The sequence below is a fragment of the Neopelma chrysocephalum genome, unplaced genomic scaffold (genome assembly GCF_003984885.1).
Source record: "Neopelma chrysocephalum unplaced genomic scaffold, ASM398488v2 Primary Assembly neopelma1_43, whole genome shotgun sequence".
In the NCBI taxonomy this organism is placed as follows: Eukaryota; Metazoa; Chordata; class Aves; order Passeriformes; family Pipridae; genus Neopelma; species Neopelma chrysocephalum.
The window spans coordinates 18,093,896-18,382,253 of NW_020897702.1; the positions used below are offsets into that span (position 1 = coordinate 18,093,896).

At 41.9% G+C, this 288,358-nt stretch overlaps 7 protein-coding genes and 3 long non-coding RNA genes across 44 annotated transcripts in view; 5 read left to right on the forward strand and 5 right to left on the reverse strand.

Moving 5' to 3' along the window:
- Positions 1-11,686: 11,686 nt before the first annotated feature.
- On the reverse strand, positions 11,687-54,623 carry PRCP (prolylcarboxypeptidase). 2 transcript variants are annotated; one of them, XM_027677482.1, is made up of 9 exons: positions 54,389-54,623; positions 37,559-37,699; positions 36,411-36,512; positions 35,892-36,073; positions 35,018-35,175; positions 34,217-34,389; positions 32,554-32,718; positions 31,228-31,415; positions 11,687-11,976 (listed from the first exon to the last, which is right to left on the reverse strand). In XM_027677482.1, exons 1-9 carry the CDS (start codon positions 54,512-54,514, stop codon positions 11,895-11,897), a joined length of 1,317 nt encoding a protein of 438 aa, XP_027533283.1. In that variant the 5' UTR covers positions 54,515-54,623; the 3' UTR covers positions 11,687-11,894. The 2 variants fall into 2 exon arrangements, with proteins under 2 accessions (XP_027533283.1, XP_027533282.1); XM_027677481.1 differs by lacking the exon at positions 11,687-11,976 and adding an exon at positions 25,569-26,795 and having other exon boundaries at positions 54,389-54,620.
- On the reverse strand, positions 50,053-52,620 carry LOC113964804. Its single transcript, XR_003533289.1, has 3 exons — positions 52,526-52,620; positions 52,308-52,457; positions 50,053-50,213 (listed from the first exon to the last, which is right to left on the reverse strand). It is a non-coding gene; the product is annotated as an uncharacterized LOC113964804 (long non-coding RNA).
- Positions 54,624-55,044: 421 nt separating the features above from the next.
- On the forward strand, positions 55,045-62,968 carry DDIAS (DNA damage induced apoptosis suppressor). Its single transcript, XM_027677483.1, has 5 exons — positions 55,045-55,264; positions 55,997-56,125; positions 57,110-57,271; positions 58,302-58,419; positions 60,189-62,968. Exons 2-5 carry the CDS (start codon positions 56,013-56,015, stop codon positions 62,733-62,735), a joined length of 2,940 nt encoding a protein of 979 aa, XP_027533284.1. The 5' UTR covers positions 55,045-55,264; positions 55,997-56,012; the 3' UTR covers positions 62,736-62,968.
- A 4,651-nt stretch (positions 62,969-67,619) lies between these two features.
- Positions 67,620-115,861, reverse strand: RAB30 (RAB30, member RAS oncogene family). Of its 5 annotated transcripts, XM_027677484.1 has the most exons (7): positions 115,369-115,861; positions 112,610-112,755; positions 112,111-112,147; positions 84,562-84,662; positions 83,068-83,151; positions 78,233-78,416; positions 67,620-76,127 (listed from the first exon to the last, which is right to left on the reverse strand). In XM_027677484.1, the coding sequence occupies exons 4-7, from the start codon at positions 84,652-84,654 to the stop codon at positions 75,877-75,879; spliced, it is 612 nt and encodes a 203-aa protein (XP_027533285.1). In that variant the 5' UTR covers positions 84,655-84,662; positions 112,111-112,147; positions 112,610-112,755; positions 115,369-115,861; the 3' UTR covers positions 67,620-75,876. The 5 variants fall into 5 exon arrangements, with proteins under 5 accessions (XP_027533285.1, XP_027533286.1, XP_027533288.1 ...); XM_027677485.1 differs by lacking the exon at positions 112,111-112,147; XM_027677487.1 differs by lacking the exons at positions 112,111-112,147; positions 112,610-112,755.
- Positions 115,862-116,620: 759 nt separating this feature from the next.
- LOC113964809 lies at positions 116,621-121,805 on the forward strand. Its single transcript, XR_003533290.1, has 2 exons — positions 116,621-118,403; positions 118,697-121,805. It is a non-coding gene; the product is annotated as an uncharacterized LOC113964809 (long non-coding RNA).
- A 6,487-nt stretch (positions 121,806-128,292) lies between these two features.
- LOC113964810 lies at positions 128,293-134,031 on the forward strand. The gene is made up of 3 exons (XR_003533291.1): positions 128,293-130,145; positions 132,004-132,202; positions 133,815-134,031. It is a non-coding gene; the product is annotated as an uncharacterized LOC113964810 (long non-coding RNA).
- Positions 134,032-143,825: 9,794 nt separating this feature from the next.
- PCF11 (PCF11, cleavage and polyadenylation factor subunit) lies at positions 143,826-166,549 on the forward strand. 3 transcript variants are annotated; one of them, XM_027677491.1, is made up of 17 exons: positions 143,829-144,077; positions 148,783-148,908; positions 151,189-151,377; positions 151,751-151,942; positions 153,102-154,210; positions 154,472-154,661; positions 154,737-155,367; positions 155,455-156,057; positions 156,139-156,935; positions 158,292-158,379; positions 160,378-160,497; positions 161,029-161,137; positions 162,312-162,495; positions 162,911-163,066; positions 164,142-164,234; positions 164,802-164,837; positions 165,427-166,549. In XM_027677491.1, exons 1-17 carry the CDS (start codon positions 143,889-143,891, stop codon positions 165,634-165,636), a joined length of 5,022 nt encoding a protein of 1,673 aa, XP_027533292.1. In that variant the 5' UTR covers positions 143,829-143,888; the 3' UTR covers positions 165,637-166,549. The 3 variants fall into 3 exon arrangements, with proteins under 3 accessions (XP_027533291.1, XP_027533292.1, XP_027533290.1); XM_027677490.1 differs by having other exon boundaries at positions 143,826-144,077; positions 155,455-156,935; positions 161,032-161,137; XM_027677489.1 differs by having other exon boundaries at positions 155,455-156,935.
- A 1,326-nt stretch (positions 166,550-167,875) lies between these two features.
- ANKRD42 (ankyrin repeat domain 42) lies at positions 167,876-189,193 on the forward strand. Of its 5 annotated transcripts, XM_027677492.1 has the most exons (14): positions 167,876-167,976; positions 169,526-169,679; positions 170,715-170,878; positions 172,441-172,548; positions 172,869-172,988; positions 173,523-173,658; positions 176,908-177,108; positions 178,075-178,200; positions 179,729-179,834; positions 180,455-180,630; positions 181,035-181,161; positions 183,854-183,998; positions 186,431-186,562; positions 188,940-189,193. In XM_027677492.1, exons 2-13 carry the CDS (start codon positions 169,664-169,666, stop codon positions 186,524-186,526), a joined length of 1,521 nt encoding a protein of 506 aa, XP_027533293.1. In that variant the 5' UTR covers positions 167,876-167,976; positions 169,526-169,663; the 3' UTR covers positions 186,527-186,562; positions 188,940-189,193. The 5 variants fall into 5 exon arrangements, with proteins under 5 accessions (XP_027533293.1, XP_027533295.1, XP_027533296.1 ...); XM_027677494.1 differs by lacking the exon at positions 188,940-189,193 and having other exon boundaries at positions 169,526-169,638; positions 186,431-187,370; XM_027677493.1 differs by lacking the exons at positions 167,876-167,976; positions 188,940-189,193 and adding an exon at positions 168,646-169,380 and having other exon boundaries at positions 186,431-187,370.
- CCDC90B (coiled-coil domain containing 90B) lies at positions 187,493-198,435 on the reverse strand. Of its 6 annotated transcripts, none has more exons than XR_003533292.1 (9): positions 198,308-198,435; positions 196,851-196,970; positions 194,083-194,246; positions 192,034-192,135; positions 191,345-191,386; positions 191,195-191,266; positions 191,055-191,112; positions 190,000-190,114; positions 187,493-188,866 (listed from the first exon to the last, which is right to left on the reverse strand). XR_003533292.1 is itself a non-coding variant. In XM_027677498.1 (9 exons), the coding sequence occupies exons 1-9, from the start codon at positions 198,417-198,419 to the stop codon at positions 188,811-188,813; spliced, it is 777 nt and encodes a 258-aa protein (XP_027533299.1). In that variant the 5' UTR covers positions 198,420-198,435; the 3' UTR covers positions 187,493-188,810. The 6 variants fall into 6 exon arrangements, 5 of the variants coding, with proteins under 5 accessions (XP_027533299.1, XP_027533298.1, XP_027533301.1 ...); XM_027677498.1 differs by having other exon boundaries at positions 191,059-191,112; positions 194,143-194,246; XM_027677497.1 differs by having other exon boundaries at positions 191,059-191,112.
- Positions 198,436-272,393: 73,958 nt separating this feature from the next.
- Positions 272,394-288,358, reverse strand: part of DLG2 (discs large MAGUK scaffold protein 2) — a 1,039,246-nt gene continuing 1,023,281 nt past the window's right edge. For all 19 annotated transcript variants that reach the window (XM_027677513.1, XM_027677512.1, XM_027677530.1 and 16 more), the window contains 6 exons: positions 286,462-286,512; positions 285,605-285,706; positions 284,474-284,646; positions 283,654-283,763; positions 279,315-279,406; positions 272,394-277,695 (listed from right to left, as the gene is read on the reverse strand). In XM_027677513.1, the coding sequence (XP_027533314.1) occupies positions 277,589-277,695; positions 279,315-279,406; positions 283,654-283,763; positions 284,474-284,646; positions 285,605-285,706; positions 286,462-286,512 (635 nt within the window). In that variant the 3' untranslated portion in view covers positions 272,394-277,588. The remainder of the gene's footprint in view (positions 277,696-279,314; positions 279,407-283,653; positions 283,764-284,473; positions 284,647-285,604; positions 285,707-286,461; positions 286,513-288,358) is intronic.

The following is a 288,358-nucleotide window of genomic DNA, read 5'->3' on the forward strand; positions in this document are numbered from 1 at the left end:
TGGGGAGTTGCTCTGAGTACAACTGTGTAATTGAAGCAAAAAAACCTGGTAGGCAGAGGGCTATGGGAAATCTATATATCTGTCCATGTCAGAATGAGTATGTCTACACAGAAGGTGGATTTAAACTACTTAGCTCGAATACAACTGATGGGGATTAGTGACCCGAGCTGTTACCCTCAGGCCCTGTCAAGCCCTGTCAAGCTTTGCAGCCTGCTCCAAGCTCCCTTATTGATGCGGAAATGTAAAGAACAACATATATATCCCCTGTGTGCTCCACTAGATAGTTTTGCATCCACTGTGAGGCTACTTCAAACTGCACATGGGTCTAGAAAATGGGGATCACTATTCTTCCCTGGATGTACAACCAGTTTGGGACCCTTTCTTATGTGAGCAACATGAAATGATCTCAAACAGAGCGGCAACGAAGTTGTCCTCAAATTAGTATCCGCTTCAGCATTATAGCAGCAATATTCCAGCAATAACCCTGTCTAAAGGGTTTGTTAATGAGTCTGGGTGGTATTATATGCAGAGTGGCTAAATATCCGGTGGCTTAGATAAAAAAGAGCTGAAAGGCCTGGCTTCTCTTCTGTAAGGCTGAATTCATTCAATTAAACAGCTTTGAGAGCTCAGCTACGGTTTAGCAGGAGACTTTATTACCTCCTAAAACTTGGAGAGTATTAAAACAATTGTCAGGCATGCAAAGGAAAGTTTGCATTCACTTGTGCTAAGCAGCCAAATTTACATATTCTCAACCCAATCTGGAGATTTAAAAAGCCTTCATAATTGCATTAAACATGCTTATTCTCTGTGTTCTCTCAGGCAGAGCTGATTACCCCAAGTTGGGCAATGCCTGGAGGGAAATTTGCTAAGCCACATGATGTCAACAACTTGCAAAGAAACTTGATTTTTTTTCAAGAAAATAGCAGTTTGGTTATTTCTGCAAAACATCTCTCATTTCCATCAACTGTATGAGCGAATGCTTGTCTTCTGCCTCTGCTCCTTCAGGATGCTGATGCTCAGCCCATGCAGGGTGACTCTCAGGCCCCACCAGCGATCTATCTCAGCTCACTGGCAGGGTCTAATGTCCAGGAAGTACTGGGATCAGACCCACAAAATAATCCCAACCCTAAGCGAAATTTTGGACCAGAATATCCTTGTCCCTCCACTCTTCTTCCCCCATCAGACTGAGGTGAGTGAAGTGGCTGCAGAAGTGCTTCCCTTCTCGCAAACCTCCATCCCACAGGAGAAAACTCAGCACTCACTAAGGGGCTCCAGGGGCTCTATTGCTATTTTCTTGCCCACTTTTGTGTAGGATGTTTATCCATTTTTTTCCATTTTCTTGCTCATTGTAGTGAGCATCATCTCAAGCAGTTTTGGGAATTAAACCAAGGCTTTCCAGAGCAATGCCCTTGGCACCAATCTTAGCCTTTTTTAGAGAGAGTGGCAGCACAGTCACTCAGTGAAGCAAAGGGAGCAGTGACATGCTGTGGTCACTAATGCTTTGCACAGGACACAGACTGAGCTCACGCCCACACGATCAAGCCCTTCGCAAGAAGGACAATTTGTTATCCTTACAGACCAAGCTGTCCAGAAAGGAGAGAGCAACTTAGAGAAGCAAGGAAGCCTTGCACATCTGAGGGCTGTGTTACAGTGCCAGCACTTCTGTGGAGCAGTTGCTCACTATAGACAGTTGCAGAAACTCTGTCTGCCCTCCTGATGCTTGTGGGGCTGCCCGTCTCAGTGTCCAACACCAGGATAAATCCTTTGCCATGCAGGGGCAGGATCCCACTAGGATTCAGCCTGAAGGAAACGTCTCATGCTGTGCCTCATCACTAAAAGGAAGTAGATATAAGGAAGAAATGTTTTACAATGATGGTGGTGAAACACTGGCACAGGTTTCCCAGAGAGGTGGTGGACTCCCCATCCCTGGAAATATTCAAGGCCATGTTGGATGGGACTTTGAGGAATTTAGTCTCGTTGAACATGTCCCTGCTCATTGCAGGGGTGTTGGAACTAGATCTTTAAGGTCCTTTCCAACCCAAAATATTCCATGATTCTATGAACAGTAGCAAAACCTTCTCCTAGAGAAGTCAAACCAAATCCAGCACTGAGCCCAGCCCTCACAATTCACAACACTAATTTTCCTTTCATCATGGCATCAGGAAGGCAGCGTGAAAGTAAGAAAATCTCTGTGACGGGAGGGAAGACTTTTTTTTCTCTTCCTGGTTGTATGGCCCATACGGTTATCGAGTTATGGGAAAATCTGGCTGCCCAAACAGGTGTCACCACTCCCAACCTACAGTCTCATTTCCTGATCGTGTCTTAATCGGCGAGTTGGTTGTGAAAGTTGATTTCTTGCACATTCTTATATCAGTGGGAATTTCTGCCCTTCCCTGACAAGTATTATAGGCAGCCTTTGACATACAGCCCTACAGGACCTAAATAGGCTGCTATTCTTTCCCTACACTGAAAGGGAGCTTTGTGCCAGGGATTCATTAAACTGCACTGCACAGCCCTTCATAAATGGGCTCAATAATGAACAGTCGATTTAACTGGAAAAGCTGCTGGAGCTGTTAAATTAAAGGGAAATAAAGTGCACTTCAGGCTCAGTCTGCCAGAAGAAAATGTTGACCTAAAAAAAAAAATCTTTATTTTACTCAATCTCTTGCAAACAGGCTAAAATCTTCAGGAAGTTTATACTCACAACAGTGGGAACAATTTTAAAACATAACCAATTTTCTTCTCCACTAATAAAGATAGAAGAATTGCAATAAAATATTCAATAAAATCAGGAGGAGGGATGAAAGGCATATTCCACTTAAGCCAAATTTAGTCCCCTTAGCCTAAATTTAGTATTTTTTTGTAGATATGAGATTGTGTGGCTTATGTGTATCCAGTCTTTACTTGCCTTAAATTACTGTAGATCCCTTCAAGTGATGTGTGTTCATACATGGTTCTTTCCTTAATAGTCTTGGCTTCTTTGAGATGCTATTTTATTCAAATTAAATTATTAGTGAACACAGGATTGAAGACTTAGCACCCTGCAAACAAAGCCCTGCTTTCCTCTTGCAGCTTCTGGATGCCGTTGTCTCGTTTCCTTTCCCCTGTTTCAATCTCACTGTTTCAGGTTCTCCTGGAATATATTCCCTCCAGAAGAAAGGGCAAAGCAGGTTTTGGTAACTATTGTGGCACTGGTGAGTGGGTCATATGTGTTTGTAAGCCCTGCATCACCCTGGAAAGAGCTGTACAAGCATAAAGCATGAAGCTGTATTGTCCGTTTAGGGGATCATTGTTCCATCAGTAGATACCGTATAGGCTCTTGTGGTCCTTGCCCAGATGGGGCTGAGCTCTGAGATGCCACTGGAGTCTTCTGGGTTTCAGCAAAGTATTCTAAACTAAACATAAGTGTCTGAGGTGGACACATTTAACCTGAGGCGTTTTTATATGCTTATTGTAAGCAAGAAAGTTAAAAAAAAAAATTCAATTTAGACTTGGAAAAGAAATAATGTGTCACTCCAAGCCCTCATCCAATCAACTTCGTAAAGCCAAAGTTTCCGCTGGAGCTGAGTTCATAAAGTCATTAGGGAGAGACTTTATTTCCAGTTTGCCAGTATTTCCTGAAATTTTGGGGGGTTATGCAATCAAGTCCTTCAGCCTCCAGTTCTGGGATCATGCTGCTCATAAGGCAATAGTTGTTTTGCACATATGAGGTGTGCAGGAATCAGCTCGAAAATGGACACACATGGGGGGATTATATTTAATCTTCTGGATGAATAGGAAAGTCCGTCATTCAGCTGAGCCTGACCCAACTCTTGGATTTAGAAGAGTGTAATTCCTTATTTCAATGAGGTTACTCCAGTGTAAAAGTGGGGTTGCTTAGAGGTGAATCAGCTCTTCCATCGCAGCCATCTCATTCTCCTTCATCTGGGCAGTTACAAATACTGTTTCACAGCTCTGTTATGTACTTTATATATGAAATATTGTGAAGGGAATCTATGTGAAGGTAGACTGGAAGTTTAAGGACAAGAAGATCAGAAGAAGCATGCACTGGAAAAGGGACCATGTTCAAATTTAATTCCTGGGGCAGCTCATCTGAAAAGAAACCTCAGCATGACGTTAAAAAATTTGTGTTGCTTTCACTGTCTCACAACTTAGCTATTTTTTTCATTATATAAACTTCCCGATTGGAGAAACCCTCATCTTCTTCATACTAATTGTGATTTTTTTCAAATCTTGTATATAATACATAAAGTGATGGCATCAGGCTTTCAGCTCTTCACTGAAGTTGCCTTCAGTGGGTTAAACTCTCTCAAAATGGAGCATTCAGGAAGACTATTAGCTGAAGTGTATCAGCCTTCCAACTAAATTTCCATAATTATTTATAATTTGATTATAAATTACCTGGTGTAGATCAAAATCCCACAAAACTTGTGAAAACATGAACTTGTCTGCCAAAAAAAAAAAGCGCAGTTGATAAGTTGATAAGCCACCTCTTGTGCTGATGACTCTGTCACCACCGCAAGAGCTGTGCAAAAAACACCACTTGCCTCTTCAGGAAAGAGTTTGGGGATTGAAATTGTAATTTTGTTTCATTAGGTCCTGCTCATAGTCTGGCACTTGACTACTGGTGGAAATACACTTTGAAGAAACATTTAGAGATACTAAAAAACAAAAAGAAAAGAAATCACTTTTCATACTATTGAGAAATATTTCTTCATGTTTTTTTTCCCTCAGTCCATGTGTATTCCTTGAAATGTTCAGGGTTTTATCTTCACTTAGAGACATTTCTGAGGGTCAATGTGTGGGGTTTGGCATCAAACTCCTTACTTGATTTTCACTAGTCATGCAGGGTGCTGCTTGGAAGAGCTGAGTGGAAAGAAAACATGAAATGCAATGAAACAGCAAGTAATATCAAGTACCGTCTTGTTTGCTGCAAACTGTCCTTCCTCTAGTCTCTTTTTGCTTGTCAGGAACCAGTTTGTTTGATCTCATTATTCCTGACAGGCTTTGGGGAAGTGCTACATGGCTTTGAGAAGGGGCTGCGTGGCTTTGGGGAGGACAAGAGCTCCTCAAATCCTACCTGGTGCAAATAGTGAGGATTTAGCAAATGCTGCAAAATAGCCTTCATATATCTCCAAACGGCCACTGAAACTGAAGGCACTGAGGTGTTTTTCAGAGATCCATCCACAACACAGGGGAGAGCACAGGAGGGCCAGGTATGATCGTGTGGTCATGCACAGCTTGGCAACAGCATTTCAGAAAGAAATCTTCTTGTGACATCTTCCCTCCATGTAGCTATGAGCTGAACTGTGCTTGTCCTTCCAGCCCTCTCATTGCCTGGGTTCAGCCTTCTCTCCCACTCTAGGTAACTCCCAAATGATGCTTCAGCCATGCTGACTTGGAGGTGACTCCTCTTTGACTTGGAGGTGGCTTTCAGGTATCTGTGACCATGGCAATGCTACTGTAATTCTTCTTATGCCTTTATGTCTCAATCAAACCTGGTGCAGCTCAGTTGATGAATCAGACTGCATCAGGGAGACCTTACAGCACTTTCCATTACCTCAAAGTCCTACAAGAAAGCTAGAGAGGGATTTTTTATGAGGGCACGTGGTGATAGGACAAGGGGTAATGGGTTTAAACTGGAAGAGGGCAGGTTTAGATTAGATATTAGGAAGGAATTCTTTACTCAGAGGGTGGTAATGCACTGGAACAGATTGCTCAGAGAAGCTCAGACTGCCCCAACCCTGGAAATGTTCAGGTCAGGTTGGATGAGACTCTGAACAACTTGGTCTAGTAGAAGGTGTCCCTGCCCATGGCATAGGGTTGAAATTAAATGATCTTTAAGGTCCCTTCCAACCCAAACCATTCTGTGACTCTATCATTCTATGTGTGACCTCATGGCACACAACAACAGATCCCAATTCTCACAGGTATTTACCTAAAGGAAAGTTTGCTCTTTGTCTTACAATTATGAGATATTTGCAGCACAGAGTCATCTGTAAAAGTGTTGTTCAGGACCATGTACCAGTACCTAAAAAATTAGTTCATTAAATGAATAAATAAATACATAAAGACAGGTTAAACCCTGTTTCTTTCCAAGAATATATTATTGGTTAAGGAAAAAAAAAAAAGGACAATTGGGAATTTTTAGTTGCTTTCTTTTTAATTGAAAATGCTATCAAACTGTGTCCAGTTTTGCCTGTTGTAAACTGCCCAGTAGAAAATTTTGAGCCATTTTTAATAAGTTTAACTGAACAGACAAATATGATTTTCTGCTTCCAGACTTGCCACCCATTCACTGCAGCACTGGGCTGCTCTGAGGAGCCCTCCAAGATCTGGAGCTTGACCAGGAATATGTTTTTGCCATATGTCAAAAATCAGCAGGTGTAGGACAGCTGATGCTCCTTATGGACCTGCCATGGGGAAATCCAAATCCCAAATGAATTCCATGCTCTTCGGATACCAGCCTAAATTTTATTAACTCTATTTTTTTTCACTATTTTTTTTTTCCTCTGCTGAGATACGTCTGTAGGGAATTTAATCTTATCAGGAGCAGAAATTGGTCCCAAGACCCCTTTCTTGCAGCAAAAATAACCTTCTCAGTGGTACAGCACAGTCTGGAGGCTGAGACGGCCACTGGTCTGCAGGACTTGGGTACGGCAGGAGACCCTGCTCCTGCACAAACAGCTTCCTTGGCCCAACCTTGGCCACAATATGTTCTCCCATGGAAAGCCCCAGATCCCAAATCCACACAACATGTGTGTCAGTCACCCAGGTCAACCTCTGTGTTTCAAAGGGTTTACTCTCATGCTTAGGTTTGGGCATACCTTGTGGAACAATAGACTTTGTTCACAGCAAGAGGGGTTCAAAACCAGTTTGTGGGGCACAGCTACCTTTTAAGTGGTATCTATCACAGGATTCATTAAGCGTTTAAATTCTAATATCTTATTTGTCTATAAATTTTCTAGATAAATACATAATAAATCATTGTATACACATTTATACCCAGAGTGGGAGTATACTGTGTTTAGGAGCATTGCATACAGCCAATACTGTATATAGACTAAAAATACTGTTAAGAAAAGATCTTTATTTTAAAGCTATCGCTAACACAAGGGCTGGATTCTTGGTTACCAGAAATGTTTTCTTAACCAGATGTTTTCAGTCTTTTCTTAACAGAGCCACTCACAGATTGTTCCCTTAATTATTTCATGTTTAGAAATGGTGTCTGGTTAAAAGAGAGAGGGAGACAGGGGGAGAGAGTTGCACAAACTTCCATTATCATGCAAATAGCTCCAGAGGAAAAAGGACAGTGAAAATGATAGCACTGATCTAATTATCTGCAGGCCAATATAGCTAAGTCACTGAAAGAGGCCCACAGAAAAGGCTGCCACAGAAACACAAAAAACAGCCAGAAAACAATAAGGAACTTAGCAACAGTATAAAAACGGACTTCTTTCTGTGCACAAAGACTAGTTTTATGAGCATTTTTCTTGCTTTCAGTTTGCAGAAAAGGTTAGAGCACATTTTAAATTCTATGCCAGTATATTTACCCCCCCCCAGCTCCCAAAGATCTTTTGGCGCGCCATCATATCACTGCGCACCCGGTGGTGGGAATGTGGCTGCTCCTGCTCAGTATGTCCGGGCACTCTGGGGGCTGCGGAGTTTGTGCGAGGTGGCCTTTGGCAGCACCAGCCTCCATGGCTTGCATTTCGACCATGAGATTCAAGCTTTGCCCTTTTTGTGGTTAATTCTCCTATCTTCCTTTTGGTGCTCCCAGGGTGTTCCCAGCTGGAGGATGGAAGGTTTATTTGGTGCCCACCTGTCCTCAGGTGACCTGTGTGAGGGTGTCAGTGCTCCCTCCATGGGGAGCAACAGGAGGAGCCCGGCTATGACGGCCTGAAGGGGCACTGCCATCCCCACAGCCGTAATCCACATTAGCAAGGACCTCAATCAGGACCACAAGATGCTTCCCACCAGATTGCCAAATGCAGACACTGGCAAGCAGTCAAAAAATACCCCTGTAGCTACTGATCGTGGTTGTCAAAGAGGACCCTACATGATCTTCTCACCTTCAATCTCTTCTTATTCATGGGAAGAAACAGGCAGCTCCAGAGTAACTTTTCTGCCCTATTTTAGTGATCCCGCTGACCCTGTTTTCCTGCTGAAGAATGAGAGAGAGCCCCTATAATCCACCTAATCAAACTAATCTCAAACAGATCTGAAGAACCCAGGGCACCTGCCAACTTGCCCCAACATCCATTGGAGCTACAAGCATCAAACCAGAGCAGGCAGTTGCCCAAAATGTCCTGAAAATGCTTTTTAGAAATTCAGAGATCACAGCACTCCTTTTTGAGGGGAGAAACTCCCATCCAGTAACTGCTTTTGTTCATTGCAGGTTTAAAGTGGACTGGAACCAAAGATGAAAGGGGAAAATACACAAAGCATCTCTCTCTCCAAAATCTCCAAAATCTCCAGCTAATCCCTCCTACTCCCATTTTTAGGCTTCACAAGCTTATTAAGATATCGAAATATCCATATTTAGCCTAACGTCAAGAACGTACAGACACTATGACAAATAGTTGCCAAATGCATTAAGCCTTGCTCATACAGCTGGATGCTCTAGGAAAATGAAAGTGAGGAAGGTCAATATCTTCCAAACAACTTTTAATTATTTCTTATGGGTTTAGGGAAGGGACTTTTTAAAGGATCTGAATGGGAATACAGAGCAATCATTTAATTTGGGTGGGAAGACTCACCAACATCAACAAAATTCAGTCCTCTGGTGGCATTACAAGGAGGAAAACCCTGAGGAATGAGAGGATTCAGGCTACATCCTGAGACACAGACAGGGTGGGCACTTTTGCCAATGATTCAAGCCACTTCTGAGCCTGGCACCCTCACAAACAGCCAGACATGCAGATATGGAAAAACAAACATTGTGCACTCAATTTTACCCAGAGGAGTTTATTTAGACCTGTTTGGAGTACATCTGGTGGCATTTTTTGTGCAAGACACCATCTTTGAGCCATCTCTCTGCAGCCTGCAACCTTCAGCTCTGATCTTCAGGTGAGGACCACTAAGTCTGGACCACTGCAGATGGCTTAGACACATGATGGCTTAGATGCACTATTTAAAGGTGGATTTTCCTTAGAAACATATTGGTTCATGGGATGGTAGGGGCTTCATGGAGAAAGAATTAGAAGGAGAAAGAGGGCAGAAGGACTCAAAGAAAATACTATCAACAGAATTCTGTAGTTTTGGAAGGAATGGGCAGATTCGCTTGAAGAATTCAGTTCTTGAGAAAGATAAGTTAACTATCAGGTGCTTAAAAAGTCATTGTGTTCTCATATCCATCCAGCAAGGGATCCTCGCCCTCCTTCCCAGTCTGTGTCCCAGAGAATAAACTGAGGATTTATAATGCACATGACTTGAGTGAAGATCTATGGAAACATGGGTCAGTAAAGGGAATTGGTCTGGGCAGCAGAACCTTGTTAGATTAGAAACACGCTGATGAGCCACAGCCTCAGTCCTTCCTTCTTCTCCTATCTCAAGCCCAGCTTCCACCACTGTCTGTAGCCAGCATCATGTACAGCCCCAGGGTGAACAGCCCAAGGAGCTGATAAAAGATAAACCTGTCCTTTTTCAATCTTGACAGGTTCATAGGAACACTGATGGATTCCCCAGTGCCCTTCACTACATTGCCAAACACTTGTACCAGCTTTTCCTACCTTACAGAGCTCTTTGAAATACAGAATAGGAAATCCCAGTGCAAGAAAGACCAGAAGTCAAGTTGGCATGAAGAGTATGGCAGGCAGCTCATTCTCCAACGTGGCCATCCAACTGCATAAAGCCTTCCTATATCCAAAGATGCAACACACAACAGCAAGAGAAATAAATCAGATGAAGGAAACTACCACTAATATTAAGACAAAGAAACCAAAGGCAGTCAGCCCATCCATCTAGCTCTCTGGAGCACTCATTACATCCTAATTTTGACTTTGTAGTGTCCACAAAACCCATCTATTTCCTAGGAGAGCTTTATCAGCATTTATACTGTTGTGGGGGAAGCTGTCATGTCTGTGAATAGTCAGTTAAGGTCAGAAAACAGATTTTGGTTGCAAAATTGGCTGTGTCAGATAAATGTTAGTCATGGTGATTATCTGCCAGGGAATGCGAACAGGCTACAAAGTGATAAGAGAAGCTGCTGCCACCAGAGATCCTGTTTAAATTTTTACAGTGTACATGGAATTTAATTTATGCCATCTTTTTAAACAATATCTGATCGCTGTGTCAGATGGTCCAGCATAAGAACAGCAGCCACCAAATTGGTACCCAGTCAAACTCACCTCCTCATTTGCTGCACCTGAGAGAGATGAACTCCTTGTGCACTTTTAGGTCTTCCACATAGCAAGTCTCTCCCAACTTGATCTCTGTTTGTGACAGATCTCTGCTTCCCAGGCCACTCTGTTGGAAAAAAATACATCATCAAAGAATGATCTGACATTTCAGCTGATCTAAATTCAAAATATGCTCAGTGTTGGCACAGGACACAAAGAGAACTTACAGACAGGCCATAGCAGATACTTCAGGGATGAACCAGCTCAAGCAGTACTTTGGTTAACAAGGGCCATGAAAACTAGATTTCATTTTCAATATCTAAACCATATCCTTAACATTTCAGTAAGTGATGGGTTTAATTCCTTTCTGTGTTTCGCAGCTGCAGAATACACATCAATAATAGGCTGTGATAGAGGCATGGCAATGACCCTCACAGTCTGATGCCCACTGTGCATGATTTCCACCATGACATGAAGGGCTGTGTAAAAAGGTCCAACAATAACCAACAGGGTACTGCTTTTTAGGTCTCTGAGACCAGAGGTGACTCTGTGAGGATTCCCTGGGTAAGGCACCATCAGCATGACATTAAGAGCTGCCTGTCTAGGAACTCTTCCCATCACCAAGAAAAAATATGGCCTTTTTTAAAGCGTCTGGGATACACAGGTCCCTTTCTGAGCACATGGAAGATATGTCTGTGTTGGTAGTCCAGGGAACTGGTTTCCAGCCACTTTGACTTATAGTCTCATATCTGGCTTGTCCTTATCCTTGCCCCAGTTGATCCCGCTGGCCCTGCTCCACAATTACTGGCCAAGGAGGGGATGGTTATGCCTCTATAACATAAGTCACTGTTGGGCACTTGGGGCCACAGAGGCTGCTTGGGAAATTAGGAGAGATGGCATTTGTCTTCCCAAGTCACCATTATGTGTGATGGAGCCCTGCTTTTCTGCAGATGGCTGAACACTTGCCTGCCCATGGGAAGTGGGGAATGAACTCCTTGTTTTGCTCTGCTTGCATGTGCAGCTTTTTCTTCACCTATTAAACTACCTTTATCTCAACCCATGAGTTTTCTCACTTCTACCCTTCCTGTTCTCTTCCCCCTGCTGCTGGGCATGGGGGAGTGAGTGCATGGCTGTGTGGGGCTGAGTTGCTGGCTGAGGTTAAAACACAACAGAATACTAATTTAGGAACACAGTGCAGAAGAAGTTGACTTGTATCCCCGTTATGATGCGGTTACTAAAATTATTAGAGAGGTGTCTCTGCCTGAATTAAGATGCAAACAAGACCATATGCTGAAGTCAATAGTATGGATTTTTATTTAACAGTAAATGTGAGGAAGAGAGAGACAGAAACAAATAGCAAAAAGAGTGGGGGGGGGAGAGGAAGAGAGTGACAGACAGATTAAGTAGAAAAAATATCACCACTCCATGGATTCCGACAGTGTCCTGTTGATCTTCTTCTTGTGGTTTTCTCAGTGGTCTTGTTGAAGTGATGGTTGCAGTCTGGAGCTGTCAAGGGAAGTCCAGGGTGGTGAGGAAAGGCCCTTTTATCTTATCTCAAGTTCTCATCATAGTCCAAATTACTAGGAATATCCAGGGAGGGGCAGGCTTGAAAGAAATAGGAAAACAGCCTCCCCAGCTTAAAAAGAAATAGTCAAAATGTTTATTTTGAGAACATTTGGTAAGAACAATCTCATTTAGACGTTTCAGCCAGCTTCTGGTAACAAGCTGCTCTAGGAGTAATGCCATCTTCCTGGGTCCATCCCTGTGGCAGTCACATGGGCACCATCATTCATGCTGCCTTTCTTCCTCCTTGACATGCGGCTCTGCAGAACATCACTGCAATGGTCAGGGAGAGCAGCTCATGCTGCCTCCCTCCACTGGCCACTGCTTTACGGGTCAGGGTTATCATGGAATCATAGAATCATGGAATAGTTTGGGTTGGAAGAGACTATTAAAGGCCATCTAGTCCAATCCCCCTGCAATAAGCAGGGACATCTTCAACTAGAGTAGAGTGCTCAGAGCCCTGTCCAACTTGGCCTTGAATGTTTCCAGGGATGGGGCATCCACCACCTCTCTGGACAACCTGTGCCAGTGTCTCTATACTCTCATTGTAAAAATCTTATTTCTTATATCTAATCTAAATGAACACTCCTTCAGTCCATCTGGGCTGCATGCTCTGTGCATGTGTGCTCACGTGTAAATTCCCATGCTAAGCAAGGGACTTTCTCTCAAGGAAAGATGTGCACACCTCACAACTTGCTGCTCTCACTATCCTCTTTTTTTTCCACAAAAAAACTTGCCCAAAAGCAGTTGTGTAAAGATGTAATCAGCTAATTACTTGCAACTGGGATAATATGGAAGGAGAAAGGCTGGAGAACTGGTAAGGCGGGACCCTTACCCATCTTGAGGACACAGCTAACTCAGGGAGCTCAAAGCCACCAGCACATTTTCAGGATCCAAAGATTTCCAGACCACCGTTACCTAAGGATTACCTAAATTGCTAAAATCCTGTCCTTCACTCTGGATTTAAGCCTACTGTGACCATGGTGGGAGCAGAGACTCTGTGACAGCACCAAGCCACAGGACCCAGCCCTGGAGTAGGCCTATGCATGCAGCAGGACATCACTTATGTCACCCTCCCAGGCTCTCAGGGCTGTTTCTTCAGGAGCCATTTATTGACTCGCCTAAACTCAAAACAACAATGTCCGTCATCATTCCTCTTCCCAGCTCGCCCCCCCCCCCCTTCTGGAGTAAGGAAAAGTGTCGAATAATCCTCCTCCTTTCGGTGTGTGGTCTGGTTTTCTGTGTCGTCATGCAGACAGTACAGAGACAGGGGGTCAGGCGGGTCATCAGAATGCTAATAAGAAATCTGATTGATGAGCCGGTGCCTCAGGGATGAATGGGATACTTAATTAATGACTTTTGCTCTGTTTAAGAAAAAGTTTCCCTTAACTTACATCCCTCTTTTTCTTAAAAAAAAAAAGGGAAAAAAAGGAAAAAGAAAAAGAAAAAGCCCTCTATAATCCCAAGTTTTCCAAACAACATAAAGGGAACTTCAAAGACAGACGTGGTCAGTTTTTATGTGTTGAGTTGGTTCAGTGATTCTTTCTTTTCTTTGTTTACAAGGGCAGCCAGGCTTGATTCCAAGGCTGAAAAATAAAAGGCCACATTGTTCAACCAGATTCTGGATTTTTACAAGAAATTTCCTCCTTCCCAGTAGGGCAATTAACTGCTTCACTTCTGGGTCTGCCACTACCAAAATGCACCGCCAGGCCTGTGAAACTCAGCAGCAGTCGGTTCCTGCCAAAACACTGCTCTGCTTTGGAAACAAGATGTACTGTGGAGATGCTATTGTCCCATTAAATCTAACCAGCAATCCAGGACTGGGTTGTTTTGGGGTATTTTTGCAAGAAAATAAAAGCCCATCGGGAAAAATACCTGGTAGGCACTTAGCTTAGGAACACTGGACTGTGTATTCAGGGCAATTCCAACAGGATTTCAAACCAGCAATTAGCGATGTGAAAACAGCAACAGTTTCAAATGATCTCTTCCGGATTGATTTGGAAGGTTATTTCATGCTAAATGAATAGCAGCAGGAAAGAAGATGAAAAGGGAAGAAGGAAACCCACACAAATGAATTTTTTCCCTCTGAGGGTTTTTTTTGGGAACAGGCTCAGCTGCAGCATTAAGTGCAGAACAGGCTGCTCAGTATCAGTGATGGGCAGATGGGAGATGGCAACAAAGAAATGCAGGGGGACTTATTGGTTGTATTGGGACCCCGGTGATTCCCACCCAAATTCAGTCACCCCCAGCAGACAGCTCTTGGTCATCTCATGGGCCCCAACACCACAGCGTGGAGCCAGGTCCACTGGCTCAGCAGATTCATGGGACCTTGAGCCCCTTGGTGGACCCAAGCAGGGAAGGAAGCTGCATCCTCAGCCCCACATGGACTTCACCAGCCCTTCTCTGGGGTTTAAGAGTGTGCTAAATGTTAAGCCCATTGCAAGCCCATTTTGGTAGGCGAGAGCTGCTCATGTACTAGAAGTCAGTGTATTTAAGTGCTTGGTTGATCTGAAACTCATGGGAGGAAGGTAAGGATCCTGACCAAGTCTGTGGCTGCCCCTGGCAGTGGTGCTTAACCCAGGATCACAGGACTATCAGGCTGCCTTTTGTTGGATTGCTGGAGCTGAATTTTGATGCTGTCTCATTTTTAACTTTTCCTTGTAGTAATCCTGTGTGCATTTGACATAATCTGTAAATATGTTCAGCTGTAGCTTTAATACAATTAAAAATAACGTTCTTTAAAAAAGGCAAGAGACCCTGAGGGCTTAAAGAATTGGCATTAGACTGAAATTTGGGCACATAATAAAACATGCCAAATGGAGAAGAAATGGCAGGCATGGATTTAACCTGGCAGCCTAGTTTACTGAATATTCATCCTTTTTAAAAAATTGTGCATGAATTTTCTAAGTGAGTAGACACCTGCTTTGGCCTGAGGGTTTAGAGCACTAGTTATTCTCACCAGCCTCGCTAGTTAAAAATCCCCCTTGTTCAAATCCCACTTATGGGGTTTAGGAGTCACTCATTTAGGTATTTTATTATCTAAAGATCGCTGACTTATTTATTTAAAGTGATGGGAAAGTTCACAGTCCTTCCTCCCTCTGATCAGACATAATGTCCAAGAGATTTTGTCCAAGAGATCAACTGTGCAGAGAGGTGACAAAGCAGGAACATAAGGGCCCAAATGTTCTTCTTTGGAACCAATGTGACCACCTGACTATTAACTTTAGGGAATTTGAGGGAGTTCTGGTTTATTTTTAGCCCTTCAGATCTTTTTGCACAAGGGTTAACAAAGACACAAGTTGGGCAACAGGAGGAGGAGGAATAGGAGGGCAGAGATGTGGGAATGGAGCAGGTCTCTGACCCTCCTGGGGACCTCGCTTGGGACACACTGGCTAAAGGAAGGGAAGGAAAAGAAAGAGTGAGAAAAGACCTGCCAAACCACGCTGGCCAGACAGGAAAAAAAAAAACAACAAACCAACGGCCCAGAGCTGATTTGCATTTGTATCGGACACTTGGGGAATACGGATAAAACACTCTTTATTTTTCAGGGGAATTCAGGGAATATCAGTAGCAACATCCATGCATGAGCACAAAAGGGGAAATAGAAGTATTTTGGTAATCCTGTTCTTAGGCAGCAACAGTGATAACATCAGAATAACACCTCTCAACCCTTTCTCCTGGATCTCTTCAGGAAAAGCAGCACTGGCACAAAATTACAGTAACTTCTGGCAGTGGTGCACGTAGGAGAAGTCAAGGAGGGAGATTAGACAGGGAGTGGAGGTCACTAGCAATTTATTGCTAAACTGTGAACAAAAGGAAGGGCCCAGAGTCCAAAATTAATATCAGAGTGCACTCATACTTCCTGTCATCAATGCCTGCAATGCTCTGTGGTCCCCCTGCCTGCCTGCTGGGCACTGGCAGCATAAAAGCAAAGCAAAACTGAAAATTAAAGAAGAGCACTGGTCAAACATTGAAAAAGGCTACAAGCAAAAGAGTGATTTGTGGCCAGTGAAACAAGTTGTATGACTGAGCTGCTGCTTAAACATCAGGCTGTGCCTGCTCACCATGGGTGTAGGACCCACTCATCCTAGTCCTCCCTGATTTCCAGTCAGAAATCCCATTTACATGTGTTTCCATAGATCGGATCGGTTGGGTTGGAAGGGACATTTAAAGAGCATCTAGTCCATTCCCCCTTGCCATGAACAAGAGCGTCTTTCTCCAGATCAGGTTGCTCAAAGCCCTATCCAACCAGACCTTGAACACTTCTAGGGATGAGGCTTCCACACAGCCATAGAACTGTCCATCCCTGCATTGCCCAAATCATAAAATGCCTGCCTGCTGGGCTTGTCTCAGCCTGGTAGCTTCGCAGGTTCAGGGGCACCTCTCCTGGGCAGATGGACATCTATCAGCTGCTGGACCTCTGCTTAATTCTGATTTAGTTAAACAGACATCTGGATTCTACTGAAGCTATGAAAAAGCAGTGAATTGGCCACAGCTGTGACAGCTCTATTACTGTGTTACAGGAACAGCCCTGGGGCTAAATATCTTCTGCTATAAGCCAACATCTGCTATTTATCCCTGAAATAATGGCCAGGAAACCTTTCCTGATGCTTTAAATGCCCTTGAGAAACATTTACCCCCCATGTTTAAATAAACTATGTGCTCCTCTGCATGAGGAAGAATCAAAACCAGAGAGGCTTTGCTTGTTTGTTAGCAATGTGTACCAGATCAAAGCAACGTTACAAGTAGCCCTCCATTGTCCTTTCTCAGCTGTGAAACAACTCACAGGTTACTTCAGGCTTGATACCCCTCAGGCTTTGCCCATATAATTCCTTATTGCACCTTTGCAGCCACCTTAAGACCTCATAGAGCTTCAGCTGAGAGAGGAAGGGTCACAAAACCCAAAGCAGTGTTGTAAAATGATATAAAATTGCAGCTGTGCCAATGCTACCCTGTCAACACTTGCATTTCCTAACACCCATGTGCCAGGATCCGTAAACATTGCAGAAGATGCTGTCCTCTACACCCACTTTCAGGTTTTATATGCATCCTTTTTATCCAGGAATTTTCCATTCACAAAAAGACATTTCTGCTTCCATTTCTTGACGTTCTGGAGGATGGGGGTTGGGAGGGGAAGGGAGAAACTGAGATAGCAGAGGTCGAGCCCCTGGCTTACTCCGCTGATCAAATCCTGGGCTGTGGCATTACCTTCCCTTTCAGCTGACCCAGTTCGAGCGCTGTGACTGCCTATTCCCACGCCACGTCAAAGGGAAGGTTTACATTGTTCAATGGATATTAATTTAAATTATTCTGGGGGCGCTTGGAAACCACCTCCTCCCCCCTTCCCCTTCAGTCTCCATGGGGACTATCACAGAGGCTGGGAGATATAAATGAGCAGCCACTGACACATTGATCTTCCTCCCCTTCTGTTGCAAACTGCCATCAGCGATTTCCACTGTCACAGGGGAGACATTCATATTTTGCTGAATGACCTGCTAGAACAAGATAGACAGATCAATTTTTTTTTTTACTTGTTAGGTACAATATCGTATTAATACTACTTTCCATTTTTTCCTTAGGTTCACACACTCACACACTTGTGTTGTAGTTCTTTTCTTCACACCAACATCCTGCTGCTTGTTGATGGTATTAATAACACCCCCGGCAGGAGGCTGTGCCCCCTGGGGTCTGGGCTATCGGAATAATTATTGAATGACATTAGGGTTGTTCTGTAAATTACTTTGTGACCCAGGAATTCAGCAGGTTACCGCTATAACTCAGGCTCTCGCAGTTGATTGCACTCACCTCCTGCTGCCCTGACATTTATTAGTCTAGTTTGCCTAGCAAGCACTGGCTTCATCTGTTGGGAGGAAAGTCGGGAGCCTCTGCTATCCTCCAGCATGACCTGGGAGGGCCTGGCCCTTTTTAATGGCCTCATTTGCAGTGATAGAGCCTTGAGTCTCCACAAGGAAATTATATCCTTCGCTTCCTCTCCTGTCCTCTCTGGCACACAGTGAAATGTTACAGGGCAGTTGGAGAGCCCAGTTTGTGAGGCTGGACACATCTGCGGGCTGCAAGGGGGGAGAAGAAGCTAATTCCTTTCCTTCTGGAGGAGGAACATGATTTTTCCCCATGCATGCTCACACATATATGCATATTTCATGGAGGAGAACCTACCATTCTCCCCTCGGACCAAAGGAACAGGACTCACATCACCAGAGCCTGCCTCAGCCAAGGAGCTAAGGGCAGACAGTGGATCTGTGAGATGTTTGGAGGAACACCAAGGGGCTTTAGACACTGCAAGAAGTTGGGTTGCTTCCTATCAGACTGATGCACGTGCAGGTGTGGAAACAGAGCTCTGGGTGTTCAGGAAAGCCCAGTGTTGGAAATAGTGACGCACTGAACTGTGCCTGCCATCACTCCTGATGACTCCTCAGCATCTGCCCAGATGTACTGGATAGCTTCCCTGGGAATGCTGAGCACCACTTAAGATTAGGTCAATGATATAACATTAAAATGATATCACTGAAGAAAAACAGTCAAGACCTCTTTGGTCTTATTCTGGTCCAAAATTCCTACTTACTAAATGCTTATATAATACCTGTGATGAAACACTGGAGATCTGGTGCATAGTTCTCTCAGATTCGTTCGATCCTATGAACCACCCTCCAAAAGAAATCCCTTGCTCTTTGTATGGAGGCAGCCCAGACCACTCCTCTTCCTCATTCCAGTTGCTTGGACAGTGATTAACTGTTAGACCTGTCCCATAGTTTCTTTTGGAAATTACTGGGTTCTGTTTTCATTGCAGCAAGGAAGCTGTGGGGACTGAGCATCACTTCTAAAGCTCAGAGCAGCATACGTGTTTCCTCTCTTGTCCTGGCAGCTGCTCAGAGCTCAGACACAGAATCCATGGCAAAATTGATATGGGGATGCAGACAGCAAGAAGGTGGTCAGGAAAGATATCAGCTTTTCAATGCTGCAAAAACTAAAGAGAACAAGTGCTTTCAAAAACTAGTCGAAGCACGTCTTCTATAACAGAGACAAAAGAAAAGCTGCGTTGTTCTCAGGTTTCAAGTTCTTTGGCATTTCTTAGTCTTGCAGATGACGCCAAGTTAAAGGGAAGTGTTGATACACTCAAGAAAGGATGGCCATTCAGACAGATGGGCTGAAAGAAAGAGACAAGAACCTCATGGAGTTCAATGAGAGCACACACAAAGTCCTGTCCCTTTGGAAACTAAAGACTCATTATGGTGTCAGGCTGGGCACTGACAACCTGTGGAGCAGCTCTGTGGAAAAGGTCTTAGGGGTCCTGTTGCACATGAAAGAGGGCATGAGCCAGCTCTGTGTCCTAGCAGCAAAGATCAAGAGCCTCCTGGGCCATATGAAGAGGAGCAGAACCAGGAGATCCAGTGAAGGGATCATCTCCCTTTAACTGGTGCTTGGTGGCCAAAAATCAAACACCACAGCCAGTTTGGGGCCTCCCAGTAGAAGTTGTTGATGAACTGGAGCAAGTTCAGTGGAGAACCACTGAGATGGCTGGGTCTAGAACGCTTGACCTGTGAGGAGAGGATGGGGGGACCTGGACTCATTCAGCCTGGAAAAGGAACAGCTTTGGGGATACCTAACAGAAGCCTCCAGTGCCTACAGCGCTGATCGAGAAGACACAAAGGACTCTTCATAATGGTGGATGGTGGGAGGATAAAAACACATGTAAACTTAAACAAGGGGTTCAGAACTAGATGCAAAACCTTTCCATCATATGGACAGATGAGCAAGATGCTCAGAGAGGCTGTGCAGACTCCAGCCTTGGAGATTTTCTGGACTCAAATGGATAAATCACTGAGCATCTTGGTCTGACCTATAACTGACCCTGCCTTGAGCAGAAGGGTGGACCAGATACCTACTGAGGTCCCTTCAACCTGAACTATGATTACTGATTGTACAGCAATGTGCTGGGAAGATGTCAAGGCCTCATTTGTACAAATTGCTTTTCTCTCCTTACAAAAACTCAGTTTGATACAATCTGGGACCAGTTTTCAGGTTGTGCACTAAGTTCCCAAATACATTCTTTCCACAGCAGAGCACCCAATGCCAACTCGACAGCTGAGGTAGCCAGAGAAGCACCTAGAACTATAACGGAGTGCCTGTCTCTGTGAAGAAGACACACTGACATTGGGGTACCTCTTTTCTCTTTGTTGTTCTACTGGGTGGTGAGAGGAGATAATGTGTTTCATTCCAACTGGGAAGGCAATAGCTCCATATAATTTTCCTCCTGATGTGCTGTTTTGAGAATGCTTAGATAACAAATAACAAAATGCAACTTATTTGTCTCTGCTATAAAGCCAAATCCATGTGCTAAAGAGTCCCAGAGCCACCACTTTGTTAAACTCTTCTACCTATCTTGCCAACTGTTGCTGACAACAGGATTTCCTAATGTTTCTAAGAACTATGCATCCACATGGACATGCAGAAATCAAAGATTCACAAGCATAGACCTATGAACAGCACAGGTACCAGCTGGGGTCAAGCTGTGTCTGCATCCCACGGCACCACCCCTTGGTGCCATCCTCCCCGTCCAAGCACAGCTGTGTTCACTCCTGCTCAGGTATCACCCTGCAATAACTTGTCAACAGATCTAAACCTTTCCAAGGGCTTAATGTGGAAAACAGGACCTTTGGAGAATTTCCTAAAGCCATGGATCCACGTGGGAAGGACTGCTCACGCAAAGCACAAAACCAGACAGGGTCTTGTCATCCAAGTAACTGTGGACAACTTCACTTTGTGCTCAGAAAGGAGAAAGAGTTGCTGTATTTCACGTTGCAGGGAATGTGGTTTTGCAGGAGGGCAAAAAGGAGGACCCTCTATTCAGGTGGCAGTCAAAGGGAGCAGAGAGTGCTCAGCCGCCTGTCGGAATTGGCCCTGTATTGGTTACACCCCCAGCTATTTGAGGTAAAACTTGGCCTCTCAAAGCTCTCTCCTGCGCCTTTGTATTCTCTAGAAGGTGAAGCGTAAGGGTATAAAAAGCTGCAAACAAGTTCCTACCTCTGGAGACCAGGCATTTACTCTAAGAAAGAAAGACCAATTGCTTCCCAGAGCATTGTCCACCCACATTAGAGAAAGGATTAAGCAGATACATTCAGCTATTCTAACAGATTTTCTTTAAACCTTGAATACGTCTCTCACACTTGGTAAGATAATCACATTAGTTTTGTCATTAAAAGATCCCTTTTATAGAAAGTACCTAAACCGCTTAAACCACCCAGAGAGGTCGCATACATTAGAAAACAACAAGACAAACGGAAGGGATTTGCTATTCCCAGTCTCAGTGTTTCGCTGCCCCTACTTTCTAAACTGGGGGATGGAACGAAAAGATTTTGCAAATCACCAGTGGAGGGAAAAGTCCCAGAGAGCTGGGCAGCCCCCACCCGCCCTGGGGAGCCCTCACTCCCCACTGAGGAAACACTTGGGCATAGCACTGAGGACTATGGAAAATATATTTTTCCATATGGGGAGGCCCACAGGTTACACCTGAAGCACCCCTGGTCTGAAAATCTGGCACCCAAGACCCAACTGATAAGCAACAGCTGATGTAACTTATTACTGCCTTGGAGAGCACAACTATAAGGTGCTCCATGCTAAAGGAGCACGTTCTCCCTCTTTCCCGCTGTGGGCATTGCTCTTTCTGTATCACACCCCAGGACTACAGGGACCACCATCACAGGGCTGCAGAGCGGACAAAGCAGGTCCCCAACTCAGCAATGCCCAGGGTAGCAATGAAATTAGCTTTCAGCAATCTAACTAATGTTGTAAAGCAATTTCTTCATTGGACATGTATTATTGAAAGGATATAGAGAAGGAAACTGCCCTAAAGCATGTGGATCAAATAATTTCAGATTTGCTGGTAAAATAAGTTGGGCTGGGAGGAAAAAAAAAAAGAAAGGCTGACTTGGAGCTGCAACACTGATGTTCGTGCAGCTGGAAGCAGTGCTGTGAAATAGAGGAATCAAAATAATATAGGAGCACAAGTCTACTCAGACCAGTAGAAGCTGCAATGCTCAGCATCTTTACATGATAAAACCAGAATTTTTTAACAACAAAAGGGGAAAATTGAAAAGCACTTAAGCACTGTGAATTTACCCCAGATATCGTCCTTGGTTCATATCTTTTGCCATTGTTTCACTGCTCAGGTAACACCAGGTAACACATTCTCTCTTAACCTGCACTGCCAAAACAGACCATTTCAGTTTTTTTTAAGAGAGACAGTCTTAAAAAAGCTGGATTTGCAAAGTCATTTTTGTAAGACCAAGGTATTGGTTTAAAAATAGACAAAGAGGTTAGATTATTAAAAATCTCAAAAAACCCTAGAGGCTGCAATAGTAACACCCAGTAATATGCTAAACATCTACACCAGTGGCACTATCACAGCAAATGACAGAGACAGAAGTGGAATGGAATTCAAACAAACCCTCCAAAGGTTCATTTATATATTTTTCCTATGAAGTAAAAATCATATATGCATGGTTTCAACTCCAGAATTATTTCTATTTTAGGGAGCAGCAGCCTGTTTCAGGAAGATGAGACAAATGCGTTACTTGCTCAGCTCTGCAAGGACCTATTTTGTTATTCCAGCAGCACTCACCATGGTCTTTTAGTACATTCCTTCAAGCTGGTTATGTCTGTGAGTGCAAGTATCATCGGGTCGCAAGTATGAAGAGCTTCAGGCATATTTTAAGCTTACATGACCATAAAAATCTTTCATTTTTCCTCTAAACACAGGGTTTCATGAATGCATGCCCCTAGTTACAGTATAACAATGATATTCTGAATCAACACTGGAGAGTGAAAAATGGAGGCTTGGAGTATAGAATCTCCTGTGCTCTTTCATCCCATGTTTAGTGCTTTCATAGTGTCCTACTGACTGTCAGAAAGGCACAGTGATTCCACCATTAGTCCTGCAAGGAGCTAAAATATCTGAGTATCTACGTGCAGTCTTTAATATACAGAAAACTCTTTAGGTTATTCATGATTCCTTAGAGACTAGACTTACAACAGCTAAATACCCTTTTTAAGAGCAGAGGTGAAAAAAAAATCCCTTTACTTAAAGCATACTGACACTTGTCTGCAACATCCTTTGTGGGTAGACAGCATGGGAGACAAAACTCAATTCTCATTTTTCCTGTAATTTAGAATCCATGCTCCAGGAGGGACTTTCCTTTCTATACTCCTCTTTGTCGATGCAATATTTCATCATCTTCAAAATTAAAATTACCTTATAAACAAAGTGAGTTGAAGAACATATTTAGCTCTCTCCCTAGACTCTACAGCCGTAGCCCTGCCCTATTAACACTTTGGGCTGCATAGCTCAATTATACCTCTCCTTGCCAGGTCAGAGGGCATTACAGATCTGTCCTGACAACCTTCCTCATCATGGATATGTAGGAAGTCCGTTTGCTTGGGATTGAAATAAGCTTTCAAAGTGAAAGTGGACTTTTCCCCATTGTAGGTAGCTTGATTGCATTCACTGTGGTCACCTATGGAGAACAACCAGCTCATACACCTGCTCCTCCTCACACAGCCAAACCTCTGAAGTGAGAAACCACCGAAGGAGTGCAGAGCCTCACCACCTGTCATCCTGACTGCCACTCCTGATTTCCATAACTAGTTTTCCTCCTGCTCCAACAGTCAAGTGCAAAGAAGACAATGTCACTGGCAGAACTCTGAATCTGCCAAAGGATAAAAATCTATGTCTTTGCAAAACAAAATCCAGTTCCAGATACTCCATATTCCATTATTCTAACACATTTTTATTGACACAAACTGCAGGTTCATCAGTAAGATTCATGCTTGGGGGAAAGCATTCATTCTTTTTCCTTCTGCATTTTCCCCAGTGAGTGGGAAACATACAGTTTTAAATTCCAATAATTTCTGACTTACATAAGCCTGAGATGAAGTATGGTCCATCATCATATAACTGGAAAGACAAATCAACCGTTTGCCATGGCCCAACTTGTTCTTACCTGTATGAAACACACAGGAGAGCCAACATTTAGCTGAAGTAGCCAAACCACAAATCTTGGTAGCATTCAGGGATGTGTACATGGATTTTAAGATGAAGTCTGAATGTTTGAGATAAATAAGACCTAAAATTTCAACTACTCAGTTTGATGGGAAAAAAAGTAAAAAGTAGGATCAATTAAAAATAACATAAAAACAAGTCACCTAATTTATAAGCTGGTCCAAGCAGTAAGAACCTGATCCAAAGGGCACCTAAATCAGTCTCACAGACAGAAACGGAATGGAATAGTAAGATTATTTTAAAAAACACAAATAAACAAAAAAACCATAACCTATTTTTTGTTTTAAATGTCATTTCGCAAAACTAAAAGTTGAAAAATTGCATGTTGTTTTAAGTGTTACTGAAGGTAACTTTTTGGCTTATGAAAGGAATGAAAAGAGAAAGAAGAGAGGAATGAAATTCTAAATTACTTATGCTGCTTGAAACTAAAAAGTATTTTCCAAAAAACAAAGCAGCAGCTATTTCCTGAGATGGTAAGTTCACTAGCGGGGAAGAGAGAAGACACAAGCTGATTAACAATATAGAGTTAATTTGTTCACAGCCCCATGCATGAATATCCCCACGTCTTTATCAATATAACATGAAAACGCTTATCCCAAAATCTGCACTTGGAGTAGCACTCTGAGCAATTCATGGGAACAGTTGGACCAGGCTCTTGCTTGCTAAATTAAATAATTTCTGATCCCCAAATTTATATTTACTTTTACCAGTTTCCTTCCCTGGCTTGCAGTAAACTAGGACATCAATTAACATGTCAGAAGATACAATAGTATTTCTACAAACTTCACTATAATGCACTTAATTAAAAAACCAATAATTTTTATTAGTTTCAAAAAAGATCAAGGACATCATGTTACTATAAAGTCCATGAGTGAGAGAATATTTGAAGTAAAAACTGGAACTACTGGAAAAGCAATCACCAACAGCTTTCAGGCAAATCCTGCATAGTTCTTCCTTCACCCCTGTGCTTCTTCTCTGGTCTTGTTCTCTATAGTTTTTCTAAGTAATTACCTTGCTCGAAAGCATGAGAGGTTCAGATTGCAGAGTCTGAACATAAATTACATGTTTAACACAAGACAAGGAAAAAGATGTTGTGTTGAAAAGAAGATACACAGGAGTGTTTGAAAAGATAAAAATTCAGTGTTGGGTTCGCTTTGTTCACAGAGGATAGGAAGAGACTGGAAACAGAAAAGGCCACCTGGTGTCTTAGGAAAATACTCAACTATCAGGCATATCATCAAAGCTGAGAAAACTTTTCAACAGAAATGGAATTTTAAGAGTTTGGGGACACGAAGCCTAGCCTGAGTCATTCTAAAATGGAGTTGTCCTTTAAACTGCAAAGAATCCTTTCTGAAGAAGGGCTGCAGTGTGAATGAAGCCAAAGCTGGAAAATGAGGGGACTGCCCCAGCCATTTATTAATGTCAAATATGCTGTCTCATGAATCAGGGCAGTTTGTCTGGTTTGGAATCCTTACAGAAAGCCCAGTGCACCTGGCTTGGTGAGCTCAGCATCAGGCTTTAGGCTGATCCAAGGGGATAGCTGCATTCTGTGTTTTCAATAGTTTGTCCAGCAAACAATTTTTTTTTAGAAAGGCTTTTATTGAAGAGCCATCAGCAAACAGATCATGTAGAATGTGAACAATACACAGAATGAGGGGGAGGGAGGAACCCACACAAGGCACAGCCCCAATTATTTGTCACTTCATAAGATCTAGCCAGCACAAGTGTCACATTTGCTCTTCAAGAGAATAGCTTCAAAAGCTTCCTGATTTAAAAAGCTAAGTGTTTCTGGGGGAGACACACATATACACACATACAAAATATACTCAGTTTTCTTTGGCAACCATCATCGCAGTGACAGATCTTTCAGCATTAGGACAAATAGCAAAGGAAAAAATAAAACCCTGATGCAGATTGTGCATGATCAGCCATTTATCAGCAGAGTGAGTCTGGGCCCAGCCCTGACCATTCAGTACAGCACAGAATACAAAAGCCACCTGATTAATAAGCCACAAGAAAACTAAGGAGAAAAAAATTTATATATTTATTTCTATTCCTGAACTGATTCCAAAGGGCAAGGGCTGTTTAGTTTCCTTACAAACAGCACAGCCAGCTTCCCCATGACTTCCCTGCCTCTCCACTGAACATCACAGTAAGATGTAATTTCTGTTCCTTCATTATCTCCACCAGCCTAGGATGTCTGGAATTCAATCCCACTGGAGGTAGCAGGAGTTTCATCAACAGCACTGCCATTTAATCCACTGTACATACTGGCAGTTAGAACAATCACTCAGCTCAGTGAGGAGCAAGGCATCAAGCCTAGAACAGGAACCTGTTACTACATGGTAAAGTACAGCATTTGAGAAGAGCAGAAGAGGAAAGCAAGGCAGAGCAGGCAGCTTAATCCATGAACTTGGACTGAAGTTTATCATCCGAGAATGCTCTCCATCCCTCTGCCGCCTGCTTCTCTCATGGGCACAAGCAATGGTGAGCACTGCAATGCAGGTGAGGAAGCAGGAGGGAAACACTCAAATGACCGCATTGTAAGGCCTGGTCCTACTCGCAGCAAAGCCAATAGAGGTATGATAGCCACAGTTGTTGCAGTACGACTTCAGTGACTGTGCCTGGCCTCTTCAATCCATTGCTTCATGTGGTAGATTTCCAAGGCTCGAGCTTGCTGTACAGATTTGGGGTCCAAAGGGTTACGGCTGCGTAGGTCCAGGTGATGGGCTCCCTCTGGGATCACAACCGCCACAAGGGAATTGGTGATGTTCTGGGTCACCCCACCTGCAGACCACGGGTCCAGGTCCCCATTACTATAAGGAAAGAGTATTTCATCAGGATACATGTGCACGGCAGTCAGCAGTGAAGCTGCAGCTTCACATCAACATATCCACCCAACTTTCAACTAGTTTTGCATATGTAGCAACAGAAACAGACCTCAGCCTTGTCTCAATGTCTTGTGCCCACCCCTCTGCTGAGAGGAGCCTTCTTGACAGAGGTATGGAGCTATCAGCATCTTAAGCTAGGCTACACTTCTCAATTATCTGGTAATTCAGATAATAATCTATAACAATGCCAAAGCCTCTGGAAATAAATCTGCTGCCACCCATAATTGTCATAAAAGGTTCACGTTCCCCTGTAAACAAGACATCTCCAAATTCTCAAATCAAAGCACTTCACTTTCCTTCTTCACAGTCTGCCATAAACAAATAACCTACTGAACCTCTTTAGAGCTGAACTTTCAGGAAGTTCTACATTTGCTGTCTCAGCTGGGTGCCAGCCTGGTTTTGCAAAGAAATGCTTGGACAGTCCATTAGTCCACTTATTTCTAAAAATAACCATATTAAAATGAAGCTTTTATCTCTCAAAAAACTGTCTAAAATGACTCTTCCTCTGTAACAGGACAATTTAATGCCATTTACTCCCCCTCCTCCCTCACCCCAAATCATTTGAAAGGATTCCTTGCACTATAGATATGGCTCCAAATAATAGAGCCTAGAGCAAGTCAATAGCTCAGCTGGGGAGAGAATTTTCCATCTCTCATTCCTAGCATTGGACTTGATCCAATAATCCCTACTACATTTTATTTTCCTTTACTGCAATGCTCTTCCCACACATGGTCCATCTTTCTGCACAAAGAAAACAACACCCATATATTTGTGGAACTATGCAAATCTAGATCTGTTCCTCACTCAGAGCACTGGACCTGTCCACAAAAGGAAATGTCACAGATGGGCTATGGTATACAAGGGTAAACTTCTAGATGGATCTAAGAAATTAAAATATCCTTGGACATTAAGAGATATGCAGCTAGAAAAATACCACAATGGCAGCATAAAAAAAAAAAACACAAAAAACCACCAAAAATAAAAACCCCAAAAAAACCCCACAAGAAAAATAAGGAGTAAAAAAAGAGGTTTTTAGAAATAACTAAGAGTAAAAACTTGATGGGGTCTGAACTAATACTTTACTTGTTTTACACTGAAAAAAACCCCAAGTATCTTGAGTCTCTGTAGTTCTTTACTTCCAGTGATTCTAAATATGACTTCAGACAAGAGAAACATTTTGTATCTGCAAAACAAAAAGCATAAAGAGCTGCCCAATAAACCAAATGCATTGGATTTAAAAGGTCACCTGAATCAGCAGAGCACCTTGGCAACAGGGGGATGAGTTGCTGAGAGACCCATGATGTACGTGAACTTGGATCTTTTGGTCCTAGTCATGTGGAAACTAAGCATGCCACAAGGAAACAACACAGCCTCTGCTTTTCTGCAAGATGCTGGCTGTGTCCTCTGCCAAATGATGGCACTAGAGGCACTGACGCAGTTTGGCAAGTGAGACTTGCTGAGAGGAGGGGGGATGGAGGGCTCACCACAAAATTGTAAGTCTTAACAGTTTCTACAGAATAACATAATTCAGTACCAACTAGAATGAATTACTTATGTGTTATAACTAAGCATGCGTGTAAGTACTCAGTTGCCCATCTCACGAGACAGGAATTTCCCAATGTAAACCAAAGAAGTAAAAGAAGAGAAAGAATAAAAAAGTCAGCAATTCCCTTCTAGCAGTGGCCAGGTAAGTAGGACTTTAGAAAAAACAAACAAACAAACAAAACTAATGAAAAATATGAGCATTCTAGTCCTGTTTTCAATTGCTATACTTCTTTCACAGCATACATAGGGTTCTGCCTATCTCACAGCAATCCCTTTCCTATATTCTCTTCAGTCTCCTTAGACCTCCAGCCCTGCTGCCCAGAACAAGAAGTTTTACACAATCTTAGCAGCACTGTGTGTGCATCCTTTTTAAACATGCCAGCTCTCCCCAACTGCCATATTTCCTTTTATTAACTTTTCTCTCTCTCCTTTTCTCTTTAGTCTGGCATAGTTGTACCTTCTCTTCATTGCCACCAATTTCCTCCTTTTGTGCTAACTATTCTCCCTTCTTTACAGAACTCCAGTACCTCTCAAAACAGAGCCTTCACTTTTGGCGTCTCCCTGTGCAGAACTGGGTAGGTGGGTGCCCTAACTCAGAAGGACGTATACAACCTAGGTGTGATCCATCCAGACTGAAAAATATCCATTTTTAGATTGTGCACACCAAATTTTGTACTGTCTGATATAACCTGGGCTGATTTTGACTACCATAGTACGCTGATGATGAGACACTACAAATGCTACAGGCTCTTTGCCACTGCATTCATGAACAGTGGTAAAATGTCACTTCCCACCACTGCACAGCACTTCCATACCAAGTACACAGCACGTACCAGTAAGAGGAGTGAAAATTACTGGAAAAGAAAGGGGAAACAGTGTTCTGAAAACCCCAATTTTCTCAAACAAGTTTTAATAAAGATGTGCTGCCTAGGACAGGCAAGCAACACCTGTGCACAGCCTAAACCACTCACACACTACATACCTCCAGGAAGGTAGCAAAGTAGCAATGGAGTTTCCTGCATTAATACCATACAGTCCATTCAAGACTGAGTCTGCAGAGTGAGGTACTGCTCGCAGAGGGAGAAGCAGCAACACCAGTTTAAGCATTCTGGCCAAATCCCACTGCATCTGGATAAATCCACCCTACAGTAGTTCTCTTCAGATGTAGTATTTTTCCTTTCCTGTGCCACACTGTTGTGCAAGTTGCCTGTCACTTGACACACAGTCCTTTTCAGCCCACAGGGAGCCACATCCCAGATAAACACTGGGATATTTTTTGTAAAGCACTCTTCAGTGTTTGAGGATAAAAGGCTCTTATATAAAATGCACAGTGTTGACAATGTATTTGTTTGAAGAGAAACATCCCAGCTTGAGATCCAAAAGCTTTGTGTGTACAGCACTAACTTCTACATTCATTTGGTTGCTTTCAGGCTTTTCTCATTTCCAGCTCCTTCAGCTGGCATAAATTCTTAAACACTTAGATTTGTTTGCTTGTCTATCGCTTACGAAGCAGATTTCTACTGTACAGAGCTGTGAGGCCTTGGAAATAAGCAACACTCCACAGAAATTAAGTTAAACCAACAAACTCCTTTTATTTAATAAGTTTTCCAAAAGAGGGTGGGATTTCTCACTCCAGAGCAGATATTCTGCTAGGACAGAAAGAGCAAGAAGCATATAAGAGGAAAGCAACAGGCCTTTGGAGCCAAACAGACCAATGTTAAGAGCTGCAATCCAGAAAATAACCTCTAATTTAAGTGAGAACTTCATACTGTTAAAATGCACACCTATCTACCAAGTCCAAAAGACTAATTCTGATCTTGTTTTATAGAAGTGGCAGGGTTTTTTATGAGAAGGCCTTGCACAATTTTAACCAGAGCACAGAGAAATATATATTCAGGAACTTCCCACAGTGGGCAATTGGTACAGCAAGCCCGGACTCCTGAAGCACAGGCCTCAATAGGTGTACTGAACACCTCCCTACGACATAAGCGCCTGATGAACAGACAGCACTCATCTGCATCACCACACAGCAGAAGTACAACTACATGAACCTTCCTTTAAAGATAGTAGAGTTTAATCTTAAAAATAAGGAAAGTGAAGGCTGAATACAGAGCAAGCAGCAAGCCCTAGTTTTTTGAACTAGACTGAAGAATTTCTTTCACTTTTTGTCCACATACAAAGGTATTTCAGAACAAACTTTTGTTGTATTGCCAGTATGCCTTACTAAAATGGAAATGTCTTTGTATTTGGATCTTATACAACTGTGTTGAAACTTGCCTAAATACCACTAAAAGAAAAGGGCTATTGGCAGTAATAGAAACTCCCCAAGTTACCTGCCTCTCTTTCCTGTATCAAAGGGATAAAGGAATGTCATACCAGCCCCTCCACAAGACTATCACTCAGAGCAATAATTTTGGTACTGAGATTCTGTGTTATAGCTGGAGCTTGTTTAGACTTTCCTTTTCTGTGGAAGTGACAATGCTTTGGGTTCATAAAAGCTAGATGAATTTACCTGCATGGGAAACCTGGATTTTGGCCACAAGATAAGAAGGATTCCACATAGGAAGAAGATTATATTTGGCAGAATCCCAATCCAGATTCTTCTTTTAGAGTCACAGAGGCAGTAACAGAACAGTTGGCTTCTTTAGCCACTGTAGATTGACCATTTTACTCTTAGTAGCAACACAAAGCATTCCCATAATTTATTCAGCTGCAGTGCTGTAGACAGATTTTGCTACTTAGGCCAAGTTTCTCTTCACTGACAACCCAAACTGGTGGAAGACTCTACACTATAAGCTGAAACAAGGCTCACCTGAAGATGATGTTGCTGTGTGAACTGATGTTTTTTCCTCCATACATAGAAAGAATCCACGAGGGGCGAGGCCTCACTCCCCACAGTCTGTAACACTCTTCTGAAAATGCATCCAAGTCCCATTTCTCAGGTTCAAACATGTCATGGACACCATCTGTGCAGAAGGGCATCACCATCTCAGTGCAAGCCTGAAAGAAAGGGCAGCTCAAGATGACATATTCCCAGGAGACTGTTCAATAGCTGTTAGTGTAGTATTTAAAAAAAAAAAAGCTCAAACAGCATTTGATCAGTAATTACTATCAATTACTGTCAAACTATCACAGAATCATTTACGTTGGAAAAGACCCTTTAAGGCTGAGTTGAACCACAAACCTAAAACTGCCAAGTCCACCACTAAACTGTGTACCTAAGTGCATAGTGTCTTTTAAATACCTCCAGGGATGGTGACTCCATGACTTTCCTGAGTAGCCTGTTTCAATGCTTGACATTTTTCCTAATATTCAATCTAAAGATCTCCTGGTGCAACTTGAGGCCATCTCTTTTCATTCTATTGCTTGTTACTTAAGAGACTGACTCCCACCTTGCTACAATCTCCTTTCAGGTAGCTGTAAAGAACATTAAGGTCACTCCTCAGCCTCCTCCTCTCCAGACTGAACACCCTCAGTTCCCTCAGCTGGTCCTCATAGGATTTGTGCTCCAGACCCTTCCCCGGCTCTGTTGCCCTTCTCTGGACACGCTCCAGCACTTCAATGTCCTTCTTGTAGTGAGGGGTCCAAAACTGAACACAGGATTCAAGGTGTGGCCTCATCAGTGCTAAGTACAGGAGAATGATCACTGCCCTGGTCTTGCTGGCCACACTATTGCTGATACAAGCCAGGATGCCACTGGGCCTTCTTGGCCACCTGGGCACACTGCTGGGTCATGGTCAGCTGCTGTCAACTAGCACACCTAGGTAGTTTTCCTCTGGGCAGCTGTCCAGCCACTCTTCCCCCATCCTGTAGCACTGCCTGGGGTTGTTGTGACTCAAGTGCAAGACCCAGCACTTGGCCTTGTTGAGCCTCAAACAGTTGGCTGCTGTACGTAATTTTCCAGTCTATATGAAGAGCAGAAACTCAACAACTAGCTAGATAATGAAGACACAACCTAAGCCTGCTTCTCTTTTCTGCCTTGCCCTCACCACTACAATCATACTTGGTTTGTCACTATATTTGTCATCAGTACATCAATACATCTGGCACAATATATTGACAGGTAAATGACTTGACAACTCTTACCAGCTCAAAAAAACCTCAGTGAGTTGCAATTTAGAAATGCTACTGTGCATACCTGATAGTACCAACCCGTTTGGCCCAGATTCTTTGTTGCAGTCTCAGACACATCTAAGCATAAGGCTTCTCCTGTATAATTGTAATATACATTTACTGCCTGGAAAACATTCTGCAGTAACAATTTGTCAGAGAGCCTGGGATCCTTCAAGAACTTGCAGACTTCCTGCAACAAAGAGAGAAGGGGAAGTCTAAATCTATAGGCGTTAAATATTAGGACATGCTACCTGCTAGGATATTAATTTCTTGTCCAAGTACAGTCAGAGCAATTCCAGAAAACATCTTTATATATGATGATATATCCTGAGCATTATCACAAAAAGTATACACAAATTTCATTTGTGTATGCTACTATCAGGAACCTGAGACTTTATATTTCCTGACTAAAAAATTGAAAAAAAACCAACCCAGTGCCACCTTAATATTTCATTTACCAAATTTCTCAATCCATTTACCATACTTTAAAATAGATTATATTTAATAAATAGTATTTAGCTCCTCTGTAATGAAAGACAACACATACAAATGGATAACAAAGAAGCTCCAGGTATAGATTGGGGTTTCCTGCATTTTGATGTAGGCAGCTCACAACAGAGAACAGATTAAGCAAGATACACATATATCCAGCTACTCAAAACACATAAAATCATTAAGGTTGGAAAACACATCCAAGATCATCTAGTCCACATTTTCCCCCCTTTGTCATCCTCAGAGTCATATTACAGCTTCTGTTTCAGAAAAAAGAATATCTGAACAGCTTAAATAACTCAGATTTCATACATTAGTACTGTCCAGATGAATAGCGCCTTTTCTATTTTAGATTTATACCTCAGTCAGAGATAACATGGGCAGTGGTGGAGGTGAGCCTGTTTCTCAGGTTCTGTCAGACTGACAACAAAGCAGAACTAATTTTCAAGGTGTTTATACTGCCCTTTGCAGACAGCCACGTGGACAGATGAACAGCCCTCTCTCCTCCATCAGGCAGCTTTACACAAATGAAAATTTTTGTTTTACAATTAACTGCTGCTTAGTAGCCTGAAATACTAATTTTCTTATCTGTCTTACCTACCTTACACAGTAACACAAAGTCCTGCAGGGAAATTCAGCCAGGGTCTTAATGAATAAAAACACTCCAAGAAAATGGAAATCTTGGAGAGAGCACTGTGGATAAACAGAACTGCACAAGTGAAGGTTTGCAAGTGTGAAGAGGTTCTGCTTTGAGAAGTGACCCTGCAAGGAATACATTTGTGTAGATCCACATTTTGTCTCACTAGTTTTCTCACATCAAAAAGGACAGAGGTTCAAAACTTTCTCTTCAGTTGCAAGCTCTGTCAGCTAAGCCTGGCACCAGAATCCCTAATTTTGTGCGCTTTTTTCTGCAGCATTGCTGCTACTCAAGAGCAGCTCTGCAGCACAGCTGAAGCTTTTCAATCATCCCTGACACTTTTCTTCTTCTAGGCTCCTGATACAACCTACTAGTCCTAAAGGTGGCAGTTAGTCAACCAACTAGGTCATGCACACAAAGATGTTACCCTGGTTGTGTTTTCTCAGTCATGTTGGTTCTACAGAGCCAAAAAAATAAAGGAAAAGGTGCAAGTTAGGACGGAAGGAGAGAATTAGTAAAACCAAATGGTCAATTCTACAAGATATTAGTTCTTAATTACCTGTATAGGCCAAGCTGGCAGAGGCTGCAAGAAGTCAGCTTTATAAGGATAATTCACCATAGCCAAGTTTACCCATGTTTCACTCAGCCAATTTTTCAATACAGCAGCATCCTGCAGATTTTTTAATGGGCTGCACAAATGAAATGTGCTGGAAAGCCACTGCAAACCTGCATCTTTAATAAAAAGAAATAGACAAAATAATGGTACAATACACTAAATATTAACACATAGGTCATTTATTCTGCTACTAAAAAATATTTTCATTTAGTATAACTAATTTAGTGAAATTATTCCACACACGTACAAGTATAGCAGATCAAATATTAGTCAGCACCTCACCATAACCTCCTTTCAGGTAGTTGTAGACTCACAGAATCACTTAGGTTGGAAGAGATTTTCAAGATCTTCAAGTCCAACTGAGTCCCTATCAGTCCCTATCACTGAGTCCATAAGGATTGCAGTCTTTTTCTCTACCTGAGTGTCTCAGTTAGTAAACAAACCTTTTTTTTGTAGTAATGACTATCAGGCCTATTTTGTCAGAAAGGAAAACAAGCCTTGAGGTTCTGAAGTCTGCTTTTGTCTGACCTTAGGGATGTTTGGACCTGGATTCTGCATCCCACCAGGTCTGAAAGAAGCTTGTGATACAAAAAAAGAGGCATTTAAAAAAACCCCACTAAGTTCACTTGCCAGTTTTCAGTACTAGGCATATAGTTTCAAAAAACCCAATACATACACAAGTGAAAGCCATAACACAACCCCAAATATTACTATTCTTTGAAAAAAGTATTGGTGAGGTATTACCTGTTGAGGAAAGGTGGTTAATAGCATTCCAGGAATTCCGGATGCTTTCTGAGCAGCCTGTCCCACTCTTTTTGAAATCATTGGTCACTACGCTGAAAAAAGCGCCACATGGAACCAAATCACCAAACTGCCAGATTGGGGCGGAGGCTGCCACGGCTCTGCAAAGGGACATAAAAAGATCCTGAACCACTGCAAAGTGAACTTCCATCCTCTGGCCAATACTCTCCCCACAGCCACTATCTAAGTAGCATTTCGACACTGCGCTCTAGGTGAACTAAACATAATGCTGCAAAACTATCCCATAGGTCTGTATGCAGAGGTTGCTGAAGGATATAAGTCTTGGATACTAGTACGAAGATATCAGTAAATACATGAAGTAGAAATTCAGACTCGATTAGTTTATTGTTTTTCATTCGTATCTAGCAACTAGGTCTTTCTCACTAGACATTGTGTAAAATCAAATGAAGAGAGCCACTGTCCACAAAAATATACTCTCTAGCAGAAAAAAGTTGGGGAATTACTATTCTTGTTTCCAAGAGGGTAACTAGGGCATTGAAGAGATTAAAGACCTGCCTAAAGTCATTAGGAAGTCTGGAGATGCTAAAAAAAATTAGGCGCCAAGTGAGTATTCATGTGCTGTTTTCACAAATCTAACAGACAGCTCTGAAAATATACACAATCCAGTACCTGCTGACCTACAGTTGCCTTTATTAGGCAAATGTGCCTCTTCCCAAATTCAAAGTAACTTGATTCCTTCTCCCAGTAGTGAAAAATTCAAGCCAGCTTGAATTATGGTACTTCTCCCAGAGCTGTAGTATTTATAGCATGGAAATAACAAATGCCTGCTCTGTTTAAGCAGGATGAGTACACTCACCCAACTACCACATGGGGATATTTCATCCTAAACCAGGCTGCAAGCATTCCTCCATAAGATCCTCCTATAGCTATGACTGGACTGTGATGGGCTCCTGCAATAGTCGTCTTTAAGTAGTCAACTAGTACAGCAAAGTCTGCCAGAGCTTGTTCTGATGTCAAGTAATTCAGATGCTTGGAATCCTGAGAGGAAAGAAAGCAGATTATATACAGCACGAGTGACTTCCAGCAGCAGTCTTTCTATTCCCCGCAGCAGCTATGCCTGATAACAAATAAATCTATGCCTGATAACAAATAAAATATTCTTTGCAGGTGTCCCTTGAAGCGCTAAAAAAAAAAAAAAATCTCAGATTTTTTTTTTAATCCTAGAATTGAGAGTTACAAAAATACGATAGCTGTGTTCTTCTTGCACATTCACATCTTACTCAAGTTAACACTCATTGCCCTGGCAAGGATTACAACATGCAGAATTATGTTTGTATAGAACACATTTATAAGGAAGACAAAAGATGACACTTACGCTGAAAGACTCATTCCCAAAGGGCAAAGATTCTCCATAATATCTATGTTCAGCAAACACCAACATAGCATTAAGTTCTTCAGCCACATCCCACATAAAACCCTGGTTGGAGGAAAACAGACATTGAAAATAATTGATTCAACTTGTTTAAAAGTCTCTACTTTCAGTCTAGTGTACTTCAACTCTTATTCTTGGACTAGAAAGATGGCACTATCAAAATACCAGAGAGTGCAATTTGGTTTTAAAGTATCACTGAAGTAAGAAAACACACAAAACAAGATACCCACACAGAGAAGGTGATTCATGCAAAGAAAGTATGTATATTTTAATGCTGCAAAACATTAAGCAGAATTGTTTTGTGATTATGCACAAGCAATCCTGACAGAATTCCTATGACGTGAGCTTCATCCACAGCAAATAAAAAAGGCTACAGGAGAAAAGCATGTATTTGAGTTAGGACTACATTACAGAAAACACAAAACTTGTTTGGCAATAAGCAATAATCTACAGCATTGTAATACACTTATTTTCAACTAATAAATAAGTATAACGTGATGGTACTTGTTGATAACAGCTTGTTACCATCAGTTATGGAAACAGGCAGACACAGGTTGCCTGCTGATAGAACAAAGTATGTAAGCAGGCCTTGGTTGCTTTGAGCTCGGTCTTGTTGTGTTACTGGACTTTGTACTGAAAGGCTGAAAAATACTCACACACTCCATTCTGCATTTGTATCAGCCAGGGAAGTAAAACTTCCACAGGTATTGCAGAGAACAAGAATCATCCAGCCCTCTTGATTTCCAGTCTCTTTCATTTCACTTCACACTTCTCTTAATAGTGATAAAACATAAACATCAAAACCTCCTGTTTTAGTTGGGGAATCTAAAGTACTAAGATAAGTTTAATTTGGTCCAAAATTCTGAATTCTTAGCTCAAAGCTCCTAATGGTGTTTCCTCTAGAAATTTTCTTCACTACTCTATGAAGTTAATACAGTGCATCCCTTTAGTTTCTTTGCGTTTCAAACAACACCCTGAACTCCCTAAAACTTTTTCTGTGCTTTTGTTCTGCTTCCTCTTCCTCCTATAACAATCAGAACAATCATTACTGGAAGGAAGGACTGTAATTCAAGAATTTATTTTCTACATACTGTGTTGTTGCAGAACCATGTGATGTCTCCTTCATTGCCTGTATAAAATAGTATTGGTCCATTGTCTTTCTTCCAGTGCTGATCTGCTACTAGATACCGCTGCTGGAATGTACGACTTTCATCAAATCCAAAGTGATCAATCTGTAAGAACAGGGAACAACGTGTTCAGAAAGCTAGAACTGATTCTGGAGTTCACTGGGAGTGCCAACAGTCACTTTGCAGATGGAAAACAAAGAAAAGCAAAAAAAAGGCAAAAGTTTTACTCAGATTAAAAAAAAAATTGAATTAATTTATATTCCTTATACATCAACATTCTTCTGCTTTATGAAGAAAAACAGTAAAAATTACAGGTGTATATACTGAAGGAGAAATGCTATTTTCAGCCATTAATAAAAAAAAAATCGTGCCCTTTTTATAGTATCATACTTAACGTGAGACATTCTAATATATTTACAAAGATGGACCAATCTGCTGAGAGGTCACAAAGTACCTCATGCAATAAAACCGTATCAACAAAAAAAAAAAAAATCTTCCCACAACGTTTTGAATCTTAAGAAAACCTTACTAGCCTAGTCTTGTTATTAAAAAAAAAAACCTGAAAAAAAACCCTAAAGCCCTAAAAAACAAACGAACAAACAAACACCAAAACATCAACCCACAACTAAATAAAATGCCACCTCTTCCTTCTCTCCTTCCTTTGGATAATTTCATTCTCCATAAGCATGACATTTAAACAGATTCTTTTAGAAAATGAGTTTTGGTTGCTTTTTTTGTTTGTTTCTTTGTTTGTTTTTTTGGGGAGTTTATTTGTTTGGGGTTTTTAATCTTAGAAAACACTATTTCTCTGTAGTTCTTGTACTCTTGGCACATTTTTCAGATAGTTTTGTGGAGCACTTCTCCTTTTCCTCGTTGCAATTTTCACTAGTCCATATAACCTCCCCAATTCTTTCCATTGCCCTACAAATATTGCAGGCCTATACATCATATCCCTTTACCCAAACCCCACAGTGTTAGCTTTATTTCCTCATTAGAAATTCAATTTCTAACATCAGTTTTTAAACTTCTACTCACACTACTTTGTATTCACTATCCACCTCAACCCTTCCCCAAGCATTCATCTATACTGGAAAGTTTATCAATTTCTTTTACAAGGTAACTCCCCACATGGGTATAATCTTATTCTGGAATACCCATGCAGGCCTTTACTATAAAATATAAAAAAAAAAAAAAAATCAAACCAAACCACGGAACTACTCCAGTACTCCAGAAGACCTATGCTACTTAATTACCACAGGTCATCACTGCTTTTATTCATCAGCTAAAGATGACCTGTAGCTTCCCAGTTTTGACTTCCATCAGCACACATCCAGCTTTTTCTTTCCTAGCTCTTGCAGGCAGTAACAGCCTGACATCTGCTGGCTTGAGGATCTCTGCTCAACCACCCATCCGCCTTTACACCCACAACTCTGTCAAATCTCTCACATGCTCCAGGAACCAACCTTTCACATTGCCTGTTTTGGAAAAATCTGCAAAGTAATGTTGAGAAGCAGCAAATCACACTTGCTGCTTTGTAGTGACCTGTCTGCTAGGCAGATTCCTCCAGACAGCTCAGGAAAGCCTAACTCTTGATCTGCAGGATCCAGCTACTCCACACCACGTACTTATATTTGCTTTGGGTCAAAGAGACCACATGAACTTATTTCAGATATACAATCTGCTGCAGAATGTCTTTTCTAAATTCTTTCAAAGCTTTTGGACTGAAGTGGGAAGCCATGTGCCACAGCTCACTGCTACGACAGCAGGAGCAGTCAGAGGTCTGTGCATAGTCTGAACACAAGAGACAAGGTCTTTGCCCCCATTAAGTATCTTCATTGACTGCTTCCAGACCCAAGCAAAAGTAATTTATGTATGTTCTATAGTTTTCCTCAATGGGACCATTTACTCTTACTCGTAAGTACATGCTGATGTTACCATTAAACGGCTCTTTCACTGAACTCAAGTGCTGACAACATATGCTGGGATTATTTTACACTGACAACTCACCTGCTCCTTTTCCATTTGCACAGTTAATTTTAGTTTCATTTTCTACATCAAGCACAATCAAGAGTGATTAGATGTAGAAAGGCAGAACAAGGTCAGCAAATGAAAAAAATCTTTAGTCAAGACCTTGGGACGATTAAAAAGATGGATCAGTTAGGGCACATTGAAAAAGTCAAAGTATAGTTTAATACACTCCAACACTATTAGAAAGTGCAACTAATACATATTTTGTTCCAGGTCTGTTTGTAAAGGGGACAAGTCTCTTTTTCTATTTAAATTTTCTGGTTAGGCTGCTAGCCAGAGATAGGAAAAACAAGCTCATGTGTTCTGTTTGCCTTTAATGGAATCCTCTAAAATTAAACATTTAGTTTTAAAACTTGATTCTGCATCCTTTCTGCCTGCAGCCAGAGTGCTAACTACAAAACCACACCATGAAAAGTATTCAACTATGCAACAGAAAAAAGAAAAAAAAAAGAGTGGAGGGGGAAAACTAAACAAAGCAAACAAACCTCCAAAACAAACAAACAACCCCCACACACCAACCAAAACAAAAAACAAACAAAAACACAACAAAAAACCAACCAAACAAAAAAACCCACACAAAGAACCAGAAAGAAAAAAATTTTGGCACCAGGCTGAGCTTATCCAACGAGGTATTGTGCAGAACAGATTCTAAAGCCCATTTTACTGTTCCTTTCCACAGGTACTGGAAAAGTAGGATAGTGATACTCTGATATGCATATATTTTCCCAAGTTAAGGCTACTTTTCTTTAAAGATATGATTTACTGTGTTTTTTCTCTGATGTGATCTGTCAATCTACTTCCCCAAAGCAAACCCCAAAAGCCCAATGCTTTAGTGAGTCTGCCTCTCAATACCAAGAGGGAGAAAAGTACAGGTATTTAAGTTCTTTTTTAGTTACCACATTGATCAAAGTGCCACGTTTCTCTGTCTTGACTCTGACACACGTTGGAGACTCTCTCATTGCCATCAGCCGCTATGCTTTCCTACTCTCCCTCAGTCTGTAACAATGTGATAGTCTTGCAGCAATAAACTGCCTCTGTTCATCATATTCATAACACATCAAAACATGGACACATGTAAGATCCCTGGCAGCACAGTCACAACTCCAGGCTTCTCCAGACAAAAAAACCCCAACCAAAACAACCAAACAAATAAAAAAATGACAAGTACCTATTACTCAACTGAAGAGCAGAAACTCCTTTATTGCTAGATGATGGGGCTTTATTCCTGGTAGTAACTTGTGGTTGCAAAGGTAAGACACATAACACAAGTAAAAAGAAAAAAAACCCCAAACCTAATGATTGTAAAGCAGACAGAGACTGCAGAGCAGACCCTAACTGCTGGTTATTCAAAGAAATTCAAAGAAATGCTGAATCTAGAACATCAAAATCATGGTGTGGAGGTGTCCCCAAGGAGTATCTCCTCACAAGAGTAAAAACTGTGTGAAAATGTGCCAGGTCAGCGTGAAGAGGCACGAGAATCAATATCAAATCGTGAAGTCAAAGGTTTGGACACGCAGGGAAGCTGTAGTTCAGGAACAGCAGATGGAGCTGTCGTGTAGGCAAAGTGAGATGCAGAGCTGCACACAGGAGGTGCTGGTCTCATTCAAACAAGGGTTTGCTTTCACTATTCTTTATCGAACAGGTATACAAACAGGAAATAAACCCCAGTAACTGCGTGAAGTATACTGTACAATACAAACCAACCAGACAGGTTTTTTGCCTTTTTTTTCCTCCTTAAGTCAGATTTCATTAAAAAGCTGAACCAGAACGGTTCCCCCCCCAAACTTATTCAAAATGAGCAAGATAAAGGCAATGACTTTTGCAACCAGACTTAATTAGAACAGACCTCAAAGCAAAAGAAAAAAAGGGGTTTAGTACAATACCTTAACTGCTGGTTAAAACAATTCAATGATATACTAGCATATACATGGTTTTTCTAAATACAATCTTCATAATTACAACTATGGTCAGGATGTCAGTAAAAGGTCCAGAGCAACCTAACAGAACTCTGAAATTGGCCCTGGTTTGAGTGGAAGGTTCGATGAGATGACATGCAAAGTTCCCTTCCAAAGCTGAACTACTCTGGGATTAACCCAAAACAGTCACTCAGCCGAAAGTTTTAAGTTTCTATACATGTGACTACCTAGCAAGTTTGGCTAGAACTAAGAACACAGTCATCACCTGTGATGCAACAGCAATGTTTTACAAATGAGAATATGATCTACTGACACAGAAACAGTCATTCTGATACTAACAAAAGGAAGGATAAAATTAGAAAAAGAAGCTCTGAAAGTGGTAAATTATTAATAAGTTTAAGAGAAACTCTCCTCAGATGAGGCAGGCAGGATAGGAAAGCGAACAATAAAGTTTCAGTTACATGTACAAAAACCTTTGTGAACACTGTTTGATTAAGAAAGCCTTGAATTTTCCTGCACTGTCTTTGAGACAGTTTGAGAGACAGATTGCTCTGTTGGAAGACTGCAGCCACTACCTGCAGCACAGCAGCTGGAAACTGCACTCCCGGAGTTGGATTTCAAACAGCAGTAGGTAGCACAGGGCATTCTGCCCACAAGGCTGATTAGAGCTCTAGACTGAAGGCTCAAGTCAGCAGCTTTGATCCTTTAGCTCAGAGAAACTTTCTACAGAGAAGAGCAACTCAGCTCAGGAGAAAGAACCTTCTCTAGACTGGTTTATTGAACAAACTCATACTGGAAGAAAGGGCCAAACTCCACCTTGCTGTTTGAAATATACAGCACATTTCTATCTCTTTAAGAGCACACTTCTCACATGCTTTTGTTAAGCTCTCAAAGATGACTTTTTTTTAATGTGCTTTTTTGTTGTTTTGGAAATCCATTAAAATAGAACAAGCCACTCTGCCACACATTTCCCCTGGGAGGAGACAAAAAAGGCACAGCAGATGTTATTGTACAGATGTTAACCTGTTTAATGGACTTCTGGAAGTATTCAGGAACTATAGCAATGAGTAGAGTACAAAGACAAAACAGGACATGTGGGCTAAAACCCGCTTCCTTCTCAGCAGCACCTTAAGGTCATCAGTGATTACAGAGACAGGGAAGCAAAGTCAAGCCTTAACCAAAAAAGATTCTAATTCACAGGGCAGTTTCTAACCAAAAGCATTTGATATCACTTGAGATGGTAAATCAGCACCTGATGGTTTTATGCTTTTGAGTTTCTGGCAAGACTGTGAGCACCTGAAAGCCTTTCTGTCATGCCTTGAATTTCAGTCCTCTGTGTGACAGCTTTATTTTCCCAAATTGGATATTCTATGTGAAATCAAGCCAGTTGTTTTACTGGTGAGAAGCCAGAGGATTTTAAGAGTCATGCTTGACTCTCCACATGTTCATGGAGTTGTTTTGAGTGCTCATCCTGTCTGAATTATTTCCTGGGGACAGGAAGATACAGGATAGTCTGAGGATATCCTCCTGCATGAATAGCAGTGTGGGCCCTAATCTCCTTGGGATTTCACTGATGTGTTTCAATTCCTGCTTTTACTCCTGTTAGGCTGTGAGACTACAGTTAAGTCAGCTAGCCCTATTAATTTTGTTTCCTCTTATAATCTTTGCTTCCTCTATCCAAATTTTAAGTTCACGACACCATGGATTGCCTTGTCATCATATTCAAGAATCTCCTTTTCTCCGGGCTAAATAAGCCGAGCTCCCTCAATCGCTCCTCATAGGATTTGTGTTCCAGACCCTTCATCAGCTCCATTGCCTTTCTCTGGACACACTCCAGCACCTCACTGTCTTTCATTTACTGAGGGGCCCAGAACTGAACACAGGACTCGACAAGCAGCCTCATCAGTGCTGAGTACAGGGGGACAATCACTGCCCTGGTCCTGTTGCCACACTAATTCTGATACAAGTCAGGATGCCACTGGGCCTTCTTGGCCACCTGGGCACACTCCTGGATCATGGTCAGCTGCTGTTGACCAACACTCCCAAGTCCTTTTACCCTGGGCACCTTTCCAGCCATTCTTCCCCAAGCCTGTAGCAATGCATGGGGTTATTGTGACCCAAGTGTACCTGGCATTCTGCCGTGTTGGACTTCATACAATTGGCCTCAGATCATTAACCCAGCCTGTCCAGATCCCTCTGCAGAGCCTTCCTGCCCTCCAGCAGATCAACACTCTATGCCAACTTTGTGTGATGTGCAAGCTGACTGATGGTGCCCTCAATCCCATCATCAATATCGTCAATAAAGATATTAAACAGGACTGGTCCCAGTGCTGAGCCCTGGGGAACACCACTTGGAACTGGCCAGCAGCTGGATTTACCTCCACTCACCACCACTCTCTGGGCTTAGTGATCCAGCCAATTTTCTACCCAGCAAAGAGTACACTCATCAAGCCAAGACTGACTTTATGTCATTGTCATTTTCCACATGCCCCATAATACAGAGGTTTTGCTTACCAGATTTATTTGTTAATCCGTCACATTTACCAAAACATACAGACAACAATATATATGCTTTTTGCCTATTAATTGTTTCCAACTTCTATTCAACTATTGAGATGGTCTAGAGCAACTGTTACCAAGTTTTCCATTATTGGAATCAGCTTTCAGCCAAATATGCCCCCCAAAGCAAATGCAGACTTAGGATCCTATTAATAGAAGGATGTCTATCATTCCAACATTGTCCTTGAGAACACACTGGCCTTTGACTAGACATGTGGTTTAGTGATGAACTTTGCAGTGTTATGTTTACATTTGGGCTTGATGTTCTTAAAGGTCTTTTCCAAACTAAATAAGTCCATGATTCTACACTTCATGTATCTTACTGAAGGTTCTCTTATGCTACAGAATTCACACCACCTGCTCTTGGGATGCCATTTAAGGTAGTCTGATTTTTAGCACTCATTTATCTCTTCAGTGATTAAAACACACTGACAAGGAAAGTCTCCAACAGGAACTTTACCCTTGCCCTGAGTCACACAGTTTGGACAGGCACTTGAAAAGACCAAAGAACATTTAAACAGCTACAGGATATGCTGTAGGAAAGCCCCAGCGTACTCGGGTCAGCCCTTATTAGAAACAAACAGTACATGATAAAAGGTTATTTTTATGTCGGAAACCTGAGCAGCTAATGAGAACACAAACAAATTAGTTTCAACTTCCACAAACCATTAGTAGGTTTATGCTGCAATTGAATCTCCACATTTTGCTTACTATGTAAAAATGAAGTCCATAGACAAATTTAGGCTTTAATTACTTATATGTAAAATCCCCCAGCAGTCACAGTGAGGATGCTATTCCCTGTTAAAACACCTCCAGCTGAAAGGACAGGTCCCACAGGCCATCCCAGCATTTTCTGTCCCAGACTTGAGAGTCACAGAGCTCCAGCACAAGTGGGAGAATGGGTGGGTGACCAAGGCAGAAGATGGCAGGAATCTCTTCAATCAGCTTTACTACTGACACTCCCTAACCACACATTGCCCTGGTTCTTCTCCAAGCAATGGAGAGCCTTGTGCCACTCAGAATTCACCAGCTACATAAATCTGTAACAAACTATTATAGCAATAAACACTCCAGATGTTCACACCATTGATGCTTCCATTCAAGGCATTATTATCCTGGTGAAATTCTTCCATAGGACATGGAATGGGGCAAGGCATTGGGAACAACCAGGTCAGAGCTGTATTACCCAAGGTGCAATAATTTGCAAGGTTGAAAAAAGCACCAGCAAGAACAAAGTTACCCCTGTGCAAGGTCTCTCACACCCCTAACAGGCAAAGGCCACTAATTTTTTCCATGTGCCTTCCAGATTGAATTACAAATCCATCACATTTGGAGGATTAACTTCAGAGGAGAGGAAAAAATTGGACATGAAGCTTCAATATGTCACAGACTAAGCAGCATTAAAACATTCCAGTTTTGCTAGGAGTGTCCTCAAGTTTTGAGGAGGAGTAATTGTTTAAACAAAAGACTTTACAAAGTTTCATCTTCTCTGATCAACAGTTTTCATTTGAAAGGCTTCCTCAATTCTTTTTTTTAATGATGCCTATGGATTTCTGGATTTTTAGCTTTTTGTAGATTTTAGAAGTAGTTGTATTATATCCCTCAGCCTTTAGCACAGTAGTTTACACATTCCCCTACCCCATTACCCCTTTCCATGCTCCCCATATCAATATCCCCTGAATTCCAGTAGAAAATGTTTAGCCTCTCTTTAAGAGTAGGCCCTTTTGTTTAGAGAACACTTGTATCCCGGCCTAAACCGCAAGAGTACAGTCAAGAACTGGGTGAACGTGTGCCCCCTGTACCCCGAAGAAGGTGAAGATGATGAAGAAGGGGTCTCAAAAAGCCCCTAGCCCCAATTCCCGAGGGGCGTGACTGAGGGTGGTCCAGGGCAAAAGCCAGTGGGTGGACAAAACCTGGGATTGGACAAGCAATATTATAAATTGTAACATCTGTACAGGGGCGGACGTGTCATGTAATCTCTATGCCTCAGAGGCACAAATTAAAATCCTTTCCTTATCTCACTTCCAAAATTAATTGCCTCCGAGGTTTTTTTTATCCCTGCATTTTCTTTAGGCAACATTAACAAAGACATGGAGAATAAAAGCATTTCAGATTAAAGATAATATGTTTATTTAGTGAAATTAAATATTTAAAACACCTGTATCCCTAGCCCAAAAAGGGCTAGAACTTTCTACTTTGTCAAATATTTTTAAAAGGTTTAATTCAGGCTGCAATTGTTTTACTTCCCAGGTTTTCAGAACTACAACTCTATCATTCTCCCCACCTTAGTTCAACTACTATTATTTTTATTTTGTTCTACAGCTAGTCCTACAAGAAGACAGAGGATTCAAGGAAGAAGAGACAGACAGTGAAAGCAAACAGGTAAACTGTCCTGTCATCCATCCAGGTAGTCTTCTGTCTTCTAATTCGGCAAAGCATGGACAAAATTACAAAAGGTCAGTGCAGGGATGGCAATTTATCAGTATTAAAAGGCTATGTATTTTACACGTGCCACTGTGGATCATGTATTTAAAAGCCACCAATTCTGAAGAGCATCGAGGTGAGGAGGGGGGGAAAATTTCAGAAAACAAAGCATCAAAGCAGCAATTACTCATACAGCCTTGATGCAATAGCAAAAATACCACATAGCAACTGCTGCTTTGGCAAGCTTGCAACATATCTGAACATTGAAGAACAACTTCTGCTTTCAGGGCTGTGAGATGTTGGTAGACAGGATGACAGGGGAATCAGCAGCATTCAGGGAAATAACACCCACAGCTCCTCACAAGTGAAAAGTTTTTCTACAGAGAAATTGCTCTACTTTACAACAGAAACATCCAGATCTAGTGCCATAACCAATAGAAAAGTTCTCCAGAGGCTGAAAAGCTCTAGCAAACATATGGATAAATGAAAAGTCTTCATACCAGTGCAGATAGCACCCAGAATCAAGCTAGACCACAGATGCTTTTCTTCTCATAGCAAAGCAACAGTTTTCTCATCTAAACAGAAGCACTCAGATTTTTATCCCAAAAGCTTTTGTTATTTCCATTTCTACTTTCCTTTTTCCACTTAAAAAACATGAGCATTTTGTTACAAATTACCCTGTTCAGAACAGACTCTGAAGAACTCCACGGACATTGCTAAAAGCCATTTTCCATCATCTTATAGAACAGAAGCTCCTGCTTAGGAGTCTAGGGAACTCTACATTTCCCTCCCCACTAGCACTGACTCGCAGGACTGAAAACTGCACACTTGTAGGTGGCCAGCCATTTATCACTGTGTACGAAGCACCACAGAAAAGCCAGCACTTCCAGAGCAGCATGTGGTTCTGAACAGCTTTTGTGGAAGACTTCGTTTTCAGGGAGTCACGCAGCAGGGCAAAGCAAGTTGTTGCTTTCAGGTACACATCAAATGTTTTGTTCATGCTAGTTTTGCTTTCACCCACTTCCTCTAGTTCACTCTAGCAGGAATTGGACCCCAGCCAAAGTCAAGGGGCCTGATGCCCATCACTTTCTGTTCCCGTTGTCTTGAAAGGAAGTTCCTGAATGGCAACTACCATCTAAACCTACCTCTGACTGGTTGTTGGTCGGTTTGTTTTCTCGGGGGTTTTTTTTTTCCACACTAAGTCCCTTTGTGGATGCTTTTTAAAAAGGTTTTTTACTTCACAATGACAGAAAAACTTATTCCCTTTGGAAACAGTATAAATGAACTAGGAATGAAAACAGATGCACCACCAAGTGTGTCTCAATCAGCAGTCAGAGGGAGAAGACATCACACAGTATCATAGCTCTCTGCTATCCCATGGAGGTAGGATTTTCAGTAAACCCTCTTCTCTTCAAGAAAGAGACACTTCTCAAATTTTACTCTACAAACACCTTTTCCAGATAACCTTCACATAATCACTCCGACTTTAAGCCTGACACAAGGGTAAACTTGTACATAAACTCTGTATCTTCGCTGTAGGAGTGAATAATGGAAAAAGCTGTTACATCAACTTGAAGTTAGAAACAACAGCCCACAAGTATCAGAAGTTTTGTTCTTTGCTCACTGTGTTCGTTTAGAGAACAACAACCACGCAGCACAACTGACCACTAATGCCACTTGGCAGTAGCACTATAACAGCACTGAGTGTCAGAAAATACTACACATGCATGCTAGAGCTGAACTAACATAGGAGACAGCAACTAAAAATTTAAAATAAAAAAGAAAATTATCCCCCTACGCCACAGAAAGAAATGCAATGCCCATTCTTCTATCTGTATTTAATTCTCTAAATTCACATGCCTGGAAAACACAGAAATTAACCATTTTCACAGAATATTCGTAAGATGACTGAGTACAGCCTGGTTTACCCCATTAAATTTCTTATAAGTTTCACTACTTTAGATATAAAATCCAAATATTCCAGAATTGATTAAATAAATCAAGCTATTTCTTCAGTTTTTGAAGGCTTAAAAATGAAATAGTCAAGTCTGATCCCTGGTCTCTCACCTTAATGCTACAAATTATCTGTGTGGTCTACCACTATTTCTTATGCTGATGGATGGTCTTGATCTCCTCAAAGTCAGATGAAGAAATAGATACAGAACTCATTAGCATCAAGTTCCATTTTCCTTCATTATATATTTTACTTCATTTTCCTCTATATATGCCCACTCAGTCCCCTCCTCAAGAAAAAAAAAAATCAGCTCTTAAGACTTCAACTTCTAGAAGCTTCTGGTACAAGTCAAATTCAATGAAGTTAACAGGAGTTCTCATGCACATCTGGCTTATAAACAGCTTGCTACTTCAGTCATATGCACTTCTGCTTATTGTTTTGTTCTTTAGACTTTCGGTAATCTAGACAGTCTACCAGAAATCTTTCAGTGGACTATTACAGCTTTTAATGATTAAAGCTAGTGCGATAAGAAATGCTCAGTTTCAGAGGGAGAGTAGTGATCACTGATGTTTTTTGTAGTCACTAGTATTAACTGCTCACTCGAAGGAAGAGGCTGCAAGTAGTGAGGAAATTGTTTCCTGCTTAATTTGAGAAGCTGATGTCTGCATTGTGACCCCACAGATAAGTAGTGCATAAAAATAAAAATTCACTGACAAGCTTTAACAAGTACTTCCCTGTTTTCCTGTCCACTGAATAAGAGCTATTGTTTCTGCTTATGGACCTGGTTTATAGCTTACAGCTCCTGTTTTAAATCACGCTATGAAATCACAGAGTAAGAGCTGCCAAGTACTCCTGTACTGCTTGATGATTAAAACATATATTCCAAGTAATTCACCTCAGAGACAAACATCAGCATCACTTCTTCTCTAAACACCGGCATAACTTTTAATTGGTACCAAGGGGCTCTGTAAAAAGCACTTTGTTTTTTCCTTCACCAGAAGTCAAAAGTGCTATTGTATTATGGTGCCAGGCATGAAAAACAAACCCATCTTAACCATTCCCGACATCTGTTACTATTCTGAGACACCAACCTGAGTCACAATAAGATGCTAAAAAAGCTGCTAACCACAATTAAAAATGATAACCTCAATCCATCTCAATACCTTTTTAAGCAAGTTTTAGACCCATGGTTGAAAACTACTCTCTTAACTTTAAAAACATTTATATATAACTGTTGTATACACGTTTTTAGTGTCACTTTTACCAACAACGGTGAAAATTTCAAATACTGAAAAATGCTGAATTGGATGAAGAATATGTTGTTCCATAAATGCAAATTTCCTTCTTGTGAGTACAAGAGATGGAACATTTTTTTAAGAGCAAAACTGCACCCTCAGTTTTGATTAATTTGACAAACTAAGACAACACTGCTATAAAAAGTCTGTGGTGTTATAAAAAGTCACCACATTTTCTTTACTGAGCACATTCATGAAGTAACCTGCCTGAATTCAAACTGATTTTTGATGTAGTACTGATTTCTAGTTAGAGCAGGAAAATTTTTTATTCATGCACTTCCTTTCAATTGGTCCTTTCTGTAAAATAGAAAAAATCATGTCTGAAAAAAATATATCTTCCCTTCCCCTTTGTAGTCCTCAAATTCTTTTCTAGCTTGAAACTTGTGTTCTAATTTTCGCATTTTCAATCAAAGCTTTCATTTTCTATGCTTCAGAACTTCAGCCTGTAACACAAAATAGGGTATTAAAGACTCCTGATATAGCCAGAAAGGATCAAATTGCATTACTTTTTCAACTTCATTACTTTGAAGCTTCAAGATAGCTTCCTTTTATGTACACACAATATGAAGTGTAGATGCATTTCAGAGCACAAAGACTTGCATGTGAATTGACTAAGCTATGAAATACTGACATAGGTGTGAAATATAGGAGGTTATTAAATGCAATCAGAACTTTTCTTTTGGAAAGAATGAGACAATTGACATGTATTAGTTCAATCTGATTGAAGGACCAGGCTCACTAAGTTGCTGAACAAAAATTACTTTGTACTTGTTAGATTGGTTCTTAGACAAATTCATAGCAGTTCACAAAGCAAAGTGTGTGCTTACAAAGTGTGATTGTGGGGAAGGGTCTGAGAGCACATTAAGGCTCATGCAGCCATCAATTATCAAATTGAGTGAAGAGATAAAAGAGATATCTCTCTTTTCTAAGATGACAGTTGATCACTGAGAAGTCTTCAAATATCAGGAAATTTAAGGCTTCATTCTCTCAGCGGTACTGCACATAAACCACCACAAGCTCTCAGGCTATGTTTTTTGTAACACTGGTATTTGTGCTAAAGACAGGGATACAGAAGTACAAAGCAAGGCCACACAAAGGCCAGAGCAGCTGCCTGACTCAAGACCCTCCCCAGTATGCTCTAAGATTATTTCTACTTGGGTAAAGAGAAGTAGATGGCTCTTGGCTGCCTCACCAAATCCTTCCAATAAATTTGAACCATGGTCACAGACACAGCTGCTTACAAAGAAACCATCCAGACTGTAGTGGTCTTTCTGCAGCTCTATACTTCCTACACTCTCTGTAAAGTTCAGTTTTGGATGGATTAATTTAACACACAAATCACAAGCAATCTTTTAGCAAGCAAGCAAAATACCAAAGTGGAAGTGAGAACAGACTTGAATGCAGAAGTCACGCTAGTACATCAGCACTCAAAAAGAGACCAATATCAACGTCCCCAATATAGATACAATTTGTTGATGTAAAGATGAGGGTGATTGCAGAGTTTCTGCTTCAAGGGCCATCTACTGATAAGGGTTGCTAAGGACAGAAAGGCCAGCAAGCAAGCAAAGGCACTCGTCACACTGACACAGGCACTGCTTGACCTATTTCTCAATATTCTAGACTTTTAGCCCTGTCATCAGGGATGTCTGAAACTTAAAACTGTAAATAGGAGGAAGTTCAATGCAAATCAGCATTGAGCTGAATTCTGTTATTTCATGTTATTTCTCCATTTTTATAAAAGTAGATTTAAATATCATTGATTCTCAGTAAAAGCTGACCCTCAAGCAATGCTACAGGTCTATAGCCCTTCATGCCAAGAGGTTGGAAGGTTAGAGGTTGGAACTGCACATGAAAATTCTGAGCCTCAGTTCTCCAATGTGCAACATTAATAAATTATTCACAGTGCTCAAGAGGTAACTTTTTAAGCAACAAAATTCATGCACAGAATCTGTTTAGACTTTTAACATTTTCGTTTGTAGAAATATAAAACCTTTAAAGAGTCTATTTAAATATATTTTTAATATAAATAGGTATAAAAATGTTTCCTTTGTGAGCACAACATTTTGCCATCTTATAAAGTATTTTTTATATTGGATGGTTTTATATAAATTATTCCAACTTATAATGAAAACCATCAAAGAGAGAAACAAGAATGAAAACAGGATCCTTATCTAAGGAGAAAGACTCAACAGCATGGAACATAAGCAAATGATTCATTCATGAGCTCTAAGTAAATATAATGTAAATAATTAAACTTCAACAATCCTGAGAGGTGGCAAAGTATCACCACTCCTATTTAACACGTTAATCATAGCATTTATGTTCCACTACAGAATAACAATGTAATTACAGACAGCAGCTCTCAGTGCGTGTTTCATAAGGAGAGAATGCAGTTCTACACACTATGTTACTGATAAAGAGCAGTCTTACAGCCCCTGTGTGATCAGACCTCTCATGCTACCCCTGTATCTTCCAAGTGCCAGGCAGCAGCAATCAAATCTTTGGTGAATATGAAAAATACATTAACATATACACACCTCCCACCCTGTTCAACAATACTAGTAAGTTTTCCGACAAGGACAACAAGGATGTCAAGGCCTGCACATAGGCTCCCTCTTTCCCGCAGCAGCCACTCTCAGCTGACATGATTTTGCTTGAAGCATGAGAGGAAGAGAACAAGGAAGAGACTGAAGAGAACAGCACGTGGCATCAACTTTACAACACGATGTGGCACTTTCCTCCCTTCTCTCAACACCTATCTACATCCCAAAATCCACATATCTCAGCTACACAGCCCCTCAGCCACTTTGCTGGCGACTGGAAGGCACATAGGCTGTCTCTGCCGAGAGCTGAGGAGAAAAAACAGGTGACACCACAAGTCAGGGAGGAGATGAGGACAGAGGTGTCACGGCATGGTGACAAAGGGCGGTTCAGACCGCGGCACAGAATTAGAATCACTGATACCATGATAACAATGTGTAACCGGTGTGCCAGAACAATTAAGAGTTACACCACCACTACAGGATTGATATCCTGGCCAAGGCTGACCACACGCTGTGGAAGATATTTGCAGTATGTTACAAAAATAAGATTCAGGGCTGTTAGAAGGGTTAATTGAGAGACACAAATCTCAAATCACTACTTGAGAGAGCATTAGACAGAGATGTTTTCAAGACACAGAAATTCCGTGATTTATGCAGGGAGATCACTGGAACAGGAGCATTCCCAAACCAATAACACTGTCTGCAGAAGGTTATAACCTCAAAGGATGGATTTCTCACTAAAATTGTTCCCAATCTATCTCTCACCTCAAATAACAGGCATCTTGATTCTCAAATTATTCCATAGCTATTCAAGATAACCTTAAAAGGGTTCTCTGTTTTCTTCATGTCTATTATCTCTGGAAGTGTAATCTTCCCATCTTGCTCACTCCATCATTAAGTTCACCTTCTACAAAGCTGAAATAGGAGATATTCAATCCACATATCACCCAAGATGCCCAGCCACAAGTTGCACCAGCAGAGGTTTACATAAGATATTAACAAAAAATTATTCACTGACATAGTTATCAAGCATTGGAACAGGGTGCACAGGGAGGTGGTTGAATCAACAACCCTGGAGGTGTTTAAAGGAGTGTAGACGTGGCACTTGGAGATGTGGTTAGTGGTGAACTTGGTAGTGCTGGGTTAACAGCTGGACTTGATCTTAACCTAAATTATTCCATGCCTGTGAATTAAACACCTCCTTCCCACCACTCCGTATGTAGACCAGAGCATGAAATTTAGATGCACGCGACAAGCCTGATTCTAAACAAATCAAGAGAATGCTCGAAAAACATCCTCTTCCCTTACTGTACCTCCCAGTATAAGGAACCATTACCTCCCCCGTGAAAACCAGGTACAGCAGAGGTGACAACACAGATCTTCCTCAACACATCAAAAGGATCTGCTGACTGTTTTTGTGAAAACCTACGAACAAGCAGGGGTCCAAGTCTTACCCAAGGAAACCAAACCAACACTTGAAGCCAGTGTTGCAGAGCCCTCTGTTCTGTCCACGAGCTATGGATTTTGCAAACAAATTGGGAGAACAGACAGGATGACAAAGATCAGGTTAGTAACAGAAATCTTTTCCATATTTCATCTAGTGAAAGCTGTCCCTGCCCAGGGCTGGGAGAAGGGTTAGAACTACATGATCTTTAAGGTTCCTTCCAACCCGAACCATTCTGTGATAAAGAAAACAAAATAAATCACACAGCTGATGTTTGCAAACACCACCAGGGCACAGCCGCGGTCCCCGGCCCCTCGCTGCCGAGCAGGATGTGCTGGAATACGGACCCCGCTGTCAGGATACGGTGTACAGACACGCAAGAGAGCAGACTACCTAATACTCTAAATAGTTGCACTTTTAAATGGAATATTCAAGGCTTGGAGCATTTTACCAAAGCGACTGAGCACTGAGTGTTTTTTTATAAATAATTAGTAATGGAGTGTTCCGATACACTCAGAAACCTGCGGATAGTCCTGTCCCACCTATGTCTCAAGTGAGGCTAGTGACAGTGGACAATGCCATCCGCATGCCCACGAAAACCCCCTCCCGCCCACCCCCGGCTCCCAGGTACCGGCTGGCTCAGGTAGCGCGTCCGGTATGGTCCAGCTGCCGGCGCGGTGCCCCTGCGGAGGCGGGGAGGGGCGGGCAGGGCGCCGGCCGCGCCGAGGAGCGGAAGAACCAGGAGGAGCCGCAGCATTACGGCGGGCAGAAGGAGAAGAAGGAGAAGAAGGAGAAGGAGGACGAGAAGGAGAAGGATCAGCGCTTTATCCTGGCCCCGCTCCCGGCCGGGGCTGCCCCGAGCGGGACCCGGCGGGGGGCGGGGCCAGCCCGGCACGTGCAGGGGCGGGCACTGAGCAGCGGAGCCTTCTGATTGGCTGGGCAGTCGGGGATGAGCTCGCGCGCCCGTTCGCGGTTGGCTGAGGCCACTTCAACAGGTGTTTCGGGCGCGCGATTACCCGCGAGGGGACAGCGATTGGCTACGCGGAGCACGCGATCCGCCCACCTCGGCGCTGCGTGTCTTGTGCGCGCGCTGACCCCTCCGTGCGTTGTGATTGGGAGAGCCGGGTCGCCCTGCCGTCCCGCTGAGTCACGATTGGATGAGCGCCGCCTCGTCCCGCCCCCACCAGGGGCCCGCAGCAGCCCGCACTTCCGCCCTTCCGCGCTGGCCTCAGGGCCGGGGTGAGCCGGGGGCATCGAGCGTAGCCCCGACCCCGCCAGGCTGGGTCGGCCCGGCCCTGCCAGTGGAGGGAGGCTCAGGGGGGGAAAACTGGGTGTGAGGCGTGTTAACGACTCGTGTTTTGCTTTTCCTCAGGGAGAAAGCGAGGCGGCAGGATCACTAGGGGGCACCAGGCACCGGCGGGAGCCGCAGGGAGAGCGGGGCTGCCGAGAGGCAGCGAGTGCGGCGGGAGCAGCTGGAGGGCTCGTGGTTCCCCGGCCGAGCGCTGAGGTTTGGGTTGGTTTGTTTATTACAAAAAATTAAAGTAAAACAGATCTGTTTGTACTGTGCTCTTTTAACTTGTGTCCAGACAACGAGTTTTGTATTTCTTCCAAAGAGAAATAGAGCTGCAGATCTTGAGTCTCTTTACCCTTGCCAGAACCTGCGTGAGCACTTACATGCTGCGTTATATCCCTCGTATTTCAATGGAATATTTGCAGTGTTTTCTGCTTTTTGGGATGCGTTTTTGTTTTTTTCTAATGTCTTTTAAAAGTGCAGGTAAAAAAAAAAATGTAAGCTTTGTTTCTCTAGTTCTGAGTTGAAGACCAGTGTTTGCAGAATTACAAGTGTAGAATCATTTCAGTTTTTAACCTCATGTTGTGACTTCACTCTAAATTAAGGAAAAAAATCAGAAAGTGATTTGCTGTAGTGCTGCATTCAAGGTTAGTTAGACTAAAGATTCCCTAAATACAAATGAGAATTTGTATGATCTGTCTGCAATAGTGTGCAATGCCGTGAACGCTTCCTTCTTATTACGTAGCTTCATCCTTTTTTTTTTCTCTTTTTAAAGAGTTAATTAGGGGTAATAATAGATGTTACTTTAATTGAGTTATTATTCAAACAATGGTCATTTTTTCCTGAGGGCTGTTTTTTAAAGTGTTCAAGCAACCCAACTAAAAGCAGTTAATATTAACATCTCATAAAATGAGAACTCCTCAAATCATTTCAACTTACTCGTTTCAGGTGAAGCTCTGAGAACATGAGTAGTGTGAAGGGACTTTTGGCTGCCTCTGTGATTTCCATCCAGAATTCCTGTTTCATCTATCCTGCCTGTCAAAACTGCTTATCTAGGCTGATACTGGATTCTAGGAGGTATGTCCTGTTTTGGGGATCATTAACTCTTTTCCATTAACTTGGAGAATCTCTGTTAGCTGAACACAAGTTGAAGGAAATTGGTGAAAATCCAGCTGTTGTAGAAAAAAGTGCTGATTTCAGATATTTATGTTGCTTATCATTATTTGAATCTCTTTGTATTCCAGTAGCAGCTTGGAGATCATTGTGGACTGAGAATTCTATTGCATTCAGTGCCATGCAATATCAAAGGACAGTTTAGCAGAATAAATGATGTGTGTTAATGGCTTCCAAGTGCATCCCCTACAGTCTGTCCAGTCCCTCATGCTGTTCTTAAGTTGGAAAGCATTGACTGAAAGCCCCTCTAAATGAAATTCTGATTTGATTTTTTTTTCATCTCATTCTATATGTGCAACCCACCAGGTAGTCCTGTATGACTCTTCCGCTGACTGTGTGTCCAGAAATTTGTGAGCTTTCCTTTCTAATTGCAGTGTTGGGTGAAGAACAGTAAATCAATGAATGTCAGCACTGAGTGGAAGGAGCTGACTTTGTAAAGCAGGGATATCTGTTGTTTCAAATGCTGAAGTACAAGGTGACAGTGCTGGGTCCTGATGATTTTTTTTAAACCTAGGTATTTATACTAATGCTGCAGGATGAAAAATCCCAAACCAGAATAAAACTTGAAAAATCAGAGTGTAGGGAATTGAAAATTACACCCCAACAGTCACTCAAAGCCCACCGACTCTCCAATTTCACAAGAGGGTAGCATTTAATACATTAGTAAAAGAAGCCAGAGGCATTCTGTCATGATACGGACACCTTGCTCTGAGAGTTTGGTAAGATTAATGCCTCAGGAAGTACAGAAGAAGAAAAAACATCTTACAGCTTTTGATGGAATATTTGATACATTATAGTAGTAATACTGCTGGTAACTTCTTACCTCAGCAGTGATTAACAGAAGTTCATGCATTCAATCTTTTTTATCCTTTTACTGTCTTTTGTCAGGTTTAATTGTCTAAAATGTGGCTGCACCGGTGAAGCTAAAGATGCAAGCTACAGATATAGATTGTCCCTAAAGATTGCTGACACTAGTGATTTGTTTGACATCACTGTTTTTGGAAGTTGCTTAGATCCATTCTTTGGGGTCACCGCAGAAAATCTGCAGAGGTAAGGAATGGATTCTGTCTGACCGTATAGCTGCTGCTTTTTATTCAGCCTAAAAACATTGAGATGAGCCTAGATGATGGGGAAACGAGTGGGAAGAAGCTGCTGAAGTGTTCCAGCATTTCCTTAGTACCAATCACCTTGAGAAAATGCTGAAATTTGATTTTATTTTTTTTCCCCTGAAACCTTTGCATCTAGGGTTGCTTTTAGGTAGTAGAAGAAATCCTCCACTTGTCTGTTGAAGGCAGCTAAGTGAGCTTTACAGTTTGGTTGGTTTGGCTTCTTCCTTGTGTCCTTTCTTCTTTATTTGAGATAGAGCCTCTGGGTTTTGATTTTTTAACAGTTTGGATGCACTTTTGACTTTTCTTTAGTATGACCAGATTCTCCTTTAGAGAGAAGGGATTTCTAAGAACGCCTGTTAGTCCTCAGGGCCTGACAACGCACATTATAGGCTTCAGATTTTCTGAAATGTGAAACTGCTTCGATAGGATATTCAGATGCATTCCCTGCTTCTTTCTCTAGTCTGTTATTTTTCCAGTGCCTTGTTTTATCACTGGCTCAAAGACAAATGCTTTTTTAATCCCATATTAGCGGCATTAATAATATACTCATGGCAGGCATTCTGCCCTACACTACTGTACTGCTGTCAGCCATGAAAAGCAGTTTTTCTCCTTGTATGGATACTGCCATGCTGTAAAGGTCTGGGCAGGAAGGATGTGTAAGCAATAGCAGCATATCGACAGCCTTATATAGTCACTGTGTTCATCGAAAAATCACAACCACACAGGGAACACCCGAAAATTGTGAGTGTATTAAACCTACTCAGAGTGGTTGTTTTGTTTACTTCTATTTCACTAACAAATTAAGTGAACTAAGCAGTCGAATTCATAGGTTCCTGTTTTCATTCTGTGTTTAGTTTAAACTACCACAAAATTTTCTCCTTAGCACGTGTCCTCTTTAGCACTATAGTACAGCTCAAATACTACATAGGGCTTCCTTGTCAGTCCAATACTTCTGTATGTTTTTACTCAAGGTATATTCAAGACTTCAATCAGCTGTCAGGAGAAACAAATGCAGGGGCATTTACAGGAGCATTAGTTCAAGCAGTGGAAACCTGTTTCATTGGAAAAAGATTTATATTTGGATTGAAGGTAATTTTAATCCATGTTACTCTCTTTTAATGAGTTTTTTTCACCAGGTTTTGTAGCCAATAAGGAGTATAGACTGAGTTATCAATGCATCATGTACAACATCTCTTGGGAATTTGAGAAGATTTAAGGCTAGGACATGAGAATGTTTCTGCTTCTTTTCCCCAAGACTCCTGTGTTATTTCAGATGAGTCACATCCAAAAGTCATCTTGAATGGCAGTAGTCAGCTTGACAGCTTGTCAGGGTGCTTTTCAGAGAGCCTGAGCAGTGCCAGCTCCTGTGCATATCAGTAACAGCTTGGAGTCTGTAAAAAACCATGTACGGTTTAAGCAAGAAACAAGACTGTCTTTCCAAGCACTGCCCTACCTTTCCCATGCTGCGTGGTCTCCTGGTGTCTGAAATGTAAGGAGAAACACATCCCCCTGCACCCTTTTAATATTTTTGGATTTAAGAGCATGTTTCAAATTGTTGATAAAGTACAGCTGTTCAACATCCGCATGTGTGGCTCTTCTATGTGTTTAACAGACTTTGAAATATTAGTTCTTAGTAATCCTTCCACAGAAACGGTTTTCTGAGTTCTCTTCAAGTGGTGCTGGTATGAGTCATTCATTTTATGAAATCTGTCAACTAAATACTACCTGGCAGGGGTTTTTCCTCTCCCACAGGTATCATGATATTTGTATCTGAGTTTAGATTTTCCTAATGCACAACATCTTAATTAATGGAAGTTGGAGTACTTAATGGATTAACTTTACTTGCCTGGAACCCTTCTTCAGGTCTCTGTGCCTGATGCCTTTACAAATCTTACATATCAACAGCCATATCAAATGGCTGCTGCTGCACACACAAGGGCTGAACACACACTGAAAGACCATTTGCTCAGCCCTTGTTTGTAGACATTTCTGTGTAGTTGTGTTCAGCTATGCCTACAGTTGTACCCTCTCAGATAAAACTCAGTCAGATTACCACACTTTTTTAAGATTTGCCTTGGAAGGGTGTTGTCCTTGGCTAACAGCCTTCAGCCTCAACCCTTACACAGATTCAGGGAGGAGGAGGGTTGTTGGAGATAACTATATTTGCTTTTTGGCCTCTGGCTTTGCCAGACCTTGAGGGGTAGATGAGAAAGGGTTTATCCACTTAAGATATTAGATAATTCCCTCTGTTTTAAATGTAATTTTTCACCTGTAGTTTCTGTGTAGAGAGAAGCAGGTTTTATAAAGTATTGCAGCTGAAGCTCCTCTGAAACACTACTCTCCATAAAAATCTGAGAAGATAAAAATTATAGCTTATTTCCCTTTCACGGTGTAGTGCATAGAAAATATCATGCTGGCTTTGGTAGCTGAGCTGCCAAGTCAAGTATCTGGCACCAGAGTGCTTTGCTTCAAGTGCTGCCCAGTGCCTCCTGGATAAAAGCATTGGCCTGAGGCAGCAAGCCGTTGGCACTGAACTGCACTGGAGGAAGCCCGGAAGCATCCAGTGCCCTAAAGGGAGGAAAAAATTTTCTGTGAAGTCCTTTCTTACAATTCTTGGTTGTTTTTCCAGCTCCAAAACTTTGTGTCATTGCAACAAGCAAAGAACCTCTCACTGTGATGCCCTTTATAGCCATTGCCAGTGCTTATTTCCCAGAGACTGCTTTGTGTGACACACTGTTTTGTATTCTCTTCCCTGCAGATCCTGAGAAAAAGTGAGACCTAAATTTAAGCCTGACTTAAAAGACATGTTAATTTTTTTTTTCTAAGTTGGTTGGTTCTTTGTTTTCTTTCCCCCCCAGGGTTGTGCAAGGGAAGATGGAGGGTGTTCTGCTGCCAGCAGCATCTTGCAAAACTGTTCCAGAACTAATAGAAGTACGAAAAACCTTACAGCTTGCCAGATCTTCCTGCCAAATGCTGCTGTTACTGGCTTTACTGTTATCAGCTACTTAGATCATCTCCTGCAGTCGGCAAAACTCAGGAGTGGTAATAACACCTCATATTTACCTGATGCATCATCAGCTCCAATGGATGAACCTCTCAGTGAGCTCAGCAGCTTGTCTAGCCTGAACAGAAACTCCTGTTTTGTTCAGTCTAGTGGCAGAGAAAGTTTTTTAGGGTCCTGGCAACAATCCTTCAGCCTGACTTCATCTGTTGCTTGGGTAACAGCGGAAGACTTTCCCACTCTGGAAGTGGGAAAGCTGGTGAGTGAACAGCATGAAGAAGAGGCGAGGCCTGTCTTTGCAGAATCTTGCAGTGTAAGCCTCAGCAATCAAACTCCTTGGGTTTCACAGTTTTGCAGCTCTTCTGTGAAGGAAGGAGATAAAGAGAAGGATAATGATTTAAGTTCTCAGCTTAGTTGGATTGACAGTATCTCTGTAACTGGTAAATTGGTGAGAGTACCCTCTCCAAGGAGTGAATGTTCACAAGGAAAGTGTTCCAAGTTGTTACAACATCCCTTGGAATCTGAGGTAAAACACATTTGCCTGAAGACTAATAGTAGAAATTATTGTTACCCAGAAAAATTCCACAAATCCTTTGTTTACAAGAGAGGTGCCTCAGCTCCTAATCATGTAACCATAGCTGGAGTGTCTCAGGTGGGCTCTATGCTTTGGGAAGAGCTCCCGTTCTCGGAAAGCCTAAATGATTTGTTAGCCAGAATAGAAGATGACAAGGATATTGTAACATCACCCAGCCTTGATGCAGGCAAATATGCCCTTCTTGAACATAGAAAGTTGAGTGTAAATCTTAACAAATCGTGTCCCAGGCAAACCCCAGTGGCTGGTGATTTGCCAAGGAGCATCTCGGGGAGGTTCTCGCCACCCGCAGAGAATGATAGTTGGGAGAACACACTGTTGGCTTGTCTTCAGTCGAATGCAAATCCTCCAAGTGATGAGGTGTCACAATGTGAGTCTTCCTCTGGTGTATTTTCTTCAATCATTAAGGAATGTGGATCATCTTGCTTTATATCTAATCCCCATCTACCTCTTGTGTCACTGTCCTCACCGGTTACATCAGAGCCATCTGTTTCTGAGAGCAGATGTGTGCAGTCCGAAGAAGCAAATAGTGACACTTCAGATTCATCTTGGTCTTTTATTAGTCTGCATGGAGAAACCTCCTGTTTAAAAAGGAGCAAGGCAACTACCTGTGTGCATTCTGCACGTGATAGCTATTTAGCTGCTTGTGAAAATAAAGAAAATTATTCTTCTACACCAAGCCAAAAAACAGATCTTACATTCACGGGAGCCTGGGACTCTGTTCCACTAACTCCCCACGATACAAGTAGGATATATAAAAGAGAATTAAAACCATTGACAAAACTGTCAGATAATACCTTCAAAAGTGTTAGAAGGCGGGAAGTGCAATGGAACAATATCTTCCCTGAAGGCAGCTACAATGCTTCTGCTGATCTCTTTGATGCAAGTGCAAGAGAGGTATCAAAACCTGTAGAATTTCTAAATAAAGCATGTAATTCTTTAATACAGGAAGATACTTTGACAGAGAAGGTCACGGCTCTTGAATTGGTGCTTTGTCCTGGCGGTGTTCCTTGTAACAGTTCAAAACTGAGCTCATCCCTACACAGGTCCCCTCGTGCTTTTAGTAAGCACAGTACACCCATAGCTTGCTCCTTTCATGACTCAGAATGCAGTTCAGTTAGTGTTCAAGACTTTGTTCCTTATTCACAGTCGACTCCTGTGACAAAACCTCTGCAGAAAGTGTGGCCAGGGGAGGAAAGAAGCTCTTTTGTCACCCTCTTCACCCCTAAAAATCCCACTAAAGTGCATTCCAAATGCAAGCGATCTAGATCTTCCTTTCAAAACACTTTGCTGCAGCAGCTTACTGGCAAGTTAGTGAAACGTGGGAGGCCAAGTAGCAGGGAAGACAAAGAAAGTAGTAGCTCTGCTTCACAGCAGTTCCTTAACAGCCAACTGCCTGCCAACTTTGAGGAGTGGATCCCTCCCTCTTCAAACAAAAGACATAATCCAACTGTGCCTTTAAATTTCAAAAGAATGTGCTGGGCTACTGACTTGCAATCCACCTGTGGGCACACTGGCAGGGATCCTGTTCCTGAAAGCAGAGAGAACAGTGAAGATTATGAAAATCTTGCCCAAAATGAGAGATTAAGCCCTGGGGACACAGCTAGTATTGTAAGAACTCCTTTATCTGCAGGTGTCACCAATGCCTTGTTTTTGAAAGATACAGTCCTGGAAACTTGTTCCCCTTCAGAATGCAAGAATCACCTTTCAAGTGGAAATTATTCAGGAGGTATATTGGAAAGGCCGACTGGCTGGTCTCCTGAGTTGTTCTTCCAAGCACGGACCCCTTTTTCCAATAAGCCAAAATACTAGAAAAAACATATTTCAATGCTGTGTTCTTTTTAATTATTTCTGTAAACTTCTGGGAAGGATCCAGCAGGATAAAAGAACTATTTAACAACTACCTGTTGGCATATGTCTTGCTAAGATGAGTTGTGTTTATTTGCAGATGTTTGTACCACAGAAATGGGGAAAATCAAAGCTTGCAGTTACTTTATTTTATTGTAAATTAACTCGAGAATGTGCAATAAAAACTTTCGTAAATGTGTGAGTATTGAATAGATCTTGCTTTATCGAGTACAGGTAAAGTGGAGTGTTTTAATGTTGCACTGTTGTCTTTTCACCACAAGACCAGCCCTGGAGTCCGTGTCCACTCCAGCTTATTACCTGATGAGACTCTGTGGAGAAAGGCCAAGTTTTCATAGAAAAATTTCAAATGCTAGATGGGTGCCTTGTCTTTGAGCCCATTTGGATCTTGTGACAGCCTTGAATTGGGGGGAGGGCACCATCCTGAGAGGTTGGTAGCAGGTCCCAGTTTTCCTGTAAGATTTTTCAAGTTAAAGACTGCTAGTGGCAGATTCCTGGCAGTGCCTTTCCCTTGTTTTGGGGTCTTCCATATCCCTCACCCAAAACAGCTGCATTTAGGATCATTGAATAGAGAAATCTTGGATGTGTTGCTGCAAGTTTGTATGTCAGGTCCTGCAGAAGGGTGTGGGAATCTGGTAGCACAGGAGTCAGCCTGAAAAACTGACATTTTATTGCAAATGAGTGTTTTTAAGGTCATAGTGCAGCTCAAAGGGGCTGGAGAGGATGCACCATCACACTTGTAGAACCAGAAGCAGACCTAAAAGTTCCTGCTGTGACTTGTTATTTTTTCTTTTGAGGCATAAAATGAATGTGCACCATTTACATTGTGACTGGTGACAGGGAGGGGTTACTTGGTTCATTCTCAGCTGCAAGGTGGACATTTTTGCATTCCTGTGTTTGAGGCCTCACCTCATTTCTATTGCACCTACTTAAGCCCCAGACTCAGTGTTTGTTCAGAAGAGTTTTGTGTCTCAGCATGCAAGGAACAAATTGTATCAATACTAGTATCTAAGGCACTTTCAGGTTATAAAGACAGCACTTCTGCCTTAGGAAACCTGAGGGGCAGACGTTGCTGGAAGTTAGAAGAGTATTGTGGGAATGTATCACTTCATGCTCATTTTGTTCCTGTGTGTTTTACTCACTATGTGGTGTTGATCATTGCTGGATTCAGGGCTAGAAGAGTTTAACGTGTGACTGAAGGGCTTCTCTAACTTCACAGTCCCCTAGTCTCACAATAGGTACCTCAGTGAGGCATCCACACAGACCACCAAGTTCGCCAGGACCTTCCTAAGGCAGCCAACAGAAACCATGTTTGGGATAGATGGAAAAAACACTTTTGGAATTTGAGCTGTAATCTTTGTGTACCTTCATATCTCTTCTACGAAATAATTGTAGAAGATTAATTTCAGGAAACTTGGGGAAGTATGAGGGCATTTACTTTTGCCACCTTGTCCCTTACCTACTATTTTTAGCATGGATCACCATTACAAAGCATATAGGTAAACCTTTTTAGTTTCTCAGTTTCTACCCTAAGTTCTGCACCTTCTAATCAAATGCATTTCCCTTTGAGGGATGGGAAGGAGAAGAGTATTTGAAATCAAACGAGCTGCTTCTGCAGCTGAGCAGGGTATAAATGAGGTACAGCCTCTCCTGCAAGGGTATGGGTGTACTCAGACTGCAGGCTGACCAAAGAAAACAGCAAGCAGCAAGTCTGTACGGGTAAATTCCCTTTACAAAGAAGCTTTTACAAAGAAGCTTTTTCAACTCAGCATTGGTTTGTTGGTTTGGTTTTTTTCACTACTTACAGTTGAGGAAACCTAGGCACAGGTTCAAAGACTTGCCTGACATAAGAGCAGGGAGCCCAACTCTGGAGGCCCTAAATTACCATCTTTTCACTGTCCTACCCTGCAAGTTACTAAAGCACTCCCCAAAACTTCTTCCCAGTGTTTAAGGATGCTGCAACAGCAGATGGCAGTGGAAAGAGGCTCAAGATTTCTTCTTATGAGTCCAAGCCTAGATCCCCACAGTCCCTGAATGTTAAATAAAAGAGAAAGGAATAGCAAAGAAAGAGGCAAAAAGGAGCAGAATTAGACATCACAATTTGATGATGTTTAATTGATAAATTGATGATGTTTTTAAGTGAGAGAGGGAAAATTTACTTTAGATATGCAGAAGAAATCCTTCACTGTGCGGATGGTGAGATACTGGCGCAGGTTGCCCAGAGAAGTTGTGGTTGCCCCATCCCTGGCTCTGTGTTCAAAGCCAGGCTGGATGGGGCTCTGAGTAACCTGGTCTGGTAGAAGGTGTCCCTGCCCATGGCAGGGGTGGTTGGAACAAGATGATCTGTAAGAGCATTTCAACTCAAACCATTCTGTGATTCCCTGACCAAAGTAACCACAAACATCATGCCTGCAAATGGAGTCACTTGTTAAGTGTGGTGCCAGTGACACCACTGCTGCCCAACACAGCAATGCTGCACTGCAAGGGACAAACAGCTCCATAATCAAGGCTTCTTGGCACAGCCAAAGGGACATGAGGGTAACAGCAGAAGCCATATAGACTTTGCAAACTGTTGATGACTTACCCAGCAGAGCTTTAGCCCTGCATTTGACAGCAAATCAAGTGCACCAGAACTGCACCATGGTTGCTTCAGTCAGGATAGTGCAGGGCTTCAGGGTGAGGCCAAGTGAGAAGGCCTGTGCCTGTACCTGTATTTACCAATGCTATGCCTGTTGAAAAGATTTTATTTATTGCAAATAAAATCCTACTTGATGAATCCTTGGGGCAAGTGGAAAAGGAGTAAGAAATGTTGCCTGCCTTGGTAAATCTGCATTTATAGCTTATGTAGAAGAAATAAAGGGAAAGACAACATTACTCATACTCAAATCACTGAGCACAGGGAAGGCAATACAGAAAAGGTTTTAAGACATCATAAAACTTGAAAACTAGTTGTTTCTAGTACAGCACATAGTAGGAAACTGCAGTTATCATTGGCTCTCTAAGCACTCCCTTGTGATGAACTAGACAGACACCCACTTTATCACAGTGGTTAGGCCTGATCCAAGTGATACGCCAGAGACTTGATGCAGCTATGAAACACTGCCAGAGCTTCTACATCATACACCTGACAGCATCTTGACATGAAATGTTTGGTCCAGCATGAGTGATTTTTCTCAGCAGACAATTCATTCACGTACTATGGTAAGTGATAGCTTTGGTGCAAGCTGATGTGATTATAATTATAAGCTTGTACAAAAAGACTAGAGCTCAGCATGTTTAATTCTGAAGGTAATAAAACTCCTGGAAATGCATACTGACTTTGTGATTGAATCCCTTTGCATAGAAATCCATAAATCAAGACTAGATTTTAAATTAGGTGGGACTTTCTGTGCCATACCATTGAAATTAATGCAGGGCAGTCAGATCTCCAGCGCTTTGTGCAAGAGGACTGCACACAGAGTGAGAGGAAAAAGTACTGTTGTGTGACAGGCCCCTGTCAGCAAGGTGACATCTTCGGGACAGAGCTCCTCATGTGCTCGGTATGGAGATTGACCATGAGAGGGTGGAAGAGAGGCAGTAAAAGCTCTCTTGGTTTTTTTCCTGTAGTCTGTCAGTCTTGCATTTTTTCCCCTGGGCAGCTTGTTTGCTTTTTACAGGGTGCCTTTGTGTGCTCACAATCCTTTTCACCCACAGCAAAGCCTGGCACGGGCTGGCCCTTACTACTACACCTGATGAGCAAGAAGAAGGTTGCACATCCCACTGGTTAGAGACTCCTTGCAAGGAAGGGCTGCTACTATTCACCTGCCCTTTACTTTTCCCCAGGAAGAGATTAGTCTCCCTTCTCCAGCCTTCACCCCCACAGGCAACACACTCCATCCCTCTACTCACCTCCCAAGCTGTCTGAGTATTAAGGATGTTTCCTTCTCCTCCCTTTGTTCCATTCCTTCCTAGAAGCATGCAGGGACTTTTCACTATCCAAATATGTCTCTGTTCTCTCAGTGCCTCAAATTGCCAGCTTCCTGGGGAACACAGAGCAGATGGTCCAGCACTCATGTCAGACATTGACCAAGGAAGGAGCTTCAAGGTCAGTGGAAGAGGCAATAAAAGACACATGGTTTCTTCAAGCTTCACAGCTTGTTCCTCAGCATAACTGTTAGCACATCTTTGAAGTGGAGCAAAGCACAGGGGAGGAAACCTGATCCCCAGAATGAGTCCGAGCACAAATTTTATAAATATTTACCAAAAGACTAAAGGCTTAAAATGAGAGATCTTGTCCAAAAGAATTCTAGGCCTTCAGGAAGGCAGGTCTTTGGGGAACACCAGTGGAGTTCAACGGGCACGAAAAGAGCAAGTTGAAGACTGAGGAGAAAAAAGTCACTGGGACAAAGAATCAAAGACAACCGAAGCATCCAACCATCACCTTTATTCAACACAAACCTAACACCGTGCTTAGGACAAGAGTTTAGCCTGCTACAGGTTTGCAACGACAGTGATTGGGATGGTGCCTCTGTCGAAGACCACCCTCTAGTGACTGATACCGGCATTTCTTTGGCGTTTCGAACCGCTATGATCTCTCCTGGTTTAAATAATTCTTTTTTTTCTCTTCTAGTGAAAAGGGACATCACTCCCATGGGCAGCAGCTCTACATCTGCTCTTCTTGTGAGGTGTCAATGCTGCAAGAGCCTTGGCATGCTCAACCCAAGCAGAAAACCCTTAGCAGCCATTCATTTGTTGGTCTGATGCAACATCATGTCAAGTGAATACCTTGTATTTAAGGCAACTTTGCTTTGCACTTCAAATCAAAAACCAAACAAATCAAACACTTCAAACACCAAGTGGAAAGGATTAAACATTTATTTACATACAGATACACATGTAAGCAATTTCTAAGTATAAAAAAGGACATTACAAATAAACATGAAGCATCATACATTCATCATCCTGGTCATCCAAAACACATTCCTTTCTCAAGCCCACTGTACCACACTTGACCACAAGAACTTAAAGAGACAAGCCAAATGCTTCTGACAGCCAATGATTCACAGTTTGGTGATTTGCTAACACCTATACCCTCCCCAAAGACAGCACTACCCCAACAGCGAGATCAATGGTCTGACCAGCTGTAGTGCATTTTTTCCACTGAAATGGTTGTGCTTGATCAACAAGAAACACATTCCCTCTTCATCCTTCTGGCCACATGTTTAAGAATCAGGGTTCTTGCTGAAATTCTGTATATTGTGCTAAATTCAAAACTGTTGGGGAAAAGACAGCAGAGCTTTGTGGGAAAAACTCCAACCCAGAAATTCCTTTAATGCTGTGACTTCCCTGGCATGGGAATTGCAAACAAAATGCTGTTGTTAGTTCTTAAGCAGATTTTTAAAGTACAATTCAAACTACAGTTGATCGTATAAAACATACTTTGTTCATGCTGTAAAAAAAATTACGTGCTTCAATGTTGATTTGATAGTAATCAAAGCTGAGGGTAATTCAGATTTTCTCCTGAGGAGATGCCTTTGTAGCATCTCTAAAAATTATCATAGCTTTCAGGAAAGAGGAAATGTTTTAGTTTCAAAAACCTAAAGGTAATGCAGAGCACAACAAACTTGTCAGTTAGATAACATTACAAAGGGAAACAAGCCAGTAAACATAAAATTAAAATGCCTACTCAAAGTATTAATGAATTCAAATGAGAGCTGGGTGAGTCTTCCTGTATAGATCAAAGGCAGTTTGAAAAAAAATCTCATGATCTGCAAATTCACAGAACAGCCAAATATGTGCAGCAGAACAGAGTGAAGTGGAAATAAAAAAGCAGAAAGAGCCGTGTCCCATATTGACAGCTGAGTGACTGCAGCTGCTCCAATCTCGTGGGTTTTGTTTGTTTTTTTCCTTTTGTAAACAGCTGTGGAGAATAAAATAGATGTAGCATATCTGCAGTGCATCTTATTATGCTGAAAACCATGGCATATTTTAAACTACTTCCCTAATATCCAGAGATATACTTGTCACTCCAAATCAGCATAGCAACAAGCGCTGGGCTTGCTCCATACTCTCATTACATGGCCTTTTCTCCACTAAAATGTTGGCTTCAGAAGTTAGTTTTTCTCCTTCAGTGCTGGCTGTATGTGGGGGTGAGTGGTAACCCTTTCTTCCAAACAGTCTGCAGGAGTTGAGGCAATTGCAATGCCTGAAATCATGGCAGCTGTCCCCACCACAGACCAAGTATTTTATTCTCACTCCATTAAAATGTAAAAACAGCATTCCCTCTCCTCCGCCTGCCCCTCTGTAAAGACTTGGCTGCTGGGGGACACTGTGGCCACTACATTTACTAAAGCTCATGCCAGTGATGCAACCCAGCCCCTCGGAGATTTTCACACCACTGCCCCCACGACAGCTCAGAATGACTCTCCTCCATGCAGCCCTAAGTTTCACTGGCTGGAGAGCAGCATCCACCTGCTCACTTGTACCGATCCCTTCCCCTCATTCTTAACATCTGAATCTCTTGTATTGGTCCCATAGGAAAGGACACATTCCTTAAAGGGTGCCCTAGCTGGAATGGGCTTACTGAATTATTAACTTTATGTCCGTAGCAAGGAGCTTGAGGTGGCACAGAAGATGAGCCACTGATGCTCTTCCTTCTAACCAAAGCAGGAATGAGAGCCAGTGGTTCATGCAATCAGGACATCATGCAACCCAGTCTGAGACCTCCCTTCACAGTCCTTGAGGCATGAGCAGTATTGTGAAAGAAGAGTCACTGATGAGAGGTACAAGAGAAATAAAGCTTTGAAAAGTGCCAAGATTTACATTCTCAAGACACCAGACACACCAGAGCCTTTGATTGCTGCCTGTGAAAGCATAAGAGTACTTTTGACATCCCCTAGGCTCCAGGGAACCATGCACAGCTAAAACCATGACCGACACAGGTTTTAGCCATGTCATTTTTTCCCCGTGGACCAGGGAACTGGACTTCAGAAGGTGCTCAGCAGGGACACCCCACAATGTACTCACAAGTGCATGTCCTTGGAATGTTATCCCAAGATAAGCATTAGAGGAAAAAGCAAAGGTGTAAATGTAAAGGTGGCATCTGCTTCTTGAGTTTAATTATAGCACTAACCAGAGCTAAAATTACCTTCTGAGGTTACTGAAAAAGGATAACTAGTTCAACAAATGTGGTCACATCCGCAAAGCGCTAATTGCAAGTTATTAATGTGAACAATCTCTGAGTACTGTAAAGCCAGCTCCTGTTTATCCAGACAGAAAAACTGAGCTGTTAACCCTGACTATGCTCTTAAAACCAGTCTAATGTTTCACTGACAACATTTACAGCCTAAATTACTCATTGCCATCTCATTTCTGCAGTATCTGGGTTATCTTTCCCCAGTTACCTCTTGACCGTATTTGGAGGAGCAAGCTTTAGAGATTAGGCTTTCTTTCTGGATGTGTGTCTCCCACTTGGAAAGAAACAAAGATCCTCAACTCACACAGGATAGTTTTTACTTCTGGTTTAAGTTACAGCTTGTTCACATGAGGGGAAAGGGTGTAATGGCATCCATGAGTGATGACAGCCAGTGATCTACCCCAGCTGGATAGAGTATAGTACAGCAAAGGCGACTTTGGGTCAGTAGAGTGAGGTGGTGATTACCGAGGTAAGTCAGAGCAAGGCAGCGGGCTTTGGGAGCCTTGCATCACGGTCAGCATGATTACCCTGTTGTCTTTCCTAGCCAAGATAAATCCTAAACTGAGGCAGATGTGAGATCAGTAACATTTATGGTACATTTAACTACAACTCCAGTGGATGATTGCATTTCAAAGACATGACCAGTTGTAGTTTAGGCTGCTTTGCTTAGGATGCACTACTTTTTTGTAAGAAATCAAGCTAGTTTCCCCACCACTCATCATGTTGATCCTTTGCTGCTTGTGAACAGTAACTACAACAATTATTAGCCACAGCAAAAAGAGAACAGACTTGATGCAAGGAAAAAGGGTGATTTCAAAATCCAAATTTGTTCAGATAACAAATAAAGTTTATAAACAGAGGAAGAAAACATTTTGATATAACATGTTTCATGTGGTTTTCACTATCAGAATTGATTAGAGTATTTCCTTTGTCTCCTTAGGGTTTTCTGGTGAGCCCTTACGTACATTTAAGGACAGAGAGTTTCCATACTTGCTCACTGGGAATTCGCAAAGTTTCCTCTAGAAACACCTTTTTCTAACTGAATTAACTCAAAAATGACTTTGTTGGTAGGAGCCACCCACATAAGGATATTGGGTGCTTTAACATTAAAAGTAAAAGAATGCAGAATTTCAGACTATACTCAATTTCAAAGCATCCCTAATGAAAGTCCAATCAAAACCTAATCCACAGATGCAATTTTAAAAGTGGAGTGGATGGAGAAAATCCTGAGCAAGCAGAATCATCTCTTTACTTTGCATTTGTTGCTCCACAGAGTCATCTTCCCCTTGCACAATGGGCTGTAGCACTTCTGCCCCACAGCCAGGAGAGGATTTCTGTGACAGTGCTTCCAGCCATATCCGACCCCAATAGCACCACAGGTCCCCAACGGGCAGCCTATCCTGCACGTTTACTCAGCCTATTTTAACAGCTGGAGAATTTCACCTATTTTCCAACTGAATTCAGTCGCTGACTGCAGGAATCATGCCAGCTCAACATTTCAGCCTGATTTACAGACAGCTCTTCATACTGAAAAGAGAAGACAAGTGGAAAAGCAGCTGGACAAACAGCAGTCCTTAGGGATAATGAACAAGGCAAAACCCAGTGGGTTTGACTATAACTAATTGCATCCCTTGTCAGTAAAAGCTCAGGAAAGCCTGTTGTCCCACGTGTGTGCACCTACCGTGCTTCTGCATCACTAATTTCGACTTTCCTTCTTTTCAAATCACTGTCTCCTGTGTCAACCTCAGTCTGCTGCTGTTATTACTGATGCTGAAGGAATTCAATAGCCATTAACTGCTGAACCTAGACTAGAAGGAGCCAATTGTTACCAATTCAGCCATTTCAAAAAAAGACAAACAGCACCAGCAGGCTGACAGATTTTAAGGGCTGTTTCATGTGTTCCACAGCAAAGAACAAAGTATCTTGCCTGACAATTTGTCATGTGTGGTTTTCATTAAATAACAATCACAAAGCCATTTAGCATTCAGCACAAACACATATCTGAACTGTATGCTCAAACAACTTATCTCTAGGTCAAATGAAGACTTCAGTGTTTGAGGTAGGAGGAGGCACCCAGCATTCCCGTTCTTTAAACTGTTCATAATTTCACTTTTTCCATCTTATCTCTTTGACCTGAAGGGCTTTTTTTTTTCCCTAGCACTTTCATAGGGAACACAAATAGGAATAGAAGGGAGTCATGGCTTGTCTTAGCAAACTTTAGCTGTAAATATCCAATGCAAAATACCAGCAAGCACTTTCACACCCAGTGATCTGAAGCACAGAATGTTTTCTAGTTTACTTGAGATCAGCTTGACTGAATCAGTGGTTGCACTGGAAATCAGAGTTTAGACCATCTAGTTTTCAAAGATGCTTCTACTAATCTCTGCAAATAGGCTTGCTAGACTAAGCAAATACCTGTTGACCATCCAATATTGTCTTCTGCTTGGAGATAATCATTGTGCTAAAAAATGCCAAGAAAGGGTCTTGTCATAAGACTACTATAAAAATTAACATTCACCCAGAAATAAGATTACTTCATGGCTGTGAATATATTGCTCTGAAAATACATTAAAATCCAGCAATGACAATAGAAGTAATGCTTGGCTCTCTTGATAGTAGAGAACATGCCCAATCAAATTTGGACCCATTACATCAATTCTGCATGACTTTTGGACGCTTGATCCAGCAAGCATCACAAGGCTTTTACTGACAGTTCTCTCAAAAATCCAGCAAGTTGTTTAGTTGGTGAGCTGATTATCACATAATTGGGATTTGTATTTATTTTATGTTCTTTTATTTTTCAAGACTTTGATCACTATGTCACACCACTAAGTTGTCATTACCAGCCAATAAAGCTCCTCTTCCAGTTGGGAAGCCTTCAGCAGTGGATCAGACTGTAGAAGATAAGCCCTCAGTGCTACAAGGAAAGGCAGGTTGTATGCACTCCAGAGATACTCAAAGGTGTACAAAAGTAACTCCAGCAAAGGAGTTACTACAATACAATACCACTTCTTCAACAAGAGGTGTGTTTGCAAAAGTCAGAAAAAGAGGTGAGTCTCCAACTACAGCTTTGGCTTATGACCTTGTAAAATGTTGCACATACCATCATTGTTTCCTTTCAAGTTTTCAAGTATACACAGAATAAACATAGAAAGGAGCCAGTTCAAATTTGAGTGGAGAACATTAGGCCAACTGCAGTGCTCCACCCCGCCCCAAAAGAAAATCACTGTTTGAAGATCGAGTCCTTACATGAAGATTTGCTAGCAATAAAAAGAAATAATGCTTTGAGGTTGGTAGTAGGCTAGTCTCCAAATAGTCACCTACAGATTAGGAAAGCACTAGAAAAAGAGATTTAGGCTTCTAGAAACCTCAAAATAAATATCCAAAAAAATAAAGTTAGCAGTTTCTGCTATTTGAACAGTTCAGCTTGTTCAGTCATGTTAATGCATTAGAATTCCACCTCCAGAAGTGATGCAAGGAGCACCTTAAAATGCATTTATAATGGTACTCAGTAGGGATGAAGAATACCTGCCCAGCTTTGATCCTTTTGGAAACCAGGCTGAGAAACCCATGGATGTTTTAGTGGGCAGTCTCCTTCCTCCTTGATTAACTCAACCAAAGAGCCCAGTCCTATTTGTTATCAATTACATGCTGATAGGTCCAGCATCAGGGAAGTAAGAACAACTACAAATTAAATGCACCTAGTATTGATTTTTAACTTGAGTGTTACCTGACATAGAACCTTCAGCCTTGCTATAAGGAACTACCTAACAGCTGTACAGAAGCAGCTGTCTCTGAGTTGGGTGCTCTTCACAAGCTCAAACAAGGTTGCATTTGGCAATTTGGGGAATGCTCAAGACATTGTCTTTGTCAGCACAGGCTGTATCACAGGGTCCAACACAGCAGAAGCCACCAAATCCCACACATTTCTAAATGTTCCAGATTACAACATGAGCAGAGACTGAAAAGGACCAGGCCAGAGCAGCAGATGATGTGTTTCCCATCTCCTCACACTCACAGAAGCTCTTGGCTAAGTGTTACCTAAATGACAAACAAGCTTCATACCACAACTTCTACATCTTCCTTTTTACCACTAGTCATAAAAGTGGCCTAAAAATAGCAAGAAAATATTAAAAATGGCCATATGACACATCAATTCCCCCCCGACACAGAGTCAACTCCCCATTATGTATCAAAGGCACAACATGATAAAGCCCAAAGAAGCCTTTCCAGGAAACAAAAAAAGCACATTTTAAAATGCCTTTTGTTGTCATTGTTGTTGTTTTTTTCAAGAAGTACTTGCTGGCAGCTTTTTATGTCAATATAGAAGCCCTGTTATAATCTTCAGTAAAAGCCAAATAATATTGAGTAACTCTAAACTGCAGCATATGACAGCCATGTAATTGCCAGAAGAGATTTACCCCAATTAGCTAAACTGAAGTCAAACTTCCAAATATAATTATGTGCACATTCACCATCTTTTGATTTCACTTTAACGCAACTTGTAAATTTGCGATGCATTGTATGGCAGTAGAGGTGGAATAACACCACAAACTCCGTAGTGCTTTGACTTCAGGTATTTTGTAAGAAGAAATTGCCTAAACAATTACATGTACACTGGAGTTTGGGATTAAGAGCACAAAGCATCAAGGAAATAAAATGACTCTACAGCCCTGAACCTGAAAGCTATTCTAGTAGAGACTGGATGCCAAGAAGATACCTTCAAGAGCATCTTTGAGAGCAGTTCCACAAGGTGAGAGGTGGATGAGTTAGACATGGAATGATACTACTTGCGACCCATTGCTATTTCCACTTAGCATTAAAAACAAACAAAAAAAACCTCTACAAAATTGTACTCTTGCCTTTCAACAACAACAGTATCTACAAGCTTTATTTTTAAGCTGGACATATTGCAGACCATCACTTCAAACTGTGCTTTCTTTGAACCCTTATAACAATCCATGTGTGCACAAGACTTTGGTCATGTCTGGTGCACTTTTTCAAAGTTCACCAATGATCTTTCCTAAGGTTAATTTTTTACAGTAGGACATGACTAATGGTTTGTTTATTTATTTATTTTTATTTTTGGAAACTCTTGTCATCCTATGCTGGATATCAAAGAAGAGCACAGTCCTTTCCCCTATGTTCAGGCCTAGAAAAAGAGGTAATGAGATTTTTTTATTTTATGAACAGTGCTTATTAGTGTTTTTTTCTTAACCAGTCTAAGTTACACATTCAGAGAACAGTAATGTAGTAAGACTATGTTTGGTCTATGGAATAACTGCTGAACTGCTAGCACCAAAGGGAGCAACTGAGCTGTATCCATGTTTTCTTCAGTCTTGAAAACGTTGATATACATAACTTTTTTTTCCCCACGTTCATGAAAGTGCCTGTAGATGAGACACATAACACTATTTCAAACACCAGAGTCCTCCATGAAGACAGATGAGCAGACGTTATGTACATGTCCTAAGAGCTCACTCACTGACAGTCTGGAAGATTGCCAGTGTAGTCCAAAGTCAGCATTCATTGTTGGGGTTTTTCTTATTTTTTTTTAACTTTAAAAACAATCAAACACATTGTTCTGTAAGACAGATTTTGATCTCTTCAATATCTTCAAGAGAAGCTGGTCTACTCTCCCATAGAAGGAAACAAAACAGCTCATGTTCTGCATTACATGAAGGACTTGTGCAACTCCTCCTTTCCTGACCTGCTCCACAGACTTTGAGAAAAATGAAATTTAAACCCTGCTACCTTGCCATGTAGTTGGAGCCATCAGCCTGCCATGTTTCCAGCACTGAAACCTGACTCAGGGTAAGTCACATGGGTCAGATTGGCAGGAATTCTTTCAAGCAGATAAATCCCACCAAAAAAAAAAAAATCCTCTTGGCCCATGGCCCACATGTCAGCTCTTTAATTAAAATTACAGCAAGTCAAGTAGCTGATACTTTTCCCCTCTCCTGGTAGGGGGGATGAGACATTGTTCACAAGGGTGTTCTGTCGTGCCTCGCTGATCAACCGGCAGGCCAAGTCCAGGAAGAGTTTTTCCACATTATCCGATTCTTTTGCTGACGTTTCCAGATAGTACATGTCCTGTGCTTCGGAAAACTCTGCAGCTCTTTGCTGGGAGACTTCTCTCTTATCAGCTAAATCAATCTTATTACCTGTATTGATAAAATATTTTAGAAAAGGAATTAGTTTGACTTCAAAACCAAGACAAACTGAGGTTTAAAAGGAATAAACAGGAGTTTGTTGTTGTATATATGTATGGAGAGTGGTTTTGATATGTAACTCTTAGTGCTTGCTCTCCCCTCCAAATAACAGATTCCCCAATACACTCAAGTTCATTTAATATCAGGGCATTTAATAAAATATGCCTTATGAACGTTCAAGTTAGTTAGCTCTAATTTAGCAGCAAACAGATGCACTGGTGCTATCAACTAACATTAAAGGATTTCCATTTTAATATCTATTGAAAATTCTCCTGTCCTTGCTCCGAGGAGCACTTAAAATGTCAATTAAAGCATACAAGACACTAAATGTGATATTTATCATGTTACAAGCTTTTAAAAAAAGCCCAGCATGGAAGACAGCTTTCCTATTTCAATATTCCCATATAGGATTTGGCTGTGGAGGCTGGAAGAGGGACAGGATTGGGGGGCACTTACAGAGTGAGGCGAGGCGAGAAACCAACCCTCTGCTTCAGAGAGATCAGTTGAGCAGAGAGCTGATTACAGCCTCAAGCAAGTATCTGATATGATTATACACTACTACTGGTCACTTCACTTCAAACATTATGTTTCTGCCATAAGTTAATCTTACAACGAAGATAACAGACCAGGACCTGCAATAACAGGCAGCTGTGTCCACAGACTCAGTAGGCTCAGGAGGAAACATCTCCTGGCCTCACTCCTACCAGCAATTTTGTGAGAACTAGTGGGAGGAAAAGATGGTGTTTCCACTAGCAAGCCTTGTCTCATTGCCCTCCTCTCATATGAGATCGCCTTCTTTCCCAAGAATGCAGTTTCTTGCACCCACTACATTCAATGAAGTTACCTTCCTAAACAGATTACCACCCAACACAAGTGATTTATGGGTGTCACCATCTTCAACGTGTGAATTATGACTAAAATATGTTTTATATGTTGCGCTGTAGATGCTGGCAATTAACTTAATGTTCACTAAAAAATTAATGTGTACATTTGTTAATCATATAATAATTATTTCTGCCCATTTGTACCCAGGCCATACTCAAGGAGTACGAGTTTCTGGTATGGAAGCTCTATGAACCCCACAGCTCACTTGAAATACCACTGGGGCATGTAAAACTCAAAAGAATTATTTTTTTTCAAATACACATTAAACAGTCTTTACAATTACCTAGACTTTTTCACTTAGACAACAAACTATTAAAGGTGATATCAACACTGCAGCATGAAACTTTTTGGCTTTCCCCAAGTTATTTTTCCATTGTTCTTTATATATTCTTGGACCCTTAAAAGCCAAATCCTGACTATCAAATGCTGAAAGCAGAGTATGGAAAAGCATGGGTAGGCAAAATAACCTTCCCCTTGCTTATAGCAAACAGATGGCCTGAGGTCTGTTTTGTCTTGAGTTGAAGCTCTACAGATCAATATAACATTCAGTTATTTATTTTTAGTTTCCCTAAAATCCATGCAAAATTATCCAGTTTTCCAGCTCTGCCCCACCTATGAATGCTATGACCCACGCAACCACCTCATCCTGATGTGGTTCCCAGATCCTGACCATTTAAGACAAGACTGGTTGTCCCACTCCTATGGGGTACAGCAACCTGCAGTCATCACCAGCTTGAGCAGATCCTCACATATTTGTAGCTTGGAGTCACAAGGAGAACTGCTCTATTCTTAGCTCAGTTGGTAGCTGCCCCATCCACACTTTAGTCCCTTATGGGACCACGTGGTGGAAAGCATCCCCCTCTGCATGCAATAGCCTTAGGCCTGAAACAGGACCACACTTCAAAAGGTGGCCATAGCATCTTGAACACCACTATCATTGTCTTGGGGTTATTTGCAGAAGGAATGGTTCAAGCACTGGGTTTAAGGCACCAGCTGGACCCTGCGCCCACCTACAGTTACAACTGGTTGGCAACAACATCCACCAGACCAGTTCAAGCATCCTGCACCAGCAGGATGCCATGTTTTCCTCCTGCTAACACCTCCATCTGCCCCTTGATACGCACAGCTTACCCCCTCCTCACAGCACCCTGCGAGGGATGATTGTCACTTACCCACTAGCACAGTTATGACCTTATTGCTGGCATATTGCTCAATTTCCCGCAGCCACTCAGGGAGGCACCGGAAGGATTCCTCACAGGTGATGTCGTAGGTCAAGATCAACGCATTAGCACTGCGATAGTAACTCTGTGTGATGGATCGGAATCGCTCTTGTCCTGCTGTGTCCCAGATCTGCAGCTTTTGACATAACAAGGAAGGGTGGTAAAAGGAAAAAAAAGTTATTTAACTTTTTTATTTCATGGCAGCACTGTTTTGACCTAAGTTAAACACCCTCCAGGGTAAAGCAATGCTAGGAAAGCACTTAGCTCTTCTCCCTTTGGCTTCCCTTCCCCCAGCACTATTTGTTTCGATTCTTGCACTTGTGGATTGAAATGCAAGGCACAAAGTCAGCTGGCACTGCGGCCAACTGCCCCTGGAAGCTGCAGGTCTCTGCGCTTTCATGTGACTTCCAGCATCTCCCTCTACTGTGGACAGAGCTGCTGGCCTGGAGTTACAATGCAAGTGCTGGAGGGAAAGTCACTTCTCCTGCCCCTGAAGTTCAACAACAGCAACACCCATTTCCAAGAACAAATAAGAATGCCTCTCCTCTAGCTCCCAAAGCTGGTTATAGTTACTCTGAGATGATGCACTGATGAGTGGAAAGCAAAGGAACAAGGAGCTCAGCTGAAGGCTCTGAAGGCTGATCTAGGGATTCTAATGCACTTCCTCTCTACAACTTCTCTACAACTTCAGCCATCTCATTTTGCCTTCCTAACATGTAGAGTTGATTGACATGGCCTTAACTATATCATAGAATCACAGAATGGTTTGGGTTGGAAAGCACCTTAAAAACCACCTAGTTCCAACCCCCCTGCCATGGGCAGGGACACCTTCCACTAGACCAGGTTGCTCAAAGCCCCATCCACCCTGGCCTTGAACACTTCCAGGGGTCAGGCATCCACAACTTCTCTGGATAGCCTGTTCCCATGTCTCACCACCATCAAAAGAAGTCGTGAGTGTTTGCCAAACCCTCAGGATCCAGGAAGACAACATACATTTCCCCATATAAACTAAACTTATACTGGTTTTATATTTTGACCATCTGATAGTTTTTGGAGGGCCATCAAAACCTCAATCCTTCAAAAAGGAAGTCTAAGAACAAACATCCAAAATTAACACATTTCAAGATAAAAGAGTATTTCTCTTCAGCTTTTCTTTTTTTAAAGCACCTCTTTGTGGAAGCAAATATGTGAAAGGATGATTTCCAGCCAGAATCCTGTGTATTTTGCAAAGAAAAAGGTGTTTCAGAGTTTTTCCATATATTCAGCAGCCTGTAACAGAGAAAATCTTATTCTTGCCCAGTTCCAGAGCCAAGCTACATCAGCCACTCATCATAAATATGTTAGTTTGAAATGAGAGCTTCCAGTAGCAGCTTTCAGACATGGGGTATGACTTTGAAAAAAATACTTTTTTTGCAGAGAAAGTAATTTGTGGCTGGCTCACAGCCCCTGGGCACCTTTGTGCTTTAATCTCTTGGCATAGTTGTATTTAAATGGCTGAACCTGGCACCTGTAAAGTGATACAGAAAACCATAAATGAAATTACTTGAACGTGAAAATCAGATAATGAATGAGTCCTCGTTAAAACAAACCAGCCTCCAAACTGTGGCATATGGAAAGATACAGATAATTCTGTTATTCCTCAGCTGTTACCCAGGAAAAACATTTACTGACTGTCTACTGGTTAACTCCAGCTTATACAGGTTCTGCATTTATTGAGAACATAAAAACTTGCTGTGAATATGTTCTTCCACTGCTTTAATCTAACAGACATTGAAAACAGAAGGGGACTGTGCTGGAGAGAGGGTTTCTCACTGGCTGCAGTTATGAGTCTCTCTCTGAGCTGAGTGTCCCCGATCTTACAGCCACTGATAAACTCTTCCTGCACACAAAATGCGCATCTCACACTTCACCTCATTGGTTATTTCTGCCAAATAAAATATTTCATAGCAACCATTTTACTTGTATAATTTTTTATTTTTTTTTCAAAATAACCAAAGGACTGTGTCTGATTCAGCCTGTGGAAAATCTAGATGTTTATTTTCTTGGAGCTTCCCGCTCTCCCAATGTTTGCACATACACTTAGCTTTCCACAAAGTATGAGATCACAGGTCCATGTAGCACTAATGATGCTAAGCTCTGACCAGCACAGTAACTGCTGGTTCAAATTTGTGGACCCTCTTGGTACCATTGTTGCACATAATTTTGGGGTTTATTAGAAAAAGCCAGATAAAAATCCCCCTCAACTGCACAGTGCTCTCTCAGCTTATTGCCCAGTGAGCTCTAGTAGCTGTTCATATCTGAAAGAGCTTGCATACAGCTTTCATACCAGCAAGTCCCTCTTCACTGACTTTCTAATGACAGTTTTGAAAGTTGAAAAGTATTTTTCCCCAGAAATCTCTATTCTATTTTCAAGACTAAAAACTTTTTTGGTAAACAGCTCTGGATCCCAGCAGATATGCAGGAAAGGCTGCTCAGTACAGAGGCAGAGTCATGGTTCAGGCACTGCTAAATGATCCAACAGTCAGGTTTGACCGAGATGTCATTTTTATTGCTCTTTGCTCTGACTCATTCCTGCTTTTCCTGCTCATTAAATGTTTATTTTCACAAGCACTGCTTACTCAAAAAGTTTCAGCTACAATATCACCCCCTGAAAGAGATCTGTTTGCCTTCCAGACTCCAGAAGGCTCATTCAAATATCCAAATATCTTACTAAAGCTTAGCCCTCCAAAGCTTAGTCACTGAGGCTGAGCTCCAGCAACTCCAGTCTACTGCATTGGTGGTGTCAGGAGAGGGACTTTAAGAACTCATTTGCTATGTGAAATACAGCTGGTATGTCAGCTACCACTTACTAAGGCTCTGTGACACACAATCCTGCCTCAGGGTGATTCAGGCAGTTGCTTGGAGGGACACTTGTGCATTCATCACACATTTGCAGAGCAGCAGGGACTTCTCATTTAGCTTGTAGAGCACCCCATAACCGTCCTTGCCCTGAGATAGCCCATGTTGGCATGACTGCTCCCAACATTCACTTAAGGAGTTTGCACAGTCAGCCCAAGTTAGTCTTAAAACAGGATTGTATCACAGGAGCAACAAGTGAAACAGACAAATCCTTAGGGTGAGTTCACCTATACAAAAGCCAGACTTCAGATATAAGTGATGTTCTTAAGGCTCCATCAATACTTGACAGAGAACCAGATGCTTGAAAAGGAGAGGTGTCTGAGGTGGATGCGATTCATCTTCCCCAGGATTCCTCTTCTCCCTCCACTGACCAGGACAATCTTGAGACTTCTGGTTTAAGCCAGATATATAATGGGAAAAAATGAATTCCACCTCCAGTGCAGTGATTAAGCCATTTACCACCTCAGATCCTCTGCGCTGCTTCACTGGAGCCAATTTTGGCTGAAAGAAGCATCTCTGCAGTCTGAGGAGCTTGGACAAACAGCATCCGTGTCCTGGCCAACGTTGCTACTGCCCGCTAATGAGCGCTGAAACCACTGGGCTGAGCACTTAACACCACAGGGGCTACACGTAATCTGCTCTGTCTCTGCCTGCTGCTCTGTCCCACTTGCACGGCCATGTGCTGAATATTAACTCAGTCTTTAGCAGATGAAGGTATTTATGCCTCTTGTCCTTCACCTGCTCAGGCAGGAAGGTCTCCTGGGCAAGCACCATCACTTGCCATCGGTTTGCACAGCTCCTCATGCAGCAGGGTGGCAGGCTGCTGACATGATCACGGCTTTTAAAATCTGTCCTGAACTTTGGAACACACCACACAATGTTCTTCTTAAAAAACCTCTGTCGTGAAACACAGGTTAAAAAAAGCCCAGGGTTGAAAATCTGCCCAAATCCACTGTTTCCATCCCACCACTGGAATTTCATGCACCCCTGAATTTCATGCTGGCAGAGTAAATCCAGGAGCAGCTCAGGGACCCTACACATCTTGACATTAGAGGCTCAGATAACCATACTCTTCTCTCATCTCTTAGACACCAGAGTAGCTCTAGTGAAACCTCTACTAATGAACAAAGTGGCGTCAGCCAACATCTCAAGGCTCTGGAACCCAACTGTGGATCCCATTAAAGCACGAGATTGGTCCCCAGTCTGCCTTGGCCCAGGCAAAGTAGCTCTCTGCCAAGTGATGCTCAGGCTTAGTTTGGGAGTTAGCATAGAACAAGGACACTTTCCCAGCAGTTGTTTGGTTGCAATCACCCTGTTTTAGAGGGCGAAAGACTTTTAGAGGGTGTGCCCTTTGCAGTTAAACCTGTTGGCTCAAACACTAGTACTGTGGTCATCTCTGCTTCTCCCAAATCTGTAACTTGGCAGAAGTGGAAGATGAGCCTTAATTGTGCAGAACCCAACAGGTCCAGAAGCCTGCTCTACCCAATGGCTGTCTTGGGAGCTCACAGGAGAAGATTTTCATCAAGCACATCCCAGGGAGTACAATAGATTTCTGCTTACCAGAAACGCTGTGAGCCGAGGCTGCACTGAAACACTTCTTTGTGCTTCCTCAACCCCAGCCAGGCAAAATCTTACCATCTCCTAAGCAAGAACAGAGTTTTGCAAAATCTCCCTGTTCCATTTCCTCCCTTGCAGTAGGGGAATCTGTTGCAATCCTGATGGTAATTGTGGAGAGGAGCATACAGATTGTTAGACCCTGCATTGCCCAAGGCATGCCAGAGAGCCCTGCACTTCACCAAGTGCCTCCCAGCAGTGGGAGGGCTGCAGCAAGAAACCTCAGCTATGGTACTGAAACATGAACTTACACTTAAAATCATCAAGGCTCCTACCTTTACTTTTTCACCGTTTATCTCCACAGTTTTAATCATAAAGTCAACCCCAATCGTGGCTCCTTGCCCTGGTGGGAAAAGCCCCTGAAAGAAAACAAGAGTTTGATTAAGCATATATCTGTAGCAAGACAAAACTCTCACTGGGTACCAATCCTCTCTGTTTCATCTTCAAAACTATTCATCCCTTATCCCCTTCCCTGGACACTTATTTCTGTCACATTTAGAGTGTGACATTTCCCCAGCATGAAGGCTGCCATAATTCAACCCTACTGTATTCTCCCTGTGTATACATCTCTAGTTGTGTAGCAAGTCATTGAGTTCAGAGATAGGAAAACAGGAAAAGAAAAGGAGGATACATATAGGGAAAAAAGAGAGGGGGAAAGCCTTTCTACTTCTGTGCAGTTGGAAGAGGCAGGGGAAGGGTGAGGACCTTCCATTGTACTTCCCAATGCATTGAAAGAGGTGTGAGCATCTGCATGGTATGAAATGCCTTTTGCTTCTGCAACCTTGTGCCTTTCCTTTTCCCTCCACCACACCCCATGGCAAGGATAGGCATTTCTGGCAGCTCTCAGCAATGGGGTCACATTTCTGCACAGCACTTCAGGAGTGAAGCACAGAGCCAGCCATCACTGGTGCCACAACAATGGTAAGGGACAGAGTGATGCTTGTGGTATTTGATTGCAGCACAATAAGAAAGGAGTAACAACAAACAAAAACAAAACAATAGTTTTTTGATTTCTGGTCTACCAAGTCATATCAATTTTGCAGCACATCCCTTCCCTACAGCAGCTGCAGCAGAAGTGGCCAGACATTTTTGCTGTTAACCTTTTGGGGTTGACTAGCTTTATTACCACTGGCTGTCACATGTTTTTGGAGACTTTCTAACATCACCATGGCTTTAAAACTGAACAGTGAAGACGAAAATTGCTGACAATATCTAGTCAAGAGTGCAACCAAAACTCCACAATTTGTGTTTTAAGTGCATTGTGCAAAGCCTTCTCTTGCCCCAGATCACAGAAGCATGGTCCTTTCCCTATTATTCTGCCACAAAAAAAGGTCCAGAAGACACTGGACTGACAGCTCAGGACCCAGATTATTTATCTACTAATGACAAATAACAGGGAGAGCTTTGTGCAGCAAAAGATGGGAAAGAGACCAGGAGATGTGCTGATCCTTATAACCAGCCCAGACCACCACCAAAACAGGAGTTATCCCAGTGGCTTTCAGAAGGGAATTTCCACCTTCACAGAGGAATGAGCTTTCTCCAATGCAAAATCCAGAACAGGGCCAAGTGCAGCATTAGATAAAGATGTGCTGCTTGTGCCAGTGTGTCACTATAGGTGATACGTGCACCAAGAGTATGAAAACCAAAATACTTTGGAGCTGTAATGCTGGCAGAGCCCTCAGTGCATAGTCACAGGCTCCATGCTTCATCCCAGTGCTGTCCCTATCCCCCATTCCAAAGTCTCACATCAAAGAGGTAGCCAACTTTACCTGAGTGAAGCGACGGACTAGGCAGGTCTTCCCCACACCGGCGTTGCCAATTAAAACAATTTTGAAGAGGAAATCATAATCTTCCATACTCATTTACGCAGCTGCAAGAGAGAGAAAGCACAATACCATGTGAATCAAGTCAGAGGGGACATGACCTTTTATCCCTGTTGAACTTCATTACTCCAAACATTCAAAGGTCTCCTGGCACACACGTGGCTCCTGAGATAAGGGAGAAGAACACTTCTCACCCTGAGCCGGGGCATCCACGTAGTCAAAAATCAGTTGCCGTGAAACTTTGGCCATATTTCAGTTCTAATGTGCTCTCATCTGGCTGCGCACAAATTAAAGATGCTGGTTTTCAGCTTTCCAAGCAGTGCTTCACAAACCTGAGACATTGATTCCTAGATGTCTCCAAAGGTTTGTTTTGATTTTAACTACATCAGCTCCAAAGGACAGTGTGGACTTTGTCACATTGTCCAAGGGGATCATGTAATTTATTTCTGTGAGGGCAATACCCAAAAACCTCACATGAGCTCCTCCGAGAGGGCACTGGGTACACACAGAGCAGGGCTGGGGCAGAACAGATAGGGAACTTAATTTTAAAACAAATGCAGCAGTGTTTGCCTTAAAGACAAAGAGCTCATATGCTAAAACTGTAGTGGGGACTGGGGTAACAGTTTAGCTGAAAACATTAAAAGACATTTATAAAAAGAAGAAATAATAGATGCTAATACCAATATTACTAGTATGATAATTTTCTTTAGTTTTGTGAGGATAGATTGCTCAAATGGGAATCGAACAGAGAGGAGGTTGGGGCATATCCAGCACACCCCCCCCCCCACAAGTCAAATCTTCTTAGCAGGATGATTTCGGCAACATCACAGGAGATGGGCAGGGTTGCCTACATGGAAGACCTCTATACAGGGCTTCCTTAGGCCACTCAGAGTGTGGGGAGGACCAAACAGACAAATGTAGTTTGCTGCAACTGAGCAAGTCATGAGGAATGAGCATGCACACTTCCATCTCCAGGGCACTCGAGGGTGCTGCCAACACTGTGACCAGAGAAGGGGTCTGTAACCTTCAAGAAAAGCAACAACAGCCAGAAGAGATTCAGTTGGAGACTTTAGGCAGACCAAAACCCAGAGACAAGGGAGCAGAAGGGCAGTGTCCAAACTCCATTATGTTCAGGAGGATCCAGGTATTATATGTGGCAAAGACCTGTCCTCAAGACTGGTCTGGAGTAATGGCATAAAACACTTGAGTGAAGAGATAGATTTACAAGCCATAAGTTCAGATACCAGATAGGACAAAACCTAAGCATCAGTACCTAACACACCAATACCTATAGATTAGGTAATGAATGAGGAGATAGAGCCAAAGATGGTAAGTACAGGAAAAGGATAAGGCAGGTAGGTGGGGAATGGGAAAAAAAAAAAGTAGTATGAAAGTGCTATCCTCAGTAAAGCCCCAGATTGCCTAGAGGATCTTTACAGAGCTGACGAAGGAAGCAAATGCAGCCTGGGTGAAATCAGCTTTTCATGCTCAGCCCAAAGTCAGAGTGCCCTCTCCCACTGCCTCCCAAAGGTCCTTCCTCTGGAGGGTTCATTGCCGCACACCAGAAGGCTCCAGCTACATACCCCGGTCCCACCAAACAGTTGTGATAGGCTTATAGTCAAACAGCCAGAGGATAAAAGATAGAGCTGAACCAGTCTGTATCTGCCTGGCAGGGTTCATGGCAACAGCTCTCCAAGCACCACCAAGAGTCTGATGGACAATGGACCTGGGGGCAAAAGAGGTGGAAGACTGACTCAGCTGCTTCACATCTATGTGGCCCTTGACCATTCCAACAGCCTAAAAAAAGGGTAACCACGCCAATTAGTGACTAATGAGCTGCATCACATCAGCAAATGGTTAGCAGGAATACACTGAGTCACTACACAGACATGTCACTTCGCCTGGGCCAGCAAAGTGCCACCAAACAACAGCTGCTGGAGGTGTCCTGAGGATGCTCTAACACGCAAGACCTTGCAGCTCCTTAGTATCTCTTAGCACATTGAAAGATTGGGACCTTAAAGAACAACCTCAAAAGTGCCCTTTTTTATTTTCTGGGGCTCTTATTTTGTATAATTGCTTCATATGTCCATGATTGGCTTTCCCAGAGTGGGACTGGATAAAAACAGCAGTATTAAAAACATGTTGACAGTGCTCTTACAATGAAGGTTAAAATGTTAATATAAGGTTTCAAGCTTTCACACCGGCAAACATGAAGAAAAATGTGATCATCCACTAAAAGCTATTTCAAGACTAACGATACTCACTCAGCACTGCATAATTATTCCTGGGATTCTTCATACCCCAGAGGGTATGCTCCCCCCAAAAAGATTTCACTTCCATTACTTGTACCCTAAACAATCCAAAATTAAAATTTATCTTCTTAGGAAGCTTAAAAATAAACTTCCTCTGCAGATCTTTGAGCTCAGAAATACCCTAGTGTTACGTCTGATCCCCTTCATTAGGCTCTAGGACTAATCATATGTGATAATGACCCCAAACGGGAACTGAAAAATGAACCAAGACCATAAAACAAACCATGCAATGATGAGATTAAATGTCAGAACGGAAAAGATACAAGAAATGGGGGCATGGGAAGGGAGAAAGCAAAGCAAGCAGCAAGGAAGAGTGAGAAGTGATTTGGGCAGATGAAGTTGACCACCACTGCCCTATTACCCAAACTGATGTTTCTCCCTTAAAGTGCACACATGCTACCCCAGCACGCTGTCAGTGCTGGACACAAACATTGCATCAGTTACATTATGCAATCCTCTCCTCCTGCACCCGAGCCTCTCAGCCAAGTGACCTTTGCTGCTGACTCGCTCATGCTACCCTCCCTGTCCCCAGACAAGATGTGTCTCAACTTCTGCCCCGCTCGGGAATGTGCATCTCAGCAATACAGCACACATTGAATTATATGCTTTTAAAAAATTATAATACGTGGAGCACAACTTGCACAACTTAGCTATTTGTTTTTTGGGGTTTTTTCCTTGGGTTTTTTTGGTGTGGGTTTTTCCCTCCCACCATCTTCTCTCTTCTTGTGTTCACAGGCACAGTGCTCTGCCTCACATCCCTGTGGTGGTTTAAAGTGTTCAGGATGCAGCTGCCTTTCCCACTCTCTGGCAGAGACAAGACACTGTAGTGAGGGCAGGGGATAGGATGCCAGTCCATGCCTCAGCCACCCCTCACCACATTAAGTCATAAATAGGGCTGGCTACAGCACCAAGACATGCCCTATCATGAGATGAAGCAGGAGTAGAGCCCGAGGCTGGCAGCAGGGCAGAAAATTTGGTTTCGTAGTTGTTTTTCCCCAGAGGCAGTTTATGCAGCTCACAACCCAACTGCCTCCATGGGCTGTTCCCAACTGATTCCTGGGGAATCAGTTTTGCAGGGTTTTATTTAATTTGTGTTGTTGCTCTGCTCCACTTCCTCACATGACCCCACACACAGTCACTCTGAGCAGAACAAGAGGCCAGGAGGGGTAAATCGAGGCAGGGAGACCACCCAGAGAAGTGGTCCATCACTGGGAACACAGCTGAAGGACGGTAGGACATGTTTTAGACTTAGCTGGCTTTCATAGAATCATTAAGGTTGGACAAGACCTCTAAGATACAGTCCAGCACTGCCAAGTCCACCACTAAACCATTTCCCTAAGTGACACATCTACATGTTCTTAACACTTGACGGTATGGTGACTCTACCACTTCCCTGAGCAGCCTGTTCCAGTGCTTGATCACCCTTTTAGTCAAGAAATTTTTCCTAATGCCCAATATAAATCTCCCCTGACACAATTTAAGGATGCTTCCTCTCATTCTATCACTTGTTATTTGGAAAAAGAGACTGACCTCCACTTTGCTACTACTTCCTTTCAGGTAGCTGTGGAGAGCAAGAAGGTCCCCCCTGAGTTTCCTTTCCTCCAGGCTAAACACCCCTAGCTCCCTCAGCTGCTCCTCATAGGACTTGTGCTCCAGACCCTTCACCAGCTCCACTGCTCTTCTCAGGATGTGCTCCAGCATCTCAATGTTTCTTCATTTGGGCAAGACAGTGCAATAAATGCTCTTGGTATTTTTCAGTTATTAATTCCAATTCAATGAAAAGACTGGTGAGATCCACCCAAACTAAAAGCACAGAGGACAGGGGCTTTCACCTCTCCTTCTCCCCATCCAAGCAAGCCCCAGCTCCCATGGAGACACCTGAAAAAGGAATGCAGAAGTCGTGGGCTGCTTTCCCTATGCAGCAAGCACTGCTGCAAAAGCAAATGTGCATCAGTCCCTCCCACTTCTCCCAGTGTTTCTTGCTAGAAACTCTCCCATAGCCTGGTTAGCAGGACTTAGTCCTGTTTCACCCTGCCATGGGCTCTTCACTGCCTGTAAACATGGGACAGCAGTACATTTGAGGGAGGAGAAAGACACATTCCATCCTGCTTTTTGTGTTCACCATACACTGCAATGCAAGGAGTTTATCCACAGTAAATATATGCTTCAGGGAATGAGATATCCAGGTATGTTTCTGCTTATTCCCTTACATGATGTCCTCTACGCATTTGCTCCATTTACCTCTTAATTCTGCCTGATCCACTTTCATTTACTTGGCAGTGTTTATCATCTGAACTAAGGATTTTCTTTTTGCAGTGTTTTTTTACCCATTGGTTTGGATGGTCACAGAGGGTCCCTCTTCACCCCTGACCTGCTTTGACCATGTCTTGCTCAGCCTCTTTGGCTACCAACTAAGTGGCAGAAACACAATGTAAAGGTTCAAATACTATCTGGAGGCGTGAATGACTTTGGAGTGATCAAATTCTCCTTCATGTGGATGAAATCACTACTCTGCCTGTCCCCCATCAGCTTTTACATCAGTACCAGTGTTTGCACAAACAACCACCAAGTATTAGTGAGGTTTTCAGCTGATAAAGAAATCTCTGGCACTTCTCTCTTGACTCCTTTGCTCAAGGAAGATTTCCACCTCTAGGCATAATCAGAGCAGGGTCTATAATGATGATTTTACTCCAATTGTTTTTGCTTATGAAGCCAGAGTTAGAGTGGAATACTTCAAAAGAACAAACTTTTCTCAGTCAACTGCAAGATATGCCAACCTCTGCTTGTCTTTTAACCTCCCCAAAGATCACAAGATCATGCATGCTCAGGAAACACTGTGGACAGCCTTAATCTGAAGTAAAAAACCTTTAATGTCTAAAAGAATGTTTTACACCTTCATTTTAGGAGAACAAAACAGAAATAAGCTGGTGTTTCTAAACCTCCATGGTATCTCAGTCCTCTTCTGAGTGCAGGAAGAACTCCTGAGTTAGATGTGCAGCAGTTAGAGGAGGAACAGTTCACACCTCTACAGAGTCAGGTTACAATTGGAACTGGGAGTGCATTGTGTATCATGGCATCACCCCCTCTCCCCAGTAGTCTCATTTCCTGTAGCCTGAAAAACTATTAGAAGACTCTGTAGGCAAATCCTGATTACAAGCCATAGTTAGGGGACCAATGTCCCCTAAACAGAACAGGTCAAATCAGAGCATTGAGTCCAACTGTAAACGCAGCATTGCCAAGTCCACAACTAAACCATGTCACTAAGCACCACATCTACACATCTTTTAATGTGTAGGGATGGTGACTTAATCACTTCCCTGGACAGCCTGTTCTAGTGCTTGACCACCCTTGTAGCGCAGAATTTTCTCCTAATATCCAGTCTAAACCTTGCTCGGGGGCATGTTTCCACTTGTCTTATCACTTCCTATGTGGGAGAGGAGATAGACTCCCACCTGACTACAGCCTCCTTCCAGGTAGTTGTAAAGAGTGAGAAAGTCTCTCCTGAGCCTCCTCTTCTCCAGGCTCCCCAGCTCCCAGCTCCCTCAGCTGCTCCTCATCAGACTTGTGCTCCAGACCCTTCACTAGCTCTACTGCCCTTCTCTGGACTTGCTCCAGCACCTCAAAGTCTCTCTTGTAGTGAGGGGTCCAGAACTGAACACAGTATTTGAGGTGCAGCCTCACCAGTTCCAAGTACAGGGGAACGATGACTGCCCTGGTCCTGCTGGTCACACTATTGTTGATACAGGCCAGGATGCCACTGGCCTTCTTGGCCACCCTGGCACACTGTTGGATCATGGTCAGCCACTGTCAATCAACACCCCCAGGTCCTTTTTCCTGGGCAGCTGTCCAGCCACTCTTCCACCAGCCTGTAGCACTGTCTGGGGTTGTTGTGACTCAAGTGCGGGACCCAGAACTTTGCCTTGTTAGACCTCACACCACTGGCCTCACCCATTGATCCAATCCATCCAGATCCCTCTGCAGAGCCCTCCTGCCCTCCAGCAGATCAACACTCAACCAACTTGGTATCATCTGCAAACTGAGGGTGCCCTTGCTCCCCTCTCCTGATCATTGACAAAGATATTAAAACAGGATTGGCCCCAAAACTGAGCTCTGGGGAACACCAGTTGAGACCAGCTGCCAGCTGGATGCAACTTCATTCATCATGACTCTCTGGGTTCAGGCATCCAACCACTTTTTTCCCCAGTGAAGAGCTGGATAATAAACAAAACAGAAGAAAAAACAAACTATCCACAGCTGCAAAGGTTTTTCCACGTTTAGGAATAAAGACTGAAACTATATCAAGCCAGGAATGTCAATAATTTGCATCTCAGCTCTATTCCACTGAAATCCCCCTCACAACCTACTGCTTCAATTAGACACCAAAAAGGATCTGCAGCCTCTTCCACCTGCTGAAACTAACCAGTAGGTCAGGGCAGGTTTTGATGTATTAATACAGTTCTTAATAAACAAGTATTTTCTGTTCTTCATCATCCAACAGCTATAAACTAAAATAAACTTACCTAAACATCTCAAGTTCAAACAGCAGCAGTTATGTATACAGATATTACATTGATTGCACATGCCATATGAACCACAAAATTCAAAGCTAAGGCTAGTATTTCAAGCAGAGAATTATTACTCACAGGCCAGAAAATTGCAGGGAATTCAGGTCTGGACATGCTGCTGCATTACATAACTCAGGATAAAATATTTTCATTTCCAAAGCACCTGCCAACCCAAGCAGGCTCCTGCACTTGGCAAGCAGGAGCCAAGCTCATGCCCTCTACAAACAAGCAGCCTGGATTTCCTTCTGCTTCTTTGCCTGCCTTCCTCACTCCTCATCTCCACAATGTTTAATTTCACTTCCATTCACATTAGAAAAATTAAGAGACTTAATTCCCAAGAAAGCCTGGATCACCCATGCCTCTGTGCTGCTGGTGGCAAAACCACAAGCACAAATGATCTATGCTCTCAGCTTGGTGCGACATTAAAACTGGTGTCAAGAGCAGCATTAATACACATCATAAATACATCCTTCTTGGTTGTATGGTGGAAGGATGGGTGGTGTTTAGGTTGGACACATCCTTGAGGATCTCAGTGCCACCAAAGGCTCTTCATGAGAAACCAGCCAAGTCACAGCTTGTCTGATCCAGCATTCTCATCTAACTTTCCCATCTCTTGGGGGGAAGAGAGACTCAGCGAAATTTATGCACTTCAGTGTTGGGATTGTCTATAAAAGTGCTAAATATCACATACAGACAGCAAGTTATATTTCCTCAAATACATCTGAGGATTCAACTGTTAATCAATGATGATTCTCCTTGAACAAACAAATAAACTAATCAGATTTCTGTGTTACTTTGGAATAATGATACAGACACAGTATTTGCAAAATGACAAACAGAAAATTAAATTTCTTTAGTATTAAAAAAAACTGCTGACATGCATAGCCACAATGCCTCAACAGTGTTTGACCAACCCACACACCAGCACATCCAGAGTACACACCATCATCAGAAAACTAGTTTCAAGCATAAGAACAGCCTTGCACTCCATTTATTGTCAGAATCTGGGTTTTTGACTGCAAAAAAAGTTCATGCAACCTTAACACATGCTTTTATAAACATCTTTTAAGACATGCCTGGAGATGGAGACACAATACTGCAAGCTCAAAACAACACTCCATGGGTCTTGGCTGCGTTTTAGCACATCATGCGACCACCAAGCTGTATGCTCTGCAGCAACACATTTTTGTGTGTTGAAGCAGTTACAGACTCAGCCAGCACAGCAGACAGGCTGACTTCCAAGTGTGGAAAACTGTATTGCCAGAAATCCAGCCAAAAATGCTGTTTTATCCACTCAAAAATGACAGCCTCTTCCCAAAGGGGGAAAAAAACCCCAACAAAATTATTTTTTAAACTACAGACAAGTGATAACTGAAACATGTCTTGTATGGAAAAGCCAGGAAAGCTGCCTAAGTCCAGTTCTCTACAACGGGAAATAAAGCTCCCACACCAAGACCCGACCCACTAAGCCCATCAGGAATTTAGGTGAGAATTTCTGTTTTTAGAAACCAGGTGCAGGATCAGGCTGAACCCCAGGTGTCTCCCAGGAGCTGAGCAAGGTTTTTGGGGCAGTATGCAGTGAAGTGCAGGTTGCCCAACTTGCAAGGAGGCAAAGCTGGTGGAGAAACAATTAATCCTCAATCTAGAAGAAAGGTTGTCATGTCAAGTGTGTAAAAGGCAAAGAAGTCTCCTATTTCATTAATTTGCTGGGCTGGCATCATGGCCATACACGGAGCAGTTTTGACACTGGGTGATAGGGCTCTGTTAAAACACTTGCAAGATTAGACAGTTTGACACCACCATTTTTGAAAATATACAAGACAAGCTATCATAACTAAAGAATTTCAATAAAGTATTTACAAGAACATCATTACTATGAGGTTGCAAATGCAGAAGGAGCACAAGTGTAACTATGCCACTAATGAATGACATAAGAACCATAAATGTACTGTGAAATACGAATATGTGCATTAGTCTGGGTTATAGAAGTATATCCAAGAAAGTTTTCTCAACTTTTAACTACAGTGACATGTCTTACTGCTGTTGACCAGTTTGTTTTGATTGTGTCAGACTATGGTGTGAACAAAACTAAAGAAAATCTAATAAGGTTTTGTTTCCTAAGAATGTTTTTAAATTGAAAAAAATAAGCCATTATTTCCACCTCTTCATTTCTGCTTAAGCTTGTGATTTACTGGGATTTACATCACTTCTCTATCAAACCTAGTAGAAGTAATAAGTAATTAAACCTCATCTAACCTCACTTTCAGGCATCTGAGATCAGGGCTGTGCTTGGCACCCCACAGCTTGAGGTTCAGGGAAGCTCATCTCCCAGGTCCCCATTCGCTCCAAAGACAAGCTTAGAATCCCAAAGTAGAGGACCTTGTCTGCCACTAAAATCAAGTTTGGGCTAATGGGTTCTAAGCTATTACTAGGCTAATTATTGCCCCAGTGCTCCCCAATTTATCACCTCATATTTCCAGACGGGAAGCACATTTTACCTGTAACATTCATGCTTATGCACCCGAGCATATATGCTTCAGCTTCCTAATGGAACTGCACCACCAGCACAAGCGTTGTACCCTGTAAGAAGCTTTCCCCTCTAAAAATGGCCTCATCTAATGGAAACCTCTCAGCTGGGATCAACCATCCCATCTGGCAAGTGGCTGAGCTCACAGCAAATATTCTTTGCATTTCTGCAAAGAAACACTGCAGTACAGCTTCAACTGTGGGTATCTGCCAGAGCAGCAGATGTTTCACAAAAAACAAATTGTTCAGAGAGGGAAGAAAGTAGAAACAATAGAGACTTGGGCATAGCTTCAGGGCTGGTTTAAGCTGATGCCTCCAATGGGAAGGTTCCCAGCCCTGCCTGCACCCCGCCAGCTGCAGGAGGGACTCAATCCAGATGGGAAAAAAATTTGAGGGTGGGACAGAAGAATTGGATTTTTACAGCCCTGGTCACAGTCTGTAATTTTGTTTGGAAGTATGTTTACTATCTTTAGTATCTATCTCTTCAACGGTAATTTCATATCATGGCTTCTGAGTAAGATCTTTATGAGGATATCACAAGTCTCTTCAGAAAGTAAGTAACAGTATTCATATTCTGGTTAAATTTTAGCTCACATGCTAACGAGTAGCCTATTTTCAGTTCCCCTTATAGTTTCAGCTGGTTACAGTACTTTTTATTTGTCCTAAACCATGGCAAAAGTACAGTTACTGTTCTAGGGCAGCTATCTGCTGTTAGAAAACCTCATCTCAGCTTTGGCCCAGCTGCAATTCAAGACACTGCACAGGTTAAATTTGACACTGAAACAAATCCTGAAACACAAAAAACCAGCACTTAGTGGAAGCTTTCTGCTCTAAGTCTCCTACCACTACAGGGACATTACTCAGACAGCTTACCTAATAGTTTAAAATCTGAAAAAATAATTTTAAAAAATGTGTTCCAAAAACGTCTTTGAGATTTATTGGTTAGAGCTGATGAAGAAAATGGTACATTGAGGACTAAGCAGGAAGGTCCCCACAAAACCAAGCACTGCATGTGCATGCACACACACACACACACACATTAAAAGACAGCATTGGTCACAGCAGCTCCCTAGTACAGATAAATCATGTCTTCACCTCTGCACACCTCCACTCCCAGCTCAGCTACTCCCCATCTTCTGCCACATGGGTTAATATATTATTGCAGAGATCTGCAGAGAGAGATTTGCATTTGGAGAGAAGGCGAAGGCACAACCACAGCTTATGCAGCACCAATATTTACCCTTTTGATATTGCCAACGATCAACAACTCTGTGACACAGCCCAGAACTTCCTGAAGCACGGTGCTTTTGCTCAAATATATGTTCCCATCACAAACACAACTTCTCAGGGCTTTTCCAGTATAGACATTTCTGTATTATAAATAATAGCAGATAGAGATACAGAGATATTCCTGTACTATTACTGATCTCCTGGCAGCAGCCTACTGAAGTTCTGACCTCTTGGGGAATAAGATTAGGAAGCAGAAAGTTATTTCTTCTTGTTTACTTAAAACAAGCAGTAGCCAGTCTTCATAGACACTGATGCCAACACGATGTGTGCAGCCTGAGCAGTGCTGTCACTGGGACAAGAACCTTCACACTCAAAGCTGCATGGGCATGGGGGCACGACTTGGCATGTCAGCACTGTGTTTGTGACCATCTATTTTTATTCGTTAGCAACAGAGCAGCTTTTGGGGTTGGGCTTTGAGTTGGGGTTGTGGGGGGTTTTTTGTGTTGAATCTATATTTGGCACCCTGGGGAAATTCCTGAGCAGAAGATAGCAATTTTTAAAAGAGAATAAATGCTGGCACTCAAGCTTTGCTGACAGCAACACCACGCACCAGTTCTTGGTCAGTGTGAAGTGCTCGGACCTGGAACCAAGGGAAACCCTCACAAGGACCAGACCAAGAGTCACAGCCATCACACTTTCTGCCTTTGCAAAACCTTGCCCTGGCATAAGAACAGGAAAAGATTTATTGGGTCAAAGTCTCTAAGCCATTTGCATCACGTGTAAACCAACATCTCCAAGGCTCTGAACTTCACTGTTCAGCAGCACTGATGGGTCCCACGATAGTTTTTGTCCTGTGGGAGACAGGATCTCTCAGCAATAGCACTGGCTCAAAGGGGGGGGGGGGGGGGGCAAAGACATCAATACAGTACAGCAATTCTGAACTAAGATACTGTCCTTACCATAAATCATGGAATTATCAATATCCCCCAGCTCTCTACAGCTCCCAAGTAAACATGCAAATTAAATCCTGACTAGTCTACATGAGAAAAGCAAATAACACCTGATGTTTCCCAACTCTGTCAGCAACATGGCCTTAAAAAATTTAAAGAAAAGATTTAATCATGGGAAGGACAAAGATATCACATGGCTTGGCGGTTTCATCGGTTGTCATGGCAAATGAAAATCCCTGACTCTCCAACTTGTGTGTTTTAGAGGAAAGGAGACAACAAAAATGCCCTTTTTATGACTAGAAAGGAATGTTTTCCTAATAATCACTCATGAATCCACAGCACACTATATATAAACAGCTGCTCCTTCCCAGGAAAAATGTTTGCTGTTTCTTACTGAGCAACTCTTGAGGATCGAGGCAATTCAGTCCCAGCAGACATTCAGGCATGGGTAATGAGAATCATGTGCTCTTACATGTGGTGACTTCTTGCCTGCCAAAGAGAGCCTGAACTAGCCACGAGGGGGGTCTCAGTTCCGTGACAGCTCTGCCACCAGCTCCCAGGGGAGGCTGCCAGCACAGCATGGCCAGGAGAACCTGGCAGCAGTATGAGTCCCCTCCCCTGCTCCCACACTCAGCATCACTGTGCCGTTTCTTGCCACATGTCCAACAATGCCTGCTTTTTCATGTGTTCTCAAAGCAAGCCAAATCCATGGATATTTGCGTGAGTTTTAATCTGCCAGACAGGTAAAAGCAGCAAAAACACCACTGTGTTCGCTCCAACCCAGGCAATCCAAAGCATCTTGCCTGCATGACCAGCATCACACATTTGTTACAGTAGATTTTCTAAATATAGGTGGGAGATTTATTTGGCTGTAACTTCAAGAACAGGTCCCCAGAGAGCCTGTTGTTTCCAGCCACACTGCCTTTTGGTTTTGGATGCATGCTAAAAATCTGGGAAGTTGAGGATATCCACACAGCAGAGTTACCTCACTCATTTCACCACCATGTCTTAGTTTGTTGGTTTGTCTTCAGCCCTTCCCCTCCTGCAAATCTCTCTCCACTCCTGGACTTCAATGCCAGACCTTTTGTCTAGAAGGAGCAACAGGACCCTAAGGAATAATGTTTATTGCACAATGTTGTAAACAATGCTCCTCTGTGGGGTAGGTTTTTTCTGGCACCCCCATCCACCAGGATTGCATGGGGGAGACCAGAAGTTGCACAACCTCAGATGTGTGGCTGGCTGGAAAGCAGTCCCTTCTGTAATGAAAGCCACAAGCTTCTTCCCTTACTTCCCCCAAAAAGCAGCTATGTATCAAACTGCACCACTGCACTCCGACGCTGGCTGTGTACGTACACCAAGGGCCACATCCTACCAAAGTCCCTGGCCTCAGTCCATTTGCACTGCAGAGCCTTCATTGTGACAGCAAACAGAACCATGCTCCCCCCCAAACTTCACCCACAAAACTGACCCACAATCAGGGATGCCCAAGCAAATTAACTAAAGGCAACGGGATAACACATGGATAACTAGTTTGGATCCTTTATCTTTTGGATATGAGGCAGAAGGAAGGAGATTCATCACCGTCCTCCCTGGCCAGGCTGTGCCTGCAGGACTGCAGGTGAGACACCCAATTTCTCATTTACAGCCTGCACATACCAAAAGGAGGTCACTGTGTATCCAGTACGAAAGAAACAGATTTCCACAATAACTTTTCAGCTGCAACACTGTGAATTGTATCACAAGCTTCGTACATTAACCCTTACCCACACCGCAAAGATGAAACATTGAGGCTGCTGAAGTTACTGGAAATGCAATCACAACCCATGTGACAAAGGAACTCTGCTCTTTCACCCAGGCAATAAGGCAATTACACAGAAAACAGGCCTTTTCCATGGAGGACTCCTGACAGAGTACCCCCTCAGCATGCTGGTCCTGCAGCATCCCCTCCATGCAATGGTTGCTGGCTTGGTTTAGAGTCTAAAGTTTCTGGATTGCTGTGCATGTGGGTGGATGTGGGGAGGGACAGGCAAGGGAAAAAGCACAAGCCAAAGGCAAATAAAAGGCAGGCTGAGAGAGGAAGGAAAACAGATAGAAAACCAAAACCAAGCAAGAATAATTATCTTTAGGTATTACAGCAGAGTGGGCTGGCACTGTTGGACACCACACAGTTTTACTGCTTTAAGTTGAAGGGATATGACAGAGAAGATATTTTTCATCCCAACTAGGAGACTTAGTCTCAAGGCTAATGCCAGCTGGCTACACTCGTGTGTTTAAGATCTTGACACACAATCCTGGAAGAAAGTGTTTCAGTCACAAAAAAAGACTGCATTACCAGCTTCTTAAATACATATATACTTAAACATTATTCTTTAGGATAGAGCTTGTCAAAGGAGATGGTATGAGCCAGACAGACTGTGCTTATGGGGGTAATGCACATCTCACATTCATTCATTCCTTGCATTTTCTCAATTTTGCACAAAACTATTTGGACCAGCACCATTTGGGTTTTTTTACAAAATGGACAGTCTACCCAAAAACATTACTTGTAATTCAAAACTCAACATAAGGCATTTTCATTTAGTAAAATACAGAATTCCCTCTTCATGTTTCAGTTTCCCATTTATTCCACCATGCGCAAGTGCAGCCTTGCTGCCCCCCAGCACAGCACACTCCCATCAAGTATAAAGCAACATACGAACAGCAGCTCCTAACTGCACAGCTAATTGTCATTAGATATAAAGACATTTCATGTTTAATGGAGCCCATCTAAAGCAAAGACAAGATTTCCGTAGAGGTCCTATATTTATTTCCAGTCCTTTCTAAATGTATTTCTATACTACATGTGACTTGAGGTTGGATATCCAGGACTGTACCATAAATCAGAGAACAGAACAGATTTTTTTTGTGTGTGTGTGCATATTTATCCTCTTAGCAGAGAAAATAGGTGAAGACCAAGACCAGAAGTCAGAATATAAGAAGATTTTTGGCTCTGCTTTTGATAGCTTGCAGGACAGGTCCTATGTGGCACTTGAGATTTTTTTCTTTCCTACCTAACAGTCATCAGCATCGCCCTGAAGTGGCACTGCAAGCCCAAATCCACCCATCCTGCACAGCTCTGTGCAAGGAACTCGTGCAGAAGCATTATCTTAACTCTTAACTTTAAAAGCAGATTTATAAAAAGTCACTTTTTTTCTCTCTGAAAACACAGGGTTTGCAATGACTTGCACAATGTTACTGCAGTCAGCTAACTCCAGCAAGAACACGTGAATTCCAGCTTTGAACGACCTTTTCAAACTACTCTCTTCTCCAACCTATTTAGCTTCTTTCCAGTGGAAAACTTCATTCTTAATGTGCACTGCTGCTCTCTTGTAGCATAAGCACCTCAGTGTCTCTGCAACAGTCATGTGCAGAACAACTTAAACTGAGACAACTTGAACAACTGGATACATGTACAATCAAAAGCAAAAGAGAAGCTGCTGTGGTGGTAGAGAATCCAGGCAGGGTAACAAGGCTTGTAAAACTGCCTTCATCTGGACTGAGGTATTTGCTTAGCTGGCATTACTATGAATTTCAAGAGGTGACAGTGAAAGGAAACAAATAATAGCTGTAAAGATCTAGGTGTAAAAGGAAAAAAAAAGATGGTTTAAAGAAACTGTGAAGCAATTTCAGGTTAAGATTATAAAAGGAAGAAATAAAATTTATAGACTGAAAAGGCAGGAAAAACAGGAAGAACAGAAGGATATGGCATGAATCTGGGATAAGGATGTCTGGGCAGATGCTGCTGGAGCACCAAGGCGTGAGCCCAGCCAGCCACACTCTGGAGAGGAGCATCCCTGTGCAGCACAGCAAAAAAAGGGCAGGAAAAATACTGCCTGGAGGGGAAGACAAGAAGAACAAACTGGCAAAAAAAAAAAATCCCTAACCCTGGACTGACACCTACAGAGATAAAAGCTGTGGGGTTGCCTCTGCCAAAAGTTAGAAAATCCTTCGTTTTTAAATTTGCAAAGGAGATGCATATCCTGGCAAGACTGTGCATTGGATTGGGAATCTGAATTCAAACCTTGAGCACAAATCAGGTTTCAGTGCAAATCTCAGTGCCAGCCTGAACAACAGTCACTACAGCCCCAGCTAACACATCCATCTGTAACAGAACATGCATTTGTAAGTCACAAATAGACTTTTGGTTCACTGTCAAAAGCACAAAAGAACCCAAGACAATCAGGGGAACATTAGGTATTAAAGGTCAAGTATCCTATTCGTGGTGAAATGCAAGTGGACAGGTTTTAAGTATTGTTTTGGCATAGAAATGTAGGTTGGCTTGTGGCACAGAAAAGCGCTCCACATCCAGAAAAAGCCTTTGGAGTGAAGAACTTCACCTCCAGTGGAAAAATAAAAGTTTTCACTGTGGTCTTACTAATCTGATGCTTTAGTTCATGGCTCTATTGCTGCTGCTCTGCAGTAGCCTCACATACTGCCCGGGGTTACAGTGGCAGCTCCAAGTGCGCACTTAAATTGATTTGAGTTTCTTTTCTTGGCAACTAATAACCTCTCTTCCCCCCTCCCACAAGACTGAGCAAGCACCAAGTGAGACTTCCCAAGTACAATAGTTGCAGATGAGGGTCACATGGAAAGCACCATGCTTGCATTTCTTTGTACATTTCTTACACTTAAGCAGTCAGTGAAGACAGCATGTGCTCTTCGGAGCAGGTCTGTGTCCTCTCATCTCTGCCCCAAAGCCAGCAAAATAAGGTCTGAGCATGGTCACAAACATAATCCCCTTCACCCTCAACACAAATGCACACTTGGACAGATCCAGAACCTGGTTGTGATAAGCATGTAGGAATTAGGAAGCCATGATTAAATACATAATATAAAATGAAGTTAAATTAGTCCTTCATCATGCCTTTACAACAACCAACACTTCAAATGTAAAACTAACTGAAACATCAGCTGGTTATTTAAAAGCATCAGAGGTTACAGACTCTATACATGTGGTGCCTCTGCTTTGCACACTTCTTAGACTGTTCTTCTCCCTTTTGTTATTTGCTACTTCTTGGTACCTCAGTGTGCACAATACAAGTTTTCTTTATACCAGGTTGTACAGAAGGTTGTATGGACTCCAACAATATAAATGAGTTGTGCTTTGACAGAATACATTACAATTTTTTTTGGTCTATCACACTGAAAGAAGCCTGTGGCATTTTTTAAAGGGTGGAGTTACAACTCAAACGCTTCACTCAACATGTAACTATTGCACACTTTCCACCACATGCATGCCCACTTGTACATCCTTTAAATTTTTAAGGGAGAGCAAGCTGTGCATAAACAGTATGTACATTTCCCCCCTTTCTTCATTATTAAGAGTAACTTCAAGTCTATACCATGATAACACTTAAATTCCTGTATTCAGGAAATTTCCCCTTTTAATTAATAAGTTTTGTATAAAAGCCAGAGCTACCAAAACAGAATATAATCCTGTCTTCTAGCTTCTCTTCCCACTCACTCCTAGGTGCTGCAGGAGAAGTCACCCATGATAACATAACCATTTCCCCATGCAAACAGGCCGCATCCACTGCTCTGCAACTGCCCAAATTCTCCCTTATCTATTAATGCCTTAGAGCCAGCTCCACCCCCAGACTCCAATAGAAATGCTTTCTACCCTAATTTAACATTCTGCATTTAACATGCAGCAACTGAACTGGTCAACACAGATATCAGGTAGCTGATACTCGTCTAAGAAGATTTCAGATTTCTAGCTTAAAACAGACATCGTCCACCTCCTCTTAAACCTTCTTCTCCCTTAGCTCACAGAACCGCCCTTCCCTTCCCAACCAAAGCCTGGCCAACTCACACCTTTGCTGTTCACACAGGCCATTCATGCAAAGAACTGGTTTAATCTCAGTTGGTGAGAGAGTTATTTCCTGATGAAGTACAGCAGTGAAGCTTTCTAAAAAAGTCCAGCATCCTCTCAGTTATTGCAGTTGTCTCTCTCTAGCCTCAACAGACCTCATCTTGGATCACTGGCATTCACATTCAAAAAAAAAAAAAAAGATACTGTTAAAGCACAATTCTCCCAATTTTCCCCATTTGTATCTTCAAGGTTTCCCACTTCTCTTTCTGTGGCTCCCCAACTCCTTGTCATTTCTTTTCACATTCATCTTACAGACTAGGCTACATCCCACTAATCACCCTTAATGCAAAAGCAAGCCTGTCAACAATGCTCTTCCTCACACCTGGTCAGATCTCCCTACAAACACCCACTAACCCTTCACCCACTCAAAAATTTCCCTGCCTGTTAGTGACCATAACTTGTTGTCACTCACCAGAAAGCACTGAGCTCTACTAGGTGGAAACTGTTTTGCCATTGCACAGTTATTCAGGATACAAGGGTGGGCTATGGGATGCTGCAGCAACACACAGTGGCACAAGGAAGAACGGATCTTGCTTGAATGGCCGCTCTTAATTTAAAGCATCAGGTCTCTTCTCCTGAGGCTTATCCTACTGTCCTAAATGGAAATGTTAGGCTGTTATGCCCATGCCACTCACCTTCCTCCAGGTCTGATCTACAGAGAATGGCAATTCCTCCTGGATCCATCAGACTGAGAGCTGATGGTGAGATGAAAGCACACGGCTCAGGTTTCTTGTAAACAGTAGAAGAGTAGGGAATTATGAAGAAGGATTATAAGTGTGACACAGAACGTATTTTTAATATTTACGGGGATTTCTGTGACTGTTTCAGACTGTTCCCATGCAAAAGCAGAAGTGTGATGGAGTCTTTTTTACTTTCCCAAGAACAGCCTTTAAAATAGCCATTATGAGCAAGAGGACAAACGACCTCAATCACACACTGAGGCACACTGGGACCCACTTCAAGGTTAGGATAAAAATCACAAATGTTCCTTTCTAAAACTAGAAGTTTGAGAGTGAAATGTCAGAGCTTTGCACAAATCCCTCAAATGCCAAACAAGCTTGACAAAATAACCAGTACATCAGTCCTTCAGCTCCTGAGAACAGCCCACACTCCCAGCAACATACAGCTCTTGCACGAGAAATCCAGTGAGTTTCAGCATACAGCTTTTTTCAGTGTATCTCTATGTATCACAACGCATATTAAGACTCAATTAACACATCCTGCCTTTAAAAAGGGCACACAAGTTACAAGCCCTTCCTTCCTTCCTAGGAGAAGACAGATGCTGATTACAGGAAGCAGTTATCTGTAACAATTCTCTTCCTAAATCATACCGATTGCCTTGCCCATTTGAAAGGTTGTATTTGCTACATCAGAAGAAAAAAAGACCTTTATTATTAGCAACGTCTGAACCACTAACAGTCAAAATCGTTTGCTTACTGGACATTTTATTTTTTCTGCATAGCACTGCTTGAATCCCTGTAACACCTTCCCAGACAAAGTGCCATTAACATGCAAATGAAAAGTTCATACTTCTCCTTGAGATGGCACACAATTGTAGTCATAAGTAAAGGTAATAAAAGGCTCAAAACAAGACAGGTTGGTTACACATGTCACAGTAATGCTTGCAAATCAGTCTCTCCTCTAATTACCACAGTATTTCCAGGAGGAATCAATTACAACAATATGGATGAGTGGGATCCTAAACCTGAAAAATATACTGAATTAAACATTAATGCACTCATTGACTGTTATCAATATATATATTTAATGGAGAGTATGGCCTAGCAAAATACAGAGCTGACAGGGTTCTAAATATCTAGAAAGACCAGAATCACGGACACAGAGGCTTTAAAATACTCCCAGCAACAGAACATACCAAAAATATAAATTCACCCACCAGGCTATAATTACACTTTGCATTTTGTTTTTATTGTAAGATTAGTGTGAGCACACAGCCAGGCAGGAAGCCAAGCCACAAACTGTGCCCTATTGACTGCTGAGGTCTCCATTAGGTGCTACAAACAGAAATACTCATTTGCCCAGACCAACCCTAAAGATGATGCAGTGAAACCTCTTCTCCATGCCAGGCAAGCGTTGGATGAGCATTGCCAAACAATCACCTGATTTCAACAAGCTCCCTGCCCCTTAAAACATTATACACACTTTAACCCTGTTTTCTTAAGAAAACAAGCTTTTGCAATCATCTAGCCTGACCAACGGGCTCAAAAGTTACCAAAGGAAACAGTGTTTCAGCAAAATTACAAAGACAACATAATTTCTACAATTCTTTTGACCACCAGGCAGCTGCCATGAGCCCAGAATCAGAATCCACACTGTCACTGACCTCTGAGTGGGCTGATCTCTGCCCTTGACATTTTTTGTTTGGCTGCAACTGGCTGGTTCTTCAGGACAGCACCGCCCATCAACCAAGAGCACACTTAGCAGCCATGCATTTCTTATCCAGATATTCCTATCATAGCTTCCAATTGTAACTACATATTTTACATTATCCAGTTTCTGAACCTCTCTGTCTAGTGCTTCTGAGCCCTTGAAGATTCAGCACTCAGCAATCAGAGTTGAAAGTGCTCAAAACCTTTCCAAAACAGATGCTCCTGCATGGGACACAAAAACTGATGATTCTCTTTATTACTAAGTGATCTGACACCTTGACACCTGCATCTAGTCTATTAAAGCACTAACTGCTCTGGCAGATTACACTGTACCCAGTGGCACTGATTTGTCTTACCTGCCTTTGAGGAATTCACCAAAATCTCCAAGTTAGTCTTATACAAGGTCTGGCTTCCCTACCAAACATCTGAGACAAACATCTCTGAGCACTTCTGAATCTGCCATCTCCCTCCAGTGATAGTGTCTGGGACCTAAAATAACAACAACGTTATTTAGACAATGCAACTTAGGTGCCTATGATTCAGGGCAGAAGCCAAGGCTCCACCATCCAGTGAACAAACCCAACCGAACAGAACAAATTCTAAGCCAACATCTTTGCAAAGCTATTTACACTTTATGAGAGAATTTAGGGTTAATGGGACTTCAGCTTCAGAGTTAGTTATCTGGGGTATGCCTTCCAGTCTTTTTGATATACAGGGCAAACTCCAAGCAATTGTGCCTCTTGCCTCCGTTAGAGGAAGACATTCTACAGCCAGCCATACCAGGCTGAGAAACCGCTGAAATCACACTGTTGCACCCCAGTATTTGAATTAAGACATCCAGAAACAAACAAGCTCTGCAAGAAAAAACACCCTGTTGCTAGCACAGCTCTTTCTGCTTGACTGGAATTGAACCAATATCACAACACCGTGAGACTACAACAAAAATGCCATGTTTCACAAGAGAGTCACTTTATCTATAAGAATCAATCACATCAATGGTAAAAAAAAAAAAAAAAATCACAATTCAGGTAGTGTCTGTTCGTTTTCTTATTTCCCTCCCTGTGTCACCTCCACCACTTGCAGAATTACTTCTCTTCCTTGCTATCCTCTCACGTACAGCTGCCAGCTGCACTGCAATATCCATCACACAGCAACTCCCTGATATCTGGTGGCTGCTAAGGCAATATTTACACTATGGCTTGCATTACAGTTTATAAAATTCTTTGGAGCTCTTCTAAAGGAAAAGCCTCATGTAAATTGAAGTTATTAGTGTCATCTACAAGCTAAGTCCAGTTAAGAATTTGCTAGCACTCACTGTGGAGACTGCAGATCTTTGAAATACCAATCAATGTGCAGCAGAGGGGCTGAGTAATAAACTTCATTAGCATTGCTGGTAACACTTCTCTTCAGTAGCATACAATAAATCACTGATGAATATTCAAGGCATCCCTCTGAGGTTATCTCCATTTTACAGATGGAGGCAACCAAGAAAGAAAGTTTAGAAAGGGCTTGCCTGTAAACACAAAACAGATGCAGAATTCAGTTGTCTTGCCTTCAAAATACAAAATATGTAATTCTAGATGAAACTGCAAATTATATAGGTGGATTTGCAGTGAAATTAAGGAGACTCTCATTCCCCAAAATCACTAATGGCTATTCCCACCCAAGTTACAGCACTGGTTACTCACATTACAGTAACACCTACAGACTGCAGAGAACTGCAGATTCTCTCTGGAGAAAGTAGGGACTAACAGATAGAAGTTCTATCTCAAAGACCTTATCAAGGATAATGAAATCCAATCTATACATAAAACACAGGAACAGTTATAAAGAGAGCGATGACTCAAAAACTGCATCAGAGGAAGTGGACTAACCCTCCAGAATATCAGACAAACATCAATGAATTCATTAGCTAAGCATCACTCAGCATTGCCCAGGAGGTATTTTTAAAACCTTCCTCTGTATCTTCAAGAACTGATGTCACCAAGCAAAATGAGAAATACCGTGAAAGATGTGCTAACAAGATGGAAAGAGTTTTTATGTAGTTTCACACATTTTCCAGCAAGAAGTTTGACATTTAAGCAGGATGACCTGGTTACTAGTGGCTACTTTACGAATTGATGCCACATGTTCATGCTGCAATGACTGACAGCTGCAGTAAAACAATAATTCACACTAGGTTCTTCCTTCCTGGGGCAACAGCTTTTGTAAAACTGTAGATTTTAATGAGATACTTTATTTAGTATTTATTTCAGAATCAGCTTCCTTTATTCTAACAGAATTAGCCTCAGCCCACAATGAATGTTTTCTTTGGTTATTTCATTGTGCAATACTCAATTTATTTTGAATTTCTTCAGTTGTGAATTTCTAACTACAGGGGATTTGTTTTAAAGATCCCTTTATTTATTATTATTAAATACCAGCTAACCACCCACATTGAATCAGCCTAGGGACACCATCCCAAAAAGTTAACCTAGCAAAAAGATTAATTTTAAGACTGACTTATCCAAAGAGTTTTCCAATCCAGAGGCACAACAGGTTAGAGACAACCCTGATATAAGTGGGATGGCCCTTGACAAAAGTCTGAACATTCCCAATGAACAGTGTGAAGTTACTAATGATGGAAGCACACATCTCCGGCCACGCAGCAGCTTGAGAAGGAGCTTTAAAAATTACCCATACTACATTCGCATCTGCAGTAGAAAGTTTAGGAATGGTCCCTAATAATCATGTATAATGGCACAGGACAGAGGAATCTCAAGCATCTCCAGCACAGCGATGTCCAACATGACCCAGCAGACACTTCTCACAGGCCATGCTTTTGAAGACCATTATGTCAGTGCTTCCTAGTGACACATAGAGACCAGCGACCTGTACAGCCATCTGCGAGTGCACCAAGACACAGGTTTCCTGCAGAACTGTGGAAACAGAAGTGCTACTTAAAAGGAAAGAAAGATTTCCTAGTAGAAGGAAACACTCTACATCAGCAAAAATCTTTTACAAACATAATGGAAATACTGAGAAGTACCTGAGGATAAGAATATGGATATATTTGTTTTCCAATTCAGGGGAGGGGGAAGCAAAATACTTCAGAATTTGGGGTTAGTGACTCCTAAAAGACACTGTTTGTTTCTTTTTTTGAACATACACTACATCCCTGCATGAGATGGTCAGGGCATACCAACAGCAGGTCACAACACAAGAGGAGACTTCATTCCTACAGATCCCACAAAGCAGTTTCCAGCAGTGTCACACACTCATGCCTCCCTCTCCTAAATATGTCAAGCAGGAATCTGTCAACATGGAGTTAAGAGCTCAACTTTAGATTTCCCATTTGCCTGCTGAAAGTAAAGATTTAACAGAAACCTGCATTTATTTGGGACTTTCTATGTGCACACAAACACATCAATCCAAGCAAAATGCTACTACCACATTTTAGAAATGTGAATACTGCTGAGTTGAAGAAAATGGGCACAGTTCCCTTTTTAGAAGGAACAAATTGTTCAGAACAAGGACAAATGCAATAGAGAAATCAGGCATCAACTCTGTTTCTGCAGTTTCAAGCTGCTGGTACATGGATAGAGTCTTTACACAATTTTTTTTTTTTTTATGGAGCCAACATTGTTCAAGGATCCCCCCATAACTATCTAATGCTTTCAAGAGCAAATATTTACTGTGAGGATTCTTATATTTTCAGATATGTGAGAAATTAGAGAGGGATTACAGAGAAGAGCAGAGCCCAAATCTATCATCACACAGGCTGAACTTGCCACTACATCTGCAGTCAACCACATGCAGAACCTGATGCTGAAACCAGCCATTTCAAGGTCCTCAGCAGCCAAGAGACATACAGAAATCCAAAATATGCCCTTACCCTTTTGTGAGAGCTAGAGATTTCTTCAGTCTTGCTGGGGTTTAATTAAACTCATTACTGCAGGTTTATCCAAGTTAATACCTTTTCTCCACAGGACGCACTGCACCATGAACTTCGAGGGAGATGCAAGAATAAAAAGGCTAATGTTACTTCTCCTAATCTTCTTCCCCATATGCAAAAATGAACTGACAGTCCCACAGCAATTTCAGGCTACCTGATTCTCACATCTAAAGATGACTTGTCTTAGGATGGAATAATCTGGTGTCTCTAGAGGACTAGCAGGGAGACCAAATGAGCCAGAAAAGCTTTTTCAAGCCTACATTTACTTTTCAGGTATTTGTGTAAATAGCTATAAAGCAAGAACAATAAAAAAAAATTATTATTTTTTCAAATGACAGTTGTCCCCTCTCTCAGTTAATCAAGTTCAGTAGCCATTATAATAAAGCTTGAACCTCCAGTGTTGGAGAAGATACAATTTAAAACTCCTTCCACCATCAGAAAGCAACAGGACCAGAGAGCATGGACACCCTTTACGGGATTTCTTGAGGTCAATAATTCAGGTTATACAAGGTTGTGTTACCATGTTTTTAATTAAGGGTGTTAGTAAATATTCCCATGCTGCAACCACGACTGTCATGAAAACACCACATGTTAGCCCCTGGAAGCTTAAGAGATGGCACCATGAAAAACTTCTCACTAATTAGACATGAATCTGGCTTCCTTTAGAACCTTGTTAGATAAAAAGCCTTGACTGATCTATCCTCCATTTCTGAGTTCAGGCAACGAAATTTAAATCACAGAGAAGTGCTAATGATAATTTTTCAAGTCATCTTTTCATTACTGAAAGTACTCTTTGCAATATAGCAAACTCCAAATCTCTTTTCTAATCCTGGCAATCCCTTTCAGTTGTTCTTTGATCGGCTGTAAATCTGAACGCTGGCGTTCATGTCCCAACTCATGATCTACATCCTGAACATGGATCCGGGATTTTTCTGGAGGATAGATTTTTCTAGATCTCCAGTCACTTTTGTATTTATGGATGAATGGGTATTTATAGCAAAAGAATGACCGCTGAAAAGACAGGAGGGTTTGACAAGTTCCTGTGCCTTAAGTTTCATCTGTCTCAGGGAAGAGCGAGCATAGGTGGGGTGATCTACTAACCAGATACACATTATTCTACTCAGCATCTTTAATAACCTGTTTCCTATTGGCACCACATCTTCTTCAGCTAAGTCTCCCTTTATACCCATTTCTCAGATTCATTTGTAGTCTGGGGCTATCCAAGCTCCTAAAGGTTACTACTGAACATCACTAGACAGAAGAAGAGCAGAGGAGGAAGGGGAGGTGGAGTGGCTGCACTGGAGCAAGGAGAGGCTTAGGCAGATGGAAAACAAGAAGGGAGAAAGTGGGTGGGAATAAGGACATCAGCAGTTCCCCTTGAGCTGGTGCTATCTCAGTGGCAACATCCCACTGAGTAGTGAAACATTCCATATAACCCCATACATCTTTGTCAGGGCTGGAAGACATGCTCTATGAGGAGCAGCTAAGGTTTTGGATTTGTCTGCTTTGAAGAAAAGGGGTGAACTCATTGCTCCTTGCAGCTTCCTGAGGAGTGGAAGTGGAGAGGGAGGTGCTGATCCCTTTTTCCTGGGATTCAGTGATAGGATGTGTGGGAATGGTTCAAAGCTGCACCAAAGGAGATTCAGACTGAACATAAGGAAGCATTTCTTTACCAAGAGGCTGGTAAAACACTGCAGCAGACTTCTTAGAGAGGCAGTCAGTAGCCCAAGCCTGTAAGTATTCAAGACATAGTTGGACAAGATGATCTTTTTAGGTTCCTTCCAACTAAAAATATTCTACTCTAACTACTTGATTACTCTGGAGAGGGATCCCATCCTTCCACAGCCAGGTAAGGGAGTGATCCCCCCTGCCAAAGCAATGAAAGCTCCTATTTTTGGATGTGAGGCGTTCTGTCCAAAATACTCCAGAAAGCAAATGATTGCTACTGTGGGATGTGAGACTCTCATACACAGATTAATTTTCTGCAGTGTTCCCAACAAATTGGCATCAAGGCTCAGCACCAGCCTACAGGATGGTAGTTCCTTGACAATTCTCTTTTGCAAACAACAGCCTGGATTTATGAAGAAATACTTCCACTTTAAATGCACACATGCTGCCCTTTGAGTAACCGGCTTTTTGCTTAATCAAAAAAGCAGAGTTTCAGTACCTTCATTGCAGAGGAGAAGCAGAACAGTGCAGCAGTGGGTTGGGCTGCCAGGGCCCTGCATGAAGTCCCTCCTTCCACGGACAGCATCTTTAGCAGGACAGAGTAACCCAAGCACTGCTTGACTTCTGTACACTTTGGCATCTCTAACACCTTTTTTCTTTTTTCCCTTTAAATTCAGTCTGCAGAATACACTCTTTTGAGAAACCATGTGCAAGCTCATCTTTTTTCATGCCAGCACAGCTTTTCCTCCACTTCCTCTTCTCTCTTTCCTTTTCTCATTACTCTTTTCAAGGTCTAAAGGAAAACACTGTTCAGATACTTAAAGGTTACAGTTAACTTGTAGTTCAGCAGAACCTAAAAGAAAGCATTTCTGCTAAAAGGAAAGAATATAAACAAGGTATCCTGTGATGTTTAAAAGGACAGAAGTAGATTTCCGTTAGACCTTACTGAAAATTTTCTCCTCTGTTCGTACAAGTATTCCCTAATTATCTCAGGAAACTAATAGCTAGGTTAGTTTAAATAGGTTTTAAATAGGTTTAAATTTTGCCTTAAGTATATTAGGGAAGAGTGCACACCTCTGCAGTGTAGCGAGAGGCAGTTACTTCAGGCAAGGCGAGATGACAAATAGCAATTGAGTCTCAAGCTGTTCACAACCTAAATATCTATCCTCAGCTCAAAGCAACAAAGTTCTCTAATTATTTTTATCTATGCAAAGTGAAATCAAATGACATTATAACACAAATCTCACTAATACCTTATGCAGGGCCAATGTTTAATAGCACAGATTAGTTATGAAACTACTGTAATAGCAACAGACTTCAATGTGGTCTTGACTCTGTTTAAATCCTGACAATGATTTTAAGGGACAAGTTTATCCTTGTTCTGCCCTAATTATTTCAACATATTAGCACCTGAGGAATATTTGACAACTCACCCTGCCCCCCCCTTTAAATTCACAGTTTATGCACAGACCAATCAGAATTACATGGCAAACATGACAGATCACTTATTTCCTACTCTAAGAGATCCATTAAAACTAAAATGAGAATTTAGTTAGTTATTGACAGAATCACTCTGGGGGGGAGCAGGAAGCTAAATGGCTTGCTGCAAAATGAAATTGCGGAAACTAGAGAGTCAATCAAAACACTGCCTTAGGTCACCTCATCTGTCCTCCAGCCAAAGCAGGGCTGTTGCTGAGCATCTCTGCCCCAAGATCTCTCCAACTGAGTTGATGTTTTTGGTGTCAGAAACCCATTCATAACACAGATGATGATTTTACTGTCTCCTAAATTTTCTGTTACAAAGTTTTACAAACATCCATACAAACATCAATATCTAAACAGCTTTGTCACTGCAAGGTATGCCCATCCTATGCTACTTTCCACACTCCTGTCATGCCAGCCACATAGTTGCAATGATTCTCCTGAATTTTCACACTGCCTGGGTGGTTATTTGACAATATGCATGAACTAGCTCCTAGCACATTCCCCACTCCTCTTTCCGTACTCACCAAGAACAAGGCTTGCACTCAAACTGCTGGTTCTGTCCTAAAAAAAAGACAATATGCTTTAAAATTAGAAAAGGAATTGATCTAGTTCCCAGGTACTGTAATCTCTTTGTTGGCTACAGTTTATGTAACCGTAAGAAAATGCCAACAAATCTATCACACCCATAAAATAATCAGCTGCAGATACACCCATCTGGGACAAACCACAAAACTTAGAGCAAGCACCTCAATTTGCCAGTTGATGGATGCCAGCTTGGCCATCCCACTGAGGACAAAACAAGAGCAGCTCCAGAGCTGAAACCAAGAGCTCTCTACAGCTTCAATCAGAGCGCCACAACACTCCAGCTCAAGCAGTGACCAATACCTACCACCTGTAGTTGGGGCTGGGAAGACAGGAAGCACACAGCATAGATCTGCCAACAGAGGAAAGCTCTTTCACAGTAAGGTGACAAACAGAGGTCGTTTGCTTGCAGACACCCTTCTCCCACTGCCCCATTCTCACCTTCCCTCCCCATGCCTGTTTGGTACTGTTCAGTTCCTCCCTGAAGAGCCACCTTCAGCCATCCACCTCTTGCTTCAGGAACTTCAGCTGCCTTGCCAGATCCCAACTCCAGGCTACAGAAATCACTGTCCTCTCATAGCTCACCTCTGGAGCAAAGAAGAAAATTAAGCTTAAAATTCAGCAAGTCTGGCCCAGCTCTGGCTCTTCCCAGTTCCCCTCATCTCATCAGTCTTTGGGTCCCTCTGTACATGAGGTTGGGTGACACGCAACATCCCAAGGCAGCTTAAATCTCTTTCTGCAACAGTTTTGGGCAATTTAATGCAGTGCATGGCAAATACGTGATGCTGATAAAGCCAATTTGCAAAGATGCAACGTCTGGCTTTACTAAGAAGCCAATCATTGGCATCATACTCAGTTTCATTAAGAACAGGACTAAAATATAAGAAAACTCTACAGAGTATGACCCTGAGACCACCTTGCCCTGAATCTCCCTTCAGAAACTGGACACTAGTAAGAAATTAGGAAAAGAGTAAAAGACTTGAGGAAATATTTTGTGCTGTCTTCCTGGGATATTCTCTTCAATTTCAGTAACTGGCATTTCGGGGATTTCTTGAATCACAGTAAACACGTTCATTGCATTTAGGTCTTTGCAGGACAAGAAAAGGGCCCCTTAGCTCATCTGTACTTTTTCACAGCAAACATTTATCTACTGAGTGATTTTCAGCTTTTGGTCTCTTTTTATGTGCCTATATTTCAGTTGCTCCAAGGCAAAGTTTCACCTGAATAATAGTGTAGATTTCTGAGGTACATTTTTAATCCACCTCGTGTTATAGTATAATATAACTTGAAAATGCTAGCACGCATTGTCACAAATCTTTCTAAATCCAACAAATGTAATAATTTTTGGAAAAAAACACCCAAAATGAGCATAAATAGCAATGCATATTTGTAAAGATACATACATATGGAAAGATGAAAACAGAATATAAGATTGTATTACTTAAATACAAAATTCCTGGCCATGGGTTCCTTGCTTGTTCTCATCAATTTCCGTATCAATATTTCCCAGAACAATTCCCAGCCTACACTTTCAAATTATCGCTTCATATCCAGTGCCTTCTATCCCAGGCTAACAAAATCACTGCTATAAAACTTCTCCTTTTACAGCCAAGATGGGAAACCCTCTATTAGATTATCCGTTCCCTCCCTTGTAAAATAAAGAGGAAAACACCATTCCAGGAAATAAAAATGTTTAAAAATATCAACCAAAGGCAACGCCTGCATGCGCTGTTGTTCTTCCCCTTTGAGTCAATAATAAAGAGGAAGGAAAGAAAAAACACAGATAAAATAAATGCAAGGAGGAGATGTGGATGCAGCATGTTTATCTCACTTAAGGAGGGAAAGCTGTAAAATGCCATCCATTGCATACGGACACCCCAACACTGCCTTAGTGTTTACAAACACTTCAAGCAAACCAAACAGGGAGTTTCATTGTCCCCACTGCACTCATGTCACCCTCTCCCCAGCTCTGCGATTCCAGGGAGAGCCCTGCCAGAGGACACACAGTGCCAGTTACACAAGAGAAGCGCAGAAGCAAATATGCAGCAGAGGGGGGGAAAAAAATTAAAAATATCAGCTCAGCTGCACACTCTCTTCCTACTCTCAGAACAGCCTCCAAGTGGGCTTTGGGGTGGATCAACTTTAAAGGGCACTGAGAAACGCTGACAGATTTGAGGCCAGCATACATTTCCCTGCCACCACTGCAAAATGGGATATCTGGGGTCCACCAGCAACTGCAGGAGTAATGTAGTAATAAAAGGGGGTAAAACCTTCTGATGTTACGTACTAACAAAAAAATATCCAGTATATTACTCTACTATCTTAGCATTGTTCAAGTAAAGATCTGAACTGCACCTCACAAACAGCAAGGAACAGGGAAAAAAACAAAAAGGCACACTAAAATGAAGCTCTGCTGGACCACAGAGTTTTTACAAAGTTTAAAATACAAGCATTTCTTGTATATATAATAAAAATGAAAAAGGTCAGAGTAGCAGTTTGGAAGTTGAAATATACCATCAGGCTGTCCAATCGACAATTTTTAAGACACAAACTCATTATGTGACTTGGAAAAGAAATCTAGACCAATTGCAAACAGCTAGGATTGAGAGAGCCAGTTGGATTCAAATCTCCCCCATTTCCCTGAAAGAGGGGAGGCATAAAGGTGTCAAAACACCGAAGCCACACGACAGCACACACCAGCGCCCCCAAAACCATCCTAAAATGTACCCCGTACTTATTTTATCCCCAAGAGCCCCGGGTCTCTCAGACTTAGCAGGGCTTAGCGATAGCAATTCAAAATCCATCTGATTTTCCGCTGTTATCCAGCGCAGGAGACAAACAAGACGGCTCCCCGCCGGTGCCTCCGGTTCGGGACCGCGCAGCTTCGGGGTGCCCGGAGCATTCCGGAGTTGCGGGAGTTTCCCGGGGGCTGCCACCGGGCCCGAAAGGCAGCGGGGGTCACTCATCTCCCATGGATGACCCTATTTAGGGGGCTAGGGGTCTTTCCCCTTCCTTCTTCCCCGTTCCTCCTTTTCCAGCAGAGCCAGGGACAGACAGCGCAGCCCCGCTCGGCAGCGCTGCTCCCCGCTGGGGAACACACAGTGCGGGGAAGCGCAGAGGGAGACAGAGGCCTGGCGGGGAGGGGGTAAAAGGAGAAGGAAAAACACACACAAAAAAGAAAAGAGGAGCGCAGAACTAACCTGGTTTGGGATTTTTCCTCCCTATCCACAAACATGAAACGAGGTGGGAGCCAGGAGCCGGTCACCGGCGATGGCAGAAGCGGCAGCCCGGGGCCGCCCCGCGGCGGGGATAGCTGGGCTGGGCGCGCTGCAGTCCCCGCACTCCCGTGGTAGGTGCTGACCCCGGGGATGGGCGCACGGCAGCCCGCTCCCTCTGGGATAGGTGCTAGCCACCCACCCGGCGCAGGGCAGCTCTCCGGGATGGGCGCAGCGGGCTTAGGCGCAAGGCAGTTCCGCTCGGGAATGGGTGCTCGCTCCCCGAGCAGCGCAGCCCCTTGGGATGGTGCCGAGCCACCCTCGGGCCAGGATCCCCGGGACAGGAGCAGCGGGGCTCGGCTCAAATCAGCCCTCTCCGGGGATAAGGGCAGGGCCACCCACGGTGCTGTGCAGGGCAGCCCCCCCCCGGGCGGTGCAAGGGCAGAGCAGCGCACCCCGGGCGGTGCAGGAGTAAGAGCAGGGCGGCCCCAATCGGGAATGTAGCGGGAGCGGGTCCTCCCCGCCGTGTCCAGCGGAGGCGGCACCGGCGGAGCACAATGAGCGGCGGCGCGCGGCGCGCCCCCGCGGCCCCGCTGGGCAATGACATCACCCCAGAGCCCGCCGGGGCGGGGCCACCGGCCGCCATGCCGCCTAACCATTGGCTGGTGCCCTCGGAGCGCAGGGACTTTCGGGGCCTGTAGTTTCTCTGGAGGAACCATAGCACGGTCACATAAATAGCGGGGACTCGATTTCCCGGCAGGCCCCGCGCCGCGCGGCCGCGGTGGGGAGCGGGAGGGGTGGGGAAGGAGGTTGTGGCGGCCGCCATGTTGATGGCGTGGAACGCTTTTGGCTCGGGAGGAGCGGCCAGGGAGCCGGGTTAAGATGTCGGAAAAGGGCGGAGGGTGGGAGCTAGGTCTTGGTTTGAGAGACAAGCAAGAGCTTGTGTGCGAGGGGGTGAGGAAGAAGGGGAGGCTGAGGAGTGGCTGGAGGGGCGCGGTGGTGGGCCCTGAAGGACATGGCTGGGTGTCTCTCCGTGCCCGCCGGTTCTGGGTGGGGCGGTGCCTCTCCATGGCGGGAGAGGGTAGGGGTTAGGGGGTCTGTCCCAGGACTCGGCGGGGTCTGTACGCCCTGATAGCGGGCCCTGTGCCAGGCGGGCTGCGGTGGGTGTGCGGCGGGAGTGGGCGGGGGTCGCGGTGAGGCTGCTGCGGGTCACGGCCGGGGGGGGGGTGGGGGGGGGGGGGGGGGAGTCTGCTCTGTGTGGCGCAGGAGCCGGGGCGACTGCGGTGGCTTTCGGGGCTGTGCCCCTTGAGCTGTCCGGGGAGAGGGGTCCGTGCGGGGCTGACCAGCCGTGGGACCAAGTACGGGCTGAGGCTTAAAGAGTAGCGCTGGCCTTGGTGGGGGAGGCCGTCAAAAGGGAACAGGCTGGGTCATGCCCTTGTGGCATACCAGGTGACAGGCTGCGTTTGCTGTTTTGAGGCTTTTTTTCAGGGTTGTAGCTTCTGTCTGATAATTGCACTAGTGGTGGGTGGTTGTCACAAACATAGGGCTTAGTGTAACCAGCAGGAGGAGCTTTGTTTCCTCCTAGAGGCAGCTGCCCTCAGTATGTCTGGAAAAGGGTAGGATTAGATTAGATATAAGGAAGACATTTTTTATTTCAAGGATGGTGATGCATAGAAACAGACTGCCTGGAGAAGTTGTGGCTGCCTCATCCCAAGGCCAGGCTGGATGGGGCTCTGAGCAACCTGGCCTAGTGGAAGGTGCCCCTGCCCACAGCAGGGGGGTTGCAATTAGGTGGTCTTTAAGGTCCCTTCCAACCCAAACCTATGACTCTGTGTCCATAGAGTCGTAAATCAGCCTTGAAGAAGCTGAGAGAATGGATGATATGGTGTAAGGCATCTCAGCAGTTCACCTAACTTGCTTGCCCACTATCTTAGCTGTGCTTGCTGTCTAGTGTTGGCGTGGCTTAGCCAGATGACTAGGTGCTGTCTTAGTTTCAGCATACCCTCTGGCTGGCATCTAGGAGCTAGGCTAGAATTTTGACCAGCGGGTTTTAGACTTTATTGTACTGAATGTCATCCCTGCTTTTGCTAGGCTTTTGTGTTGGGGGTTGGGAAATGATCTGCTCACCAAAAGAGAGAGTAATCAAAGCTCTCTTAGGCTTAAGGGGACTGGAGTTCCCTGAAACGATGTATAGAAGACCTTTAATGTAAACTCGAAGGGAGGATGCTCAAGGTATTGCATGGCTTGTGAAATAATACCCTTTCTAGCTACAGGTGGTTCCTGTGAAATAAAGCACTTTATTATCTCAAGAAGGTACTCAATTGAAAGGAGTTGTGAAGAGTTTTACAGGCTTGCTTGATGTGTTAGCTAAAGTCCAGTAGTGGTACAGCTCAGGACAAATGGGGCTGTGGGGTTTATTTCATACTTTGGCTCCTTTTGGAGGTAAGTAGGATGTATTTGCTCAGGATATTGCCTCACAATAACTACACAAATAGTGTGTTCGTCCCAGGAGACACTCAAGGGGGGGAGGGAGGATGTCGTGAGATATTCTGTGATGCATTTGTTTCACCTGAATATTGCAGCCTTTCAAAATCAGCTGGTATTACAGCAATGTGTGCCATTCTTCTCTGGCTTTATATGCAGCTCTATCCAGCTAAAGAATCAGAACCAGTTGCTTGCCATCCTGTAAAAAGTCCAGTGTCCTGTAAGTGCTTCTCCTCGTGTCCAAGTTGTCCCATTTTGCCATATTCATGAGTAAAGAAAAAGAGAGGGTGGAACGCTCTGTGGCTGCTGTACCTTTCATTATTAGTTCCATACATCTGAAGAATTCTGGATTACAAGTACAGCCCTTTTTATTTCTTTTCTACTTCTTTTTCTTCTATTTGCGGATACCTTTAGATTAGGTGAACTGTGGGTGAAATAAAGGGGCAGTGGCATGATGACTTCACAGTTACAACAGTTGTCCACAGTAGACTTTAGCCCTATGCTTTTATCTGCGCAGCTGGTACCTGGTGCTGATGGTAAGTATTGCAGTGGAATTCTAGGGTAGGCTAGATTGTCTTTTCTATAACTGGCAGCAGAAGCGTATGTGAAATCTGCATCCAGGATGATCTGCTGGTCTAATGACAGTATGTTTTGTTACTTAAACTGGTTTAGAAACAATTGGTTTTACCTGCAGTGGTTTCCCTCTCTCCCTCCCCATCCCACTGGAGTCAGTGCTGCTGCTCTGAGGAGATTGCAGTGCACCTCACTTTGCAGATAGTTTTTCTTCATTGTTTTTACCATTGTTTATACCTTATTTCTTTATCTGTAGATGCCCTGATGTCTCAGCAGGGAATTGCTATATGATATCAAAATGTAGGAAAAAGGAAATGACTTCAGAATCTACCCAAGTGAATGCCTGATACAAGAGACAAGTAAAACAGTTTTCTCTGTGTGTGTAGTTCACTTCAATCAGTTTGGGGGTGTCTGCTACTTGTTAGTGTATGGATTTTACTCATTGATGACAACTTGTTAGAACTGTTAATGACAAAACCTGTTTTCTGTGTGTCAAACTCTGATAGTATGTCCACCTGAAAGCGCTAATGCACAAGTCTCTCCTGACCGAACAGAGATCTTGCTTCTTGCAAGATCCACAAGAAGCTTACAGTCCTATTGCAGAAATAAGCATTTTCTTGGCGTTTCATATGAAAATATACAAGATGGTGATAGAATTGAAAGCCTGCCTTCGGCTTTTCTCAAACACAAGGGTATGTTCTACTTTAATGCTGTTAGTGGAAACTTACTCTGGTGTGTGTCTGGTCCTCAGCCTATGAAGCTGATATGTTTGTCTGTACTTGAACTACTATGCTGACATCCTACACTGCAAAAACTATGGATTTTCTTTGCTACTGAAGTGATTTTTGTCACTGTGGACTCAGGTAAGCAACCACCCAGTTTCCTGAAGACCTAGAGAAAGAGTTGGAAGATCCTGCAGGAGGTGTGAGGAAGATGAGGATAAGTAGGAATGTGTGATGACTTAAAGAAGAAATTGCTTAATCAAAGTTTAATTTAAGTTCATATGTAGAAACCTGTCTTTGTGTCTCAGCTTTCATTCTGACAAGTTTCCTCTAAATGAAAACATCAAGGATTTGGATGCTCTAAATTGAGCAGTCACTGGATGCTGTACTAAGCCAGCTCTGCAGTCCGCATGAGATACACAGATTTCGAGATGAAGTGTACAAATAGATTATTACATAATTTTTAAGGTGTCCGGTGTTATAATGCCACAGTGTCAACATCCATGGCAGCGCAGCACAGAGAACTGGCAGGGTGTTGGGGTTGTCTTGGTTCTTGCAAACTCACTGTCAGGCCTAACATAATTCCTGGTATGCACATTAGCATTAGTGGAGTATAGTTTGTAAGGATGATTGATACCTTACAAGAGTACGTCTGTACTACTCTTGGAATGTGAGTTTTGTTTTAAAATCCGATTTTCTCAACTATCCCAACTATAAAACTTGGTTGTCTACAGTCCCAACTGCTTATTTCAAAGCCTCTGGTGGAAGGGTGTTAACTCTTGCACATCAAAGTTTCTGCTCAGATGATGGAGGATGAAGAAGCTGCAATGAAGTTTGGTTGGTTGCAATTGTCTTCCATGGAGCTGTTTCCCAAAAAGTTACTGGAGCTGCAAAGTGAAAGGTGAGAGGGTGAATTTAGCTGGGTAGAATAGGTAAGTATTTCTATATCATGTTACTATTTCCAAGTATATTAATTATAGCACAGAAGAATACGTTGTGTTGTCTTGGTTCTTTGACAGGGAGAGGTTGGAAAAACAGGAAAGAGTGGAAGGCTTCTGTACCTTTTTTAAATGTTTTTAATGAAATTGTGGGGAGGAAGCTGTTAAACCAGTATCTGGAAGAGCCTAGTATTCTTGCATAGCAAAAGGAGTCGGTAAAGCTGCTCTGGAAATAATTCTAGTGACTAATTATGAAGTGTAACCTTTTTTTGTGTGTGTGTCTTTCAGCACAAGAAGAGTGCTCTAAGAGCAGTCAAGAACCTTTTCAGTTAGCATGAACATGTTCTTCAACCAAAACATGGCAGCAGTTCAGTAGCAGTTACACAACAGGAAAGGGTGTGCGGGCTACTGTGAGTCCCTGGGTTCATAAGATGTGGTATCTGAAAGAACTCACTAGAGAGAAGAATGTGGTTTTTTCCACAGCTTCTATCTTGAGTTGAAAAGAAAGCTAATAGTGAAACAGGAAATTGATTTTATTGTAGATACTGGAGATGGTCATTACAATATGCAGGACTTCAAAGTGTTAGGACACTGAAAAACTGGAGGTAGTTTGAGTACAAGAGACTCCAGGGCTCCAGTTGTGGGAAGTTCCGTCTTCGGAAGGCACACTAACAGTGGGGAAAACTTGCTAAACACATGGAGACTCAAAACGTTCTGTGGCTGTCTCTTAGCTACACATGGATATATCTCTTAAGGTGGGATGGTGTGACATGACCACTGAAGACCATAGGGCTGTAAGCAGACCACATTTCTCTTATCAGCATGTGTGCCACTACCCAGTTCAGAAGCACTCCAAAAGCTTCAGGTTTTGTCACATAATAGTATTTCCTGGAACAATAGCTTTTCTTGGTCCACCTCACTCCTGCAAAGCCAGCTGGCTCATGGCAGCACTGTGGTGAAGATACGCCTTCCACACCCATGAGTTGCTGAAGTCTTGCACAGAAAATGACTCAGACAGGCTCCAGAGCTGAGCATAAATCTTTTGGCTCACACTGTTGTAGCTTTAAGATACATGAGTGCTTCCATGTGGAACAAGAAACACTTGGGCTGCGTGTTTAGATGTACTTTGTGTGTGCACTGCCCTCTCCAGCACAAAGCTTGATCAAACCCTGTATTGCATAAAGCAGGTGGAGGTATCATGCTGAGATTGTGCTTGGGGTGGACCTCATTCAGTTGCCACTGATCATGGAAAAGTCTGTTTTTGTTGTGTAGGGGTAAACCTGAGTTGGTAACCAATACTGCTCAGCTGATGTGTGCGTCTGTGCCAGAAGAGCAGTTCATGAGCTGACAAATCTTTGACCATGGTACTAGCTGTTAATCCTTTCAAAATAATAAAAAGGAGGGGGGGGTGAGAGGCAGCAGAGGATTTTTTTAAGGGTCACATAAGTTCTACTGAAATTAAAAGCTCACTAAAAATATCTTTGTGGAAAGAATACATTTTAGGAAATGATGATTCCTGTGATGAGAGCGATGTGAGCCTTTAGTTATGGCAAGCCTCCAATGCTGTTCCTTGTCCCTGTTTTTGTGATGTGTGGGTAAAAAAGTGTTGGACACAGAGTGAAAGCCATAACCAGAGGTTAAAATTTAATTTTAGCAACCATAGTTTTAAGTCAAATGATGCACCATTGTTTATGTTCTTAGAAAATCCTGCAACTAAATTGATAGGCTGGAGTCTCTGATTATACATGCAAGTGTTCTCGGGTTCTCCAGCTATTTGGGTGCAGTGGTGCAGAATTTTATGTTGCTTCCTGTATGATTCAGCTTAAAATACTAGCTTGGGCAAGTGAGTACCTAAACAACAGTATTGCAGTCAGAACACTCCTTAGTGCACACAAACCATTTCCTTTGGGTAAGTAATGCTGTGCTGTGAAAAAGCACACAACTTCTGAGACAGCAGCATTTGATAGTGTCTATACCAGAATTCCCTAGGTTTGCTCTTTTCCTTGGTCTCTTTACCCAAACTTTTAGCTTTTCTGTACATTATCACTACTTGACTCTTTTCTACCACCTCATTCTTTTGGGGGTTATTTTTGCTATTTCTTTTGCAAGTGCCTCTTCCTGAAAAACTGGCTACCACAGTGAGTATCACAGTTCCTGGGCAAGTTTCCGCTCACATGGTTTCACTTGCTCTATTTTGTTATTTACATGCAGTGTCCTAAGGATATAATTTAGTGGACTGCTAATCTTCACATCTTGGCTTGCAGTCTGCATAGGTCAGGTTTGCACAAGCCTCCTGCTTCATGAATTCAATGGCTGCTCTTTCAGTCTTTGGTTTCCTGATGCACAATTTTATGGGAAAAAAAAAGTGTTGCACTGCTCTTGCAGCAATTTAGGGACTGGCACGCTAGGGTTGGTCACTTTACCTGCTGAGTTGTGTGACACAGAATTGCTGCTGAACCTTGTTCTGCATGCACAAGACCTAGGGCTTGCAAGGTGAGAAGGATATGTTCTTTAATAGGTTGTGACATGCTGCAGGACAGGAGAGGTTTTTCTAAACCAGCATAGGGGTGTGAAGCTGATGACTTAAGCTACCTTGCTCAAGGCAGTCATACCCTCAGGTTCTGGTTTCATGCATATCAGCCCTTTTTTTTCCAGTAGGGCCTCTTTGGGCATGCTTTCCCAGGAGGTGTATTACTTGAGCTCTTGAAAAATACAGTTGCATGATGCAGAGGCTGTGGTGGTGTTGCTAGAGTAAGGAGTTGGTGTTACCTTCTGCGCCTTGCCTTCCCATACTGCAGTACGCTGTTCCCTTTCATGCCAGTGCAACTACCTGGAGCAGCACAGTGAGCTGCTGGGGTGTTCACACACAGTCCCTGTGTATGCTTTTGTGTGGGTCATGGTAGAAGTGGAGGAGGTTTGCAGTACTGCAGCTTTTTAAAACCTGAATCGGGTTTGTGAGCTGGTTTAGAGCATTTGCAACACAGCACAAAAACCAGGTGGCCAGGTGTATGGCAGAAGCCAGATGTCCTTGGGCTTGTTGTTGAAGCCTCTTCTCATTAAATTGTGCATCTAAGGATGCATTTTAGTTTGTGGGGGAGAAGCAGGAGGATTTCCCTTGTACACATGGGCGCTTTTATTGACTGTGTTTCTGTGTTAGGTCTCGTGACACAGCCTTTTTGTGGTTTTGCTGCATGTAACCTGACCAGGCAACAGCAGCTCAAGAAACCCTGCTGTCTGTAAGCAGGACTAGTGATAGCTCAATGTAGTCGACACAAATCCCAGCGTGAACAGAGAGCTGGAGTAAGATGTGGAACAGTTTTAAGTTTGGGGGGTTTTTTTCTTACCAAGAGTACCAATATGTTTTCCCCTTATGGAACTAATTCTTACATTCGGGGAGTTGTATGTTACCCCTGCACACATAGCCAAATATAATTTTATATTTAATGGCAGAGTAGGTCTGCAGAAGAGAGAATTCGGTATTAAAATGTTCCATGTGTAATAGGTGAAAAGCTAATCCCAGTTTCCTCCTGCTACCAATGAAATTGGCTGCTCTGCTGTAAACTCTTACTCTGCTGATATGATTTACTGCTCCATTGTGATAATGGTGAATGTTGCTCTCTGGTGAGAACAATGTGGTGGCAGCTGTTTCAGAGTGATGAGCAGCGGCTTCGCTGTACATGCTCTGCTTTAGCCGATGTCAGCTAAAACAGCAGTTGCATCCCCTAAGAGTTAGATTGTTGCTGTTGTTAACCTTTGTAGAGAAACATGTGAAATACAGGCAGGTGCAATCCTCAGGTGAATTGGCAAGAGGGTGTTGCACAGCCAGGTGAGTACTGTGTCTCACCAGGGATGAATGGCAGGGATGAGCTTTACTAGCTCATATCACTGAGGTCCATTTGGCCTCTTTCAAATTCCTGCCCACTGAAAGCTCCTCTGACCTCCAGGGTGGATTGTGACTGGAGAAACTGCTGTCCCAGTGCTGCATCCTGGAAAAAAGGAGGTGATGAAATGGAGTTTTAGTAGGCCCAATGAAAATACATGGATTTTCTTTTCATTATAAATAATATATTTATACAGTAATTTATAAGTATTTTTGTAGTGTAAATACATTTATAAATACATATCTGGAAATATGTGCATATATGTATATAAAAGGTATATATTTAAATACACTTGTATACATTATTTTATAATAATTTGTAATTTAACACTTCATAAGATACAGATGAGTCAGTTGGGAGAATCATGGAAAAGTAGAGTAGCTTTGTCTTGCTGACAGACTCCTGGGATAGAGAAGCTGTTCCCTCTTGAGCACAAATCAAACATGAATGTCTGGTCCCCAACAAATACAGTTTGTGTTAATTATTTTATGAAAAATGTCCAATCACGTCTGTCTTTTAAGCTCTCATCCTTGAGAAGGTTATTTGGTATTGGATTAACCTTGTCATGAGTATTGAGGCATGTGACATGCTTCGCCATGGAACCAGGTATGTGTGGGGTCTCTCACAAGTTTCTGTCAACACTTGAGTGCTGTGGCTCTCTAGGATGGATAACATTGCTGCCATTCATTCTGAGTGGCATTGCAGCTTCATTTACATGGGTTTGATGGTATCTCAGGTATCCCAGCCCTTTGCTATAGGCAGTTCTCTATTATCTGAAGGTAAGTTTAGGTACAAATCACGTCAGCCAAGATGCTGGGTTTGGAAGATACTGGGTTTGGAAGATGCCTGCTTCATTCTGTGATATGAGTACCACTCTTGGGTACTGTCAGTGTACCAGTTGTATTCCTCCCAAAGGAAATGTGCGCCCTGAACTTTCCCTCTGCTATGGTAGTACTTTATGTGTGCAGTTTCCAGGTAACGTTCACGTCTGTGCAATGCAAAGGGATGGCTACTCCAGTCTTCCTTGAATTTACTGCTCTGCAGTCAGTGACAGCAGGAAAAGCAAAGCATTATTTTGTTCACGTCCACCATTGACAAATGGCATTTGGTTTTTGTCATCATTTTGTTTCTATCTAGGTGTGTGCCGGCACACAGGTTTTCCATGCTTCCATTTTTTTTTCTTTTTCTATCTCCTTGTCACCTACATGTAGTACATCACACTCAGCGTTTAGTGTGTGAGAAGCCCTAGGATAATTATCATTTTGAAGGTGGTGGTTCTGCAGAATTCCAGCTATTGCATCCCATTATTATTAAGAAGAAAAAAAACTTGGAGGAAAGAGCCCTGCTTTCCTCTTGAATCTTGGGGTGGTGGGGGGAGGGAGAGGGAACAGATTAATAACACTTAAAAAGTAGACAAAAAGTGCTTTTCATGTGCTGAGTTTCATATTTTTAACCTTTGCATTTTAAAATTTCAAAGTAGCACTTTCCATTTCCTAAACTGATGACACCTGAGGAAAAACAGATCTCTACAGCCAATTGCCTCAAATACTGCAAAGACACAAGTGACATTTTGCAAATGCCCTGTAAGTGCAGACCCAGTGTATTGCTGGGAACCAACCTGTCACAGCTAAAATGCAATAATGCAAAAAGCCATCAGCAGGCTGAGCAAACCCAGCCCTTCTTACATGTTACTTCTACAGTGTTCTGTCTAAAAACTATTATCCCTCAGAAAACTAGCTGACACATTTTAACGAGGAGAATCAAAGTGCCTCTGTAGGGTTCCCCTAATTTTAATACATTCATAATCATAGAAAGATTATATTGGAAGCCATCTGTAGATAAATGTAACTTCCTGAGACAGGTTAAACTACTGAGCCATTTTCATATAGCCCATTTGTGACATCATCGGATATGTTCACATTTCTGAGGCCAAAATAAAAGGTGGCTTTGTGTTATTTATTTAGAAGACACTAAAAATCATAAAAGGAGCCCTGATTTTAGATAAAGTGAGTGCATGCAAGTGGTTACACAAGTCAGTTTTCAGGCAGGGTTTGTAGTTTCTTAGCTCACCAGTTTTATCTACAGAGCAGCAAAGAGAACGCGGATTGTGTTAGCAATCTTCTCCCCTGTGGCAGACGCTCGTAGGCCATAGCTGTAAGCTGGAACTTGGGCTGGATGCAGCTGTGAGGGGAGTGAGGGAATGGCAGAACCCATAACACTAATGGGCACAGAGACGGCGTCCCTCGGCCTTCTATCTCCCCAGCTCCCCACCAGTCAGATCACACCTCTGAAGTCTTCAGTGTAGCCAAATAATACGTGGTGCTGCAAAATGCACGTCAGAGATGTTGATCTCTGCTGGCTCTGACACTGGAGAGGCAGCTGTAGCTGCTGGCCCGCTGTGCTGGTGAGTCTCCGCCAGCAGAGGGTGGCTTTAAGACCGTTTATGTATTGCTTTAATGTTTAAACACAGTATAGGCTGAATATTGAGCATGATGACCTTACTGCTTCCTTTATTTCCTAATACTTCATCTTTAATAATTGTAAGAAGAATCTAGAAAAGATTTTTCTCATTTTTTCTGTTGTGTTTGTTTGTTTGTTTGTTTGTTTGTTTCCTTCCTCTGGCGTCATTCTTCCAGATAAGAATAACCAAAAATAACTAAATTTAGGAAGACAGGTTTGAAATAATGTTGGTGATGATTTAGAACTACTTTAGCCTAGGACCAAAGTACTTGAAATAAATAATTGAATAAGTTTTCGGTTTTCTAGCATTTATTAGGGATTGAAATATAAACCACTAACAGTGAATGGAAGTCATCTCGCTGAACTTCAGACACCCAGCAGGTGCCTGGTCTCAGTGTGGGCTTTCCTTGCACTCTGCAGAGAGAACTGCACACATATCAAGATTGATTTCAACACCTCTTATCCTAATTCAAGAGTCTTAAGTTTACAGAACACAAGCTAGCAGAAGCCTGATCCCAAACAGTATTTGTGCCTGTATTATTATCACGTGGAGTCACACTATGTGCGACAGTTAATGACTAGGTAGTTAATTATGGGAGTAACTTATGTAGGAGTGGGCTCAATTCTTGCGCCTGTGTTGCAGGGAGGCAAATTTGTCTCTTGAGATGTCTTTTCCTTTCTGTTGACTACAGAGGGAGCAGAGGTTAGAATAGCTCAACATTAGACATCTGACCTACACATCTAGCTGAGGTACATCTCACCTGCTGTGCCTGCAGGCTGCTGCTACTACCATTGGGTAATACTCTGCCTCATCTTTGAAGGTCTGTAGACACTTAATAGATTTTATGGATCTGATTTCACATCCAAGGGAATAAAGTGTGACAGTTAAAGCCATGTAATTAGTAGATAGTCATTAATTTTTCTGAAATCAGTGGAATTCCCCATGGGACCAATTGCACATGTATAAGTTGTTAATAAGTTGTTAAGTCCTCATCTGCAGGGATTAAGCTTTATGAACCTGTTTCCAAAGTCACATGCAAGAAGTGTGATGTATTTAAAGACAGAGAAATGCCTCAACAATTATTAAGGGATTAGAGGAAAAGGTTCAGGAGGATAAGAGAAGGTTATTGCAAACACAAGGGTGTATGCATGACACCATCATACTCTGTGGCTCTTCCAGAAGTTTCCAGTCTACAACAGACTGTAGAGAGCCTTTTGCAGGATTTAATGTGCCCAGTACTTGTGCTCTGCTTAAGGTTAATAACATGGAAAATCTTGTGATTCCTTGCTGTAATGACCTGTTTGTATACAGATAGGCTTTCAACTTATGGAAATGACCCATGATTTATGAAATAGCCTCTTCCTGTTTGCAACGATGCAGTGTAATATTGAGTCATCTCTAACCTTTTACCCTTCCCTGTACAAGCTCTTTGTTGTTTGTGACCTGGCCCTTGAGATTTGGATTGATGATACCAGACAGCAGTTTTTACTTGAAGTAGTCCCAGTTTCACCAGCTTTGGATGCATTATTGCACTTTCCTAGGAAAAAGGTTTGATCCACATCACTGCTGATTTGAATTATAACAAATTGCTAAAAAATTAGCTGTGTGTAGTTTGGGTTGAAATAATGAATTCTTGATTTTAGGGATTAATTGCATTTCCTATATGCACCTAATTCTCCTTCCATAGAGTAATGAGTCCAGGGGCCAAGAAGTTCTGGATTCAGATGGAAAGTACATACTGCAGTGCTCCACCAGATTATATTTCCCTGTCTTTTGGAGAGAGCCCCTAATGCCAGTGAAATCTCAGCAGTATGACACCTGACCCTTCAAGGGATGAAATAGAGTAAGTGAAAACATAAGATCTTTCATCAGGTTTGCACAGTTGGGTATTTTATCCTTTCTCTACAGCATATAGCAGGGGCTTAGGTAAAGCAGGCTGGATGGTCCTTCTAATTCACGGGGGGTTAGTTTAGTTTGACTCTGAAAACACAATATCTTGGCTGAAGAGCTGCATTTCTGGTGGCTGTGCAGTGTGCTGGGTGTCCTGCCAAATAGCTGGGGACTGCGGCGCTATGTTGTTAATTCCTTTCTGCCAGTGAGACATTCCTGTTCATCTGTTGGACAGTGTCATAAGTCACTTATTGGTCTTGCCTGTCGCTGGACATAGCTGATACGGTGTGAACTCAGGTATAGTGTGTATGCGAGTAGCCATCGTGCCTTCCTAGAACCAACTTAATTTAGCTATTATCCTGTAAAGAAAGAGGAAAGAAGGTTGAATAAGCCAAATTACATTGGTGGGGTAAAAGAGCCAACACTTTTCCAGATTTGAAATGCAATGACTTTAGATATTGACAACTGACAGTTGCTTCATCAAGGCACAGAATTTTTCAAAGTATTTGACAAGGAAAATACAGATGCAACATGATGAATTTTCTTGTGGAACATTTTAATGGATATGCTCAGCTTTCCCAGTGGGATCTTACTTTCTTAGAGCAGAGATTAGTCACCAGTTACTTGATTTGTCTAAACTTTCTGCCAAAATCAACAAGGAAGGAATTGACAGGATGGACTTTAGAAACAAGGACATTGTGACATGTTTGAAGAGAACGCATGCTTAGAGGAGGGTCTACTTCTGTTTCAAAAAGCAGCTTCTTATCAGCAAAACAACCTCTACTCTTTCCTGTATGTGTCTTGTCTCTTCCTTGCAGCAATGCTGAGAAGATGTTTCATCTTGTGGGAAGCCAAGGGAAAGCGATTTACTAAAGGCAGAACGACTTTGCACATGCTATTGCAACTCCAGTCATTCGATTGAATTCAGCTAAGACAAGCACTAAAACCAGCTCTGACTGTAAGGATTTGAAGTCTTAGCAGTTACTACAGGGTCTGTTCTTCTACTGAATCAACACATCCTGCAGCTTCTATGACAAAGGGAAGAAGTACATACTGGTACAGCAGCACAGGAAAATACTACCCTGCTCTGTGGTCATGGGTGACATAGGGAAAGACATGTCAGTCTCCCAAGGCAAGTCAATAGTGCAAAACTTCAGTCGTTGAAAAATGCCATTTTTTAATACACAAAAATCAAACTTTGCAGCGGAGATGTGGGGCAGTGCACAGAGCAGTTGTATCTTTCAGAAATCTAACTGAACACAAGTAGCCAGGAGTCCAAGTACTAACTTAAACCAGCAATGATACCACTTCTCTCTCCGTTCTTCTCCTCACTCTTCCCTGAAACACTACAACCAAAACTGACAGCACACCACATCTTCCCAAGCCTCAATATTCACTCACACATAGAGGAGAACATGGGAGGCTTTTTAAAATCCCTGTGACAACTGGTACTAGAAAACTGTTTAACTACTAGTGGAATGTCCTCTCATAAAATGCCAAACAGTCTTGTGTTTTTCAGGTCAAAAGCTAACAAGATGAACTGTGAGCTCTTATTAGTTTTCTGTTCGTCCACAGTAAAAATATGGAGTGCTTTAAAAATGTGGAGAACATGACAGTGATTGACAACAAAAGAAGGCATATAAGGAGATACTGTGCTGAAGAAATTTTAATTATTTTAATTATTTTTGTAAAACAAAATTCATACTGATAGAGGTTCTTGCATTTGCAGTGTCAGCCAGGAGCCAGAGCTGTTTTCTCAACCAAGACCCTTACACGCTCTGCCTTACACCCTTATGAAAGAACACCTAATTTGGTAAAATCCCAGAGTGACTTTAAGGAGAGAGAGCCTAAGAAATTAAACAGCTGCTTGAACCACTTATGTTTTAACTTTTTCTCAGTGAAAGCATGTCTTAATTTTAGTGTATCCAGTGCATGTGTGAAGCTGTTTCCATCATTTTTATTATTGGAGTTCATATGAGTTTTATAACAGCTGGTAGCTGATATCTGATCTGACATAAAGTAACAATGACACAGAGAGCGGTAGTTGTAATCACATTAAATGTGTCAATAAGAAATTAGCAAAATTTTAAAGAAATTTTAACTGACAGCATGAGTGAAAGCTGATCTAGACCTTGGGTAGTGGGTTATGGTCTGATACTAAGGGCCCTAATATTGGATTTATTGTATCATTAAGCCATGGTCAGAGAGGAGGAGAGTGAACTGTCTTTTACAGTTTTTAAAAACAAAAGCACCCTGACACTGCTACATTCCTCAGTGAAAAAGCCAGTGCTATTTGAAAATTGCTGTTGGAGATGATTCAACCATCATCTGTCTACATGTTAAATCTTCAAAATACTCTGTGTAACTGCACAGAGATGGCAAAGAAAAACATAAAACATGTACTAACGTGGAGATTAAAGATATCACACAACCATTTGTTTAACTGCATTTGTTGAACTGAGCGTGGGTACAGTTCTTGTCTGCTTGGATCATCTAGCTGGCCAAAGACCAAAATATACACTTAATATTCCACAGTCACCTATGCCCAGTAATGACAGAGTCCTCCAGTGACATGTTAACTGTGTCAATGAAATATTAGCTAAATAGTAGCTGGGTTTTTCAGATTATAAGAAAACTAGACCTTCATTACATTCCAAGATAAGCTTAAAAAAAATTACTTTTTTCATTATGTGATCCGGTTATCTGCTGTGGTAACTTGGTGACCAGATAATCTGAATCTGCTAATTTATTGATTTAACTGAAAATGGAGCCTAAATCATATAAAATATAGGTCATTGCTTTGTTTTTAATCGGTCTGGTGAAATTTTAAGCAAATTAGGCAAATGTGCTTTGTGAGATTCATGCCTGTGCATTCACCCTTCTTATGCAACCCACACATGGGACACAAGATGTATTTACTTCATCAGACCACAACCTGGGTCACAATCTGTGAGGGCATACAGCTCTGGGGTGGAATCACCAGCCTCTTGCATCCATCTCCAAAGTGACTGCCTACACCCTGTACATTACACAGGCTCTAGCATCCCCAATAAAGTGACCACAATAGATACTTATCTTCCAATACTGAGAATGTAGCTGTTTATAGATTACAAATATGCTTATGGGCTATGGATTTGTAAGCATGCCTTCATTTACCTGCATAAGTCAACACAAGACATAAAGTTGCCAAATATATTCACCTCTAATGAACATCTACCTAGATACACAGCAGATTTGAAACAGGACAAAAGGAAGCAATTACAGAGCATCCAACCAACTGCTGCAGGGCAAAGCAGCTGCAGCCATAGAGCCTCCTGCAACTTGCAGGGGTAGTACCTGCTCTCTTCATGTTTACTATCTATTGTGTCCCCTGGAACGAGAGAAGCATTTGAAAGAAAGAACCTGCCCTGCAAGGAGTTAATTTAGAAACTTTCTGTTCTGCCTAACTTGAAGTGTTCTCTATAGTTGGGGGGGGGTTTTTTGGTGTTTTTTTGTTTGTTTTAAGTATTCCTTTATGTTTAACAAAAGCTGATTTCTAAAGTTAAGAGCTTTGTGTTTTGCAACAATTGTTTTGAGGGAAAACTGGAAGTAAGTCCACTTCAAAGATCTGCTGACTCAGCTGTTAATATAAATGTTTATTACTTCTGAAATGAGGATGTGCCTGCCTTTAGGTGTCTTGCAGGATTATAATGTGAATTCCTTAGTTAATTACTGAAGATGCTGTTCCCCTGCCCTATGCTCAGTGCACTGATTTGCACGCTTAGAAGACAAAAGCAAATTGCAGAACACAGAGATTTGAACGTAAACCCATTGCTAAACTTTGGCCTGGCAGCATCAAGTTGTTCTTCTGATCATTCACATTTACAGAAGGTGAGTACAGAGGTAAGGAGCAATAAATGGGCAAGGCAAAGGAGGACTCTAAAGCACCTCAGCAGAGCTAACCTGTTGGGCTAATTAGTCAGTGTGATTTTCACCCTTTTAAATGCTTGTATCGTTGCACAATTTGCAGCATGGAGCCCTTTCTAACAGGTGCAGAGCTTCAACAAAGCATATTTGCTGCTCCTCTACCTGTTCATGAGCTAGTGCATGCATTTTGCAGTGTTTCACATAATGTGGGTGAAACAAATAGGTACCTTTATACTTCCTTATTCCTGTGATGGAAGCAGCAAGGGGGAAAAGGCAAAAGAAGAAGCCAGAATTTCTGCTATCAGGAAGAAAATGCAGATAGAGCGAATCTAAAAAGATTTTATTTGAGCAACCTATTAATGTGCCTGCTTGCTTCTGAGTTCTGCTGCAGCTTACCAGCTCATCAATACATATATATTCTGCTTATCTGCTGTATTTACTTGGTGACTGGTTAATTTAAACCTGCAAATTTATTGACTTAACCGAAATTGCAGCCTAAATCATATAAAATACAAAGGATACATATATATATTTGGATTATCATGGGTCAGTTTTATTATGGGGCTAGATTCTCTCTCCTTTCACAGCATTGAATTTCTCAGCATTAGACACAGAAATACATGACTTTTACTCTTTGTCTATGTATGTTTAAAAGTATGTCAAGATACCCAAACATGGTATTGTCATATATAAAGCCAGCTCAAAGCAAGAACTGGCTGTGACCAGGCCAGTAACATGTCCCAATTCTATCTCACTTGGCACATCTCCAAATTCTGATTCTCACAGTATATCCCAACATACCAGCTGCTCCCAGTGTAAAGAGAACAGTTTATTAGTTCATTATGGATTGTTTATGATCGACAATACTTACTGTATGTACATTTTGAACTAACACAGTGCTGCAAGCAGACAGGGATATTGGGCAGCTATATGTTCCTATACCATGCAGATAAACTGTAGTTGGAGCTATTTTCCCACTAGCAACTCAGGCAAATGGATTGTAAAAGCACTTGGGTATTAGCCTAGGACTTTTATGATGGTTGTGGAAAAGAACATTCTGAATACTTCTGTAATCATTCCCATTTAGGTCAGCCAGTGAGTTGTTTTACTGTAGTGTTTATGGAGTCCTCAAAAAGATTGAACTTAGTTTGGCATTTACTGAGGGAAAGGCAAGGGCTTTAGGCACCACCAGTATGGAAGAAGTCATCATGCTCATATCACTTTGTCTTGCAGCTTGGGGAACAGGCTGTCAGGCACAGATCTGCTGTAGGGCACCTCTTTCAAGGCCGCATTCTCTGTCCCTTCCATGTCCCCCACACCAGCGTGCCACTATTGTACTGATGTGATTGATGAGCAGGGTCTACTCAGACTATCGATGAAAGAAGTGCTGATTCATGAGGACCTTGTGCAGGACCCCTTGGGCAGGGTCTGCAGGGGTGCCATGGCTTTACGTGGCCCTTCACACCCACCCTCAGCCACTTCCCACCTCCTCAAAACTTTTGCAGCACAGCCAAGAGAGCTTTTCTCTTCAGTATACTGAAGTAATTACTATAACAAAAATAGGATTTTTTTCCAGGAACAGTAGGTAAAGGCACATATATGCAACTGTGAAGCCTTGGAGATCTTCTGGAGATGGATGCAGGCAGGGCATTCCAGCTTGGAAGTCCCCAAGAGCAGCATAACAAGTATAATCATTATGTCCTTCTACTTATTCTGGCCTTGTATAAGATGAAGCTGTGTGTCATACTTAATATTAAATGGACTGAAAAGGTCACTTGGTTTCTCTTTAATTCTTTTAATCTTCTTATAAGATACAAAATAGGCTTAAGTCAAAAACTGTTCCTTAATGTAAAGGGTTGAGGGGGGTTGTTGCTCACTTGGCGTTTTGTGATGATGACAGCTGTCCCTTAGAAAGATTGGGTTTGCCAAGCACTGATACTACTCCCCTGAGCAGGTTTATGCCTCCTTGCTCAATATCCATAAAGATTTCTAGGAGACAATAACAATCATAGCAGTAGGAAGAGTCAGAATGTAGTTAAACCTCCCAGCCCACACACAGTAACAGGAAAATCCTGTTTAAAGAATCAGGGAATAGCCTATTCTGGATAACAAGGGGTAATGTGCTGATAATGCTGCAGCCTTCCCACCCTCTATGTGGTTACTCCAGCAGCAGAGTCCAGCCCACTGAGGTTTGACATTTTTTTATATTATTTCATATAGGACAGCTGTACAGGGTGGGATAAGGAGAGAAGGGTTTCTTGAAAGTGCTTCTGTAGTTGAGGTAGCAACAATGTTATTTAATGAACATACAAACTCAGGTCACTGCAAGAATAATTTGTTTTCTGATCCGTGCCTGGGCTTTCTTGTCCAGGCTGAAACCTAGAGAGGGAAGAGATGTGTTGGTAGGGAGATGCATAGCAGTGCAACCCACCCAGCATGGGAGTGGGAAAAGAGAGGGTGTCTGTTTTGCCTCCTACTCAGGGTCCCATGAGTGTTAGTGTTGCTGGAACCACAGCTGTGTTAAGTGAGAGTTAAAACACCATCCTGAGACCGGATTTGCTCTTCTCAAGAGAAATGCTGGAAACCTTTTGCAATACAATACACACAGAAAGATTTTTCACCACAGTACTAAACTGTTGTTGAGCTAGTAGTGTAAGCTGAACCCCAAAATTTGACACTTTCAGGCAATGAGAGGAGATTTTTAGCCAAGAATCACAATATTTCTTCCCAGAAAAATGCCCCAAGGAGCAGTAACCAAACTCAATTCGCAAGCTTCCTTCTAATCTAAACTAAGAGCTAGAAAGAAAGACACACCTTATCTACTGATTTGGGGGAAAACTACTTTACACCTCACTACCAAACCATGCATTTTCTGATGGACAGGGTTCTTCTGATGAAAGAGAATCTGAGCTTTGCTTTTCATTAAAAACAAACAAACAAAAAAGGAAACAAACAAACAAAACAAACAAAAAAAGAAAAACCCCAAACACATGTATATTTCTTAAAATACCTTGTATATTTTTTCCAACATTTCAATTTCTTTGTGGTGTTTTTATTCCCCAGGATAGGTAACAAAGACATTAGCAATTGGCAACATCAATTTATCTGAAAAAAATCTTATCAAACCAATAGAAATCATTGTACGGGTAAGCAGATTCTTGAAGAGGAAAAAAGCACTGAAAATGTCTATTTCAGTAGGGCTTTTGTCTCACATAACAGTCCCATAACCCAAGCAGCTGCAACTTCTACAGGGGTGCAAAACTGGTTGTGTAACTCTCCTCAGAAAATATTTATCAGTGATTCACTATCAGAACAGAGCGATGTGCACCTGCAGGCACCCATCTCAGGTCTGCTTCCATAAAGATATCAGGGAACTGCTCTTCTTCAGAGCTTGTTGTTTATATTCCCTTTCCCCCCCTCCCCAATTGATTTTTACAGTGGTAGTGCAAAGATCAGATGTTTCTCTGTTAGTCAGGTTTGCACGCACTGTGAGCCTGCAGTGGTGCAGGCTATAAATTCATTATGTAAATTGATTCCAGCAATTCTAGTGGATTCATTTAAGGTGTGTTACTTTAATATCATCAATAAGAAGTAGGATTTGAAGGGTTTTGTCTTTGTAACTAACAAATTAAAGGCCAGTCATCTTCAGTTCCTTCACTTTGGAGCAGATAAAAAGTTATTTGTAAGCATTTGGAAAACAACAAGGAAATGAGTAGCAGCTACCATGGATGCACCAGGTAGAAATTATATCTGGTAGAAATCGCAATCAAATTTCTTTCTATGATAGGCTAACAAGACTCATAAGCAAAAAGCTGTAGATATAATTAGATATGTGGACTTCAGTGAAATTTTTGTCTTGTGGTGCATTTTCATAAACAAACTAGCTAAAACCCCTACAGGGTCAGTACAAATCTGGTTTCATATATTTTCACCAAGAAAGGTGGCTACATGTTTTTATCCTAGTATTTTTCAAAGTTTTTCTAACAATGCACATGGTGAAATAGAAAATACATGTGTGGAATTTGCTGATAGTGCAAAACTGGGAAGATTCAAAATAAACTTGACAAGCAGAGCAACATTTTAAGGACTGAAATGCAATGGAGAGCAGCACAAAGTCATGAATACAGGCTGAGAAAGAGCTGGCGAGCAGTTGGTTTTCCTAAAAAGATCAGAACACACCTTGCATCACCTGTCATGCTTTGCAGCTGTTGTCTGTGGCAGAAATATCAGTTGCATGGATATGCCTGGTTTAGGTCTTTACTCTGACGTGGATCCATTTGCTGTCATTGTTTGGAGTGGAAACCACAACCAGAAGTCTAGAGCTTTCCAGTCTCTTTATAGTTTATTCCACAGAACTGGCAGGCTAGAAGTATTTCTAAAAAGGGACCTAGGAAAAGTAGATACATTCTCCCACACCAACTTCAAAACATTTAGGAAGTGGATGCAATGCACAGAAGCATCAAAAACCCCAGAATGTCCTGCAGCCATAGACAGCTGTGATGAGAAAAGGAAAGGCAGGAGGGGCTGTTAATTCAGGCAGCAGCTCTCAGCACAATGATCTGGCATCTACAATCTCCAACACATGCAGGTGACCACTAAAAAAAGACACGACATGTTGTTGTGGTTCAGCCCCAGATGGCAACTAAGCCCCACGCAGCCGCTCTCTTACGTTTCTACCCCAGTGGTAATCCGGAGGGTAAAAGTGAGAAAACTCGTGGGTTGGAATACAGACAGTTTAATAGGTAAAGTAAAAGCTGTGCAGGCAAGCAAATCAAAACAAAGAATTCATTCCCCACTTCCCATGAGCAGGCAGGTGTTCAGCCATTCCCAGGAGAGCAGGGCTCTATCATGCGTAATGGTGACTTGGGAAGACAAATGCCGTCACTCCAAACATCCCCTCCTTCCTTTCTTCTTCTCCCAGCTCCATATGCTGAGCATGACATCATATGATCTGGAATATCCCCTGGGACAGCTGGGGTCAGGTGTCCTGCCTGTGTCCCCTCCCTGTGCACCCCCAGCCCACTTGCTGGTAGGGTGGAGTGAGGAGCAGGAAAGGCCTTGACTCTGCGTAAGCACTACTCAGCAGTAAGGAAACCATGCCTGTGTTACCAGCACTGTTTCCAGTACAAATCCAAAACACGGTCCCATACCAGCCACTTTGAAGAAAATTAACTCTACCCCTGCCCAAACCAGCACACATGTAAGTGCTAAAGGACTTTTTATCAGGCCACACTGTAACAGAAAGAAAAGGTCAGTCCATGATTGAGGCTGGGCTAGCTGCAGTCACATTAAACACTAATACAACCTAAATATTATTTAATTACATGGGATTTATTCACAAAATTCTTGGGCAATTCACTTGCTAAAGGTGAATGAGACCCTGGCTCATCCAAACACTGCTGCAGACTCCCATCTTCCAATATTAATTAACATTTTCCCATACTTATTGACATCCATCCTATTTTTGTTGACATTCATCCCATATTCATTGAAAATAGTTGTAAAAGGGGATGTTGTTGTTGCAGAAGGAAGAATTGAACTCCCAGAACTGAACAGCAGAAGCATAGTCGAGAAGGAGATGGATTAAATACTGGATGGATCGCTTGCACAGGTGGGAAAAGTCAGAGTGAGAAGGGCGTACAACTTGCATGGAGGGAATCCTCTTGAATTTGTATGTAGAAGTATTATAGTAGTTACACCAAGTTTTAATGAGCAGTTCCAGCACCCTGCATAAAAAGAGCCTAAACGTCGTAGGTCCTTCACTGTTATGGTTACCCAGCGGCATCTGTGCCAATGGCTGTCCGTGGGTAGGGACAGCCAGGCAAATCTGAAACACCAGGGAATCCTTTCCAGGTTAATTCTGTGGTGTTACGTGACTGTGTGCTTTATCAGTAAGAAAGCCAGCTGCCTCTTTGGCTGCTGTACTGCACTGAGGGATAACTGGGGGAGTGTGATGTGATGTGATAGGAGCAGGTTTAGTTAAATGAAGAGTCTTTTCCATTATCTCTCTGAAAAACAGTTGACAGTCTTGCTGGTGTTGCCCTTCTCAAAAAAAATTAGGCTCTGAAGCAAAATGTTTCCAAAATATAATATACTTTCTAACATGCCTTTAACTCTCTAGATATTAGTTCTAACTAATCACAGCTGCTTTCCTTTGAGCTGCCAGCTTGCTTGTATGGAAGGCACAGAGAGCTGGCCAGTAAAAATGTGAATTATTTATGTTCCTGCTGAAAGCATGAGTCTTGTCACTACAGCCTTGCTTGATTGAATGGATCTGTAGAGACAGTTTCTGTAGCAACCCAGAACCTTGCCCAGCAAAATGTCATCCAGTCACAGCTAACAGAGAATGGTAATAAATATCTGTCTGGGTAGCTGAGAATGACACAGAAGTGCCAGAATAAAATATTATCTGGGTTTTGAGTCCTCCAGTCTCCTAAGACCCACCAAGATGTCATTTCAGAAGGTGAGCTGGTAGCATGTTAACCCAGGTACCCATAACAATTTAGCTGTGACAACACAAGGTTTCAAAAGATTACACAAGTCTTCATGGGAACTCAGCAAGTCTTTAGAACCAGCAACACTGCTGCAGTCAGGCTCTTACTGGTAACCCAGCTATTTAGAATCAATATAAATAAGGATGTGGTTCACAAAAGTTCACTGTCACATCTTTGGGTGCTATATCCACATACCAAATGCTAGGTTTGATAATACTATCCATAATATTTCTGAGATCTGCCTGAGCTGGTTTAAAAGTAAACCAGCAGAAGAAATGAACCCAACTCAAGAGAGATTTTAAGTCAGAGTTACAATTTACTAAAAAGATTACAATAAATACAGTGATACAGAGAAAACTGGTTTTAACCCACAAAGACAGATGTATAACCCAGCACCCCGGGACAAGAACAGAACAGTCTTCGTTAGCCCCTGTGCTGAGCACCACATGGCTCCCCTGGGTGCAAAGTAAAAGGAAAGAAAAACCTGTTGCTCTTGATGATGGTTGCAGTCCTGTTGAAGTTCTGATCCTCCTCTGGATCTGACAAGTGGTACCAGAATTCCCAAAACTTCAAGATTATATATGGTTGGGTTCAAGTGGGAATGTCCAGTACCTCCTCCAGGGCTGGGAGTTTCACAATGGGTGATTTAACTCTGTGAGTCATGGGATATTTGGGAATCTTTGATAGACTAGGTCATTGTAGCTGCCTATTATGCCAGTCCATTGTGGCCCATAAGCAGAGTTGCCCCCTCAGGCTGGGTGTGAAGGTGCTCATGCCTCCCTGGAGTCGAGTTACCACAGCTGAGTCATTGGTGTGAAAATAAAGAAACACTCCTCACAGAGTTCTTTAACACCCAGCTTCTAAGCTGAGGTGTCAGGTGTGCCCTGGGCAGCTGCTGCAAATGATCCATTATTAACAGTCCTTCAGAAATGACACAGAGGGTGTAGAATACACAGTTTTGGTTATAACCACATAGTGATAAACTGGTCCCGGCCCCTCTAACTAGGACACTGCCTTTTTTTTCCCCCACAGTATTTAGTGTAGTTTGACCAAGGCAGGAACATGTAGACTCAACAGTTCCTTTCCTATCTATTCTTAGCCTTTGATCTTGGCTCGTTGCTGTTTGAGCCTTACTGTAAAGATGAACCCATCATAATGAAAATGTTACAGAGATTACAAGATGTCAGAACTATCTTGCAAAGCTTTAAAGGGCAATATAGGTTAGTACATTTGTCTAGACATACTAAACATATGTTTCAGTATGTCAGTATTTGAATTTTTCCTAATTATTAACTGAGCAAATGATCTTTTACTAAATGTATTTATCACACCTTGAGAATTTCTGAGGTTGTGAAACCCAATCTGTATTAGAAAATTTACAATATCCAGAATTTTTTAAGTACTGAAATGTTAGTAGATGGTTCCTTCATCAAGCATCTCCAATTCATCTCTATTCACCACCAGACACTGGAAAAACAAACTGAAATTTTTTGTGCTTCCACAAATCTGCAATTCCAGCATTTCCTGCATTTTGACCTTATGAAGAAAACTAGGCTCTCTGCATTCAGAGCAACCTAGGTGCTTAGCTCTAAATGGGAGATAATCCTGTTATAAAAGGCTTGTGGTTACTAGTTCAGAGGTCACCAAGGTACAACTCTAAAGGTGAAAAAAAGTGAGGGAAGCTGTGTGAGACCTGTGTAACCTAGACAAGGAATAATCTGGCTGGCAGACGATGGAGGCTTGGTTTATCTTTAAAAGTTTTGCTGATTTAGCAATATCAGGACTGTAACAGCATTCACCAATCAATACAGCTATGCTGGCTGGCAAAAATCCACAGGTGTAGTTTCAATGGCAAAACATCCTTTGCAGTTCTGGTATAAGCAATAGACAGTTATAAAAGCAATTTAAATGGGATCATGCCTCTAGGAGGGTTTACCAGGTCTTCTACTGTAACTATATTGGCAAACTTTCTAGTTAAGGCTGTTCTACAAATCAGCTACTGAAGTGTGTGAGGCTGATGACAGTGGAGCTGCTTTGGAGGCTTGACGAGAGTATAAAGCTTTTCACCCCTTGGGAGGCTCACCGAGAAATGCTGTCTACTTCCTTAAGAGAATCTTGGCTGGAGAACAAAGAACTTCAGCTCATATACAGAGGGGTAATTTACATCTCATTAAACCAATATTTAAAAATCTACACTGTTTGTTTCTTTAGTGTCTGTGTTTTCCTTTTCCTAACATGTCAGAAAAGATGCATTTTCAATTAGTTTTTTTTTTACTTTTCCAGAACGAAAAGCAGCAAGAACATTTCTGGGTGCCTAGAGATCCTTTTCTTTTTCTATCCTTGCCTAGCTATAAAACAGCTTAAAGTAATTTTATTAAACTTCCCAAGAAAAATAATCTCAAGCATAAACACAAGTATGAGTATTTTCAACTACAGATGTTTTGGAACGTAATAAAATCTTGAAAAGCATCTTTCCTTGATATATTTTGTTATAAGTTCATGACTATTCATCAAAACATCTTTAATTACCAATTGCTGATGATACTCAAGTCATGTGGGCTATACGTGGGTCTAGTCTGGAGGCTTTTTAGTGGGCTTTATACCAGCAAACCCCATAGCTGCATCTATCAAAAAAAAACAAACAACCCACAAACCAAATCCCAAATATCCAAACTTTATCTGACAGCTATGTCAACTGCTGTAAGAAGCAATGGGACAGCTGTACCAGAAGCATTTCTAAGTGATGCTTTCAGCAAAGCTCTTCTTTTGATAGGAGGTGGTTTCAAGAACACATGTATGAGGCGTGCTTACGCAGGCATAGACAAACTCACACTCTGCACACATTGCTGGTACAACACAATTCCTGTAATAATAAACAACTTTTCATTAGAGTGCCCAAGGATAGACTCAATGGGCATTTCTGTACAACTCTTAATGAGTTGTTTCAAAAATTGCTTGGAGGACAGAGCATTCCCACAACTCATCAGCATGGGGACCTCACGGGCAACTTCTTGCTAACAACCTGTAGGCCTTGCTGAGGTACCACTGGCTTCACGTGAAGACTAGTAAAGACAAACTAATAATACACTAAAACACGAGATCTGCTCAGGGACACTGGGTGTACTCAGCCTCAGGAAGACTGTGTTCTAGAGGGTAGCAAAGCGTTTTGCATCACATCGGTCCTTTCCTGATCAGTAAACAGCAAATCTGTTTTTGAGGGTGGCCTTGGACCACATGACATCATCAAGGCAGTTTTGCTTATATTGTTGGTTTTGCTCCTGTAATTAGTACAAACGAGCATTCTAACTTACAAACACCGTGGTCTGAGGAGGAGAAATATTTCCCTGCCCCCATGTTTTTCCCCTAGGAGCAGAACAGTATGTACTGTTTTTGCTAAATAAACTGGATGTACGTTATGGCTTAATTCCTAGTACAAAATTAATATTATTAATGGACAGGGGGTCTTCAAATAGCTGCTAATATTTATGCTGAGAAGAGGCCTTGGTTTGGTCAGCCAGACATAGAAACTTTAGTTTTATTTTCTTATCTTGTGGTGACACACTGTAAAGGTAGTGTGTTCAAAGTACAGTGTTTCAAGGCTTACAGGAACAAACATGAATATGCAATTCAACAGGCAAATAAAAGCTGGTTTTGTATTTTGTGTCCCCTCCTTCCCTATTTTTCAGAAAGGGGATACAAACATGAAGACAGAAACTAAAATATATTTGCAGCCAGATAAAATGACAAATAGCAGCTTTTACCAGAAGCTTGTCAGGTTTTCGGTTTTGCTATCTTTCCACTATATTTGCAGAATATATATGTATATGCACATATATATGTAATTTACGCTTTAAACATGATCTCACGATATGTTTTTTCAGTGTATTTTAATGAAGCATTCACCCATTGCCTGCTTTCAAATGCTGACAGTTCCCCACAGCCACTAAGGAATATGCAATAGGGAGAGGAAGGAATGGCTATACCTGAAAATGCTTTGCAAGCACGTTCACTTAAAAGAGATACCTTTGGGCAAATCTCATGACTAAGGAAGGGCAGGTTTCGTTACTTTTCTCTCTAGCTCCCCCCTGTTAGTAGCTCACTCCTGTGGCTCCTCGCTCTGTTTAGACCTTGAAACACCGGTGCGAGGGGGGACTAGTTAAAAGGTGGAAGACAAAAAGGGCATCAGAAAAACAGGGAGGGCCGGGACGCTTGCTGAGGCGAACGGATTACAGAAACACAGTTCGGGTTGGAAAGGACCTCCAGAGATCATCTAGTCCAACACCTCTGCCAAGGCAGGGTCACCTAGAGCAGGTGACACAGGAAGTGTCCAGGTGGGTTTGGAATGTCTCCAGAGATGGAGACTCCACGACCTCTATGGGCAGCCCAATGCTCTGCCACCCTCAACGTGAAAAAGTTCCTCCTCATGTTGAGGTGAAACTCCTTGTGTTTTAGTTCACAGCCACTACTCCTAGTCCTGTCACTTCCCATCCAGTAAGCAAAACCTACTGTCCCTGGAAGCGGCCGCTTCGGCGAGGAGGGTGTTGTAGAGGCTGAGCCATCGGCGGGCGGGGGCGGGCCGGGCAGGGAGGCGGGACTGCGCCGGGAGCACCAAGCAGCGCTGAGGGCGGCACGGGAAGGCGGGAGGAAGAGGCAGGGCGGGACGAGAGCGGCGGGGCCGAGAAACGCCGCCAATGGCGAGTCGGGACGCGGGTACGAGAGCGGGACCTGAGCGCAGGAGCCCGTCAGCAGGGAGGAAGGGCGGTGCCAGCCAATCGGAGACAGCTGTGCTGACGGGAGAGCCAATGGCGAGCCGCGCAGGGGGGGCGCCAGCCAATCAGGGCGCGACCGGCGAACAAAAGGGGCCCTCCAAGGCGCTGGCCCCTCTCCCGAGCACAATTTCACATGACGCAACGGCTGCGGGAAGCGGTTCGCGAGCCGTGCCCGCCGCCGCCATTTTGTGAGCGCCGAGACTGAGCCGGCGGCGGCCGAAGGAGCGGCGGCACCAGCAGCGCAGCCAGCGGGAGTCGCGGCGCGGAGGATGCGGTAGAGGAGCCCAGCGGCGGCAGCGGCGGGGGGGCGGCATCGGCATCGCTCGGCGGCGGGGAATCGCGGGGAGGGGGCTGTCGGTCGGTGGGTCGGGTCCTGGTCCGAGCAGCATGTCGGCCCCGGAGAGCAGCGCTGGCAGCAGCGAGGCCCGGGAGGACGCGTGCCGCGACTACCAGTCGTCGCTGGAGGACCTGACGTTCAACAGCAAGCCGCACATCAACATGCTGACCATCCTGGCCGAGGAGAACGTGCCCTTCGCCAAGGACATCGTCTCCCTGATCGAGGCGCAAATCGCCAAGGTTTTTATATTCCACCGACTACTACTCCTACCTATACTGCTGGGGGGACCGGCCGGGGCAGCGGGATAGGGCGGCCTAGGGGAGGTCAGCGGCAGAGGGGGGCGAGGAGGACCGGGGGACACAGCGGAGCCGGGGGTGGGCAAGAGGGCCCGAGGGCCGGGACATGGAGCGAGAGAGAAAGGGAGAAGCTCGGGTGGAGGCCGGGCGGGGTGAGGAGGCCGGCGACGGGGTGGGTATGGTTGGGCTGGGGCGGCGAGGGTGGGCTCAGAATGTAGTGCTGGGGAGGGTGCTGGTAGTGAGGGGGCGACTAGGGAGAGGATTTGGACAGAGCTGGAGGGTGTCGGGGGCTCCGATGGGTCCAGGAGGCAGGGGTAGCCGTGGGGGGAGCAGGCGGAAGAGGGAAGCCTCTCCCAGCTGGGATCAGGGGGTACGGGGCGAGGCGGCGGGGAGTGGGGAGGGCTCCTTATTCCATCGCTAAACTTAAGGCTGCTGCTTCTACTGCCCCATTGCATAGGGAGCAGGGGACTCGAGGGAGGGGAGCAGCCCCCACACCACCCTGTTGGGATTAGGGAAGGGTTTGGGACATCCTAGGAGAATCTGCGAGAGGAGGGGAGCGTGGCTCGCAGTGCGAGCCCCGTGTAAATAGCAGGCACAACATGGCGGCCCGGCAGTGACTGGGCAGCTGCACCTCCGCGCCCTTGGATCTGGGTTTTCCCCCTATATGGAGTCAGGATTCGGTGTCCGAATCTGATGTCTAAACCCTTGGATATAGGCGATTTGGACAGTAGGTGAATGTTGCAATCATTAGAGAGGGCCTGAGTCGGGAGGTCTCATGGAGGGTTGGGTTTTTCTTGGGGGGGGTAGTTTAAAGGGAAATAATGTTAAGTTTATAGAACGCAAATTGTCCGTTTCTGAAGGGCTAAATATAGTGACCTTTAAGTATCAGTTAAGGCCATTTACCCAGTGCGGTCCCTGTGAGAGATTAATTGGGGGGTGGGGGGCACCCTTATCGTATAGAAAAGTTTGTGGGCCATCTTCTCCGGATAGAGAAGCGTGTGTGGTGGTGATGGAGTTGTTTTGCTCTAACTGATTAGAGAAAATTCTGGGGGCTTGGGTTAATCTCTTTGGCTTTCAGATGATTTGTGCCCCGAGTAACGCTAGTGTTGAGTGCATATATAATATATTTTGGCTAGAGAAATTTATTGGTTGAGGATGGGGAAGAAGAAATTGTCCCTGACTGTAGAAACTGCAGCAGCCTGTAGGATCCTAACATGGCGTCTGAAAGGCACATGATATAAAAAGGGAAAGAGGAGGCTCCCTCTGAGCCCAGCCCAGGCAGTTGCTGACATCAGTCAGCCACCACACATGGATAGGGGTTTACAGCACCTTTCTAATGAGCATTTTGTAAGAAAAGGGTTCTTCTTTCAATTCCCCATGGTGCCAGCCACCCCTCCCTCGTTGTTTCCCTTGCTCCCTCTGATCTCAGGTGTTAAAAGGCTTTTTTCCTTTGGCTTTAAATCGTGGTTTATAATGGTGAGAATTGTACTACCTAATGATGGGGGAGGGAAGGATCTTTCAAGTTACTTAATCTGTCTTTCTATCAATGCAGGATGTCTTTTTAGTATGCCACAGACCTCTTCCAGTCTAGTTTTAAATGCTGCCAGTGGCTGAGTTTTGCCATTCCTTGGGGAGGTGACCTCATAATCTAATAGCTCTCACCATTATATCTCCTAAAGGGCAGTGGATGTGTATAAAATGATTTGTGATGAATAACAATGCTGTCATTTTTTTTTTTTTCATTTCTGGGTGATTTAGAACCTGCCCTGAAGTGTGGGGTTTTTTTAAAAAGATGTCTTAAAACCTGTATCAATGGTTAGTTTTGCCTAGTTACTGTTTGTGACTGTAGCTTATTCAAGGCAAGTTTTTAGTTGTTTCTGGGAAAGTGATCTCCTTTACTAAGCCACTTTTTAAAAAGTGTTGCCTGGAGACAGTTTGTTTAGTGTAAAACTTGAGTGGTCTGCTTTACAATTAAATAAATGGTTCTGAAATGTGTGACTGGTATTATAAAATTTGTAAATAAAAAGTGTGAAATATGTATTTGTCTTTTTATTTACCACTGTATAGTGCAGAATTTGTTTCCAAGACCCATTTTGTATACAAAGATTTTTTTTTTTTTTTTAATTTTTGCACAAGATTGTGACTCGGGGTTCAATTGCCAGATATTATTTTAAACTTGAAATCTTTTAGGAAACTAATAAAAAAGAGCCACACATTTCCAACAATAGCTTTCCTACGTTATTTGAAGGGACAGTGGGAGTTTTATAATGAAGTCTTTAATATTATACTGATGAGCTCAGAGTTAGTGTTCTTCTGCGTTCTGGTGATTATGTGGCGCCTCCCTGCCTTCTGATTAGTGTCCTGCGGGATCTGTCTTGTTAGAGGGTATTGCGTAGACCTCCTGAAAACAAAATGCTTTCCTGTCTGGGATTCCCTTTTGTGGCTGTTGAAATACATGCTAGATACCTTGACATAATAAACATTTCCAGAAGAGAAGACTTAAATATTCCAACCGTATTTAAGTCACAGTTCTTACGATGTTGACGCCTGAATAGCTTACATTTGAAGCAGGGGACCACTGCTAAGCTTTTAAATCTGTGCCATAGTTTGAAGTAGGCTTCCTTAGTAGATTATGGTGCTTCCATGTATAATTGTTTTTAACTGTCTGAAATAGGATGAAAGGGGCAGTTAAACTTTTTTATAGTGTTTTTGCTACTAATGGTTCCTCAGCATCTCAAACTTGAAGCTTAGCTGAGTACTGTGAGCTACTCCTGTACATGGGTGAAATGGAAGAATATAAAATACCCTGCGAGTAGCCATCAGGCATAGGTACTTCTGAGACAGCTCTTTGTGTCTCTAACACAGCTGACTAAAAGTCAGAAATGGTGCGCAGTCATTTTTTTCATAAAGGAAGGCATTCGGAGTTGGAGTAGTGTTTTTAATGTGCCATTGTGCAGACTACTTCAAAGAAGAAACCAGTATTCCACAGACATTTTAAATAGCTCCAGACCCACAGTCTTTGATTTCTGAGACTAGAGCAATGCCTTTTTTCTAACACTTGCATATTAGGTTGTTTACATATAAGTATTATGTCATAATTAAGATTGGTTTTCAATGTGCTGTACTTAGTTTTACCTAACTTAGCTGATTTTTCTGTTGTTATATGTATGAAATGCACCACCTGCCTCTTTCTACCTTTTTTTCAATCTGCTCAAAGGCAGTGCGCCCCCTCTGTCCCCCAATTAACAAGGAGTTCTGCCCTCTTCAATAATAAGTTTCAAGTTATACTAAATTAATACACCTTTAAGAGTGAGGAAACACTGTGATTTGCCCATGTAAAATCTTGTTGAGTGGGTACCCTTCTGTGAACCACCTCAAAAGGGAAGGAGTTAAATCTAAAATAGTGCTGTTCTACACAATTGTCTGGATAATGGGGCTGCAGAGTAAGGTGTTGTTAATTAACCTAGTAGCCTATCCTGTTTAAAATGAGCAGTATGTGAAGCTGTTCTGGTTTTATCCTTACTGGATGGTGAATGGGACTTAGAGTATTACAAGTGGATGCTCTTCTAAGGGGATCATGGTCAACACACAGAGCTTGTGTTGTCGTCCATGTTGTCCTCTTCAGCAAGCCTGCGTACTTACTGATGTTTTCTGGAATTTTGCTGTGCCTTCTGCATTGTGAAAGCCACTGGTAGGCATTAAAATCACTTTATTGGTCCAGTAGCGCTTTCTGTACATTGGAAGTGGCTGTAGCAGTCCAGGGTCACCACACTTCTATTGCACAAACTTGCTTTGAGTTTTGAAAAAGGATTTAAAAAATCCCAACCAAACCCCAGCAACAAAAACTGAGCCTCCTCTTGTAACAAAGATGTGTCCAGAGTTTGAAGACTCCCGTCTGTGGAAATGGTGATTGCAGTTCCTGAGCTAGTCTGTGCACTTACCTGGTCGACTACATGATTGAGTTTTGCCTGGATTTTGAACTCTGTTCTGAGTGCATCTTTGCATGCATTCTGGAAATCTGAACCGTCACCACCTGCAAGTGCCGAGAGAGAATGGGACTCCTTGCTCTGTCCGTTTGGATTACAGTGAAATAGTTGCAACCTATTCTGCGTGTAGCTTAAGAAAAGGCTGTGATGCTCTACATATACTCTACAGCTACAAAAGTTCACTAATTTGGGCTATTTGCCAGAAGTTTAATTTGTGTTCTTTGAAATCCAGAAAAACACATCCTGGAGGTTTTAATTATAAACAATTTTTTAGAAGTTCCTTGAAGTGCTAACGATGGTTTCCTGCTTAGTTACTTTCTCAAGTGGAAGGTTACACTCGGTACAGTAGTGGCAATACTGTCTTGGGGGCTGCTTTTTTCCTCTATTTTTTTTCCTTTTTCCAAAGCTTTGTTATGCAAACAAAATAACCTAAGGTGTTCCTTTTTTTTTGTGATAGACCCACTGCATTATACTTTGAACTGAGTGTCCCTTTTTCAGATTAAATTTTTGTATAAACAAAAAATCCCACCAAATCCCTTGGTGTTTATAGTGGCAACCAAAAAGAGAGGTGTGTATTTCTGGGATTGGTAATCCCTTTATGTGAAAAGGTTAAAATATGTTTTTGTTGTACTAAACTTCTCAGTTTCTTCTTATTACTCCAGGCTCCTGCGTCAGAGAAGCTCCCCGTTATGTACCTAATGGATTCCATTGTCAAGAATGTGGGAAGAGAGTATCTCACTGCATTTACTAAAAACCTAGTTGCAACATTTATTTGTGTATTTGAAAAGGTATATACATTTTCAGAAAAGTACTGTATTTAAGCAAAACTTGTTCCTGGTAAAATAAATACATGCTTTCAGGTTTGGGTTTTCTTGGGTGGTAAACTAAATTTGATCGGTTTTTATAAATCTCAGTACTGTATACTATGAATGATTCTTTTTGCTGTCAAGCATGTAAATTACATGTTAGCTCAAAGATGCAAAGTATTACTTAATTTGGTTTATGAACATCTGTAATTTTCCTGTCCAGGCAAGATTTTACTAGCAGTATTTTGGTTATCGATTGCTTACCTGGATGGACTTTTTGTAATGTATAGAGCAATTAATTATGAATTGTTGGTTTATTTTTAAGATAGTTAATAGTCTTTATGCCAGGAATAGACTGAGAATCAGTTTGTTGTGGATTTCTCAAAGCTTCTCTCTCCTATAGTTAGATTTTTCTGATTTACATAATTCACATTGTGCAGGATGAGTGCTTAAACTGAAGAGTGAGTAGTACTGACACCTGGTTCTCTCTTATTCGTCTGAAAAAAATGCTGGGGGTGGTGGTGGGGGGAAAGGATCTTAGAATGCATGACTATATTATATTATAAATAGGTGTTTTAATTTCATTCAACACTGAAAGCTGCTGCCATATCTTTTAATTTTGGCTCTTAATCTTTAAACCCAGTGAAGTAATTGTGCGTATTCCTCTGTTAGAAACTTGAAGTCCAGGTTTTGAAAGGCTGGACTTGAATGGGTTTAAGTTGGATCAGAAAAGAAGGGTTGACTTCTGTGGTTTCTTGTATGTTATAAGAAAGTGGCATCTCATATGAGTGAGATGAGTGGAGGTTTTGCATATTTATCATTACATATCAGCAAGGATCTGAGATGCCAGTATGCTTTATATATGATTTTCAGATGTAAAGTGCATGATAAAGTAAGGAATAGATTGTTGTCATGACTGTAGAAGACATATAAAGTCCTTTGTGTAGAGTAGATAGGTAGATTTACTTGTTTTTTCAGTATTAAATTGTGAATGCTCTTATCCTGAGTTGCATTTAATGTTGCAGCTGAGTGACGCCCTGGATAATAACTAATCTTCAGAGTTTTATATGTTAACACTCAATTAAGCTAACTAGAGCTATTTAATGTGTACTAAATGAATGTGTAAAGTGGCAGTCATTTCTGATAGCTTAGTTGTTCATGTTAAAAGGTATAAGTAGAATTCCAGCAGAGATATTGTTAGAAATTTCGTTTTATCAGTAAATGGTCACTAAGGTATCTTTAGACACTTGATGAAGTCAGAAACTTTGTGCTCAGTCATTTCTGCACCTTTTTGCAGTGAACTTCATACTCTTATTGAAAATTGCATACAAGCATACTTCAGTTCCTAAATATGAATTATTTTTATTGAAGTTCCTGCTCTTCCCCGGAAGAACCTCCAGACTTTCCAGACTATTCTACGTCTTGCTGTAACATCTTGAAAATAAAACTTCAGCAAAAATCATCTACATAGGCAATACTTAATGATTGAATTGGAATTTTGACATTAGGACAGCTGCATGTATTTTGTCCTCTAATGTTTTTCATTTATTGTTTATTGAACTACTCAAGTTAGGAGATTAACTAAATTTTGCTTTACTGTAAATTTGTCAATTAGCTGTCATGAGATAATCCAAACCTAGTTGTTTGTGAAGAGATAAAATGGGCCTCTGGTCCTACAAGTATGCTTTGTCTGTGACTCATAGATGGGTCTAATTTTGCAGCTGAACTGAAATAATAATTAACTTCATTTGAGCTAATACCCCTTTTATTGCATTTATTAAAAAAAATCCTTCAGTGACTGAAGTGACAGCTGAGTAAAACACCTTTTCTCTTCAGAGTTTGTTTTTTCTTCATTTGTTTGTCATTGTCATACTCCATTCAGCACAAACACTTGAATAATGTAATGTCTCAAAAGGCTATTGCCTTTCAATATTTTTGTTACTGTATTTTTTTCCACAGAAATTGGGCCAGTAAAATGAGAATTTTGCTAATGGAAAAGAAAATTCTCAGAGAATGGTAATACAATAAAACCTTCAAATGGCCTTGAAACAACAATTCCACATTTGAGCGTCTGTTACTGATCCCATTGGTAGAGATGTATGATCTGCACTGATGATAAATTCTGTGTGGCAAGTTCAATATGTTAAAATGGCAAACTGTTGATAGAAATAGGAAATGAATGAAATCTTAAGTTCTACAGAAAAGTTAAAGAAATTGTTCTATATTAACTTAACAAGCCATAGAATTGTTTTATTGTTTTAGGTGGATGAAAATACTAGGAAAAGTTTATTTAAATTACGCTCCACATGGGATGATATTTTTCCTTTGAAGAAACTATATGCACTTGATGTCAGAGTCAACTCATTAGATCCTGCCTGGCCAATTAAACCTCTGCCCCCAAATGTGAATACTTCTAGCATCCATGTGAATCCTAAGTTTTTAAATAAATCGGTAAGTTTTTCTGCCTGCTGTAAGAACAGATGGTAATACATGTGGTTTTCTTTGTTTGTATGCTGCTTTTTGACAGTTTAGTATATTAAGAATTAAATATCTGGCCTTTGTAGACAGGTAAGAGAAATTTATGGATTCAGAATATTTGAAGGGTTTATTTTTTGTATTTCAAAATTGTATTCTAGATTTTGGAACATTGATGAATTTATGTTAAATGATGTACACTTGTCACAGCAGGCAAATTGTTGTGGGGCAAAAAAATGTGAATTATAACTGCTATACAAACTAAGTCCCAGATCATAACACTGAAAGAAGATGGGTTTAGCTGATTCCATCAGGATTTTAAATGTAACTTTTTAAATTCTGTTTTTAGCCAGAGGAATCTACTGCACCTACCTCTGCTGTCACTTCTGGTGCCTCTACTCCTCCAGCTGTTCCTGAAATACAAAAGAATTTGACACAGGAGCAACTGATCAGGCAGCAATTGCTTGCAAAGCAAAAGCAGTTGTTAGAACTTCAGCAAAAAAAACTAGAGCTGGAGCTGGAACAGACTAAAGCACAGTTGGTGAGTAGGATAGTTGAAACTTTCATAGTTGGGTCTCAGTTTTCTTTTGGACAGTACTTGGCTGTACTGGTAAGTGCAGCATATTGTTTTTTCCTCATATTAGGCAAGTGTAGCTGTTTTGGGACTACTAGAGCAATGCAAGGGGTTCCTGAACTGTTTTTGTTTCCTAAAACCCTTAAAAATTACACTTACAGGTAAAAAAAAAGTGAAATTCTTCTTGTTTTGTTTTTAACTTCTCTTCAAAATGATGACTGTGATCCACATCTTCCACCTCTTCTTGTGTCTCACAGCAAGCCTGGCTTTCTCAAATATATTTATTCTTAAAGAACAAGGGAACCTGTTGTAAATAAAGTCAGTTTCCTCACTAGGTCAGATTGGTTTGATGCTGCCATATAGAGACGGTGGTTAAAGCTGTATTGTTTTACATTCTTAGTTGAAAGTCTTGCTATGTTGACAGTTGACAATACCAAAATAAAGCATGTTTGAAGTGTAGAAGTCTGAAAATAGAATACTTGGCAGCTGAGTTGCCTAGAGCATGTGGTTTATATAGAAAAGCCAATGCTGTAATTAGAACGTGTGCCTAAGTTACATATTTTGCAATATTGATTTTGTAGTACTGATCTTGCATTATATTTGAATTTGATCTTTTGTAATGATACTGCATTATTTTAATGCTTTAATGCTTTCTCTTTGACGAGATATCTTCACTCACGACCAGTGACAGGACTCAGGAAAATGGCATGAAGCTAAGTTAGGGGAGTTTAAAGTTAGATATCAGGAACAGGTTTTTCACCAAAGGGTGCCTGAGCACTGGAACAGGCTCCACAGGGAAGTGGTCACAGCACCAAGCCTGTCTGAGTTTGAGAAGCGTTTGGACAACACTGAGGCACGTGGTGTGATTCTTGGGGTTTCCTTTGCAGGGCCAGGAGTTGGATCCTGATGAATCCCTTTCAACTCAGCATATTCTGTGACTCTGTGATTTCATGTAGAATAATAATGATCCATTAATTAGCAGTTAATGGGTCATTTTCAGTTAAATGGCTGGATCTCATAACTTTCAAGACATTGCTATTGCAGTTTTGTATTTGAGGCAGAATATGGACACCTCTGGGTAGGAGTTGTGGGATGCATATTAATGCTGGATTTTTTCCAATTTCAGGCTGTATCTCTTAGTGTTCAGCAGGGATCATCTACTATAGCTTCAGTTCCAGCACCTTCCAAGCAACATATGTCTCCCACACCTCATATGACAGTTAAACCACCTCATCAGACTGCTGTGCAATCTGAAAAAAACAAACCATCCCCAAGTCCTCCACTTCATGATATCAAAATAGTAAACAGGGATCCTCGACTTAATAGGATGGGTCAACATTCTTCACATACTAAAGATCAATCTCATAGGAAAGAATTTTCACCGAATGTGACCAGCCAGTCTGATACCAAGGCAAACAAAACGGCACAGGGTGAAAAACAGAACTCTACAAAGTCAGAAAAATCGAGAGCAAGTGAAAAAACACAGAAGAAAGAACTTGACCAGTCTAAAGCAAAATCTAAGTCACCATCCCCTTTGAAAAATAAGCTACCTGATACTAAAGATAGTAAAAGCCAGGAATGTGAAAGCACTAAAGTATCTGACATTAGTAAGCGGGATCCAAGACTGAAAAGACATCTTCAAGATAAGTCGGAGGGCAAAGAAGAGGAGGTCAAAGAAAAGAGGAGAAGTACAGAGAAAAAGGAAAAAGAGGAGCATAAAATATGTGAACATAGACCAGTGGGGAGCAGAAATAAAGTGATTAATGGTGCAGTTCAGAAACAAGACATGACTACAGAGGAGTCAGAAAAACAGGGTGGAAAACAGGGAAGATCAAGTAGTAGAAAACGGTCACGATCACGCTCTCCTAAGGCACGGTCACCATCTACACATTCTCCAAAAAGAAGAGAGAGGAGATCACCTAAAAGAAGACTTAGGAGTTTATCTCCTACTTCATCAACTCCTAAAATTGGCAAGATACGTCAGATAGGCACTAAGCAGTCTCATGTTGAAGAAGGCACACAAGCAGCAAGAGATGAAAGAAGTTCTAATAAGAGAAATGTTAAACAAGAGGTGCGAGATCCAAGGAGAGTGAAAAAAGCCCAAGAGGAAAGACCCCAAGAAACAGCCACCCAACATTCTGCAAAAGCTTCTCCAGATCCAAAGGAGAATGCAGAAAACTGGCAAGGATCCAAATCAGGCAAGAGGTGGAAATCTGGTTGGGAAGAAAATAAAAAGTAAGTTACTATCTTTTAAACAACTTCTGTGTGAAGTCGGTGGAAATTCTCCCGTTGGCTTCAGTATAGTTGGCTTTGGGAGGCGGTGTTCAGATTGTTAAAATCGATAAGTTTAACTTGTTTCTGCTAGTGAAATCTGGAAATGATGCATACTTAGATTCTGAGGCCATAGTGATGTTTTGCCATGATCATTTCTAGTAGGAATGTAACAATTATGTTCTGAATAAAGACATAATCTGTATTTTGCATTCTTTCTTTCAGCTCACAGCAGAATGATGAACACCAAGCACTTGGTAAATCCCCTCACCAAAGACACAGGGAAAACTGGCCTGCTGGTAAAGGAATTTTATCACCCCGAGCACCAAAGCAGCAGCACCGTTTAAGTGTGGATGCCAATTTACAGATTCCCAAAGAATTGACATCTGCAAGCAAGAGAGAATTACTTAAGAAGGTACGTAGAAGTATCCCAGGTATGGTTTTCTTTTCTTCTCTTTTTGGAAGTCTAAACTTTAACTTTATGTTATAGGCCAATGACCGCTTAACATCTGGTGAAATAACACAAGATGAGTTCCTCATGGTAGCTCATCAGATCCGACAGCTGTTCCAGTATCAGGAAGGAAAGCACAGATGTAGTGTCTGGGATAGCCCTACAGAGGAAAAATGTGGTTTGAAAAAGAAACCTCTTCTATCAGATGCAGAATTAACATACTATGAACATAAAGCTAAACTAAAAAGGACACAAGTTCAGCATTCACTGTCAAGGCTTGATCTGTTGGATCCTGAAGATATTTTGGATTATGTACCTGATGCATTGCTTTCTGGAATAGAATGTGAGCAAGCAAAAGCCAAGCGTGGAGTACAGTTTGACAGAAAAGAACCATTTGCAGAACGATCAAGGAGACACTCTCCTGTAAGTGGCACTACGAGGCCTTTTGCTGATAACCTGTCACCACTTGAGAGTCGACGAAGACTTGAAGAACAGCGTGCTACTAAAGGAGCAAGAGGTTCTGATCCTTATGACAGCTGGGCAGAATCAGATGAATTTAGAGATGCTCTCAGGCAACAGGGGAAAGGCACAACAGAGTTCCAGAAAATTGATGGAGATGCACTCTGTAGGTTTGATAATCGTGAAGAAAGACAGCTTCTTGGGCAAGCTGGTATGTGATTTTGCTTTATTTTATATTTGTTAAGTAATTGGCAACATTTTAGTGCGTGGCTATCTGACTTATTCTGGGTTATTTTAGGTGTTCGAGAGGAATCAAGATCACCATTCAGTGAACGTTTCAAAAGAGCTAGGTATGAAGATCCAGAGAAAGCACCATTTCCAGACAGTCCAGGATCTAGATTTGGAGGTATTGAAGCAAAGCAGAGGATAAGTGCACTAATGGAAGACAGACCTCTCTTTGATGGCTCACCTAGACCAGCTTCTGCAAGGGTTGGAGTAGATGGAGGACAAGGAAGTCCTTTTGTTGATGGTCCTGCTGCTGGTTCAAGTTCCAGAATTGATGGACCACCTGGACAGGCTGCTATGAGATTTGAGGGGCCTTTGGTGGGGGCAGGTGCATCTCAGTTTGATGGACCACTGGCAGGAGCAGGAGGAGCTGGAGCCCTAAGATTTGATGGGGCACCAGGGCAGCTGGCAGGGGCCCTGAGGTTTGAAGGACCCCCAGGACAGGTTGGTGGAGGAGGTCCACTGAGGTTTGAGGGACCTCTTGGGCCTTTGCGGTTCGAGGGGCCTGCAGGGCAGCCTGTAGGTGGTCCTAGATTTGAAGGATCTGGAGTTGGTCTGAGGTTTGAGGGTCCCCGTGGTCAGCCTTCAGGTGGTCTCAGGTTTGAGGGACCTCATGGTCAACCTATGGGGCCTCGGGGTCAGCCAGGGGGTGCTCTCAGGTTTGAGGGACCCCATGGTCAGCCCTTGGGGCCTCATGGTCAACCAGGGGGTGGCCTCAGGTTTGATGGGCCACATTTACAGCCATTGGGGCCCCATGGACAACCTGGAGGTGGCCTCAGATTTGAGGGTCCACATGGTCAGCCTATGGGGCCACATGGACCATCAGGTGGTGGGCTCAGATTTGAGGGGCCACATGGGCCATCAGGTGGTGGGCTGAGATTGGAAGGACCACATGGTCAGCCAGGTCTAGGTCCTAGGTTGATTGATGGACCGGTGCACCAGGGAGCTGGTGGACTTCGATTTGATGGTCCTCTGGGTCGGGCTGGTCCGAGATTTGATGGCTGTCATGCAGCTGGATTTGATGGTCAGCCTGGACAGCTGTCTCTCCTACAAAGATTTGATGGAATTCATGGACAGCCTGGTCCAAGACTGGGACCTGGTCAACAGGCACAAGCAAGATTTGAAACAGCCATACCTCAAAGATTTGATGGACCTCACCAACCAGCCTCTAGATTTGACTTGCCCCTTGGCCTTCAAGGTGCACGTTTTGAAAATGTAGCTAACCATCCTGCCTCAAGACTGGAAATGTCACCATATGGACAAGGTGGTCCGTTTGTTGAACATCCTGGCCAGGGCTACAATGGACCAACTCATGGAATGCAGTTTCAGAGACCTGATATATTTGATGGTTCACCTGGACCAAATTTCAATGGGCCAGCTGGCCCAGGAGCACAGAACTTCCCACTGAGAGCAGCTGGACATTACTTCGATGAAAAAGGTCTTCAGGGTCCTCAATATGGAAATTTCAATAATATGCCAGTGGGAAGTAATCAGGTAAGAATTGATTGCATTAAATAGTTTGCTTGCAGAAGTACTTTTGTGTAGACACAAAACCAGCAGTTTTTCTTCCTCTAAAAATTGATTATTTTTCTGAAGAGCTGGCAGGCTGGGAGCCATTTTCAAGGTAAAAAAGTCATTAGATAATTTAAGAAGGACATGCATTGCTATGTTTTAAGAATATTTTTTTAAGAACTAAACAAAATAATGGATGTTTGCAATCACTTCGTAGTTCAGAATATGACAGTGAAATTATCATATTTCATTTTGACATGAAAACAAAACCAGGTAATTGGAAGCCTTTGGTGTTTTCATTGGACTTCAATAAAAGTAAATTCTATATAAAGCATGAAAGACAGTGTTAGTGAATATACATGATTAATTTTTCTAAGAGGTGTGAAATCAGAATGGACCAAAATAATTCTCTTGTCTTTTTGCAGCTGTTAGCACTATTGACAAGCCAGTTTTAAATAAATACCTGTAATTTGAGGGAATTGAGAGAGATAAAGCCATTTTTGAACGTTTTTGTTCAATTTCATTGTTCTCTTTTAGAATTATCTCAGCACCAGCTTGCTTCATCAGTTCAGTTGTCTTTGCTGTTGCCTGTTGGAAGTGCTCTCTTCAGAAGGGGAAAATGATACTTTACATTGGTGAACAGGATGTAATTTCTTTCAGTAGTTTAAGGATCTTAAAGAGCATTTTTTCATTTGGGGGATAAAAATTAAACATGAAGAGTTAATCGATTGTACAAAAGCAGATAATGTCCTGCAGAACTTGAATGGGGTAAAATTCTAAACAGTTCATAAGTGGAGAAAACAGATGATTAGAAAAAAAACCCAAACATTTTTATTACAAGCGTGTTATAAAAACTTTTTCTGTCTAAAGTGTACTGTAGCTCATTTGCTGAAAAATCTTGCTTTCAAAACATGTGTTTTTAGTGGATGCTGGTTCAGTTCTTAGATGAGAATTAATCATGGCATTTGTTATTAGACATTTACTGGTTCCTTGAATTTCTTTGAGTTTCGGTGAAAAGGAGCAATTTAAAAAGAAGTGCTGTTTTTTGAAAATGTGATCAAAGGCTCAGTAAGTAGAAGAAAAGGTGTGTGGGTGGGTTTGCAACGTTAGGCAAAATGAGGAGGGGTTCTGAAATTTTCCTAGTGGAAAATGAAAATGTGGGAAATATTATGTAGTAGTTTGTGGACCTTTCAATACCAAACTGACACAGTTCACTCCTGAAGGAGTTTAATGTATGTAAAATTATTGAGAAACATCTAGAAGTTAATAATAAAATGTAAAAAGTAAGTTTATAATTGCATTATTGTACAAAGAATACTTACATGTTTACTTTCACAGGTTTCTCTCATGTCTGCTCAACCAGGACCTTATGGCCAAGGTCAGCAGTATTTGCCAAATCCTGGAAGTTTTGTTCAGAATCCTGCAGGTGTGTAACTATAATTCCTTATATGTCTTTTGGATTGTTCTGTTTGGTGGTGTCCTGCTGTGCTAGGTCTGTGTGGTCTAAGAAAAGCCACCTCTTGGTGGCTGTAGGTGTGGTTTCTGTAGCACCTTCATCTCTTAAGGGACTTCTTTCAAACGCTGAAGGCTTTTGTTAGTTTTCATTAACCATGTGATTTTGGTATATAGTTCTGCTGGAAACCCCCCCCCCATTTTTGGTCTATTTTTCTGGAAGGCACCAGTCTGTGTAGGTCTGGCTGCATTTGTGAGGGTGTGCAAACATTACCAGTGTATGTGTGGCTAGTAATGAAAAGCTTCTAAAATGTCATAAATGGTTAAACTAGGTGATGAAGTAGATTGATTTTGGTGAAATATTTAAGCATAAAATGAGGACAATACTGCATTTTAATAAACACTGGCCAGTAGATATCTGTGTATGGGTAACCAGCTTAGACAGCACTTCAGATTATAAAGGAAGCTGCTGCAAGGGAAAAAATTAGCCAAATGCTAGACATAAAGCAAAGGGAGCGTCATGGTTTGAGCAGGCCCAAAATCCAATTCTGATTCCTAGCCCCCCACCCACATCTCAACCCCATGTGAGATGGGTTTTCCAGACAAAAACACGAGACTCAATATGGGGGAAGGAATATATATTACAAAGACTATACACATAAATAAATACTATAATACATTACAAACAATCTTAACTCTATATCTATCTCTACCATGACAATAATATTTACAGTGGGCCAAATCTCTTCTCTCTCCAAATAAAAGTCCAGGAGAGAAGAAGAAGAAAAGACCCCTTCCAGTCTCTGAGCAGCAGGGCTCTCTAGGCAGCAGGCTCTCTGTGTCTTCTCTTCCATGCAGCAGAAACAGTTGCTGGCTCTCTGCCAGCACACACGAGGGGGTCTCCAAGCCCCTCGGCCCTCCGTCTTCAAAACGGGGGTCTTTCCGTGGGCTGCTTGACCCCAGACACGGTTGCATCACCACGGTCATATCACGAAGCACCGGGGTCTTCGTGACGGTCTGATATCCTCAGGGGAATCCAAGCCCCTTCACAGAGCTCCCATGCTCTGACTCAAAGATGGCTGCCAGCTTCTCTGAAGCTGCAGCGGGGGGGGCCAAGGTCACCCCACACACACACACTCCTTCAGCCATCCTGGCTTATCTCTCAGGAGGCCATGAGCTTCTTAGCTCCTCTCAGCAGTGCATACTGCACTTTAGGACTCCTCTCAGTCCACCACCCCCTCCTCTTTCTCGGAGGGGTCTCTAGCGAGTTTGGGGGTTTTGGTTTGTCCAGTTCTTACCCTCCGAAACTCTCTTCCTGCTGCTAGCTCGGGTCTCTTGTCTTGCTTTCTGCTGCTGGCTCTTTTAGTTTCCTCAGACAGCTCTCTGTCTGCTTCAGTTGCATACCGGCATCTGCTGCTTCTCTTGGTTCTTATCAGTTGGCTCTTTGCCACTGCTCTTCGGACACTGCTGTTCTGCTGCTGCTCCGTCGCTGCTCCCAGCGTCTCTCACTTCTATTTACAGGGGAGAAACTCCCCCAGCTCTTAGCCGCAGGCACTCAGCCCAGCTTCAACACCATTCCGAGTCCCTGCAGCCCCCCAACCGGGGGCTGGGGGGGGGCAGAGGCCCCCAAGGGGCCGGAGCCCCTTCTCCTCGTGGCCTCTACAACATGGCCACCTCTTCTTCTTACAACAAGTACCACTGCTTCTCTTCCGGTCTCCAGAGATATGTTTATATTTTGCAGAAGCACTGATTGGGTCAAGCCCCAAGGGTCACCACCCCCTGGGGGTTACCACTTTCAGCTTCAGGGGGAAAACCTGGCTCAAACCACTACAGGGAGTTGATAAACAATTTAAAAAAAAATGGAAGAAATGAGAGGCAACAGGAGAATTGTGTTGTGAAATACACTGATAAAAGTGAAGTCAATTTCTGATGCTAACCTTTTGCCTCCTTGAACGCTGGTGTTTTTCCTCAGGAGCCCTTCCGCATTCGTATCCTGATAACCATCTGGGACAGCTTGATGTCAATGAATTGTTTGCTAAACTGCTGAAAACAGGGATCCTCAAATTATCAAAAACTGATTCCACTTCAGCACGTATGTAGATACCTAATGTTCTAACTATTCAGTTTATCCAGCTCAAGTGTAAATCTGAGTATACTAACTTATATTGTGAACTCCTGTGGGTTTTTTTAAGCTGAACTTTATTTTTGGGAAGGAATTTAATACATGTGATGGAGTAAATATGTAGTATGTTGTTTAATTTGTACACTTCAGCTATGTAGACCAGTCAGTTTTGTCTTTGGTGCTGTGCCTTAGTAACTTGTTCTTGATTATAATCAGGTTCTTTTCAGCTTCTGAAATATTTCTTTGTCTCTGAAGACTGAATTTCAGTGCCAAAGACTGAAGTGAAATACTGTTTTCCTAAATTGAAACTCTGACTTGGTTTCTTCTATGCTTTTTTAAAATAATGTTAGAAGATGACTGACTTAGCTGTTGCACACCTGTGCTTTAACATAGTCAGATTGTATTTATTAGTATTTGAATAAAAATAACTTTCTGGAGCACATAATTTTTTTCTAATGATGTACAGAAGTTTTGATAAAATAATATCTTTATGCTTTCTAGAAGCGAATGAAACGTCAGCCCAGCCAACTGCTGAAGAAGAAGATGATGATCAGAATGAAGATCAAAATGTTCCAGACCTCACTAATTTCATAGTTGAAGAACTTAGACAGTGCGTATAGTAGAATCAGTTAACAGTAAGAATAACAACACGGCAGTATCTAGATAGTTAATCCAAGACAGTTGAAAGCTTTTAAAAGATTATCTGTTACTTTGTGATTAAGTGGAACTGCATTGTTTGATGTCAGCCTTGTAGAATTTTAAAAAAGGAAAAAGAGGGAAAATTAACACGGGAAAACTTACCTTTACACAAAGGTGCATGTTGTTACTTCAGGTTATATGTATTGAAGCCCATATCTTGGGCTGCATCTAAAGATGCATAACAAGGAGGTCAGGGAAGGGGATTCTCATCTTCTGCTCTGCTCTGGTGAGAGCCCACATGGAGTGCTGCATCCAGCTCTGGGGTCCCTGGATAAGGACAGGGACCTGTTGTGAGCGAGCCCAGAGGAGGGCCACCAAGATGATAAGAGGGCTGGAGCACCTCTGCTGTGAAGACAGGCTGAGAGAGTTGGGGTTGTTCAGCCTGGAGAAAAGAAGGCTCTGGGAAGACCTTATTGCAGCCTTCCAGTACCTAAAGGGGGCTACAAGAAAAGCTGGAGAGAGACTTTTCAAAAGGGCATGTAATGATAGGACAAGGGGGAATGGCCTTAAGCTGAAGGAGAACAGATTTACAGTATATATTAGGAAGAAATTCTTTACTGAGAGGGTGGTGAGATCCTGGAATAGATTGCCCAGAGAAGCAGTGGCTGCTTCATCCCTGGAAGTGTTTAAGGCTATGTTGGTTGGGCCCCTGAGCAGTTTGGTCTAGTGGAAGGTGTGCATGCCCATGGCAGGAGGAGCTTGGAGTTAGATGATCTTTTAGGTCCCTTCCAACCCATACCATTCTATGATTTTAATTTTACCACTTTTGTAGTAGATTGTAAAGCCAAACCAAATTCAGGCATTACTATTTATGCACCATTAGCTTAGAAAAGCTAATAGGCATGAAACACAACACTAATGTGTTTCTCTTGAATCGTTAATAAGAGCCCGTTTTTTGGTTTTTGAATGTTTAAGTTGATGGTGCTATGAAATTCAGGAAGAATGTAGTCATATTGTGTACTTTAACCTTGCAGTAGATTCATGCTTTCTCCTTACTGTTGTAGACGAAGCAACTTACTGAGAAACTTCTTACCTTTCTCTTTTTAAAGAAATGTTAAGACCCTTTTTTATCTCTTTTTTTGTAGGCGTTATGATAGTGTTATAAATCGACTGTACACTGGAATTCAGTGTTACTCATGTGGAATGAGATTCACTACTTCACAGACAGATGTTTATGCAGATCATTTGGATTGGCATTATCGCCAGAATAGGACAGAAAAAGATGTTAGCAGAAAAATTACACACAGGAGATGGTACTACAGTTTAACAGTAAGTAATGCAGTATTCCTGTTGATAAATTACAGGCTGTAATGTTTTACTTTGTATGTGGTGTAGGATTGCAGCTGAAATTTACATCATCACAGGAGTTGGCCTATGGTAAACAATCATGTCTTAGATACTTCAAGTAGTCCGCAAATGCCTGTCAGAATACAAAAGGCAGTTGTATGATGAACAATGAACAGTTTGAAGCTGTTTATTGCACTGTTTTCAATCCACTGAGAACAGAATGGAATTCAAAGGGTAGTGGATTTTTTGGAAAAAGCTTTTTTAAAGTGTAGCATTTTCAGAAAGCGTGTACTATGCTAATGTCGCATGTTTAGGAGCATTTCAGTTTTAACGAAGTAAGATGGCTTAAAGATGATACTTTGAGATGTCTGAGTGTGAATGAAAACTTCTTCTTTAGGACTGGATTGAATTTGAAGAAATAGCAGATCTAGAGGAGCGTGCTAAAAGCCAGTTCTTTGAAAAAGCTCATGAAGAGGTTGTGTTGAAGACACAAGAAGCTGCGAAAGAGAAGGAGTTTCAGAGTGTCCCTGCTGGACCAGCTGGAGCTGTTGAGGTAAGTTTCAGCTTGCCTTTATCAGTTCTGATACCGAGAGTCATCTGGTTCTTCAAAGGGATGTACTGCGTTCTTCTTACTGTATGTAGACTGAAATCTTGTTCTTGGGCTTTTGTGCGGCCACTCCATAGGTCATGTATTTGTGTATGTAATGGTTGCTTCCAAGGGCAGATAGTATTATAAATCACCTGTAGTTAAAAATAAATCAACACCCATGGGCATTCTGTGGTTTTGGCAAATCTGAAACAGGTAAAGTGTGTTAATTTGCTGAATGTTTTCATGGTAAGAATAAGTAGAGCAAGTGATTTTTCCTTTGATGGTCCTTCATCATTCAAATAATTACTGGGTTTACTGGGGTTTTGATACTTTTACACAGAAGTTCCTTCTTTGGTAGAAGATGGGCATTAGGAGAAAGAAATACCACAATAATAAAGTAACCAGTAGAGCTTTTGGGCTCTGTTTTGGTAGATGAATTGGTGTACTAATCAAATACAAATGCTGTTAAAATTGGAATTCAGTTTTACATGCTGAGTCTCTAAGAAACTAGCTATCAAGACATGAAGGCCTTTGTTTTAATTTTAAAAGGTATGTTTTGTGCTTTGTTCTCCAAGTTGATTATTTTTCAAGAAGTATTAAAAATGTTAGTACTTTATCTAAAAGTTTTGCCTTTTTTGACCTGAGTTGCAAGTTAAGGGGAAGAGAGAAGATAATGCTGTAAATAAAATTAATTAAACCTCTGTAGTGGATTGTCTTACATGACAATAACACAGCATTAGATTGTTACAAAGTGCTTTGCAGACTTTCTGGCTAAAAGGGCAAAGCTTACCTTTCTCAAGTGACAAGAGTATTCAGGGCCAGATGGTGATCGTTCCTCTGTCTGCAAACCATACTCAATTTTTAATTAAGGTTTTCTAAAGTGATCTTTAAAGTGTGGAGGAAAGATAATGTTCTAATCTTAATGTATTTATCTTGATTAAAAAAGAGCCTTATTTGACTCTTACTAGGTTCTTGAAGTTCACATGTTCAGTAAATTGCAATAATCTCATTTATCTCTGCTACTCCAATAATTTTTCAGAGCTGCGAAATCTGCCAAGAACAATTTGAACAGTATTGGGATGAGGAAGAGGAAGAGTGGCACCTGAAGAATGCTATCAGAGTAGATGAAAAGGTAATCTGATCTTATTTACATATGATACTAATTTATAGTAAAAAAATCCAAAGAAATACAGGTAAAAAAGAAAGGCGGGTCAAGTGCTCTTTTTCTTCTGAAGGATTCCCATCGTAGTTTTCCTGGCTTTGAAGTACATAAATATCTCAGCCTTCAGAAGTGCCTGAAGTCCTGGTATGGGCTCACTAGTCCTGGTATTGTTGGTATGGGCTCACTAGTCTTCCCTTATCCTGCAGAGCTAAAGGAAAAATGAATGTATGGATGTCTTTATGTATGGTTATAGGTATTGGTTCAATTATTTCTGTATGCAGCTGTACACAAATAATTCCCAATATTCACCAGGCTTCTCTAATTCACAGCACTTACGAGGCAGTATGATAACTTTTCCTACATAAACATCACAAAATCTTTTCCCAGGTATATTTAACATCATACTTGGCCTGCTCAGACCATAGTTTTTCCAGATGAATTGGGTGTTAATGTGTAATTGACAATGTTCTGTTCATTACCACTGGTACTGCTATAATTTATTTTTATGTATTTAAATATATAACAATTTTTTTTCAGATTTACCATCCATCTTGTTACGAAGATTATCAAAATGTAAGTGAATCCTTCTTCATACTTTCTGAAGCATTTTGCTTTCAGTTTGTTTGCTTGATCTCTGACTTTGCAGGAGCAGATGTGTTCAGTGTACTGCCCATTTCTCTTGCCTAAGACTAGGAGGCCTTGGGTGTGGCAAGTTTATAATACAGAATTAGCTAAGATGCATTTCTGGTTGTGAGGTACCACGACAGCTTGTGTGCCACAAAGCAAAGCCATGGTTTGATGGATTAAGTGTTGAGTAACATGCGTAATCTTAGGAATTGGCAAAAATCGAGTAGCTGGGTGTTGGTGTGTGTGATATTTTTAATGTTTTGGGAATTACAGTTGCCCTGAGGGCACATAGAAGGGAACAGTTCATGGTAGTGTGTTAAGCATTTCATCACTGCTTGGTGGTAACTTTTCAAAGGAATTGGAAAAAAAGCAATGCTATTCAAAATATAAATTTGTTTTTTTAGGAACTCAGTAAAGCAGAAGTTTGGCTTTTGAGTGCCTGTCCATCAACATGTTTGCATTTTGAAAAAGGGCAAAAGGGATGAAAAGCTAAAACTTGTCATTTTAATGTGCTAATGCTACTTTACCTTTGCAGACATCATCATTTGATTGCACACCATCTCCCAGCAAGACTCCTTCAGAAAATCCACTAAATATAATGTTGAACATTGTTAAACAAGAAACAGAAGAGTCCTGTGACTCACCTAAAATCAAAGAAGAACCTGATGACACCCCTCCTGCCTGTGCAGAAGAGAGCACACCTGCATCTACAGATATAAAAACAGAACCCGAGGAATCTGTTTAAATAAACTGAGGTATGATTTTTTTTTTTTACAGAAGAGCTGCTGTGTTAATTCTGGAAGGCAAAATACTTTTTATATGAATAAAAATGTCCAACTGAGGCAGGGCCTCAGGTACTGTTTGGTTAATAAATACATTTTTGTATTTGAAATTTCTTACTGCCTGCACAGTTTCAGGTGTCATTGTGTGAAAGTTCTGTAGATGCGTGAAAATTTAATGGTATATGTAAAAATGTAAAATTTTCATTTGTTGAAATGTAAATTATAAATAAAAGATATTTTTGCTATATATGGAGTGTAATGTTTATGCACACCATCAAATGAAGAGTGTGTTTCTGTACTTTTTTCAGTTTAAAATTAATTAAAATGAATTTTTGCTTAATTTTAAAAAAACCCGAAAGCAAGTCTCTTCCTTCAGCTATCTGATTAAGTGGGTTATCAAGGGAAGGAGTTTCTCAGACAGACAAGCCTGGATTTCTTGTCTTTTTAAACTTATTTGAACAAACTTACATATCCAGATGTTTAAAAAAACAATTACAACAACATCAAAATAATAATAATAATAATAAAAAAAAAGTCACAAAAAGACAGTCTGGGTAGAAAGGGAACATTTAACAAACCAACTGGAGTGCTTGATTGTGGTGAACACAAGTGCCAACAAATAAAATTAACAAACCAGGATGCCTGGTAGTTAAGACATTTTTAACGATTTTTTTTTCCATTAGTCAACATAAATTTAAGAAAGCTGAACACTTTTCTTTACATTACAGGGGGGAATGAATGTAAGAATGCTCATTTGAAACATGGTTAACGTTTTCTTTTTTGTTGCTTATTACGACTGGACTTAGATGGTAAACCAGATATCCTGAGATGTTAATATTTCTTAAATGTTATAAATAAAATTAAGCATAGATTTGAGTGTGAGTCTCTTTCTTTCAATAACGGGTCTGTTGGCTGGTACATTTGTGGGATTGGAAATAATCGTAGTTGTGTGTTTTAGGACAGTATGCATTTGTTCCATTCACTCTGCTGTGTATAGTGCATGTTTTTAAAGCTGCTGGGAGCAAGGCAGAAGTACTAAAAGTAAGAGAGCAATGTCACAAGTCCTAGTGTGTTACTCAATTCCTAGTGTGTTACTCTTGCAGTAGGGATACTTTGGAGTCAGAAGATATAAGTAGAAATAATCAACAGTGTAGGTGATGTTATTGGCTGCAAAAACTTCTTCCCATGTTCAGACCCAGGCTTCAAGCAGTTTTTAAGATGAAAATAATACTCTGACTCTTGTATTAAGGTTGTAGTTGTAGTGAGTGTGCCCTGTTCTAGATACCAGCCTTAAAAGTGCTATTCAATTAGAGACAGTCCAGAGGAACAAAAGTACATGATAGATCAGGGTTATGTCAGTCCTTAGGGTGGTGTGTCTGGCTGCTGGCTGTGCTGCAGGGAAGTTACTCAGTGTTATTTTTTGGAGGTTCTTCCCAGAGCAGGGTTGTAGCCTGGCCCACTTACTTCCCCAAATGATGCTTTATGTCCTGGAATACTGTAAACTTCTCAATCACACCAATTGAAGTTCGGATGAGACTGAGCAAAGACATGATGTCTTTAACTATGTACAAGGCTGTTAGAAAAGGAAAAAATTATTCTACTAGAGATTAAACAAAAAGAGACCTATATGTTGCAGCAAGAGGCTTTATGACAACTCTAAAGACAAGGATAATTAGGCTCTAAATGTACCTCCCTTGGTCCATGTAGTTATCACTGCACACCTGTAAATGTGACTGGGCTCATCTTGCCTCGAAGCAGAACTCTGGAAATGCAGTGTCCTTTCTGTCCCATCAAAGGAACTCAGTTTCCTTCTGGGCACCTGCTGGTTTTGGCTAAGGGAACTGAGGACCAGGCATGTCATTGTTGGGAAAAAAAATAAGGGGATTAAAGATACACACAGCTTGACTGGAGACCGATGATGCAGCGGGGAGAGCACAGATTAAATACGTCTTGGTCAATGTATCACTGGGGGGTTCAGAGATGACAACTGGTACTTGTTACCCTTCTCCCTGGGGAATGCCATGAAGGCACTAACCCAGGGCTGCCTAGAGGTGCAAAAAGCCACCACTCTGCGGCTACAGCCATGCACAGGCAGCTGCAGTGCAGCTCGCACGCCTGGACCCGTCCTGCTCCCTCTCCGCGGCCCGGCGCCCGCCCCGCCCGCCATTTTCCTCCCGCGGGAAGGAAGGGGAGGGGCGAGCCGGGGGAAGCCCACGCGGTGCCCATAGCAACGGGTAGGAGGAGGAGGGACTGGCTCCTGGCCCTCTGTGCTGCGAGGGGCCGCTGTGCCCCCGCTCCGGCTGGTGAGATTGCTCCGCCCGCGCCTCCTCCTCCTCCTTCCCCCTTCCCTTGCCCGGGGGCGGGGGCGGCCCCCGAGTGGCTAGGGGTGGGGCGAGCTCGTCCGCGCCGCGCTTCCTCCGCTCGGGTTCCCTGGAGCTGCCCGGTCTGTGGCACAGGGATCCACCGGGACATACACACCCTCCATGCCGAGGATGCTCCAATATCCGCCAGACGCGCGGGGAAAGGCGGGGAGCGGCGCTGGCCGGCCGGGCTCGCCTGCCCTGACCCCGGCCTTCGCCCCGGCGGGCCGGGCCGGGCCGGGCCGGGCCGGGCTGGGCTGGCGGCTCCCGCGGCCCTGGAGCTGCTGCCAAAGGCGAGCTGTGCGGGGTTGTCTTTGTGTGTTACGGGAACGTCGCAACACCTAACAGTGACTCTTTCCCCTGTTCTGAGCCATATTCTTCTTCCCTTAATCTCTTTAATTGAATTTTGGGCAGGTACTGATCTCAAAATCCTTAGTTCATTTTTTCCACAAAGTTTTCTCTTAGAATGTCGAGTGTTTGATACCTTTTTTTTTTTAATAGAAAGTGCACTAAAATTATGGAGCCTGAACTTCACTTTGAAAATCAGTATATTTTTTTTACAGAACTGATGTTAACAGCTGTTTATTGAACTTCAGACCCAGGGCTGCTGCCTTTGTCTTGTGTCAAGCAGCCATGCAACCATCCACCCTGGGCATCTGTCTCCATGCAGCTGCAGGTCTCCAGAGGGGGAGGGGAGACAATATTTCTGCTGGTGGGCCTTGTTTACTTTCTTCTGGACAAAAAACAAGGAAAAAAAAAAGATCTTGAAGTCGCTGCACTGTAACATTGTGTTAAACACATTAGTACTTTGCCAAGTAGTGCAATGGGCCAGATCTGCCTGTAATTTAAAGTTGTATAATTGGGCTGCAATCTGTAACCCTCACTTGTTATAATGAGAAATTACTCCCTTGTGGGAAAATTATATCCTGGTGATACTGTTTCTTAAAAAAAACCAAAACCACCAAACAATAAAAAACCTAAACCAAACAACTCAAACTACAAAACATTCTTAAATATTATTCAGAAACATGAACTAGATGACTTCCCAAAGCCCCTTCCAGCCCAACTTATTCTGTGTTTCTGTGCTGCTGCTCTTTGTTCAAACAGTACTTTGCAGGATGGAGTCACAGTTTCTAAGTGAAGCAGTGATGCAGCCTGGGGAGCAGGGGAGGTGGAAGTGGAGTTATACGCACTCACAAGATTGATGGTGTGTTATAGCGCACACAGGATGTGTTCCTGTCAGCCTGGAGTACTGAAACAGCTTCAGCCCTTCTTTCCTCTCTGTTGCAACCCCAAATCTTCCTGAGCACTACTATCACACTACAGAGCACATGAAAATAGGCACTGGTAAACTGCACAGGCTGCTTTTAATTGTATTTAGTGCTTTTTTACATATATTACAAACATGTTCATGCAATATCACACTGATATTATTTAATATTTTTTACCTCAAATTGTGTAACAGTCTACTTCTACCATTTCTTCTCCACAGGTGGAGAAGCTGAGACACTTAACTTAAGACCTACAGTTTTATGCTTGTTTGACTTGCAAAACAGTAGCCCACCTCTTCAGGTCTTCTAACAGCGTGAAACCTAATCAAACAGTGTTACTACCTTTTGGTACTGGAATAATGGCTGCTGTAGAAGGTGAATACTAATTGGTTTAGGTTCCTTTCATGCCTGTCTGTCTGAAGCTAGTCCCCTCAGCCATTAGATCTGCTTACATCTCATATTTCTATTTACAAGTTGTCAAGATATCAAGGTGTTACCAGGGGATTTGGATATGTAATTCCCATTGTTTCCAGTCATGTAGTTAATCAGTGGAAAAGCCTGAAGGTAGGACACAGGTTATTTGATCCCATGGCCTGGTGACAGAATATTTTTTTTTTACCCTACTGCTTCTATATTTAGAGTTTCATTCTGTGCCACCGAGGTCACTGAAAATTTGCTCCCACTTTGGTGGGAGCAAAATATCAGACTGCTGAAAAGTGAGCTGTGACAGAACAATGCTGTAATTCTATCAAGAGAGCAACACAGGAAGACTAACACATTGTATAAAGAACTGCCTTTAATTTTGACATCAGTTTATCCTGAAGATGATCTGTGTAGCTCAGTCAAGAGCAGTTACATGGTATGCTCACTTGGTGAAGGCTCTGGTGCCCTCCAGTGTGATATGCCATGCTGTGCTAAGTCCTTAGGCAGCCAGCAGCAGCATTTGGAGCACCTGGGAAGTGATGGCTGAGAGCTTGTTTGCCCAAGTGAGAAGCCTTCCTGGTGTTATATTTGTAAATGTGATTAATGAAGGAGTTTGTGATGCCCACCCACAGTTTAAGAAGAGAGACAGTTTTGGGGTGAACCTGCTCTGGCACTTGCTAACACGGAGTATCTCTACTTTCTGCTCTTCCTGTGCTTCTTGACATCTTTCTGCTGGGTTTTACTCTTGGGCCCTTTACTGGGGCTGGAGGGCCATGCATGTCTCAGGTTTTGGCATATTGTTTTGTTCCTGACAAACAGCAGTGACTTAGGAATTCTAGTGATATGAATCTCAATCATATGTTACTCTGGACATTTTAGCTGGTTTTGTGAAGCACGGATGTTTCTTTGATTCATCACTTATTATCTATCTCTTATATGTTGCTGATTTAAGCAACTGACTAATGCCGTTTTATTGTTCCTCACTAGTTGTCGAGAAGAAGCAAAATTATACTAGTGTGCATGAAGCAGTGAAAGCTGGTGATGTAGAACAGCTTGCATTGATGATTAAAAGTGGAGCTGGTGTTAACGAGGTGGATGTAGTCCACAAATTCACACCCTTGCACTGTGCTGCCCACTCGGGAAGTCTGGAGGTAAAACATTACATTAGTGTTTAGACACAGCCAGGTTTTTGTAAGTTCATATTTCCTTCTTTCGGAGAGGCTGGACACAACATCGCTATCTTGAGTCAAACTGAATAATCTCTGGCTGCCTTTCTCATTAAATATGTTCACCTAGAGCAGAAGTACAGCATTTTAGATTTTCTTTTCTTTTTTTTTTTTTTTTTTTCTGAAGCCCCAGGCATTTCACCTAATCAACTTTGTCAGATTTTACTAAATTGTTGATGTTGTTACTCATCAAAATGTGCCTTATGGCCTCCCTTCCAGACTCATGACCTCCTTTTGTCCCTGTTGTGTTTTCCTCTTCTCTTGAGAGACCTGGAAAATCCTACAGAATGTGTAAAATGTTCTGAAGGTGATTGAAACAGATAAAAAGTGACATAAAAACATGTTCATTCTGTTTACCAATGTCCCATGCCTCGTTCTCTATAGAAGTTGTCTTAATACATTTTATTTTAATAAATCAAAATGTCGAATAATGATGAAGAAATCAGCAGATGCTTGTATGAAAGTTTTGAACTTCCAGAAAGGTTGAACTGCTGTATTCAACACAACATTGCTTTTCTTCTTGTAGCCTTCTTGTTCAGTCTTCATAGCAATCTAACCTTGAAGCAACAAGGCCATTCATGTCCCAAAGAAAAGCATGTAAAGTTCTTGCTAAACTCAAGGAATACTAAGTGCAGTGCTACTTCTGCCATGTAGAGAAACTGTCAAGAAAATGCTAATCATAATTTTGTCAGCCCCCAAACCAGATTGCTTATCCACCCTTTTCTGCCTCTGTAAATTCTGTCATTTTTCATTTGATTCTTCTACTTTGCAATTATTATATTAGACTTTTTTCAATTATCTGTCATCTATTTGTTTCTAAGCTCCTTGGTGGAAATAGTGGAGGAACCAGAGCTGAAGTATGGCCTGAAACAAGATAATAAATTATAATAATATATAATAAAAAGTTTTAACTGTCCCTCTAGCTGTCTTTGGATAGTCCATAAAGCATTCCATTGCAAGTAATAGTATCTGCTGGAAGAAGTGAATAAAACAAAACTAAGCCATGGAAGAGTGAGAAGAGAGACGGGATTACATACACCTAAGGAGCCTAATAAATTAAATGAGGTTTTAAATTTAGTTAATGGTATTTTGCCTATGAGCAATTTTAGCTGGAATTCATGTGAGGATGCTTGCATTGTTTTTTCCAATGCTTTTACCTCATGCCATGTGAATATTCTCACAGATTACATTTTAAATCTGAAAGGGTAAAATTAAGAAGCCATACTGTAAAATCAATGCTAGGGTCTGATTTAGTAGGTTATTTGCACATTTTGTACCCTTGGGTGAAACCTGGAAAGTATAACTTACCTGTAACTTTCTAATGCCCAAATATCTGGCTAAGGCATGCTCTGGGGTCTCATTTCCAGAGTGAAGTATTCGAGTACTGTTTTGAAATGTAACATCGACAGATAAATTCTAGTTAAAACGTGCCTCAGATACATGGTATGAACAGCTAAATAAAAGCCGCTTTGGTTTTGGTTGAGCAGTGCCTTCACTGGTTGCTCTGGCATGGAGCTGACACAACTCATGTGACTGTCAGAGGCTGGACAGCGGCTCACCTTGCGGCCATCCGAGGGCAGGATGCCTGCATGCAGGTACGTGTAAATATTCACTCTCAAGCAAAAGTATGTAGGGCAGACCTTAATTTTGGACAAATTCATTATGAAGATCAGTTGAGGAAGCTCCTAAGGGAGCTATGAGTAGCTCATCTTGGTGTCTTGGCATCTGGGATGAAGTCACTCATTTTAAAACCAGTGCACACATTTGCGCTGTCTGTACAAACAGATTATTTTGTGCAGTGCCAGGACCTTGAGGTCAGCCCAGAGTTATCCTGCTGATCATCGTAACCTGTTCATCTAGGCAGTGTTTGCTTTTTCAGCCTGTGAAGTGAACTTCTACTTTGCATTTCTTTTAGGCTTTATTAATAAATGGAGCAAACACAGAAGCTCAGGATGACCGTGGGTGCACGCCAGCACACTTGGCTGCAGCCCACGGGCAATCCTACACCTTGCAGACCATACTGAGAAGTGGAGCGGTGAGACAAAACTCTCCCTAGCTTAAACTGAGATTTAAAATTGTAGATTAATTACTGTTGGTGAATTTATTTTTAGGGTAAATTTCCATTTTTTAAATTGTAGTATACACTTAGGGAAATGATTCAAAAATCTAGAGAGAATCAGTAATGTAAGTAAATCACATTCCACTGAGGATGTCATTAAATGAAGATCAGGTGCTGGGGTGGTGGTCATTTTTTGCAGTTGTACAAATCTTCTATAGTAAAGGAGAAATGAACTTAAAAAAAAAATCCAGTTGCATATTTACAGAGTAATGACCAATGTAGGTCATTATGATAATAAAATGTGTCTAAAAATGCACCTTTTATAAGTGTATCAAGTAAAAGTGTGAAAAGACTTGGAATGGGAACTGCATATATGGCATGAACTTTGAAAAATGTTATTTGATTTGATTTAAATAATATAACACAATGAACAGCTGATTACTATAAATAAAATTTCTCTTGTGTCTAAGATTCAGAAGTGAATGAATTAACCTGCTGCTTTCATTTTAGAATGTAAATGTTTCAGACAGGAATGACTGGAAACCTGTTCATTATGCTGCTTTTCATGGTCGTTTGGGGTGTTTGCAGCTTCTTGTTCGATGGGGAGCATGTATCGATGATGTGGATAACAATGGAAACCTTCCAGGTATATCAGGATAAATCATACGTTTTTAAGCCTTTGGTTTGCAGTTGTTGTGTTTTGTGATAATTGAGCAAATTTTAAGTAATGCACAGCAGCAACATTTGCTATTTGATTCCATGCAGTTAGCATAGATAATCCATTTTTCTCATGATGGGAGGATTTATTAAATCCAAAGTATAGTTCTGTTGTTGACAGTATCCCATTCACCTCTTGCTGCTGCTGGCAAGGATCAGAGCTCATGGGTGCTGGAGTAGGGAGCAGGATGAGACTGACTGAGAGCACTGCGTAGTGCAGCATCTCCTATGTGTGTGATAGAGCAGGTGTGCCAGTGGAGGTCACGGGAGGTGGGTGGGTGAAGCAGGAGGCAGTTTCAGCTGCTAAGTGCTACTTTTTGAATTTGTGCCAGGCTTTAACAGCTGTGCCACTGTGATCAGGTTGTGGTGTGTTTGTTCATCTTGATTTCTGGAATACTGATCTTTCTGTATTGTCTGTAGTATGTTCTCTTTTCATAATCATAAGCGTATTCATTTTAGCACAAAAAAATGGGCAGTGTTTATTCCTTGCTCTTCATAGTTTCTCCAGTGTCCCTCTGCCTACCATGCCACTGCCTCAATATCCTCTGTAAGCTGAATAGTATTGTTCCTGTCTTGGGTTCTCATTGCATCCTTTCCCTTTTAGCATTTTCCTCTTATGGTTTGTCCCATTATTTGTTGCAGAGACCATATTTTTTTTCTCTATAACTTGTATGGAGTTCTTGTTTTAAATCCCTTCTTAAAATCCTTTACCCTCTATTAAGAGCTACTTACCTAGGAAACAGAGAGCTATGTTCTGTTTTGCAAACCTAGATCTCGTTAGAAGATGTGAGGCTCCTGCATCTCAGCAGGAGATCTGGTGCATTAGCAAGAAGGGGTCATGATGTTAAGCACCCTGGTGGCAGTGTAGAAGGCAGCTTTATTTGCATTTGGGAATACTTCTTCCATAACAGACTTCTGTGAAGATATAGCAGATGTCAGCCCAGTTCTTCTTCAATGCTCTGTATATACTGGTTAGTAGAGAATTGGTTATGTTGTATTTTGACATCCTACAGAAGCTTGATCTTCCAGCCTTTGTTCTGTTTCATTTGATCCAAAGGAAAGAAAAAGCTTTGGAACATGGCTTGTAAAAGATTAGTAGAAGTGATAGAAGTGATTAGTAGAAGTGATACAGACCAGCTTTGCCTCAGCTTGTGTAACATCGAAGTGAACTTAAATTATCTTTGCACGCTTCAGCTTCAAGATTAGCTGAATAGTGCTATAATTTTTCCTAAGAGAATACTGAAAGAAATTTTCTGAGGTTGCAGTGCCAGACATCTAAAACTTAAAAACTGGCTGCACTTTTTGCACGTGTGTGTTACAGCAGAGGGTCTAATTGCCTTTGCTAATTTTCATGCTAATTTTTTGGAAGAAAAAATCTTGTGGCTCATTCAACGTACAGAATGGGCTGTGATTATTAATTCAACATTTTGTTTTCTCTCTGTATTAATTTTTGGGCCACATCCATACTTCTTTTATTGCTCACTAGTCAAACCTATTATAAATATTTTTCACACTCTTTTTTCACTTGTGGCTTTGAGAAGGGTGAGTAGAGTTAGCCTGACTTAATGAAAGGCAAGATAAAACACAGAGAAGTTGCAATACCAACACCAACTAACCACTGCCTATTTGTGATGCCTGAGACAAGGTTTTTCAAGGTTCTTGGCACTAAGCTGCATGTTTTGATGTTACTGTGTTAACATCACAGTACCCTTTGACTTTAGTGTCAACTGCAGGTGCTCAGCATGACTAAGGATGGGATGGCACAGTTACATGTTGAGTACTGGCTACTAAGACACACGCAGGTTAAGCCACCTATGAAAAGTTCCTTTATGTGCATTCCACAGCATTCCACTGAAACTGTGCGAAAAGACTTGAACAGAGCACAGCTCTTTAATCTATTTTCCCCTTACCGTCTTTGCAGAAAATGTTGAGCTTTTTTGATTGCTTTCTGCACAGGACAAACATCTGATAAAAAAGTTTAATCCCAAGAGATGAAGTTTTATCCTGGAGATTTTAGGTATCTGAAAATGGATTCATAAGGGTTGAGTCAGTTTTTCAGTAGCTGACTATTAATTAGTACTTACCTTTAGCACGGTACCTCTTCTTTTCCCTTCTCCCTGAGTAACTCACTCACTGAATAAAATTCAGACAATGGGAAAAATGGCTCTGATTTCAATGAAGCTCAGATTTTGAGAAATCATCCGTACCAAAGTATTGTCATCTTGCTGTAAAACCAATATCCATCACCTTTTAGAGCAATTACGCTCTGGGAAGCTGTGGATGGTTTGCTATAGAGAATTGTGTGTGCCCCAAATGAAGTGACATGGTTTTTCTAGATCCTGGGTACATTGTTTATTGACTATGAAGATAGTGGGATTCTTTCCTGGAGACAAACTAGTCCTTTGGCCTCTAGAACATTAGCCAGCTTTTACAGAGCATTGTCATGGAGAACACATAATAAGCATTATTTGGCAAGTTCTTCCCATTAATGGGACTAGAGAATAATTACTCATTTCAAAATAATCAGCTTGTGTTTGGTACGTTTTATTTTCTTAAAAGCCCAGCACTCTAATAGTAATAAATAACTAAACCTCTTCATAGCCTGAAGGTCAGGTGAGGAATGTACCTTCGAATACTTTACCCAACAAAGTGCATGTCAGTGTCCTCCTTTTGTAGATGGGGTGACTGAGGGTGTGATGCAACTTGTTTGTGGTGGCACAGTAGAGGTGGGCCTAAAGCAGAAATGGCCTTAACACCTCATCAAGGACACTGCTTGCTGTCCCTCCGTTATGGGTATCCCCAGGACAGCGAGGTCAGACAGCTGCTGAAGACTGAGATTTGTGTTCATGGGGAAGATGAGACCCCAGCAGTGCACTCTCTTCGCTAGTGTCCAGTGGTCTGTTGGTGTTGTTTTGTTTCCTAGAGTCAGCTCTGCCAGGGAATCTCCTTTGCAGATCCTATCCTTGACACCTTTCTTCTACCTCCTTTGCATAGAGCTCATCTCTGTCCTGGATAGGAGCTGAACATGCCCAGTTGAACCGAGGCTGCTCTTGTTGTGCAGTGCTGGATGGCTCAAGTGCTGGTGGATGATCCAGATCTAACCAGTGGTGAGAGCACTGCTTTCTCCATGGGCAGCAGGGCTCTACTCTAATACACTTTGTTTCACCTTGTGCTGTAGCCCACCTGGCAGCAGTGGAAGGACACTTGCATTGCTTTAAGTTCTTGGTTGGGAAAATGGCCAGTGTCACACACACACTGAAAGCCAGGAATGACCAAGGAGAGACTCCAAGGGACTTGGCTGAACAGTTCCTTAAAGATAATATTCTGCAATATATTGATGGTATGGAAAAAGAGGGGGAGCATCCAGAGGCACAGGAAGGTGAGTATGGATCAAGATACAGTTAAAATAGGCATTGTAAATAATTCCGTAGAAATGCTTGATTCTGAAAACTTGTATGAGCAGACGTATAACATTTTAATTATAAATATAAGGAAGAACTTCTTTTTAATGCTTACTACATTTACTGGTAGCTAAAGGCTGGGATACTCACTGTAATTTTATAAATGTCTTAGGTTTATCCATGTTCACACTGTGTTGCACTATGAATACCAAGTTGCCCACATTCTTTTTAGACTCCAGCAAAGATCCAGAAAAACTGTATAATTTTCATTAGTTTGCAGATGTCTGCACAGAATCTCTTACTTGCATTGAACAGCAACTTAGCCTGAAAATGTCCCACTGAAATGAAGGTTATTTGCTAACTAGCAATACTGTGGTAGTCAGAACAGCCAAAGGATGCAAATGTGGCAAGGTCTGTAAGGAGAACCCTCAGCAGAACACGGATATGACAACTGCACCTTCACCTCTGTACTTCTGGGAACTTACTGTCCTTATCTGCTAGTCTTTTTTCATTATGCATAAAAGTATATTGTCGGTAGTCCCTGTCTATAAATGATAACTAGAAAAATCAAATTGTCTGTATGAGTATGAGAAGTAAAATAGTTTATATGTTTGGAATTCAAAACAGGCAAATTACTCCAGTTACCACCAGTATTACAATCTCAATCGTAAAACAAAGCTATACTTTTTACTTCAGGTCTATGAAATTAATTTTTTAACTGTGTGAGATGCCTGTAGTCATAACCAAGACATGTTTAGTCAAGTCTGTGGTGAACACTGCTGGTTACACAGCTGCATTTTGCCAATTAAGGTGCACTAGCCTCCTTAAATACAAAGCATCCATACATAAGTTGCTATGAGAGAGGCCAGCTGTGACAGACAAATACCAACATGTTTAGTAGAATTACTGGCATCTGTTTGGAAACATGTGCATTTCATTTTCAGGTTTAGCTTTCCCAGCTCATGACGCTGCTTTCAAAGGGGACTTGTTAGTGCTTAGAAGATTAGTGAGAAGTGGAGTAATCAATATCAATGAGCGGGATGATAAGGGATACACTCTCATGCACAAAGGTCAGTAATTACAATCTGTATTTCAGCTTGTTACTGTTTGTTGCTGACATGTTTACTTTGTTTTTCAAGTGGCTGCTCATCAGATAAACTTCATGAAAAACAGCATCTCATTTTTGAGGGCTCAGAAGTGCAACCCCCAAAAACATATTTTGTGATGTATTTGTGTGTAGGTATCACTTTAAAGACAAAATCACCAAGTTGAAGTCAAGAAAGAAGAGTTTATAATAGAGAAATATCAACATCTAAAAGGAAAACTAAATAGTGGCGGTTTTTGTTTAGCCTTTTTTTTTTTTAATCAGGCAAAATGGGGGTTTTAGAAACATCTGTCTGGTCAGGTATAAGAATGGTCTGTATTGTGGCCTGGACCTTTATTTACTGAACATAGCAGTACTGGGGGGATGTTTTGTAAAAATCACAACAAAGTCATTTGGTAGGGTGCTGTGAAGGAAGGTACATTTTGGGTATCTAACACCTTGACATGTAGTGGAGAAAAAATACAGAAAAAATAGTCCTCTTGTGTTTGGGGTTTCATAGTAATGTCTGAAAGAGAAAAATGGGAGAGGAAAGAAACAGGGAGGCATTTTTGTAATATGCTTTTACCACTATTTTCCACATTTGTTTTTGACTAGATACAATGATAGAATTTTTAAAAACATAATTGAAGTTCTCATTCAAAAAGGTATGTAGTGATTTTAAAATGTTTTCTACGTTTTTTCCCACTTTCTTTTCTTGGAATGGTGCTAACCTACAATTGTTTCATCCCCAGACTTTACATCCTGATATTGTAATTTCATTTCCCTATCTCAGTAAGAAAACAAATATAACAAATATCCAAAAGGGAGTGCTGTCAAGAAATGAATTTACTCTTCCTTGAGAAAAATAGTGTACAGTTTCAACTAGACTTGCCAAATATCATCTTCCATATGTGAGACATCATTCCTGGCACCACCTGGTATGAGCAGTGGCCATGCCAGATCATATGACTGGGCTTGTGTGAGGCTGCTGCTGAGAAGTGTTGCCTTGAGTGTCTGCCCTAAGAAATGATGCACCTATAGCTCCAGCACAAAGCCCTGCTTCTCTCCTCCATGAGACAGCTCTGCACACCACAGGTTGGGGCAACCAGCTGTGTCTGGTACATGGGAGCCTAAAGCCAGGGAGAGGTGACAGCACTTTGCTGCCAAACTAGGACACAGAGGCCTTACTGCAAGAGAGTGTGAGGCAGCAGTGATTTGTGTGTCTCATGCTCAGCACATGGAACTGGGCAAGTTTAATTTAGCTTGTGTCCAGGAAGAGCTGCCATACATTTCTGGAACTAGAAAGAGTCACCAAACCACACTTCCCCAAAACTGTGTGTACCCGTGTGATTTGAGCATCTTGACACATAGGCTTCTCTTGAAATAGTATCTCCCCTGTGGTGTCTTAGAGAACCCAACCTCTGGCATGTCAAAGAATGACAAGAGGAGAACATTTTAGGTTTGAAACCCTTCAGTTGTATATAACTGACTTGTGTGCACCTTCCTTCCTTTAGCTGCTGAACAGGGGCATATCCATTGCTTACAGTGGTTGATTGAAATGGGAGCTGACTGTGACATTACAAATGATGCTGGAGAGACTCCAAAGGATGTAGCCAAGAGGTAGCAGTACATATCCTGTAGCTCTGACATTTATTTACTTACTATTTGTATATCAGTATCATGTCAGCTTTGTTGGAATGAATCCTGATTTTCAGTGATGGAGAAAGAACAGATCAGGCCCATGAATTCCAGCTCTGAGTGATAAGCAAAGCTGTATTGTAGCTATGAAAGGTTTTACTTTTTCCTTATTTTATTTTAATTTTCTTTTCAGCAAGGTCAGACAAAAAAGGAAAACTAGCTGATCTGAAAAAGAGAGTTGTGAGCTAGTCTGGTCACAGTTTGCTGTACAAAGTAATTGAGAAATAGTGGAGGCCAGCTGATTTTTGCATTAATAAAAATAATGCAGTTTCTGATGAGATTCAATTAAGAAATCCTGCAAAGGAAAAAGATACCTCTGATGTAGGAGTCATTGCCATAAGATTCCAATGAGGCAGAGCTTACACCATAAGAATATTACGAAAAGCAGATAGATAGCTGCTCATAGTGTGTGTACCAGTGCTTCCTTTAATCCTGAAACCCCTCTGATAAATGGGAATGGACAGTTTCAGAGAGTTTCTATCACACGTGTTTTTCCAGATGATGGGCATATTTCAGTGTAGGTTTAACTGTTCTCTGTGCAGATGTGCCCATCTGGCAGCTGTGGAACTTTTGATACCAAGAACTGGAGACAGTAACTCTAGTGATGAAGAACTAGATGCAAACAACATGAAGTTTTTTGAAAGACATGGTGTGGAAGGGAGTACAGATAGCAAAGAAGATTTAACCCTGGATAAAGCAGAGAAAAGGAACGCACGGAGTAAGCACTGTATTCCCATCATTCCTTGTTTGAAAAAGTTGATATGAAGACATTATAGTCATAGTTGCACAGTTCCTGCTAACTGCTGGGACCTTTCTGTTGTAAGATGTGTTAGTTGGCAGGATATCTGTACCACTGAGCATTCAAACAAATTGTGGAAAATTAGAAAGCATAGCAGACAGCAATCAGAACATATTTGTTACACCATTTTAATCCATGTTGGTGAAACTATATTGGATTGCTACTTGTTTTTGAGATCTCTTTGCAGTGTGGGTGTCAGCTGTAGCTCAGTATTTGCTGAGCAGTGTGATTTCTGCTCTGTGAGACTGTTTTCCAGACTATTGGATTCCATCGTGACTGCCTTGTCCATGCATTTTACCTACCTGGAGAACTCTGTCCTACAGTAAGGGCCTACCACAAGATTCAAGAACTTCAGCAACTTCTAGAAATTGCCTACAGCAACTACAGACAGCTGGGAGGGATAACTGAAGAGGAGAGGAAGATGAAAAGAGAAGAAAGGAAAGCTGAGAAGTAAGGTCATTTTGCCCTCCTAATGTTTAACTTCGTGGGGCCCATTTTAAAGCCTTTTTTAAGGCTACACTCAAATTTGCTTTGCCCAGTCTGTCTTTTCTATTTGCCAACTTTAACCAGGTCAAAAAGAAATGGACTGCAGCAATTTGTCCGACCATTTCTAAACTTCTACCACCAGCTCAACAGAAGTGCTTGACAGGTGTACACTTCTTGGGCAAGATCATCTGTTTGGCCTTCAGGTTTTCCTGCAGTGTGTGTGCAGTAGGTCTGATAAGTCCTCGCTGTTTTGTTTCCACTGAGGATGCCAAAGATGTGTGTGCACTTTAATAAACCTGAAAAAAGGCATTAGTCTTAGCATGGCTTGGATGGAAGTGCATATACAGCAGAGATTATTCAGTGACCTGCTACATTTCTGTGTCAAGGGCAATATGTTTCTATGCTCAGGAAAGCATTAGCTTGTATCCAGACCACAGAAAACAACCCCAACTATGAGCAGACCTGCCCTTGTCTGTGAAGCACTATTCATAATGTCTGTCTAATTCTCAGTGTCTCCTTTAAATCAAAGGGTTCTGTTAGACTGGTCAGGTGAATTGATGGACAGACTGTCTACATTTCAAAGAAAAGTCCTTCTGTCTATCAAAGATTTAGAGCTCAAACAATAATGCAGCATCCAAAGACAGGCCTGTCTCCACTTCTACCTGTCAAAGATTTGGCTACCCACAGATCTCAGTGTCTGCAGATAACCACCTCTGTAATGTGTTTAGACCACCCCAAATCACTGTCTTTATTTGGTTACTGAGAGGAGACTTGTCCAGAGGGCTTGTATGCCATCATGAAGGCAGCAGACTTACCAGTCTGTGTAGATCTGGAGCAGGTAATAGGTGTCACAGACTGCCATTAAATAGTTTGTTTTACAGCCATATCTGAGCCAAGAAACTGAGGACAGGATTTCTTTTGGTTCCAGGTCACCCTTTGACTCAGCCCAGGCTGAAAGTCCATCTTTGTTAACTTGATATGTCTGCTGTAGCTAACAGATATCTGCATCTGAGTTAGTGACCTTGAGCTCCTTTTTAGACTTCTTGGAGAGATGTAGGCATTTTCAGGGCATAATTAGACATGTATTTCAGGATGTGATTCATCACTTCTAGGAGTGTCTCTCCTGGCTTCAAAGGAGGAGGGTGACCAGCTGAGGTGTTGATACCTATGTTGGAGAAATCTGTTTTTAATGATGGAAAAGTCACTGTTGACTAAAGGCATACATTAGCGGTCATTTTGGATGGAACAGTGCCTATTAGAGGGCTCTGATGAGACTCTATAAGGGACATTGCTTTCTGTGGCATGGGTGGCTAAACTAGAAAAACTGTGAGGCTCTGAAGAGTCTTTCTCACCTGGGGAGGCTGGAAAGCATACCTAGCCCCAAACTGTCCTTTTCAAATGGAAATAGTGCTTCTCAGCATACCTACCTACCCTTCTCAGGGTACCTATCTGTGGGTAAACTCCAAGATGCTTGTAACATAGGCCAGAAAACCTATTACTTTAAAATATTTAATGACAACACCGTTTTGCTAGATTAAAAGCAGGAGTTGCTACTTGGGAAGGCCACTTAACAGATTTTGAAGATTTCTGATCTAGTCCATGTTTTCTGGCTGTAAGGGGCCTTGTGTGAACCACTGCACAGTGCTTTAACTAGGCTGCGTTGCATGGAAAAAATTGCCACCGCGTGTGTGCCACAGAGTTTTGGAGCTGTGCCTCTTTAATTTGAAGTGTGCAAGAAGTTGGCTGTCCCCTGAACACTGAGCACAGGCCACTCTTACAGTGTCTTTAAGGCTGGTTTGGGCCCATGAGTCAGGAATTCTTCTCTCCAGGAAATGCCTTAGCTCTTGATGAGAGCTTTTTTGCCATGATGTTTGAATCCACAGGACAGATGTCTCCCTTTTCCTTTTACCGATCTTCCATCTTTGTAGTTGTGCTAATTCATCCTGATGTAGAAAAGAGCCAGCTCAATTCCAGATGACTCAGTTGCTGAGGTCAATTGCTGTTATAATAAGAATATATGCGAATCATGTCTCAGCTAAACCGTTTGCGGAATCTCAAGTAATTAGGAGCCTTGTGGATGTGACCAATGAGATCTTGTGCAATTGTGTATAAACCAGTGCATCAGTTTCCCTTGAGTAAGGGTCATGCAAGCTGTTATTTGAGTATTCCTCATTCGTGCCTAAGCCAATCAGTAGGAAGGATGTAGCAGCACCAGATGTAAATGAAAAAGCTGCCCCTGACCCTTCCAGAATCCCAGCCTTATGCTTTTTCTCTATTTCGTAATAATTTAGCTGCTCCTTGGGCACTTCTTCCTCTCCCACAGCTGGAGATGGATCCGGTCACAGGCTGCACGAGCCCCAGGCTCGGTGTGTGGGCAGACGTCTCCATCTCGTGGTCAAATCGTGCTGAGCACAGCTGGCAGCGGAGAGGGAAAAGCTGCTGTTTATAGAGTTGTTACAAAGTGTCTGGAGCCAGGAGCGCAGCTGGTGTGAAGAGTACAAAGTGTCTGGAGCCAGGAGCGCAGCTGGTGTGAAGAGTACTGCACTGCTTTCTGCGTGACTAACCTGCTCCCTGGCAAAGGCACAGTACCACGTAGAGTGGCCAGGGCAGGTTTGGATGTAGTTCTTGCTCTGCTTGTCTCCTTTGCTTTTGACAGGGCTGTGAGGGAGCTGGAGGCCCAGCTGGAGTATGAGCGAGTCAGGCGGGAGAAGCTGGAGAGCCAGCTGGATGACTACCGTGCTGAGATAAGCCACCTTAGGGAGAGCCTGGAGAAAACCTGCATCCCCCCTGCTGTCCCCATGGTGAGTGCCACACTCCCCCAGTGCGTGGGACAGAAGCTACTGCCTGTAGCTTGTGCATGTTGTTCCTTCTAAGATTCCCAGGCATGGTGCTAGGAAATAATAGAGAAAAATGTGCTAGCAGCTTTTAGCTTAGGACATGGAAGTGAGCAGGAACCTTTGTCTGTCCTAACAGTGTCTCTGCTGTGAAAGGATATCAGTTTCTCTTTGTACCCTGGCAGAGAAGCACCAATATTCTGCATAATAACAAAAGGAGTGTACTGATCCCTGAGTACTTCCACATGCATATACAGTGACTGGCAGTTCCTCTTGGCTGGTACCTGGTACCTGAGACTGGCCTGGTGCCTCAGGAGAGGTGTCATCACCTAAAGGGTTACCCAGCCTGTGAGTTGAGAGATCATAACCGTGGGTCCCCAGAGGGGGACAAAGAAAATAACAGTCTCACTTCAAAGATGATCCATGTCACAGTCTGGAATCAGCCAGGCATCCTGAGTGAGAGTCCAGGATCTCATAGAAAGTTTGTGCAGAGAATTCAGTCTGTTTAGGAAAGGAAAAGTAGGTGCGGCATGGGAAGTTCTCAGACAGAGAGGCTTCATTTTGAATTGAATATTAAGGCCTTTTTATATCATAGAGAGGGAAGAGGGAAGAGAACACCACCACTGTAAGCTGCCAATAGATGCTGATGTTTCCTTTTCTAATTTTTTACTTTTCACCTGCATAGCTTGTATAGCCAGTAGATGATGAGGTTTCCATTATTTCAGACCATTTTTTATTTCCCAGACTATTTTCCACCTTTTCAGTCAATTGCTCCTACAGTCTCTTGTTTTTGCACTTATTGGTGGTATCTTGGTATGGCTCTGAATTCTAGGTACCGCAGCTGTACTTCAAAGAGGCCAGCTGCACTTTTCAAGGATGCTTCTGGTTCTCAGCCTCACAATTCCCTAGCTGGCAGATATTTTCTTTGTCAGCATTTTTCAGCTGGTGTTTTTTTCCTGGTAATTTTCCCCTTCTAACCAGCTCACCTTTTTGGCTGCTCACACTAGGTGTCAACCTGCTGTGTCAGCCCCCACCCCCTGGCTGGCAGGTTTTGTAGCAATTGCAGCTCATACTTTAGGATATTTCTTTTGCTTCAAAACTCCTTCAAAACAGGTTTCCTTTTCTCTTTTTTACACCAGACTGGGAAGTGAGTTGATGGAGGACTGTAGTACAGGACTTTACTGATGTGTGCAGTGGCTGACTGCAGAGAGTGTTCTTGTATGCCATCTGCTATTATCCCAATTATCTAGCCCTCTCACAGCAAAGAATATACACACAGATATGAATTATTGGTTGGCTTAGCAGGCAAAGACAGAAAAACTGTAGCTTTTCAAAAAATGAAATCTTGAGGATAGATCAGAAGTTCACATGCTAATTTTGGGGACAGGTGAGCTGGCATTTCAGACCTTTTGCTGCCCAATATAATTCTCAAAAATTGATGTGACAGTCAAAATCCTGTTTGTCAGGTTTTTACCATCCAGTCAAGTTGTCAGCCTTGGATGAAGCACCTAAATTCCTTCCCCTATGGGTGTGGGGACTGGTGTGCAGTAGCACTGTTGGTTCTTCTCAGGAAAAGATGCCGGTGGAAAAGGCATGTAGCAGGGCTGTTCTTGGAGCTCTGCTTAACTTCCCTGGCCATTGCACTGCCTTGTCTATGTAACTGTTTGTATGGCTCTGCTATATCCAGGATAAAAGGCAAGGACTCATCACTGGCAACATGGGCAACTCAGATTTAAGTCCTTCGTCTGCCTAGAGGACTCAAGAATACCCATCCTGGAGGAATGTTCTAAGCAGCCCAACATCTGCTCTTGTGAGATGGAGCCATATTCATTCCCCTGTGGGGAGCTGTGCAGTGTAACCACTGTATTTCAATATTCACCAGTCCAGATGGAGTGAGTCAGAGAAAACAAGCTTTTTAATCAGATTATTAGGGTTCATGAAAAAGGACAGGAATTTTCATCCCAAGAATTTTAGTCCTTCTCTTGTCATCATCTGACCCCAGGCTAATAACAGCTTGCTTTAAGACATGATTCATTATACTTCCCTGGCAGGTTTAAAAATGTAGAACAACTATGGCATAGAGTGCCCCATTCCTAGGGTGAAAGAGTGGCTGTAGTTGTTTCTACCCACAACAGTCTGAAAAAGTCTAGCTGAGCTTTAGATTTACTGGCTGGGACTGGAGACAACTACCAAGGCAGGTTTATTTTCAAGAACTGCTCTGAGTGACTGCTACAGCCAAGGGGCCTTCCACTTACACTGCTGTGCTGCCATCCCATGCCCTGGGACTATGCTCTGCCCCAGCTTCAGTTTAAACACAGTGTTCTGTGGTTACTCACATCCATAGATTTGAAATCCTTCCAGTGATTGCTGTTTAATGGCTGAAATATACTTTGTTTCAGGAAGCTGAGACAATTGCCAAGTCTTGCAAAGACAAAAAGAAAATAAAGAAGCAGCCAGCCTGCAGCCCAGGAGGAGTGTTTGTGAGGCTACGCTGAGGAATGACCCTCCAAGAGGGGCAGGAGACTGCAAAGGTAGAAAGGCAATATTCCAGACAATGCAAAGTTTGCATGGCCCAGCTGCACAGATGAGTTGTGGTTCTCTGCCTTTCACTGAACTATGGTTTTAGTTCTCTAGTTCTCTGATGCAGCAGCAGAAAATGTAGTTTAGCAACAGCTTTGCAAATTATAAATTGACATTTCAAGAGTTAACAGCAGCAATGTCATAGGCCCTCATAGTTCTGAGAGAAGTACCTCTGTCTCCTGGTCTATTTTGTACTGTGACCTTAAAAAGGAAAAAGTGCACATCACCTCCTAGAATATTCAGATAGGACCTTCAGCATGGAAGCAGAATACAGTCTCCAGGAGAATTACTTTTCAGCTGCAGACAGGTACCAGGCACCTTGATTTTTATCTTCAAGTCATTCCTAAAGAAGCCAGGAAGTGACTTCTTTGTGAGGTGCCAGATGAACTGCAGCAGCAGGCCTCTAGCTCAGGGCTGAAGAGTTTACTAGGTTATGGGGCACGTTGTGGTTAGAAATGGCAACCCTGACCTCTCCTCCATACCTAGAAAACATTTAATGACTACACCTATAAAATTTTTTCTCTCATCTGTGTGCTATTGTGAAGTTATTTTCCCTTTGGAAGCCTCATTTTGAGATTATTTTTTTTAGTGCTCAAGTCCTGATATGTCCTCTCCTTAAGTACCAAAGAAAACAATCTCTGAGAATTTCAGAGGTACTGAAAAATAAAAATCAATGATTTCTGTGCATAGTGAAGGAGAAGCACACTGACTAACAGCATAAGCCTTGTATCAGAGCTAAAGTGTAGAAATTCAGTCTCAAGAGCCCACTTCAGGGTGTGTGAGATGATGATGGTGAGAAGCTGCAATAGATGAGCTCTTTCCTACCTCACCACTGGTGCTAATGTTAATGTAGGAACACTCAGATAGTCAGACAGCAAATATAAGAAATTAATTTTATTTTCTTGAATGAAGATAATAAATAATTTAATGCATAGAATATAAGAATTAGCAGAATAAAAGCAAGTTCAACTGTAAACAGAATAAAACCGCAATAAAAAAAATTGCCACTACTCACTACTACATAGTCCTTAGCCCATAAAGGGCCTATTCTTATTTTGAAGTTAATCCAGAAGGACTCTTTAAAAATTATTATTTTACTACAAGAATCAAACCAAGCGTATGCATTTGTACTTGAGATGTGACTGCTTCAGTTTTGAAGGCATCCACCTGCTATGTTGCATCTCTGCAACAGAAGTTTTCAAGTCCTTGCAGAAGGTAGATGGGTTTGGAGAGTTAGTGTGTCAGGATTACAGAACAGTCCCAAGGAGTGTGGAGATGGGAGGAGGATCACCACCACCACCACCACTACCACCACCACCACGCCGGCACCACTGAGATGCTGAGTATTTCCATGTTACTATGCCCAGAAAATATGTCTGGGTTCATTAGAAATACTCTGCATTACCTGAAAGGGGGAAATTAAGAGTACTTATCTGCCCCAGGGCTGTACATGGTTGCTCAGAGTAGTGGCATTTCCCCTTGGAAAGACAAAGACAGAGAAGTTCCCCCTTCTGCTGACTTCTGGGGTTACAGACATTGCAAGAGATACTAAAGAAAATAAATCTATGGAGACATTTTAGTTGTACATAAGATTTTAACTTTATGTAAACCAGTTTTCAAGAAAAAAGGGTTCTTTAATAAAGGCCTTGGAGTGCATTTTTATGTATGTAGATAAAAACCCCAAAGGGCCAGGCTTCAATCCATCAGAAAAGTGAGGAACAGACTGAAGACAAAAATCCAGAACCTATGTTTAAGATTAATATACTTGGATCAGAGCAGATATATTGTAATCTGGTATTAGTATTCCCATACTGGGAACACTAATTTGAGAATTGTATTCGCATTTCAATGTCCTATAAAATGTTTAATATTTCCATTTTAAGAGGAGCTGAGAGTGAGAATGTTGGAAAACCAAATTTAATTATAAAAAATATTAGGAAACACTTTGTGGTATAGAATAAGAAATATTCTGAAATAAATACATTACTGAACAAGAGACAACAAAATTACTATTTGGCTACTTCCCCCCAATTATTTTGATCTTTAGTGTTACATATTCAGAATACATTTTTCTTATACAGTAAGAATATCGAATCAAAAAGGTACCAAGGTTATCTACAGTGGAAACGATCATCAAACTACTGTTGGCCTGGGTGGCCTTTTCTCTGTTTGTATTAGATGCAGTCATTCCATTCAGATCTACTTCCAGAACCTGTAAAATCCCAGTGCTATTGCCAGGCAAGTGAACACTGAAGCTGTTAAAAAAAACAAACCCAAAGAAAGGAAATAATTAGCTGAATGCTGAAGTGTATCACTTTATAAATACAGGAAATTAGCTGCAAACAGATGGAAGAAAATGGTAACGACACTAGAGCAGAGCCTCTTAAACTTCCTGAATTGCTGCAGGCGTGACAGAGCAATTTGAGAAGACAGTGGCTTGCCTTAGATGTCATACCCTGCACAGCAGCACTGTGGTGGTGAGACGGGGGCCAAATTCAGCAGCCTGAGGAACCATGTTTTCAGGGACACATCTGAACAGCTACACTGGATACTCAGCGCACCACAGGCTACAGGAACTTTTACTATTGGAAGCTGTATTACAGGAGATGCTGTACCAGGTCTTGCATTAGACGTGGTTATAATGACTTGCCACTGAACCAAACGACAATGAACTGACGATACAGGTATCTGACACAACACCGGGATATCCTGGCAACACCCCTGACAAGTTGTCTTTCGGATTTATTATGCTGCTGTTTCAATTAGTGTTAGAATAAAGCTAATTACATTTCCCTTTGAATTTATTCTCACTTCCAAATATACTGCATTACTCTCTTTTTATCCAGCTCCAACACAATAAAAACTTCACTGGTTTTATATATATATTGAGAAGACAATCTCAGATCAGACTGAGATTTGTTCTGCTTGGCAGGGGAAAGTACAAGTGCTGTCACACTGAACTGTATGTCCGTGGAGACTGAATGGGAAGCAGAACTGGTCACTCTCAGACCAGTCCCGAACGACAGCAAACTTTCAGGGCAACCCAAATGACCTCAGGAGAATTTCTGTAGCAACTCCGCCATGTCAGTGGCTGCTGCAGCAAGCAGAGGTACTGTCAGATGGATAAGGTATTTAAGGTTTTTTTTTTTAATCTTTTTTAGACCATGTCCGTATTCCTCCTATTCCCAGTTCTGGGCACAATCCTAGTCCTAGTATGGTATGCTCCCACCTCTTTTGTGTTCTGTGTCACACTTTATTCAGCTGGGGGGAAATCTACCCCTGCAATCCCAGCTGTCTGCTCCTACTACTGACGTCTTTCAGCATATACTCCTGAATGTTTTACATCCAAGATACAGTGCCAGCACTCACCTCCTTGCCTATCACGTACCTGCCAGATAACGTATCGTATCAAGTTTATTCGATTCCATGAGTGTTTTTAAGGAAGCTATTTCAGTGTCAATTTTATTACTGATTTCTGAGATAACACTGTTGGTACTTGAATCCTGAAACATTAAAAGATAGCATATAATGATGATGGTATTTAACCTTTCAGCTTTGCAAAGTTGCACTAAAATACTATGCTACTAGCAACAAGAAATTAATTTCAGCCTATCACTGAAGTAAAACATTACTAACTGCTAAGAGACCTTAGAAGACACAGAACACCATTTAATACAATCCAGGAAGAATACTGGAAGTGACAGAAAGAGAGAAAACTCTGATCACAGAATGATTTGGGTTGGAAGGGGCCTTAAAGACCATCTAGTTCCAACTCTCCTGCCATGGGCAGGGACACTTTCCACTGGACCAGGTTGCTCAGAGCCCCATCCAGCCTGGCCTTGAATGCCTCCAGGGATGGGGAGTCCACAACCTCTCTGGGCAACCTCTCCCAGTGCCTCATCACCCTCATGATACAGACTTTTGTCTGATATGCCAGTGCATCCTAAAGGAGACATTCTACAGCACACAGAACATTATTCCTACATTTCTGAAAAACAAAGGTTTAAGCATTCACAAACCATATCCCAAAAAGGAAGGAGATGCTGAAGATGGGACAAGTCCCTCTTCAGCCTCTTAAGACTTTGGTGCCATCTAGCAGCTTTTGAGGACTTCCAGCCCTTGAAATGCTCAGCTGCAGGCACCTGGACCATCCCTCTGGTACACCTCATCAGTTAACACTGGGAAGGGCAGCATGACAGCACACATCCCACTTGTAACAGCCAGAAACAAGGTACTTGGGAAGCGAGGGAAAAGGCTTGCATGCCTCCCTCTGCTGACTGGTGTTCATCTCTAAGGCAAGAAACATCTGCAACAGCTGTGAGTGATACAGCCCAGCCTCTTCTTTAACCACATCCAAAAACCTATTAACTTCCACGAAAGTTTGTACATAAAATGCAATGTGTAACTGTATCCTGCTGACTATAAATCAGCTTTACTCAATACTTACTTTTTTATGAAATTCTGTAGTTGCTTCCATCAGTTTCCTCTCCTGATCTGTAAACTGTGGATGAAAGGTAAATTATAACTGTAGTAACAGAAACATCACACAGAACTGATAAGGGCATCTTCACAGACCAGCTTACCATATCTGTCACCCTGCTCCTCTCCAGGTTTATGTCCAGCTTGCTGTCAGCTCGGATTTTACCAGTTTCATTCTTTAAAAAAATAAAGATTATGAAAATAACTATTTACTTTCCCCAATAGGGGCATGTAGGTACTTGCTATTTACTTACCATTAGCTGCTGTTTAACTTGATCTAATTCAATTTTCATTTTCTAAGTGCAGAGGAGAGAAAAAAAGAAAGATTTTACGAATTCAGGAAGCTGCTAACCAAATTAATCAGTCATGTAAGTGTTACCACTGCATGCATGCAATTATTCTTCCCTATTTTTTCTCCCAATGGGGAAATTTTTTCTTGATTAAATATGCTCAATAATGTGTTCAATTGTACAGCCACATATCACCTGCTGGCAATTTTGCTCAAAATAAAGAGATTATTTTCTAAAAATGATGATCTTGTTATTCAGAGACTAAAGACAGCAGAAAAATACCAAAATGCCATCAAGTAAAAGCAAAACATATCTCAATTACCAGCTTAATTAAATTGTTGCAAAGAAACGGCTGACTCCTCTCCCTGCAGTATATGTTTAATGGCCACAAACTACCAGAATTACCTTTAAATAAAATTACAGAAGATGATTGTAAAATCTGTACATTTTTTTCTTTACAGAAAACCTGAGCAAGTCTTACGTGAAATATATTTTTATGTGATCTCAGAAGTTGTAATCTATAAACTTTTTAACTCTGATGGAAGTATCTAGAATTATTTTTACATTCATACTTTGTTCCACAAAAATGTACAACATGTAAGCCTCAACATACATTGGAATTAAACTGCTTAATGAAAAATATATATTAATACCTCATTCTCTGCTCTCAAGTTTGCAAATTCACTTTTCTCCAGGATGACCATATCTTTTCGAATGGAGTCCAAATGTGCCATTATCTGCTGTAAAGTTATTTCCTTTGGAACAATAAAATATGCCACTGATTATGTTGCACACTTTCTGGCAAGTAAAGGAAAGATTTTTAGGTCTGAAATTATGAAATTAGTTACTCCAAAGCACAAAAGTGGGGAGTCTCTCCAACAAGGAAGTGACAGAAACAGAATTTTATAGCTGCAATTTGTTTGGAAGACTCAAGAGGTTTGCATTTTGTGCTCTTTCTGTTGCTTTAATGCACCAACTTTGACTTTAAGAAAAAAGGCCCGAGGTATTAGTCCAAGTAGTTATGAAATGAAATATACCTGAAACTACAGGTTAGTCCTTCAGTCTCTTCCATTTTCAGTGAATGTTCAGTAGCCTCAGAAGCATTAATTTTTGTTTGAATGCAGTTCCTAATAAGCACTTCCACTTCTTGCTCACAAACTGATCAAAAGCCCAAGTCTTACTGACACAAGTACCACAACATCCTCTCAGCAGTGAAGTAAGACACAGGTAAAACACTGCTAAAAAAGCACTGAAACAAGTCTTCGTGGGGTTTGACCTACCGAGTTCAGAAATCAACTGCTATTTATAAGCTATAGAGGAAAAAACCCTCCAGAAAATAAAGGAAGAAATGCAGTACTTTAGAATCTGGAAAGCAATAATACTCCTTCAGTCACCATAAGGAAGTTACCCTATTATTTATGGAAATGACAATGACAATGATGTATCACTGTGGGATTTGACTTTTAAAGCTGAGAGCCAGCAAAATAAAAAGCTCTCACTCAGACTACAAGCCAACAGTATTTCTCAGATTTTACATAGAACTAAATTCATTAAAATATGCCCTGACCAAACTTCCACTGAAGTCTGACTACTTCATTGAACACAATGAAATTATTACAACTCCTGGGAAAACTTCAGCAGCATGGTTGGTCACAGCCACTGGAGTGTGGTTTGGTTTTGACCTTTGGCAGCTCTGCCTCCCTGACCTAGGCACAGTTTATGTGAAAGTACAGGGCCAGGACTGTCCCAGCAGATGGGGTGGACAGAGCCACCTTGATTTAGGAGGCAGAGGTTTTAGCCACCTGGATGTAGTCTGTGCTGTGTCATGTGCCCTTGGGGACAGTGGGTGGGCTCTGCATGACTTAGTTATTGGTATAAACCTGGTTGGTTGTGCTGACCAGGTCAGCACCTTGGTCTGCATTCCAGCAAAGCACTGGGGTGTTTCCTTCACTGAGGTATTCAAGTCCATATCTGTGGACATACCTGCAGGCAGCAGGTCAGTTAAGTAGCATGGCTGGCTTTCCTGCTGACAGTAGAGGTGGTGACAAGTTTTGCTTTAGCAAACTGACAAAATAAAAAGAACTTAGTTTTTCTTGTAGGGTAGACATCTGGGTGGGATAACAAAGCTCTGATGCACAGTGACGGCATTAATAACTACTCAGGAAGGCTGTGCAAGCTGAAATCATGCGCCATTCTTCTTCAATTACTTAATGCAATTAGGCATTCACTGCTATTTTATTTAAACTGCTGAGCCTTTCTTCCAACAGATTTTTATCTTACTGGCATTTATTTCTAAAAAAAGTTGTTTAAATTTTTTTCTTCCTCTAAATCTCAGAAGAAGACAAGAACTTCTGTCTCTTTTTTTCCTTCAAAATGGAAACCTTTCTTTTTGGAAATCCTATTATATGCAAAGAAAGTCAGTAACCCAGATATAATTTGCATGGAACTGTGTCAGGCAGAAACATTGATTTTTATAGTGTAGTCAGTGTTGAGACTGAATATTTCAATATGGGATGAGGCTCCTCAGTGTAAATGCAACTGAAGTTTTCCCAGGAATTGTAAAAACTTCATTGTGTTCAATGAAGCAGCCAGACTTCAGCGGAAGCTAGGTCACGGCATTTAACTATCACTTAAAATCCCAAGTGAAAATTAGGAAAACCTGGCACAGTGAGGTCTTTATAGTACTAACAAGAGCTGCTCACTTGTGCTTTAAAGATGCAAGTATGAGCTGTTACAGCTACACACCACAGATTGTTTTTCACCTGCTGAGCCTGCGTGACCATGTCCTTATAGACGGTGTCCAAGCTGACGTTTGACAGGGTTATTAGTGCCGACACGATGGTCTCTGCCTGCTCCTTCCCAAAGCCTAGAGGACAACAGAAGTATGACAAGTTAAGGTGCTATCAAAAATCTGGATGAAGAGCAAGAGCTACACGATAACCTGGGACACTCGAATGCCATACCTAACTACAGTGGCACATGGGAATTCACACAATTCCTGAAAACTGACAGCCAGGAGCCAGTCCCTGTGACTTTTAAGTCGAAAAAACACAGACTGCAAAAATCTGAAGCACGTTAACTTTTAATATACTAAAAGTCTATAGATGCAGCTGACAGAAAGATCAAATTTCTGTTCAAGGCTTAACTGTTCATGCATTGTAAAAATAATTCAGCAAAACTTTACTTCATAATGAACTTCCACAGATTCTGTTAAAGCCAAACTTACCTTGAGCTACAAAGCATGCATCCTACAGAGTACTAACAGGTAATTCTGCATGTATTGGAATTGTTCTGCACAGATATGAACACAAGCAAAACTGATTTTAAAAATGCTGCATCCATTGCTTGTACAATGAACTCAAACTGGGACTTTTGCTTTCTGATGATAACAATTACACTTTGTCCATAGCTTGGTGCAATTTTGAAGTGCTGTATGATGTGAATAGTAAAAAAAGAATAAATAAAAAAATCGCTCTCATCTGGTCAAGTGCTGAGAGCTTTTGCCCTGAAGATTTATTTCCAGCAATCTCACTGATGTGTTTCAACTGGCCCATTTTATATAACGGGTTCAATTAACATTTTATTGAAAAAGACTTTCAAGGCAAATTATTTAGAGAACTATACCACTGCTCCCTTCTAAAATACTGGTACTGTCAAGCTGCACCATTGGTTTACATGACTAAAGAAGCTATGCATGCTTTATGACAGCTTCCTTCCACTAAGAGGTGTGATAGTATTGCTTCAGTTCCTCTGAGTCTTCAGGGTTACTTAGGCTATTGCCAATTCCTTATTTTGCTCCTCCTCTATAGCAGGAACTGTTCGTGTTGCATGGATGTTTAGAAAATGTGGAAAAATTCCTATAACCAAGAGAATGGAGCCTGAAAACTCTCTGCAGCAAGCTTGGGAAAAACTAAAATGCTTTCTCACTTTTGTGGTGTGTACAGGCTTCACCTATAGAGCTCTGGCACTGTGGTACTGAAACATTTGTAAAGTTACGGAACAAATTAAACTGAGTAACAACCAGCACCAGATAGACCTCACCCCGCAAGTTCCAATGGAACGTGATGAAGAAATAGCTGAAATAGTCCTGGGCGGAAGTAACATTTCCCAGCCTACCTTGGTTACCCAGGGACTGGGAAATAACAATGCCAGTTTTTAAAAGCAGTTCTAGGGAGATGTAGGGAACTACAGGCTGTCAAGTCTGACAGGCATGAAAAAAATAAATATTGTTAGCGGACTATTATTAGTCTTTTAACTACTAACGCATATTATTATTAGACCCAAATAATGGAAAAAAATCCCAACCTCCAATTATATGAAGTTCCAACCTCCAATTGTATTAAGTTTCTACTGTCACTTAGGATTTTAAAAGATGGTTGCTAGTCTGATGAAGACATCAGCTCAAGGCTTAGTAAGGACCAATAAAGCAAACCAAACTCTTAGGAATTACTAAGAAAAGGAACAGAGAACAAAACAGACACAACTTTACATCACTGTTCAAATCTACAGGACATTTAATTGTCAAGTAATGCCAGCAGTTCTATTCCCTCCCCTGTGAAATGAAATGTGATAGAAGTCAAAATTATTAATATTAAGGACATTGAGAATGATCAAAAATATGGAAAAGCTATTGCTCAAGGAAAAATGCAATAAGCTAGGATTCTTCTGTTTGAAAAAGAATGATGGGGGAATATGACAGAAGTTTGCATAATTGTGAGTGACATGGAAGATCAAATGTTCACTTCCCTCCTCCCAGACAAAAGGAGTGGATGCCTGAAATTCCATGAGAAAGAATGTTTTGGGTACTAACCAGTTTACAGTGGCTCAGGGACTGAATAAGCTTGTGAAAAGATTTCCAGTGAAGGTTACTAAAACTCACACCTGACCCAAAATACTCCAGGGTGACAGCAACTGGAGGCTTAGAAAGTAAAAGGGGATGTGTCACAGATATCTACCCTGTTTTAACACTTCTCTGCAGGCACTGACTCACAGCTGCTGTCAGCAGACAGAACCCAGGGCTACATGGACCTTTCACCTAACTTCAGCCGGTCACACTCACAACATGAAAGTGCAGGCATTAAGAATGTATCACAGCACTGTGCTGCTGAAAATATTTCTAGAAAAAAACCCTTAAATTACTATTAGCAGGTGCATAGCAGGAACTTCTATTAAAGCTTCCTTTTTGCTCTAAAACAGTCTTTAACTGTTATTTACTTCACATTTGTTAACTGAATTATGTTCCTCAGCTGGAAGACACTATATAAACTTGCCTAATGAGGCAAATGTAATGAGGTAAATGTAATGTATCAGATCGTCAGATGAGATGCCTCTCCTTCACCAGCCTCCTAGACAGGCTGCCAAATATTTTATACCACCGAGTACCGGTACTCTGGGGAAACTGATAGCACTCAAAGTTACAGTATTCAAAACTAAAAGTTTTCCTTTGAATTACTAATCACATATCACTTACCATGGGTTTCTAGATCCTGCACTAAAGCATGGGTATCAAAAGTTACCTTCCTCTGCTCCAGGGGAGTGATATCAACTCTTCTGACATCATATGACTTCCTAATGAAAGTGGCAGCAAAACCTGGAAGTAACAAAACATGCCTAAAACTTAACTTGATTGGTTTATCATGCAATACACTAATTTTAACTTATTTCATCATAAAAAAAGCTGCATGGATGTTGCAACAAAAGGCTGGGTTACAGCACACACCAGAAACCATCAGTCCCTTTTCCACAGGAAATCTATACCAACTAGGACTCGTATATCAATGATAAGTGTGTCCGTGTAACTGTGCAATGGACAAGCATCCTGAGACAACACCCACCACAGCCAATTCTTTTATAGTATTTGGGAAACATGCCTTAAATAATTTTCTTATTTTTAAAACATTCAGTGAGTTAATGCAATTAGGCATTCATTGCTATTTTATTTAAACTGCTGAGCCTTAATTCCAACAGATTTTTATCTTATCATGGAATGGCTTGGGTTGGAAGGGGCCCTCAAGACCATCTAGTTCCAACCCCCTGCCATGGGCAGAGACGCTTTCCACTAGACCAGGTTGCTCAGAGCCCCATCCAACCTAGCCTTGAACGCTTCCAGGGATGGGGCATCCACAACTTTCTCTGGGCAACCTGTGCCAGTGCCTCACCACCCTCACAGTAAAGAATTTCGTCCTAATATCCAATCTAAATCTCTCATTTTCAAAGAATTCCTCAATTGCTTTCTTTTTACATTTTCTTCTATCACTATCCTTTCTAGTAAGGATGTGAAGATAAAGCTACAGATTTTTTTATTTTTTAGAAATCCATGCAAGTCTAACTTTCAGAATGAGTCTACTGGTTCATCAGGAAAGTAACTAGGCAACAAAGCTATATGATGCCTGCACCTAATATCTTATAAATGGATATTAGAGATCCTCTCTATTTATTATGTGAGTGCCTTCCCAGAAGATGTTTCACCACTTCTATTTCTATCTGAAGCATATCTTTCTCTGCACCTTATCTTTGTGGGGTTTGAATATTACAGACTGGGTTCGAATAGATTTTTTGTTCTCTAAGCAGCCCTTTTACTTCTAAATCCATGCTTATTCGAACCTTACGCACTGCTGGCTGCCTGCCTTGAACAAAACTTTGTTCTGAACCTTATCTACTGAAAAGCTTTATACCACTTAAACAACAGGGAAGTTACACTGTGCCACTACCAGATAAGTCATGTGCTACCTTACGTGCGCTCTAAAGAACTGGCTCTAACTAAACCAGCAACAGCACCCGAATTAATGTCTGTATTTAGAGTTAAGATGCACTGAATACTACAAATAATGGAAAACAATTCCAAACATCTTTTTCACAGAGCGCGGGGGCTGCCCCCGTGCGAGGGGGCTGCCACCGGGCCGAGCACGGCGCTGCGGCGCCTCTCACCTCTGCGAGGAGCTGGGGGCAGCAATGCCGGGATCGGGATCGGGACCGGGACGGGGATGTGGAGCAGGCCAGCCAAGGCGCGGATCGCGGCGCCACTCCCGCCACCCCTCATGGCTCCCGCCCGCCGCTTCCGCCACCACTTCCGGTCTAGCCGCGGGGCATGCTGGGCACTGTAGTCCGCGGCCGCCCGGCAGCGCCCCCACGCGGGCGGGAGGAGCGGCCGCGCCGTGTCCTCCCTCAGGTGACGTCACGGCGCGGGCGTGTTGTGTGCGCAGGGAGGTGACCTTAAAGATCATCTGGTTCTATCCCCCCCGCCGTGGGAAGGGACACCTTGCACTAGACCAGGTTGCTCAAAGCCCCATCCAACGCGGCCTTGAGCAACTCTAGGGATGGGGCAGCCACAGCTTCTCTGTGCAACCTGTGCCAGTGCCTCACCACACTCACAATGAAGAATTTCTTCCTAATATCTCATCTAAACCTACCTTCTTTCAGTTTAGAACCATTGCCCCTTGTCCTGTCACTATATGCTGGTATAAAATGTCCTTCTCCTTCCTTTTTATAGGCCACCTTAAAGTGCTGTAGGGCTGCAGTGAGGTTCCCCCTAACCCTTCTCCAGGTGCAATGCCCCCAATCCTCTCAGCCTGTCTCCACAGCAGAGATGCTGCAGTCCTCTCATCATCTTTGTGGCCTCCTCTGGAGGCCTCTTGCTCCAGCAGGTCCATGTGTTTCCTACGCCAAGGCCCCCAAAGCTGGATGCAGCACTCCAGGGGGGAGCAGCGTAGAGGGGCAGAATCCCCTCCCTTGACCTGCTGCCCATGCTGCTTTTGTTGCAGCCCAGTTGGCTGCCTGGGCTGAGTGCATGTTGCTGGGTCATGTCCAGCTTTTTATCCACGAGAACCCCCAAGTCCTTCACCATATGGCTGCTCTCGTTGAGTTCCTCTCCCAGTCTGTACTCATGCCTGGGATTGTTCCCACCCAGGTGCAGCACCTTGTACTTGAACTTGTTGAACTTCATGAAGATCTCGTGGGCCCATGAGTCGACAGCTACTGTGTTGCCAAGATACAGATACTAGAAAAAACCCCCAACAGTAGCAACCAAAAGCTGTCACTAAGGGAGAAGAGCCGCAGATCTGCACCCTCTCTGCAGGGATGTATTGTTCAACACCAACAGTGGCAAACGCAGGCTCAGGATGGCAATTGCTCCTTGAGCAGCACACAGTCCTTTCCCTCCACAAAGGCTTCCCTGGCAGGACAGAGAGGTTGAGTGCCCCAGGGTGCTGCTTCAGATAGACAACAAAATGGCAAACTGGGTGTTTGGAAGCTGCAATATCTGTCAGCTGGAACCAACAGCTGAGCTCGGTCCATTTTAGCAATACAGAGAGCTGATCGGGAGTTCAGGACGACTGCCCCAGCTTGCCGTAGGAGGGCAGCAGCCTACAGCCAGACGGGCTGAGGATAGGACTGTCTATTTTGATCAGCTCACCCTTCCCCTCTGTTTTTTTATTGTTATTTGTACAAACACAGTGGAGCATACCTATTGCTATGCCCTCAGCCGGCCATCCTACAGCTTTAGCATGCACACAAGTCACACATGTCTATATCGTCAGTCTGGTTGTCCGGATGAGGGCTGCGGCAGGGATTATTTCATGTAGTCATACTCTGCAAAGATGCTGTATGGTAGACGGCCTCCTCTCAAGTAGGTGAAAATAGGGACAGCAAGTGGATGTAGATCCCTGTAGGAATAGATATATTTCCAGAAGAATATGTAACGGAAAGTTAGAACTCATTTGCTAGGAAGCCTTTCTTCCTAGGTAGTGGCTTCTTCTCAAAGGCAGTTTCAATGCTTTCCTCCCACCTCTGCATAGCAAGAGAAGTTTTCAGCCTTGCTCTCTGGTATGCAGAGAGATAACATGTTTGCAGATGTGTACAAGGCCTCCTTGGGCCAGAGAGAGTGGGGAAGGAGAGAGAGAAGATACAAAAAGCCTTGGAGGAGGAGGGGCATTGCCTTTTGCCCCTGAAGGTCCGATGAGATGCATTGTAAAAAAGTGGTCCTTGCATCTGAAATAAACCTTTTTTTTTAATCCTTCCACTGCCTTGGCATTCTTGGGAAGAATACCTGTGTATGTTTTACTTTACAATCCCCAATTTTTGACAGTGTTGAAACCCATTAGGTGGTTGGAAAGAGGGAAAATAATGAGACAATATGACTGATTTTTCAACCTTCCGTCCATGTTTTTCATGCAGAATATATTATTGACTATGTGGCATCCTTCATGGGAGGTCCCTGCTGACTTCAGGATACAGACCAAAATTTTAGTATTGTCGATGGTGATGGTGCTATCCAGTCATTGGTATGTGGGGCTGGAAAGGGCTGTATATCTTAGAGTCCACTCCTTCTGCAAACAATGAGCACACATACCTCCTGTTTTCTCCCTGTTTTCTTTGAGATCTTTCCCAGTCGAGGGCTGATTTTCCCACTGAATCACTAGCAAGTTCCATTCTTGACTGTAAGTGAGCCAAAGATGATTAGAGCTAGGTATCCCCTGAACTACATTTAGAAATGTAATCTACTGCTGGATTTTCAGGGATGTTGAGTACCGAATTCCCTTTCTGTCTGGTGTCTTGTTTCTGCATGTTTCTGAGGCTCCCACCCTAGAAAAGGCCAGGGTTATGGCAACCTCTATATTAGTCATGTTAGTGAGCACAGGGCCCTGAATTCAACCCTTGTAAACCTTTTCTGGGGTCTGTGACCTTTGTCAAACACAGTACAAACAGCTATAGCAAAGCAAGATACTATTTAATCTCTACAAACAGAACAGAGTATAGGAGAACAAGAAGTTTAAAATGGTAGAGGTGTCCAAGTGGTTGTTTACATACCTTAAGTTGTGCCCCCGTCAAAGCTGGACAGAGGCCTCATATAGTTTTATTTCCATGGATGTCAGGCAGAGTCCAGCCCTTGTCAGTCCATTCTCTGCTGTCACCATTTTGTCAGTTCCTGGTGGTCAGATACTGGTCACCCAGCTTTTGTTGAATTCTGGAAGCATCACATTCTCTGCTAAAGCATAGTTCCAGTATTGTGTTTTCATAGACAATGTCTCTGGCACTCTTTCAGGTCATTTCAGTAGCTTTGTAACAGTCTGGCTACTAAATGTGCCAGCATGGAAAGGGTTAGTCAAGGAGACAGGGAGCTTTGGTAACCATAATTGGTGATGATTGTGTCCATGAGTCCTTCAGTCTTTCAGGACTCCACCCCAGTCCTGAAACTGGAAAAAGGAAACATCATACCACCACCAAGTCTTGCAGCACCACTGAGCCTTGGGGGAAAGAGGCCAGATGGGGATTTCAAAGAAGATTGCCTTCATCCATTGTAAAATCTCTACCGGGACCCAATCTGTGGAATTTGCCATGATGCAAAGAGACCACGTCTTGAGTTCAGCACAAGTCCCTCATCCTTTCCCAACTCATCCTCTGCCTGGCTGGGACCATCCATCTGCCATCCCTGCCCCAATGTACACCTGCACACACCCCATCTCAGCCCTATTCTCCTACACCTCATGGGATAAGAGGGGAGTGTTGCTAGGGACTGTGACATGGGAAGCAGAAGTGTCTCTGATCCTTCCCTCACCACATTGCTGAAACAAAGCCAAAGTGCAAGATATGGCTTGGGAGGCAAAGGTGAGCGAGGCCCAACAGCCTGGAGTGGGACAGAAGACAGCTGATGTCTAGAAGAAAGTTGCTATTAATCATAGTATTGTTCTCTAATAATTTCAGCACTGGTTGGGATTGTATATATTTAGGAACATGAGACCTCCACAGTGTCTCTTTTCCTATTACTACTCAGGGCAATGTGTCATGCTCTGACTCTTCTGTGTTACAAAGCTGGGCTATACCACTGCTGGCTGCTCAGTGGGCTGTTGTACTTCAGCACTATGCTAGCAAACATCTGTCAGGATTTCACTCTCATTTGCCAAAGGTACCTTGCAGGCAGTAGGTTGTTACCAGCAGCTCTCCATAGTTGCTTAAGATCTTTATGGAAAACCAGGAAAAAGGCTGGTGCATTCTACTCAGTTTTAAACAGACTGGAGCTTAGGAGCTTAACTGTGCTTCAGAAATATATTGAGACAAAGCAGGGAGCAGGCGAACAATTCCAGTGCAGATCAACAACAACAATAAAATAGATTCTATATTCCTTAGACAAAGGGATTCACTGACCCATGCATTCTGGAAACCTTTCTTCCTTCTGCGTACCTATCACAGTTTGCTTTCTGGCTAGATAAGTACATTTGGAGCAAATTAGATTACCTTTCAAATAAACATGCAAGGTGGGGCACAGGAGCCTGGGGTAGGATAGGTCAGTGCTCTGCATGATTAATTTGTTTACATCAGGCTCAGATAAATCTTACAAAATTAAATTTAGATGGAGTATGGGCTGTGGACAGACTGACTTTGAAGCTGTGGTTGACATTATGTTGATTTTCATCCTTGTCAGCGTCTTGAATAACATTGAGACCCCAGTGGGAAGGAAAAATAGAAGAGTGAAATAAAATGTGTGATATATTTGATTGTCTTGTCTAAGCCAGTGAGGTGGCTGCAGTCAATGGAACCATGCTGTCTTGTATTAGCAGAAGCTATTACTTGTTCTTTGTAATCCTGTAGTACTGAGAAGCTGAAATCCTCTGTCAACATCTCATGCTTGTGAAATCTCAATCTGTTGATTCTGTGTGCAGATGAAGGAAATAAAATTCTAGTGTAGAAATTAGTTAGGGAATGCTCCTCTTGTCCATCTTTCTGAATTACTCTCTCACTCTGCCCTTCATTGAACTGCCATTTACCACCTGTGCCATAGCTCCTGTGGTCAGATTCATCCCTTGATCGTGAGCCCATCCGTGTGTTGCAACTTTCCCTAGATGTCCTGATAGGCTTACCAAGCTACAGATAACTCACCCTGAAATTCCCAGTCTAGGTCACTCCAGAAATCCAGATGGGTTCTGCTCCCTTGGAATCTGATGATGTTAGGGTATATTGTGCATCAATGTCCACCAAAGCCTTCTACTTCTGTGGATTACTTGTGCCAGGCCATCAAATCCAAACTGTCCAGTAAACCTGGTTGCCCCTTTTCTCTACCTGGCCAGAGTCAGAGACCCTCTATTCCTGATTGGAGTATTCACTATCTGAGTCCTGTGGGCTCAGACCAGAAGTTCCTCCACCAAGACCAGGAGAAGTGTTCTCAGCTCTTCTGCATTTTCTTCCACTATCTTGGTGGCAACTGGAGTGTCAGCCTTCTTGGATGTGTGGTTTGTAACAGTGGTCTTGCTTGCAGTTCATGTATGTGGGCTTCTAGATTTGAGGTGGGCACATTGTCCCGCTTCTTCATGTCCTGCTCCTGGTTGTGCAGGAGGAACAACAGGCTGGCATTATATGCCCTGGCTCCCTCTTTTCCACTGGCAGGATGAAGCTGACTCTGTGGGGCGTCCTTGACAGCCAAGACATAGACTCATGGTCAGGGGGAGGAGGGGAGGTTCTCTTTGAACCCCTGCAGCCATTGGAACAGTCACTCCACATTTTGTGGTTTTGTGGTTCAGAGTCCAGCCAGTGCATCAGCCCCATGGTGTTGGCATATGACACTGGTGAGTTATGTACCACCTTCTGCACATGCACTAGGTGCAGTCCCACCACCTCTACTTCCCTCGAGCATTGCATGCCTTTTTCAGTGGTTGTCCACTTGCCCAGGTAGTGTACCAGGTCATCCTTGAGGGAGTAACTGACTTTCATTGTCAAGAGGAACCACGTCCAAAGGCTGTGGGTTCCACTTCCCTTTGTCAATCCCAGTGTCCCTACCTAGGAATCCCAGCTGCCTGGCTTGCTTGCTAAATCCTGAAAGAAGACCCCAGTATCCCAAAATTGAAGCAACCAGACAGCAATTTGCTGATCTGGCTTGTGGCCGTAATTTTTCCACAGACCTTACATCTCCTTTAGAACTCTGGGGTTTAGGGCGTGAGTAATTTCCCCCTCCTTGGCAACTTTGGCACTTTCTCATCCTGCCTCCTCTAATGGTGCTGGGCAGAGGCTCAGTAGGCACAGAAAAAGACCCAAAACATTGCCAGAAGTCATGAGTCTCATTGGGTTAGGCAAGGTGCCTTCCTTCAAGTGGTGTGACAGTTCAACAGGCTTATATGCCTGTTCAGTTGTAAAGTACCAGGCTACTGAAGATGATAACTGCTCTAGGTCCTTGTCCAAATCCTCCCACAAACCCTGCCACTACTGAATGACCACCTTGGTGCATATTTCTTTGTCACCTCACCAACAAGTTGTTTACTCTTATGCCAGGACCAAGCCAGGTTCCACAAACCCAACAAGCCGACAGCACAGAGAACTTGATCAAACAGCAGGCACATGTCCATCCCAGAGGAGCAGAGGAAAGTGTAATCTCTAACACTCCTGCAAGGTAGCTCACACAGCACAAGAAGAGCATCAATGCCAGGGCCTTATGCCAGTGCTGGCACATGGCCATTGCTCTTTTATCAAAAGGTGTTCAGGCACAGTGGAGTAAAGTGATAAGCACCACAGCAAACAGCAGAAGCAGCCCCGGACTCTAACATACTGTAAAGCATGCAAGCTCCATGACCAACACAGGACCCTGAAGTTAACAACCCTAACTGTTTATAGCCTGTTTAAATCAACATATGCTCTACTTGAAAAAGACTGTTGTGGGTTGACCCTAGCTGACAACCAGACACCTACCCAGTTGCTCGCTCACTTCCGTCTCCTGTGGGATGGGGAGAAAACAGAAAGAAGGTGATGAGTCTCGTGGTGGTTTAATTGAGAAAGTAAAAGCTGCATGCGCAGGCAAAGTGAAAAAAAAGGAATTTATCACTACTTCTCATTGGTGGGCAGATGTTTTGCCACTTCTTGGCAAGGACGATCTCAGCTTTCATTGGGAGGACAAATACCATAACCACAAATGTAGCATTATAGAATGACTTGTGTTGGAAGAGACCTTAAAGGTCATCTAGTTCCAACCATCCTGCTATGGGCAGGAAAACCTTCCAGTAGAACAGGTTGCTCAGAGCCCCATCCAACCTGGCCTTGTACACCTCTAGGGATGAGGCATCCTCAGCTTCTCTGTGCAACCTGTTCCAGTGCCTCAACACCTTCACAGTGAAGATTGTCTTCTTAACATGACCCCTTCTTACTCCTTTCCCTGAGCTTTTATTGCTGAGCATTATGCCATATGATAGGGAATATCCCTCTTTTCAGCTGGAGTCAGCTGTCCTGGCTGTGTCCCCTCTCAGCCCCTTACCAATCCCCAGAACAACTTGCTGGGTAGGGTGGGCAGAGGAGGAAAGAGAGAAAAACAGAGAGTCGATGCAGTATAAGCTCTGTTCAGCAACAGTCAAAACATTGATGTATTACCAACATTGTTTCAGCCACAGCTCCAAAGCATAAGGTCCACATGGACTGTTAGAAAGAAAGGTAACTCCATCCCAGCCAGAACCAGTATACCTGTCTAGCAAAGATCCTGAAGGAGCCAGATATACCAGAGAAGCTGGCACACCTCCATAAACAAGTTCATAAAAGTCACTGTGATCTTTTTTACAAGTTATTATGGAAATGGGTCTCCCGAAGTTGCTCAGAAATTCTGATGGAGTCCAGAATACTTTGCCTTGGATTACACAGTGTGGTTTTAGTGTTTTGAGAGCACATAGGCATTGATGCATTTCCACATAGGCACGAACAGCACCCACTTAACTCCAGCGTTCTGTATCATGGGAACAACTTGCAGACCATTGTTTTCATAGATCTTCTTGCTTGAATAGGTTATACCAGGACTAAGAGCTTTTCACAAAGTGGCCAAGTGTTTACAAGCCTGGAAACAGAGCAAATATATTTCTTTGCAAGTTTATGTGAATCCATCTGGGACCTTAAAAAATTTAACAGACGAGCTTCAAAAAGGTACCCTGCTTACTTCAAGACAAGCGGAAACGTGGAGACATCTCCACGTAGAGCTCCCTCACACGCAGAGTACAGTCATCCTGGACTGGCAAAGTTGTGTCAAGGGAGACATGTCACTGTAGCAGCTGCTCATTTTTAGATGCTCATTTCATCCATCTGCCCTGCAACCCATCGTGCTGTTAACTACATTTGCCTGTAAGGACATTTGTCTTCTCAGTGATGCTGTAATGGTTAGACACGCTACAGCCAACTGCTAAATGCCACAGACCTTCAGAAATGACTGCAGCGAGTCATATGGGCCGTTGCATAATGGAGTTAGATGAGGTCATTTTTCTCCCCTGTTCCAGGTACAGCAGTTTACACTGAGGAGCTCTGTCATCTTACACAAATGTTAATTAAACACAAAATGTCTAAACTGCCAAAATAAGAGAACCCACGCCTGACCTTCAGTCCCCAGAAGCCACTGTTACTCAGTAGATAACTGAATTATGGAGTTGCTGACTTTATGATGCAAACATATACACATTTAGGTAAATTTGGTTCCCATTAGCACGGCTATAAATTAGGAGTGGGTTTACTGCAAAACTATCTGACTCATTTGGTGGCAGTCTTAAAAGTGCTTTATGCTAGTTTAAATTCAGTTGAAACCAAATCTCTACTGATGTCATTCAAGTTCCGATCATTTTCCCCAAAAGGAAATCTGTCCCCTGTTTTGTTATCATACATGAATAAAAAGTCTTTTGTTCCTGGCCACGAGCACACAAACTGCATGAACAAAGGCTTTCTGCATTGGTGACCTCCAGGTTGGTTTGCTGCAGGGATTGTAAATGGGGATGAATAAGCAAGCACTACAGACTTGGGTTTTATTCTACTAAAGGAGCAGAAGTTCATCGTTCCAGCAATCAATCCAATTTAAGGCTATAATGCTCCTTTTCCACAGTTTTATTGACTTTAGGTAACAGATACGCAGAAAATGGCATCAATTTCCCTGATGAGGTTGTTATGCTGTTTCTCATGTTAAGGGCAATAGGTTTGTCCCAACAAGGGATAAGATTTATGGGACCTAAAAATCAGTCTTTTTAATAACCAGGTTTTGGCTATTTCAGTTTCTCTCTCCAGGCCAAATGAGAGTTTGAGTATTAGAAACTCAAATGAATGGTCATCTGCCCTTTCTGGTTTGCAATCTCAGCTTCTTCTACAATGAAAAAACCCCAGATTTTGGAGTTGTGGAAGAGCTTGAAGCTATGAAGCACCTGGTAACTGCTGCCTCAATTTAAAGGATACTTTGAGAAAGGTGCACAACAAATTCCTATCAACACCACCTATGTATGTCCTAGGACACGAGGAACATGTCTAACCATGAAAAGACAGGCCTCCAAGTCACCATTTCAAGGTCAAACCTGAATCAGGGTTTCAGACTCTCTTAAGATATCTCTGTTTCCTTCCTCAAAAATTAAATTCTTCTCAGTATCTATGGGTAACATGCAAACCTGAACTCTCTCCTACCCCAACAGAAAATTCTAATAAAAAACTTACAGAAGATGTTCAAGGTGTTTATCATTGGAGATGTTTGAGGGGAGGCTGGATGGGGTTTGAGCAACCTGGTCTAGTGAAAGGTGTCCCTGTCCATGGCGGGGGAGCTGGATTAGGTGATCTTTAAAGGTTCCTTCCAACACAAACCATTTTATGATTCAGTGATAAACCTCCTAGGTTTGATGTGGCAAGAGAATTACTTCTGAATAAACATTTGGTAGATCATCAGTTCCAGCCTGCATCTATGAGAGGGAATATGATGCTTAAGATCAAAAAAGCAAAAAGATCATATAAGGGGATTGCAAGAGAAATCCGATTTGTGATGGCCTTGAGGTGGAGTACAGACTCCTTTGTAGTAAACTCAGAACTTTGGGCATGGCTCTATACAATAGATGAGGTCTATTGCCAGGAGTAAAGGGCAAATGCTGTCTGCTTGTACCCTTTACAGAGAGAACAACTGAGGAAACAAAGGCATGACACTGCTCAGAGGTCTGTAGTTGCTCTGCAGCAAAGGTAAGTGTAGCACAGAGCCCTTCTGGGTCCAGTGCCAGGGTCTAGTCAATTCATGGTATAATATCTTTTTCCTTACTACAGCTTAATCATTTGGGCTGAATTTTTCCAATCTGTTCATGACCTGAATTTGAAAACTGAAGGCAGCATGACTGGGGTATTTCTGATCAGGCAGCTCTGGTACTCCTGCACAGTGAAGCAACATAGGAATTTTGGAAGGACATGTATTTGGATCAAACCCTTTTCTTTCTCCTTTCTCTGTATATTGTATAGTGAAGAGTTTAGAAGATGCTGCAAGTTCATCACAGTTCTGCAAGTGGAGGGGTTAACCCACACTTCTGTGAACCGTGTAGGTACAGACTTAAGCACTGAATGAATGGAAGTCTTTAGGAAAATATCATGTGATCATGTCATCTGGAGCTGAGTCATAACATGCACAGCATGAGTATCATTAAATCTGGCATTATGGTACTTGAGTATACTTGGTTTTGCAGTTTTAATAGCATATGTGTAATATATATTTATGCATGTATATATCGATACACACTATATATATATATTTAAGCTTTGCTATTGAAAAGAAGCCAATTGTGTTTCAACAGCAATGGAAAATTACACAGAACAGTGAAATAAAGCTGCAGAAAGGATTGTTTTGATCTGAGATATTTTTTCTGTTCTGGTTCCCCTTTTCTTTTCCTTCTTTGCCTTAATCAAAACTATTAACCCAAGATCATACCTCAGAGCTAAAACAAGCCCATGGGAATTTCTGAAATATTCAGATGGAGTGCAAAGAAGTGATTTTGCTTTATTTTGTTATGATTGCAGATTTTCTGTGCCAGGTCTAGTCTCTCCTGTAGGCTCAGGAAAACTACTTCAACAATCCTAACTGATGAACACCAATTAACAGGCATAGGTAAACTAACATTAGTGTGCTATCCTCTCCGTGAATGATCTGAATCACCCTGTGGAACAGACCTCACCTAGAAATTGTGCTGCTCTGGGACTTTTAATAAAATTATTTGAGTTTCCACATTTTAAAGTAACTCTTCATCTCAGTGCTGATGTGTGGACATGGCTAGCAACAACAATCCTGGTTGTAATAGGATTAAATTAAAAAGTAATAGGATTAAGTTAAGGAGTAGAAAAAAAACTTCTATAATAAATTTCCTGATGATGAGACTCAAATAACCTGACAAGTAAAGCTTATCACCTGACATTTAATCACTTAGGAAATACACAGTAGAGAAATTTGATATGGGAAGGAATTAAATCTAATGGTTCTTTTCCATCTCAGAGTTTCAATGATTCCTGTCTTCTTTGCAGATGCATTTAATTTAGCAGGAAGAAAACAATTAAAAAGAACAAAAAATTTTTCAACTTTACTCTTATAAATCACTCCTCTGGAGAAAAGGTGGGCTTCTTCTGCCACTGACTCTGAACAGAATGATCATGAGTTGAAAACGAGGTTGGAGAAAGCACAGTCCGAATATTCGTGTGAGTCACATTTGCAAAGATAAAAGGAAGAGTTCCTAGACTTCCAAGGATTTCAGGCTGTTATTCAATACACCTGCTTTCAACTAAGGCAAGTCCTTTTTATTTATTTCAAATGCCTTTGAAATACCTTTTGTTATTTGCATATTGATTCCTTGAAAACCAGAAAAGGTACATGCGTGTGTGTATGATTCAGCTGAAAAAAAATATTTTAAGTGACTGTTATCATGTTCCTGATACAGAGATAGTATTTTGTTAGCATTTGCATTACAGAAGTTCTTGTAGCCAGGCAAAATACCTATGGAGAAAAAGGTTAATCTGGGTCTAGGATTGTGAGTACTAAGTCAGAGTTGCACCCAGCTGACCGTACGTGGGATATCTCCTTCCTGTCTGTCAACTTTATCCATAGAGGAGCTAAAGACTAGGCTTACAGACAGTAGGCACAGACAGAGAAGCTGAACACTTTCTTTTGTCCTCGGAAACACCTGGAGTGCAAGATAAAGCACAGGGTACATCCTCACTTATGCACCATCCTGTCTGCTTTGCCTACAGGTAGGTCTTTAGCCTGTGTCATGCATAATGCCTGGGACACTTATGGTCACCTAAATGATGAGGAAGGCTGTGGATGGGCTTTCACTAACAAGTAGACTAGGCTAAACCTTTTTATATTTTTTTTCTTGAAATGTGCTCTAAACTGATACTTGAGAGAGAATTTCATATTGAAATAGTTTGGATTCAAGGAGAGCATAGGCTCAGGCAATCAGTTGGACACAGATAAGATGCTTATGTGGCTTGAACTGAAATCTCTTAAAATCTGTACCGGTATCTTAACCAGGGATCCTATTTCCCTTTTGGATTGGTGGGGTTTTATGCACCAGAGCCAAGACTCACATTATTTGATGGCAGATATGTAAGTAGAACTTACTACAGCTTTTACTAGCTTTAAAGCCATGATTTTTTTCCTTCCTTGAAACTGGGTTGGTGATGTGAAGAAGCACAGAGTTAAAACAGTTATAGCTTCCTTCTTCTCTGCTTTCCCTTTTTGGGGGCAATTAAAATGCCTCTCCTTTTCTAGGCTGAAATTATCACCTCCCTTCTTCAGGAAACCTTTAACACACTGGGGATACTAGGACAAGTATATGGACATTGTTGTTTCTAGGAATGCATTTGTGAGGCTGGACATGATGACCACTGCCTTGTCCTTGGACAGATCAGCCAAACAGATGGGTCAACTGTGAGTCATCAGCAGCAAGGAGGCAATTTTGGGGGAGAGTGAACAATTCAAAAGGATGTGGTGAACTTCCTACTGCTGTTACAGAGTCAAACATTTCTTCATCCACTCCTGTGTTAGGCATAGATAATAGGTTTGCATAGTACATGTAACATGGGCAAATTGGTTAAAAACTTCCACTTCCCCGTGAATCTGTCAGAAAGCACTTTCCAATGTGTTTCCTAGCCAAGGAGTTCCTGGTACCTTCTGGTCTCTTAGACTGATACTCCACCAGATCTCTCTCTGCTTGACAAACAGACCTAATGTTATTTCAATTTATATCAACTGAAAACCAATTATGAGTGTTCTGGCTTTGCAGATATGAAGGCCAGGTAGGTAACTAGCTAGAATTGGAGCAACTCTGCAGGGAGAACTGTAAGTGTTGCATCATAAAACAATTTCCTAAGTCACTGATAGCAACTAAGTTTGAACAGCTTCTTTATGCAGCAAAGCAAATCAAGGAAGGTAACATGGCAAGGCAGTGGAGCGAGAGAAAAATCAATTTTCATTTAACTCTGGTGGGAGTTAACTGGAGTGTGAAAATTTGGTGGTCAATTCCTGCTATTGAAGGAAACCATTCTTGTTATCCTGAGGGGCAGAATTATGGAAACAGCTGATTTTTTGTATTCATGGCCTGAGTGAAAATCACTAAAATTAATTTATTTGGATTTGATCCAAAGCAAAAAGACAAACAGCAACCTAACAGTAAAACCAAACAGATTTCTTATTAATTGGAACAGTTCAATATTTTTTTTAACAGTTGAGAAAATACATTTAGAGAAAACTTTTTTTCCGTAACAAAAAATTCCTAATGTTCCATTAAAAAAAAGAAAAAGGAAATGGAAACAGGACTTGACAATTCTAGTAGCTGAGAGTATCTGACTTTGTAATTTATGACAGACTGTCTCACCAAAACATTTCATGCCACTCTGCTCAAGGAAGTCTGGTAGTGGAGCTACAAGCTGCACAGGGACAGGTTTCTGTATGTCAGAGCAGGCACTGTTAAACAATCCTTCCACTGCACAAGAGAAGAAGGAAAACGTCCATGCAAATGGAAGCTGCAGTACAAATGAGACAGAGGCCTGTAAAAGATGAATGAGCACTGGCGGTGTGGTGCTTTCCTTGTAACGTGGGTAGTTCATGCAGTAATACTTGCAGGGAGGACTGAAAAGCAAGTCTGTCCCAGGGTTGTCAAGTATTGCCTTCATGTTTAAAGCAAGCTGATGTGAATGGAAGGGCTCTCCTGGGTGTGGAGAGCTATGGCTTGTGCTGTGCTGCATGTACAGCATGTGTTGTGCTGCATGAGCCCCTAACACGAGGCAGCTGAATGTACCAGAGGAGTCTGCAGGCAGCCCCCAGTTGGTATTGGTGATTGCACCACCTGCGTGGCCTTTTCTTTATCAAAAATTGCAGCAAGAACTTTTCATGCAGATATCCTTCCTGTTTGACAGTAGAAATGAGGAACTAAATTGTTTCCTGACGAGTAAAGACTGTAATAGTTGAAATGATCAAAATGGGAGAAGCTCTTTCATGGATGGGATCTGCAAAGCTGTGTGTGGATCCTGGGGCTGTTTGATGCCACAGCACTTGGGATTCCCAGCATCTCAAAGGGTGTAAGGCTAGCTGTACTATTCTCTCTTTCTTTATAGTCTTAGCTCTAATATATGACGCCTTAAATGATGAGACAGAGTCTCAATGCCCCACCATTTGAACAGGATGTTCAGGTTCTTGAATGTGTCCAGTGGAGGACAACAAAGCTGCCCCTGTACTGTGACACTCAGAGGAGGCTCCAGGAGAGGCTTTCACAAGTTGAGTGCTGTAATGAGGGTGGTGAGACACTGGAACAGGTTGCTTAGAGAAGTTGTGCATGCCACATCCCTGGAAGCGTTCAAGGCCAGATTGGACAGGCCTTTGAGAAACCTGATCTAGTGAAAGGTGTCCCTGCCCGTGGCAGGGGGGTTGTACTAGATGACCTTTAACCATTCTATGATCTGGTGTAACGAGAGGTCTGGTGACTATGCTGCCATTCATCTCACAGATCTCATGAGAAGGCTGCTCATGGGGCTGTCCATGACGCTGTATTTAACACTTGCAAGAAACTTCTCCTGGGTACTATCTATTCCCTGACAGAAGCCCATAAGGCTTCTTGGATCTTCCTCAAAAGCCTATGTATGTTAGGAAAAAGATCCCAGACTGAGTAAATAATTTCTTTGGTCAAATATGGTAGTTCCAGTATTCCTTGTCTATATGGCAGTTCCAATATTCCTTGTCTATGTCTATAGTGTGTGATTTATCACAGGGTAATGGAGGCTGGAAGAAATCTCAGGAGGTCTCTAGCTGAGCTTCATGTTCACAGCATGGTCAGCTATGAGATTAGACTGGGTGGCTCTGGGTTTACCCACTTGGGTCTTGAAGACCTTGAAGAATAGAGACTGTCCAGTCTCTCTGGGTCACCTGTCCCAGTACTTGACTGTACTCATGAGAAAAAGTTTTTCTTATACCCAGTGTGAACTTTTTTCCTTGAATTTACATCCATTGTGTATCATCCTCCTGCCGCACACTACAGTGAAGAGCCCTGTCTCCTTCATGAACTCCCATTAAACATTAGGGGCTGCTGTTAGGTCTTCTGAAGTCTTTCCTTTTCCAGGCAGAACAAGTTCAGCTCCCCCATCCTGCCATTGCAGATCAGGTTCTCCAAGACCAACCATCTTGGTGGCCCTCCCCAAATTTGCTCCAATTTATCAATGTCTTTCCTGTTTTCCCTTTATCACCCCAAAACTGAATACAGTACCAACATGTGGTCCAATGAGTGCTGAGAAGAGTGGGATAATAACCTCCCTGGATCTCATGGATCTGCTTCTGTTCAAATAGCCCAGGAGGTTGTTGGTCTCTTTTGCCAGGACACATAGCTGGCCCATGTCCGGCTTGGTGCCTGCCAGGACCACCAGGAACTTTCTGCAGAACTGCTCCCCAGCCTGCCAGTTCTCTACCTGTGTTTTTGATAAGGGCTCTTCCTTCCAATGGACAGGACTCTGTCCTTGTTGAATTTCAGGAGGTTCCTGTTGTTCCCTTTCTCCTGCTTCTCTAGGTCCCTCTAAACAGCAGCCCTGCTTCATTTTGGCTTTCTCCCCAGTGTGGAGAAAAGAGAAGGAGGATGAAGAAATAGTGATGTTTCTATTTCTGCCTCTCCCTTTTGTTCTTTCAGCTGCAAAGAGGTTCCTTTTTGGTCAAAATCAAGACACATTTACTAAAAAAGTATAATTTGGGAAAAAACTGATCAGTAAGCTCCACCTGAGCAAGTAGGTAAGCAACAATAAATCTATGGTTAAACAATCAGCTCTGGAGAGGAAAAAAAGGATGCAAAATTTAAAAAAGCTTTCATTAAATGTAAATATTCAACTTATGAAATCCTTTTTTGAAAAAACATATCAAAATATCATAGGCATTTGGACTTAAGCCTTTTTCCTCTGATCGGAATGAGAGCAAAGCTGTGCAGCACCCAGGAGCTGTGAGATCAATGTTCCTGGCTCACTTTGATACACAATTACATTGAACTAGTAAACCAAATAAAGGCAGGGAGTTGTGACTTCAAAAGCTGTAAATCTGGCTAATTTTAGCAGCCCAGCACGAGCATCCAGTTGCTCTCCTGTGAAGATATGCTGGTGCCTACTAATCATCTCATTCCTGGGATATCTGAACTTGGGTACTCCAAACTGGCTATGAAATTGGTGCTGTCCAGAATGAACAGAACTCAGCAGCAGTTAGTCACACAGTTGAGATAATTAGTACCATAAAATGGGAAAGATTGGCATTTTGCAGTGGGGAACATGTGTTGCATCTTTTTTTCTGATGCCATCATTTTGTGACAAAGGAGTGCCAACTTGGTAAGAATCAGTAATATCCGTTCATAAAGAGTTCCAATACAGGTGTTACTGGGTATGAGAGAAGAAAATGCCATGTTCTTTGAAGAGATCTACTTCTTTCTATTGAATGAAAAGCCTTACCAAAGGAGAGCTATTCCCTATTCCTGTAAGCCTAGATTTCTCAGATTTACTTTTATCAAGATAAATAACCACACAAAAATTTTTAGAACTCAAAAGGGACAGGCAGGCTCAGGTACTTTGTATCTGAAAATTTGGCTGCTTAGAACGTTTGAATTTTGTTTCTGAATAGATCTGGACACAGTAAACCACCCCTTTTCCTGTGGAATAATCTGCTCAGAAGACTCGAGCACAGGACTGGTATGTCTGGCTCTGAGTTGCAGACATTGTTTATGCATCAGAAAGGATAGCAAGGCCATCCTCACATCCCAGCATAACAGCCTGACTTCTGCTGCAGGACTGTGCTCCCTGTGTCCCAGGGAGCTCCCTCCTTGTTTAGCTTCTCTGGAGGTAATGGATGCTGTGATTTATAGGCATTTTTGGCCTTCAGTAAATTAATGGAGTGCAAATCTGTTCCACAATTGTAGGATTACAGAAGTGAAATTTATACAATTTCCATGGTGTGCTCTCAGAATGAAGGTGAAGATTGGGTCTGCAGGCTCTCTCTGCCTCGAGCCCGTGGAGACAATGTGACAACACGCACGTTGTACTTTCTGCTTATTGAATATAGGTGCAGCTTGTGGCCATCCCTACTGCTAGACAATGCAGAATGAAGCACAGCTTTAACCTAAGTACTGATTGCATCAAGGGCTTACAAGGAGCAACTCTTAAGATGAGCTGATTTCCTCATTAGTTCACCCAGCAGTTTTCAGCAGGAGCAGCTCAGCAGCCTTTGTAACCATTGACAGGAAGGCTTCTTCCTGCTTGCAGGGAAGAATGTAAAATAATGTGTTATTATTCAATATAAAAGTTAGTTCCCCTTCTCCCCTCCCCATTATGAAGCTATAAGTGTGACAGATTTAAGTCAGCCTTAGGAATGCTGATTAAATGCAGAAAAAGAAGAGAAGGATATATTCAGTGCAACCTCTACTTATAGATGTCGCTAATACATCTATGTGTTGGGAATTTCAGTACAAGAGTGACTGTGGCTCATCTACCAGCCATAGCTTTTAATTGTGGTTGTAACTATCCCCTTGCAAATGTGCATATTGGTCATAAACTGGAAGCATCTATGCTAAATACCATTAAATTGATGAGCTGATATACTCACACAAGAGGTTAAAATTATAGTTGCTGCATAATCGAAATACCTATACATATACAAAGTTAGATATAATGACAGATAGTGCATGTATTTATGAATTAACCACTGTATTACTATCCAACTTATTCCTTGACTCTGGAAAAAGTCTATAGATGTGGAACAAATTTACTTCACTAGATGGTTGATGTTGTGAAGCTCAATTTGAAACTGGGATGGAGGAGGAGGGAGTGGGGAAAAAAAAGTCTTAAAAAAAAGTCCAGCAACAACAGCAATCATAGAATCACTAAGGTTGGAAAAGATCTCTAAGATCATTGAGTCCAACCATTATCCCAGCACTGCCGTGTTCACCACTAAACCATGACCCCAAGTGCCACATCCACGTGCCTTTTGAACACTTCCAGGGATGGTGATTCCACCACTTTCCTGGGCAGCCTGTTCCAGAGCTTGACCACTCTTTCAGTGAAGAATTTTATCCTAATATCCAATCCAAGCCTCCTCCCCTCATGCAACTTATTTTAAAAATATATATATATGTCTGTGTGTATTTAAAAAAGCCTTTTACCCACAGACGTGGTACAGACATACGGAAAACCAGTATGATCACATCACAGAGAGCAGCACATCCCTACAGCCAGGCCCATGGGCTGAACCCCACCCAATGCACAAGAAAGCTGAAGTGTTTGAAGCAGACATTTTGTGGACAGGCTATAGCGACAGAGAGAACCCAGTCTTTAGTATTCCTCCCCTTCCTCTTCTCCCTTCCCTTCCACAGTATCCACCCCCATGGCCTTGTAATCCTTTTCCAAGGCAGCCCTGTCCTCCCAGGCCTCTGGCAACTTCCCCTCCCTCCTTCCCGTACCACTGCACAAACACTCACTTGGCAGGATGCCAAGCTCATCATTCAAGGGGCAAGATTTTGGTTTTGTGATTCTTTTTTTAATTTCATAAGGTTCTTGCATTCTCTCTTTCTAAGTTTTTAAGAATGTAATTTTAATCACTAAATAATACATTTTCTATATAAATTTGTAGATTACATGCAATAGTTATATACTGCATTTTATAGTGTAGTCTGTTCTCTGACTATCATATTGCAATAACTTTTAGTATGCTTACATTCATTCTTTTTTACAATCCATAGCACCAATCACAACTGCAAGCAATTGTAAGATTTACTGTCTGTGAGCGCATCTTAATCTAAAATACCCTTATGATTTAGTACAGCGACATTATAAACCCTAACATATTAATGGCTACAGTAATGCTGTTATTAATGCTAATGATCCTATTACTCAATTAAGAAAAATATATGCTTTCTTATTCCACCCTTCTGTTCAAGGTCTTACATTTATTTCTCTTCTGCTGAAGTTTTGCGCATGTGATGGATACTCCCATAATCAGTTGTGGGGAAAACTCTAGTCTTGTTACAGAAGACATAGTGATGACCTTTCTTAGCACAGCTGAAGGGTTAATGAGGATGTAGGAGGTCTGCGTTCAGGTCGGCTAAAGGGACTCAAAAAACATACCTCATAAGGGAATGATTTCCACAGCCTAATCTGGGCAGGTGTTTTGGGGTCTCTCACCCAACGCAGAAACACGAGGCTGCCATATAAAATGTAAGTGATACACTGACACTGTCTCTCTTTCCTCTTGTGTTTCAAGCTATTACACTTGTACCTTGTGAGTAGGCTTTTGGGGTGTTAGGCACGCTGTCGGAGCAAGTGCTGATCTGACAAGACCTCCCAGGGTTCTGTGCACTCCTTCGCCTAATTTTTGTGTCTGGGTTGACTAGAAATAGCTGCCAAAGCACTGAGATGGGGAATATGCAGAGTTCTGTGCACCTGGGGAACTTCACAATCCAAACAGACCCGATAAGCTGGATCTCTCCAATACACTTATAATAAAACCTTTCCTGTTGGGAATTGTAAGCTGATTTTCAGAAAGGCAGCATTAATGCTGGTTGTAAACTGTTTCTCACTTTAGCTTTACAGTGGGGATAGTCATTGTGCAATATTGCTCGCTTCAGGAACATTGACATTTGCATTTATGAAATTCAACTGGAGTATCTCTTCACTTGGAAGATGTCTAAATGCCCCTTGTCATGGCTCAGGAACATAACTCTGAAGAGTGATCAGAGAGCAACAGCAAGTTTATTGTCTAATAGTTGATGGGAAAAAGCACGTATTAGTCTGGCCTGAACATTTTAGATATGCCAGGAGCAATCATGAGAAGGATCCTGTTGCCCTGTGCTCTAGATGCCTCTTGAAGATTATGTGTTACACAAAGGTTACTCCTTGGGGTGGCTCTGGTGACAGGGAACTCCCACATCTAGCTCCTGGGTATTGCCTGGTAGTACAACATGCAGTGAAAAAATATGAGGGTTGTTTTGACACATGCTTGCTTGGACTGGAGGTCCAGGATCCAGGGAATTATGGTCTTTAGAGTCACTTATAAGTTATGGGAGTCTGGTATGATGGGTAGGAACGGACACTCCAAAACCATTCTTCAGACTAAAATACCTCCTCACTGCTGAGCACAGCCCATAAATCACCACAGCTTTCACCAGCTATCCATGTCCTGAAGAGGTCTACTATCTTTTTAGGGGAAATGCTGTTAAAAATATTCTCCACACCGTTGGCCAGACCTTAGCTGGAGACCTTCTAACTATCACAAATATGTTGTCTCCTACGTGTTCGCTTCCTGGGATAAAATCCAAAGTGATTTCTCTCAAATGAGCTAATCAAGAAACCGCATGAGAACATCTTTGTGACATCAAGGGCTAAGTGGCCACGGGCAAAAGCAAGCCCAGAGCTGTGCCAACACGTGTAGATGATGTGATTGCACTGCCCATAGCCTACATCGTCTTTACCCATGCAGAATACCTGAAGATAAGCAGAATTGTCCTGACTCTGGGATCACACTGAGCCCACACAGCCTGAATAACTCTGCCAGGGTAGCCAGGTTGTCTGCATATCACAAAGGTGCTTACACAACATTGTTTGCCTGAGGTGAAAGATAAAATAACTCCCACTTTTGGAGTAAGGGCACCTTCTCAATTTTACAGCACGTGCAATGAAAGAAAGATCATGTTGCTTCCATTTAAGGTTCTTGCTGACTCAAGCAGTCCTTTGCACCTGCAAAGGTTAAAAGAGTAGTACTGGCTTCCAGATCTAATAGAAAAGGCAAGATGAAATGTTTTCCAGAATTATAGGGTAAGTCAGTGCAGATATCTAATTTTCATTGAGAATGAGACCCTAGTATTTACAACTTCACCTGTGGAAATTGTCTCCTTAAATGTTAACTGAATGCATTTTTCAGGTGTTCACACTATGTTTTAGCTAAAATGTAAAATTGTTATTTGGACAGCAGTTTGTACAATAATTAAATTTGCAATTATTCATTTTAGTGCAGTTGTGGATAGATAAACCCTAACCCACACCCTTGCTGACTCAACTGATCTGCCCACATCTATTGACATATTTTTAATTGGTAAAGCAGGTCCTGAAGTTTAATTCTGTTAATTTCTATGGAAAATTCACACACTACAGGAGAATGCATTGCAATCTATTTTAGCTTTTGTATCGCAAAATCGTTGTTACTAGTGGATGATTTGCAAGTCAATAAAAACCAACCGACTGACTTCCCATCCCCTGCTGAATATGCTTTCAGTTAGGAATAGGACCAAATTGATTTTACTTGCAAATTGGCAGATTTGATGTGAAGTCATTGATCAAGCACAGAGACTCCAAGACTTGGGTTTTTTAAGAAAGGCATTGCATTTCAAATTTAATAATGCCTTTTTAAACATGCAGTCATCATTGCATTGCAAATGTGCAAGCAACTATAACTTTACCTGGATATTTCTCCTCTGAACTCTTGGTAAATAAAAGAGAGAAGAAGAGATTTTAACAAATGCCCAGCACATATTCTGTGTTACCCCCTGGACAGCATGCAACACACAGCTGCTTATCTTCTATGACTAAAGCATTTTTGTTCAGAAAGGACCGTGTCTTTGCTGCAAGCACGTTATCTAGAAATCTGGCTTTCAGGTTACTGCTGGGTGAAAGCTTCTGTTTTATTCAGTCAGCTGGTAGCTTAAGAGGCTGAGCTTAGTGAAAAACAACAGTACTTATTTGTACTCTGGACTCCAGGGGACACTTACCATCAAGGCTTTCATTGCTGGCAGCACAAAAGGAGTTGCTTTAATGAGCTTTAAAATCCCATTAGAATGCAGTAAAAATCAAAGTTCTTGCAGAGCATACTTAGCAAGATCTGCTCCCTGGATAGACCCATGGTTAAGAAATTCCAAAATGGGTTTCAGGTAAAAAATACTTTATCCTAGAGTTCCTCACTAATTATTTCCATTTTCCAGCTACTCATCCCTGGCACTATAACAGTGCTGAGCAAGGAATTAATAGGGAACTTTAAAGTGGACTTTACTGGTTTTAGGTGCTGGTTGCTAACAATTTTCTCAGAGTTCTCTCCATATTTAAAATAAGTAGATGAGTAATTCCAGAGTGATAGTTGGTCTCTAATTAGTTGGCAAAGAGCTCCTTGTGCCTCCTGGATGTGACTGGTGGATGAGAGTTTAAACAGATGTGTATGGCATGTGGTTGGCTTATTCTTTCATTGGATGTATTTAATAAGATAATTGTCTTCCAATATAAAAAATTGCATTTAATTTAAAGATTATAGCAGAGTCCTCTGAATCTTAGCTACAATGAGAAACATCCATGTCAGTGGGGATGTGTCATCTGTGATCAAATTTGACTGTCCTACAAATAAATAGTCCCCTGGCTTCCTATTTTCTGTTACCTTCAGTTCAGATGGGCTGAGGCATCATGGTCAGGCTTAAAATCAGCTTTTTGAGACATGCAGCTCTAGTATTACTGAAGGGAAAAGGCCAGTGAAAGACAAAGTCCCCCAGAGAGGGTGTCAGGTCTCTGCCCTTCCTGCCTATTGTTCAGGAGAAAGAAATCAAGAATGGAGGTTGCTGGCAGTGGGACTTGACCTTGCACATGCCCCTTGTGGGCACTGAGGTGAAACTTCAGGAGAAACTTCATTTCAGAAGTTGTACTTTGAGATTCCTGAGCTGACCTGTGTTACTGCAGTGAGTGTGTGAGGGTGAATGGTACACGGGCAGAAATGCCTCCCGTGAAAATACATGGCTTGTGGCCTCTATTTTTGGAAGAGTCAAAAACCATTGAGGAAGAAGCTCCTCCAAGCTACTCCCTGAGCTGTTCTTTTACATCCTTTTGTTCACTGAGAAACCAGCTGAGGAGAGGCTTGCGGACACCTCCAGAATGGAAGAAATGAAGGTTTTTGGCTTTTTAAATAATAAAGAAGGAAAGATAAGACAACATTTCAATTCTCCTTAAGAGACCAGGACATGCCTCCTGTCTAAGCAACTTTGCTGATGCCAGGTTGATGACATTGCATGTGGAGTAGAGGCACTTGTTTTCCCTTGAACTCTATGTAGCCTTCTTGCCTCCATTTCTCCCACAGCCTTCACCCATCTCTCACACACACACTCTTTGTCCATACACAGAGCAAATCAGTCAACACTGTCTGACTTGTAGGCTTGCCAATTTGTTAAAAATAAGGGTCATCCCATCACCAAAGCCCGGGACAACATGCAAAACACAAATTTTATTTTGAGAATCTTGGATTACGTATGGTTTACCTGAGCTTTGTACTGTAGAGCAGACTCAGAATGACCAGCAGCAGAAACTCGTATCACGCACCCCATGAAATAGAACAGTTGTCTCTTGTCCAGGGTCTGTGGTGATTCATGCTTTCAGGTAGCTGCTGGGAGAACAAAGCAATGGCAAGTGAGAATGAAGGTCCAAGTGGAAAGGCTGGACCTGCAGAGCCATGACATGCATTCTATCTGCTTTCCCAGCTCTCTTGCAGACAGCATCATGTAGCTGTCATTTCTCCTCCTCCTAATTCCCATTAATGCATTGTACCAGCCACAATGCACCTGATGTCATGAATGCTGGTAGCCAGCCTGTGCTTCATTGTACTTCACAGTATGCTGATTTTGGCACAGCCCAGTGAATGCCAGACCTTGCAATTGGCTTTGTTGAACCTCATGAGTTCCCCATGGGTCCATGTCTTGAGCTTGTCCAGGTCCCTCTGGATGGCATATCATCCCTCAGGTGTGTCAGCCTCATCTCTCAGCTTAGTGGTGTCTGCAGATTTGCTGAGGGTGCAATTCATCCCACTGTCTATGTCATTGATGAAGGCACTGAATAGCATTGAACCCAACACAGACCTTCGAGGGACACCACTCATCACTGATGAGTGGGACTCTGAGCCATTTACAGCTACACTCTGGATGCAGCCATCCAACCAATTCCTCATCCACCAAACAGTCCTACCATCAAATCCATGTCTCTCCAATTTAGAGTGGGAGGATGTTGTGGGGAACAGTGTCAAAGTCCTTACAGGAGTCCAGATCGATAACGCCCATAGCTCTCCCCTTGTCCACTGATGTAGTCTCTCCATCAGTCTAAATATGTAGACTCATAGAAAACAGGGTTTTTAAGAACCCAAGTCAGTGTTACTGAGTATAGTAGAAACTCTGTCTTTCCATTTCTCATTATCTAAATACCTTAAGTCATTAACTAATTGAGTTGCCACTATGTGTGTCAGGGATGAATTCAATTCTTTGCCCTGAGGTAAGTTTTCCTCCTGTTGTTTATGTGACGGAAAACATTCAACTCAACATGACATCAGCTCTTGTTCCTCGATGACTGCACTAAGATTTATGGCAGTATTTCCAGCATCATGTTTCTTCTGCTATTAAAGAAGAGACAGGGAAGACTAGCACATCAAAGACATGCTGTCATCTGGCACAAGGCAACAAACTTTACGTAAAGCAGCATATCACTTTTGTCTTCCATTTGCTGCTGACGTGTTCCGTAATGTCGCAGCAATTGTGACAGGACCAGGGAAGGTTCCTGACCTGTAACCTCCAGTCAGTGCTGGCAAATGCAGCAGAGATGCTGTGGGACAATGGACATGCAGTTTCTTCAGGCAAAAAGTTATGCTCTAGAAGACCTTACTTTGAGGGTTTGGCTCAACAAAGAACTTCCACATAGCTGGCATACTGCCAGGTCTCCTTCTTCTCACTTGAGTGAGGGGAGCTTCATTTACTTTGACAATGATACCTGCTTTGCTAATGTATCTCCCTCATGCTTTTCCTTGTGCTGCTCCACAATGGTTTGCTGATGTTCTCCTTCATCTTACCCTCTGTGCCAGATAGCTGTAAGTTAAATGACTTCATGCATAGGTTTTTTCAGTTGTAACTGAAATGAAATGTAAAACCCCAGTTCCAGATAGGACATAAGATCAGTAGAGAAATGATTTGTCCCAAAAATGTGACTGTAAATAAGGAAAAAGTATTTAAATTTGGTGTTACAGGAATCAGAATATAAGGATGTAGTGAGAGAGTTCAGTGCAAATTCAACTCTAGCAGTGGAGTTCATAATTAAGTGAACTCAAAGCACATAATGAAGCAGCCAACTTTATGGCTTGAAGACCATCAAGTCAAGGATATGACAAAGGAGAGCAGGAAGGAGGTGTGTGAAGACAGGAAATAGAGATCGGAGGGGAAATTCAGAGACAGACTTCATATCTTGCTGAAATACGATCAGTGCTCAAGTTGGAAGAGTGCTGTTTATCATGACTTGGTGGGGCTAACATATGATCACAATTTGTTTCTCCCTATCTTTAAGAAAGCACAAGACCTCCTCAGCAAAGAGCTGAGGCACTCATAGGTGTAAAGGAAGAATGCGATCTTTTCAGTCTAAACCACTCCTTCCACTAGATAGGTTTCCTGTTCAGCTCCTATTATGGTTTCATATTCAAGGAATAATTTGAGGTACTCTTAATCAGCACCCTGCACAGGGCAGAATTTTGGAATTCCCCATTGACTGCAGAGGATCAAAGATATCCAAACATATTTATTTTGTACTTCTTTTAGTTCTTTTACTTATTAGCATTTACTTAAATCAAAGTAATCTGTTATTTCCACACACATGTTGAAAAAAATCCATATTGAAATGCTTTGTCATCAAGCATCTTTCAATTCACTCTGTTTTGGAAGTTATGAAAAAGAAACACATCACATTTCAATGTTAGGCATGTTATGACAATTACTCTTTCTTCCATGTTACCTGTGACAGCTCTTCAGAAAAGCATCAATCAATAGATGTTTTCCAACTTCAAAGGCAGTGTTTGACCTATGACATCGCAGACCTACTCATCAATCAAGATGTATTCAAGACACAAGGTAGCATTTAGATACTGTGACTGCCTTGTTAAGTATACTTGTTCAATAAATAATGCAAGTAAATAGCATCATGCTGGGAGCTTCCAAAAAGCCAAAACTATAAATTACTAGTAACCTTTGGCAAAGCTTAATTTATGCATTCCCATTCATGCAACAGTCATGTCTGACTGGATCTGTTTACAAGTGATCTCAGACTAATTTATTCTTTAATTCCACTGATGCATGAAGTAATAATCTCTACTTTAGCTAGTGAATGTAGAGGGTGAATCAGCTCCATGTTATTCTCAATCTTCTCTCCCACCCTTGGGTTAATTATGTACTAGAGGGAGATGAAGGTAGGGATTGGGACTGAAGAGAAGTATTTAATTCCTAACTTCAGGTAGTTATAGACTGATATATTCCTTGAAATGCAAATTTATACCACTTTTTCCTCATGAAGTGTCTAAAAAAAAAAAAAGCTGTAGGTGAAGAAAAGAAATAAGCTCTCATGGAACTTAATACCATTGTATTTTGTGTGGAAAATCAATAGTTAGAACATTTAGAAAAGAAAAATTAATGGAAGTTTAAGACCCATGCCAAGAAAAGCAGTTGGAGATCTTGGTCTCTCCCTCTTGATTATACATGGGATAAGGGAGATCCAGATGACAGTAAAAACAATACATATGTCTGAGAACCTTCCATGTAGGTCACACAGGACTTTTCCCATATGACTCTTCCAATTAGCACCATTTCATTCCATTTTAACCCTTAGGTTAATAGAGTAAGATACATTCTTTTACCCTAAATCTCATCTGAATAAAACATACGTATGTGTTTAAGGTGAGGAAGCACCATTCCTATCAAGAGGTAAACATTGTTAGCAAGAGTGAGTCTGCTCTGGGTGTGTGGAGCTGCCATTCTTTGGGTTTGCTGGATGCTCTTCAACAGCACTGCAAGGACCAGGCTGTAGGTTGCTGGTCCTGTGCCAAATGCGGAGACAGTTTTCCCTTGTCAATTCTCATCTATAGGTCTTAGCTGTGGAGTAGGGAGAAGAGAAGGAACACTGGGATCATGCTGAACATGCCACACTGTGCCATATATTTGAACAGGGAAAGCCTATAGAAAATTTCTAAGAATTGTAAGATTTTGTCCTCTGCTGGTGATACAATTGCATTCAGTCACCTTTGGTCTAACTCTGCAAGTCATACAGAGTGACAATTTATAACTAACATTTTTTAAAAGCCCATGAAAAAGAGACCTAAAATAGAAATTCTATCTACAATGCCCATTTTTTAGTGTCAGAGTGTAAGAAGGACTTGATCAGTTCCTCATTTTCTAGTCCAGTAGAAACACAAGATATTAAACCTTATGTTGTCACTGATGCAGGACTTTTTTCCTACATCCACTATCTCCAGGTTAATGTAAGAGATGGTTGAACTCAAAGTTTGAGGCTACTCAGTTTTGTATGTTGATCAGCAAAATCCTGAGGGAGTGTTTTCATATACATGGGAAGTACCTGAAGCTACATGACCATCTTACTCTTACCCACTGAATTGCATTTCTGAACTGTTTTATGATTTGTAATTCTTTTGTCTTGACTATTCTTGACCCTGGAATGGAACTGAGGAGGATGCAGCAAACCTCCCTTGCATCTCATATTAGGATCTCGCCAGCCATATTTTATAGGTGAGAGGCAGCAGATATGTATGCCTGGAGAAGTTGAATGGCGGGTTGGTGGAACAGACTGTCCAAAACTTCTTGTTTTTGAGAGATGTTGAGAGAAATGTTTTGACTGATATTTCCTGATGAAGGACAACTTAGACTGATCCCCATGCTAATGAGTTACTCAAAGCTTAGATTCAAACAATTTTGGTACCATTACTTCTCCACATTCCCTTTTCAAAAATACTTTTAAAAGGTGAGCCTCATCTGACCGAATGAAGACACCTACACATATGATCACATCATCTCATCTACTGTAGTAATCAATGGGAGAGTAATGGGCATTTCAGCTCATTCCAAAATAGATCCTTTGAGATTGAAAATATTGATGAAAATATGCCAGATGTAGCACAACTTACAGATTAATACTTCTCCCTGTAGAGTAGAAAGAGAGCCAGTGAGGAGTATTTCAGATACAGATATTGATACTAAGGATGTTTAAAGCTAGATTAAGACCCCAGGACCTATCCTGGCAACATTCAGCAAGACCTTTGGAATTGAGATTTACTGCTAGGTTTCTTTTAATACTTTTATTTCATGCTCTGAAATTGTGATCATGAACTTTCATAAAGGGAGGCAAGAGAGTTTAAAACACTTTGAACACAAAAGTTGCATAATGCTACTATACTAATGGCTACAATGGCTTATAATTAACCTCTCCACCTTGTAGTTCCTATATCGACGGTATTCCTAATATCTACTGTGTTCATTGTAGTGCTTGCAAGAGGATAAATAGCGTCTATAGACATATTTTCTTCACCTTCTTCTCTGTGATTCAGCAGTATTCGCAAAACAACCTGAGACATTGCAGATGATATTCTCCTCATAATTTGCTTGATGCTGGTATTCATTAAGGGTTAACAAGAATGGAATTGAAAGAATTATGCTAATACAAAATGGCATGTCAAAGATCAGAATTTGTCTCTTTTTATTTCTTCTGAATTGATAGGCCAGTAATTAGGCACGTTCTTTTGCAGTAATACTGGTGGGAATAGTATTGAGGATTGGTTAAATTACTCAGTAGATTTCTTATCAGCATCCTCATTCTTGGATCTACTGAAGATAATGTTAATCAATATACTTTCCTTCACTTACTGTAATAATCCTTTTATACTAAAAAATTCTTCTTACTCAGAAATGCCAGCAGATAGTAATGTCCATGAGTGAAATTGAAAACTGAAAGAACAGCTTCACAACACAACAGAGCAGACATGGGACTTTGAATAAAATCCAAATTTTCCTTCCAAGCTAATGTTTTGTTTATTATCTGGATCAGTGAGTGCTTGGAGATCTTTTGCAGATATCCAAACTGAAAAACAGAAGAATGATTCAGACATCAGAGGATGTACAATACAATGGCAAATACTGATACACTAATTGTTGTGCTGCTCCTGGGTTAATTGAAAAAAACTTGTTACTATTTATTCCCCTAAGATTAATATCTAGCTTACAGGCAAGATCTATTAGTGGCAGTTCTAAAAATTAATTAACTATATCACAGTATTGAGAAAAAGCTGCATTCAAAAGAGTTGCATGAAATCTCTCATTGTATTTCTCTGCAAAACCAACAAGGACAAGTCACCAAAGGACTCCTAAGCCCTTTTCACAGGTCAATTGCATCCAGAATAGAAATACATAGGAGCACAATACCATTTAATGCTGTGACATGTTGTTCATACAAATTCTTACAATGCAAACAGCTACAGCATTTTATAAAAGTACTAATCAGACCAGGAACCAAAATGTTGGATAATCTGAAGATCCATAGAAAACCAGTCCCTCCTGTTTGTAATCTTTAGCAGCCAGGCCTGACCTGGTCATGCCTTCCTTTGTAGAGGAAGAACTCCTGACTGGCTGGGGTAGATATTACTTCTTCCATCGCCTCCTTTCTTAAGCATCTGCTTCATTCACAGCTTGAAGGACCTCTCAAGTCCTGTGATCTGAAGGCTGAGTTAGTGAAGCCCAGCCCTTCTGTGCCTGCTGAGCCTTCTGCAATTCAGTGCAGCATCAGACTGCAAGGGCTTTAGGGGAAGCATTATGCAAACCAGTAAATTCCCTATTCTGGCAATGACGTGAATATAAGTGCTAACCTAGCAATGTCTGTGGTCTCTAGAGCCTAAGCATTGTGCTTTTTCATAGACAAATGGGGATTCTCCTGGAACTTAGAGAACAATGAAAATGGGAAGACATGCAGGATCATAACAAACAAAGCTAGAAGGAGCAAAGCAGGAAAGCGGTTAAAGCCATCTTGGAAGGTTCTTCTTGCTGGTTGTTCTGCTCTCTCAAATGTGCAATGAATAGAAGACACCCTGTTAATTCTGGATTTGTGCAAGCAAATATACTTGGGAGATTTTCAAAGACACTTGATGATCTGAGTCCCTCCACAACTAAAAGTCACGTGTATTTGTGTATATTTTATGTCTCAGAAAATTTTTTGTGCTGATTTTTCATGATTAAGATTGATTTCCATCCAGTAAACTCCTCAAAGGGTTCCAGCTCCTTCTGAGGCGGAAACAATATTAACAATATGAGAATTACAACTGGATTCTTGATAGTTCAAGAAATATAAATTGTTATATTAAAAAGAAGTTAGCCATTTGGTTGGTTTCAGCTCTGTTAATGTTTACCTAATCTAAGCCATAATTGCAATCCCCTAAGCAACTCAATACCATAGAAATCAAAACCAAATGATTTCAGATCTGTCTTGTATATTACACCGATCCAGTTCAAAAGCAGTTATTCTATTACTAATTTGAATGCTCTCTGAGTCCTTGTGAAATATCCCTTCTGATATATCCTAGTCTTTGTCTACAGAAAAGGAAAGAAAAGATTGGTTTTCTAATTAAAGTGGCCTGGTCAGAACAGAGTCAAAGTCAAATTAATGGCAAGAGGGGCAACACTGGATTAAGGCCCTTTGAGAGACCAATTGATTAAGCAGAAATTCAGGTCATGTTGCACTCTCACTCCTACCAGCCTGTTTTATAATTTTTAAGTGGTCATTGTCATTCTTTTACTGATCAGATAATGCATTTAAAGAAAAAATAGAATTCTGTTTGATATCCAATGAATGGAGGAAAATTGTCTATGCATTAAAGCAGAACTCATCCTGTTTTGAAGTCTCCAGGTGCCCTTTTGCTGTCCTTGTACTGCTTCAGCTTTTCTATCTTTACTATGGGCATAATATTTAGTCATCTTTCAGGAGTGTTGTGCTTTTCAGCCAGGTGGCCCACAAGATGTGCTAGTGCCTGGGATTATCCCACCCCAGGGACAGGACTTTCTTTGTGTTAAACTTCATGAGGTTTCTGTTGCCCCATTTCCCCAGCCTGTCAAGGTCCCTCTATGGATGGCAGTGCAACTGCTGGTGTTATCAGCAGCTCCTCCCACTTTACCATCTGCAAACTTGCTCAGGGTACAACCTGTCCCAACATTGATGAAGATGTTAAACAGCATTATCCCCAGTGTCAATCCCTGAGGTACACCAGTAGTGACTGATCTGCAGCTGGACTTTTTGCTGTTTGTCAGAACCCTCTGAGCCCAGTTCAACCAGTTTTCAGTCCACCTCACCCATTTATCTACCCTGGGCTTCATCAGTTTGTGTATGAAGATGTTGTGAGAGGCAGTGTTGAAAGTCTAACTAAAGTCAAGATTAAACAGTGTCAATTCCTTCACCCCCTCTACCAAGCTGGTTGTTTCATCGTATAAGGCTGTTGGATTTTTCAAGAAATTTGTCAACTATGATTTCTTCTTCCTAAATCCAGGCTGACTACTCCCAATTGCATTCTTTTCATTCATATATATGTTTGTAAGTGGTTTCCAGGAATATGATGTATTTCTTACTATCCCACCACAGTACATGCATGATGAATATGAAGTTTTCCTCTATAAATATTTGTGTATGCATATAAACATGTGTACACACATAAGGATGAATCAGCTCACACAAATCTGCAATGCCATAGGTGGTAAAAAATATTAGATTGTCATGGAAAGAGTTTGAAAGCAGGAATTTGTAAGGGAAAATTGCTGATGCACATGCAGGGCTATAAGGTGCTATATATAACTAGTGTCCTGTTAAAATTTACATTCATTCCATCTTCTGTTGTTAGACAAACTCAAGGAGGAGGTTGAGAGTCATCTCCTAACAACAGTTTCCAGTTCTCTGAAGAGGCCTGTGGCTGAAAATTACCCCGCTCACATATTTTGACACTGAAGTATTTGTACTTAAAGGAAAGAATAATAGCTGCAAGGTCTGTCTTTCTTCCTGTCCTTAGCATGAGAAAGGATTCCTTCAGCAGTGTATTCTTTCCCCTTGTCTGATCAATGAACTCCCCTATCTATTATCTGTGGCCTTTACCCATTAATCTCCTATCTAGTAAATCAGTTTGATTTTGACATTCTTTGTCTTTTGAACAAATCCTCCAGGGTGGAATCAGAGCTTTGCTTTCTAATCCTGGAAACGAGTCAAATAGAAAGGCTCCTCTAAGTTGTATGACAATTTTGGGACTGTCTGCATAGAACTTCTTTATTCTTTTGGACATAGGAAATCTTTTTCCATGTCTGTGACGTACTGCATAGCTCTACTTGATGCACACGGCTGTTTGTTGCCCTCATACCTTCTATGTTGGGCTGAAACACCAAGGAATTGAAGTTTGATAATCTTCTCTCTACCAAGACTCAAATTTGACAAACATTTGGAGTTAATAAGGTGCAGCTTATCTCTTGGTGGATTAAAAATTGAAATTCAGTAGGGTCCAACTGTTCGATGGGATGGTAGTGTTACATATGGGTGTGGCACACACAGTGTAGTGTACAATAGTATTCCTGCAAAGCATGGAAAGAGCCTTTGATCTCTCAGGTTTTATTACTGCTACAGATTTCTGAGCTGCCATGGAAGCTGCAAGAGCTCCTTCCCTCAGCCTTATGTCTGCATTGTGCTGGCTATAATTTGTGCGGCCACAAAACTTCAGTGGTGGATGTTCAGCTCACTGGCTGGGTTTTCCACGCAGCCTGTACTTGGTGTATTGCCACAAATGAAGGAATGTCTCGGAGATATGACTGAGAAGTCAAGGTCAGACTGTGCTTAGACCTGCAATGGCACCAAGGATTAAAATGACCTGGGATTGTCTCATGAAGGCATTCAGAGGAGAAACAAATATCTCATTCTGCTTAGCATGTGGGGGTTCTAAATCTCACCATGATGCAGCTTGAATGGATGCAATTCCCAAAATAGGACAAAGAGTCCCAAATCAAACCAACCTACTTAGTGCAAGGCTGCACTTTAGAAAAATCAATTGGTTCCAGAAATTCACTGAGTCAGAAGAAACAGTGACACTGTGAGCAAGGCATGAAAGTCAAACACATCAAGTCATGGTCTCTTTATACACTAGCAGATAAGTTGTAGCGTCAACTTCCATCTGTGAACGCTGACCATTCTGTGTCACAGTTTTTGGGATCTGAGTTTGTCTGGGACACCTCTGCAGATATGGCATGATTAACACTTAAAGGAACTCATCAGGCAAGTAGTATATGGCTAAAAAACCCCACAAATAGATGGAGTCACTCCTCATTGAAATTTGTATTTAGATAAATGGCTTTCTGGTTTGAAGGGAGTGGCATGAAGCTGGTCTCCCCCTGCTTTGGTGCTAACCCAGCTGCGGCAGCTGGAGAGCAGCAGCACTCCTTCCCTGTCGGAGGGAAGTAGCAATGGCCCTGCTTCCAGACATCATCCACAAGTGGAGTCCACCTGTTTCCAACATGGGATGTGATCAGTAAATGTAGCACTGTTTTAGATAGCACTTGTAACCAGCGTCACCTGTCCAGATGGGAAGCTTCCCTGTCCCAAGTGCTGCTGTATGGCTGAATCCCACGTGTTGTAGTGGTGTAGTGAACTGGAACATGTTGAAGCCACATGCAGAAGCCTTAGTTCTTGTTGGTCTACTGTGATCTCCTCATTGACTGCTCTGACCTTGCCCAAGGCAAGATGGCCTGGGAAAGGCTTTTTGGAACACTCCCTGGGGGAGTTCTTGTCTCCTGACTGTTTCTAGTATTGCTCAGCCCTGTGTGCCTGTGTGCAACTGGAGAAAAAATGGTGTCTCTGCAAATTAATTCTCTCCTATATTTATTCTTCTAGAATAATATATTTATAGTTACCTGAGCTGCTGCTGTCACTGCAGGCTAGTGTGAAGTCAATCATTCACTGCCACCTTTCATCATGCTGTTTTATCAGTGAATTGCTTCAAATGCACTTATCTTGCAAATTGCACAGCAAGAATTCACTCTTCCTTAAGGGTCATTTTAAAAATAGTTTTCAAGAAGGCTTTTTCTCATCTAAATTGCTTCTATTCTTTTTCAAATAAAGGAATATTGCTATAGTGGATGAGCACACATGAAAATCCTGAATTTAGACATGCTTGTATTTCAGGCTTTTTCAAGTCTGGATCCAAACTAGTTGGCTAGAGCTTCTTTTCTACTTTCCTTCACTCCCTTTAAGATTCATATATTTCCCTGAGTCTTATTTATTGACAGTGAGCAGAAGAAAAATGTACTCTCATGCAAGGGAGGGAAACTTTTAGTGAGTAATTCATGTTGGGAATAATCCAATTATAAGAATTCTTTAAAAAAATAGTGGATTCTGAGCTACCTTTATGCACAGCCAGCGACTAACTTTGAAGAAATAGAGAAATTCATGTAAATCATGTGTTCTGTGACTGATGCTGAATGACAGATGTCATTTATTTAAGCACAAATCAGGTTAGTCCTCTTCTTACCCTTTGCTTGCCCTGTCTCAGAAAGACCAGTTTTGGTGTTTCTGGCTGAGGTGGTTGTCCTCCAAACATTCACACACCCTCCATTCCTGAAATCTTTGTGGCACAGGGTTGGTAGGATGGGGCTTTTCTACCTACAGCAGCCGCATTGTCTGTTGAAGCAGTGTCCTTCAGAGAGGAACTGTTCTTTGGGTGCCTTTTAGGCTTGTAATATGAAATTCAGTGGTTAAAGCAAAAAAGGAGTTTTTATGTTTTGTCATTTGATCACAGCTATGCTTGCCTCCTGCCAAATTGTCAAAGCTTAGTGACAGCAGAAGGATCCTGCCAGTCTTGCTGCCAGTTCCACTAACAGCATTTCTAGATAAATCCTTCCTTATGTTTTCTCCCAAATGAACCTGAAGCAGAACCCTGGATCTGAACATCTCCAAAAGCAATAAGAGAGGAGTGTTAGTGCAAATCAGAATTGAGTTCTGCTTAATTTTGAGTTGAAACTAGTGTCAAAACAGAGACTGAGCCATCAGGGGACTTTGGGACATCCAAATACCAGAGCCAAGTCTGGGTCTGCACAGTGTGCCTGGGCTGTCCCAAGGCACTAGGTGACTGACTTGCCAAGATTTTATTTATCTGATGAGCTGCAGAAAATATGTATTCTCAGATCACTGTGAGTGTGAAATAAATTCCATTAGCACAAACCAACTTTTATGTAAGAAAATGATCTTAGAGGGGTTGAAACAAGCACTTTTAACTTTTTTTTTTAAGGGACTGAGAGCCATCCATCAGCCTATGGCTGATTCATGAGCAGCAGTTCATTAGGCATCAGTGTCTTGATTGCTTTTGCTTGGCAATGGCAATTGCTTTTAGCTTCATTATTATTATCATTATTATTATTACTGCTTTTAATTGCAGTTTGGTGGCTGTCTGAAAAGGCCCAATCCAGAGAGTTAGAAAGGTGCTACCTGGGAGCTGAAACCTAAGGAATGGTACTGCTCATCCACCACATCATGGAAATACAGTGACACAGGTCACAGCTCAGAAACACAGCGTCGACAAGGCTGATGAAGGTTGTTCTGTCCATAGGATGTCTATAGGGTGGGCAGTGCTGCCACTACTTGGGAAGCAACTGTGATTTGCAGGGGGAGAGGTGCAAGGCCTTTAGTCTTGGTGTCCTGGAGTAGAGGGAATATGGGCAGATTTGGTCTTGTTGAGCTTCCAGATAGCGGAGCAGAGCTGTGCAACCATTGTTTCCAACACATCTCATTGCAATTGAGGAAATCACCTTGGATGAGAGGCACTTTTCTGTGTGGGTATCGGGTATTCGGCTGCTTTTTTATAGAAAAGGACTGTATACAAAGAGGCTCAGCAGCACATATCAAAAGGCACCACAGCTGACTACCCAGCAATGTCTTCTATAGCCAAGCTCGATGGTGTATTTTGATAGTACTAGCTCCACACATTGTAATTACTTTTTTCTGGAAGAAAAATTCCTAAGTTTATCACCAAAATCCATTATTGGAAAATAATTATTCAAAACCCTGATTTCCATCTAATCTTTTCATCTTGAGAGACACTAGTACCCTAACCGGGTAAGATTTTTTTCTTCTGTTTTTATTTTATTATTTATTTTAACTTTAAGTTCCATTTAAATTATTTCTATTTTTATCTTCCAACCTATTTTTAGTTTTATAATTTAATACAAGTGTAAGTATTGTGGCTGATAGCATATGAAAGTCATGATGAGCTGTTTCTCCTGGGATTTTTAACTTTAACTAATTTTGCTTTGTGCCACTAACAGCCCATTCCTCAGATATGCTCCACAAATGTCATCAGACATTCCCTTCTTCCAGTTTATGACACTCTTGAGATAAATTTACCTGCTGAAGTCTGAGTCATCGTTTCAACTGCCTCGTGTTGTGTACACACTGTCTTCTCCCTAACCCAACCATCCCAGTCTTCTCAGCTCTTCCTACATGCCATTAAATATTTTCATTGCTTGTCTCTAATTGCTCTACTTTCTGCTGCATTCTCTGAAATAGCAGAACTGGACAAGAACAGAGTGTTTCAGGTGGGGGTGTGCATCAGGTTGTATAAAGGAACTTATATATTTTTCCCCTTATTTTTTTCTCAGCGGAATATTTGTTTGCTTTTTTTGTGGGTTTTTTGTTTTCTTTGTTTGTTTGCTTTGATTTTTTTCCTGTTTTTTGGTTTTTGGTTTTGACTACCTCGAGGCACTAGGCAAAGCAACTACAGTAATTATGTACTTTCAAGTGAAACTGGAAACCTGGCTAAGTAATGACCCAGCAGCACTCATTTGCTTCTGAAGCCCCTAGCCATTGTTAGCACTGCACTTTGCCTGTTCTCAGCACTCCCTGCCTGTCCATTCAGCAGTATGTGAAAGACTTGGGGGTGTTGGTGGACGAGAAGCTCAACTCAACCCAGCAATGTGCGCTCACAGCCCAGAAAGCCAACTGTGTCCTGGGCTGCATCAAAAGCACCATCGAGGGAGGTGATTCTGCCCCTCTACTCTGCTCTCATAAGATCCCATCTGGAGCACTGCATCCAGGTCTGGGGCTCTCAGCACAAGAGAACAGTGGAGCTGTTGGAGCAAGTCCAGAGGAGGGCCATAATGATGATCAGAGGGCTGGAGAATTTCTACTGTGAAGACAGGCTGAGAGAGTTGAGACTGTTCAGCCTGGAGAAGAAAAGGCTCTAGGGAGACCTTAAAGCATCTTCCAGTACCCAAATGGGCTACAGGAGAGCTGGAGAGGGACTTTTCACAAGGGCATGTAGTGATAGGACAGGGGGTAATGGCTTTAAACCGAAAGAGTTTAAAGGCATTAGATCAGATATTAGAAAGAAATTCTTTAATATGAAAGTGGTGAGCCAGTTGCACAGGTTGCCCAGAGAAGTTGTGGATGCCCATCCCTGGCAGTGTTCAAGGCCAGGTTGGATAGGGCCCTGAGCAGCCTGGTCTAGAGGAAGATGTTCCTTCCCCTGGGAGGGACTTGGAAACTAGATGAACTTTAAGGTTGCTTCTAACCCAAACCATTCTGTGATTGTATGATTCTTTGCTCCTCATCCTGCCAGCTCCTGTCCTCAAGCCTGTCCCCCACATCTGGTGGGAGTCCTTGTGCTTTCCCCTTTCTGCTGTATGAGCAGTTTGCTGATAGGCACCACCCTTGGCTGCATTGAAGAGCCTCATTTCATCCCATCACAGTGCCACACCTACAAACCATATGGTCTTGTCTTGCAGAAGATGAAAGTGACCCATAATCACCTGACAGCACCTCTCAGGTTCTCACCTCATGGCCATTGCCATGACATTCATCTCCAGTTTCTTGCAGTTATTCTATTAGATTCTCCTTTTTTTTTTGTGATGAGACTATAACATCAAGTCATATTATCCTTTCATAGAGAAGAAGAAGATTCAGACTGTTTTAAAAGCAAACAATTTATAGCAGTGGGCAGGTGCTCACAGCATCTAATTTACAATTTGTTAACACCAGTAGAGTTTTACTGGGAGGTTATTTCACCTTCCACAGCCACTGCCTCTCTGACAATAATTATTAAAAAAAAGCCTGGCTAGAACAGTACAGTTTTCTTGCCAGAACAGAGAGGCTTTATATTTGAGGTTAATAAAATGTAACATTTCATTACAGAGATCACAGCTTGTGTCTCATGCTGTAGCACTCTTTGCTTAGAAACATTTTCCTCTGGGGTGGAAAATGACTAGGTGAAAGCATTAACACAGAAACACTACTTTAGAGCTGTCCATGTCTATATTTACTTTCATGCAGAGCCAAAAAGGGGACTCCTAGACTTAGCAAGCTGAAAAGCTTGAAGGATTACAATAAGCTAATACAATTGGACAAAAAATGCCAGAAAAATCTGTCTATTTTTCAAAAAGTGGCAAAAGAAAGGTTTTTTGACTCTTAAAAATCTCTTCTACTACAGAGAGATTCTGATTTCAGTTTAGGGGGAGATACTTTGTGGCATCTACTCTGCTGTGAGCTTTAAACCATTAATTGAAGGACTCAGTTTGCTGTCTGAGTCCTTACCCAAAAGACAAGGTGCTCCTTGACTGCAGTTAGATGAACACAGAAAATACGGACACACATAGATCTTCTGCCCTATTTGGAGAGTGAGACTGATAGCAGTAAAATAGGTTTTTCTCCCAGTTAAGAAGGAAAATAAGGGTGAATGTGGGCAATGGAGGCAAGGGCAAGCAGGTAAGAGATGAAGATTGGAGATGGATATGGAAGAGACAGCCACCCCTTTTTGAGATTATTTACTGCTTTCAAAATGTGTAAGGCAGCTTCATTTAGAAAACAAATATAATGGAAGTAACCAAGAGAGAGGAAGAAAATAATTTTTGGCATGAGATGTCTAAAAATGTAACATTTTGGTGGTGAAGACATCCATGAGAGAGCAGCAGCCAAGAAGTCAGCAGTAGCAACAGGAAATCCATTTTGAAGTGCTGAAATTCAGTACATTATAATTTCATAGTTTCATCAACTCATATTTTAGCAGCTAATGTTCTCCCTAGTAACCATATACAACAACGTCATATTTTGAGAGAAAAAAATCAGAACGAACTCTTTGCTGTTCCAGTTTATGCGAGGGATCATAACATCTCTCCTACACACATGGTAAATAAGATAATTCTTTATGATTTTGCTTGACAAAATCACCTCTTTTTGGTAAGACCCCATTACCTGCCCAGAGGGCTTTGGAGAAGATCCTTGCACACACTAGGGACCTGCCGCGGTGCTCAGGGACAAAGTGAAAGGAAGGGAACCCAGTGAAGAAAGTGAGACAGCCCACAGGGAGACTGCTTTTGTTTCGATCTGATAATGTCTTTTTCATCTCATTCACCAAGGTGCACCATAAACAGAGTAATATCATCCCAGTTTTATTGATGGAGAAACTGAGGCACTCAAAGAAGGCTGGAATCAGCTCTTGGTTCAGGGGCTTAAATGCATCTGCCTACAGGGGACTGGGGACCTAACCACCTGTTATCAGCAATGCAGATGTGGGATGTGGTTTGTGTACTTAAATGTGAGCACTCAATGCCATTGGAGTTCCTTGGAGTCTGCTCTCTGCCTTAACTCTGCAATTGCAAGAGGTCTCGTACCTCTGGTCTTTCACCATTTATAGCAAGCTCCATAAGGATACTCTAGGTAACTCAGTGCATGTGAAACTGATAATCAGTGCTTATGTACTGGCAAAAGAACCAGTCGGACTGATTGTCCGACTGTGGAGCTGGTTCTGCCCTGGCGGGACTAATCGCAAGTACGCAGAGCAGAACTGGATGGAAAAGGCAGGCTGCAGCCTGCTGCCAAACTCACGTCAGGAAGATGAAGGGCAGATGATAGGAAGAGGACTAGGAATGGCCTCCATGACAGGTGAAATAAGAGATTTCAGCAAGTGGATTTTTAACAGCAGTTTTGGGAACCTGCTGAGATTTTTAATGGCCATTGTGATGAATCTGCTTGGTCAATAAGCAGTCTCTAATACAGACTGACCCATACATTTCCAGATCTGCTCTCAGTAGCTCTGTCTCTCAGGCCAAGTGTGGCTGGGTTTGGAAGACAAGTAATAGCTTAAATCCCATTTTTGCTCCCTTGTGATCTTTTATGAATCAGGCTCACTGTATCTCGATATTTACACTTCATATGGATTCAGATTAGAAGAAGAAAGTAATTTCCTTTTTCTGCTTTTACTGACAGATTATTTCTGCAAATCCCAGCTTTGCAAACCTCACTTATTCAGGGTTTCTGCATGCCCCTTGGAAGCCATGTAGCTAAAAATGTCTCTCTTCCACAACATTGATGTAATGCCCTTACTACCTCATGGAAGGTTCCTAATGTAGGGAAGGAAGGAAAGAAGAAGTGAGTGTGGACTCTGTGGAGTCACTGACGGAGAAAAGCTTTTCACTGTTGTCGTACCAACCCCCCAGCTCCTCTCTCTGTCTTACCATGAAGCATTACATATGAATGAAGACACCTCAGCATTTCTCACCTAAACTGAAAAACCTTTGAATTGGGCACTGTATTTACACTTTGGATCAGAATATAACTCTGTACAATCATACCACTAGAGACCCAAGGTCAGATCTTGCCCAATTTCCTATTTCAAGGTAGCAATACTAGTTTTCTTCTCATAAAGCTGCAGAACCTGGCTAAGGGCATCCATTCAGGTGGATCCCTTTGTCATGTCTGTTATCCCCAGGTACAGTCAGAGGGCTGGATTGATGCTGAATACATTGAAAAGTGCAATAGAACCTGTCAGATGGACCCAACCACATGACTGCCACACTGGGCACAAAAGTGTATGTGAGTAATTGACAGGATAATCTTGTTTCTGCACAGGAGGTGCTTGTGGGGCTTGTGGGGCTAATAGTGATGGGGACCCTGTGGTGCTCAGGTATGATAATCCTTAGGTCAATGTAGATCTCCAGAAGACATTTGAGTGCCCAGGAAAGAACTGGTTGTGACATGACCTGTTGTGATCTTTCATAGCTTGGAGCAGTGGAAGGTCACAGATATTGTAATACAGAGTTCAAGACTCCAACCTTTTATGACATACAGGCTGATGCTGCACTAAGACCCAAGGCAGGAACTATCTCTTGTCTGTATTTGGCTCATACCAATTTCTGAGCGACTTTTTTCTTTTTTTTTCACATTTAATTTTGCCAGCAACTCATTTTAATGTCTCATGTTAAATATTTCCTAGTCAGCCTGACCAGGTTTTTCTTTCTTATACTCTAGCATTTTGGCAATGAGGTAAGGCTATAGTTTTTGCTTTGCCATTGATGTCTGTGCCCACATCTTCGCTGTCCTCAGTTGTGTTCAAGAACTGAGCTCTATAAGGGCATTTGGGATAATGTCCCCTAGCCAGTAAGTAAGAGCTCAGATTGTGGGATGGGTGACAGGGAACGGGAGCCACCTCAGACTGATAGCTCAGGGAAGGAGGAAGACTGCTGCTACAGGCAAGGCTGGATACCTTAGTTATGCATTCCACAGATGATAAAAGTCATCTTTGTTCCCTGTGGTTTGAAGCTGGTGGAGTGATGGCACATTCATCCCTGTCCAGTTCCATGAAGGAATTGCTATTTGGAAGATATTTGCATTGATAAGCACCACTGCTGGAGCTTGTGGCCGGTGTAGGGTGTCCCTGAGCACAGGGTTTGTGCAGCACATGCTTGTGAAACCATCAGCCTTGTGAAACTCTCTGAAAGACCAGTAACTCAAAGACAGACTCACTCGCCCACCATTACTGTTTCTCAGTAGAACCTTGGGTTAGTTCCAAGAGAAGTGCCTAGCAAAGTCAGGTCTGGTCCTCCTTGTCCTCTACCCTGGAGTGGGCAGGGTAGTATAGCTTTATTTAGACTTGCAAGCTGAGGCAGGAGGAGCCTGGGTGTCAGAGAAGTGGCCTATGGCTGAGCACAAGAGATACAGATGAGCTAGTGATTTGCCCCTGCAGGCTTTCAGTGCCAGGAGACCCTCCCTGATGGGGTCTCCCTTGGTGCCCCAGCTGGAGCGTATGCAGGAAATGGGCACAGCTGGACCCAAGAGCCAAGTGGTGAAAATGGCCAGCGAATTTGATCTTGAAGTCATTGCCATTGGTGCAACTTCAGATGCAGACTCCATGTGTCCCCAGATACTGAATGTACCATGTGAGGCATTCCTGAGTGTTACATTATAGAAATAATATTTCTTCATGCTGTTTGTGGCTTTTTTTTTGCCTTTGGGAAAAAAAAATCCCTCTGTTAGATTGCAGAAATGAGTGTATGCAAATAGATATGATCCACTGTGAAAACTTAGGAAGAATTGGTAACAGGAGAGCTTTGCCTTTTATTTTAGGTGGAGAAAGTGGTTGAATAGTTCCAGGGCTAGTCATCATTGGGGTGGGACTACCAAGGAAAACACTGGGTTAGGTGGATGAGAGTGTGGCTTGGAGTAGTAAGTCCTGCACAGCACCAGGATGATGTCATCTTTAAAATGCTGCTTAAAACTGTTGCCCCACCTGCCAGCAGTTATTGATCGATCTTATGTCTTTTTTATGAAGTGATGGATTTTGGGAGCTCACTGCTGTGCCCATGTTCCTGTCAATGTTGTAGAATTTCCTCTTTCTGGCAGAAAAATTGATCTCTTCTTTTGGATGATACAGGAGGGGGTTGGCTCCACCACCCAAAACCCTACGCAAGCTTTGAGCTCCAGTAAAAGAGTGGGCAGCGGGGGTGGTAGAAGCAAAGGCTTATTTTTGTGGAGTGCCACTCTACGTGGTGTATTTCAGACAGATAAGGTCTGTTGCTCTGCCAAATGCAGACTTAAATGTACTGCCCCCACCTCGCAAAAGGGTATTTGTATTTTTTTTCTTTAAAATTACCATAGTCTCCATCTGGTAGCATCCTGCAGGACTGATCTGTATTCGTGGGGATATCACAATCAAGACGTAGAATAAAACCTCTTCTTGCACCTCCTGTTTTGGGTTTTGTTTTCTGTTTGTGCAGTAGAAATAAATGAATTCATGCCATCTGCTCCCCCTTCCAAATGAAACACATCTGTGTTAGACAACAGCAGAGGGATGCATGGGGCTGGTGAAGTTTCCAGCATGGACAGAGCAGTGTCAGCATACTGCATCCCTGCACATCCTGGGGAGAGCAGCCTGGGTGCTCTGTACTTCCAAAGATCTGCCAAATGATGAATGTGGGAGCCAAACTGCGGGCACGAAGTTTGGAAAAACCTTGCAGGAATTTTGGCACTCATCTCCTAGCCTCCCCTGGATATAAACAGCAGTTTCTGTCAGAAATCTGCCTACAGATTCCCCTCTTCATTTTCTCTCCTGACTGCACCTCCAGATGAGATCTTTAGTGCTTCACGGTATTACAGGTTGTTTTTATGCTAGCAAGAGGTCTACATACTGTGCATATATAAATAAAATATATGGCTTTGGAAGGTTGTAACACTAGGTGGGTCATACCTCCTTTCTTGTATAACACTTTTCTTCCTAAAAATCAAGTGTGATTTTCTTCGAGAAGGTCTCCAGTCCTAGCAAAAAGAATGGAGACCAGATTGCTGAATGTCCATACCACCAAGTCTCTTTTCAAGGCTTCCTGAAAGACCAGCACTACAGTTGTTTTCTGAGTTTTGTATAAGAAAGAAGGAGAGCAAATGCCCTTGTGTGCAGTTTAAAATCTGGCACTGGAGCATTTCCTCTCATCTTCATATCTGTCTTTCCTGCTCCCTGATGCACTCAGTGTATTTCTTCTGCTGTGATGATTTTCACATGACCTCTTTTGGCAGCTGCAGGAGATGCTCTCTCAGCTCAGATCGTGTTGGGAATTAGGCCCCTTGAAACCACTGCATCTGACTTTAATGAAGCCCATTGGTCAGAATGGGGGGAAGCTGTTTGCCAAGAATAGGTTTGTGCAAGTGGTTCTAAGTTACATTTAAGCTGTCAGTGCCCAAGAACACTTCCTTGCTTCAAGATCCTGGTGTGGTCTCCAGACTAAATGTCAGGCTAGGACCCAGGGATGCCATATCTCTTTACTTTGGAAGAGCATCTTGGTGGCTGGAGAAAGCAGGAGATGATCTAGTTGGTTCTCAGCTTTCGGGGGGATGAGATATGTGGGTGTTGTGGCCCCATGGTTTTGTCTGAGACTTAGTATCATCTTGAAGGCTAAGACAGGTACATTATAGGAACTGGAAGAGAACTATATGGTGAAAGAAGCAGAACGGTTCATGGGTTAGTGGCTGGTGAGCTTTGCGCAGGATCCAGCTCATGTACGGTCAGAGCTTAGGGCTGCTCTCCAGCTCACTTTCTTGTAGGTAAGTTGGGAGAAAATTGTTCTCTGCTTCCCAGGTGCATTTGGAGATGCCCAAAGACTGCAGAAATAGTGCTATGTGAGATATGTCAATGTGTTTTTGGGTAGCTTAGTGCAGAAGGAAATAAAGATAAGCATTATCTTTCCTTTGTGCATCTTAGAGTCCTTTAGAGGCTCTGAGGACTGACTTATACAAGAAACATCCATAAATCTAATAAAGGTATGTTTTAATAGGAATGAACTCATTGAACAGAAGAACAGAAGCACACATTGATTTCAGTCAAATCCATACTCAAATTAAAAATATATAACCCACTGCTTAGCAGAAAAATAAGAACACTAAATTGTTTTTAAATGGCATTAATGTAAACCATTGCACTTCTCGTGGGGGAAATAAACCTAAAGATCAGGATTTTCAGATGAGTAGATCTCTAAGAAAGCTCTTTTTGGGGTGGCAGCAAGAAATAGTGTCTCTGACAATGGGTTACTAATTGGCCTCTTCTCACAGAAAAGCACATTTGGAAAAATCTTCAGAACTGCTCTGGTTCTATCATCAACAAATAAGTAGGCGTAGGCGATGGCCAGATAGATACACAGGCACACATCTCTAAATCGCTGTCATGTTTTGTACCTTTGTGGACCATTTAACTTTAAATAACCACTTCCTCAAAAAGGTAAATGATTCAAGTGGATAGATACTCAAGAGGAAACGTTTGCGTTAAAGCCAAAGAGATGTTCAGATTTTTAATAAGAAGCTATTTGCTTTCCCAGTCCTTTACTTTTTTTATATAATCCCTTTGCTATTAACGGAATTATTTGGGCATGGACTGTGCATAATCCAGAGTTTGAGAAACTACTTATCCACCCTGTGAAAATTGAAGTCATGACTTGTAAGAATTCTTGCAGCTAGAAAATGGGCATGAAGAAAACAAAATCTGTTTAAAGGCAAAACATTTGATCCGATCTGTCTATCCTGTCAGATGTCTTGGTCTTTATTCAAAAATCATGTATATGTGGTGCTTAGAAACATGGTGGACTTGCCAGTGCTGGGTTAGTCGTTGGACTCAATGATCCTAGTGGTCTTTTCAAACATCAACTATTCTATGATTCTACGACTCTATTCAACAGTTATTGTCACATTTATTTTATGTCAAGAGGGAAGAGGCTTACAATTTCAAGATAGTTCATCAGCTGTGGGCAGTTTCTAGGCTTGGTCTAGAATAGGGACCAAGATTTAGAGATGCCTGGGGAGATTATGGCTGAGGGGTATAGGATCTCAGAAAGAAAGACATTGGGCTGAGTATCATCATCAAAGCATTTTGTTAATTTCCATTTTCATTTTCCTTTCTCAGATCCCACGATGCCATCTGGTGAAATTCACCTACTTATTCTTCTTTTCCAAAGCAGTTTTTCCTAGGGATAAAAAAACCTACTCCAAGTGAAACTCCATGGCTTTGCTTTGATTATTTATCAGCTCCTAAGGATGTGTTCCCTCTATTGTAGGGACTGCAGGACCACTGCAGCTAGTCTAGCGTGTTTATGTAATCACAGAATATCCTGAGTTGGAAAGAAACCACAAGGATCATCAAAGTCCAACTCCTGGCCCTGTACAGGACAACCCCAAGAATCACACCGTGTGCTTGAGAGCATTGAACTTCTTGAACTCTGTCAGGCTTGGTTCTGTGACAATTCCCTGGGGAGCCTCTTCAGACATCCTTTCTCAAATATTTTCCAGATTAGTCCTTCCAGTTATCCTGAAATGGAAAAGAGGCAGATGACTCCAGGGATAATGGTGACCATCTGTCAGCAGCACCCAGTTCTGACCCATAGGTTTTCACCTTTTAGAATCCAGGGCCTTTGCAGAGATACATCCTGCAAATGTGTTTTCTCTAGATGGACAAGACGGTGTACTTCTTCATGCTGGTGGTTTGCAACTAACTCTGTTGTAATCTGCATTCTGTGCCCACCAAATATCAGTCCAAACATATACAGAACCTAGTGTCCTCTTGCAAAGGTGTGAGGACAGAGGAAGGAAAGAGGGTCCATGCAGAGGCAAAGTCAGGCCGCTGAAGGGGCTGTCACTCTCTGCATGAGCACTTTTAGAAGAGGAAAAGCCTGCCCTTGAGCAAAGTATGGCAGTGGGGAAAGCCTCGTGGATACCGGCTGTTGGAGTTTGGATGCAAACAGCTTAAGTTTTACAGGTAGAAGATGGCCAAGCTTCCTCCTTGGGAGGGAATTAAGTAGAAGAGGTGTGGAGGATAGACAAGAAGATTTGGAGGTAATTCCAAGCCACTAATGCAGCAGATAAACAGAAAAAGCAATGGTGGGGAGAGAAGCAATGAGCCAGTGGTGAGTATAATGTCATTGTGAGGGCTGAGGGAAGAGATGGTGATAGAAGGCTTATCAAATTAGAGTATTTACTCTTGCAAGTCTGGGCAACTGAATGTATTTGGTGCACAAAATCTGCCTGTCACTCAAGAACTGTGTTTATGACACTTAATAAAGTTGAGACTGAGTGAGATTTTTCTGATTTCCATACTGCTTATAATTCAGGTGAGCATCAGGGATTTCAGAAAGACTGTGTCTCTGCCCTTTCCTGTCCATATGGTATGTGCATACGCAAAAATGTACGCTCCCTAGAGAATTCACAAATCAGATAAAAGAGAAGAAAAACTGTTGTGTGTTTGTTTGGTTTTTTCTTTTTTCCTTCACAGTGCTAATTGCCACAGTATCCAAGTGCCTATTTGTTAGGCCGGCATATATCACCACTTTTGTAACAGCCTTGTGTAGGAAGTTTTGTCTAATTTATTGGGACTCTCATAAAGAGAGTAACACCAAGTGCGCAGGAGTGGGCTGACAGGCAGGTGCTGTGCTCCAGTAGTCCCTGATGTCCTCTGGAGCATCTCAGCCCAAGGTATGGCTGCAGAGAGAGAGCTGTAAGTGTGGATGAGTGGATGAGGTGGGTGAGGGGTGCGTGTTTCTGCACATGTCCTGCCCTGCAGTGGGGAGGGCAGAGAAATGCTGCCTGCTGTGTCCTCCCTCCTGGACTTTGGCACTTCGTGGCCCAAGGGTTCTGGGAAAATGTGGCATGATGGGACCAGTGTAGTGCCCGTCTCCTGCACAAAGCTCTGTGGACCTATGCATGGTGACGAGCAACACACTAAGAGTGCAAAGGGAGGAAAGGATGTGATGGGGAGATGGGGAATGGTCCCTGTGAATGCACAGCACAAGCCTTTAATCCCACTTGAATGAAACATGAGGCTAGCTAGTGGCAATCATAGCTAGAAACAGCATTCTTTATCCTCATATGAAATCACTGGACTAATTTTCCTTTGTTGACTTGATGCCTTACTTTAGCCACACTCTTTCTCTTGGGTAGCTATGGATTATTTTCCTTCCTATATCTTCATTTGTTTGCCTCTTGTAACCTCTCTGCCAGAGGATTTGACAGAAGTGCCTTGTGCTGCTCGTGCTTGATCTAGTTTTAAATGATTTTCTGAAGTCTAGGATAAAAATTGTGCTATGTTCAGAGGTACATACAAAGTGTTCAGGTGTCAAGGGATTTAAGGATTTGAAAATATATGGGCTACCTCGAAGGTAATCCTTTGAATATTAAAAGCAGAAAACCTGCCAGGCCACTTTGCATAACATGCTATATAATCTGTGAAGCAGTTCCAAGGTGCCTGTTACCATGGCACCTCTTGGAAAAGCTAAGCAATATTAGCAGAAAAACATCAGTAGTGGGTTAAAGGAAGAATTGCAGCTCTGGGCTCAGGTGCACAATTGCTGTACCTCAGCTGAATGGCTACTGAAGTGCACATGGCTGAGATTATTTTCTTACTCCATCACAAAATGCATGTTAAAACCTTCATCTTAAACCTCTTGCACTGAGACTTTAATTTGAACTTGCCTCATAACTAAAGCCCAGCTCAGTTGTGCTGCTTGACTGAGGTGACAGCGATCCATCAAACCTTGGTGACTTGGCTGCGTTTCTGCAGTTGATCTGAATTCATTTTGGAGCTCCCTTTGTGGTCTGGGTCACTCCTGAGAGCTGGGATTAAGCTACCTGACTGTAAGTGTCTGCTTCTGAGCTGACCTCCTTGCATTTCTTTAGAATGGAGAGAAATCAGCTCTTCTGGATACAGTATATCTCATTCTAAAGTAAATCTCTGGAATAGGCCAACTGAAACATATCCTAAACCCCAGTTTTCCTCCACTGGTTATAAAGGAAGTCTTGAATCATTAGCTTTGTTAGTGTAGAAAACCGTATTACAGACATTTCCATGGCTCAGTTAAACAGATGGAGGCTTTTAGTGTAAGTCGAGATGCTCTAGGGACCTGAGACAACTGCATGGGCTTGACAGGAGTGACATGAGGTCGGGAGTCCTTGAGGACCTGTCGTTCAAGAGTGGCAGCTGGAGGCTAGGTTGCAGAGGGCATCTCAAATGGCACAAAATGCTGATGGTGGAAACCCCTTCGAGTGGGGTACAGCTCCAGCCTAAGGCACTTCTGTGTCTTCAGGCAAGTGCATGGGAACTTGGTCTCTAAGCACCCGGGGCAAATCATTACTACCAAGTAATGATCCCATTACTGGGATTCCCAAGAAGGACATGGACCTATTGGAGTGCATCCAGAGGAAGGTCACAAAGATGATGAAAGGGCTGGAGCAACTCTCCTGTGAGGACAGGCTGAGAGAGATGGGATTATTTAGCCTGGAAAAGAGAAGGCTCCAAGGCAAACTTAGAGTAGCCTTCCAGTACCTAAAGGGGGCTACAAGAGAGATGGAGAGGGACTTTTGACAAGAGCATATAGTCATAGGGTAATGGCTTCAAACTGGAAGAGAGCAGAGTAGATATTAGAAAGAAATTCTTCACTGTGAAAGCAATGAGGCCCTGAAACAGGTTTCCCAGAGAAGTTGTGGGTGCTGCATCCCTAGAAGTGTTCAAGGCCAGGTTAAAAGGGATTTTGAGCAACCTGGTCCAGTGGAAGTTGTTCTTGCCCATTGCAGGGAGGGTGGAACTAGATGAACTTTAAGGTCCCTTCCAAGCCAAACGATTCTATGATTCTATGATAAAAGCTCAGCACAGCTGCTCATACATAGGTATGCAGTACCATTTGAGATGTCCCACTAGTTCCCACCTGGTCTCCAACTGCCTTCCAAAAATGCGTAAATGCTGGATCATATCATTGCATGTCTCAGGCACCCGTGGTGTGTCAAGTAACAAACGACATCCTGATGAACTGAACCCCGGCCCTAGTTAACACAGTCAGTGGATCCTAGAAATGAGTCATCTCACCTCAAAGCAGATATTTGGTATTAGGTGAACTGAATCACTCTTCAGGGGCCATTGACTGTGCGGAATCACTGTTCATTGATTGTCAGGGAATTAAAAGATCTCAGTCCAGTTGCTCACCCATAAATATCTGTGGTCTCTGAGGGGCTCTAGGTTATCTGAGACATCTCCATGGGGTTGGATAATATGACACAGACTATGGAACAACTGTGCCCTTCTGAATCAGCAGCTAAATAGCTAGCAGGTAAGGTGCCGTAAGGTGTCTCAAATGACTCTAGACACCTTGAGCAACTGCAAAAGTGTAGCCACCTAAATGGAGATGGCTGAGTATCTAATTAAATCCTCCTCTTAAAGGCAAATGTAACAAATCTCACTCCTCTTTCCTTAGTTCTACTGTGCTTCCTTTATATGGTGCTCAGCCTAATGGAGAACTTGTTCCTCACTGAGGCCTGTCAGCCTCATCATATCAATGATGACAAGACAAAAATAATACCATGGTGGAAGCAGTCTGCTTTGATGGATATCCTCTTAATTCTATGCCATACTTCTCAGTGTGGAGGCCTTTCCAGTAGGGCCTAAGCTTGTCGTGGATCATCAGCCATCACTAAGAAAGAGTCAATGAACTTCAAATTTCAATGCAGTTACACTCAGAGATGCGTAGCATTTTTATGAAGGGGCCCAAACCCAGCTGTCAGCAAAAAGGAGTCTAATCAATTTGAGCTATAAACCCTGGGCAACAAAGGCTGGCAAGAATCCTGTGGTCTGAAGAGCTGAACCCTTCTTACAAGACCTATTAAAGATTCAACCTTATGGATTTAGCCTGGCTCCTGCAGCAGAAATAAGAAAGGACTCTTGAGATGATTGTATCAAACCATGTCTAAACCCCTTAATCCTTCCCCCCCACGTAATCCTGGTTGAGGGAAATATTAACCCATTGGGTAAACTGCAGTAAAACTTGTGTAATTCCCTAATTAACGTAGCTTGTCCTCGTCATTAACATGTCCAACCTCTAAGGCCCTTAAATTGTGTTCTTGCATTCAATAAAGGATTCCAGTTTTCTACCCCATATCTGGGATCGCTTAGTTATTGACTGCCCACTTTTTTATTTGAGCAGTAAACGAGCATGGATTAATTTGGTACAGGAACTTTCAGCTCTCACTATTTTGGTGGGACAATACATCAAATATCTGCTTGGATGGGGGTAGAGCTGTGCAATTATCTCCTGTAACCATTTGTGGTTATTGCCCAGTCTTGATTTGTTGCCAAACTACCAACTTTCTTTCTTCTCTCAGTCTCATTCAGTTTTATTTCATCACCTTCCAAAGAAAAGTCTTTGATCATGGTTTGGATACTGAAGAAGGAAGCAGCTGCCTCAGTCTCCCCTCTGCCACATAAACTTCGTAATATTCTGCTCACCCATAGCATCTCATTCCATGGTGGACTAATTTTTGGTAAAAAATCTACACCTGCCTATAATGTACATTTACCTGCAACAACTCGCTCTAGTGAAATAGTTTGTTAATGATTTGTGTTTGAATATTTGTAGCAATTTGACTTGATTTTTTTTGTTTTGGTCCCTTAGAAAATCCCAGGGTTTTTTTAAAAGTTTTAGTCAATTGACTTGATTATAAATTGGAAATGTAAATAATTTGATATTTTTTATTTGAAATTTTTAATTGATATCAACATTTGATTATTTAACATTTGCTTTCACCAATTTTCAACAGATGGAGAATTTTCAGGGGAGAAAAGGTGATTGTAGAGAGTTTTGATTCTGTTAGATCCATGTCCTGGGATGTGCCATCATGCTCCAGCATGAGCTGAGGCATTGTTGAATTATGTATGCTCTGATCCAGCCCACAGGGTAAATCAGCTGCACTGTGTCTTTTCACAGAATCACAAAATATGCTGAGTTGGAAGGGACCCACAAAGATCATCAAGTCCAACACCTGGCCCTGCACAGAACCTTCCTCAATGGTCACACCATGTGCCTGAGAGCATTGTCCAAAATTTTCTTGAACTCTGACAGGCTTGGTACTGTGACCACTTCCCTGGGGAGCCTGTTCCAGTGCACAACCACCCTCTGGGTAAAGAACCTCTTTCTAATGTCTAATCTAAATCTCCCCTGGTTTTAAGAGATACTGCAGCCGCTCAGGCAGTCAAAGATTTCAAAACATGTTCAACATTAGTGGTCCCAGTGAGAAAAGAAAATCTTCTCAACAAAAACTGAGATTATACAGAAACTGATTTTTTCTTAATTGAAAATATTTTGATGGAAATTCCCTTCTGCTCTCTTGAGAAGAAGAGCTACCATGAGGCTTGAAACTGTAAACAATGTTAATGTACCAATGACATGATTTCAGTCCACTGTGGATTTCCCTGTATATTGTCTGATTCTTCATGATGATGTGTCCAGATGTGCCAGGGTTGGTGACAGAAGCGGAATGTTACTTTGGGCTGGGAGCACCATACCACACTATACCATACAGTATTTTTACATTTCCAAAGGCATAGAATTTTTGTGACAATCTGTGGCTTTCTATTAATGAGGAGTCCTAAGTTTTGCACTAAGTAGTTGATTTAAATGTCACCTTTTTTTTTTTCCTGGCTGTTTTAGCTCCTGCCTCACCTGCCCCAACCTCCTTTAGGCAATCCAGGTTCAGCTCAGTCTTGTACAGCCCAGATTGCTCAGAGGCAAAAGCATGATGATAATGTGTGTGGAAATCTTTGTATTCCCAGAGGAGGTTAAGGACAGATTTCAACTCTAACTCTGCAGCACAAGTTGCTGAGACACTGCATTTTAGATTTTGATCAAATTGGATGTAAGTGCATTTTAGGACACAATAAAACAGAGGGCTTATAAATCATTATATATCAGTGGGGAATATCTGTTGGATATGTGGGACATCCAGAGGAATTTCTTCATAGAAATGGTTGTTAAACATTGGAGTGGGCTGCCCAGGGAGATGGTGGAGTCACCATCCATGGAGGTGTTCAAGAAACAATTGGACACGGCTTTTAATGCCATGGTCTAGTTGACAAGGTGGTGATCAGTCAAAGGTTGGACTCTATGATCTAAGAGGTCTTTTCCAGTCTAAACTATTCTATGATCTGATGGCACACATGCTCACAACATGTGGAATCAGGAAAGAAGCACTGAATGGAAAGCTATTTTTATGCAGAATGGAAAGACACTGCAATATACAATAATTTCCGTGAATCATGTAATTGGCAGTTTGTAAGCAAAATAAAAGGTGTGCTATTTTGTTAACAAGTGTAGGAATTAAATTTAACTTTTATAATACAGCAACCTACTGCAAATGTCATGGCAGAACGTTTCACTAGTAGACAAAGGAAACTTCCTTTGCAGCCAGTCAGATTTTTTTTGCTTCTGAAATGACACAGTGATTGCAATGTTTTGCTGTGTGCTGCCAGCAAGCATCTCTGCAATCTTGGTTTACAAGAGGCAAGTTGAATTTTTGCAGTATCAGGGCAAAATGAGGGCCTCTCCCATAGGAGTAGACACCAGGGCTGTCTTTCCTTGTCGGGGTGTCTTGTTTTCTTAATTTTTCTCACTTACCTGAAGAAAAACATTCTTTCACTGCTTAACAGCAGTATATGCTGATGAATGGGGCTGTATGTTTGGCATCATTTACTAATTTACCAAACCTAGCAGTAGATGATGCTTCGAAGTACTCGAAAATTTCCTTAATGTGTTAGCTATGCAGTGATGAGTGGGAAGAGTCTTTTTCCTGCTTCCAGGACAAATAGCCTGAAGGAAGAGATTTGACTGTCCTTATCTTACCACATGTTAAACATTACTGGTCAGAAAGTTCTCCCACCCTTTCAAAAATCTGTTTGTGGAAGCAAGCATAAAATACAGCTGGAATATTTCCCAGAATCGATTCCTGACCATTTTGAATTGAATCTTCTCTTTGTCAGAAGCTGATAAGCAGCAGGGTTTTCTAGGTTATCAAGGAGGAGAGTAGCATGTGACAATAGTCTGACCTGCTCTGTTCCCTGGAAAGCCAGAGGCAAAATTTTTGACTTCTTTCAGATGGAGCAGTGGTAGGGTGTCTGCATCAATAATTTTGCTGTTGCCCAGCTCACTTCTAAATCCCCAATGTGCTGTAAAATGTCTTCTAATTATTTAATTTCTTAATCAGTATGATTTACTTATTAATCAGAAACATTCTGTAGTAAAATTTTATCACAGGTAGCTGACTTATTAGTACCACTAATTTATACAATTCCGTACATCTGTGGAACTACTTTCTTGCTGGAAAAAACACTGTGGAATACCCTGACCCTTCCTAAGGGCTCCCTGGAATAAGCTAAGTAAGCTAAGCTGCCAATAACAGATTTCCTCCTAATCTAGCTGAATTTTTCATAACAAGACAGTAAAGCGGAGAAGAGTTTTCATAAATACTTTTCATAGCTAATGGGTAGAAATATTTTTCTCATTCTCTTAATTTACTATTGTGATTGATAATGAACATGTTCATTTGTGTTTATAAAAAGACTCATTTTCTTCAGCATGTCTTTCATTTGTAGAAGGTTCAAACCCCATCAGCGATTCTTGTCCTTCAGCTGCTATGGGAGAGGTGACCTCATTTGGCCAAAGCTGTTCAAGTGCATTAAGAGTTCTTTGGATGTACTGAGTGGATGAAGGTCCTCAGGGGCTCACTTCTTTCTCTGAGATGCTGTAGAGTTCAGGTGGGAGATTCCCACTTAGCTGATTAGGCGTATTTAGGTATTTAATGAGTGCTGCAGTTAACATCAGGGTGCTGTTAGATTTTTATGTACTGTACAAGTTTAGGGAGCCCTGGGCAGCCATTAGTTTAAGTAGTGTTCTTGGATTTAGGCAGTAAATTCCACCTAAATCTTGGAAACTAATGTAGATAGTCTGAATACTATTTAGTGTTTCCAATCCTTACATAGATGTCAGGAAAATAAAAGCGGTATAAAGGATGGGGATCCAGGGCCATTACTTAGTTAATGCTGTTGCCCATTGCTTAGGAACTTTATAAAGTCTCATTCTGGAGCTGCTGGCCTAGTTCTGGACAACATGAGGATTTAAAAGTCACAACAGACAGCTGTGTGGGCTGGATGATTCAGTCCTCTGCTGCTAAGCAGAGAGGACTGGATCTTGTCTGGTACACATTTTACATTGAGATTGTAGCTCTATTTGCACACTGCATATTATAGAGAACTTACTTTGGTTCTTTCTTGTTATCTTCCTTTATTTAAAGTAGGATTAATTCAGGGTGGAAATGTATTTTCACAGACTACACAGCAATACAGAATAAATCTGTCCTATAGTGATGCACAGAAACAATTAGTAGTGTTCCAATAGAGATTAAGTAGGTGCATCCACAGTTCCTTCCAAAAGGTAGCTACAAAATTTAAATTTTGAGTTGCAAACCAAGAAACTGAACGACATATTACATCGCTGTCAGATAACTTCAACTTATGTACTTTAAGGATCGTAGGATCATGAAATAATTTAGGTTGGAAGGGAGCTCTGGGGGTCATATGGTTTGACCTCCCACTCAGAATGGGTCCCTGTAGACCAGGTAGCTCTGTTAAATCCAGTCTTATTTGTGACTCAGCTCCAGTGATTGACTACCCCTGTGGTGAAAGAAAAGTCCATATATCTGATTGGAGATTCCAGCGATGCAACTTGTGTCCATTGACTTTTTACACATCTTTGTGCATCTCTTGGAAGGGTCTGTCTCCATCTTCTCTATGATACTCTATTAGGTAGCTGGAGAAGGCAGTAAGATCTGTAAGAACAGGAATTATTTCTGCTTGCTAAATCAAAAAATATTGGACTTTTCTGCCCTCGAGGCATTTTTCCTTACAACTTTAGTGATATTGAAGAGTATCTCTGAACAAAAGCTTTCTGCTTTCTGAGGAACCTTTTATTTCTGAAAAGAAATACTGTTTAAGGAAGCGTCCTCATACAAGGGGCTGACAGGCAATTCTGCTGATCGTCACCTACTTTTCACTTTTTATCTGCAAACTGAAGGTCGAGAACTGTAGTTGTCATTCTGAGCTCAGGAGAAGCTGATAGGAGCAGGAAGGGCTTTGCCACCCACACGTGAGAAGCATTGCAGAGTTGCCTGGGTGAAATCTTTGCCAGGCAGAAGCTAAAAGGAGACTTCTGCCTGTACAGGTCTTATGGAAGAGTAAAAAGCAGATAGCTGTTCTCCCTAAATGTGCCTTGTCAGATCTCATCCATGATACTGGTGGGAGACCTGTACCAGGTGTGCTTGGAAACAGAGTCCTGGACTTGCAGATGACACTAAAAGTGAAGAAACCTCATACATTTATACAAGTGACAGCCCTCCACTGACCTCTGCACTGGGATTGCACATTGGTATTCCTTTTGTAAGCCCTCCTGAACTCTATCTACTCATTCTTCTATGCACCCCTGTCCCAGACAGTTGTCAGCATCGCTTAGTGCTTCTGATGCAACTGTTACTTTATGCTCTTAAACAGAACTTTTCCCCACTTTAAAAAAAAAATATTTGAAAGATGCTGACAGATCTGAAGGAGCAGATTAAAACTAGATGGCAGTTATACATTGCCCAGCAGATCATGGGGGAATCTTTGAAGCAGCAAGAATGGGCTCCATGACTGTAAGAGGACAAACTAATTTACAGGATTTCATTTCAGAGAGAAGTGAAAACTTATGGTCTGCTCCTTTTAACTCTCCCTTCTCTGGTACCTAAAATGAAGTAAGGTTTGCTTTGGATTAGGTGCCTCCTTCACTGCAGTTCTTGACACGAGATACAAGGTCTTTGGTTATATTACTTCAAACCTCTAACATGTGTGCTTGCAGTTGAATATATGCTAAGCAGACTATTTTTCTGCTGAAAGATAGTGTTAGTGATGGTGAGGTGTTGCTCCGCACAGAATTCTAGCAGAAGTCGACCATTATCGTTGCAGCTTCCAACACCATACTTGCCTAATATTCCTTTCCAGGCTTCAAAATTCTTTCCTACTCTGGCATTGAAATCACCAAGGATAATGATCTTATAATCTGCAGGAACTTTCTGGATAAGGTGGCGCAGGGTCAGCTTGGAGAGTTGGGACATATATAATAAAGAGGACAACGTGTTGCTTGTTGTGTAGTGGAAGGCGTAGGGAGATAATTCAGTCAGAATGACCTGTCGGCAGATTTTTGAGTTTGGGAAGAATAGAGTTTTTGATCATGAAGCCGACTCCTGAGATATGCTTTTCGGTTCTGGGCTTACCTGACCAAAAGAGTGTGTAACCGGCACCATGTTCTCTGAGGCTGTCTTCCTCGTGAAGGTGAACTTGGTTGAGAGCAGCAATGTCGATGTTGAGACATGATAGTTCATGGGCAACCAGAGCAGACCAGCACTCAGGACGTCCGCTATCCACAGAATCGAGCATGGTTCTGACGTTCCAGGATGCTAGAGTTAATTTGGGTACATGGTAGATTTTGGAACGTTTGGGTTGTCCCCCCAAGTTCCTCAAAATGATCATCTCACTCACTCCATGAGGATCAACACGGCCAAGTCAGATATGGCGATGCATTTTCTGAGCCCTTTCTAATAAAGAATGGTGTGAAACAAGGCTGCGTTCTCCCACCAACCCTATTCACAGTCTTTTTCAGCATGATGCTCCAAAGGGCCACGGCAGACCTCGATGATCAGGACAGTATCTACATCCGATATCGTACTGATGGAAGACTTTTCAACCTAAGGCGACTGAAGGCCCACACTAAGACCTTAAACCATCTTGTCCGGGAGCTGCTCTATGCTGATGATGCTGCCCTTGTTGCCCACACAGAAGCAGCCCTGCAGCGTTTAACATCCTGCTTTGCAGATGCTGCTGAGCTCTTTGGGCTGGAAATCAGCTTAAATAAGACAGAAGTTCTCTATCAACCAGCACCTCAGGAAGTCTTCCATCATCCCCATATCACCATTGGCGAATCAGAGCTCAAATCAGTCCAGCAGTTTAATTACCTGCGTAGCCTCATCTCCTCGGACGGTAAGATTGATGGAAAGATAGACAACAGTTTAGCAAAGGCATATAGTGCCTTCAGAAAGCTTCATAAAAGAGTTTGGTGAAATAAACACTTGAAGAAAAGTACAAAGATCAGTGTTTACAGAGCCATAGTGCTGTCTACTCTTTTATATGGATCTGAATAATGGGTCATCTACTGCCACCACCTGCCTCTCCTAGAACGCTTCCGTCAACGCTGCCTCTGTACAATCCTAAACATCCACTGGTCAGATTATGTGACCAATACATCTGTTCTAGAACAAGCAACAGTCACAAGTATTGAGGCCATGTTGCTGAGAACACAGCTGCGATGGGCAGGACATGTCTCAAGGATGAAGGACCACCGCCTCCCTAAGATCTTGCTTTATGGTGAACTTGCCATCAGCTGCCACATGAGAGGAGCCCCGAAGAGAAGATACAAGGACTCCCTGAAACAACATCTCAGCCTTGGCCATATTGATCAACATAACTGGTCTACTCTGGCCTGCAATTGGGAGGTCTGGAGACACACTATCTATAACACTGCTGATGCCTTTGAGAAAGCACACAGGTTCATTCTCAAGGAGAAAAGATAACGCAGAAAGAATCGTGCCCTGCAGAATTTACCACCTAAGGAATCTTTCTGCTGTGCCTTTTGCAACCGGACATGCCTGTCTCGTATTGGCCTTTTTAACCACCAGCGTGCTTGTAACAAACGTGGGTAGAGACCTTTCCCAAATCTTCGTTCGCGAAGCCTAGCCATGATGATATGCTAAGCAATATGACTGAGTTGAGTTAAGCTTTAGTTAGGTGAATGAGGTCTCATTTCCTCAGTACAGGAAAGATGTGGACCTGTTGGAGTGAGTCCAGAGCAGGGCCACAAAAGTGATCAGAGGGCTGGAGTACCTTTTCTATGAGGAAAGGCTGAGAGATCTGGGGCTGTTCAGCCTGGAGAATAGAAGGCTCTGGGGAGACTTTATAGCACCTTCCAGTACCTAAAGGGGGTTTAAAAGAAAGATGGAGACAGACTGTTTGGTAGGACCTGTTGTGACAGGATAAGGGGCAATGGTTTTAAACTAAAAGAGGGTAGATTCAGACTACATACAAGAAAAAAAACATATGATAAAGGTGGTGAAACACTGCCACAGGTTACCCAGAGAAGCTGTGGATGACCCATACCTGGAAACATTCAAGGCCAGGTTGGACGGGGCTCCTAGCAGCCTGGTCTAGTTGAAGATGTCCTTGCCCATGGCAGGAGGATTGGACTAGATAGCCTTTAAAGGACTCTTCCAACCCAAACTATCCTATGATTCTGTGATCCAACCTTCCCCTTCCTCCCAGAGGGGCACTACAGGATACCCTAGGGAACAGGGAGCTTGCTTGGCCCTTGTGCTTCTCTGGAGCTACTAGTTTCTCCTGAGTGGGGCTGCCACCAGATATGCAAAGTCACTAAAATGACCTCATTGGTTGTCATTTGAGGAGCAGCACAGGTAATTTTGCACAACATTAGGTCTGCTTTGGAAATCTTTGCTCTTCCTGCTCATGTTGAACATTTCATCCTTAAACGCTGAAAAGGTGACTTGATTTATATCACCAAACAAAAATATCAGTGTAGGAATACAAATATTTTTGGTTTGTATATTGCCAAATATAAGCAATGAGATTAAAAAAATAGCATATGGATTCTGAGCAGGTAAAAAAAGTATTCAAGATGTATCACGTTTATTTCTGAGCTCTTTTAGTTATGCTGGTGTTAAATTAGGAATAACTCCCTGTCAGCCAGGGAAATCACAACTAGGTAAATGTGCTAGATGAAGCCAGCAGATACAATCTTAACTTATCATTGTTCATGTCACTCTCAGAAACTCTCTTTTTTTCCCATGTTGCTCACTCGGAAGCTTTTATCATTAGAGTAAAAAGAGATTCCACTGCTTCTTAAACATTTTTCATTCTTAGTCTTCCTCTGATGAAGTGTAGCAATAGTGCCCTGTTTTTGGACAGGAAGATAAAAAAATGATCAGAAATAGTCTGAGTTCAAGCAAACTTCATTGTTCCCCTAGTCCATCCGCTAGGATCAGAATTCTTTTCTGATGCATTTTCCACTACTGTATCCAATCCACTTTTTAAATAAATCAAGCAATTCATCTACAATATTAGCCTGGAAACTGAATCACAGCCCAAAGAAACTCACTGTACCACTGAAATTTCCTCTTGTTGCTTCCCTGCTATCACCTATTTCCCTGCTTCACTGGGGTGCAGTAGCATGGGTTCAATCAGAGATGATCTGGTGGGAATTGCTTTGAGAAGAGCAGGTCCCCTACTAAACCTTTAGGAATGACAAATGTTGTGGAGATAAGCATGGATGGGGATGTGAGGTTAACAAGTCAGCACAATTTACCAGTTATTTCTGCCTGGGTATATCCCATTGCCCTTGCATTTATACAATGCATAGAGGTAGTGCTGCAACATACAAAGAAAGCAATAATAAATCAGTCAGTTTTCATAAGCCTTTTCTCTCTCAGTGAAAGATAACACTCCCACAGGCAGTGCATTAACATTATCATTTCTATAACAGCGTTGTCTTCTGGCCCTAGTAGAGATCACAGCTGCATCTGCTTGGAGCTACGAAAATATGTGGTAAAGGTCTGTCTCTATTTCACAGTGTTTGTGCACTTATATAAGAAAACTAAAGATATGAGAAAATTTAGTATTGATGTCATCATTTTACAGGGAGGAGGTGGAGGAAAAAAAGGCACAGAGAATGCTATCATGTGTTCTAAAACCCCCTAAAGTCCATCTTGGAAACAAAATACAACCAGACTGATGGCCATACATTGGTAGGTAGTGACAAAGAGCAGGGGTAAAGGGAAAATGGGTGAGTCATTAATAGCTTCAAAAATAAGATCAGTGACATGGCATTAAATGTACAAAGTTTTACCTACGTAAGAAGGACTTGAAAAATCAGTAAGTGTGCTACGAAATTACAGCAATCGCATTTAAAACCAAAAATGTCACATTGCCTTATTATGACATTTTGAGCTGTCACATGTGTAATAAACTAGATGTTGAAATGAGAGGTACAAATATGGAAAGTATTTCTGTAAAGGATCAGTGTCTCTGGAATGTGCAGCAGAATTACAGGTAGATAACTCAGCTTATAGAACCCCCCCATTTTCCAGTTATGAACATTTGTTCATCTCCTGGCTTGACTTCCACTAATAAGGTAACAATCGATTGAAACTACAGCACCTAGAAGCACTACAGCACACAGAAGATTAACATTGGAAAATAGTTGTAACCTTCCTATCAAATACTTCTGTCAGTACAACCCAAAAGCATCAATTGCTATCGATTATACTGATGTACCTGAGAGACAGTCTTGCAACATTCATGCCAGTACCTGAGAAAGCAAATTAGATCATAAAGGTGTTCAACAGTATTTATAAATTAGCAGTGAGGCTGTTACTGTTGTCTCAGGATATTGTGGGTTAAAAATTCTTAACCAAATCCTTCTCCCATGGCTGTGAATAGCTTCTGGGATAGCAAGAAGCTATCCTCCCAGCCATGTCATCCCTGATTGTGGCTGGGTTCGAGGTGTCATCATCATATTATCATCACTGAATGGTTTGGGTTGGAAGGGACTTTAAAGGGTCCATCTCATTCTCAGAGAGACAGTGGCAGTTTGCGGGCACCTCCTGGCCTAGGCCAGCAGAAATGGAGCCTGGGTATAAGCAGGTAACTTCCACTTCACTGCTCACTTCAGTCTCTGCAGTGCTTTGGACAATGGAAATGAAATTGATTCCTAATGATGGGAAGATGGCATTTTTGGAGGGATTCTGCCCCTCTTTCTTACCCTTGTTTCCTTGTCCCATGTCCCATCATTCCAGTGTTGCAGACTGCAGCACACCATGCATATTGGGTATGCTTGTCCAGCATGTTTGCTTCCAAACCTGGACAAATATGTAGCCTTTTGGATGGTCTCCAACATGCTCTGATTGCAGAAAAGGCCTTGGCCACCCAGTCATGGACCCTCAAAGGCACCCTGGGAGGAGCTTCTGGGAGGCTGCAGAAACCTCTGCATTGCTTACCCCGCTCACCAATCAACAGGAACCGCAATATCTATTACTTTTCCAAGGCTAGAAGCCATTGGACTTGCATACATAACATACTCTTGGCTTCCTTCAATGTAATGCAGCAAGTGAAAAAGAACATGAGTGCATACAACTACCACGAGCCTAGTCAGGCAGAGACATGCATCATCTGTCAATCTAAATGTACATGGCTCTTATGAAGTTTTCCATAAGGACTGAGGCAAATGAAGAAAATAGCCTCAGCAGCTCTTAAATGGTAGGGCTATATTACATCCTCCCATCTTTTTTTTCTATTTTTCCTCTTTGTGTATTTTTCCTTGGAAAAAATATATGTTTGAGAAAAAGCTGCAGGAAATTTCCAGCTGAATTTCCAGCTGACTCAGCTCTTGAGAATTTACCCCAAGATCTCATTTCTTTTTGTTCTTCTCTGCAAGCCAAAATATACAGACTATGTGTTTGCTCAGTGTCTGTATCTCTCCAAGTTCAGTGTTATTTGTGTTAATCTATTTAATAATTCATCTCCAATTACAATGACTATTTGGCTGTTCAGATCAGATTTTTAATTTCTAAAGTCACCCCACACATTTTCTGAGGTGATCTCTTCTGCTCATACTGATCAGAAGAGTTTACCATTGACTAGATCAGCTTGCATATGCTTTTGGACATATTTCTTGATATTTTGAGGGCAGAATATTTCAAGGGTGGAATTTTTGTATCTTTTTCGATGGTGCTGAGATGAAAATAAAATTGTTACATCTGGTGAGGGTTAATTATGTTTCAAATCTGTTGCAATTGAGTTGGCTTGGCTAATAAATACTAAGTAAAATGTGCTCAGTGTTTGAAGACTGAGACTATTCTTTTGTGGAAGTTAGTTTTGTAAATTAATGGGTCCATGGAGGAATAGCAAATAAGTTTTTGACAGCCAGAAACCCTCAGCTCTGCACTGGATAAAAACCTGAATAATACTGAGACCAAATGCAACTTAGGTTTAGATTCATTCAAGGGCATAGAGCTGGGACATGTGATCTTGCACACAGAGCAAGGAAAGGTAAAAAACCACTGTCTCTCCTCACTCAGCATTGTTTTACACAACTGTGAATTTGAAGCTCAGACATCTTTCTGAATAAGGCCTGAAATCATTTAGGTTTTGCTTTTGTCTGTATCATGTATCAATTAATCATCATCTCTCAAGCATGAATTTCCTGTTTCAGGAAGGGTAGTTTTACCATCCTCATGTTCCATGTGGGGAACCTGAGACATGGAAAGAAACCAGACCCTCTTCTTGTTTCTGATGACAGCATCACCTGACCAGTGTTTTGTGACTTTTCATTAGGACTGGATGTTTTAAAGAGCAAGCAAGAGGGAAACATCAGAATTATCTTGAATTGCTCAGCCAGGACCAGTCCATGAGGGATGGCTGGGAGGGTCCTTTTCTTCTGCCCACTGAGCTTAGGCATCACATATCAAACTGGAGCATTTGGATTTTTTGACTAATAAGTAGAATTTGTATTACCTTTAAAATAGTGAATTCTTTAATGAAATCAAAACAAACTGATTTCCTGAATTTTTAGCCTGCAACTAGATTTCTAACCACTTTTAGTCTAAAGTTTCCCTGGTGAACTTAACCAAACTTGAAATCTCCTGGCGGCTCTGGCACTAATGCATCCCTGATGAGGAGCAGTAACCGACAAAAGACATGACCTGAATGCAATCAGGACCATGCTAAAAATGTGATTGACACTTTTTATTACCAGTTAAAAAACTCATCTTCCTGAAAATGTGTGATAGGTAAACAGTAGTTTTTTACTGCATTCCCAAGCTAAAGAAGCAACTTGCTGGGCAATTTTTAGCAGAAAACCACAAAAGCTTACTATTATACTTGCAAACTAAGTGAGAAACAGTAAAAGTGTACTATTGTAAGAAATACACATGTAGACTAAGTTTCACTTGATCTCTGATGAAAAATGGCACTTTATATTTCAACAGATATTTATTTTGCTAGATTTTTATGCCTGTCATCTTCAATTTCTTCTTTTTCAAAACACCTTGCTGACATTTTTGAGAGTTTTTTCAGGATTCTGAATTCCCATCAGCATCTCTCACACTCTCATAATCTACAATGCTTGTCTGCTATAATGTTGTCTTTTACATTCTTTTACTACTCTTTATGTCTGAAAAATGATGAAGTCAAAATTTATGGTATTGTCCCTTGATGACCTCAGATGACAAATTTGAAATAAGATTTTTAGGGTCTCTTCTCAATTAGTTTCTCTTATTCATGATGATCGTAATACAAGGGTAAATAAAAACAGCCAAGAAAACATGTCCAGATTCAGTGTGGGAAGGCAAATTTGCTTGTGTTAGAGACGTTATGCAAATGGAAACCCCTTTGCAGTGTAGTCTTTAAGCCATGGGATTTTAAGTCAGAGGGGGGAATCCCAAGTGTAATCTTTGCTGAGTAGGGAGAAACATAAGTAAGAAGGACTGCTCATTGCTAAATCCAGAGGAAATTATGGGTTAGGGGATGTGTGCCAAGTTCCCTTCTCCAGCAGAGACAATTTGTGTTAAACACTTTTGAGGTGAGTTGGGCCACTCAGTCCTTCATAGAGTCACCACTGCTCTGCAGTGGCTACCTAGGATTGTGCCATGGAACAGGGCAGCAACTGGGCTTGTGGCACTTGCTTTGACTATGTATGAAAAATAAATCCCTTAGTTTAGCTATCTGTGATTAATGCTTAGTTCTAGTGGTCATTGTCAATGATTGAAGTGATAGGGATTAATATTTCAAATACGGCTTGCCATCTTTTGCAAAGCTCCTTTACAAATTTTGGAAGAAACCTTTTAGCTTTAGGCTGGAGATGCAAATAGTGCATGTTAAATAGCAGGATTAGTAAGAGGCCAGAGGCTTAGCTGGGGAGAGACAGAGGCAAAACAATGAGATTTGGCTGCTGTAAGTATCTCCAAGTGGATCAGACTGTGGAATCAGTAGTATGAAATTAGGCAAACTGCCTGGATGAGGCCTGTGGGAAGGTCTGTTGGATTTCTGAACAGAACGAAAAATGAGCAAGTGAAGATTCATAGCTCTGAAACAATTTTTGTCCTGTTTGCTAGACAGCAAGATAGTCTTGTATGGTGTCCTCTGTAGGTTTTGAAGGCACAGCTGGCATTCACAGCATATTGTAGATGAAGAGTGTCAGTCTTCTCAGCACTTCAAGTTTTTGGTTGTCTTTTCCTAGGAGTTATGCTTCAAACAGACCCATTTCTAGGTAGACTCATTCTCTACTGCCATTCCTTTCTCTTTTGACCTACTGGTTTCTAAAAAATTAATTTCAACTTCTATTTTACAGATTTTTACTGTTAATTCCCCTTAATCTGAATGCTATTTGCTGTCTCATAATTAATTCTGCATGTTTAATATGGGTCATCACCATGGATGGTTGGTTTCTATCAGTCCCTCTGTTTTATCACCTTAAATCTGATTTTCCTGCAACTTGAAACGTATCCAAAACCTTTTATCTCAACTATCTTCTCTTCTTTCATTTATAGTTCTGCAGCACTTACTGGCTTTCTGGTATAAATATAGACTATTTGAAAATATACAATTAAAATTATTATCAATTAATAGAAAAACCCTTCAATATGTGTTTGATTTTGGGGTGTTTGTTGTTTCTCGGATATACTTGGCTCCAGATGACTTGTCAAATACACATTACCATTTGAGTGGTCAAAGTCTGTAGTTCCTGCTCTATAACACATTTGTCATTTATCTCCTTCTGTTACTGTTGGATGGGAATTGATCTGTGTAAGTGTATGATATGGTCTCTCGCTAATAGCTCACAAATCTCTCTCTCTGTCAATTCAGTGCCCATATCACATAATAAAATTCATTTCCACTGTGGAAACCTCTCAAGGGTCTGGGCAAAGCTAGTCACACTATCTGGAACAAATATTTTTTTTCTCCTTAGGTGCTGGATTATCTAAGAGATCTTAGCCAGACCAAAAGACAGATATTTTTAAAGTTGTTTTTATACTAAAAAAAAGTAACCACCAGCTAGTATGGGTTTGCTGTGGTCTGTCAGTCTGAAATGATCTATTCTGAGTCCTGAATGTCAAAATACATGACATTTTTGAACTGACATTTTGAGGGCATTATTTCTTTATGGAAAACTCAAGTACATTCAATTTTCCATCTCTTTTTGGCATGCAGCCAAACCCCTGAAATTTCAAACTGGGCAGAAAGTCTTTATTTTTCTTGTTGTTATCATTGTTGCTGTCATTATTGTTATTGTCATTATCAACATCATCCTCCTCCTATCTAATTCTACCTGGGTAATTTAGTTCTTACACATGTCCCAGGACCAGCAGGGTCAGTATCCAGTAAAGATACAATTCTATAAGGGATGGGAAAGGTGTGGATTTAGGATAACTCTCATTGCAGCTTTGATGCTGTTGTCAAGTCAGCTTTTCATAGCCTCACCAACACTTCAACTTTTGTCTGCTTTTTCCCCTTTTCTGTCATCCCCAATGATCAGGAAATCTTTAGTGCAGCAAATTGTTTAATATAACAGTGACCCCCAGTGCTGCTGTAACCTGTACACCCATAGAACAGCATGAAGTGATATGAAGTATGTGTTAGCGAAGGAGGTAGGTCTCAACACAGAGAAAGAGCAGACGTGCTTAGCACACTGTCTTGGTCAAATTCCAGCATGACTGTAATTTAATGTGCTAATGTAGTGCCTGTAAAGCTTTACTCATGTGACGTGGAGGCTGAATTATTTCCAAAGAACTTGCAGCCTTCCAACTCAAGAGTGCTAGGATGCCTCTTTTTCTCTTCTACAGTCCTCCAGTTTCCATAAGATTGTCAGGTATTTGGATATATAACATGTAAGGAACCCACTGCTGTGCAGCTATTTGTTATCACCCCTCTATTCCTGGTGGCAACTGGTGCTGTCACCAAATGGCAAATGGTTGGGTCACTGCTTATGGGGACAGCACACATTGCTTGCAAGTGCTGTGAACTGTATTTCTAGCTGCACCTGAGAGCATGTCAAGCCAAAGAGACTAGCAGATCCATTGCATAGAGAAGCCCACAAGCCAGGTACAAGCATCCCAGCTGCTGTGCAGAGGGACCTGTAGATTCATAAGAGAAGCTTTGTAGCCTCTCCCAATCCCTAACTGGAGGGGGTTTCTGGTTGCCTTGCCTGCTTACTCTGGTTGGTTACCCAGCTCTACCCTGAGGTGCAAGCAAAATGCAGAAGAATATTTCTTGCTCTTTGAGAAAGGCAGAAGAAGGAGAAGAAGAGTTCTTATTTATTATTTATTTTTGATTCTACAGTTACTGTGGCTTTATTGTGTTTTTATTGAAACAAAAGGAAATACTGTCCTAAGAGAGTCAATGCTCCCTGTAAGGGGCTATAGCTCTTAGAATCATGGAATCATAGAATCTTTAAGGTCAGAAAAAACCTCTAAGATCATCAAGTCCAACCATTAGCCTAGCACCACCATGTTCACCACTAAATCATGTCCCTGAGCACATCTACTCCTTTTTTCTGAACACTTCCAGGGATGGTGATTCCATCACTTCTCTAGGCAGCGTTTTCCAATGCCTTATGACCCTTTCAGTAAAGAAATTTTTTCTAATGTCCAATCTAAATCTCCCCGGTACAACTCGAGGCCATTTCGTCTTGTCCTATCCCTCATTACCTGGGAGGACACCAATCCCCACTTCACTACAAGCTCTTGATGTCACTATGGACTGCCGGCTTCACAACCTCCTTCCTCCCACTTTGCATATGGCCAACCCCTTCCTTTATCACCTGCTTCTTCTATTTGCCTTGCCTTAACATTCTTCTTTTACACCTTTACTACCCCTGCTCAAAAAAAGATATTTCTTATGTCCTTTGCAATTAAACATCACTCTCCTGTAATTTTTTTTTTTTTTTGTTCCCTGCCTGCACTTCTTGCACCCCTGGCTTATAAATAGCAATAGAGGTTCTATAGTTTAAATTATTTCTTGCCTACATGGTCCTCACACAACAGAGATCATGCTGATAGTGGGTTAAGTGTGAGGTAGCATTATTACTTCCGTGCACCTTGGGCACACATCATATGGAGAAGAATTCCCTATTCATATACCGAATGGGCAGCAAGTGTCACTGCAGGCAAATATAAATCTTTAGCTATGTTTCTATGGGAAGCTTGGGAAGACTGAGCTCTAGCTGCTATAAAGAGAATTAATTCCTAAACAACCTGTGCCTCCAGCACTTCAATGACAGTGGTCCAGGCAAGGTGGCAAACTCTCCATGAGATAGCACTGCCTGCGTGTGTATGCTCCCCTTTCCTCCCAAAAGCCTTCCAGCCAGGCTGGGTAATTCAGCTGGGCAATTATCACACTGAATCTCAAGACAGCTATATAGAAAATCTGTTATATGCATTCCTTGCCCTAGGCTGGGCTGTGATAGGTGCATACTGTCCAAGTACCTATGGGAGGGACTTTGAAGAGTTGTCCTGTAAAAGTTCACCATGTGATAGTGTTGGTGTCCAAATGTTGCAGAGTTTCTGGGCTCTGCACAGGAGATTTGTAGGCAGTGTCATGGTTTGAAAAGGCCCAAAATCCATTTCCTAATTCCTAGCCCCCCTCCCACATCTCAACCCACATGTGAGATGGGTTTTCCAGACAAAAATACATGACTCAATATGGGGGGAAGGAATATATTACAGTGACTGTACACATAAATAAATACTTATACTATAATACATTACATATAATCTTAACTCTATTTCTATCTCTACCATGACAATAATATTTACAGTGGGCCAAATCTCTTCTCCCTCCAAATAAAAGTCCAGGAGAGAAGAAGAAGAAAAGACCCCTTCCAGTCTCTCAGCAGCAGGTCTCTCTAGGCAGCAGGCTCTCTGTGTCTTTCATGAAGCAGTTGCAGCTGGATCCTTGCCAATGCACACGAGGGGGGTCTCCAAGCCCCTCTCGGCCCCTCGACGCCAAACGAAGGGTCTTTCCGTGGGCTGCTTCACCCCAGACAAGGTTGCGTCACCACGCTCATATCACGAAGCACAGGGGTCTTCGTGATGGTCTGGTATCCTCAGGGGAAATCAAGCCCCTGTGCAGAGCTCCCATGCTCTGACTCAAAGATGGCTGCCAGCTTCTCTGAAGCCTGGCAGCAGTGGGGGGGGGCCAAGGTCACCCCACACACACACATTCCTTTGGCCGTCCTGGCTTATCTCTCAGGAGGCCGGAGCTTCTTAGCTCCTCTCTGTAGTGCATACTGCACTCCAAGACTCTTCAAGTGAGTCCAATCATCCTCCTCTCTCTCAGAGGAGTCTCCAAGGGAGTTTGGGGGGTTTTGGTTATTCAGTTCTTACCCCCCGAAACTCTGTTCCTGCTGCTGGCTCGGTTCTCTTTCTGGTGCTGCTTTTCCTTTTCCTCAAACAACTCTGTGTCTGCTTCAGTTGCATGCTGGCTTCTGCTGTTTCTTATCTCTTGGCTCACTGCCACTGTCTCTCCGTCCACTGCTGCTCCTACGCCGCTTCTCCCAGCGTCTCCCACTGCTGCCTACAGGGGAGAAACTCCCCCAGCTTCTCAGCCACAGGCACTTAGTTCAGTTCAACACCATTCCAAGTCCACATAGCCCCCCAGCCGGGGGCTGGGGGGGGCAAAGGCCCCCAAGGGGCCGGAGCCCCTTCCTCGTGGCCTCTACAACATGGCCACCACTTCTTCAACCAACAAGTACCACTCCCTCTTTTCCGGTCCAGAGAGATATGTTTATATTTTGCAGGAGCACTGATTGGGTCAAACCCCAAGGGTCACCACCCCCTGGGGGTTACCACTTTTCTAGTTTCAGGGGGAAAACCTGGCTCAAACCACTACAGCAGAATGTGGTGCTTGGAGTCCAGGGAGAGACATACAGCATTGCTGCCTCAGTACTTACGGCTGAATGCGCACTGCAGAAGCTCTTCTGATGCTGAGACACTCAGACTGCTCAGGTCAGGGATTTGTGTCCCTGTATGCTCTGTCTGTGCACGTGTGTGTCTGTGCACATGGGGAAGAACAAGTCTGCAGCTATTCTGCAGAGCCAGTGGAGCTGACTTAAGGTGATGGTTTGGGACACGCGTATGGATGGGCCTTTCAGAAAGCATTTGTGAGGACTGAGATGATGCCTTGGCTGTGTGGGTCTCTCTCAGGCACTCACAGTTCTGTGGTGCCTTGATTTTTGTTTCAGGGAAGGCAGTTGCTATATTTATGGCAGAAATTTGTGGTCACTGGGGATTTGTTCCCATGAGCAAAGGCTCAATTAACAATTGGCTTCCTCTACAGAACTATGACTTACTGCTTTCCTGGTCCCTAGTGTTTACTTCAGGTTTTTCAATGCACTGGAATTGATATTTGCCTTGTCTAACTTTATGCTTCCTCAGAGACCTGTTAGCCTCCATCTGTAACTCTGCTGGTTAATGGAGTGAAGCAGGCACTAAATAATGTGAGACCTTCCCCCTCCTACACCTCTTCATTATCTCTGTCTGGGGCCCATGGCCTCACATACCTGCTATAGTTGACAAGATGAGCTCCCCTTTTCCACCACAAATCCAGCAAGCTGAATAAGGCATGATCCACTTGTCTCACATCGATACACTACCTGTTCCCCAAATCCAGCTACCCATAGACTAAGCTTAGGCAAACGCTTAATCTCGTTTAGTTGGAAATGGGCCTTTTGCCAGTTGCCTTGGAGTTGGGGATCAGCAGGGCTTTTCCCTGTTTAGCAGACACAGTCTTGGAATAGTGTTTTCCTTCTTGTTTGGTATCTCTAAAATAGGATGGTGTGGTGTTCATTGAAAAAAGAGGCTCTGGATACACTGCCTGTGAGATTATATTGTAAACTGATAAGCGTACTAACCTACAGCAAATACCAGCCCTATTAAAGAAGGATTATACAGAGGTGAGGAATTAAAAACTTAGCAAATATTTGCCTAATATTTTACAGGAGGTGTATTTTCATTACTGAACAACTGACTCAGCAAATTGCATCCAGGCAAGCAGAGTACAGCCAATAAATACACCACCAGAGGAGGAAAAAGGGTGCTTTGGTGACTCCTGTATCCTGCAATGCCTGTTCAAAACCTCTATTGCAGACAACAGGAGCATAAGACAAGCATCTTCCCCATACCCTTCAGATACATCCTGTGAATTATCAAGTCAACAGTATTCAAAACAATTTCTGTTAAAAAATAGAGAAAGAAATGGTGTCTGACATAAGTTTGACACTCATGGTACTTAAACATGATGATTGTGACAATTTTGCCTGTGCTTTCATTTGAATGCAATGAACAGCCCCTTGAACAGCTTTAACTGCAAATAGCACAGTGGCAACACCCTTTCCTGGGAAAAAGGGAGAAGGCAGCAAGAAGACCATAAAGGAAATGTTTCCTAGGAGTCTGGCATGAATTTTGCTCAGAACAGTCTGCTGAAGTAGGTAGGTCAGGCAGAGGTTTGGTGGTGCCACTGATTTGTTTCTGCTGCAGGCTGCGACTTCACATGAGCTGTTTGGGCTGATTTTACTCCAGATTCCTAACATCTTTGTATTTATCTTACATGTTTAAAGCCCATGCCAGAGTTTTGCATTTTAAAGACATCTCCAAATTGCCATTTACAGCTGATGCCCTACTGCATTTCTGTATTTTACTGCAAGGAGAAGTCTTTGGCAGTGTCAGGGAGTCCCTGATGGAACAGAAGCCATAAGAGGCTGCAGTGAAGGCTCTTTGTCCATACATTTCAGAGTAAGCCATCAGGCTCGTTGTGTACCCTGAGACATTAGTTAATCAGTTGGTGTGGTGTAGGGGCCACCTGTGTATTGCCCTCCTACTGATGCTGCAACAGCCCTATTACTGTTGTAGTTATAATATATTAGACCTAATTCATTTTCCCTGGTTGCTACCTGCTTCTCCTTAGATCAAGCACTAATGAGCAGTTGACTGTAGTTAATGAGCTTCTGCAGCAAGTAATTCAATTTCTTCATTGACTAAAATTACTTTTTTCTTCTGGGCACCATGCTCTATCTCCCTGGGATGTTTGGCTCCCCAGTGTGTCAGGGAAGATCCATCTCCATCAGCAAGAGATTGCAGCAGTGGGTGCTGTACAGTCCTCCTCCACCGAGCAGGGCAGCTGTGCTTTTGTCCACAGCTTTCCACACTGGTCTATAGATTAGTTCAGCTGCGTCTCTTTTACTGGTGACATGTCCAGCCAACCAAGCCAAGCAGTTCATTCTCTGCAGCCGTGGTGTCACCTTCCTTGCAGCAATTTGCTTTGTAATGGTGCTTTTGGTGAGTCCTGCTCTGGTAGGGCTATTATGGTAGTTCTTCCTGTGTTGTCTGAGATCATAGAATCATGGAATGGTTTGGGTTGGAAGGGACCTTAAATATCATCCAGTCTCAACCTCCTGCCATGGGCAGGGACACCTTCCACTAGACCAGGTTGCTCAGAGCCCTGTCTAACCTGGCCTTGAATACTTCCAGAAATGGGATTTTTGATAATAAAGATTGTTGTATGGGTTGCTGGTGGGGAAGAGGATCTGCTATGTGCTCAGATATTTAAGAACTGTATTACCATTTTCCTACTCTCTCACAGGTGCTTTAGGAACCCTGGTGTCATTGCCTTGCTTTGTGCCACCTGTAAAGTGCTACAATTATAGTGAAATGAATAACTTGCTTATGCCAGATAAACACCTAAATTCTTCTGAAAATATCTGTGAAATGACTTCCTTAAGATGGATTAGGCACTTGGAGGTATCTGTACATAGAAGTACTGCTCACCTACCTTGTAGCTCTGGTCCCAGATAATTCTGCAATCTGGGACATAGTGTATTTCAAGCTGTGGGTTGTGATTGGACAACTGAGTCCAGATAATGGGTTGGCTGTGTGAAGGGACCATTAAAAGGCAGTGGGACAAATGAGAGAAGGTGACCATTCAGGACATGCTCCATGCCTAGCCAAGGTAACAGGCTGGAAAGGTTTGCCACCACTGCCTGAATTGATCGTCACAGCATGTTTAGCTTTCTGCAGTTTTAAGTATTTCCTGTCTCCAATGCACTTTATAAAGATCATTTTCTAAGTTTCTCTTGCTTTTGCAGAATATAGTCTGGAGAACTGGCCTAGAGAGAGAATGAAGAAGAAAGTACTTTAATAAGAGATCCTGCTCTGTAATGATGAGTCCACCTACAGACTGCTTTTTAAGTGCTGCCCAGGAAATCAACTTTATGTAGTTGCTAAGGTTGCTTGACCAGTAACTTATTGATATGAAAAATCTCTCAGTAAACAGACTGACATCTCAAAAATAATTTTCTAACTTTTTTTTTCCCTAAGTTGTGCTCATCTGCATTTCAATGTCAACTGTTTGGATTCTCTCCCTCTTCTGAATCTATTGGAGAAATCTAAAGCATCACAATGAATGTTTAGATGATTAACCATCCTTGTGATTATGCAGCTAAAAATCTTGTGGACAGAGTTTTTCTCCCTGTAGTGTCAGTTTTGGCTCCCAGAGCCATATGGAGGCTCTGTGGTCCTCTGCAGACTGAACATAGCACCGTCTGTGTGTCAAAAGCAGTGTCCCTGTCATGTTCCTGTCTCTGCTGGGGACTGACAATGTTCACATGGCCTCTCTGGAGCCCACAAGCCATCTGCAAAGACATTCCTGGAATTGTAAAAGCCCAAGGTTCTCGAGCTGTTGGGATCCCGTAGCACAACTGAGTTTACGCTCCACTAAGCTGCTCACAAGGATGTAATTATTATAGTCCTTATCCCCATGGCTGTGCAGTGATGTTGTTAACATGGAACAATGATTTAATTATGAAAAAAATTCTGATAATTATTCACCAAGATGCTGACGATACCCAATGCACAGATGAAGTGTGGTAAGGAGAAAGTGGCTGTACTTCACCAGAGTGAATCTTCTTGGTGGCAAATTCCACATCAATGTGAAGTCAGAAGGAAAAAAAGTAGTGCAAGAAAGAAAAAAGTTACCATATTTTCAGTAATTTTTGAAACCACCATCCTAATTCCAGGCTTGTGTCTGTCTTGTATGATAGATCTCATAGTGTCTCAAGACATAGTAAAAGCATAATATTTCTCTTTTACTATTCTGCTTCAAGGAAAAAAGACAAATTATGCCTTGTGAAGAATCCATTTGCTATAAAGTGTAAAAATGCTTTAATATTAATATTTTATAATAAAATTCATGACATATTTATAAACACTCTATCAAGCATTTACAACTGAACCACAGCTGGGAGCTTGGACCGGAGTAAATAAGCAAGGACACAGCTAGTATGAAATATACAGCTCAATTTTTATAATTGTGTGTGCTTTATTTTTTACACAAATGGAATGGATGCACAGAGTATTTACACATAACAGGAGTGTAAGCTGGACAGGGTGTTTTGTAAACTCCAGTTCAGATTCTGAGTACCCCACGCTACAGCTAGACTGAGAAACATCCTGCTAAAGAGATGCACGCCGGCCAGTGTGTCAGATAGAGCAGCTTGGTGAGTACAGGCTGCTACACTCAGAAATTCAAACTGGTCAATTCAAATTTAGGAGCACAAATCCAGAAATTAAAAGGTTGCTATCCCACTAAGAGCCAACAGTGTTGCCTTTTTTCCTTTCTTTGTTTTTTTTTTTCCTTTTTTTAATGCTTTTTTTCCCCCAAAAAAATCTTGCCTGGGATGCTGGCTACCACTCATGCCCAGAAACACTGTTACATCAGGGAAAGTTGCCTGGGCCACAGGTCAGGGCCATAAGCTGCTAATGTGGTATGAGAGATGATGGATCATCTCTCATGCTCTTCACCTTAAAGACAGAGTCTCAAAAGGGCCAGTGAGGTGGTGGTTCCTATTGCTCTTGGTAAGATGTCAGTGGGGCTGCAGCATTCTGCAAATCCTTCTGCATGGGCTGTCTTTTTGTTCAGCAATATCACAGCACCTACCTCAAAAGGATCTTGGTCCATGACTTGGCCCTTTGGGTGCTACAGTAAAATAAGTAGTAAATAATGAAGAAAGTGATGAGCTGCTGTTTAATCAGGTGGCCTTGGTGTTTTACTGTAATGCTAAAAAAATCAGTGTAATGAGGAGGATGGGTGTTTAACTTCAGATGGTATAAATGGGATGGACTCCACTGAAATTAGAGGATGCAGGCTAGCTATATCCTGTATAGATTTTAGATATTATTTGCTGCTAGCTTTGATGTTGATTTGTGCCCTAAAATGGGAGCCTTTTTTTTTAATATAATGATGACTTAATTTTTATTTCTGAACTAATTGACAAGATGTCTGATTTTTAATGGAATAGGAAAAAAAGTTTATTCCACCAAGGCATTGGCTTGAGCACTTGAATGCAGTACATAGAGAACTGCATACATAACATGGCAGACAAAATGTTCAAGAGAGAAAATACTGAGATTAAAAGCTGTGAAGGATAAAAGACCACTTTCTGTGAAAATGGCAGATATTATGGCTTTAAAACTGCAGCTGAAAAAGAAGCTTGAGAATTTTTTCATGAACACTATTTTTCCTACAAATATCCTCATGTGTTGTCACTCACTGAACCCTCTGTTCAGGAATACAATTTGAAGAAAAAAATAAGAAAAGAAAAAAAATTAATAAAATTTGACTGAGCAAGTAACAGTGAAGGAGTAATACCAAAAATTTCTCTGTAGAAAATTAATGTAAATAGGTAGGGGAATGTTGTATACCTAGGACACTGTTGCTGGCTCCTAGTGGTTATTAGCTCAGGTTCCACACTACTCTCCAGGATGAGGATTTGACATTTCAGTGCAATGGAGAGATTTTTATCCTTGATTTTCACAGAGTGGTTCCTAGGATCCTATCCACACCAGAGCATCAAACCATGCTAGCTACAAACACAATTACATCACAGAATATTGATCTAGAAACACCCTTAACTACCAAAGAAATTACAAAGCGCTAGCATGGAAAGGGCACCTCTGTAGGAAGTGGGATTAAGCAAGAAAGAGGCTCTTTCACTGGTTGATGCTCAGCCCCTAAGACCAGTGAAGAGTGCTGTTTCACTGAGCCCTGTTAGCAAGCTCTCAACGAGTCAGTGCATGGAAGATTTTTTTTTGTGTGTGTGGCAAGGAAAAATAATTAGGTTGTAATATTGCACATCTGCAAAAAGCTAGCAAGATGTCATCATGATCATTCATGGGTGGACAAAAAGCTGTGGTAATTTTGATTCTGCTTGGACCCTATGGTGCTACACACTGTGCCAGAACATGAGATATAGCACCAGGGGTGTGATCTGGCACTTTTCCTAAAGGGTCCAGCATTTGCATTTGTCTCATGTTTAGATGCTCCTAAGTCTTTTACATGGACAGAAAGGGAATCTGATTATGCTAAGCTGTGTTAGCACCAATATGGACTCAGGTGCCAGTTGCTATGGGTTGTGAGTTTGGACTTTTTTTTTTTTTTTGCACCAGATGTAATTTTGCATGAGTCTTATGTTTCTCTTCCTCCTCCCACTACCACCCAGTATGATCTGAACAGCTGCAATGCAAAAATGGACTGCAGCTCTGCGGATGCTGAAACATGAAACGCAAAACATTAACGCACAGAACAAATGGGAGTACAAGTCCTAAGGGAAATAAGACCTCTCACTGCTTCTTGTGATGATTTGTTTTTAAATATACGTTTTATTTAAAAAAAAAAAAAAAGTGCAATGTCAACTCTAAATTGGAAGCACGAACAACAGACAGGGAAAAATAAATAATGTTACTACAGTAACCAAGGACTGATGGAAAAATTGATTGTACTCAGCCGTAGTGTTACTGTTCACCTTAAAGCACAGCACATGACAAAGCAAAACAGTTACTAGTAGGATAGTACCATAAAAGGCTGCATGCTGAACTAAGAAACAAAGAAGCAAATGTGATTGATTGCTTAAAACAGAGCTGAAAATTAGAATGAAGTTCCTGCTTTAGGATACTTGGTTTTTCAGGTCTGGTGGGCTATTTCCCAACCTGGGGCAATAGTATTTTGCCAGCATGGAAAAATTCATGGCTTCCAAAGATCTGGGGTCACTCTGTGGATTTTTGCAGAATTATCCAAAATCAAAGCATTCATTAATTTATATTTTGTTTAAAAAAAAATAAATAAATGTTTCTAGCCCTTCTGATTACAAAGCTCTTCTGGAGACTTAACTGAAACCCTTGTTTAGAAATCTGCGCTGACCAGGCAAGAAAAATAGTAGTTAAAGAAGTGTGAACTTCTCAAAGTTACCATAGTTGGGCAGTAAGCTTAGGAGGCCCCCTCAGGGCCACTAAAATGCCCATATTTTTAACCCTGTCACTGCTGGTGGCTTTTGCAAACATCCAGCTCATCACGCTGTCTGCGGAAGTTGGCTGGGTATACCTGTCAGCTCGACAGGGTGTAGAAATGTAAGCTTCAAATAGACAAGTAACAGAGGAGTCTATTTAGCATTTGCCCTTAAAACATCCTTAAGCGTTAGGGTTACAGCCACCAGCTATAGGCATTGCACTCCTGCAGTGCAGCAGGCAGGAGTGTGGGTTTTACAGAGAACATGGTCCAGCAGCAGCAAAGGCAATTCAGTTTACTGTCATAGCATTTTTGCAGTTGTCCCCTTGTGAGTCAGAGTGAAGAATGGCATCAGTATACAAAGGAAGGGCAGTGCGAAACAAGAAAGAAATATCTCCTTCTCCCTTTCCATGCACCCCAAACTGCAATTCCACAGACTTTCCCCAAATCCCTCACAAACGTCCATTGCCTCAGTTTTCGCTTTTAAGACCCTTGTTGACTGTGAAATGAATGAAGATATAGGTTAGTTGGTGACCTGCCTGCAAATAGAGGAAAGATCAAATACTTTTGTTATTTCCTTGAAAGAAACAGGAAGAATCATAAAACATTTGGGGGCGAAGGGTGCCTCCCTCCCAAGAGAGACATTATTAACCGAATTTAAGCATTGATATTTTGCTTCTGAATAGTTGTCTATTTCCATTTAAAGATGCATTATCCTTTTGTGTTCAGAAAAGTCCTACAGGGCAGTCAGTTAAAGAGATCTTTCCACAGGAGTTCATCATGATTAAATAGAGGCAAGGAAGAGGATTAAATTGAAGGAAAAACAAAATAAGTACTACAATTTAAGGAATTATCTTGCTCATAATTAATAATAGAGAATCTGTTACGGAAAAGGGATAATGCAACTTGATGGTCCTCTTTACATTTTACAGTCGTACAAGGGTGTAAATATTTAATCTTTCAATTAATTAATCTTTACAAAATATCTTCACAAAAACATTTTTACCTATAGAAATTAGTTTCTATACATCAATATATTTTTATTTTTATAAATTATTCCATCTTTAAGTGCCTTCTATCAATATAAATGATAAAATAGACAATCAAAAATTTTAAAGCTTTTCCCAGTTGTATCCCTCCTTGTCAACATAGGTGCTGTGAATCCTCATACGTGTGTGTCCGCATGGGAATGTATTTGTGTGCACGTGTGTGTGATGTGAAATGCTTCCATCCTCTCCCACACCCAAACACCATTAAAATAAACCATATTGTTATTAGTTCCTGATGTAATAGTGTTTTCAAAGGGGAAAAAAGAAATGCTTGACTTGGTTTCAGAAATCAAAAGATGTGCATAGTTACCAAAGTCGAGGTGTACCAACTACAAATATGCAATGACAAGCTTAGAATAGGACCCACCTCCCAGTCAAGTCACAGAGAGTCCTAACAGTGACCTCAGTAAGAAGTGGACCAAGTACTCTGAGCTTGATTTTGCAAGGTGCGTGTGGCCCTGATCTAGCAAAATGCTTAAGCCTGTGCTTAACTTTGAGCACATGAATAGTCCTACTGGAATTGATGGAACTGAACAGAGAGGGAAGGATTGCAAGTGCTTCCAAGTCAATAGGCTACTCATGTGTAGGAATTGGGGTTAAGTGCTGAGCGCCTTGCAGGATCAAGCCCTATATGAGGTTCAAGAGCTGGGAACTTCTCTTTAAAGCAATCAAAACACTGAGCTCAGCCATCAAAATCGATCAAAATGTCCGCATGGGCACAGGAGGTGGCTAGCTCCCCTTGACAGAGGGTCTCTGTGTCAAAAGTTTATACCTACAACTGGTGCTCTGAGCACACAACAGATTTGCTTTATATGGTAGAAGTCTTTTTGTTCCTACCCTTTGACCCATCAGTGTCCTTCATGGCTTCAAACACTTTGTGTTGTACATTCATCAAAATTCACATTGACTGCAAAGAACATAAATGCAACAAAAACAGGAAAGCCTCCAAATAGTATATTATAGTTTTCTTCTAAATATTCTCCCGTCGTAATCAGAGGTGCAGTGGCTAATTTATAATTTTTCCTTTGAAGGAATCCAGATGAAAGGCCCAGATTGTTCTTCAATTACAAGTTTGCATTGATTATATATATCTTCTAAGCTATCTCCTTGGACAATAGCTGCAGTAGAGAAAACATATCAATACTTCTTTTAATTGATAGATACAGCATCCAGTGTCAGCAGATTTTCAGCATACTCATAGATACCGACAGAATGAGAAGGAATACTGGCATACTGTGATGTTGATTATGGAAAAGTCATACCCCTGCAAACAGCAACTAAGTTCAAACCAATTTGTCTGACCTGATTATAATAAATTCACTCTTGGCTGCAAAAGTTAACTAGATCAGGCCCAAATTGACAGAAGGTGAAGCATCTTCAACACAAAACACAGTGGTTTTCTCCATAACTCTGTGTACCCCCAGCAGAAATCTGGAACTGCAGTTCAGATTATGTACACTGTCAGCACGTGGAGGGACAACTGAGGGCTTCTAATGGTTATCCACAAATACCAGTCCCTGAGAAGGAGCTTTTTAAACCTGCCCAAAGGAAATGCAGGTCTTAAAAGAGCAGGTCCTAAATCTTGCTTTTTTTCAGGTCAGGGAGAAGGTGCCCTTCTCTTTCCCTCCTATGGTCCATAGCTTGAGCTCTTCTCTTAAACTAGTGAGGATTTCTCTGGTCTGTACAAATGCAATTATGCAACATTTTTTCTGACTTCATTAAAAGCAGTTTTGTGTCAGGGATGGAATCAAATTCATAGAATCATAGAATTGTGAAAGTTGGAAAAGACATTTAAGATCATTGAACACAACTGTCAACCTAGCAACCCACCACGATGTTCACCATTAAACCATGTCCTCAAGTGCCATAGTCACATGTTTTTTGAACACCAGGGATGGTGACTCCATCACTTCCTGGACAGTCCTTTCCAATATTTTACAACCTTTCCTGTGAATTTTTTTTTTTCTAATAGGTAATCTAACCCTCCTCTGGTACAACTTGAGGCCATTTCCTCATCCTTGTCACTTGTTATCCGGGAGAAGAGGCTGATGCCCTGGCTACAACCTTCTTTCAGGTAGTTGTAGAGAGTGAGAAGGTCCCCCACGAGCCTCCTTTTTCTCTAGGCTAAACACCCCCAGCTCCCTCAGCCACTCTTCATCAGACTTGTGCTCCAGACCCTTCACCAGCTCCATTGCCTTCTTTGGACATGCTCCAGCACCTCAATGTCTTTCTTGCAGTGAGGGACCCCAAACTGAACACAGGATTCAAGGTGCGGCCTCACCAGTGCCCAGTATAGGGGAATGATGACTGCCCTGGTCCTGCTGGCCACATTATTGCTGGTACAGCCCTTGGCCATCTTGGCCACCTGGGCACACTGCTGACTCAGTCTCAAAGGACTCCTTGGTCCTTTTCTTCTGGGCAGCTTTCCAGAAACTCTGCCCCAAGCCTGTAGTGAGGCATGGGGCTGTTGTGACCCAAGTGCAGGACATGGCATTTCACCTTCTCAAACATCGTACAATTGGCCTTGGCATAGATATTCCTCCAGGACATCAAACTTTTGAGAAGTTGAGTGCCTCAACTGCTCTGGAATTTCAAGGAAACAATAATCTCAAAACAGAAGTCCTTACTCTGGGCACACTACACTGATAGATACTCCAGGCCAGAGACAGATCTGATCAAGTTGTTTTGCAATAAAAGACTATATCTTGGGAAAAAAATGGTATTAATAAAAACATACCTGTGAAATATTCTCCAAATTCTTGTTCTAATTTAATTGCTCGATCATAGGTTTTCTTCGCTTGCTCCTCTGTAAGACGTTTATTCATTTCCCTAGAAACACAAAGGAAGTAATAAAAAAATTTGGATTCTTGCTAGAACAGCTTTCCAAAAGACAAGTTCAACTGAATCACAGATGGATTGAGATTGATACAAGAATCAACCAGTAAAATTCTTCCATCAGTTCAGGGACAGTTTCGTATTTTCAATTTAATTTCATTCTTATGTAGCACAAAACTATTTTTTCAGATTACTTTCCATTTCATATTTCTCCAGTAAATTTTTGTCTCGGGTTCAATACTTTACATTGCCAAACGAAATATAAGGCCTGAATCTGGTAGCCACTAACTGAAATAGACTTCAGACATCAGGAACCTATAAGTAAGTTTGGTATCCAGCACATCCTATAGTTTGAGCACTCAGTACTCCTGCCTCCAGAGCTGAAGCTCCTTCAGAAACTTCTCTATCTCCCACAACCAGCTGGCTGCCACAGCTGAATAATGTTGTACAGACTGCTTATTGGGTACCAATAATGTAAAAACATAAACAGCCAGTTACATTCTGATTTTCTTAGTGTTTTGTTATATGTTGGAGCATTTCTGTTTCAACAGAAGCATTATTTAATAACTTTAAGAAGTTAGTTGTCTTGCCTGAGCACGCTAAGCTTTTAATACCACTGTATACTTTCAATGATCAAGCTTGTACTTATTCACAGCCTTACATTCATATGCCTGCAGATGTCCAAATTAATTGTCAATAATAAATAGAGTTTGCCCATTCTAGCATTTTGTCACAGCATGGATTAATTTTTCTTAAAATGTGATGAAAATTTTCTGAGGCAACTAGGAAAGCAAGAGAAGGGAGCACCTTGTGTTCTACATAAGTCTGACTTAATGCCTTGCACTGAATCATATGATTATGTGGTAATGGACTGCATACAATATGACATGGGTGATGTACGTAGGAAATTATGTGCATTACGGTGCATAAAAAAAAATGATCTATGAAGGGTACAACAGTACGAACTTGCTACAACTGACTCTCACCCGGCTTCCGAAAAACACCCTGGCAGATGTCTAGGATGCAAAAATGTGTTTCTAGAAATGGCTTATTGCTGCCTACCTATATAACTAAGCATATATAGCTGGGAACACTGCTTAGAACAATCTCTCTGGAAGTACTAAGGCAATGGAGAAAGCAGGTTTATAAAATGAAGGTAAGAAAGATTTCTTAAAAAATATATGACAGTAATTTTAGGTTATATAGATAGGTTTAGCATTTGCCAACATGTGTGTTGTCCTGCTAAATTTGTAATACTACTTATTCTATTGAGTGGAAAGACTGCTATCTAATTGAGGTCAGGCAGACTTATCAGCTACACCTACTCGAACATCTCTTTAGGTGACTGAACCAAAACTCTGTCTTGAAGTGGGACATTCCATTGCAAATTCTTAGCCAAACTTAACATTTTCATCTTAATGAAATTTTCAGACAATATTGTAGTGCTAACAACCTCCTCCTTCCAGATCTATTTCTGGTAAATTTTTGAGAAGTCTTCCTCAGGATCTTTGAATTAGCAGAAGAGTTAATACAAATAAAAATACAAACAAATGCTTATAATAGGAATTATTTTGAAATAGGTACAAATTTGCCTTACACATTCAGGTTATAGATTTGCCTGGGGTATAAAACTGCACTAGTTGTATTCATGCCTCTGCCTGTCCTGTGCCTTCAGGAGAGAGGATGGAGAAAAGGGAGGACCCTGATAACTATTTTTCATGATGAATTAAAAGTGCTGTCATACTGTAGTTCCTTTTATTTCTTTTTATTTCCTAGTCAAGGACCTGCACAGCTCGTGAATTCAAAATAATCCTCCAGGCATATTTTCCATGGTTTTCCTCTTCTCCCAGTGAAGAGCTCACCCAGGCAGGCTTTTTCTTGCTTCTATTTCTCATCCCCCTGATCTCAACACTGTCCTACTTCCTCTAGAGAGAGAGCCTGATTGAAGGGTACCAGCAAGGATGCCTTTGGGAGTAAACCAGGTGGAATTGTGTAGGGGTGGGGAGAGAGGAAGGGAGGAAGGAAGGGAGGAAGGGAGGTAGGAAGGGGTGATGGAGCAGTTTTTTTACAGCAATGGCCATGTGTTCTGATTGCTTTTACATCCAATAGCCCCTTATAGTCTTCCATCATTGTGATTGTAAGTGTTAGCAGGGTATTTCCAGAAAACCTGCAATAACCAAATTTCAAGTGAAGGAGCAAGCTTAATTTATGTTCCCTTCACTCTTCTTACTTCCTCTGTCAGATGGATGCAAAAGAGCATATGCATAAAATGAGAGTTAGACTACAAATTTATGTGATAATTTTGCTGAAAGAATAAACCTTTTCTTATTGTTTCTCTGCATCTTGTGATTAGAAATTTTTTGTCCTTTATGTTTTGACTTTGCTACTACAGTAACTTTCAACTTATTTGTATGAACAGGAAAAGACCTACAAGACCATCAAGTCCAACCTTTGATTTATCAACACCTTGTCAACTAGACCATAGCACTAAGTGCCACATCCAGTTGTTTCTTGAACAACACACTTGTTTTATTGCCTATTGCTTTGGTTCAACAACAGGATAACTGTCATAATATTTTGTGTCTTCATAACACCATTCAGTCAATCTGTTCAAGGATTTGCTGTTTTAACATTAAATCGATGAAGCCTTTACGTTATTGCCACTTTTCTGGTTCTGCCTGATGTATTTTTCAGAGTAAGGGCCACTTTTATTTACTTTTTTTTTTAATCTTTCCAGAGGCAGTGCCAGAATTAAAAAAATAATGGAAATGTTTTATGCAAAAACTGTACATTAAGATCTATGTTAAACAACCAATGTAGAAGGTAGGCTATCAGACAACCCTTCTTCCGTATAGTATAAAAATCAGAATACAATTGAATTGCAGGGCTCGAAGAAATGTCAGGAAGTCATCCAGTCTAAGATGGCTTTTGGTCAGAATGGGGCTACGTAAGTACCACATACTGTGCATCATTCCCTGTAATGTGACTGGACATTCAACAACCTCATTGCCAAAAGGCAGGGCCAGGGAGAATGCACATTCATGGGATGGGTTCTTTTGGAATTCTCCAGCTCTGTGACCAATGTCTGTGGGTACAGAGTTACAGGAGGGTGGGTGCCTTCATTTTACCTGTGAAACACATACATATGGCATTACTTGGCCTTTGCAGAGCCTTGGGTGAGGGGAAGGCACAGAGGTCAAAATTTCATTCCTATCACAGCAAAGTAAGCCGATAGCTCTTGCATTACCTTGAGTGTACATGGAAAAAAACTTGATAACAATATATTTTATCCTAAGCTTTAATTGGTATGAGGATCAATTCCATATTTCCTCCTCAGCCTTCTCTGTGTGACACTAGATAATGCTCATTCCTCCTCCACGAGCAGGGTGGAACCAAGAACCAGGCCAGCACTACAGCTGAGGCCTCATCCATCCCCAGTAAAACAAAATAGCTGTCTATTGTGTCATTACACAATACTGACATGAATACAGCCTACAGTGGCGGTTTCCTTTTTTGCAACCGTTAGCCATCCATTCAAATTCCTGTGTAATCCACCCCAACTGCCAGATGCTTTTCTGCAGTGCTATAGCTTAATTATTCCGTTTGTACTCCTGCATTTAATTTTCTCCCCTTTGTGCTGAATTTCATCTTACTGATCTTATATTGAGTTTCAATCTTATCCCCCAAAGTTCATGTCACCTCGGTGAGCCTTGACAGCATGAAGTTGGTGCCTTTTCTTTCATTCTTTTGAGTGTCACATTTGCCCCTCTCCAGTCCCATGGCTCCTTGCCTATCCTCTTACAGGCCTTCAGGCAAATGAAGGGCTTTCATGAAGAAGCACACACCTCAAACCTGGCGCAGGTTTAACCCTCTGGTTTGTGCCCTCGACCAGACTCTACAACCCAGGAGCACCTGAGGCTGGATGGGATAAGCCATGCTACACAAGTCCTTGGTGAACTTGTTGCACAGGTTGGAGCAAGTATACTGAGCACTGGTAGGGAGTGCTTCATGGTCCAGCATGTAAGCCCACATGTCCTAGTCTGAAAGGTTCAAAGGCAGCTCTGGCTTGTTCCTGGAGATACCAGGATACAGTGGATGACAGGCTGTGAGGACAAGTCTACACTGCTTTCCCTCATTATTACTAATTATAGAGAACAGGCAAAATGTAGACTCAAGACCTGTGTGGTACCACTTGAGATTGTACCCTGAAAAATAAAACGCTTGAAGAAGTTTATACTCACATCAGAGGCTCCCATGATTTAGGCTTAATGAAGATAGCGATGGGATAGAGTTGTGCAACTTGTAGTCGTTTGATAGCATTTCCTGACACATCAAGTATACAGTGCTTGCCCTGTTGGAAGCAGATGAGGATGTGTTTATTTTTGCAGAGTTTCCTGTAGATCAGTCAAAAGATAGGAAGCAATTCTGAGACACAGTGCCCTGGAACGGGGCCATTACTGGCGCACCAGGGAAGGGGGAAGCCCAGGGCATGCGCTTTACTACTTTATGTTCTTTCCTTTACTTTGGTGCTAATACAAAATATACACTGATGATATGGAAACAAACTTGGCTTTTATTTTTTCCTGGGAGGAAATTCATAGGGGCAGGAGGATTTTCTTGAGATGAGGAAAATCAATTCATAAAAGTTAATATGATGTCCATGTTCTTACTGGTTAAATAAGTTCTTGTTTATGTCGAAGACTCCCCATGTTACCAGAGACAAATAATGTAATCTTTCTGTGGTTTGTTCTTTTACCTCTATGAAAGTGAGTTAAGTTTATCTACCTGTCTTACAGAAGGAAGAGAAAAGGCTGTTTTGGGGTGTACTTGAGGCACTGTATTAGAACCTTGAATCCATGGAACTACATCCAAGTACAGGAAGTGTCAAGGATGACATAATTCAAAGCAGAGACTCCACTTGTGGAGTCATTATAAAGCCTATAAATATTAGGATGCCATTTTGCAGATATTTTCTGTTTTTGCCAGAGAATCATGTCTGAGACACAATATGGAAACAAATCAGATCATGTTGTATAGGCAATAAAACTAGTGTCAACCTACCCTTTCTGCCACAAATCTCACAGACTGGACACTAGTTCCATATAAATTATCATTGTACTGCCCAGCTTCTATAAATTTGTGCTCTTGGATATCTTTTTCCATTTGTTCTCTTGAAATGACAAAATGATAATCTCTCCCATCCACTTCATAGTCACGCTTTGGCCGTGTGGTATCTGCACGAAACAAAAGATGGAAGATAAAGAAGTCTGCAAAAACATTTAATGCAAAAAATGCAGCAATGAAGGCTTGCTCAGTGGGCAATGCTGGATCTGCTCTAAGGGGAGGCACTCCACATCTGAGAGTAGATTTTGGCTACTACATATTGTTTTCAATGGAGTCATGACAATAAGGCTGTCTTTTTGTAGTAATACCTTCTGATGTTTACCTCCAATCAATACAGGCTAAAATAAAATTAGGGTTTACCAGAATTCCACTTTTTTTCAGCAGGATCACAAAAAACCTTCAAATATAATATGCATTCCAGATTGTAAATCTAATGTTATCATGATGATAAAATGAATTCCAATCTCATCAATTTAGCCTTATTTATAGGCCTGATTCGGTTCTCACCTCTAGCAGTTTTAAGGTAGCCTGTTTGCAGCGACAACAGTTTAAAATGAAGTACAACTGCAATCAGGGCCTGAAATAGATAGCAAGTTCTAATGATCCAAGATATAAATACTCTGTTTAATTTAGGGTCTAACATTGCTTTCAGATTCAACAGTCTAGATCTCACACAATTCACAGATTATTCCATATTTTTATAGGTGGATGCTGTGCAATTGAGCCGAACCATTTTACATTTTACCAGTATTTCAAACATATCTTATTTAAGAAACCATAGATGGATTGATTACTAAACTGAGTTAGTGACTAGAAAGTTCCTCGTTTAAAAAAGTCCTAGAGCTTTTGAGACAATTCTTTTGAGAAATATTTTCCAGACCTTCACAACCTTTGTTAAAATTTTATTTATTTGTTCCTTTCTCCTTTTCTGTGTGATGAAAAAGTGACCTTTGAGAAACTCAACTACATATGGTTTATGCATACTGTTTTCACAGAAATTTACTTAATGTGTGGCACCAAGGGATACAGCTCACTCAGCTGCAGAACTAGGAGTAAAATCATACTTACGTGGTACACATGATCCAAACTTATCAGGGAATTCAGATATCAAATCATCGTTGATCCGATCTTTCATAGGACCCAGAATAATAACCGGCCTGGTGTAATTAACTGAACAACAAAAAGAAAGGCACATTTTGATGATCTTATTCGTAAATAATAAATAAATTTACCTAAATATGCACTAACCATAGTTTTTGTTTTCATATATGAAGTAAAAACTTAGGTGCACATTTTATTGATCAATATTTTATTTATTGACATGAATAAGGAAATGGAATTAGCACCACTGCAGAGCTCTGTGATGATCCATGCACATGGTCAAATGATTATGTAGAAGCATATATATTTGCTATCGCTTAAGGAGGCCACTCCCAAATACTTGCAGATGGACTCTTCCATGAGGCATGGAAAGGTTGTTGTAGCATTTCTTTCTCCTGTAGTTATACGAGTGCATCCCCCATTAAATCAGGTGAGTGCACTCCCAGTTTCAGTTGCCTTCCCATGGGTTCATCTACACTGGGTAGTGGCACATATCACATGAAAAGCAAAATAACAAAGACCTATCATGTAACAATATTTCAGTAAATCTAGAAAATCTGCATCAATATTTTGTAGATTGATTAACGTATGTATTAATAAAGCCCATGAGAGCATACTGGAGACAGTCCTGGGAATGTTAGGAAGTGGGAGCTTTCAAGGAAGATCCTTATATAATTTTTTTCATATGCGATAGGTTGAGTGTCCAAGAAAAAGAAGCCACAGAGAATCTGGGACTGGCACAGCAAGGCTTACTGCTCTGATGGCCCCCAAACTGTGAAATGAAATATATAAGGAACAGTGGTAGAAAAGCAGATGAAACTTACTTTCCTGTCTTGTGACTGGTTCATAAGAAAGGATGCAGTCTTCTTGGCCTCCTGATGAGAAAAGAAAGAGAAGAGATTGAAGCTGACAAGAAACACATGGAGTACTTAAGCTTGATAAAATGCTTCACATAGAGACAGACTGAGACAGACACGTCTCTCTGATAAGCCTTTCACCTGAACCATTCCAAAGCCCATCATAACTTCCAGGTGTAGAGAATGATTTTTCCCTTCCCCTCCCTCCCCTGCCAAGTCTTTCAATGCTGTTTACTGAAATTGGGCTTTTTCAATGATGGGCAAAAAGGCTTTATTTATTGATTTGATAGCAAGGCTGTTTACAATGATAGTGCAGAAATTTAAGATGCAATTCTTTCTCTTGTCTTATTGTTAAGGCCCTAACATGTTGCTGTAGAGCAAATCCAGAGGCTACCTAGATGGAACACTTTTTACCCATATGTATAAACGCAAATACATTTTGGTTGACTGTTCTTCTCTGCATAGCCTCTACAGTCTAGTTCATCCACAGCCTAACATCTAGCTACAAGCAATTTTCTGACCCTTCTCCCTTCCCTGAATACAATTCACAGACTCAAAGAATGGTTGGAGTTGAAATGGACCTCTGGAGATCATCTAGTCCAATCGCCCCTGCTAAAGAAGGTTCAGCTAGAACAGGTTGTACAGGAACATGTCTAGGCAGGTTTTGAATACCTTCAGAGAAGGTCTCACAGCATCATATTTTACACACTTATCCTCCCTCTGCCCCTGTTAGGACAGTGCTGTTTCCTCATGGTGATGTTTAGGGAACTAAAGCAGATAAATTTGCCATGAGGAACAAATGGCATTACATGGGCTACAATTTGGGTGCAGGTGTGCAGTTCCTGAAAGAGAGTGAAGGAGGAGAAGGAGGAGGATTCTTCACCTAATGCATGAATAATTCCTGCACATTTCTTTTTCTGGGTCACTGCCACATACTTGAGGGTTCTGGTAGGTTCTAAATATGATTTAGACTTAGCAAAGTTTAAAACGATGATTTTACTTTTACTCAGTTCAGGGTTTGTCTTGGAGAAGATCCACAGATAGGATTTTGCAACTAATTTAGATACTACAGAAGAAAAAGTATCATAACGGACACCAGTGCTTTGTAAAATAGACAGGGTTGCCCTCATTTCATCTGCTTGTATGCACATGAGCCTGTGTTACATTATTCCTGCCAAACCAAAGTGTGTACATACAGGGGAACAGCACTACCTGATGCCTGATGGAAATATATGTAGGGTCTAGAGGTGGGTACACCTCACATTGAAGTAGTCTGACTGCTGTCTGAGTCGCTATTGAGGCTCCACTAACTATATTAAAAAGCTTTGTGTTGGATGCAATGCCTAGCTCCCAAGAAGATATAAAACTTTTTGTGATTTAATCTTAAGCTGACTCCCACATCATGAGTCTAATATATTGATGGATGTAATTTTTTTGTGATGTATTATGTAGGCAGCTGTGACAAATGTGTAAGAAAGTAAAAGTAAAAATAATGTTGTAATTGAGGACAATAATTGGAAAACGAAAGAAAAAACTGTACTGATGCGTTAGGAGAGAGGGAAAACTGACAGTTGACATAGGACCAACTCCAGCCCAGCAATGGTGCTGAAGTAGCAAAGGAGAGAACATAATTTTTAATAAAAGGAAGAGATCAGACAGCTTTTGAGGAAAAGGTCACATAACATATGAGGAGTGTGAATAATGGATTTTCTTCTCTATTTGCATATGTTTGATATTGTAATCACTTAACTTTGGCTTTTTGTGAAGTTAAAATAATATGATTATTGTTACACCAGTTTTCATGCATCAGATGAATTATTTTCCCTTAAGTTTCTCTGGAAATTTTAGGGGTGATGTAAAAGTC

Coding starts and splice junctions, on each gene's coding strand:
- PRCP (XM_027677481.1), bottom strand. CDS start 54,514: ATGCTGCGGCTCCTCCTGGTTCTTCCGCTCCTCGGCGCGGCCGGCGCC. Junction 36,513..37,558: donor CATGGTTCTGCAACAACACA/GTATGTAGAAAA, acceptor TCCTCCAACCAG/GGTTTTATGTGGGATGTGGC. Junction 36,074..36,410: donor TTGGGAATGAGTCTTTCAGC/GTAAGTGTCATC, acceptor CTTTCCTCTCAG/GATTCCAAGCATCTGAATTA.
- CCDC90B (XM_027677497.1), bottom strand. CDS start 198,419: ATGAGGGGTGGCGGGAGTGGCGCCGCGATCCGCGCCTTGGCTGGCCTG. Junction 196,971..198,307: donor GCCCCCAGCTCCTCGCAGAG/GTGAGAGGCGCC, acceptor TGTTACTTCCAG/GTTTTGCTGCCACTTTCATT. Junction 192,136..194,082: donor CTTGCATCTTTAAAGCACAA/GTGAGCAGCTCT, acceptor ATTGTTCCAAAG/GAAATAACTTTACAGCAGAT.
- ANKRD42 (XM_027677492.1), top strand. Junction 177,109..178,074: donor GCATCCAGAGGCACAGGAAG/GTGAGTATGGAT, acceptor TTTCATTTTCAG/GTTTAGCTTTCCCAGCTCAT. Junction 179,835..180,454: donor CCAAAGGATGTAGCCAAGAG/GTAGCAGTACAT, acceptor TTCTCTGTGCAG/ATGTGCCCATCTGGCAGCTG.
- PCF11 (XM_027677489.1), top strand. CDS start 143,889: ATGTCGGCCCCGGAGAGCAGCGCTGGCAGCAGCGAGGCCCGGGAGGAC. Junction 144,078..148,782: donor TCGAGGCGCAAATCGCCAAG/GTTTTTATATTC, acceptor TTATTACTCCAG/GCTCCTGCGTCAGAGAAGCT. Junction 151,378..151,750: donor CTAAGTTTTTAAATAAATCG/GTAAGTTTTTCT, acceptor TTCTGTTTTTAG/CCAGAGGAATCTACTGCACC.
- DDIAS (XM_027677483.1), top strand. CDS start 56,013: ATGAGTAGTGTGAAGGGACTTTTGGCTGCCTCTGTGATTTCCATCCAG. Junction 57,272..58,301: donor ACCGCAGAAAATCTGCAGAG/GTAAGGAATGGA, acceptor TTTTTACTCAAG/GTATATTCAAGACTTCAATC. Junction 58,420..60,188: donor GATTTATATTTGGATTGAAG/GTAATTTTAATC, acceptor TTTCCCCCCCAG/GGTTGTGCAAGGGAAGATGG.
- RAB30 (XM_027677487.1), bottom strand. CDS start 84,654: ATGAGTATGGAAGATTATGATTTCCTCTTCAAAATTGTTTTAATTGGC. Junction 83,152..84,561: donor TAGTCCGTCGCTTCACTCAG/GTAAAGTTGGCT, acceptor GTTTTCTTTCAG/GGGCTTTTCCCACCAGGGCA. Junction 78,417..83,067: donor TAAACGGTGAAAAAGTAAAG/GTAGGAGCCTTG, acceptor TTATGTCAAAAG/CTGCAGATCTGGGACACAGC.